At 32.8% G+C, this 204,703-nt stretch overlaps 5 protein-coding genes and 4 long non-coding RNA genes across 12 annotated transcripts; 5 read left to right on the forward strand and 4 right to left on the reverse strand.

Annotated features, from left to right (window-relative positions):
• Positions 1 to 551: 551 nt before the first annotated feature.
• LOC126750189 (EGF-like domain-containing protein comC) lies at positions 552 to 24,374 on the reverse strand. Its single transcript, XM_050459721.1, has 14 exons — positions 24,248 to 24,374; positions 20,965 to 21,099; positions 19,403 to 19,511; positions 18,253 to 18,434; positions 18,021 to 18,170; positions 17,706 to 17,966; positions 12,036 to 12,308; positions 11,851 to 11,976; positions 11,644 to 11,793; positions 4,814 to 5,497; positions 1,142 to 1,265; positions 979 to 1,085; positions 764 to 907; positions 552 to 671 (listed from the first exon to the last, which is right to left on the reverse strand). The coding sequence occupies exons 1-10, from the start codon at positions 24,363 to 24,365 to the stop codon at positions 5,280 to 5,282; spliced, it is 1,722 nt and encodes a 573-aa protein (XP_050315678.1). The 5' UTR covers positions 24,366 to 24,374; the 3' UTR covers positions 552 to 671; positions 764 to 907; positions 979 to 1,085; positions 1,142 to 1,265; positions 4,814 to 5,279.
• Positions 2,140 to 16,718, forward strand: LOC126750191 (uncharacterized). The gene is made up of 3 exons (XR_007665635.1): positions 2,140 to 2,325; positions 15,582 to 15,732; positions 15,921 to 16,718. It is a non-coding gene; the product is annotated as an uncharacterized LOC126750191 (long non-coding RNA).
• LOC126750190 (putative sodium-coupled neutral amino acid transporter 11) lies at positions 24,299 to 48,403 on the forward strand. The gene is made up of 9 exons (XM_050459722.1): positions 24,299 to 24,944; positions 24,998 to 25,054; positions 25,139 to 25,220; positions 31,831 to 32,040; positions 37,764 to 38,016; positions 38,073 to 38,143; positions 44,173 to 44,334; positions 44,386 to 44,642; positions 47,776 to 48,403. The coding sequence occupies exons 1-9, from the start codon at positions 24,864 to 24,866 to the stop codon at positions 48,019 to 48,021; spliced, it is 1,419 nt and encodes a 472-aa protein (XP_050315679.1). The 5' UTR covers positions 24,299 to 24,863; the 3' UTR covers positions 48,022 to 48,403.
• A 10,227-nt stretch (positions 48,404 to 58,630) lies between these two features.
• LOC126750392 (uncharacterized) lies at positions 58,631 to 61,020 on the reverse strand. Its single transcript, XR_007665713.1, has 2 exons — positions 60,453 to 61,020; positions 58,631 to 60,074 (listed from the first exon to the last, which is right to left on the reverse strand). It is a non-coding gene; the product is annotated as an uncharacterized LOC126750392 (long non-coding RNA).
• A 338-nt stretch (positions 61,021 to 61,358) lies between these two features.
• On the reverse strand, positions 61,359 to 125,392 carry LOC126747670 (myelin regulatory factor). The gene is made up of 18 exons (XM_050456428.1): positions 125,071 to 125,392; positions 105,843 to 106,020; positions 105,258 to 105,787; positions 97,939 to 98,110; positions 97,600 to 97,872; positions 97,413 to 97,533; positions 87,262 to 87,342; positions 87,139 to 87,201; positions 86,900 to 87,087; positions 81,502 to 81,676; positions 81,276 to 81,423; positions 70,223 to 70,373; positions 69,958 to 70,163; positions 69,747 to 69,859; positions 69,169 to 69,424; positions 62,708 to 62,864; positions 62,402 to 62,636; positions 61,359 to 62,345 (listed from the first exon to the last, which is right to left on the reverse strand). The coding sequence occupies exons 1-18, from the start codon at positions 125,105 to 125,107 to the stop codon at positions 62,262 to 62,264; spliced, it is 3,168 nt and encodes a 1,055-aa protein (XP_050312385.1). The 5' UTR covers positions 125,108 to 125,392; the 3' UTR covers positions 61,359 to 62,261.
• Positions 64,114 to 64,986, forward strand: LOC126747674 (uncharacterized). Its single transcript, XR_007664321.1, has 3 exons — positions 64,114 to 64,286; positions 64,362 to 64,529; positions 64,890 to 64,986. It is a non-coding gene; the product is annotated as an uncharacterized LOC126747674 (long non-coding RNA).
• Positions 125,393 to 135,628: 10,236 nt separating the features above from the next.
• Positions 135,629 to 136,014, forward strand: LOC126750708 (uncharacterized). The gene is made up of 2 exons (XR_007665800.1): positions 135,629 to 135,683; positions 135,779 to 136,014. It is a non-coding gene; the product is annotated as an uncharacterized LOC126750708 (long non-coding RNA).
• Positions 136,015 to 138,039: 2,025 nt separating this feature from the next.
• LOC126749342 (uncharacterized) lies at positions 138,040 to 194,807 on the forward strand. The gene is made up of 13 exons (XM_050459015.1): positions 138,040 to 138,119; positions 138,181 to 138,708; positions 144,778 to 145,007; positions 160,018 to 160,177; positions 161,456 to 161,739; positions 170,633 to 170,858; positions 170,920 to 171,068; positions 171,121 to 171,294; positions 171,349 to 171,441; positions 178,621 to 178,746; positions 178,804 to 178,958; positions 179,017 to 179,180; positions 184,809 to 194,807. Exons 3-13 carry the CDS (start codon positions 144,798 to 144,800, stop codon positions 185,450 to 185,452), a joined length of 2,385 nt encoding a protein of 794 aa, XP_050314972.1. The 5' UTR covers positions 138,040 to 138,119; positions 138,181 to 138,708; positions 144,778 to 144,797; the 3' UTR covers positions 185,453 to 194,807.
• LOC126749312 (uncharacterized) lies at positions 147,003 to 150,832 on the reverse strand. Of its 4 annotated transcripts, none has more exons than XM_050458999.1 (9): positions 150,433 to 150,817; positions 150,182 to 150,382; positions 149,881 to 150,048; positions 149,545 to 149,769; positions 149,155 to 149,493; positions 148,429 to 149,090; positions 148,101 to 148,344; positions 147,235 to 147,913; positions 147,003 to 147,175 (listed from the first exon to the last, which is right to left on the reverse strand). In XM_050458999.1, the coding sequence occupies exons 1-9, from the start codon at positions 150,536 to 150,538 to the stop codon at positions 147,061 to 147,063; spliced, it is 2,739 nt and encodes a 912-aa protein (XP_050314956.1). In that variant the 5' UTR covers positions 150,539 to 150,817; the 3' UTR covers positions 147,003 to 147,060. The 4 variants fall into 4 exon arrangements, with proteins under 4 accessions (XP_050314956.1, XP_050314949.1, XP_050314958.1 ...); XM_050458992.1 differs by having other exon boundaries at positions 148,101 to 148,368; XM_050459001.1 differs by having other exon boundaries at positions 148,101 to 148,368; positions 150,120 to 150,382.
• Positions 194,808 to 204,703: the final 9,896 nt, after the last annotated feature.

Genomic DNA, 204,703 nt, shown 5'->3' on the forward strand with positions numbered 1-204,703 from the left:
GATCTTTTTATTTTAAAAAAAAAGTCCCAACAGTCCCAAAAAAAATGTAAACTTTTGACTTTGAAGCTGCATAGTTCCGGAAATTTTAAAACTTCTTAAAAACAAACAAAAAACTCCAATACACCCCTTTTCCCACATAAATAGTTCAATCTATATAAATTTATTTATATTAAAAAAGTGGCAAATTTAAAAGAAAATTAAACTACCTCCAACATCGACATAATTCGGCGAAATAACTTTTAAATTACTGAAGTGCGGTATGAAAGAATGAAGAATTCAGGACCTACTGAATTTTTCCTATACATAGATAAATATTAAAATATTTTTTTATTTATAGCCTATACCAAAGTATATATATTTCAAGATGAAATATATAGACTTTGTCTTTACTATTTACACAGACATTTTGCAGGTGTGGTAAGCAATACTAGGAATGGTAAATGGGTAATTTATCTTTGGATTTAAATATTTGCAAAGTTACATAAAAAGTAAATATATTGTGTTTATGCGTGGGTTAAATTTTTACCACGAGCTAAAAAACACGTATCCTATAAACTTTACTACAAAATTGCTTTTTATTTTATTTTAGATATAACAAACACATGCTACTTAATTATGTTAACTAGATGGCCCGTGAATTGTGTACGAGGCTCCTCCTGCTTTATTTATACCTGAAATAAAATTATTTAAAAAATAATTATCAGAGAAAAGAATCATTAATATCAAAATTAACGGTTAAAAATCCATAGATATAACTCCTTACCATCAGTAGCGCCTAAAGAATTGCCAAACGATATATCAAACGTTTGTCCATTGGGAAGCCTGTACTGTTGACTTCCTGTAAAACTAGCGGATACTGTCGGTCCTTTAGGACCAAATGTCAGCGATTGAGATTGAGAACCAGCAGCTAAAACATTATATTATAATTGTCTTGTAAATCTAAAATTGACCTACTTATTATAAACTATTTTTTATTACCCGAGGCTCCAAAACGTCCAAAAGGTGCCTTATTAGCATCATGTGATTGCGCCTGTGCGGTAGCACTGCTTAACGACCCACCAAAGTTGTTACGAATTGGGAAATTGCTAAAAGTTAAGAGATTTTAATCCAGAAACTTTTTCCATGAAAAATACTAATATACCTGAATTGTCTTTTGGTTCTGACCACGGCTTGGTCATTTTTAGATTGCCGATTATTGTTCGTTCTTCTTTTAACATTTAAAGTGGATTCTACGACTATTTCGTCAAAGGGTTGTCCAAAAGCGGCTAAAATAAATAAGATATTTTTTTCTTATCAAATTTAACTTACATAGTTAAAAAGAAACATACTAGAGGATAAATTAAAAACACTTCTGAACAAAGGTCTCTCAGAAATTCGCGATCGCGTGGAAGAACACGGAAGTAGTTTTACTTAAAAAGGGTGACATCAAGTATATCAAAAACTATCGCCCTATTAGTCCTGTTATCTCACTTATATAAACTCCTTCTCCCAAGTTAACACTACTGTCAAACAGGCTAGATTCAGAAAATGATATGGTGGTACACTGGACCACTATCTGAAGTCGTTTGATACAGTTTGAGAGATGGACTTTTATAACAGCAATAATAATTGCATGTTGACAAAGTATAGTGTTCCTCAATTAGGTACATATTATGGTGACTGAAACTTTAAATTTTTCTTTTTTTTTCCGCCTGAAGGATCCAACCCCACTGGAATTAAGGTCAAATATGGTTTATATAAAATTCCATGTTGTAATTGTCCGAAATATTATGTGGGAATTACCAAGCAACATTTAAGAGGTAGAATTTATCAGCATCAGCATAAATTTCACCATTTTTCCACTGGTCACAATTTAAATTTTCAAGCTGCCAGCATTTTAGACTATGAAAAACATTTTTTAAAACGTAACATCCGTTAGATGATTCACATTTATTTAAACGACAAAATTAATCATCGACAAGATACACAGGGATTAAGTGCACAATATAATTTTGTTTTAAATACGTATAAAGGCAGATTACTTAACAATAGTTCCCGGTAATTTTGGAATTTTAAATAAATTTATATTGATAAGATTCAAATTGTTTGAGATTATGGTGCCTTAGTCGTCTTCATTTGTTATTGTCTGCGTGCGGTATTTTATAATTTCTGTTTTAAAAATAGATCGCAGTTTGCCTTATGTATTTACAATTTTCATTGACGTTTCTTGTTTTGCGTTAAATTATTTTCCTCGTTATTAACGTTCCTTGTCGTTGTTATCTGTATATGTGCGATAAAGGCTGTTAGTCATAAATTTTACGAAAAGCTCTAAATGTTTTATATTAGGTAAGTCAACAGTTTTTTACTCGAAATTTTATTAATAATTGTGGTCATGTTTTGCCTATTTGTGTTATTTTATTTTTTTAGTATTTATTTATATGAATGTGTATGATTTGTTGCCTACTCGTAAGTTCCTAAGTCTTTGTTAACTCTATTTATTTATTAAAGAAAGGGAAAAAGAATGAAAGGAACTAATTTTCAATGAAACCAACAAAGGAAATTTATCTCTTTTGGCCTTGATGAAGACTCTCAATTCCGAGGACTTAAGCTTTTCTTCGGGAATAGAATCGACCCACAAAAAATTAGAGATTTGGATAGTTAAAAAAAAAAAATTACAGATTGACTGTACTAAAGACCCACTATATGTTGAACGCCGAAGTATATACAGGTGCCCAAATTGGAGATCGGGCCCCTAAAGAAAAACGTTTTTCGAATCCTTCGGAGGTTGTGCTTCGTGTGACAAAGCACATAATGAGTATCAACCGCAATGTAGCCGCTGATAACTGGTATTCTTCAACTGAGATAGTAAATCAGCTGCTGAATAATAAGCTTACTTATGTAGGCACTCTAAAAAAAAATAAACGTCAAATACCACCAGAATTTCAACCTAGCCGTAAGCGACAACCTAAAAGTTCACTGTTTGGTTTTTCTCCGACGATTACCATGGTATCATTTGTTTCAAAAACTAATAAAGCAGTTATATTAGTATCAAGTACGCACCACGATAATAAGATAAATGAAATTTCATTGAAACCAGATATAATCGAGTACTACAATGGGACTAAAGCAGGGGTTGATGCTCTTGACGAAAAATGCGCAAATTTTTCTACTTTGCCCAGAACAAGATGTTGGCCAATGGCATTATTTCATGCAACATTGAATAATGCTGGAATTAATAGTTATGTTTTATATAACTGTGCATCTAATCAAACAAAAATTACGCGCTATGATTTTCTAAAGCAGCTAGGGGTATCGTTATACAAGCCGTTCGTCATAAAAAGACTAGGAAATACAAAGGTACCTCGAAAGGTTCCACAAATGGGCTCCAATATATTTCACACTGAAATTCCAGAACCTCCTGTGCCACTCACTGATAGAACAACGTCCAAGCGAAAAAGATGTCCCATATGCCCATGGTCAAAGGACCGAAAAACAAATACTGTTTGCAATAATTGTAAAAAGCCTATTTGTCAGCAATGTGCGGTAAAAGTTCGTCCTAACTGTACTAAGTAAGTTTTTTTTTTGTTAAAATGTTTTAGTTTTTATGTTAAAAAATACGTTGTAAGTTTCGTTACCTTTTTTTGAATAAATAATACAGTGGGTCATACTAACCCATCAATAGTTGTTGGGATTTTTTTTTTGGAATAGTTGTTAAGGGTTAATTTTTAAAATTGATTATTACATCTCGAATATTTCATAAAATTCTTCCGAAAAATCACTGTTTTTTGTTTATTTTATCCAATTTATTAACGTTGCTTTTATACTAAATAATTATATATAAAATTATATCGAATTTAAATAAACAGTGTTATTAAATTAAATACTAAATATATATACTTACTGCAAAAACATTGTTTTGCAGTAAATTTTATTGTTTCATTCGATTCCGTAAATTAATAAGTTTCAGTTCGATCTAATGAACCCAGAAAACTACGCAAAAAATTATAACTTGAAATTAAATGCTGAAAAGTTTAAAATTGTTTTAATTTTTTTTAATGGGGAAAAAAAATTGTACAATTACTGCAATTTTTAAAAAGCATTTTTTCTCAGGCAATCATTTCCTGCAAAAAAAAAACGGTTTTTATTAACTCTACCTTTGTAATTGTTTTAAATAATCATTGTTTTCTAAAATAATACCCATGAATAACAGCTGGTTTCGTCGTTAATATCTAATCTATTAAGACAGTTTGTTTATTTAAATTTGATATAATTATATATATTAATGAATATTTAATACCAAACCATTGCTATTAGATTCGATAATATGGACGAGAAATGTGATTTTTCAGAAGAATTTCATCAAATATTTAATGTGTAGTAATCGAGTTTAAAAACTAGTTATATAAATTCCGTGTCAATTTTTTTAAATGCCGAAATTTTGTCTCTTTTGTAAACAGAATAGTATATGATAAATGTATAATACGGTTAAAAAATATACCAAAACCAAAAATTTACTAAAAAATCGTTGAATAAACATATATTTAACGATAATACTATATGATGTGTTGCTTGGGATAGTCACTGATGCTCCTATAAAGAAGATGGGAAGCGAGATAAAAAAGGAGAAAAAGCGTAGGAGGACCTCAGAAGAGAAGACCTGATTAATATAAAGAAAATTGCGGGTAGAAACTAGTTACAGATAGCATAGGACAGAAAGGCATGGAAAGAAGTTAGAGAGACCTATTTTCAGGAGTGGACAAGCAATAGATGAGGAAAAAGAAGAAGTTAGAAAGAGCATTAGTCTTGCTTAATCATATTTTTTAACTAAACTTACATTTGGCATCGGATCCTTCCCTTAAAGACGAATTGTTTGCAGGTGCTGCGGTAATTCCACTAATCGTAACAAGCGACACAAACAAAACGACAGTAAAATAATGCATTTTTAAATTCACTTTAACTACGCTGCACATTAAAAATTATTTGTCACAGTACAAACTAATAGTTGTTAATTTTAGTTAGTCAAATATGCTGATGTTGCCACAGAATGATGACAGTAAACTAATTTGTCTCACTTTTTCAATACTTTGAAATCGGTAAGAGATTTAAACTCTCATAAAACAGGTTCGAAGAAAATGAAAGTTACGAAATATTGTTTTATGTTTCGGCTGACCTTCTTTTCTTATAAGGTAGTCTACCGCATTGATGGTGATGCGATTTTGCTATTGTATGTCCCCGTACATTGATGTCAATTAACAAAACATAATTACGTACTATTAAGAGTTTATTATTGCTTGGATAAATTACAAAATAATTCTAAACATGATGTTTGTTAAAAAACCAAGCATCAAATAGAGGGTCCATTTATCCAATCGGGCATGTGTCGTTGCATTTTTAGCACATACGTTATCCTGGTTTAGATATTTGTCAAGGGGACATTGACATAACATGTTTCGACATACGAACGTCTCACCTAAGATGGCGGTGCAGTCAGTTTCGGTGGAACATAATGAACCAGGTGCTAAAATCAAATAACAAAAAATATTATAATGACATTGAATCCATTATCAAAAAGAAAAAAATAAATAATGTTATTATAGTCAGAGAAAATTGTAATCGCAATTATGTGTTTGGGTCAATCTAATTAATGTAATTAAAATATCTACGTCTCTTTTTTTAGTATCAACATGCGCCAACCGATTTTTTTTAATAAATAATTTAAAAGCAATATTCATGAGATAACCATAAATTTCTCCAGGGTGAAGTACCATTATGCAAAGCAAAATAATAGACGAAGGGTCCTGTTTACTTCACAATCTTTATTTCAAGAATCCCGACGCGTTTCGGTTGTTAAACCATTGTCAAAGGAAAACTATGTAAGTAGAATATGAAAGGTTGTTATTAAATTAACAAATTAATTAAAAACATAGTAAAACTTACATGATATTATTACAAAATGTTCATAAAAAGGTCAAAAAACGGCACACACATAACATGACAATAGTCATTAATAGTAGAGTTTAAACGCGAAGATATTCCTTCTAGAAACGATTTTCGTTTGCATTGTTTTGCTAAAATGTAACACCTATCTTAAATCATTTCTTATACCTTAAGAAAGCAAAATTGCCTGGTCGTCAAAAAATCATAGTGTCCAGGGGGTAGTTTAGGGGTGGTTTTAAAAAAAATGACGAAAATTTTTTTTGCGTAATTTACATCTGCGCTATATGCTTAATAATTGGTGAAAGTTTTGTTTTGAAATTACAAAAGGAAGTATTTTATTGTTAATTTTAAAATATCTGTGGAACACGCTCTTATATGGTGTTCCTTAATATAAAACGGCCCGTACTAAAACATCGAAATTGCAATATCACTTACACGAAGATATCTCAAGAACGGCAATTCTGACCAAAAAAATAGATTCTATAATCCGTCATGGTAAATCATGGTAAAGCCGCCGTTAGGGATTTTCAAGCACATACGGTCGCTTTTCCTCCAGCTTGCTGAATCATAAATTCAAGGGATTTTTATTTACAGATTTCGAAATGAAATAATTATGATCTTATAACATATTATGAAATAATATATTATAAGATCATAAGAAAAATTGCAAGGAAGCTTAATATAACTCATACTGTTATAACATTTGATCAAGCAATTTATTATAAAGCGAAAGAGTTACAATGGCATAATTCAGAGGATACAAAGGACGTAATATTTCGCCTAGGAGGATTTCATATTACATATTATCTCAGAAATTCGTGACCATTTAAAGAATAAAGAAGATGCATTGCCATCAAGTTTTTTAAAAATATCCACTTTGACACACGAATTATTTACTGACTTTCAAGACTTTATAGAAACCCAAAGTGCTACCACTAAATACTGGTTTGGTTACTTAAATATGGTCGCAATTTTGCTAGAATTCCAGTCTGGTGAAAGAAGTGATACTTGGGAACTACATTTAAATGCTTTCAGGAAAATGTTTTCCTTTTTTTTCGCCTTGGATCACGTTAATTATTCTAGATTGGGAACAGTGTATTTGTTAAATATGTATAAGCTTCAGGACACAGCTCCAAAATTGTATGAAGGGTTTATGGATGGAAATTTTGTCATGAAAAGGCTAAGTGGAAATTTCAATCAGTTATCTGTAGATCAAGCATTGGAATATATCAATAAAAATTCAAAAGATGCAGGAGGCCTAGTCGGATTAACTAAAAATAGTATGAAGATGGATGAATGGTATTTAAGTTACAATGTTGTTGGTATGATGATAGATGAATTTCGCAATTCCTTAACCAGTCAAATTAGTGCATCTAGTCAAAATATAAAATGTGGCGTTAAACGAATGATAGTTGATGAACAATTTGTGGAAAAATTACTGAGTGAATTTTCAAGATTGAATGTGTTTTCCAAAAACGATGATTGCCTGTTAGTTATCTCAACTAATGAAGTCGCATCTAATAGTATCCAAACTTCTTTATTAAATGTAAATGACATTAGCGAACAAGCTTTAAGAACATTTTTAGATGTCGTTGGTACTCCTGATTTTTATAAACCAATCAAAAAAAAATCTTCAAACACTAAAGCGCACAGGCGTCAAGGAAACTACCGTTAATAAGAAAAAAACTTCCGAAAGAGGTCAAGAGTTTTTGCAGAAAATATTGGCAGCCAAAGAAATGGAAAGAAATATTAATTACACAGATATTTTTAAACATGAGTTAACGTCATATCCAATGTCATTGGCACCTACAGGAATATTATCTACACCATCAAACAAATCAAACTTAGGAATCTCTGTTTATTCTACCGTTATTATCACGATAAGTGCTCCTCTGAGCTGGCCTGATTCCACCCAGGGCTGTTCCGGCAAGAAGGACGCCTCTAGCAGTTGCGGCTCATCAACATCGAGTCCACCTGCCTACCCCAAGGACGTCGCTGTATCGGGACTCATTCATCTGGAGAACATCTTCTTTGTGGAACGGGCTTCCATCTCACATATTTCCCGACGCATACAACCTACAGCGATTCAAGATAAACGCCCACAAATATCTTCGCGCAAGCACCACCAACAACTTACATGGTATGGATTAATGAGGACCAAAGAAAGTTACAAGAACTTTACTAAAGAGTTAGACCAAATAAAGAGCTAAAGGTATATTTTTTAATACTCTTACTTATAAAATTGCTTGTTTTTTAGCCATAAGGTGCCTGGGTCTAGTTGTTTGAATATTAGTATCATGATGCTTGTAATGTAATTTTATATAGTTTTCTTGTATATGATTTTCTCTTTGAGGAAGATACTAGTGCAGAAGCTGTACATCTAAGTCTTCAGGTATCTCAAATATTGGCAGCAGTTTTTTTTGACTTAGAAACCATCTATTAACCTGAGGTCAGTTCTCCAATTAATGGAGATGTCTAATCAAACAGTGCTCTTAGTACGTGCATTTTGGTGACACGAATAAAACTCTTGGATTATATTAGTCAATTAAAAAAGATAATCTTATGAATCATATTTCCTTAATTAATAATTGAAATTATACTAAAAGGTTAATTCTTTTATTTATTACTAGTTCTGGATCACAAAAATTGTGAAGTACTTGTTTTAATTTATGAACATTATTGATCGACGGAATCTGGCTGATAGTTCACAAATGTGAACTATCAGCGACAAATGTGAACTGTCTGTCTGATAAATTGCTTAAGAGCAAAACCTAAATTTATTGTATCGTTGATTGAGAATATAGGAAGATGCGCAAGCCACATGCTAAGAATCGTGCTACCTTATTTTTCCGCCCCCTTACGTCTCTTTAAAATTAGTCATGTTGCTTTTATCATAATAATATAAATATTTTAGGGTTTACCAGAAATATATTTTGTAATTGGGAAGTTTTCTCGATGTTCTATTCTGATATGTATTTATAGTTATAATAAGAATGTAATAGTATTAATAAAATTAATATAAATACTTATAACAATCAAATTTATTATACAGATGTACTCTGGTTTAACATAGAAACACAAAATTATACTTAATACATAGGACTTTCCCCTTGTGCTTGTGTTTACCATAAAATAAAAGGAAATATTATAGAAAAATGTACTACAAGCTGCAAAGATTTTCCACCGGGAAATTCTGATAAAACTTGTCACATTCGATGGAATGGCATTAATACAAGGACTGGCAAACCTACTAACCCCAAATCGTTCGGAGACTATGCAAACATTTTGAAGAAAATTGTATTTAGGAATAAATACAATGCTGAAAAATTTGATTTTGTCCTGGATCATTACGAAGATTTGTCAATAAAAAACAGCACAAGAGAAAAGAGAGGATATAAAAATGACTCCATAGATAGGGCCATTGAAAATTCAGACACATTATTACCTCAACAGTGGCATTTATTTATCCATTCGATTGCTAACAAAATGCAACTTACCAACTTCGTGGGTAATCAGTTGTATGAACATTAGCTTAATTTTGGAGTTAAATTTGTTACCAGCGGAGGATTTCTTGATGTTTTGCAATATAAAGCTAACTATGATTTGGAAACTGTTTTGTAATTTGAAAGCTCGCTATTGTAGCAGCGTAAGGTATGTTCCGCTATTTTAACCGAAAAGCGACCGTATGTGCTTGAAAATCCATAAAGGCGGCTTTACCATGCCAGCTAAGCGAGCAGCTAAGCGAATTTCAACCTTCCTCGCATGTCCGCGGCGGAGCGCGCTCATAACGACATAATTGCTTCGACGTTTTAGCCTTTTTTGAGAAAACTACTTGTCGGATTTTAAAAAACAAAAAAAACATTTGATTCCCAGATCTTTAGTCTACAACGTTTATAGAATCTATTTTTTTGATCAGAATTGCTGTTCTTGAGATATCTTCGTGTAAATGATATTGCAATTTCGATGTTTCAGTACGGGCCGTTTTATATTAACTCTATATAAGAGCGTATTCCACAGATATTTTAAAATTAACAATAAAGTACTTACTTTTGGAATTTCAAAACAAAACTTTCACCAATTATTAAGCATATCGCGCAGATGTAAATTACGCAAAAAAAAATTTTCGTCATTTTTTTTTAAAACCACCCCTAAACTACCCCCTGGACACTACGATTTTTTGACGATCAGGCAATTTTGCTTTCTTAAGGTATAAGAAATGATTTAGGATAGGTGTTACATTTTAGCAAAACAATGCAAACGGAATGACACGATAGAATCATTTTTAAACTCCGCTATAATGCATAGACTCTTTACAATCCCTCTTTCACCTTTGGAATTCTTAAAAGAACAGAACACTATCTATCAGATTCCATTTAACAATGGATACAAAAAGTTTTTAATAGATAATTTGATTAGAAAAAAGTTCAATAAAATATTATTTCAGTCCCTCTCTAGTGAGCCCCTTGATCAAACCATCCATCCTTACCAACCTCCGAAATATGTAAAAATTTTCTTTATTGGTCCGATTTCTTTAAGAATAGGTAATTTACCTAAGTCCTTAGACAACAATATAAAAATTGTGGATAAGTCCTTTCAAAATATAAGAAATCTTTGTTCAATAGATTAAAAGATTTTGTAAGCCCATTAGAAGGCAGTGGCGTTTACCTCTTATCATGCGACTCTTGTCCAGCCAAATATGCTGGTCAAACCGGTAGAAATTTCAAATTAAGAATATTTAAATTCTCAGAAGTCGCCTAATGATAAAAGATCTGCCTTTGGATTGCATCTAAGAGAAACAGGTCATTCATTTAATAAGACAACAATTTCAAAGTTTTGCACAACCTAAATAAAAGCAAAAAATTAAATATATTAGAAAATCTAGAAATAGCAAAACTAGAAATGTTCTGTTAACCGCATTTAATCCTAGATGTCCCTATTAGTAATAGTATTAAATATCTGTTTATAATGTAGTACCCATGTAAATTTTTTTAAAAACCAAAATCCGTTATTGTTTGTAAATATGGTGTGATGACATGTTTTTAGATTGATGTATTGTCATGTTATGTGTGTGCCGTTTTTTTGACCTTTTTATGGACATTTTGTAATAATATCATGTAAGTTTTACTATGTTTTTAATTAATTTATTAGTTTAATAACAACCTTTTATATTCTACTTACATAGTTTTCCCTTGACAATGGTTTAACAACCGAAACGCGTCGGGATTTTTGAAATAAAGATTGTGAAGTAAACAGAACCCTTTGTCTATTATATTGCTTTGCATAATGGTACTTCACCCTGGAGAAATTTATGGTTATCTCATGAATATTGCTTTTAAATTATTTATTTAAAAAATTCGGTTGGCGCATGTTGATGTTGATGAGTCCAGAATGCTTTCTAGCTAAAAAATTTAAGAAAATATTGCAGAAACTTCTTGCCAGTAATTATCATCTCTGAATCTACAAGGTGTCTCATTTTGGGTACTTTTGCGGGGTATCTCCGTTATTTTTAACGTTAGCGTAATGCGGTTTTCGCGCCAGTGTGCTACTTTTTCGTGATAATAACGATGCCGTTAACAAAAATTCCAAAGCCCTCTTAGTTTTTAAGATACTGGCCATTTTTGAGAATTCGACATTTTGGGACCCCCCTTGTAGTATGTTGCTTTCTGTGCGGACGTTCTGGTACAGCAAATTTGTTTTACCTTAAGATTCAAAAGGCATTATACTTACATCGAATCAGGTAGCATTTATCATTAACCTCTCTATATTCATCATTACACAAGCATCTTGTTATGTTGTTTTTATCGCTTAAGCATCCCGAGTTATGCATGCTCTGGCATTGCTCATCAATTTGACATTCTTCGTTTAATGACGTTACTTCTAAAAATTTTAAAATACATAAAAGTTATTCATATTCAATAATCTGTATCTGCTTACGAGGTAAACATTGATATTCATCATTGACGTAACTGGTGTTTTCGCAGGTGCATACTTCAGTTTCTGAATTGCAAATAGCGCCATCGATATGATCACAGTCCCTGACTTTACACGAATATCCGATTTCTTAAATAGATTTGATTTTTTAATAAATTAATTTCAAAACAATAAATGTGAGAACTTACTGGGTAAACACAAGCCAGATTCATTTACTTTAAAGAATCCATCATCACACTGACACTTTTGATCCTTGCAACTCTCATAAAGGGGACATTCCCAGTCCGATAAACAAACGTCGGTTAAATTTGTCCCGTCATAATTACAATAAAAAGAAGTCGCATTAAAGGTGGAAATACTTGAACATTCGCACTTTCCAGTTGCAGAGTTACAGAAGGCATATGGACCCATTGCTTTACACCAGTCATTATCCATACAACTACGTGTGTACTCCAAAGTGGCTGAGACAGAAATTTTTATTTAATATACAGTGGCCGCCTAAAGTTCCGCATAAATTCGATAAAAATTAGAGACATGATTTTTTGAGAAAACGCTCGGACCCGAAATCGATTTTTATTTTAAGTTGCGCATTATTTCACATAAATTTTTGTATACAGGGTGGAACAAAAAAAAATATATGACGTCATTGCTCATTTTTTTAAACGGAATACTATATTTTTTATTGCATTTATGAAATATAGGCGAAATTCCAAGCAAGTTTCGTATAACACACCTTATCTCAAAACTCAACTGTTTCCGAAATATTTACATTTAAATAACAAGAAAACAAATAAGTACGTCTATTTACAAATTAAGGTAAAATCGAGGATAAAAATAATGTTATAAACATGGCCAATTGTTTTTATTTCCATGGTTGTACTTGTAAAGAATCTCCATTTTCGAATGTCACTGTAAGTTCGAAAATTAATAGTTTTTATCAGAATAAATTTACAGTCATCAACTATTTTTCAGTCAACAGTTAGTAAAAGGTGTTTTTTTTAGAGGCAAAGAACTTTTGTTGGCAACACTGTTTTTTATGACAGCCGACCTGACAGTTCTGGGTTATTTTTAGATTAGTTTGGTTTGGCAATTCATCATGAACAGACTCATGCCAGAGCAACGTTTCCACATTGTTCAAATTTATTTTGAAAGACATGGTTCTATTCGAGAAACACATCGGGCATTACGTGAGTTTTATGGTGCTCATAATCGTCCTTCAGAGAGATTAATTCGAGAAACTGTCGATCGTTTTCGCAATACTTTTACTCTAGTCGACAATACGCATCCCGCAAGACGCCGTACAGTGCGCACGCAACAAGCGATAGCTGCTGTGCAGAATAGTGTTGAAAATGATCCAAATGTGTCAATTCGTCGTTGTTCTCAACAAGTGAACTTATGTCCATCCACTTTATGGAAAATTTTGCGCAAAGATCTCGGATTGCGAGCATATAAAATTCAAATTGTCCAGGAATTGAAACCCCAGGATCATCTTTTGCGCCGTACATTAGCTGAAGGGGCGGAAGGAAAGATTGTTGTTGATCCACGATTTCATATGAAAATTTTGTTCAGTGATGAAGCACACTTTTGGTTAAATGGCTAATGGCTATGTAAACAAGCAGAATTGCCGAATTTGGGGGGATGAGAATCCACGAGCTATTGGCGAAAAACCATTACATCCAGAAAAACTAACCGTTTGGTGCGCTTTATGGGCCGGTGGAATCATTGGTCCTTATGTCTTCAGAAATGCTGATGGTCAGAACGTTACAGTAAACGGTGAGCGATACATTACATAAATATATTGAACATGAAAACCAACTTTTTTGTGCCTCAATTGGAAGCCGTTGCAGGCGAAATTGGACCTCTAGATTACGCCACATACGCGCCAGCCGTGGGGGTCACATGCCCGAAATCATTTTTAAATATTAATGCCAAAAAAAATTCTTTAATATAAAAGCAAATTCGTTCATATCAATAAAATATTTTGTGTTTAATTTCAATTTAAAGTTCTCCGCCTCTAAAAAAAACACCCTTTAGAATAGAGCACAAATTCATAACTTCAGATCATGTTAGGGATTTGCCAAGATCAGGTCGTCCAAAAATTTCTGAAGAAACAAAATTAAACGTTCTGCTCTCCGTTGAAGAAAATCCAAACAATGCAACTTCACAAATTTCAATTGATAATAATATAGCCGGAACGTCAGTAAGACGCATCTTAAAAGCAAATGAATACCACCCTTATTAAATTAGACTAATACACGAATTAAATGAGGACGATCCTGATCGAAGAAACCAATTTTGCGAGCAAACGATGAACATTTGCAATAATAACCGTCAGTTCGTGTTACGAGCTTTGTTTTCCGATGAAGTAACTTTTTGTTTAAACGGTGTCGTTAATCGTCAAATCCACACTGGGCAACTGAGGCTCATACACAGTACCGTAAGTCTATTAATGTTTGGGCTGGCATCGTGGAAAATAAAATAATAGGGCCATACTTTTTCGAAGAAAACTTAACAGGACAACGCTAGTTAAATTTTCTTCAAGAAAATCTTATCCCTGTTTTGGACGAAGAGGGCCAATAGAGTGACCGGCCAGGTCACCAGACCTAAATCCTTGCGACTATTTTCTATGGGGATATCTGAAAAGTAAAGTTTATATTAAGAAGCCAAACAACGTAGAAGATTTGAAAAATAGAATAAAGCGGGGATTCCACATGCAGGGATTACTGACGCCAGTATTCACCAGTTTACTGGCGCCACAATTAACTGGCACCATTGAGCGTTTCCACAGGTTTGTTTAAAATTCTAAACTGGCATGTCATTTATGTCATCAAAATGGCGACAGCAGCAATTCTTCGTGCTCGTATCAATGTTGTGTTGCAAATTTCGTGTTCTGAAATGCGGAAGCAATTGAAAGAAAAGAAAAACGTAAACATAGGTATTGGATCCGTGATTGGATTTCACGAAGTAGTACGCTAGGAGAATCGCATAGGTTAATCCATGAATTGGCAGATGAAGACCAAGAATCATATCGTAATCACCTAAGAATAACAGAAGAACAGTTTTTGTTGAATCTCATAGCTAACAAAATACAAAAATCAAACACTCATATGAGAGACGCTATTCCAGCTCGTCTCAAATTACAAGTAACACTACGATTTCTGGCTACGGGAGATTCTTTTGCCTCTCTACAATATATGTACAGGATACCAAAATGCACAATATCACAATATCAAATTATTTATTATTTCTAATTTTCTAACTAGGTAGGTGCTACTAACATAAGAATCAAAAAGTAATAACAAAAATGTATTTAGCTATTGTTCCAAGCTTGGCTTAATAAATTAGCGGTTTCATGTTCAGTGATGAAATTTTCCATTTGTGATCTCAATATAGTACTAGTTTGGATATGTGTTTGTTCCCGAAAGTTAACACTTGCTGAATCCGAACTGGAACCTGTTGGTTGAGGGTATGGTGGTATTACGGGTGATTGATTATGCTGATACGTAAACGTGTTTGTGGAAAAAGAAGCATACCGTCCTAACCTTTTTTGTACCAAATATTTCATTATATCTTTTTGATTTTGTAAGGCATCATATAGTGAAAGACGTCTCAAATGTGCAGCAACAGTTTGTCCAAATGCTTCAAACTCATCGGCATTTTCGTGTAAATGTTCAGCTTTGTTTCTTGGAGAGTAGTAACCGCCGCTGTGATAGAATCGCTTTTTGCTTTTTTAGAAGGCGCAGATTTGTTCCTCGTTTCTTTGCAAAAGACGCTGAAGGTACCTGAAACGAGCTCCGAACCGAATCAACAGTATCATCAGCATCTATTTTCTCATCTTGGGTGTTCTGTGACTCTTGGGATTCCTGGAATAAAGAAAACATATATGTATGCTATAATTATTTATACCTTAATGGTTTCTTACTTCATGCACAGTAATAACATAAATATCTACTTTTACTTAGTGACTATGAACATTTGGTTATCTAAAAATTTTCGAATTAAAATATGTTTTCCAAGAAAAATTTACCATATCATATTCGTCACATCATTGCTTTTATATTATATTTTTCCAGATACCTGCTACACAACCGGAGTGGAAAGAAATAGAACATGGTTTTGCAACTCGATGGAATTTTCCTGGATGTGTAGGAGCCATAGACGGCAAGCATGTAAATATCAAATGGCCAAGCAACAGTGACTCAGCTTTTTATAATTATAAAGGCTATTTTAGTACGATAATGTTAGCATTGGTAGACAGCAATTACTGTTTTATATATTTAGAAGTGGGCGCAGCAGGAACAGAATCAGATGAAGAGATATTTTCACGATCTGCTTTAAAAACGGAAATTGAAGGCAACACTCTCAATATGCCATCGAATTATGTTATAGTGGCAGATGATGCGTTCCCTTTAAAAACTTATCTTTTGAAGCCATACTCACGAGCTACTCAACTTTGTTATGAAATTTTTTTTTAATTACAGTCTTAGTAGAGCAAGACGCATAGTAGAGAATGTTTTCGGAACATTAGTTTCCAAATTTAGAGTCTTTGAGAAATCCATTTCACTCTCCTGAAAAGGTGGTCAAATTGATTATGTCACTACACAACTGGTTACGCAAGATTTCTTCTTATTATTTAACTGCAAGACTAACAGATTCGGAAAATTTAGAGACAGGGGAAATGGTATCAGGTACATGACGAGAAATTAAAAGAGATGGATTAGGTAGCATCACAAATATGGGAAGTCAAATAACTATTCAAGGGAAGCTGAGGCAGTAAGAAATATTGCATGGCAAAACTAAAGGATCTAATATTTTACACGTTCCGTATTACTTTTAAATATGCTTAATAAATGTTTTACTTACCAAACAGTGTTTTTTGTCTCCCTTGATTCAACAATAGCACTTAAAAAACGATCAGCAACTGAAAACCATCCTAAAGTTGGGGTATATAAATCATTTGTAGATGATCCAGTTTTATGAGATTTTAACACCTTGTTATGCTCTAGGGTGTAAGCATTCCTAATACTACGGATTTTTGCCTTTGTCGAATTTACATCAAACTCACTAAGATAATCAGACATGATACCAACAATTCTTCTTAAGGCTGCATCCCTTTTACTTCGGTCCTTATTATAGTCACCAATTTTATTATTCCATAAGCAAACTTGTTGTTCGTAGGCTTCTAAGAACTTTATTATTAACTCAGTAGACTCCAAATATACTCCAAAAATACTCCAGCTTATGTTTACACAAATACTGGCGCCAAAAAGTACACGAGCGTTGAATTTTACTGGCGCATGGTTTAGTGGCACCAGTCGATATTACAGGTTTCCACATGCAATAAAACTGGCGCCAGTAATCCCTGCATGTGGAAACCCCGCCTAATTGATAGTGTTTTACATGAGTTAACTGTAAACCGTCTTGCTTTCTGTCAGGAAGTAAATGGAAATAAGTTTGAACACTTGATATATTAATAAGAGTTTTCACAGTTTATCCTCCATTTTATCTTAATTTGTAAATAGACGTAAATACTTACTTGCTTTGTTGTTGGTTAAATATAAATATTTCGGAAACAGTTGAGTTTTGAGATAAGGTGTGTTATGTGAAACTTGATTGGAATTTCGCCTATATTTCAAAAATATAGCATTCCATTTAAAAAAATGACCGATGACATCACATTTTTTTTTTGTTCCACCCTGTACACAAAAATTTATATGAAATAATGCGCAACTTAAAATAAAAGTCGACGGGTCCGAGCGTTTTCTCAAAAAATCACGTCTCTAATTTTTATCGAATTTATGCGGAACTTTAGGCGGTCACTGTACATATTAGCACTTGATTGATTAGCAGCAATTTACTTTTTTTACATTCTCTATTAGTTTCATCTTGGAACCAGTACTCTTTGCAATAACATATTCCATCTGAACTCAATTTTCCTGGTTTAATAGGACAGTCGGAATCATTTTGGTACGCTACTGTGGTATCCATCATACCTAATTCAGCAATGCACCTGTTATTGAATAAAAAGAATCCTGGGGCACAAATGCAAATCTCGTCTTGAAAGTATACAGTGTTTGCACTGTCATTGCATTGTATTTCGGTTAGACTAGAGAGAACAACTAAAATATTATTATATATTATTTGTTTTTTACTACTATTAATTTGTTTTTTACCATTGTCCAATTTAAGGTCCTCTTTGAGAGAAACAGGTTTAAATTCGTTGTCTATCATTAAATGTTGCAGTGACGTATTGTTAATACATTTTCCTAGTCCGCAGTAACTGTTGGCCATTGTTGCAGAGCAATCCATTGATATAGCACATTCTATAAGTATTGAAAAATTAATCTATTTTTTTTGGTTCAAGATATGGGAGTATATAAGGTAATGATACAAATGTTAACAAACCTCCGTTAACTTGTCCCTTTTTTCGACAATCTTGTCCTCTATCATAATAATCGTCATTACAGACACAAACACCGTTTTTACTGCATTTTAAAGAGAGAGGGTTACTGTGATCCAAACATATTTTATCAGAGGAACATTTATCGCCTTTAGTAGCGTATTGTTGGCATTTTCCTTGGTACCATCTTAAAAATAAAACAAATTAAGGAATATAGTTGTTTCTATGATTATTGCAATAAAATTTTTAAATGTCGCTTTCCCTTATTTGTCTCGAAATGAATTGCACCTATCCAGAAGTCAAACTAGTATATTTTATTTAATTTATGTTTTATTAATGCTAATAACAAAAGTTTTACATAAAATACTTGTGCAATTGAAAATTCGATATTGCGAACTTATTATATAAAGTGTAACAAAAGTAACGGTACCTTCGTGCATTTTCCAAAAAAAACCTTCCAGAATAAAGTTGTTAAAATTTAGTAGTGCTTTAGAACACTACGGAAGGGACGTAAAAATAAGTGAAATCTTTCCTAATCGGTGGATCAATAAAAGAAGAGCGATTGAATGGCCTGCACGTTCACCTGATCTTCCTCCGCTTGACTATTTTTTAAAGGGTTGTTTTATAGAAGTGTACAAAACCAAGAATAAGGAAAAAAATGTCTTGTCTACTGCCTGGAAACATTTCTTCAATTACTTATTCGCTATACCAGTTGTTTGCAGATGAAAAAAATAGAGAAAAGCCCTTCTGAAGATAAAGGTGACAGCCGGTGGGACCCCACTTTCTTTCAAACTCAGGTTAAAAAATTTCGTTGCAAATAACGATTGACCTTGAAATGACATTGTGGCGTCGGTAAGGTCGAATACACGTCTCAATGCAAGATGTTTTGCCCTTCATGATTCCAGAATAAAAAATGCCAATTGTAATTGTAAAAACCGTTTGACCTTAAAGGATTACTTTAACCTCAAGGTTTAATACATAGCTGAATGTAAAATTTTCAGCTCTTTCTGATTCCGGAATAAGAAATTGAAGTTTAAATTTAAAAAACAAAAGTCAAGAACATTGTCACCGCTGAATTATGTCAAAACTGAATAAATTTTTTCTTGAAAAGTGCGATCCTAGAAGTACCGTTTCTTTTATTACTTTTCTACTTACGTATATCCTTCTTTACAAACACACACGTTGTGAGTGCAGGCAGAATTATTTCCCAGAAATAATGAACATTCATTTACATCCGTACATATCGAGCCAAACTCTGTGGAATCTAAAAATTGGATGTGTTACAAATATATTTCTTAGTATCTTAATATACAGGGTGTCTCACGGCGAATAGACGCGATCGATATCTCGGAAACTAATTATTCAAAAATGTTGAAAATTTACCAACATGGCACAGTCGATAGGGGCCACACAACCAAAATATTTTGACAGTTGTGATGTTTCTAGTTATACCGGAAGTAGGTGTCAACTTCGTTATTTTAAAGGGAACACCCTGTATATTTTTACATTTTTGGCTTCCACGTGAAATTCTAGGTATATTTTGTGTATAATGTCCTATACCTAAGTGTAACCGTTTTTGACATATTTTTAATTTCATCTGACAACCTATGTTTATAAGCCTTAACATAATTACCGGTTACTCCCTTTCAGCAGCCTTTATTTATTGGTTAGTTTCGGTTTTATTTGAAAGGAAGGACCACTTTAAAAGACTATTTTAATATTTGGCTAAAAAAAAGATACAGGGGGGTCAAAAACTAGCATTAAAAATTAAAATGAAAAAATCATTAAAAGTAGATTTTTTTAAATGGAAACCCCTTATTTTTACAAATTTTTCATAAAGATAATTAAAAATAAGGTTAACTTCATATAAGGTTATCTAGTCCAAAAATTGATAGTTTCCGAAATATTAACAGTTTAAATTTGGCCTAATATTAAAAGCCGCCAGAGTGGTCTGAAATCCAATATTTCTGGACAAAATCCTTAAACGTGTGACAATGAAGTCAAATGTACATATCTTAAGGTTTTTGGGGTCGCTAAATTCAAAATGGCGGACACAAAATGGCGGCCGACTCGTATAAAAAACAGCGTTTAAATGTTAAATCAATTTTTATTTGCGTTTTCTAGGTCGCCAAGTTCGAAAATGATATTCATTTTTAAAAAATTCAAAATGGCGGTTTTTTGCAAAAAACCAGTGTGTATTTTATTGTAACCAGTATTTTACTATTATACATCAATATTATTTCAAACATAATTGTATATACTTTCATACTATTAGATATTCTTATTTTATAATTAACAGAACCATTCCAATAACGACTCTTGTATGTCAAATTCGAATTGAGCGAACATAACAACCCGTCTTAACCGTAATTTGCTGTTAATCTGCTCATTTCTTGGAAAAAAATGTCCGCTATTTTTGACCCGTCATTTTAAATGTATTAATTCTGATATCAAATTCAAATTTAACGAGCATAAGAACCCCCCTTGAGCACGATTTGGTGTGAATCCAATCTTTTTTCGAAGAAATGTCCGCCATTTTGAATTTTTAATGCAAGTTTTTGACTCCCCTGTATCGTTTTTTTAGTTAGATATTAAAATAGTCTTTCAAAGTGGCCCTGACTGTGCTATGTTGCCAAATTTTCAAAATTTTTGAATAAATAATTTCCGAGATATCGATCGCGTCTATTCGTCGTGAGACACCCTGTATAAATACCTACACTTAACACACTTATTGAGTTCACTGTTAAAAGTATACAATGCGTCACAGGAACACACATTATCTATGCATACAGATTTTTCAGATACCGTACAGTTCTCATTATTCGTACAGGTTTCATTTATTGCATTGATACCTAAAACGTTACCAAATGAATCAAAATAATGAAATTATAATAAATAAAAAAAAATGTAATTAAAGATACTTCACCCAAGCAACACACGATAGTTAAACAAACGTTTATTTTTGATTTACACCAGGTGTACATTTTTGGTTGAACTTCAATTAAAAATATCGGATAAAATGTCCGCGTAATATACGTTGAGGATTTAATATTATTTTTATGTTATTTATGTTTAACAAGCAAGTTAATTATACAATTATTATTTGAAAAAAGTTAAGTATGGTATATTGTATATTATTTAAAAACGTTTACAAAATGCGTTCAATGGAATAAGCTTCTAAGCAAATATAATTACCATTAACATAACGTTGAATATTGAGTTAAGGAAAACCAGTACAAAACCTTTAACCTTAAACTTTAACCAGGAACAAATTTTACAGGGTAGTTCTCTAAAAAATCAGAATTTTTTTTATATGAATGTATGTTATAAACGTCTGACTAGAAAAATTTTTACCATTGGTGTCCATAACGGGTTTATCCCAAATATTTTTTCTAATTAAAAAAAAGGACACCACTGCATTTCTTCTAAAATAAATTATATTTTTTAAATTTCTATTTAGTTGTGAGGAAATTTGTATTCTTCAGTTTTTTTTATTTACATGTCTTATTTGGCATAATTATTATGTTTCATACACCTTGATGCATTTCCAATTCTTTTTAGATTTCCCTATGGATGATATTCTTTTGTTACACTGTAAAATATATACGTATATAAAAAATATATTATATACTACAGTGCCATATATGTGATATTGGGGTTATTTCATCAAATATTTGAGGTGTATTGATCCAGTGTAAAGACTAGCTATGTAACTCCCTTGTCAAATTTTTAATATAACTAAACTTGGACATAGGTTAATGTAGGATACCTGACAAGAAAATAAACCTCAAGTTTGAGCTCAATATCGCTTAGCAAAATATTATTGGTTTTCGTTCTACAGGGTGTTAAAACTAATTTTTTACCAAACATTTATTGAAATATTTTGGAATCCACTGGACAGATTAACCTAAAATGTGGCCTACTCTAATTATTTGGAATGAGGAACACGAATATGATATCTATTTTGCCATTGCGACTAGATGGCGCCACATACAACAACATTGAGTGATTAAAATTGTCACAACTTTTTTGACCTCCCTGTACGTACATTTGCGAGTGAAAATAATAAAACAGCATTTAATTCTAGTCAAATATTTCTTTGATCTCCAAGAAGTAGACCGTTTTCGAAATAAACGCATTTTTTTATTAGGTTGCGTATGAACACTTAATCTAAAATTTAATTAACAACGATAAAATTAGAAAAGGCTGTTGATTATAATAATTATTCAAAATGTTCATCATCCACTAGGACACATTGTCTAATTCATTTATTTAAATTTTGCCTGACTCCAAACAATGATTCTTCTTGGGCCCTGATGGTATTGACTCATTCCACAATCTTTTGCCACAATTCCTGACGGTTATTTATTTTATTTTTATACACAAGTGATTTCAAGTAGCCCCAGAAATAAAAATCTAAGGGATTTAGATCGGGACTACGCGCAGCCCACGGATATTCACTATCTCTACCAATTCATTTATGAGGATAAATTTCTTCCAAGTAATTTCTGACTTGCATTGAATAATGTGCCGGTGCGCGTATTACCATTCTTTACTATTATACAGAGCAACTGTGCTCCGAAACGCAGTGAAGAATGGCTTAGCAAATACGCGTATAAACTAACCGAAATTTATGCAATAACGGAAGTTTTCAAAGAGCTCGTGGACAAGGCAGACCACAAGAAGATTATAATTTAGAAAAGGTTTTAAATGTTTTTGAAGAAAATCCGGGGGCAAGTATAAGAAATGTGTCAAGAGCCACACATATCCCTCGCTCTATAGTAAGATCCCAAGGGTTACATCCGTTTCATTACCAGCGGGTCCAAGATTTAGAGCCAGACGATTTTCCAATTTTGTTAGTGGGTAATTAATAATCCAAACTTAATTCCTTCCATTTCATGGACGGACGAAGCCACTTTCACACGAAATGGTTCATTTAACATGCATAATATGCATTTTTGGGCAGATCAAAATCCAAGAGCCATAAGCGTAGTAATTTTCAAAGAAGGTTTCCAGTAAATTTGTGGGCGGGATTAATCGGGGACCAACTTATTGTCATAAAAATTGTTATAAATTGTCTTAAACAACCAGCTTAGGTCATGTTTATCCACAACGGATTTTTAAGATGCTTTTTAATTTTATTAACTGTTACCAAAATAACTTACGCGTTCTCTTTGCAAAACATTTACATCTAATTTTTTCGAAAACGGAAGCTCCTATCGAAATTAGACAAGAGCACCTTTTTTATGTAAAAATGTTTGTTCTTTTCAATTCTAATACCAAAATTATCACGGAGTTGCTAGAAAAAAGGTTTTAACAATTTAAACTTTACCGACCACTTATTTTACACGACCCTGTATTCATTTTGGCAAAAATGGTTGCAATATCAGTTTCATAAAACACCCTGCAACTTAAAAACGATGCACTTTTGAACCATACTGTATAGGGACTTTTTGTCTTATTTTTAGACAAAGATGCGGCTGGTAAAATATTGCGATGTAATTTGGGGACACCCTGTATATGTATTAATAAATATTTAATACAAAAACAGTGCTATTAGATTGAATATTATGGACGAAAAACAGTGATTTTTCAGACGAATCTCATCATATATATTCTCGCTTTTGTAAACAGCATAGTATATGATATACGTATATTGTTGTACAGTTTAATACATATATCTTGACCAAATACGGTTAATAAAAATACCAAAACCAAAAATTTACTAAAAAATCGTTGAATAAATATTTGTTTAACGATAATAATATATGATGTGTTGCTTGGGCAGATACGATATTTTTATTAAAAAAAAACCTGGAGAACACCTGCGTCAATATTATATGAAATAATTCGAAACAAAAGCTTAGGCATCGATAGATTTATATTATAAAATAAATATTAGCTTTGATATAATTATGAAATTGTAATGAATAATTGTAAATTAGATAGTCAAAGAAAACAGAATAAAGACTCTTAAAAGACTTTTAATAAAATACTTACCAGAAAAATGTATTAAAACAATCCATAAGTACAGTTTCATTGCCATTGGGTAAAAACTTGAAAATAATACATCCACACACAAATACAATATAACACAAATTAACAAAAAATATCTCATTTTTTGAAAAGGTGATAATTATTAAGTGGATCTTACGATAAAATGAATATAAGATAAAACACGGTACATAATTAGTTTCAATTATACCGGGAATATCATTATGACATTTCTTATGAAATATCCCTCGTAATCTGCTGCAGCTTCCCACAAATATGGAGACGCATGTCTCCTTAATAAAGATCAATAAAATCCCGAATGATGGGAATGCGATGTAGTAGGGGTTCATTCATAAAAATAGGTCCCCGTTAAGTTCTCACTGTTGTCCCAAAATATGTGACGTTGCGTCATCCACCCCTCTAAACCATCCAGTTAGTATAAAAAATTATTTAACCACATAAACAATAAATCGTGATTAGTGAAGAAGTGCAACAGCTTACAACAGGTCGATATTGTTTGAAAAATATATTTTTTTTGCCTATTGATCTTTATGTAATTAGGCCTAAATACAACGTTTTATTAAAATATAAGCCAGAAAAATTAGTAACTGTAAACAACAAAATGATCGCTAACAAAAATATTGGCGATAATAGCTATATTTTAGATAACAGAAGTCAGTATCAACCGTTTTCCGATGAAAGAGTAAGTATATTTAGGCAAAAATGATATATTATTCATCGCGAATTAAATTTTAGGGCAGTAGCATAGATTCCCATGAAAATGCGTTCGATGATATGAAGCAATTGATTACCGTAAGTTATTTTATTTTTTTATAAAACAAAACTTTCTCGACCTTCAATGTTATCTGTTGATATAATTTTTTTTTTTTAATTCAGAATGAAGAAAACGAAAAGAAATCTTCTCTTCATTATGCCAGCTTCAACTTCATTAATTCGATTATAGGAAGTGGAGTAATAGGTGAGTAATTCTCCATTAGTTTCTTAAATGGAATATTTCTTTATAGGGGGCGTAGGGAAGGTATCAAACATGGGGAGAGGGAGGTGATTATAATAAAAATTCGACAGATGATAGAATAAGAACTATATTCATGTGCTCATATTATATAAAACAATTTAATTTGAACAACATTGAGCAATGAACGCATGTATAAGACATTCTTCTTCTTTAAGTGCCATTTCCTATCGGAGGTTGAATATCGTCTTGGCTATTCTTAAATTTTTTAACCATGATTTTTTCCTTTTACCAATGGTTTTTCTTTGCTTGCGTAGTCTAAGCATCTCATAAATATTGTAACTGTGTTAAAAATATTTTAGAGTCCAATTTATTCTAAAATAACTTAATGGTAATTGAAGTAATACTGAGCTAATTTAGAATAGCCTTTTGGTGGTTCGCAAAAGGAATTTAAGTCAACTATACGTCTATAATTTCCTTTAAGTATGGAGGCCAATAGCCCAACTGCTCCAAAACTTCTCCAGTTTTAGATGAAAAAATTCAATTTGTTCATAAATTAATGGAATAATCGAGGAACTCATTTGAATAAACTCCAATCTAATCAGCGTAATTTTCGTACAAAAATTGTCTGGAAGGTAGTTTTATATAATTTGAACTTTTTGAGGTTACAATAACAATTCAGTATGAAAAATCAATTTAAACGTAAAATTTTCCGTTTTTTTTTTAATCCGCTACAACAATTCGTACAAGATTATGAGAGAAAAAAAATTATTTTTGAAAATATTGATGAAACGATGCAATTTTGAAAATTTTCACTGGACAATAATTTGGTTGGACACGTGTTTCAGAGTTTTATAAAATTCATATAAGATTTTGAAAAAATTGATTTTTTTTTCTATTTATTTATTTATTATTAAATTTACGGGAATCCTCATTTTACAAAATAAATGTACAAAATAGATTATTACATAATAGATAACTTAACCTAGTGAGTTGATACAATGTAAGTAAATATATATATATATGTATATATATCTAAGAACTGAGTTGACACCATTACAGCCATAGTCTGCTCAGGCTATTCTTAAAAACGGACAGTAAACTACTACATAAATCAATGTTATGAGCGTTTAAGACACTCAGAAATCTATCGATAGGAGAATGACGGCCATATTCAGTTCTGTGCATAGGAACATGATAAAGGTCAAAACTGCGTAGAGTTCTATTTGGAACATTGAGACCCACTTTAGAAAGAAGGTCAGGAGCATTAACCATGCCATTAACCAGCTTAAAGACAAAACAAAGATCAGCGTTCACACGCCTTTTGGCCAATGTATCCAGGTTAAGTCTTACTCTCATTTACTACTTACTCGTCAAAGCTAATGCCCATTCTAAATGCAGCACACCATAAAAATCCATCTTGCACTGCCTCAATCATATCTATTGAATTCTGATATAGAGGAGACCACCCTACTGAAGAGAATTCAAGATTAGATCTGAGTGAGACATAACCAGTGAGACATAAAGGAGTCTATAGGCTTGCAGAGAAAGATGTGAACTATACCTGTTTACAGCACCCATCACTCTTAGTCCCTTTAAAGTTATTTTAGAGATGTGATGAACAAATCTTAGATGCTCATCGTACCACACGCCCAAATCCTTGACTACATTCACATACTGCAAGGACTTACTAAGGATACTATATGTAGAATTGAATCACTTCAAACCTCTATGAAATGATATGTAGCAACACTTGGAAACGTTGAGCCTCAATCCATTCATCACTGACCACTCACACAAAGCATCAAGGTCTTCCTGAAGTTTGGCTATATCATTCACCTGCTTAATTTGCATGTAGAGCTTTAGGTCATCAGCAAACATACTTACAGAACTATGATTGATCACATTAACAACATCATTCACAAATAGATTGAAAAGCAGAGGGGCACAGTGAGATCCCTGAGGAACTCCTGAGACTACATTAATAGGTGCAGAAGTACAGCCATGCACCTTCACACTTTGAGTTCTTCCTATCAGAAAACCCTTTAGCCATGTTAAGAGGGAGTCATGATAATCAGCACTTTCCAACTTGGCCAGCAAGAGACCATAGTTCACCCTGTCGAAGGCCTTGGAGAAGTCGGTATAGACCGCATCAGTCTGAATCCCCCCCTCCAAAGCCCCCAACAGATCACACTCGTATTGAACCAAACTGCTGGTTGTGGATTTCCCAGAAGAGAATCCTGACTGTTTTTCACTAATGATTCCTTTGCATTGCCATGTTAGCTGATCGCAAACCAAACTATCAAACAATTTGGCCAATGAGTTTTGAATACATACTCCACGATAATTGGCAATATCCCCCCCTATTGCCAGCCTTAAATATCGGCATGATGAAACTGTACTTCCAAGCTTCTGGGAAGGTAGAGTCCTGTAAAGACATATTAAAGATCATCTGGAGAGGCCTACTAATTGTAAAAATACAGTTCTTTAAAAAGGCATTAGGTATATTACCTGGCCCACAGATAAACTGGTTAGGTAATTTCTGGATCTTAGAAAATACCTCCGAGAGAGTGAAGCGTTCGATTTGAAGAGTTTTGAAAATTCGATACAATATCCAAAACTCAAAAAAAATGACCATATGCAATTTTGAAAATTGGTATACATATTTCTTGGACAATTTGGTTACATACTTGTTTCAGTGTTCCTTAAAATTCGTACAAATTTTGAGGAAAAATGTTTTTTTTTTGAAAATATTGAAGATACAATGCAATTTTGAAAATTTTCACTTATATTTTCTGAACAATTTGGTTAGATACATATTTCAGAATTTTAAAAATTCATATAAGATTTTAAAAAAAATTCATAATTATACATAACAATATCCATAATTAAAAAGATATAATTAATTTGTACGCGTATTCCCTGTATAATTTAGATGGATATTCATTTTAGCGATTTTCTAAATTATTACAAGATTTTTTTAAAAAATAAATATTTTTGAAAATATAGATAAAAACTCAAGAATACTCAAACATAACTCAAAAAATTAACTAAATGCCATTTTGAAAATTTGTACACATACTCTCTGGATATTTTGATTGTACACCTATTTCAATGTTTTCCAAATTTTTTTTTCCTAATTATTAGACACAATGTCCATAACTTAAAAAATTGAACAGATACAGTTATAAAAATTTGTACACATATTCTCCGGACAATTTGGTTGAACACTTATTTTGGCATTTTTCAACATTCGTACAAGGTTTTGGAAAAAAAGTTTTTTGAAAATATTGATTTTTTTTTCTAATTATTCGACACAATGTCCATAACTAAAAAAATTGAACAGATATAATTTTGAAAATTTGTACACATATTCTTTGCACAATTTGGTTGGATATTTATTTAAGCGTTTTTCCAAATTCATATAATATTTTGAATTTTTTTTTTTAAATTATTCATTTTTTTTTAAACTTTAACAGATACAGTTATGAAATATTGTACAAATATTCTCTGAATTATTTGATTGCACTCTTATTTCAGTGTTTTTCAAAATTCGTACAAAATTTTGAAAAAAAAATTTTTTTGGAAAAAATTGTTTTTTTTTTGTAATAGTTTAATTCAATGTCCATAACTCAAAAAATTGCATAGACGCTATTTCGAAAATTTGTACATAATATTCCCTGGGCAACTTGGTTGGATACCTATTTCAGCATTTTTTAAAATTGATACAAAATATTAAGAAAAAATTATTTTTTTTTATAATGTCAATAAAAATAAACACAATAGTCAATAACAGTAAATTAATTAAATACAGAATAAAAGTGCAATTTATTTACTAAAAAAAAATAAAAAAATTAATATATTCTCTATTTTAAGATATAAAAAAAAACAGTGTGTGTGTGATACCCAAAAAGTTATCCTAGAAAAAAATCCTCCACTGCGTACAAGGCTTTTTCCAGAAAGTACGCCTTCAAAGCATGATGAAATCGAGGAAAAGGAGTAATTGATTTAATTTCCAAAGGCAAATGATTATACATCTTTTTGGCTCTGTATAGAATAGAGCTTTTTACTAACTCGGACCGAGGGGTTTGCAGATAAAGAACATGCACTACGTTGCGAAGTGAATAATTGTGAGACGGCCTACTTGGCATTTCTGACTTATGTTTGCGTACTAAGCAAATAGATTCCAATATGAATAAAGAGGGAAGAGTAAGTATCTTATATTTTTTAAAGATTTCTTGACAGTGAGCTCGGCTATTAAGTCCAAACAGATATCGAACTGCTCTCTTTTGGAGTTTAAAGATGCGCTCAAATTGAGTCACACCGCATGTGCCCCAGAATGGAAGGGCGTAACGTAGATGTGACTCAAAAAGGGCATAATAAACTGTTCTTGATGTTTGAAAACTTAATTCCCTGGAAACTGATCTTGAGGCAAAACATGCTGAACTTAATTTTTTATATAAGGCATCAATATGCAAGTCCCATTTTAGGGAGTAGTCAACATTAAGTCCCAAGAACTTCACAGATTCAATGACGTCCAAGCTGATGTTGTTAACTACAAAGGGTTGAATAGTAGTTTTATATGATAAGACTTTAGTTTTTGAGACATTTAGGCACAGAAGATTAGAATCGCACCACAATTTAATGGTAATTAAGTTATTAGAAATAGTAGCATGTAGTGCCCTAGCATCCGGATTGCTCCATGTAAAGCTAGTATCGTCAGCAAAAAGACAGATTTTGCCACTGATGTTAAGATTGGATGACAAAATAGGGCCCAGGACTGAACCTTGAGGTATCCCACATTCTATTGGTTTGCAAGAAGACTTCGTCGTATCAACCTTTACAAGCTGATTTCTGTAACTGAGATACGATTTAAACCACTCAAGGGGCGTTCCTCTAAACCCATAGTGATTCAATTGGTCAATTAAGATGTTATGGTTTACACAATCAAAAGCCTTGGAGAAATCACAAAAAATTGTTGCTGTTGAATGATTATTATTTATACTGGTGTAAACACTATTAAAGAGAGAAAACATAGCATCATTTGTGCACTTGTTGCTCAAGAATCCAAATTGGTGAGGAGTAAGAATTTTATATTTAAACAGAAACGATAGAGCCTTTTTTTAACCAATCGCTCAATGATCTTTGATAAAGTGGGAAGAAGTGCGATTGGGCGATAGTTTAAAGCTTGTTGTTTATCTCCTCCCTTATGTAAAGGAATAATTATTGCAGTCTTAAGGCAGGTAGGAAAGACTCCATTTTGGAATGACTTGTTAATTAAGTTTGTTAGATGGATTAAGGTGCAATTTGGCAGATTGGAAAACATTTTGAGAGTGAGCCCATCTATATCCGATGATGATTTGTTTTTTATTTCATCTATTGTAGTTTGAAGCTCTGTTGATACAATGGGGGTAAAAAAGAAGCTGTGTAAATTTTCATTTGGGAGATATGAACGAAGATCGTGAGAAGATGTTATGGTAGCTATTAGATTTTTAGCTACATTAACAAAGTAGTGATTAAGGTCCTCAGGTGAAGTAGGGATAGTGCTAGATGAAGAAGTCTTATTTCTTAATTCATTTACAATAGACCATGTCCCTTTGGCAACATTACTTGTTTCGATCATCCTTTTATTATAATAAATATCTTTTGCAGCTTTTATAGTCTTATGGTACATTTTTCTATAAAGCTTGACATAATTATGAAAAAGTATGCTGTCTGTAAATTTTTTCAGGTGTGATAATGAGCTCATGTTTTTTGCAGAAACACGTAACCCTTTAGTGGTTCATGGCTAATGATGTTTAAATTTGATAGGTCTAAGAGGAAACGACTTATCTGCAATACTTGATAAAGACTTTATAAAACTAGAAAATTTACTATCTATATCGTCAGAAAGAAAATCCCAATCGGCCGTTTGGCATAAGTTCTTGAATTGTAAGAAATTATTTATGCCAAAAACACGGCCTAATTTACATAACGTGTTTTTGCCTTTAGAATTTATGGAAAATTTAGTTAATGCAGCTTTACGATCAGAAAATCCGGAATTAAAAACCGTACAATCTACGAATTCAGGAGCAAAAGATGACACGACATAGTCGATGGTACTAGAACTATTTATAGTTATTCTGGTAGGAAAGTTAATATGCATTACTATACCCATTGAGACGAAAATAGAGTGAAAAGATTCTTGAGCAGCACACACACTGGAAAAATCAATATTAAGGTCGCCACACAAAATTAATTTACCTTTTAAGGGCAAGGATTCTAGCAAGCTTAGTAGTTTTTGAATTATTCGACGTAACCATATTAATAATATCCATAACTCAAAAAATTGAACAGATACAATTTTGAAAATTTGTACATAATAAAGCACAAAAGCTTACTTTGTGCTTAATTGTTCACTTCACAGAACACCTGCCGGTAAAATCTTGGAGATACGAGGTATTGTATTTGTTTTTGATATTTCCCGTAATTAATTTAGAGGTTATGGTCGTATTAGCGCCATCTATCGATTCAATATGCAGTTTAAAAAAAAAAAGGCGGAAGAAATTTTAAAAAAAGTGGAGATACGTAACATTGTTTTAACATCATCGATAATTAATTTTTTCTTTTAATTCAGGTATTCCCTATGCTTTCCACGAAGCCGGCTTCGGCTTCGGCTTGGTCCTACTAATATTCGTCGCCTACGTCACGGACTATTCTCTGATCCTGATGATAAAAGCTGGACACATAAGCGGGAGGTTTTCCTATCAAGGAATTATGGAGGCGGCTTTTGGTAGGGCCGGATACATTCTGCTCGGAGTGTTACAATTTTTTTATCCCTTTATAGGTAACGTTTGATGTACAGACTAAGTTGCTGATTAAAACTGAAATAAGATCATAAGGGTGTTAATCCTTAGGTGATTTTAAAAAGAAAAGTTCAAATAAAGCTATGTTTTAAACCCTGTAACTTTTGACCTAAAGGAAGTTAAAATCGTTTCTTCATCATAATTTTAATAATTTTCAAGATATGTTTATGAAATTTAGCACACAACCTCTGAGTATCAACAGCCATTTTTCAATGTAGATTTTTTTAAACTTTAATCAGTGGCATCCGTACAGGAACGTTGACTAAATATTTTCAAAAAATATTAGATACACTATTGTTATAATCCCCATTTATTTGACGGCAAATTTAATTGCTCGCCTTTTTTTCGTCATGCAATTACCGCGAAAAAAAAAAGAAAACAGTTTTTGTGGATGGTCAACTTATAAGGAAAAAAAAATAAATTTATTTGCTTTATATGTACAGGGTGTCCCAAATTCGAGGGTGACCATTGGGAAGAGCTAGGGGGTCGGTTAAATAATAATAATAATAATAATAATAATAATAATAATAATATCCTTTATTTGCCAACAAAATCGTATACAGGACGACAAAGCAACGTCATACAAAGAAGGATCTAGCTCCCATAGGGTACATTAATTTTTCTTATCTAGAATTCATAGAGGCAATATACTTATATAAACAAAATAACAAAATTTAAAATAAATATTCTAAATATCTAACACAAGTTAAAATTATTATCCAAAAGTAAAATTATAAAAACATTTAATCTGCAACCAGTGGTAAACAGCTTTTTTAAATTGGACTGTAGATTCAATGCTTCTAATATCAGCAGGTAGCATTCTATAAGCCCTGATGGCCATATAATGAGAACCTCTTTCATAGTAAGCTGAATTATGCAATGGAATGCGGAGATCGCTTCTATGTCGTGTAATCATAGTCACATCCTCAGCGTACATTGCCCTATTCTCAACAAACAAATGATTGTGTCTCTTCACAAATAGCACCAAGGAAGAAAAGTATAAGGAGGGAAGGGTGAGTATTTTTAGTTTGCAGAAGTAAGGTCTACAGGAAGTTCTGTAGGTCATGCCCAATAAACAACGAATGATACGCTTTTGCATTCTAAATATATCTAGAGCTCCTCTTGCAGATCCCCAGAAACAGATACCATATTGTAAGATAGACTGTACCTGTCCGAAATAAAATAGGCGAAGAGATACCTCAGACACTACATCCCTTAATCTTCTAATCAATCCGCACAAGCTAGCTAATCTGGAATAAAGGTTTTTAATATGTTTCTCCCAATTTAAATTGGGGTCAATGTGTATTCCTAAGAATTTAATACTATTGGCTACAGGGATTGACTGCCCACCAGACAACACAAGTAGAGATTCTGAGACAATATTGGCCTTCGAAAAATTAATCAACCCCGTTTTACCAGAGTTCAAAGACAACTTACTGTCCAGACACCAGGTCCTCATGCGCTCCACTGCGGATGAGCAGCCCCGTGAAAGATCTGCCACTGTCTTTCTGGCAACTATAACTGATGTGTCGTCGGCGAATTGACAAATCATATCAGAAGGGAACAGCTCATGCAAGCCTTTGACATATAATAGGAAGAGCACAGGTCCCAAGATTGAGCCCTGAGGCACACCTCTTCCTATAATTTGGGGGCGAGAAAACGTTGGTGAGCCGGAATGTGTCACACAAACTATTTGTTCTTTTTGTTCTAGATATGAACTGAGTAATTTAGATGCTGCACCCCTGATGCCATACCGTTCCAGGATGTCCAGCAGTAAAAAATGGTCAACCGTGTCAAACGCCTTAGACAAATCGAAATACAGTCCAGCCACACTGGCCTTTCTCTCAAGATTCTCCATAATATATTGTATTGCACTATAAATGGCCATTTCCGTCGATCTTTTGGGAACGAATCCGTATTGGTGTTTATTTATTATTTGATGGTGAGTTAAATAATTCATAACTATTTGATAGATAACCCTTTCAAATACCTTCGATATGGATGGTAATACGGATACTGGCCGATAGTTGGCAATATTCGTTTTTTCTCCCTTCTTAAAAACAGGCACTACTTTTGCCCGCTTAAGAGCAGAAGGAAAAATTTGGGTAGAAAGACTCTCATTGATCATATTGGAAATGGGTCCGGCTAAGTGAATCCCAACAAACTTTAAGACGAATACCGGAATTTCATCCAAGCCAGAGGAAAATTTATTTGGAAGGTTCATCAATATCCTTAAGATATCCTGAGAATTAACAGGATTGAGAAATATGGTTGGATAATCATTATGCAAGTCATGTATATTGGAGTTACAGCTTTGTTGATGGTCAAGAGTAAAATGTTTAGCAAATAATTCGGTGATTAAAGCTGGGTTTTCAATTGACTGACCATCTTCTCTTAAAACAATTTTGTTATTAGTTTTATTTTTACCTGACTCAGATTTTATGATTGACCATGCTGATTTTATCTTGTTTTTTGAATTTTGGATTTTGTTATCATTTATAGACTTTTTATAAAAGGAGATGTAACGTCGATATTGTTTCCTTTCATGTTTGTATGTAACGTAGTGTTCCCTAGAATTAGTATATTTGTACCAAACATAGAGATCTTTTATGTAATTTGAATATCTTTTTATCTCTGGTGTAATCCAGGTTGGCTTCTTATTTTTCAACCTAGTCGTACATATTGGAAAAGTCAAATCAAAATAATAGAAGAGAATACGAAAGAAAGTATTATATTTTCCTTCAATTCCTTCAGCAGAATAGACCTCCTCCCATGCCTCCGACATCAGCATATTGTAAAATCGATTCATGTTGTGTGTTGAGAATTTTCGTCGCTTCACAACCATATTACATTGGGGAACCTCCATCTGTCTCTTAAAAACAAAAAATTGAGGATAATGATCAGACAGATTAGAAACAAGGACTTCAGAAGATATGACAACACTCGAGTTCATATTTGTAAAAATGTTATCCAACTGAGAGGCACAGTGAGCAGTGATTCTAGTGTTGGAGTTAATGTAAGGTATTAGACCAAAGGTCTGCATTAGTCCAAGCAGGGCCATCACGCCATGGTCATCAGGATTACTAAAGTTAAAGTTAAATTCTCCTGAAATAATAAAAGAAATTTTGTTATTATACATCTCATCAAGTAGGTTAGCAAGATTGTGGAGAAAAAATTGGCTGTTACCACTAGGTGATCTGTAGACACAAACAACTATTATGGAATTATTGCTATTAATAACAATTTTAGAAATGCAAAATTCAAAGTCTTTTTCTTTGCCAGTCTGTAGACTGTTTACTTCCTCTACTTTAACATGATCACTGAGATCATCTTTATAAAATATAGCAGTGCCACCTCCTTTTGAACAAGAGCGACTATAGTAACTTGAGAGGTTATACCCATGTATCTTTACAAGTGTTATGTCCTGTTTTTTTTGCCCATGTTCAGTAATTGTGAGAAAGTCAGGAGATAGTGTAGCCAGCAGAACCTCGAACTCCAGAACTTTATTGTTTAAGGTTTGCACATTGTAGTTAAGCAGCTTTAGTGCAGAATTACTGAAAGTATTTGTATTTGGTGATAAGTATTCAGCGTCAGAATGGTGAGACCCACACTGAGAATAGTTTTCATGCTTCTTGCGATGCAAATCCGGAATAGCAACTGTTAGGTTAGAATGCAGACTCATGTGGCTTGTTGACTTCTCTGATGATGGTCTAAAAAATTACGACCACGCGAGAAGTTGAACCTTTCGAAACTTACTCCACGTGGCCAGAAATTCTTATCATACACTAAGTCTTTGTGGACGGGGCTTACGCCAATCATATATCTCTTCCGCTCAGATTTTGTTGTCTTGGGTAGACATTCTTTAATGGTTACGTTTTCTTGAACGGTATCAATGTGCTTTGCTACGTAGGTTCCAATCACTTCGCTAGTAATTGCTTTCGAGATTTTGCTAAGGTACAACCATATTTTTCTGTCCTCGTTTTTTTCAGTAGCTTGACCGAATATAGTTCCATTCTCCTCTCTCTCTCCTAGTCTCATTCTCGTTCCTATGTTTGCTCTTTTTCTTGTGGGCATTTTATGCTCAGAGATAGAACGACCATCGACTTTGACTTCAGTCGATAGTTGTTGCCCAGCTCTCGTCTTCCGTCTTCTTTCAACTAGTTGGAAACCATCCTTCGTTTCGGTTGCTACTTGTTTATGGCCACTTGCTTCGCGGCTAACTTCAAGCTGCTCGGTGACGGTATCAGTTGTGTTTGGAAGTGGTACCTGCATATTTGGGATGTTGACATTATTCTGTTGGGATTTTTTGTTACCTTGGTTTATGTTTTTTGTCATCTTATTTTCCTCTAAAAACTTAGTAATCTTTTAAGAGGGCAGTATTTTCCACTAATAATAGGTTTTTTTCCTGTAGTTCTTTAACAAGAGTTTGTAATAGTTGTACCTCAGTTGTTTGGTCAACATTAATGGTTTCCGTTTCTGGATATTCCCTGGTGTTGGAGGTTAAGTCGTGATCACAACATGTTAAACGAGTGGCGTCAATAAATTGCACTTTTTTGGAATAGTCGCGTTCGGCACAAGATCTATGAAATGCTTTTCCACACTTTATGCACACAATTGTACTTGACTTAGTAGATTTATGGCACTCAAAATAGATATTCGAAGACGAGTCACTTGACGATGCGTTCTTGCCGCCCGCCATCTTTACTTTTTTTAAAATGATTTTTCTAAATGGAGGCAACGCCCTACAACATGACGCAAAAAAAAAAAAATTAATCCGACGTTTTGTTTTTTTTTTCGATCATTATCAAGTCAATTTCGATGTTAACAAGTTTATCTGGGAAATTATCATTAACTCTGTTTTATATATGAACCAAAGTTATGAAATACCCTGTATTCAATTGATACATTTTCATTGAATTGGTTTTAAAAAAAACTATATCAAATACAGAGTATTTGATATAGTTCAGTTTATATAAAATCAATTTATTGTTCGAAATCCCATTGATATGTCTTTCTCTCTTGCAGTCATAGAGTTCTTGTGGAAAGAAGGAGTAATGAGACATGCAAATGCTATACCTCATTTTAAAGGCAATTAAAAATACTTTTTAAAAATGAGATAATCTAATATGGCGCCCATAAGAAAAAATAAAGTTGATGGTGATCAAAAAAAAATAAAAACGTCAGATTAATTTATTTTTTTGCCATGTTGTAGGACATAGAAAGTGAAATGGCAATGAAAAACTGTTTTTAGTTTTCCGATATCTCTTTATATAGAAGGTAAAAACGATTTTGACAATTTTCGATTTTTTTAGGATAACTCTGGAAGAATCCAGAATTTTAAAATTTTTTAAAGGTCATTTTATTAAGCTCCAAATTGCGTAACTTTGCCTCTATTTAACCCACCCTGTAACTCTTACGGTTCCCGAGATTCCAATGGTCACCCTCGAATTTGGGACACCCTGTACATACATTATTTTAGCATTAAATTTAAAGAACAATACGTCAACAAAAATGAAAATAGTTTAGATTAGCTGTTGAAAATGGCCACCACAACACTCTAACCCTCTATCGGTTTTTAACACTCAGTTGTAGCTCAAAAGTTAAGAAGTTCAGGACAGCTTTATTTGAACTTCATTTCTTAAAACTACCTAAGGATCAGCATATTAAAAATTGGAGATGTTTATCTTCAAGGAGTTTTTTTTAGCTATGGTATCGTATAACGTCGTCGTGGGCGACACAGTGACAAAAGTGATAGTCAGATTAACCGACATAGGGCCAAATAATATTTTCGCCAAGAGGGAGATTATCGTTTTGATAGCGACTATTTTTATTACTATACCGCTTTGTTTGTACCGAGACATCTCGAAACTGGCGAAGATTTCCTTCTTCAGTTTAGTCTGTATCGGATTTATATTGTTCTCGATCATGGTGAGAATCGGAAGTGTTAGTGCAATAGTGTATGTACTTCTTTAATCATTTATGTTTGTTTTGTTATTTATAATTTTTTTTTTAGACCTGAGAATGAACATTCATGGAGATTTTTTAATAGTGACATTATTCCAGCAATAGGAATCATGGCGTTTGGTAAGTAGTGCTAGCGGTACAAGCCAAATAACAAGAAAAAGGCGCACTTTGTGATACAAGCAAGCCACTTTGCACAGGTGTAATATGAACCTAATAGATTGATTTGACCCGTAGTTCTTCAGTTTTCATCCCTTAGGATTTTGGTTTGGGGTGGAGGGGGTATATTTTAAAAGTAAAATATTGAAATGCGTAAATACATCTAGAAAGGGGTGTTTAAAATAGTTATCGCTTTATTTGTACCTTCGTAAGGCAATGCTAATGTCACAGATTTACAGAATAAGTATTTTAGAATTTTTAGAATTTAAACAGAATTTACAGTATTCTTTAAATCTGTGCTAATGTCTGAATACACAAACATTCATGCGTGGAAAATGGCGGCGAAAAAAGTAACATTTGTCAACTTCAACTCCAAATGTTAATGTGTTTGGTATCATTTCATAGGTTTTTGAGGTCGTTGAATACGTTTTTAATGGTAAAAATACGATTATATACGACCTAAGTATGTAGTAAAATCTATGAAAAAAACGAGGTGTATGAAGCCCTTTAGAGTACCTATTTATGCGCGCAACTTTCCGCCAATTCGATTTGCAGGTTGCCGCCCGCATAGTACAACATTCTGCCGCGCAAATGAAATCGTTGCCAAAGTTTACTGAATAAAATACAAGTTGCTTCCCTCGGCTCCACGGCCCACGCGCCGAATTACCTATTCACCGCCCTTCACTTCATTTGCCGGGCGACGCTCCTACAATCGAATCTGTTGGGTTACACAGTGAGTAGAGTTTAAATCGTTTTGATGTGCGAGCGTTTTATTACTAGTTGTACCGGGTGGACTCAGTGGACTGGCAAATTATTATAATCTTATATATTAAAATGTCGACTTATTGTTCGGTAGACAGTTATTTTACAAAGCGTGGAAGTGGTTTAATGTTTTTTAGATGTCCGAAAAATTAAAATAGGTAAGTACATTGGAATTAGTTGTTTATTAAATTCATGATTGCATTCCTAGTTACTTTATGATCTGGTTCCTATTTCTTTTTTTAAATTAATATAAAAAATGGATTATAGGTGCCAACTCTGGAAAGGTATTTTGGGATTTACTGGCGAACATAGATATGCCGATCTTACTCCGGAACAATGTTATAAAAGGGTTAATATCTGTAGCTTGCATTTTGCGGAGAGCAGTTTTATATCCCCTTCAAATCAACGTCTTAGACCCGACGCAATTCCTACATTGTTCCTGACCAGAGCATGTTTTGACAAGTATGTTTTATGTTTTCTTCTAATTTGTGCACTTATAATGGCAATATGTATTATAGAAGGTACCTTTTAATATTTGCAATTTTTTGGTGTATAGGGAAATCAGAATTATTTACAAATTTACGTATTATTTTTCCAGACACAGATAATTCTAACATCATTGCAAATCACACATTAAGGAAGGAATTCAGTGACGCTTCCGTGCAAACTGACACTCCGATGCAGGTTAATGTTTCTGTCCAGACGGATGTATGTAATAATACAGGTAAGTGAAAGAATCGACACTGTGAACTTTTTTATAATATGCAAAACAATTACGCTTGCACTATACTCAAATGTTTTACTTAAAGTTCAATAAAAATTAAGAAAAACCTAGTAATTAAGATAAGTTCTGTCAAACGTCAGTGAAGATTTCGGCAATGACTCCAAGAAAAATTCAATTAAGAAAAGAAATTAAAAACTCTGAAAAAGAAAGGCTCTCACGCAAAAAGATCCCTGGAAGTAGGAGTTACTTTGGACGATGTTCAAAAATTCCTAGATGACAACTACCGAGCAGATTTTTTTGCATTCCTTAAGAGTCAGCTATCTCTTCTGAACAAGTCTCCTCAGGGAAGCAGGTACATAAATGAATATAAACAATTTACTATGAGTTTATACCTTGTTGGACCAAAAGCCTATAAAAAAATGTCATCCGTTTGTCGTTTGCCGTCAAAGTCCACTCTTCAACGTTTCGCAAAAAACTGGCCAATAAATCCAGGATTTAATGATTTTATTTTTCGATTAACAGAATTGAAATCGCGTTTTTTAAATGACAAAGCAAAAGACTGTTTTTTATGTATAGATGAGATGTCCATTAAGTCACATCTATATTACAATATCTCAAGTGACAAGGTAGTTGGTTTCCAGGAAGGTTTGAGAGAAAACACTACAGATATTGCCAGCAACGTTTTGGTTCTAATGGCCGTACGGGGTATTGCAACCAGTTGGAAGCAGCCTATCACATATTTTTTCTATAAATCATCTCCAAATTCAGATGAACTTAAAAATATTTTATTTGAATCAGTTCGGAAAATAAATTCAACAGGTTTAAATGTCCTAGGCGTGGTTTCTCACCAAGGCTCAAATTTTTATAAACTAGTCAAAACTACTTTAGATTTATCTGAGGAAAATCCGCGGTTTTTAGTTGATGACAAAGAACTTGTATATATGTCTGACGTTGCACATTTGTTAAAAATCAACGAGGAATAATTTTTTTAAGTACAATTTTGTAATTAACAAAGGAGCAACAAATAAGAGTTATTTGGAAACCATGTATAATTATGATAAAATGAAACAGTATAGACTTGCTCCAAGACTATCTAGCGAGCACATTTTTCCAAATAACTTTCAGAAAATGAAGGTTAAATTAGCGACACAGATATTTAGTCACTCTGTTGCAGCATTGCATACTTATATTGATTTTAAAATTCTTCCAGAGGCAGCAAAAGTTACTGCAGATTTTATTGAAAAAATGAATAGATTATTTGATATTCTAAATTCGAGTACTCTGCAAAATTTCAATGCTTTCATGGGAAATGAAAAACAAATTTTGTTTTTAAGAGAAATGGACAACTTATTTAAAAACTTAAACGTTATAAATGTTAATGGAAAAAATATGACAAAACAACTTAAATTTATTTTTGGTTGGCGGCTGTCTATTAATGCTATTTTGATATTATTTGAGACTTTGCAGGGTAAGGGATATAAATATCTGTTTACCAGAAATCTAAATCAAGATTGCTTGGAAAACTTTTTCGGGCAAATCAGGAATTATACTGGAAATGTGAGAAATCCAACTCCCATACAGTTTTGCCGGGCTTTTAAAAAAATTTGGGCTGGTTATGAATGAAACATTACGTTTTTTACTTATAATGTCTTTGGTAATGCTATTATTAGTCTGACAAAATAACAAAAACGTCAAAAAGTGTAGTAATCAATCATTTAAAATTCAAACATGTCATTACTTAGTAGTTATGTTGAATGTAGCGCCATCTATATTCAATGGTAAATAAGTAGTAACTGTTTTTTGTATGAAGTGACCATCTTTAAAATTTTCTTTCTGTGTGTTGTCTGTCAAAAATAATGATGTCATGTGTAACATTTTTTTTTCAAAAAAAATATTAGAAAGGTAAAAGTTTGTTTGTATAATAGTGATACAATCTTTTTCAAATTAAAATAATCACTATATTAAAACCTCTGAGTTTTATTTCGACGGTCTACGGAAATCAAATAATAATAAGTTATGTCTATCTTTAGTTGTTAAGTTTAGTAACAGTAATATATGCATTTTTTCACACAAACTTTTGACTTTGATTTAAAAATAAATCCTAATGAAACCAGTCGTACCAAAACAACCTTTAATAAGATACCTAAGTACCTAATTATTAACAAAAAAAATTTAACCATTTAGTTCTTGAATTAGGTAAACTTTGACAATGTAAAATTTATTTAGCTTGGTGGTTATAAAAACAAATAATTTATAGTATTATCAATTTACATATTTTTCCCAAGTAGGTACATTAAATAATAATTTTATTCCAGATAATAAAGTTATTATAAAATCGTGCTTCGTCTTCCCCTACAGTTCGAATTAGACGAAACTCGTAAAATAATAGGTATCTTTTACCAGAATTCCCCTTTACATTTTTTGCTAGTTCCCCGTCGGCGAGGAGCTCGGCGGCCTGCCTTTGAGATCGAAAGATAAAAGCTTAGAACATTGAAAGGCCTTTCAATGTTCTAAGGATAAAAGGTTTTTCGCCGAGTGAAGCAACTTGTATTTTATTCAGTAACCTTTGTCGTTGCTCAGTTTTGTTTGTTTTAGAATTATATGCGGAGTGTTTTTAGTTTTGTTTGTTACACTTATACTTATTATGTGTTATTTTCTACATATTAATTAAGATTTAGAAGTAACGATAGATCTGTTTATCTATACAAGGTAAGTGGTGCGTTTTTTTTTACGATTTACGTAAAAATTGGATTTATAGTTTTATTAAAACAAGTATGTACTAATAACTAATAAACAGACAATAAACAAAGAGGGTCCGTTAAAGTTAAAGGGACGTCTAAAAAACGATTTTTTTTTGAAAATTCTTACGTAAAATGTTGAGTTTGAACATTTTATTGATAAAAAAGTGAGGATGAAGTAAAAAAATGCAAAATTTTAAAAATTATAAAGGATTTTCTACTTACGTATGATTCACAATTACACCCGGCTGCGTATTTACCAACCCTAACCCGTTACAGTGCTAACTGATTCCGACTATGGCTGACAGCGAAATTTACAAACCATATCCCGATGCAGTTCTCTGGTACCTGTACGAAGTTAGGATTCGTAACACGTGCTTTGTTTTTTACGATGATTATGACATAAAATTTTCAGTTTCATCTTAACCTAACATTTTTAAACTTAATTTGCACTTTTGCATTGCTACTTTTTCCATGCTACATGGTGGTGTTTTTAGTTTTTTAAAAAGATGTTTCATCTTTTGCCGTCCATCATCAACTTTTGGTTTTTCTTATGGACGCCATATTAAATTCTTGCATTTTTAGAAAGTCCTTTTTAATACATTTTCATCGATGTATCGCACGTGCATATCAGATGTGTAGTTTTTTTCCTCTCGCTCTTATGGGGTTCTTATGGGAAGTACCCAAACCGCTTTTCCGAAATGCAAGTGTAATACATCAATAAAAAGCTACTTTTACTCTAAAAGTACCTTTTAAAAATGTAAAAAATTCAATATGGCGCCGATAAGAAAAAACAAAGTTAATGATGGTCGGCAAAAGACGAAACGTTTTATTGAAAACCACTATGTAGCACGGAAAAAGTGGCAATGCAAAAGTGCAAATTATTTTAAAATTGGATAAAAAATAAGCTTAGAAAAAAATAAAATCGAATTTTTGAAATGTCGTTTTTTTTCTCGATATTTGCAAACGTATGAGAAATTTATTAAATTTTTAAACGGAATTTTAATAAGCATCAAATTATGCAACTTTGCCATAATTTAATCGACCCTGTATCTCTTACCGTTTTCGAGATCCCAATGATGAGGGTCGAATTTAGGCCACCCTGTACATTCCATGTAATTTTGTTGATTATGTTAAAAACCCAAGTATTTTGTATTTCGACTGTTTAAAAGTTTACGCACAATACAAGTGTGTAATTAAAATATAAAATAATTTGTTTCACATTTATTTTTATTACTAGATAGAGCTCGTAGACCACCGACCTAGTTTTTTAGCCTTACAAACATTTTTACACTTTACTATACTTCAAACAGATTCCGCCACCATATAGCAAGGAAAAAGTGAAAATACAAAAGTGTAAATTATTTTAAAATCCGATAGATAATAAGCTCAGAAAAAAGAAAAATACATTTTTAAAATTTCGATTTTTCACGATTATTTTCGGAACCAATCGGGAGTTTTTAATTTTTTCAAAGGCATATTTTTGAGCTCAGAAATGCGCAACTTTGCCCAAATGTAACCATCTTCGTATCCTCTATGGTTACCGAGAACCCATTAGTGAGAGACGAATTTAAAATACCCTATATATTATCTCTCAGTCAGCAGTCAATGTGATTTTGCCTTTAATTTGTTTTGTTCATATCACACCTGTGCAAAGTGGCTTGCTTGTATCACAAAGTGCAGTTTTTTTTTTTGTACCGCTAGCACTAAAGGAGAATATAATACATATATATGCACACATCTTTAAAGTCAACATTTGTTTTATATAGCGTTTATGTGCCACCACAATACTTTTCTAATCTACGGCTCGATAGCAGACGCATCCGAGAAGAAATGGGAAACCGTAACTCATGCCTCTATTTTAACCAGTTTAGTGGTTGCATGTTTATTCGGTATAGCCGGATATGCCACTTTTAAGGCATACTCACAAGGTAAGCACAACGATTTTTCTAAGATGTTAAATTTAAAATTGCTTTTTACAGGTGATTTGTTGGAGAATTACTGTTGGGACGACGACCTTATGAACCTGAGCCGGCTTCTATTTAGTATTCAGATACTTTTGACTTATCCGATCGAGTGTTTCGTTACGAGGGAGGTAATAGAAAACTCCATCATAGGAAAAGACCCGAATGTTCCAATGTCTCAAAAGATTCATTACGGATTAACTTTAGCCATCGTAGTCACTACCTATTTAATCTCAATGGCCACAGATTGTCTGGGGGTCGTTTTGGAACTTAATGTGAGTGAATATAAAGATTATCGAATATTAAGTTAAAGTTTTTGGTAGGTAGAGTAATCCTGTATATACCCCACTTATTTATTTAATAAATGTAAATAAATGTTTAAATTTAGAAATATTTACCCAAAGACGTTAAATATTTCTGGTCATTTTTCAGAATAAAAATAATATAACTAAAAGCTTACCTATAAAAATGAAATTTAATGATCAGGAAGCTTCGAATAGTGTTGACATTAGTGAACTTTTTTTTTTAATATTTTAATATTTGAACCTTCTGATACACCAACTTTAATTAAGCCTACTCAATGTCAAGAATGTTTTGTAGCTAACAATATTGATAAAAATTACACTAAGTCCTGTCCTAGCTTGTGCGAGCCATATTTTGTATAATCAATGTTTATCCAGAGGCATTTTTTTCCAATATTCGGAAAACAGCTCAAATTGTGCCAGTATTTAAGTCTGAAGAAAAAAACTTCTGTACGGGATTACAGACCCACTTCCCTATTTAGTTACTTTGGTGAACTATTTGAATCTTTGCTGTTAAAACAATTATTTTTTAAAGTCAAACCCAAGTAACAATTTGCAGGCAGCTGAGTTGAGATTACTCTTATTTTCACTAGTTGCAACGTTGTTTTCAGTGCAAAATTTAGTTGGTTTTGCAAAGACGTTTATTTTCGACCAAACTTCGACGTACTGCACCTGTATCGCAACTGTTCTTAAACTTTGCTATTTTTTTACTATAGACGATAGCAGCAGTAATTTACACTTAAAATAACGACGTGCAGACGTGTTCAATTTTTCGAATCAAAAACCCAGTAAGAACAACGTTACCTTATCGTTAGCAAATTACATTGCCTGATCGTCTGTGTTAAGCATTCCCACATAGCATGCGATATCCACTGTATATACCTATAAAGTCCTAAAAGTGCAAAAAGTATCGTGTCGTTCTATGTATATATATTACACATTGAGATAAACTTTATTTTTTTATGTTCAAGTATAAATAAGATATGTATTTATTTTGTGAACATTACCGTCGCCTGCTAATATCTATACCTTCGCTATATTTATTAATTTTATTTATTTAGTTAGCAGTTTATTTCCAACAGGCAAAGCCCATTTAGAGGAAAATCTGCAATTAAAGTTTTGAAAGTGTAAACAAGTATTAAATTACTATAAATTAAATAACAAAAAGAAAGAAAAATAAGGAAAACTTAAATTACACTTATAGTAACATCATGTATATATCAAAATTAAAGGAGATGTAAATTAACATTAGAATGAACAAAGAAAGGGATTCATGGGACAAGGGAAAAAAGGAAGAGAAAAGGAATTATGGTAACTGTTGGTTTGTCAGAGACAAAACTATATCTTTTATGGAGCATACAAACATGTCACAGGTTGATGATACTGAATTAAAAATTCTGCACATTTGATATACGGGATCCTGAAACCTAATGTTAGTTCTGGCGCGAAGCAAAACTGATATTTGCTCTAGAAGCAAATCGTGGTACATGAAATAGAATATCGTTCAAGAGAGGAGGAGAATTTATTTGATTATTGACCAACTTCCATAAGAATGTTACAAAATGAATTGTTCTCCTTATGGCCAGAGATTGCAGATTAAATCTACCTAACATCAGATCATGATCATGTCCCCTAATTCCATCCTCACGAAACATAAGAAACTTTAAAACCCTTCTCTGAACACTCTCGATGTAGCCAGCATGGCATTCATAGAAAGGACACCACACCAAGGAACCGTATTCCAGTCTTGATCTAACAAAGGAAAAGTGCAATAGTTTTATTGAGTTTGAGTTGTTAAAGAGTCGGCTATTTCGAATGACAAAACCCAGAAGTTTCAACGAGGAGGTCACTGGCTGTTCCATATGTGGCACAAATGTGAGCCTATCGTCGAATACAACCCCTAGATCTTTAATAGAAATACTTCTACAGAGGATTTTATTGTCTATATTGTAATTAAACAAAACAGGATCCTTGGTTCGGTGAAAGGAGATCACACAGCATTTCGAGATGTTAAGACATAACTGATTTCGACTGCACCACCCCCTAATTAGGTCCAAGTTACTCTGTAAGAACAAGCAGTCCAAGATACTATTGATACACCAGAATATTTTCGGATCATCAGCATAAGCTAGTCTAAGGCAGGAAATCAATTCTATAAGATCATTAATATAAAAGATAAAAAGAAGTGGGCCGAGATTGGATCCCTGTGGAACTCCAGAAGTTGAAACAAAGGTATTAGATCTGCAACCTTCCACCTCAACAAACTGTAGACGGTCAATAAGGTATGACGAAAGCAACGAAATTAGCCTTTCTGAGAAGTTGAATTGCTTGTTCAATTTTTCCAGCAGAATGCTATGATTTATCTGATCGAAAGCCTTACTGAAATCAGTATACACCACATCAACCTGACTTTTTCTATCGAGGGCTGAAGAAATAAAATGAGTCACATTACAGAGGTTAGTGATGCAGGAACCTGAACATGACCTTTTAGGAATAAGACTGTGCTGATCTATAGAGAGTAGTGATTGAACTTGAGGAAGAAAGATACTAAAGGGCCTTAAAACTAGGTGAACAGAAATATGAAAAACAGCAACGGTATATTAGCCGAGGCTTTGACACAATATTAATGCTGACGATATATTACAAGGGATTTCTTAAATATAAAAATAGTCCTAAGCTAAGCATTTTATAATGTAATATAAACAATTAATTGTGGTTTGAGGATATGTTTCGCGCAACAAACAATAATTGAAATATTAAGTTTTAGGTTAGGTCCATCCGTTCATTTAAGTTAAAATAAAAAATAAATATGTAAACATATTGCTGACGTTCACATTGTATCTGGTTTCAAAACCTTACACTTTTATTCATCATATTTTTTTATATATTTATTTTTTATTTTAACTTAAATATTTTTGGTGTTAATGAATAGCTTTACCGATCTGATGATGCCTTAGGACGAAACACGTGTAATAGTTTTTTTTTTAAATAAACATAATCTGAGACCATTGACTTTGTGTCCCTCCAATCTCTGAATTTTTATAGTAACAACCTCGTAGGATAAAACTCATTTTAAAAAACTTTACAATTTTATCCTTATATACAGGGTGTTCTAGCAGCTGTACCTTTAGCCTACGTCCTACCCGCCCTTTGCTATCTTCGTCTCGAAGAGGGTGTCGTATTCGGTAGGGAGAAGTTGCCCGCATTGGGAGTCGCCATTTTTGGACTCACAGTCGCGGCCCTCGGTGTCATTTTTTTATTCATGGACTTGGATCAAGTGAATCAATGCAGTCACGGGCTCGTTATGGAGTATTGTAAAACCGTAAACGAGACCTCATCGGAAAAACCATAATAATGTTATTATTACGTAAACCAATTGCCCTCAATTTCAGACAAAGACAGTTTAATTTAATTTCAATGTAATAGTTGCAAAAAACTTATTTATTAAAAGGCCTGCATTAGTGATAAAAATCAAAAAATATTTTATTGCAGTAAATAAATATGAGCAGCCATGATATTTATTTACGAGTTATTTTTTATACATTTCTCATTCAGTCTCTATTTATAGAAATAAGCCTAACTAATGTATTATTGTAGTTTTAAAATTGTATATAGAAGAATAATAATTTGTTTCCTATATTTAATGCAAATATATATTTTACGTGCACTAAACGATTATTATAGTAAAAAGAAAAATTATATTTATTGTTACTTTGAACTTAATTGTGATTGTATTATTATTAGTAAAGTACGCTACCAGTTGTGATAAAAATATGAAAAATTTATTGCCTTAAAAAATGATGGTGGCTGTTTAAAATGAGTCTTAATATTAATCATTCAAAATTAAAATCGCTGTACTTCAACTTACAATAAGTTTAATCAAAATTTAACATTTATTTTAATAATATCAATCCGTTCCATAGTTTTGCTATTAATATTTTATATCGATTTTTGATATGATATACTTATAATTATTGTTTTAATTAATATCAAACTTCGTATAAAATATTTATTTATTAATTAAGAGGCTACACTCACTCGCTAAAAAAAAAACGAACAATTATTTGTAAGTTTGGTTTATATAAAATAAATTCCTTTAAATATCTATATTAGTTGTAACTATGTAAATCAAACGTTTGAAAACTATTATTTGAATTATTTTTAATTCTTTATAAATTACTATATAAAATAATAAATAGAGAGTATACATTAAATATTTATTGTGTCTTTCTTTATAATGCCCAAATATCGGTGGTCGGTTAAGAGTTAAGAAATAACTAAAAGAAAAACTAGAATTAAATTATTGAGACATTACAATGTAAAATTGATATATTATGTTGTGAAAATAAGGAACTATACTATAAGACAAAAGATTGAAGCGCTAGAACAAAAATACGAATTTTTAATATACCAGTCAAAAAAATGTAAAAATTCGATACGAGGGGGTATACCCAAGAAATGAAAAAACCCAAACATTTAAGGACGATATCTCGGCTTCTATGGATACTATCGAGAATTTTATTAGAACCTCCGTTTTTTGTTTAAAAATTTCCATAATCTTTTTGGGTTTTTGGTCAGACCACTATTTATCGTATTTAAAAATTGTTTGTAACACTTTTATCCCAGGCTTTTTAAATAATTCTCACCTTATTTTAGGTATTCGTTTATGTATTTGAATAAATTCCAGGCTTCTGCTGTAAGGTTTTTATGGTTTTCTTTCAGAGTTTTGTAGATAGCTTTTACCTTCTAGACAATATTTTTTTTATTTTATTTTGGCTTCTGCGGGCATTTCTTTAATCTTTCAGGCATTTGAAATTATTTTTATACCAGTATGAGTCAGGTTGGTTTCTATCTCTATAATGTAAAAAATATGCCGAATAAGGATCACGTCTCGGATCACGTGCATATAGCCTGGCTTGGTACCGTCGTCATCGTGGTCCAATTTTGCAATAATATATATTTTTCTTCTAATATTTGTTTTTATTCCTTGCAATAATGACCTAAGTCATTTTTTGTATCGTTTAAAAAAAACGGTTGATTTTTTTTTCTGGGTGGTAAGTGTTTTTCAAATAGCTTAATATACTAGGGTTTTCCCCAATGCATTTTCATTAAAAATTAATTTATTCTGTGTAGTATTAGTTTTTTGCTTCTCCTGTAAAATTTAGTTTTCTGACTTAAGTCGTTTTTGAAATGACCGATTTAATTGAGCTACGCATTGTCCTCTATGATACTTTGTAATGAGTATTTTCTTTTTACTCAATTTTTTCATTCATTTGATAGGAAATTTGGTTCTGGGATATGAAAATATTTTTCCCTTTAAACCCCTTTCCGTCCCTTATATTAAAAAAGCGACAGTACACTCAGAATCCTTTGAAAAATTCGGGAACGAGATTTGCAAATTGAGAGAAGTGCTAACGAGATGAATGAGATTAAGCTTAAAAACTCTCAGATCATTGAGAGAATACAGCTATTTGAACAGAAGATTAATAAGTTAATCTCAGAGAATCAATCTCTCAATGGGCAGATCTCGGACCTCAAAGGTAAACTCGGGGAGGTGCTGATCCAAAATGAAACCCTTTCCATAAAAAACTCCAAACTGAAAGAGAAACTGACAGATCAAGGGAGTCTGGCTAGTGATAAAAATCAACACAAAAATAAAAGAACCAGGGAAGACGCGGGCCTGTCTCCGCCTTCAGAAGACGGAGACGAACCGGCCTCGGAACCGGTTTACCCTGAGATACCCATAAACAGGGAGCCAGGCCCCTCAACATCATCGTCAGCTTAAGATCCTACCAAAAACTCTACTGAAAATCCCTTTCCAAAGTTAAAAAAAAAATAATCCACTCTACATGCCCTTAAATAATCTCTCCTTGGCGGGCAAGGGGAAGAGCACTGATCCCATCACAAATATAAATAAAGTCCCAAAAGTAGTGTTAAGAGACACAAAAAACTGGGCCGCAAAATACAAACTATTTTGTGAAAAAAAAATTAATATTGTAAAAATGTCACAATTGCGATGTTTACGTCCGAGTAGAAGCACATTTTCAGCTCCGCATACTTTTGCTATATATGTAGAAAATACTCACTAATAATTAGTAATTTTATTATAAGTTGGTGAAGTAGTGTGTTAACCATGATCTGAGTAAGTCGTTTTGAACATAATTGGTTTGATCTTTATAATCTGACTAATTAAAGTACCAATCATTTGAGATTTGACTGCTGGTTAATATTAGAGAGTACTTGTATTATGGGAGGTGGTACCACAGAATAAACGATCTCGTTTATTCTGTGAGATCGTTTATTCTGTGGTGGTACTACAACCCGTAACGGAAGCGCTAATCGCCTGGAAGAAGATATAATCGAAAAACTGATTTCCAAGGTTTGTGCTAGTTTTTTGAAAAAAATTGAAGAAAAATTTGATACTAAAATTGGAGCCTTGGAGACTAAGTTAAACAGGCTCTGTGATGCGATTAAGAAGATAGAAGATTCGGTAACAAACAACAGTAAAGAAATCGATAACGTCAAAACTCGTTTGGATGATCTGGAGCAAGCTTCAAAACGAAATTCCCTAAGAATTTGCGGCTTTAGAGAGTTGGCGAATGAAGACCTGGGTGTTGATCTATCGAAATTCTTTCAAGAAAAGTTAGGCGTCTCATGTAGCATTGATGATTTCAATTATGTCTTTCGTCTTCCTAAAGGCAACGATGATCACCCTTCCCCAATTATAGCCGGTTTTATTAGCAATATTAAAAGGAACCAGATTTTTATGCAGAAGAAAATGCTGAAAAATCATCCCGTATCCTTGTTTGAAGATTTAACGTCTCGTAGATACCATTTGCTTCTGGAAGCTAAACGAAAATATGGTCACAATAACGTCTGGTCCACATTTGGTGAGATATTTCGCTGGAACCCGGCAACTTCACAAAAAATATGTATTAATAAAATTGACGATGTAAAATAAGGTTATCGTTAGAATAGTTACGGTATATCTCTATATATAAAACTACTTGGCTTTTCAAACTTAAAGAATGCATATAATTTAGTTTTTTTCGCAAAGTTGTTTTTTTTTTTATTAGGTGATTTTTGTATTTATTTACAAGATATACATATTATATGGATTGTTCAGTTTTTTTAAAGAATACTATATTATTACATATATAGCATATTGGTTATTTTACTGTATCGTAGTTGGCGGAGAAAACTTTAATGCTTCTAAAATGTATATATGTCTGAAGCATGCAACAAAAATAATTATTATTTTTCTCACTTTAATGTACGTTCACTTTGTTCACAGTTTGACAGCTTTTACGAGTTTGTGGAGGCCGAGGAATATGATATAATTGGACGATCCGAAACTTTTAACGTTCGGTTAAACGATTCGATTAAAAACGGTGGTATTAATCTTTCTAATTACAATATTATTCGTAAAGATAGAAATGGACGTGGCGGTGGTGTCGCTTTTTATATACGTAGTTCTTTAAAATTTGAAGTTTTAGACGCCCCACCACAAATTAGTGCTTTAGAGCAAATATGGTTCCGCGCAAAAATTAATGGCAAAGTTATAATCTTTGGTTCACTTTACCGACCACCATCTATTAATCTTGGTTCTTGTTTGGACGATTTGGAAAATTCTATAGTTAGTTTTTTAACTCATTCTGATAATGTAGTTTTTGGGGGAGATTTGAATGTAGATATGTTGGATACTGGCAGCCCTGGGTATATTTGTGTTAACAGTCTTTTAAATAAATATAATTTAACCCAAGTGGTTCAGTCTCCAACTCGAATTTCAAATATTGGAGCCAAGTTAATTGATGTTCTTGTTACTTCGGCTCCTGGCTTAATCACGGATGTGCAGGTTATTAATATGGATGACATATCCGATCATTGTTTAGTATTAAGTAAGTTGAAACCTGAAAAAACCCGTACACCAAAGTCTTTACGTACTTACAGGGACTATTCAAATTTTGTTTTCGTAGATTTTCTTAATGACATTTTAAAAATTAACTGGCAAAATATATTTAACTTTACTGATATTGATGAAATGGTAACTTTTTTCCAAAAAAACGTAATTGATGTATTTGATATTCATGCGCCCTTTAAAACCTCCAAGTTCACTAAAAGTAAAGCTCCATGGATTACTGACAATATACGATTTATGATGAAACTTAGACAAAAAGCCCACACGAAGTATAAAAAACTAAAAACTGATGCTGCGCTTAATGAATACAAACAAATTAGGAATTTTGTAACGGGTGCAGTACGTAGCGAAAAGAAAGCCTACTTGAATGAACAATTTAAATCTAACCCTACTTGTTTTTGGAAAACATTGAATTCTCTTAACATAACATCTAAAGTTTCTCCTTCCTCAATTATTAGCGATTCTCAAAACGCACCTGATGGACTTAATTCTTTTTTTATTAATAGCATTCCCAAGGTAAATACGGTATGCACTAATAATGGCCTTAAAACTAAGTATACCAATAAAGTACACCCTAATGTTAAGAAACTATTTCAATTTAAAGAAGTTTCTGAAAAGCAAGTTGAAAAAATAATTTGTAGTATAAAATCTACTGCAACTGGTTCTGATGGCATGGGCATTAAAATGATTTCACTTTTAGTTCCTTATTTAACACCCTATATAACTTTTATAATTAATAAAGCACTTGTATTATCAAAATTTCCATCTGAATGGAAGAATGCTGATTTACTGCCCATCCCAAAAAATAATACCCCTACGGAATTTTCTCATTATCGACCTATAAGTATATTGCCAACCCTTTCTAAAATATTGGAAAAGGCCATGTATATGCAATTAAATGATTTTTTTAGACTTAATTCCATAATTCCTAGTACTCAGTCAGGGTTTCGATCGCAGCATGGTACCATGACAGCACTATTGCATGTATGTGATGATATTTTTAGTGCTTTGGATAATAGAGAGGTTACTGCATTAGTGCTGCTGGACTATAGCAAAGCGTTTGATACTCTGGATCACTCTCTTCTTCTTACCAAACTAAAATATTTTGGATTACACGAGTCGGCGCTGAGTCTACTTTGTGATTACTTAAGTAATAGAAAGCAAAGAGTGCGCTTAAATTCCACCTTTTCAGAATATTTAAATATTAATCAGGGAGTTCCTCAAGGCAGCATTTTGGGGCCACTACTATTTTCGATTTATACTTGTGATTTTTCTGAATTCCTGCATAACTGCAAGTCTCACCAATATGCAGATGACGTCCAACTCTACTCAGCTTTTCCGATAAATGAACTGAATACTGGCTTAGCACGCATTAATACCGATTTAAATCAAATTGTACAGGTGTCTAATTTTCATGGGCTGGCTCTCAACGGTACTAAATCTAAACTATTACTTTTTGGAATGCCTAAATCTTATCATTTGAATTTAAATGTTATTATCAATGGAAATATTATACAACCATCTGACTGCGAAAGAAACCTAGGCATTCTTCTTGATAATCAGCTTAATTTTGTAAAACATATTTCCAGTATTTTACAAAAAGCCTATTATAAATTGAGAATTCTATACATGCATAAGGATATTTTATCTTCTGATGTTAAACTCAAATTAAGTGATTCGTTGGTTCTCTCTTTAATTAGCTATGGTAGTGTACTCTTCTGGCCAGCTCTTGCTCAAAAGGACAAGTTAAGCCTACAAATGCTACAAAATGCAATAAAGTTTTGCTACGATAGAAGAAAATTTGATCACGTCACCCCGTTATTTCATGCCTCTGGCTGGTTGAATTTGGATGAACGTTATAAAATCAATATGGCTGTTCTTGTTTATAAGGTACTCCATAATAAACTTCCCCAATATCTATATGACAAATTATCCAGTCATAACAGCATACATGGCCGTGAAATGCGCTACTCTGCAAACCTTTTGATACCAAATCATAGAACTGCCAAATTCCAAGGGTCTTTCAGTTATAGTGCGGTTAAGGTATATAATTCATTGCCAAATAACCTTAAAGCTAAAACCTCGGCTGTCTTATTTCGAAAAGCTGTCAAATCTAACTTTTCTAACACTGCGAACTAATAACTAAAATATAAAAAATATATATTTCATTTAATTTTAAGTTATATCACTAATTACTTTTTTCTTTTATAAACTATATATAATTATAATTATTTTAATAATTAATTACGTCATGTGATATAAGCAAAATTCTATTTTAGGTTTCTTATAATTTTAGGCTTCTCTTTTTTTTTTCTTTTTTTTTTCTGTATATTTTTCGTAATGGTTAAAACTTATTCAATTTATTTATTATTTACATTGTTATGCTTTCGTATGTTAAGTTAGCAGTGCGGTTAGATAGAGTAGCCCCAGGCTAGATCTCGCCGCATTTTTGGATAATAACTTTTGTAACTATTTTCGTAATATAAAGGCATTTATTATTATTATTATTATTATTATTAAAAGTGCAAAAAGACAGACTGGGATTAGCACTCTTCCCTAAATGACCACCGAGCATTAACAGGTCTTCTCAAGGAGGAGGGAATGGAATTCCATTCCTTCTTCCTTGAGGAGGATAGGAAGCTAAACGTGATATTGAGAGGACTTGACCAAAACTTCAAGTTAGAAGAGGTCGATGAGGAGCTGAGGGCGAAGAGATTTGAGCCGGAGGAACTGGGCTGGTTTAAAACTGGCCCAGGCCGACGAAGATCCACGGACCTCATCAGATTCCTCGTCCCCAAAGAACAGGAGAGTGTGTTCGAAATCGACAACATTTTAAAGATTAGGGTCCGCGTTGAGCGCTTGAGACTCAGACCATTGAAAACAGAAAGCAAATTGGGCAGTGTCATCGCTGCCAGGAATATGGTCATGTCCTGAGTAATTGCAACGCAAAGCCGCGTTGCCACAAGTGCAAGGGCGAACATTTCTATTCAGAATGTCAAAAGAACAGAGCAACCCCGGCTGAGTGTTGCAATTGCGGCGGTGACCATCCGGCGAGCTATTGGCGCTACCCAAAAAACCCAAACATAATAAAAAACACAAACAATCAAAAAAAAAGCTTCGCTGAGACCTTGAGAACCAACTCGGACTCTAATAACAGAGGGGCGGAGCCAAAGGATGGCAATATATCATCGCACATGAAACGGCCCGATTTGTCGATTAAATACACAAATCTCCTGAACCTTCTAAGCTTGCCGGACGGCCTGAAATCTTAGAAAAGAAAATAGATAACCTAATGGCAAAACTTGAGAGGTTAAATTCTAACCCGGCTATCAAGTTATTGCTTGGAGTGGAGGTCTAGTCTCTCGCAGTGTCCGTTTGTTTCCTTCCTAACGTGCTCAAATCCCAATTCATATCCTTAATAACCATACAAAAATAAACCTATACAAAATCCAATCCGACCCTCAAAAACCTAATCCATCACCAAAAACACTGTAAATTACCGGTTACGTTCACACCTCCGCCCGACCTTTTCTCGCTAGCTAAAAGTTCCGCAATCTGAGGGGGCGTGATCTGTTCCACAGTCTCGCGTCCAATACCATCACACCCAGACCTCATATATACATGCAACCAAACCTATCCCGACCAGTCGATTCCTATCTTCCGAGCAAGTCAAAAGTCCAAGCACCTAGATGCGACCCAGAATCATAAAAAGATGGCGCCTAATCTCGACGAAAGGATCAATCAAAAGACCGGCAAGAGCCGTCGTTGCTAGCCCGGATATAATCAGTGCTAAGATTATGAAAATCCTTTGAAAGTTTTCCTATGTATTTGCGCTTTCTTGTTATATGTCTAAGAAAATAATTAATATGTCAAGATATTTAAAAATACTATCCTTTGTTTTTTCATTCATTATGGATTTTAAAAGGTCTATTATTGTGTCTATATTTTTCTTCCATAACCCCTAGAGTGGACAAATCAAATTTTCGTATCTGCTCCGCTACTGCTACCATATTTTGAATGTACAAATAGAAGAACTTTTTTACCAGAGGCAACCGGATCAAGTCTAATTTTATTCGGGTATATTTTAACCAAAACCCTGAGCTACTTTACCTTTATTTAGACTGCAACTAGTAAATAAAACACCAAATAATTACATTTGTGAGAATATTTATTTGTTATAAAATAAATATCTTTGTAGTCACCCAATCAGTGTTAAAATAAGAAAACTGGGGTGTATTTCAACGAAAACAAATAATCTTAAATTTAAGTCATGCGCTCATCCATTCATGCTTTTCTTAACTAAAATAACAACAGTAAAATTATTCATATACAACAAAATAAATTATCAAAAATACCAGCAAAATTTGATACTTTTTTTTACATGAATTTGGTATCAAGTTATATTTGAATTTAATTTAAATATAAGGAGAGCGATTGAAAAACTGTCTCTTTATTTCTATAACACTTATTGAGACACTTAATTCACCAGTAAACTTTAGGTTTAAATCAGGAAAGCACTACAATGAATGTTTTTGTTTTGTAGGTACTTTATATTAATTACACGTAACATTATGAAATCTGAATAGATTGGTCAGCCATACAGTACAATAAACTTAAAAGGTTACCTTGTATGGTTTTCTCACCATCGGAACCCAGAACAGGTAAGTATCAATGCACGGGTACCATGAGTAGCAGCCATCACACTCAGAGACAATTAACAAGTCTTACATCGTTTTATGTTATCAATTGGTTTAATTACCGAGCCAAAAATAACTATCGTACAGTTATTTTTGCACACAAAATGGTACTTAAATTGAGCACATTTCGCATGAAAATATATAGGTTTAATATAAAAATCGTTATCTTAACGATTAAGAGCAAATAAAATATCGTCGCCCTAAAGTGTAAACCTGCCAAGTCACATTTTACCTATTTTATAGGAGAGTCAAAAAAACCGCCTAAATCAACTATATTTTACCTAAATTATTGTATGTTTGCCTTGTTTTATTGGTTTTTATTAAATAAATGATAATATAATAGAAACAATATAAAACTGTGTATAACAAACTGTTTTAAGTCAATAAATAAAAATAGGCAGGTTTGGATTTTGTGATTTCAAATTTTGGCTGAACTTGGCAGGTTATCCCCATAATAATAATTAATACCTTAATATTAAATAAAACCAAAATACTAGTAATCGTTTAATATTTTATTACAAAAAAAATACTAAAATTATTTGAATTAAGAAAGTAAAAAATAAGTGAAAAATAATATTATATTTTTAACATAATTTTATCCTAAATTACTTTGTTTTATGGGGCAAGTCATCATAAAATGTGGTAGTCCCGAGGCAAAGTTTTTTTTATAGCCTGTAGATCTTCATATTTTCGGGAATCTGTTTTAATTCTCTCCAAGTAAAGTGAACTCTTCTTCCACTTGACTAATCTTCTCATAAATATTTTCTAGATATTGGGCTTTTCCTTTGTGGAAGAATTTCCCACGAGTCCGAAAAATGAATTTTATAGAAAATATCTCCTTCCGGCATGTATCTCAGAGCACGATAATATCAGTAACTTTCAGGTCTCCTTTAACATTACCAGGTCTGATTTTTTTATAATATTGAACACAATTAAAACTTTTAAAAAAGTCGTAAGTAAGATAGTTTACATCATACGGCGTAGGAATTTTTCTTGCCTGTTGGCAAACAGAAATATAATCAGCAGGTATATTAATTACTCTATCTTTAAGCTTTTGCTCAATTTTAGCATGAACAGAATCAACTTCCATCTGCGTATGTCCAGGTTCAAGATATTTCTGCTCTATTATCATGTTATGGGCAATAGCAATGCTAAGTAAAACATTCGACACAGTGCAGTTGCGATTTTGGTATCCACATCCATCAGAATATATAATAAGGGTTTTTCATTAGGATCTTCTGGAGGTGTAATATTTGGCAATATTTTTTTTTCTAAAAAAAAATAACCATATGCTTGCAAATTCTTCAGCATTAAGTTCACCTTTATTTCATAGAAAGCAATAAGCGTCTGAATTCATTAAATTATAAAAACAAAGATTGTGCACTTGAAGTTTTGTTTTATAATGTAAAGTAGACACTTTAGATACGGGACACATTAACACAGCTTGAAAATCCACCGTAAATACATAATATTTTTGTGTATTTTTATCCTTTTCCTCCCTTGCCGCATTTTTCTTTTGTATGTGACTCTTGTATTTATCTTCCGAGGTGTCGCCAACCTTGTAACTAACGCATCTTTCGCATTGGTTAATCTTTTTTCGGGTGAAAAATGGCATAATTTTTTTCTTCAAAAGCCTTGGAAAATGTTGCTATAGAAAGCGACTCCACATTTTTTGATTCACACCAATTATTGATGTAAAAATCATAAAGACTTTGTTTAGATTGCCACTCAGCTAAAAGGTTTTTTTTTCTGATGTTGATCTGCAGTAATGAGACTCCATGACTGGCAATGATTTTAAAAATTGACCTTCCATTGACGTTTCTCTTTGAACATTAGGCGAACGGGAATGAAAAGACCGTTTCCAATGGAGTATCGTCCAGCGACCTATTCCTAAAGTGGTAATGAAAATTGTCCTACAAACTCTAAAGTTTACTTCTCCTACTCTTAAAAAATATTGAAGGGTTTGTCCCCTTTTACTTTCATTTTCTTTTTGTCGGTTTCTGTGTCTTTTAGGTGGCATAGAGAAGACAAGAGTGTTTACATAAACTCTTTTTCCGCCGAAGTCATTTTCCAAAAGTTGTTAAAAATAAGTTGCCTTTGACTTTCATTTACTGCAGAGCATTTTAACATTCCTTTAGGGTTTAGTTTACATTTGCACCTTTCCTTCATTGTACGAGGTTTTTTTGGATTGTTATAGGTCCCTTTTCCATTTTTTTTTATTCGTCCCAAGTAACTTTGACCCCTTTCTCTTAACTTTCAATTTTTTTCAGCAAACCACGTTGATTCTTGTACTTGAAAGCGCTTTTTACGTTTTTTACTTTTTGTCGGATAACTATAAGATGAGCCTGAGTCGGAATCCGAATATGGTACCAACCTGCTAGCTTCGTCATCGGAAATATCAGAAATTGTAGATTCTATATTGGATTGTTTTTTAATATGATTGATTCCTGTAGAAGCACGAGGAGCTTCATTTAAGTTGTCCAGTAAAGGAATTTCATTCAGTACAATAACTTCTTCACAATTATCTAATTTTTGCCCATTTTCGTCAATAAAATCAATTTGCACATTTTCGGCTATTTGGAAGTTTTCAAAGGGTTGATTTTCTTTTATGGGAGAGTCTAATATATCCATTGGTAACTCCAACGACACGGGAATTGAGTCTACACCACTGCTTTCCCCGAAAGAATACTTCCAAGTATTATGCTCAGGGTCTTCTCCCAGCTCTGAGTCTTCGGTTTCATTTGCTGTTTGACCGATGGCCATATCAAGGATTCGTTTGGCACGTGACATCTTAAATTAAAAAAAAAACTTGATTCATCACCTATTATAATTTAAAAAGGGTTTACATAAATATATATTTTTTTGGCAAACAATTTATTGCTTATTGTGGTTAACACGCTTTTCTATAAAAGTAAATACCATAACAGTAACTTATTGCTGTACTAAAATATTATATTTTATTTAATTTGTCTAATTGTAAGAAAATTAATTAATAATATTATTTAATTTTGTAAGTTTTTGTTAAGAAGAAAAACTGTTTTCATGATATTTAAAAAAAAAACCTTTAAGAAATACTGCCAAGTCCTATTAAAACAATAAACGATAATTACCGCTAAATAAAAAATAATTACTGCATGCAATTTGGATAACAATGTTTTAACAACTTACCTCTTGTGTTATTAAATTAAAAAAATATTTTAAACGCCCAAAATACTAGAAGTAACTTAAAATAATGCACATTAAACTCAATTCCTACACGTTCTCACAAGATCACCATTGAAAATGCACCTGGCTGTGTGGACTTGGCTGTGGTTACAAAGTGGATTTGAATCGGCGGGAGTTAGCTGTTATTCTCATCGTATAAAATAAGGATTATTATTACACATTTGTAGTTGGCAGGTTATCAACGTAGAATATATAGTGCTGCCGGTTTTTCCGGTGCTGACGATATACAAATTTCAATTTTTCTGCAATTAGAGCAAATAATTGTCACTCGACAATTTGTGGCGAGAGGAAACTTTGAGCTAGAAACAAGAGCAATGTGTCTTCGAGCGAGTGTGAAATGTGACTGTCGCGACGGGGGACGGGGGCTGTAGTAAATCGTTACGTACTTGTCCGCGCCGCATCTAATTCGCCCCGATTTCGGGAATTTGGCGGTCTGATTGTGTTAAAGAGGGACGAACATACGTAAAAGATTTCTTTGTCTAAAACACAGTGCCGGCACAATTTTATTTGGGGTTTAACTTGTTTGGAATGTGTTTTCCAAACAACCTTAAAATTTTAGTATTTTTAAGTCACTATATGTTTCCTTCACTAAATTCGTGCCGTGTGTTAAAGGGCGTGACTTTATCAGCAAACAGTTTTGTAATAGTTTATTAATGGGGTTTTTCAAAAAATACTTTTATTTACCCAATTTCATGAAAATAATTTTTTTAATACTTACAGGCAGTTGGAAAACTGTATAGGAAACAACTGAAGTTTCTACACAGCCTCGGTATTTCATTGTCTTTAACGTGTCGGTATTCAAGTGACCGTCGTGAAAGGACGTGACTTAAATGAATAAAGTACACCAAAAAAAACAAATTTTTCTTTATTTTACACAATCACAAAAAATAAAAACAAAATATTATTGCGGAATTTTCCTAAAATCTATACAGGGAATAATTTCAATGTCTTGTTCTAGTACTACTACTACTACTACTACTATAGTAATTTTGTCTATTTTATACTCTCCCGGAGTATTGTAATATTAGCTACTAAAACTACAAAAAGTATATTAGTTATTATTCTAAAATGAGATTGTATCAGATTCTTTTCGAAACATTCAGACTAGAGCCAAAAATCCATTTTTAGTATATGGAATGTGATTTATTTCATCTACTACTAAAAATTATTAATTTAATGGTCCGACTGCACTTAGAGAGTAAAATTTCCTAATAAAGGCACCGTTTTAAGGCATTTTCAATATCTAAAAGGATATAATTAAAAATTGGTTGAAAACTGGACCAATAACATTTAAGTACGTAACCATAACCTAAAAATAACCGAGGAGTATTATTAGCATTATTTCAAATTAACTAACAAAAATTACATATATATATATTATATAAACTTGTAAAAATATAACTCTTTAAATAAAAAAATATAAATAAGAATTAATAATATATAAAGCAGCTTTGTTCGGATTTTAGGAATATACAGAGTGGTCAATAAGAAAAAAAATTTGCACACTAAGAGACACTTGAATAATTACTTCCAGGCAAAGTGTTTCTTAGTAACACATTTTGCCATCGGCCACCCTATATAGAAAAAACATAACATATAAAAAAAACAATTGCACATAATAAAATAAACAATAACGTAATTATAGACACTCGAGGAACAATTTTAAAAAAATTAAATAATAATAAAAAAAAAACGTTATTCGAGTCATGGTTGGAATGTAACGGATTCGATTCAATGACAATCCGTATGACGTCATTCATCGCAGTCTCTGTAAAAGTGAAAATTGTAAACCACAAATTCCACTCCCAATTTGTTCTCCGGTATGTCACACAAATTCTATAAAATAATTTACTGGTCAGTTTGACTTATATATTACGTTAATTCACACTAACCTCTTGGAAAGTTCCCAGTCCCACCCTGTAAGTCATAACTTTAGACTGAAAGTCGGCCATGTCGACGTCGAAAGTCCAACTCTGACCGCGGTCGTAGTGACTGGGCGTGGTCTGGTCGACTTTGTGCGCCCTCTTCGTTTCGTCACTGGAAATACTCAGGGGGATGTAGGGGCACTCGTGGTGTTTCACGTCGTTCAGGCAATTTTGGATTTTTTTGTCTACCAGCTGATTAAATCTAAGGCAAAAACACAATTAAGGCGAACACTCAAACAAAAGAAAGCGTTTTTCTATTATTTGAAATCTTACCGGAAAATGACGTTGATATACTCGTCCGGCATGTATTTCGATATGGGCAGGGAGTAAGAAAAGTTGAAGGAGTTGTAGAACTGTCTGTTTAAATAATATTGGTTCAGTTGGGTGCTGAAGTTACGGCCCTGGATTGTTATTAAGACGCCTTGGTCATCTAGAAAAATAGTTTGGATTGGTGATATCAAATGTCGAAGGGTTTATGTTAATTTTACAAGTTTGGGTAAAAGATTCAATTTTAGGTAAATGGTTAATAGTAACAAAAATCTGATTTTACCATACAATTAGTGAGAAAAAAAAATAGTTGGAAAAGAGTACCATGTTGAAGAATTTATTTTATTTTTAAAAAAGTTATTATTGATTTTAAATTTTTAGGAGATGGTTTGTCTTTCTTGAAAAGAAAGAAGAAAGAAAGAAAAGGTGCTATATTACGTAAGAATAATCTTGTGTACAAGCATCCTACAAACTAAAAAAACAAAACAAAAATACAATTTCAAAAATTGACAAAACAATGAACAAAATTAAACACAAGAAGACAAAACTTTTTGAACATACTTGAATTAAATATAACTAAATAAAACAATCAATTACTAAATAAAGGTAAACTTGTTGACAAAACTAGAGAAGAAAAAAAAACTCAAATCATCATTAATAAAGTCATCCAGGTTATAATATGCCTTAGCCAATAAAAGCGTCTTTAATTATCTTTTAAATTTCTTAACATCCGATATATGTCTAACACATAGAGGAACCTGATTGTAAATTTTTTTACTTATATAAATGAATGAGTTTTTGGTAAGGGAAGATGTAGGAATAGGTAGGGGAACATCATTTACACGACGAGTCAAATGGCCAGTGTCAGAGGGTAGTTTGGGAATTTTGTGAATAAGAGCAGCTTTTTCTAAGATAAAGAGTGAAAAAAGACCCACATAGCAATAAGAAGCATATTCATATCTATAGCATATACCCAGAATGTGATTGAACGAATATTCTTAGCATGTTCTACCAAGATATAGTTATGTACCACCTATATTCTTAGACGTATGTTCCCGTGCATTTATTCATAACATATGCTAAGAATATTTCGCCATATTCTTATAAAATACTTTATAGGATACACTTCAGACGATGTGCGTAGCATATGCTTATGATATACCGGGATATATGATACAAAACAACATGACAACAGCGCCACCTGGTGCTACTGCCTCAGCCGGTAGTGCGGCCAGCCGGTATTTTTGACATTTTTGACGCCATCGATGTCATAGACAAATGATCGAACGAATATCGGTGTTTATTATTATTTTTTATTTTCCGTTTCGTTCTCTGTTCTTTTGTTCGAGAAATTTTTATTATCGTATACGAGAATACGAGGCCTGTAGTTCCGTAGTCAAAATCGTGTATACCGTGAGGGTTTACTGTGGCAATGTACATAAATGAGGATTGAGGGTTAGGTTTAGGAACATTAAATTCCAAAGAAACATTAAGCAGGGGTATTCTTCAGAAGACTCTGAGTTTTATTGAAATTTCAATAAAGAAGACTGTCTTGTGTGTGCTAAGGATCTAGGTATTAGTGTAGGTACGTACACAGCTTTTTTAGTTTGTAATATTTCAATTTATACCTAGTTTGATAGGTTTTAATTTTTCTAATTAGTTTTAGTTATTGTGTTTAAGTTAAGTTTGAAGAGGTATCACGTAAAATGTCAACAAAAAACAACCAAAAAGTAAACGTTCACTTAGACGCATAGTGACCAAAAAAACTGAAACAGAACTTTTGCTGACTTCAGATGACACTCTATGACCCTATCCTGAGTTATAATTGGTAAGTATGTATAGTGGTTTGTGTAATTCCTTTTTTTTTATAACTGTAGAACCATATGGTTATAAATTTAATCCAAGAATTTTATTATCCAAAATTAAAATAGGGCCAGCTAAAAGCTCCTTTATATTGTTGATTTTTTAAAATCTATATTAAGTTTATTAAGGATGTCAAGATTTTTTTAGATATCTAAAAAAAATGTTGACGTCTTTATTGTTTAACAACAATAAATTTTTGTAAACCCAGCTGTGGTTCATAGAAAAATTTGTTTTTATATATATATTTTTTTATATCTCCGTAGTCCAAAACACTATACATCATCACAGATTTGAAATAACTATTAATGGAACTTTTTTTTTTTAGATGCAGTGAGATGTAATAAAAGAACCTCAAATGCGTGTGATAATGTATAAAATATGTTGCATTATGTGATTTTTATTGAATAAATTTTATAAGCATATTTTATGTAGCTGATTTTTGTAGCAAGTATGTTCCAAGAATGTGCTATGCATATATAGCCAAGTATTCCCAGTATATTCCTAGAACATTCCTAATCCTAGTGCATAGCACATGCTACTTGCGGCCAAAAGTATATGCTGAGCATTTTCTCAGTACATATAAGTATAATTCTTAGCACATGCTCAGCACATATTTCCAATATTCTTATACGTAAAAGTCGATTCTAAGCACATGCTAGGTATATAATTTTGCTATGTGGGGAGTTAGGGTTTTTTCAGAAATGAAGAGGGGTTTGCAAGAATCTCTTAACTTAGCAGAACACAGGTATCTAACTGCTTTTTTTTTAATAACAAACACAATGTTAAGTAGTCCCTTATTGGTTAAACCCCAAAAAGGCAAGCCATACCGAATATGAGATTCAATAAGTGAAAAGTACACTGAACAAGCAACCACCCCTCCCAGCTCTTGTTTTGCCATTCTTACTGAAAAACATCCAGAAGATAATTTCCCAGCTAAATGTAAAATATGATCTTCAAACCGAAGGCGACCATCAATGGTAATTCCTAGGAACTTGCAGCACTCTTTAATCTGCAAGAGGGAATTTTCGTCAAACATCAGACCCTGAACATCGCACTTAAACCCCATAATAGACGTCTTTCTTACATTAAACACGAGCCTGTTGGAAGCACACCACCCTGATAGAATCTGAAGGTCTTCAAGGATACACGTCTTAATATAATCAGAATTTTTATGGCTCTATAGTATGGTGGTATCATCAGCAAACTGAACCAGCTTGCCCTGCATTTTCAATGAACTCAAGTCATCCACATACAGTAAAAATGACAGTGGTCCCAACACTGAACCCTGGGGAACGCCGTATTTTAGGGATCTAGAAGCAGACAAACGCCCAGACACTGTAACCTTCTGAGTACGATTTGATCGATAGCACTCAAAACCATCGCAACGCGACGCCCCTAAAACCATATTTATCGAGCTTAGATAACAGTATTCCATGATCCACAAAGTCAAATGCTTTCGATAGATCACAAAACACTGCCGCCGATGACAGAATTCAAGGACACACAGATGCTCTCCAAAAAGCTAAAAACAACATCATGAGTCCCTTTACCGGCTTGACATCCAAACTGATTTGCAGACAAAATGCCAGTATGATGTAAAAAGGACAAAATTCTGCTTTTTGCAAGTTTTTCAACTATCTTAGAGAGGGTAGACAAAATAGAAATGGGACGGAAATTACAAGGCTGATCCAAATCTCCACCCTTATGAAGAGGGATAACCACTGCCTCTTTTAAACATGAAGGAAAAATGCCAATATGTAAAGAATTGTTTATGGCAGAAACTAAAGCATTTAAGGCTGAATCAGGCAAAAAGAATAACAACCTCGAAGATATCCCATCAGCTCCAGATGATTTATGATTTTTTAGGCGTTTGACTTCATTTTTTACTTCGGTAAGATCGACAGGATGAAAGAAAAATGAAAGCTCAACCGACACTTGTTGAAGATAGTGTAAGGGATCAATGTTACTATGAAGCCCTTGAGCAAGATATCAGGTATATCACAATAATAGTCGTTTAAAATATCAGGTCTTAACTCCGGTTCAGATACTATTCTATGGCAATGTCTCAAATCATTAATAATCGACCAACACTGTCTTTGCCTATTTGATGACATATTTAAGCGATCCCTATAATAATTAGATTTTGCTGCTTTAATTGTCTTTCTGTACAGACTACGGTACTTCTGATGATATACAAGGATATTTTCATTTGTGGTATATTTGCACAATTTAGTCAAAAAACGGAGGTTTTTAGCTGAAATTCAAAGGCCTCTTGTAACCCATGGTTTTCGTTTCAGTGTACACCTTATTGTTTCAAATTACTTTATTACTCTTTGGTACGTTCCGTGCTTGAGTATGCGTCTGTAATTTGGTCCCCTTATTATGATTCTCATATTGAACGCCTTGCGGCTGTACAAAGAAGATTTTTAAGATCCCTTGCTTATAGAGCTGAAGTAAATATTTTTAGTAATTATTACATCGACTATAATGCTATCAGTGTCCAATTTAATATCCCTAATCTTGAAGTCAGACGGCATTATTCTGATGCTTTAACGTTTTATAAGATCTTAAATGGTTTATATCATTGTCCTACCATCTTGGAAGCAATTCCTTTTAACACCTGTCAAAGAAGGATCAACTCTTCTATGTTTCGTTTACTTTTTCATTCGGCCAACTATGGGTTTTTTCCTCCACTGACTAGAACCTTGCGTTCCTTTAATGAAAATAGTTTGGATCCATTTTCCGGCGGCTTACGGTCATTCAAATCAAAAATAAATAATCTTACACTTTAACCTACGTTCCTTGGATAGTGTTAAGTTTTTAGTTAAGTTAAGTTTTTAGACCTGTTGATAATTGTTTTTTCAGAGGTTTTCTCTTGGTATATTTTTTTTGTAATTCTAGTATTGTATTTATATTGTTATATTGTCTAGTATTTTGTATTATCTGTTTTGTTTTTGTAAACTGGCTCTGCCGTATATTGAAATAAATAAATAAATAAATAAATGAAATCATTAAAAATGTTTTACAAGCTTTCTTATACAAGTTTAATTTTAAACAGTTAGCAAACTTTTCTGAAATTGCAAAAAAATTCAAAGCAAACTTCAGAAAAACACTTAACGTAGCCAAGCTTAACCACTGAACGAGTTTATAATTTTGTTTTTTTAATTCATATGAATTGCAGAATAATATAAATCAACTTATGTACTAATACTATTTTGTGGTATTATCTGTATCCACTGTATTATCCATACAAGCAGATTAATGATGAAAAATATAAATCTGTACATTCTCAAGCGAAACTTATATTTTAAAATTAAACCAAATTTAGGAATGGACTAAAGAAATTACGTTTTACGCGTACGTATTTAAAAGTTGTATTTACGTACCTTTAAAAGCCTACAAGCTACTATTAACATTTTTAAAATATAACACACCTTCACAACAGTAGGTATTTGTTTTCAAATTTTCCAGTCGCATTATATTCATTAAATATTTAAACACCCTTTATCTTGTATATCGAAATCGCAAGCAAAAAAACAAAATTCAAAATAATTACACAATAATTAAATGTGTTACTACCAATTTTACTGCACCAAACAAATCACATAAAACTTTTTTCGTTCTATGCTCTGTACCGTAGTATAGTATGTAGTGATAAATAAGCCCATTTCTCAACTACATATTATACTGCAGTGCAGAGCCGCCGAGTTCTATGGTGCTCTGTGCTGTAGTATAGTATGTAAATACGCCGCCGGGGTATCCCTCTTAATCCTAAAAAGTATTGAGGAAAAAATGTGAGATTTATCTCAATGAATATAGGAACTTATTGATAATTTAATGAAACTCTTCTAAATAGGCTAAATCATTAAGTAATTTTCGCTAGAATTAAAAAAAAAAACAGTTCCTATAGTAAAAGCTATCATGCTAAATAAGCTACAACGTAGATAGTATCGTCAAAAACAATATCAAGAGAAGAATTAGGTTATTTGTAAATAGGAAAATAATTCCCAAGGCTCATAGAGTTGAAGCATTAAAAGAAATTTATACTCTATAGAAAATTGTTAATCAACTAAACATTTTAATTCCTGTTGGAATAGTAATTACTAGTAAAGTATGCTCGTATAACAACATCTATGCCAATAGTAAATATATGACGATAATAATAGCATAAATAAATCTTAAAACTCAAATACTTCTTTTTTTCTCTTTCTTGATTGATTAATAACGTGGGAGATCATTCCGAGTCCAGGCATGATTAAAATGTATATTTCTAGATAACCAAATAATCAAACTAAGTATTGATAAGTAATTGGATCCCCACCTTTTGCAGAGTCAAAAAATGTTTTATTGTACGTGTATGTACTTCTGCTAAAACCGGTAAGAAAATTAGTAGTCGAATTTCTGTAATTTTCACAGCTCATAAGAACAAAGATATTTTGTTCTATTCTTATTCTTGAAGGTTTTACATCTAAAACTGTTGAAATAAAGTTTGTAGCCCCAAGGATTGAGGAAATTCGTGCTATATCAAGGCTAAAAATTGCTAAATTTATACAGAAAAAAAATCCGAATTTTTTAAATTTTCTAAAAAACACGAACCAACTTACCGGGCAAATCGTTATCAACGCTGGCCTCGTTACTAATATCGTAGGCCTGTCTCTTATTCCTCGCCTGCTTATCAATATCGTTGGAATGAAACGGTTTCGCAATTTTATTCTTTTCCAGCGAAGTCTGTGCGCTCGCTTGTTCCTTAAATATCGGCGGAATGACGCCTTTAGTTCTGTTTACGAGTCGCTTTTCACTGTACGAAGGTTGGGAGATGTGCTGGAGGGTACCGAGGCTGCTGGGGGCACAACAATAGATCTAAGAAAACAACATATTGTTAAATAGTCGCCTTAATGACGGTCCTGTCTTAACCGGATTATTTTAATCGATTTATAAATGTATATTCGTTTATATTTGCACTTAAAGAACGTTCTGTTAAAATTCTAAAAATTAGTAGAGGAATATTCTTGGGTAATATATAGGGAACTGATTCGGTGTTAAAGATATAGTTGTGATTTCAGTCCGCTAAATAATCCATAAGTTATTAGAAATAGTAAGTAAAGTAGTGAATAAAAATTTAGTGGTTAGTGTGAATATGGAGCAGAATTTTTATTTTCTTGTATATCTTTAAGGGTCTCACCTGACAGTAGCTTTCATCTAAAGCCTGATTTACGGCCTGGCATTCGTTCGGGCTGCCGATTATTCGAGAATTTTGGGCTTTCGGGACCGAATCTTGCTGTATTTTGTTGATTTCTAAAAACAATTTTGTTACCATAAGGTTTAAAGTGAAAAGGGAAAACTTATAAGAAAATTCTCAATGAAAAAATTAATAATGGGCAAAAAGTTCTCACCGTCCTCCCTAATATACAAACTGCTGGTAGATTTCTGTATGGGTCTAGTGGTGGTCCAGGTGCTGTGAAACTTGCTGTGCCCCAAACTCGGTTTCTTCGTAGAAGCGGGAGGCCAGTGCTTATTGGGCACCGACTCCACGCTGCTCGTGAGGATGTTTTTGTGCCTCGCGGTTTCTAACAGGTACAAAGTGGTGATCGCTGCCAAACTGTGTCGACAAAACATCCACTTAAATCCTCATAAGAGTTCTCTTTTTTTAAGACTTACCATAGAGCCATAATTAAAACTAAAATAACTATAACAACTTGTATGAACTTATTGGAACATAGTTCCGCCTCTTGTCTCTCGCAATATTTACACACGTGACGTTTTGAGCATTTACAGTGGGCCGAGTAGTGGGAGTGTTTTGAGCTGTTTACTGCAAATGATAAATTATTTTTTTTGATCTGCTCGGAATAGTCCGGGCGTTTTTATGTGCAACAATTTTAATTCATTAACAAATGCATCACATTATATTTATTCATCTGCTGTGTCTGTAGCCGGCAAAAGAATGTTAAGCATGCAATAGTTGGGTTCAACCGAGTTGCCAATTTTAGCTATGTTATGCATACTTTTTAATTTATTCTATTTGAATTTATTTTTTTGTTTGTTTGATTGGCTTTGCACATAGCGCATACAGCCACTACAATTACTAACAAATCCTTAAACGATTACCATAGATTTCTCCAGGGTGAAGTACCATTGTCCAGCCAAATATGCTGGTCAAACCGGCAGATTTTTAAATTAAGAGTTAAAGAACATTTGAACTCTCAGAAGTCGCCTAATGATAAAAGATCCGCCTTTGAAATGCACTTAAGAGAAACAGGTCATTTATTTAATACAGACGACAATTTCAAAGTTTTGCAAAAATTAAATTATTTATTTCAAAAATATTCCTTAGAGACAAACCAAATGGTAAAAAGCGTCTAATCTTAAACCTAAAACAATTAAATTCCTTTATAAGTTCTCCCCACTTCAAAATGGAAGATTATAGGACTGCTTTGAGGCTCATGCAGAAAAACATGTTTTTGGCTAAAATAGATTTAAAAGACGCGTATTTCGCAATACCCATAGAAAAAACCAACAGAAAATATTTAAGATTTTATCACAATAACACCTTATATGAATTTACATGTTCACCATTTGGTTTGTCAACTGCACCCCACTGTTTCACCAAAATAATGAGACCCGTAGTGGAATATATGAGAAAAAATGGCGTTATCTGTGTTAATTTTTTAGACGATATTTTTATTTTGGGAAAAACAAAAGAAGAATGCGAAAAAAGCGTATTTTTTACCCTCTCGCTTCTTCAATCTATGGGCTTTATTGTCAATTATGACAAGAGTTGTATTTTTCCATCAAAAACTTTAACATTTTTAGGTTTCGTTTTTGATTCCATAAAAATGACAATCGAGATTACGCAAGACAAAAAACAAAAAATTTTGCAAACCTTGCTCATTTTAAAAAGAAAAACTAATGTAAAAATTAGGAACGTAGCTAAATTTATCGGCTCTCTAAGCTCTGCCTGCCCGGCAATAAAATATGGCTGGGTTTACACCAAAGCATTGGAGAGAGATAAATGCTTAGCTTTAAATAAAAATAATGGATCATATGATGCATGGATGCAATTAGCTCCTTTGTCAAAAATAGACCTATTATGATGGGAGAAAAATATTTTAAGTGCATACAATGAAATAAAACAAGATACTTTCTGTTTAGAAATATTTAGTGACGCTAGTCTTACAGGGTGGGGGGCTTATGCAGAGGCAAAAACAGCAAACGGCTGGTGGTCTGAAGATGATAAAAAATTTCATTTTAACGTCTTAGAATTAAAAGCAGTATACTATGCTTTAAAATGCTTAGCTAAACAACATAAGAATTGTAATTTGTTGATAAGGACCGATAATACGACTGATGCCTCCTGCATAAACAGAATGGGTAGCTTTCAACACACAAATCTAGCAAAAATTACTAAAATAATCTGGCAATGGTGCGAAGAACGAAATATCTGGCTTTTCGCTTCTTACATTCCTTCTAAAAATAATGAAATAGCCGACAAACAATCTAGATTAACTGCTCCCGAAACTGAGTGGTGTCTTTCCAAAACTGCTTTTAGTAAAATTCTACAAAAATTTGGAAAGCCAAATATTGATTTATTCGCATCAAAAGCCAACACAAAATGTGAAACATATATTTCGTGCAAACAAGATCCAGACGCTTTATCAATAGATGCATTTACTATTTGCTGGAAAGATTTGTGTTTCTACGCTTTCCCTAATTTTTCAATGATAACTCGAACCATTCTAAAAATAATCACTGAAAAGGCTGAGGGAATCTTGGTGGTGCCATTGTGGCCTTCACAACCCTGGTTCCCAAAATTCACATTAATGAAAATCGAAGAAATAATTTTTTCGCCTGACATTAATTTACTTTCCTCGCCTTTTAGAGTACACCATCCTCTAGCAAAGACACTTTCCCTGGTGGCGGCCAAATTATCAGGCAAGCTCTACTCATAAAGGGATGCCCACAATACTCCATTGATACAGCCTTAGCTTCAATTTCGTCGTCAACAATGAAGCAGTATGAGGGAACATACAAGCTTTGGTGGCAATACTGCCAGACAACAGATGTACACATGCATAAAGCGGAAGTAAATCATGTTATCTCCTTTCTTCAAAGTTTATTTGATGCGAAAAATTACCAGTTTGGTACATTTAATTCGCATAGGTCTGCGCTCTCACTTATATGAGACGAAAATATACAAAAAGATTCTCGTATATCCAGATATATGAAAGGCATAGCAAAATTAAGACCTTCAAGATCTTAAAACCCCAATACAATTGTACTTGGGACCCACAACAAGTGATAAACTTCTTATACTCTATTTCAGAAGTGTATAGAGCAATAAACTGGGGAATTCCGTTCTGTTTGGCTACATTTCGTGGTAGTTCATAGGCGCAGGTACTTATAATATTTATTAATTTAATTTTCACGGATTAAATGCCTTTATTTTGAAAGAGATTAAATACTAAATAAATACTTTTAATCCTTTTGTATAGGTACCTATCTTTTAACGCTTTGTAACATGCAAAAATGGGGTCAGGTAATATATACAGACTATAAATACTTTTAAATCATATTTTAAACGTTAGTAGTCACTGCTACGCTGTAGTGTAATCACAATAATATTATCCCAATATTTAAAAAATGGAGGTATTCAGTCCAACGAAAAGATGTACTAAAAATTTTCCACTATCGCTGAGTGAAAAAGTTATTTTTTTAAATGTACATGATTGCATAAAACACGATTACCCTAGTTTTACTGTGCAAGAAATTGTTGAAAAATGTTCTCGAATGAGTGGAATTGGAAAGTCCACCATTTTCAAATTGTTGCGGGAAAGAAAAGTAGCAGGTGAAGTGGAATCTCCCAAGCAAAAGCCAGGACGACCTACAAAAGTCCTTGATGAAAATGCTAAATGTATAATTCGAAGAAAAGTTCACTCTTTTTATTTTAAAAAGGAAATACCCACCCTAGACAAAATTTTAATGGAGCTTGGCCGAGATGACAGTATTCCGTTGATAAGTAGAAAACTTTTATGGAAAACTTTAAAAAATATGGATTTTGCCTGGGAAAAGCATAACCGCAAAGCACTTTTACTGGAGAGCGACGAAATTGTTTGTTGGAGACGACGATACTTGAGAAGTATCAAGCAGTACCGCAGGGAGCAAAAGAAAGTTTTTTATCTTGATGAGACGTGGATTAACGAAGGTTATATAGTCCAAAAAATGTGGCAAGACAAAAATATAACCAGTGCTCGCCAAGCTTTCATAGAAGGCCTGTCTACGGGTATTAAAGTACCTTCGGGAAAAGGAAAAAGACTTATAATCACACATATTGGAAGCGAAGAGGGATTTTTAAAAGAAGGTCTGCTAACCTTTGAGTCGACTCGCACAGGAGATTACCATGAAGACATGAACTCAGACGTTTTCGAGGACTATTTTGGTGAAATGATAAAATTTCTTCCGGCTAATTCGGTGGTGGTTATGGATAACGCAAGCTATCATTCACGGCGAATAGAGAAGACGCCAACTTCAAGTTGGAGAAGGCAAGAAATTATCGATTGGCTGACTGCAAAAGGTATTGCGTTTGAAGCAAATTTAATAAAAAAAGAACTGCTGGCAATAGCAAACTTACACAAAACTCGTTTCATGAAATACGCCGTGGAAGATATAGCCGAAAAATATAATATAACTGTACTGCGCTTACTGCCATATCATTGCGAACTAAATCCTATAGAACTGATATGGGCGCAGGTAAAAGGATTTGTAGCAAGAAAAAACACGACTTTTAAAATGAAAGATGTTAAGCTACTGTTTGATCAAGCCATTACGGAAGCGACACCAGAGAATTGGCGAAAAGCAGTCCAGCATGTAATTAAGCAAGAGGACAAAATGTGGGATCTTGACAACCTCATCGATCAGACAGTCGATCCTTTAATTATAATGTCAAGAGGTGATGACAGTTCGTCAGATGACGAAGAAGACTACAATCTATTATAATTTAAAATTGTTATACACTGTTCAAAAAGTGCCAGATCCAAAAGTGACATTTTCAACTGTTTTACTCTACATATTATGTTCAATAAATTGGTGAAAAAATATATTATTGCATTTAAACAAAAGTAACTTTCTAAAATAAAATAGCATTTAAGTACATTAATTATAAGGTAAAAAACAAGACCCAGTTGCACGCCTTTGGCGAACCGTTTTCAATGTTTATCAGTGGGTAACAATGGGCAAAACTCATAAATTGACCCAAAACCGGGTGGCACTACCTGCAATCAACGAAAAGAAAGAATTTTACATTGAAACTAATACCCAACTAAGGTAGTGGCATAAAATATTGGTGGATCACCAGGTACCACTTTTGCATACCTAATGAGGTTTTATTGCTCTACACACTTCTGAAATAGAGTATAGGAAAGTGGGACAATTCCAAAATCAGCCTTCAGCATCTATCTTATAAAGTAGCAACTTTACTAACGCTTATTACGGGACAACGAATCCAAACTATTTCTGTAATTAGAACCTCTAATTTACGAGAAAATTCTTCGGGTATACAAATATTAATAACGGATCAAATAAAGACGTCAAACATTAATAAGCTACAGCCATGTCTTCAAATACTGTTTTTCCTAGAAAAACCTTCTATTTGCCCAGCTACAGCCATAAAAAACTATTTGGAAATCACCCGGGAAAAAAGATCTGCATCTGATGGTTTATTTATTACTCCTAAAAGTCCGCATAAACCAGCGACAAAGCAAACAGTAAGCAGATGGGTTACAAATACACTAAAATTAGCAGGTATTGATACAGATATTTTTAAACCTCATTCTGTCCGCCATGCGACAACATCGGCGGCACTAAAAAGTGGAGTTCCCATGGAATCTATTAATGCACTTTATAATTTCATTTTTAACCTGATTTATCAACATCAGGTATATCAATATGTATTTTTACTTTCTAAGCATAATAACGTTATTCTCTCGAGTTTGTTAAACACTATGAAGAAAATCTTTTTTAGTTTTGTATTAAGTTAATGTTAATATAAAAAATTAACGAATTATTTGTGTATAACTTATTACTCAATTACAATCGTCACTACTTTAAACATCTACCTGGTAAAGTGATATAGAGGATTGGACGCTGAAATATAATTTAACGATCAAATGAACTTACCTGTGAAATTCGATCGTAATTATATGAAGCGTCCAATCCGAAGATATCACTCCCACCCTAACCCAAAATTAATCAACATATTATTATTATAATAATATAATCACCCAAACGATTGTAATTGACAAAAACACTTTGAACAGAATGAATAGAATGTTGGATGGATGATAGAGGACGGATGGGGGGAAAAATATTCTTTAAACTTTGTGCGCGATATAGCAACGTACGACGTACTACCTGGTAAAGTGATATCTTCGGATTGGACGCTTCATATAATTACGATCGAATTTCACAGGTTAGTTCATTTGATCGTTAAATATACCTAGAATTTTATGTGGAAGCCAAAAATGAAAAAATATACAGGGTATTCCATTTAAAATAATGAAGTTGATACCTACTTCCGGTATAACCGGAAACGTCACAACTTTCAAAATATTTTAGTTGTGTATTTATTATATAATTTGTTTCCGAGATATCGATCGCGTCTATTCGTCGTGAGACACCCTGTATAGGATGTCCCAGATAAAATGATATACATGGAGATTTCGTAAACGTTCGTTTAGATATATAGTTCTGTTAATTGTGCTGTTCCAAGCCCAATCAGATGCGATGTTAAAATCCACGATACCTACAGGGGTTTTTAAAATATCAGGCTAAATGTAAAAATTAGGTTCTTAGAAAACCTGCAATATTGTCGCTATCTTGAACTCGCTTTTAATAAAATTTGGTAGTTTTGGGTTATCTACTATCACTAATCGATTGACGTTAACGATATGTTTCTAAGCATTTTAGATTTTTTGCAACCATAGTCAACTTTGTTATTTCTTATCGACGCCTTATTAGATTTATACGTCATTTAAACGTAAGAGATTATCAGTATTGGAAATAATTATTGGTGTAATAAGAAGAATTATTGAAAAATTATATACAATATATAAAGTAATAACAACATTAGCAAAGACACTGGCAAAAAGTAAGGGGGAAATTAAATTTTCATATGAAAGAGACTCACTGCAAAGTTTATCAAAAGATAATGGATGTTATTGGAGAACATGTCAAAACCGCAAAACTTTAATGGAAAAGCCGAATATTCTAGATTTAAAATATACAGGGTGTTTCCTAACTACGGTACGAAACTATACAGGGTGAATCGTTAGGTCGTTTTATGAAAAAAAGTTCCTATGAACGTATGTCGGGAGTTGCTTTGTTTCTGAGATACAGGGCGATGAAGGTTCAAAAAAATAACGGTATTTTAAAAATACTATAACTATCCTTAAACCGATTTGGTTGAAATTTGGTGCAGTTATTTGAAGTTATAAGACGCTTATTTAGCTGTAACTAGATTGAAATTATTAGGTCCAGTGGCGTGTCAGTGGGCACCACATGCTTATTGTTGAGAAAAAAAACAAGACCAATAATTAATTGTTTTGCAGCTTTTTATTTATTTTTGTATTTAAGCAACTAAAAATACAACTTTTTCGTATCTTATCTTATTATCTTCATATCTGGCTTTGTTTTCGAGAAAAAAAATTTAAAGTATCTTTAACGCATTCTAAAAATTATCCATGGACGACAACATGAAATAAAAACCAATTAATTCGATAAACAATTTCGACCTAAAAGTACATGAGCAAAATGTCCACCCTCCAATGCACGACTTTTTGGTCTCTTGTGTCTTGTTTACTATGATAATAAACATTCAACTTCTACGATTTTTATTATCAGATTTTTGAAATACAACAAAATAAGAAATACATTGCTTCTTATGACAAATAATTGGCAAGTCCACTCAAGTACCTCCTTTGTACCTACCTGCTTTGGAGACCAGGTGACAGTGATAGAATTGCTATAAGTAAAATTCAGCTGTCAATTAGCAGTGATTCATTACTCCATCATGAATAATTTTACTAACCATGAAATGGCCGACATGCACTTTATTTATGGATTAGCAAATGGAAATGCGGAAGAAGCACGAAGAATTTACCAGGACAGATATCCTAACAGAGTAATTCCATGTGCAAAAACATTTAGAAAACTACATGCAAGATTATGTGAAACGGGGAGTTTTAATAAAAATATGTGTGGTGGAAAACCAGAAACTATAACAACGCCTGAACTGGAAGAAGCTATACTTGATGCGATAGAAGACGATCCTTCCAATAGTATCAGGAAGATTGCACTGCAGCTTGAAGTCAGTTCAAAAACCGTTTGGAAAGTTCTAAAAAGAAACCTCCTGCATCCATATCACATACAGCGTGTACAAGCTCTACTGCCTCGGGATTTTCATCCAAGATTAATGTTTTGCAGGTGGTTGATTTATACGATGGCACATAATAATAATTTCCTACCAAATATTTTATTTACGGACGAGGCAAATTTTTCAACAGATGCTATTATGCTATTATTATTATTATTGCTATTATTATTTAGCAACAATTTTTGCTGAACGTTTGGATAGGAATTATTGGTGACTACCTAATTGGCCGATTTTTTTACCGGCAAGATTAACAGGTGAATCCTACACGGATTTCTTGCAACACCATTTACCCACTTTATTAGAAGAAGTACCCCTAAAGTAAGAGTCAACATGTGGTTTATGCACGACGGGGCTCCAGCTCATTTCAGTGTTCTTGCTCTCGACGTCATCTACCCTAATTGCTGGATTGGACGTGCAGGACCTCAAAATTGGCCGGCTCGCAGTCCTGATATGAATCCCCTGGATTACTATTTATGGGGCAATCTGAAGGCTCTTGTTTATAAAACTCCTGTTCTAGATGTGAATGACTTGAGGAATCGGATAATTGTCAATTGCAATATCATAAGGGATACTCCAGGTATTTTTGAGCGTGTCAGACACTCAATGACAAATCGTTTGCAATCGTGTATTTTATCAGAAGGTGGGCATTTTGCTCATTTACTTTAAGGTCGAAATTGTTTATCGAATTAATTGGTTTTTATTTCATGTTGTCGTCCATGGATAATTTTTAGAATGAGTTAAAGATACACTATCGGACAAAAGTAGAGAAACTTCTAAAAATTCTTTGATTTACGGAAACCATGTATTTAAATTAAATATTTACTACAAATATTGTAGTTCTCAACAACTGCGTTTTTTTACCGCATTTTACATGCCTCTTATCAGTTGTTTATTTACAATAAAAGAATTCAAATATTTTCGGATGGACATAAGTAGAGAAACCTAAATATCAATCGTCCAAATTTAGTATTTAGTTCGCTTTACGTGAGTTCTGTTGATAGTTTTGCATAGTTTTTTAATCAACATGCCTCGCGGAAGATATTTGTCTGAAGACCTTCGTAGAAAAATAGTTGATGCACACAAGAGTGGTATACGACAAGTGGACATTAGTAAAACGCTTAATTTGCATAAGTCCGTTGTTAGCAAGACAATTTCTAATTTTAAAACACGAAATTCAACAAAAAGCATTAAAAAAAGTGGCCGCCCAAGAAAAACAACCAAACACATGAAAATGATGATAAAAAGAATTGCCCAGTCTGATCCTCACAAATCAGCAAATAAAATTTTAAGTGAATTACCTGGTGTTAATGTTAGTTCTAAGACCATACAAAGACGACTGAGGGAAGGAGGATTATTTAGTAGAAGAGCCGCTAAAAAGCCGTTTATTAGCAAGAAGAATCAGAAGGCCCGACTCAACTTTGCACAAAAATATTTGCATTGGACAACCAACGACTGGAAAAAAGTTCTTTTTACTGATGAAAGCAAGTTCAATTTGTTTGGGTCCGATGGAATCTCATGGGTACATCGACCACAAGGCAAAAGATTCGATCCAAGATATACACAGCCTACGGTAAAGCATGGTGGTGGCTCCTGCATGGTATGGGGTTGCCTCTCTGGGTTCGTTACAGGACCATTACACATCATTGAGGGTATCATGGATCGATTTGTGTATTTAGACATCCTACAAAATGTAATGCTACCCTTTGCTGAGGATAATTTACCTTTGACTTGGATATTCCTACAAGATAACGACCCCAAACATAAATCAAAGGTTGTCAAAGATTGGTTTTTATCGGAAAATATTAGGGTTATGGACTTTCCTGCGCAAAGTCCCGATCTTAACCCGATTGAAAACCTCTGGGAGGAACTAGACCGGCGTGTAAGGCAACATCAGATCAGTAATAAAAATGATCTTATAAAAGTTTAACAAGATTCCTGGAATTCTATTGGAGAGGAAACCATTATGAAACTGTTGGAATCCATGCCAAATCGATGCCGCGAGGTGATTGCCAATAAGGGATACTCTACTTACTATTAATTTTTCTAAGATAGAAATAAGAAATAACTTGTACTTTTGGAATAAAATTTAGTTTCTCTACTTTTGTCTCATAAATATTTTGTTTAATTAAATTAAATCTTAGGATTTTCTTCTACAATTTATTTTACTTTATACAAATTAAGTCTTAACAATTATTGTTGATTTTCATTATGTGTAGAACTGCATTAGTTTTGAAGTATTCAAATAAAACGCAAATTTAAAAAGTTTCTCTACTTTTGTCCGATAGTGTACTTTAAATTGAAAACAAAGCCAGATATGAAGATAATAAGATAAGATACGAAAACGTTGTATTTTTAGTTGCTTAAATACAAAAATAAATAAAAAGCTGCAAAACAATTTATTATTGGCCTTGTTTTTTTCTCAACAATAAGCATGTGGTGCCCACTGACACGCCACTGGACCTAATAATTTCAATCTAGTTACAGCTAAATAAGCGTCTTATAACTTCAAATAACTGCACCAAATTTCAACCAAATCGGTTTAAGGATAGTTATAGTATTTTTAAAATATCGTTATTTTTTTGAACCTTCATCGCCCTGTATCTCAGAAACAAAGCAACACCCGACATACGTTCATAGGAACTTTTTTTCATAAAACGACCTAACGATTTACCCTGTATAGTTTCGTACCGTAGTTAGGAAACACCCTGTAAATGTATACGATTTGTAAAGCAATACAACAGTGAGGGTAAAAGTACAGTGTGTTTTAAAGTTCTCAATGTTTTCGGTCTCGGACACATAAACTTTGGATTTCAAATATACCCGTAGAAAAAAAATTTAAAGGAGTTTGATCGGGAGATCTTGGTGGCCAGACATATTATAGAAATAGAGAATAAATATTGGGAAACTGACCAGATAATGGAGGAAATTAATTATAAAAGTAGATGATGATGAAAACGATGCTAGTTCTGGTGATTTAGACGATTCTGACTAAGAAACAATGATGACTTTCGGTATTGTTAAGAAGAAATTTCCCCAATTCAACCCCAAGTCCAATAATACAGGTGTACAAAATTAAACGCTTCTTGGTTATAAAAATAAAAACAAGTAAATTATTCAATATTTTTTAAATTGAAAGTATGCGCCAATGAAAATGCCTCGAAACCCAGTTCAAAATGGGTTTTTTACATTATTTATAGCTTTCTTTCACCTTTCGTCGCGGTTACAAATACCGCAGATGAATAGTACTCTTCCGGATTTGAATACCAATTTAAAAAAAAGATCAGTTACCAGTGCTGTCCGATTTTAAACTATCGCCCCTCTTCAACTTGTGCAGCCTCCGGTTAATCCGCTCCAGCTGATCGATCCGGGTCTCCAGGTTTCCGGTTACCTTGCACAATTCCTTCACGGCTCCGATGTTCTCCATGAAAATTCTTTCCTAACAAAAAAAGGAAAAACATTTATATTGTTTTTATAATACACTAACAAATTATTGTTTGAGTCTATTTTTCTTTACTTTATTGACTACGAGGAAATTGTCAATGGACGTTCCGTTTTCCAAGACGAGATCACCGGCGGGTTTGACGGCCTCCGGAAGGACTTGAGCGACTTCCTGGGCGATCACGCCCGTGTCCGAGTGGGCGTCGCTGCTGCGGCTCAGTTGGGAGGCCAAAGCCGGTTCGTACTCGTATCTAAACGCAACAAAAAAAAAACGTTTTTGTTTCCAGGGAATTTCAGAAGGCTCTTGTAACTTAATAACTAAGAGAACTAAATGCTCAGAAATCGGAATAGAGGTTCGTTAATTAATTAGTGTTTCTCTCGTCTCACACGCCGATTTCTCTTTATGCGAGTGATTGTAATTGTTGCTAATGTAGTTTGTAAAAAAATGGAAATACGGATTTTATATTAAATGATATTTAATGTATTATCCGCCGCGTCGAGGGGAAGCCGTGACTACTACTCTGAAAATAAAGTGTTGGGGGTTTCCGTACAAAAACACCCTGTATCTTAGAAATGATTTAGTCGACTTTAACACCAATGTGTTCTTTAAAAAGAGCCATTCTTAGCCTTTAACTGTTTTAGCATTGAAAGTTAAATAATGAACTTGTTAGTAGTATTGGACCAGTAGCATGGCCATCTAGGTCACTGGATCTTAATCCGCTAGACTATTACGTATAAGGTACTATTAAAGATATAGTTTACGCAAATCCTATATTTACAAAAGAAGATTTAATTCTAAGGATTCAGCAAGCTTGCAATAAGATGCGTTAAAATCCTCATGAAGGTGGACTACATTTTGAGCAATTTTTGTAATTTTACGTTTAATTAATTTTCATTCATTTTGTTATTGTTGGAACATTTGTTTGATACTAGAAAAACCAGTGGCACACCATTTTTTTTATTAATATTGTAAGAAGATGTGTTTGTACGCACGCTTTATTCGTTTATATATTCTTATAATACAATTACATATACGAAATGTTTATAATATACGAAATAAGCATTTAAGTAACTTAATACTTGTGCATGCTTATGTTCTAATTACAATATCAGAAAAACCAAATTATACTCTTACAAAAAAATGCTTGGATTCCAACTCTTTCCTTAACAATCAAAATAAACTTATTAACAGAATAATATACATATTATACACAAAATAAACTAGTAACAAATATAACAGAATACATGTTTTAAATCAATTCAATATCAATAATCAAAAACAAAATTGAACCTAAATGAAAATAACGTAATTTCAGATAAATCTGTTACATTTAAAAATATACACTATTTACAATAAAACCACGAAAAGAAAAGATCAAACATAATACGCTGTTGAACCAGTAAATTTAATTAATCATTGGTCTAAATTTATTAAAATTAATATATATGTAGTTTTTTATTTCTCTATTGAATATTCTATGGTTTTTTATATTTTTAATATCAGGAGGAAGTAAGTTATAAAATTTTGGCCCTAAATAATCTATAAAATGAAGGTTTATTTGCTTATGATTTTGTGGTAAATTCAAATTGTTGTACATATTACTTCTGGTACATTGGGAATGCGTGATTTGTCTCTTTGCTATATCAGTTTTATGTACAAAAGAGCATACGTTTTGTACATACAGATGACTTATATCACTAATATTTTCATTATAAAGTAATTCGGTAGAGCAGAGCTTATTTTTCCTATGAATGACCCTAAGAATGTAGTTTTGTACCACTTTTAAAGGTTGAAGAATAATTTTATAAGTACCGTCCCATGCAATTATGCAATACGAGAGGAGAGTCTCAGCTAATGATTTATAAACAAGCAAACATAATTTATTGCCCATTATTTCCCGAAGAACATAAAATTTATGTATTAAAGTTCTGACTTTATCACAGAGATAACCAATATGTTGATTCCATTTTAAGTGTTGGTCAATGATAATGCCAAGATATTTAGTTTTATAAGTTTCAGTGGTTACTTCGTTAGTTTTATGGTTGACAGTTATTTAGTTAAATGGTGGTCTATTTTTATTACATATAGAAAAAGCTATATAATTTGTCTTCTCCATGTTTACCGTGAGTTTTTGGGTACATAACCAATCCCTGACCTGTCCAAAACCCACACACAAAGTCTTTTTCGCTTCTTCCCATGTGTTGCCCTTGAAAATTAAGGTCATGTCATCGGCGAAACTTATTATATGTCCTGGTATTTTTAATTTTAGCAATTCGTTTATATAGGCCACAAAGAGAATTGGTCCCAAAATTGTACCTTGGGGTACACCTATGTTAATTATTTCAGGATCACTAAGAGTATCATTTAGTTTAAGAAATTGTTCTCTGTTCTCAAAGTAACTCCGAAGTACCTGTTTTGCCAAACCTCTAACCCCATAGTATTCTAAAGTATTTATAAGGAAGTTGTGTGGCACAGTATCATATAATACATTTTTTATCGTTGTTAAGGTTATTAGTAACTTCAGATATGAGTTTATAGACTGCATGTGCCGTGCTGATACCCTCTGAGAATTCAAATTGATTATCTGATAATACACCAAGCGAGTTTAGAAATGATTTTAAGCGATCCTTAATGCATTTCTCTAGAAGTTTAGAAAAGTTGTTTAATAAACTAATTGGTCGATAATTCTCAATTTTGGATGTGGGGCCTTTTTTATGTATTGGCGTGACAATCGATTGTTTAAAGTACTTCGGTATAGTGCCGCTTGTAAAGATAAGGTTTATAATATGACTTAAAGGTTCAGCTATGTAATTGTTTGTTAGTTTTATGGCACGTGTTGGAATGAGATCTATTCCTGGGGCAGCGTTTGTCTTTAGTGTTGCAATGTGTTTAATTATTTCATTGTTATGTACAGGTGTTAAAAATAATGAGGTTTTTGCTGGTTCTAGGATATCGTTTATACGGATATTTTTCTCCGGAGGCGAAATCTTATCTTTCATTTTATTTCCAACATTAATAGAATATTTATTGCAATAATTGGCCATTTCTTTATTTGTTGAAAATTTCTTGTTACTTTCGTCCATTATGCTGGCTTCAATCTTCCTATCTGTTTTTGTGTTTGTGGCGTCCCTAATAATGTGATAAACTTTTTTTATATTTTTACTATTTTCTGTATTTTGTATTTTTTATATTCTGTATTTTATATTTTTATAATTTGGCTTTTATAATACTCATACTTAGTTTTTTTAATTAAATCATTCACATAGTTTCTAAATTGTTTGTACTCCTCATTAAGCTGTGTACTATAATTTTTAATCAATTTCTTCCTTAGTTTGTCCCTTTTACGCAATAATTAGTTCCTGTAAAATTAAGAAACTTGTCATAGTCTATAATGTGGAATGTATTTTTCTTTTTTCTTTGACTTTGAATAATTTGGGATTCAATTTGCAACATGATAGGGAAGTGGTCTGTTGTGTGTGTGTTCAAGACAAATGACTTAATTAAAGAACCACCCCTACTTTTTATAAAAAAGTGATCAATGCAATTTTGTGTCTCCCTAACCCCTTTGTTAGTTACCCTAGTCGGAATCCCAATAAATTGTTGAAACCCAAAAGAATTTAGTACTGACATATACTTATTTACGCTTGTTTTGTCTCTTTTGTTTGTATTATACAAATTTAAATTAATGTCTCCGGTAAAAATTTCAAAATCTTCTGTTACATTGTTTGCAAAAAATATTTCCAACTCATCAATAAAGTCATTCACAGGAATCGGAGGCGGCTTATAGACCGCTGAGAGACCAAAAGGTATATTATTTACAGAAAAAACAAATCTGCCAATGGTGGCCCCAGAAATTAGTAATTTTTGCGTTGTGAATCCAACGTTAACGTTAGACTTTATATATACTACAACTCCGTCGTTTTTATTATAATTTTCTTCATTGTAAAATAGGTTGTACCCAGGAATATGGTAAAAATCGGTGTTCTTAATTTGAAAGGTTTCTGTAAAAACCAAAACATCACAATAAGAAAGGTCAAAATTTTCTATAAGCAAAAGAACCTCATTAAAATTGTGTTTTAAACTCCTTACATTAAGTTGTAAAATATTTAATAATTTTCGATTTATATTAATTTCCCCAGACAATTGACTAAAATTTAGTAGCTGACCTAAACTTTCACTTTGGTCTGTTAATTCATCCAAAAGTTCTGCTTCGCCTTGGAAAACCTCTGGAACATGGGTGGGTCCTTGTCTATGGTATGGTTAATAGGACCACAGTGGTTATTCAAGCTGCAGCAAATCATTGTCAGATCTGATCCAGATGGGTGTGTCGGTACTATGTTTTTTAATGTAGATTTTGCCATTGTAGGTGTATGATGAGTAGAAATTTTGATTATTTTTTAATTCCCTAGCCTTCTTGAATAAAGTTTGCTTTTGCGGTGTTAGGTCTTCATTAAAATATATTTTAGTTTGACCCTGTAAATTGCAGCTATCTGAATTAATTCCCCTTAGTTCTCTGCTCCTTTTCATAAGTTTTACTTTTGTAATACGATCTTTTAATCTTATTAATTTATTGTGGGGCATTTGCATTTTTTCCAAGTCGATGACTTTCTAAAATATTGTCTGCAATCTTAATGGAGCTAAGGATTTGGGAAACAATTTTTGTGGTATTTGTTTCCTCTTGTCGTGTAACCCCAGTAATGATAATGTTATTTTCCTTCTCTCTTTCCTCTTGCAAATTCAGTCTAGCTTCTAACGACTCCGCCTTCTGCCTCAGTGAGTTGTTTTCCTCCCTGACTAATTTGATTTCTGCGCTCAAGTTATTTATTTGGAGTTTTTGTTCATCAAAGCTGTCAGAGATATATTGTACAGATCCCTTGATTTCAGCCATTTCTTGTTCAATAGCTTTTTTAAAAGGATTGAAGTATTCAGAGAAGAGTTCCTTCATCACTGCCTTTAGTTTCTTCTCGTCCATGCCAATTTGTCTAATATTTTCCTTAGCTTACGCTACTGGTTGAAGTAAAATAATATTCTTTTCATAAAAAGATGCATTTTTGCTACCAATCCAAACATACTAAATACTAATTAAATATCTAAAGAAGTTTTGAAAATATAATCAATTTTACATATTTAAATTAAAACTTTGACATCCTGTATCTTTTTTTTACGCATTTTTCAAAAATCGAAAAAATGTCTACATATTTGACAAAAAAGCTCATAACTCAAAAACTCTCCATTATAGAGACTTGAAAATTGCTAGATAGAATCTTTAATTAATTTAATTGGACACCTATTGCAGCGTTTTTTTAAATATATTGAAAAAAAAACAAAAATTAATTATTAATTTTTTTTAAACAATTCACAAAAAATTCATAATTTAACAATTACCCAACATAGAGACTTGATAGATTCTTTAATTAATTTATTAGATACTTATTTCAGCTAAACTGTCCTAAAACAAAAGAGTCCATCTTACCTCACCACCCTCAACTTCTGAACGTTCTTCAGCTGCTCGGCCGTGTTTAACTCCACAATATTCTTCTTCGCCCTGATATCCGACGGTTGAATTATATGCCCGGTGATCTTAATGTTCCCGTGCACCACCAACGACTCATCCGGTCTGTCCGTGTTAATGCCAACTTTTCCATTATGGACAATGGAATCCTGAAAATGCATCATATTTACGTGACTACTACAAACATAAACCAATCATACCTGGGTTTGTCCTTTTTGCCAACACAGTTCCACATCACTTTCGAATTGCCCTGGGTTTGAAGCCTACCGATTATTATATATATTAAACGTATATACAGGGTGGGCGATTAAAGGGAGACTTACCCTCACGATAATTTTTTGACTAGCATGGCTTACCACAGGGAAATTCCCGTTGGTGGTGTGAGCATGAAGGCCAACCACTAACTGAAATAGAGTTATTTATTGTCAAAATTGTAAACAAATTAAATTTCTATTCTAAATTATTTAATTAACGTTGAAAAAAATTATTTTACCAAACTATGGACATGTCCCCAATGTTTAAGGGTCGATATTTCAAGGGTCAAGATTTCTGCTCTGGTGTTGTTGGATTATACTAAAGCTTTTGATTTCGTTAGCCACTCAATTTTAAAGTCTTTGTTTCATTATATTGGCTTTTCTGATGCTGCTATTAATTTAATTGCCTCTTATTTAAATAATAGGATTCAACGTGTTAAAATAGATAACGACATATCTGATCCTTTGGAAGTTGAAAGTGGTGTGCCTCAGGGTAGTATTTTAGGACCCTTGTTTTTTATCATTTACCCGTCTACATTTTATCTTCAATTAAAGCATTGTGCCCATCATTTTTACGCAGATGACACGCAGTTATATTATTCATTTTTACCAGGAGATTTTAAAATGGCTGAGTTTAAAATTAATCAAGATTTACAAGCTATTTGTGATGTTTCTTCAAAGCATTTTTTAAAATTAAATCCTTCAAAGTCATCTATAATGTTCATAGGTAATCGAACTAATGTAAATAATATTTCAAATGGTATAAACATTAAATTGGGGGACGAAAGAATTCCAGTTGTTGACAAATGTAAGAGTTTGGGCCTTATAGTAGATAATAATATTCGTTTTAAACATCACGTGTCTAATATTCTTAAAAAGGCATATCTTGCTTTGAAATTAATTTATTTGCATAGACACTATTTAAATAAAGATATTAAGAAGCTTTTATGTGATTCATTGGTCCTTTCACAATGTAATTACTGTGATGTAGTTTATGGCTGGTGTCTTGATTATGAGGATAGGGGTAGACTGCAAAAGCTCCAAAACTCTTGCATTCGACTAATATTTGGCATTCGTAGGAGAAACCGCATTTCCCATAAACTTCACGAACTTGGATGGCTTAATATGCATAATCGAAGAATTGCTCATTCTTTAACATTTTTTTATAAAATTTTAATATATCGTAGTCCGCCCTATCTCTATCAAAAAATAACTTTTAGAAATGATGTACACCATTTAAATTTAAGAAGAAATACTATTCTCATTCCGAGACATAAAACACAGTTATTTAAACGATCATTTTCTTACAATTTTGCTTATCAAATAAATTCTTTAAATTTGGATCCGGACCAATTATTAATTTCTTGTAATACTTTTCGTAGGAGGATGATTGTAAATCTAATGAATCAGCAGGGTATATAATGTAAGTTCTTTTTTTTTAACTTTTTGAATGGTTGTTTTCTTAAGTAATTTATTACAATTTTTGGTATTGGGATCATTTTATTTATTTATTTATTGTCTGCAATAATTTTTCTATTTTTTGTTATTTAACAAAAAATTTAATCTGTTTTTTGGGTATTTGCAGTGTGTATTGTTTTGCTTGATGTTAAACTGTCAAATTTAGAATTTAGAACTCTTATGTAGTATTATGTAGATTTATTAGGTATATGATTAAAGAAAGAGCTATATTTAATCAGTTATTAGTTAAACGTTACTGTTAATGAGCGTTACTGAAATTACCATTTTTTTTTTAATGAAGTGTGGGGCCACAATGTTAAAGACCAGAATCTGCCATGGCAGAATTCTGAATTGGTAGGCCTTTTATTTGCGTAAATTTATTGCTAGATTTTGTAAACTTGTATTTTTTTTGTTTCTTCTATGCAAATAAAAAATATTTATTATTATTATTATTATTATTATTATTATATACGTCGTTAGAAATGAAGTTGTTTTTTTTATTTATTTTTATTATTATTTATATTATTAACTTAAAAATTAGTTTTTTGTTTATCTCCCTTAGAAAAAATACTTTTTTTAACTTTTCTTTTTCGAACCAAATTTTTGTCTTTCAAAGTCTTCAAAATTAGAAGTAAAATTCAACGATTTTTATTAAGGAATAAACGCCAAATTGTTATACAGGGTGTCCGGAAATTACCCGTCAGGATATCGGTGGGCAATTCTACATGAAAAATTAATGCAACAAAAAATTAAGGAAGATAAAGGGGGTTAAAAAACAATATTTTTTTCAGCAGAAGATTCATGAATTATTGATTGAACTAAAAGAAAAGGATAGGCATATAGAAAGAATGAGAAGAAACAGTTTGGTGTTTGAAGATGAAGTGTCAGAGGCCGAAAAGAAGTTTTCTTCCTCTCTAGATAATCTACACAAACTTAATGATGAACTTAAAATTGAATTAACAAATTTAAAAACTAAAGAATGTGAGTTACTGTCACTATTAAAAGTATGTGATGAGGAAAAAATAAATTTCAATATAGAAATCAATGAGTTAAATACCTTAAATAAAAATTTAATTGTAACAATAAAAACATTAGAAAATGAATCTGCAACCTATAAGACGCAAATAAATATGTTACAAATGGAAGTTAATGATTTAACCAAGATGAATAAGAATATGATCCAGTCGATAAAGGTGTTGGAAGTTGAAAAAGATACTTGCTATTCCGATATTTGTGCATTAAAGGAACAACAAAACATATCTAAATTCGTTAATATAAATTATCCAACACAGTTGCCATGTAGGCCAAATTCACCCGTTGATAATCGACCTAGGCTTCTTTTTGTGGGTGGAAACTGTAGTAGAGTGTTCCTGAAGAAATTGCGTCTGAAGTTTGAAGCTAACTACAAAGTCCAGTGTTTTCTGAAGCCAGGAAGTACAAACAATGAACTGATTTATACTGCATCATCTATGGTTAAGGAATTTACAGAAAATGATATGTTGATTTTAATGTTAAATGGTATTTGCTCATCATTCGATATTTTAAAAAAATTTATACATTTACACAGCAATAGTTTAGTGATGACAAGCCCTTACATGTATCCAAACCATAATGTAATTTATAATAGCAATAAGGCTCTCTATAGAATATTGCACGCAAATAATATTAATCTAAATAGAATTTTAAAGTCTAATCATGCCAGCAACTTTGGATCAGATTTGGCATCATTACTGTATACCCATATTTTAAAACATTTCAAAAGTAGCATTTCATCAAAAAATGTGTCCACAATAAAACCAAGTAATCAGTCTGGACTTCTAGATACTGACTGTGATAAGGATTCTTTTTTATAGATAAATACACAGAAGATGAAGCTCACTCACATTCTATAAATAACATTGAAAATAAGCATGCGAAAAGTTTCAGTAGTTTTATTTTAAATATACAGTCTCTAAGAAATAAAATGGACGAGCTTCATCTTTTACTTGATTCATGTGATTTTCCTGATATTGTATTACTAACTGAGCACTGGTTAAAGCTTAACGAATGTTTCTTAATATCTGATTATATTCCTATATCAATTTTTTGTCGGCAACACTCCATACATGGAGGAACAGCTATTTTAGTTAAACAAACAATTGAAGCTTTTTTCTGTAAAATTAATAAGTATGATAGCTTTCTGTTGAAGAAGGTTTTTGAATTCTCCCTTTGTTTTTGTAAGCGATTTAATTTATATGTTCTTTGTGTTTATAGACCACCCACAGGAGATATTGGTATGTTCCTGGACAAACTTGATTCTCTATTATCCCAATTGTCTCTACACTCCATAGTTATATTGGCTGGTGACTTTAATATTAACTTCACTGATGTAAGCTTGCCATCATATCATACATCCCTTTTAAGTATATTGGAATCTTATGACTTGAAGATGCATGTTCTTTCACCCACACGTATAACATCCTCATCTGCAACTACTATTGATTATTTGTGTACAAATTTAAATGATGTGTCATGTAGAGTACTCTCATCTGGTATTTCTGACCATGAAGCCATTCTCGCTAGGATTCCATGCAACACTGTATTTCCTTCATCTCATTATATAGGAAGAATTTTCAGCAGAGCAAATTTTAATGCTTTTTCTTCTACTGCAGCTTTTGTTAATTGGAATGCAGTTGAAATGGCTCCTGATCCGTTTACTTTGTTATTTCATGTGCTATTATACTATATAACATTTTTTCTAAAGTCTTTGAGAAATGCCTTAAGGACCGCCTGGTGGAATTTTTTAATCAAAACAATATAATTTCTAAGAACCAATTTGGTTTCCAGAGTGGCCTCAGCACAACCGATGCAGTTTGTGTGCTTTGTGAGCAAATAACAGACCATTTGGATGGTGGCAGAAAGTGTCTTACGGTCTTCCTAGACCTAGCCAAGGCATTTGACACGGTCCCTCATAACAAATTGCTCCAAGTCCTAGAATCCTATGGGATAAGGGGAACCGTGTTAGACGTTTTTGCTGATTATTTGATGGATCGAGGGCAATCCGTCAAAGTTGAAAATACTATAAGTGAACCCCTTCAAATTAAAATGGGCATCCCTCAGGGGACTGTTCTGGGTCCAATTTTATTTGTAGCATATGTAAATTCCTTAACCAATATGTCAATACAAAACGGTAGTACTATCTCTTATGCTGACGACACAGCAGTAACTTTCTATAACTATCTAATAAAACACTGGCTAGACTCATTTAAATTATCATTAAATATAACTAAAACTATTTATATAGCATTTTCCCTCACAGCTGCAAACCGTCCATCATTTAATAGTATTTACATAGATAGTCTTATGGATAAACTTCATGAAGTTCACTCTACAAAATATCTTGGAATCTATATTGACAAACACTTAAAGTGGGACCACCACATCCTTAGACTATCAAAAAATATTCGAAAACTAATATACAAGTTTTATGTGCTCAGGGAAATATTAAATAAACAACTTTTGATTTCGATTTATAAAGCAATTGTGGAATCACTACAAGGTATGGTCTAATTCTTTGGGGTGGGATATACCAAAACACATTAACTTCTTTAAATGTAACCCAAAACTACATTTTAAAAGTTATTTTCAAAAAAAACAAAAGATTTTCTACTGCATTACTTTATTCCAGAAATATTTTTGATGTACGCACATTATACTGTTGGTCGCTCTGTATATATATTCACAAGTCGAATAACTTTAAGAACTTTGTTAATCATCAGTATCAGACTAGATTAAATGTAAATAGACACTTATCAATTCCAACTGTTGCCACTACTATGAAATTAAAATCAATTTTTTACCACGCACCCAAACTGTACAACTTATTACCACCATATATTAGACATACAAAAGTTGTCAAAAAATTTTGTAAAATATCTGGGGATTACATTTATGATCATTTACATGTATTTAAAAAACTACTTACTGTTAATTAATTTTCATATTTCATAGCTTTAGGTATTCATACGTGATCGTGAAAGATTTTTGTTTTCTAATGTTTAATTATTTATTGGGTGTTAAATGAAAACTTTGCAATAGTTAGTGGATGGGACATATTTTGTTTAAATATTTATTTTTATAAAATTGTTTTTGATTTTTTGCACATACAGGTATTTGGTTACCTAGGTGCACCTTAAAATGTACTGAGATAGATTATAATTATTGAATTTTATTACACATACTTTGTAAAAGCTTATATGTAATATATCAGAGAGAGAATATATCAGAGAGAGCTATGTGACAAGATCAATCAGTGTTTTCCTAAAAAGAGGCTTAAAATGAAAAATAGAAAACCATGGGTCACAGCAGGCCTCAGAACTTCAGCTAAAAACCTCCGTTTTTTGGCTAAGCTGTGCAAGTTTACAACTAATGCAAACATTATTCTTTATCATCAGAAATATCGTAGTCTATATAGAAAGACGATAAAAGCAGCTAAGGTTAAATATTATAGTGACCGCTTGAATATGTCCTCAAATAGGCAGAGAGAATGTTGGTTTTTTTGCAGATAGTGTCGAGGAAATTTCAGAAAATATAGAGAAACGGCAATGGGACTGTAAAGTTAGTGAACAGAAGGACTCAGAAATAGCAAACTTTAAAAACCTCACTCTCCAGAAACTAAGATCTATTGTATTTAAACTTAAGAACAAAAGTACCAGTGATGAGTTTTTCAGTGTTAAGTTGATTAAAGACTTGTTTTGTGTGTTGGGATATCCTTTACTCTATCTAATAAATACCTCTTTAGAAACTGGTAGAGTCCCAGATGATCTGAAGACAAGTGTTATGATTCCCATCCCTAAAGTGTCAAAACCAACCATCCCAGAAGAATTTCGACCCATTAATTTACTCCCTGTTGTAGATAAGATCATCGAAACAATTGTGTGTCAGCAACTTAGGTACTACTTTGAGGAAAACAACTTACTCTATGTTGGACAATCCGGATTTAGAAATAACCATTCATGCGAGTCGGCCCTAAAGTATATTTGTGCGAAGTGGAGAAAAGAAATAAACGATGAAAATGTTGTGCTTAGTGTTTTTATTGACTTAAAACGGGCATTTGAGACTATAGATCGGGATATCCTCTTTAAGAAATTAAAGTTATATGGAGTTAAGAGTATTGTTTTAAAATGGATTAAGGATTTTCTAAGTAACAGGTGTATGAGAACTAAAGTAGGTGATAGATTTTCAAATAAGGTTCCAAGTAAACTGGGTGTGCCACAGGGCAGTGTTCTTGGGCCCTTATTATTTATAATTTACGTAAATGATATAAACACAGTTCTGCGAAATTCATTTATTAACTTGTTTGCGGATGATACTGTAGTATGCGTGGTAGGTAGGAACTTCAAAAATATTACCAGAATAATGAACTCTGAGATGCATATTTTGTATGATTGGTTGTGCAAAAATAAATTAAAATTAAATATAAGGAAAACAAAGTGTATTGTGTTGGGGTCAAAGACAAATTGTAATAAATTTTATGAATCAGGCTGTACAGTAAATATAAACGGAGATCAAGTAGATTTTGTTTCGGAAATTAAATACTTAGGAATAATTATTGATCCACAGTTGAATTTTTCATTGCACATAGATTATGTTTGTAGAAAATTAGGTAAAAAAATTTCATTCTTATCTCGTATTTCAAGTTCTCTGTCATTATGGTCTAAAAAGTTAATATTTAACACTATTATATTGCCTCATTTTAATTATTGTTCTGCTTTACTTATATCCTGTACACAAGAAAACATAAATATGCTTCAATTACAACTAAATAAAGCTATGAGGGTTATTTTGAACTGTAGTAAATATACACCAATTGAATATATGCTTTCTACATTAAATTGGTTATCGGTAGAAAAAAATATTAAAAAGGCAAATTTAACATTAATTTTTAAAATCGAACATGGTCTTTTACCAAACTATTTATCAACGTTTTTGGAAAAAAGAGAAAATTTCTATCAATACAACATTCGGTCAAAGCAGAACTATAATATTCAACATGTTAAAACCACTGCTTTACAAAAATCACTGTTTTTTGAGGGAATTCGAATGTTTAATAACCTACCAGTAGAGATTAAAGAAGCAACATCACTGAAAATGTTTAATAGAAAGGTGTTTAATTTCTTAAAGAATCAATTATAATTTAATTTTAAGGAATTTATTATATTACACACATGTATATTAAATGTTTGTTATAGTATTATGTACTAGCCAGGTGCTAAATAAAGGATTATTATTATTATTATTATTATTATTATAAATGACTTCAGTCATTCTCACAAGAAAATTTTAGAACCAGAAGTAAGACCAAATAGTTTAAATGATTATTACTGTAATATTCCTCATTTATTGCTCAAGGATGTGAATACTAATATTGATCCTTTGCATTATATTCAACAAGTGTCAGTTCAAAATTCTTTTTTCTTTTATCCTATTAGCCTTACTGATGTTAGAGATGCAATGAAAAGCTTAAAAAACCATAAATCAGCTGGAGCTGATGGAATATCATCAAAATTACTACTCCTTTTGCCTGACTCAGCATTGAATGCCTTAGCTTCTGCCATAAACAATTCCTTTCATAATGGCATCTTTCCAGCATGTTTGAAGGAGGCAGTGGTTATCCCTCTTTATAAGGGTGGAGATGTGAGTGAGCCTTGTAATTTTCGTCCAATTTCTATATTATCTACCCTCTCCAAGATAGTTGAAAAACTTGCAAAAATCAGAATTTTATCTTTTTTGCAACATAATTGCATTTTATCTGCAAATCAGTTTGGATTTCAAGCGGGAAAAGGGACTCATGACGCTGTTTTCGGCATTTTGGAGAGTGTCTATGTGTCCTTAAATTCTGTAGAGTCCGCGGTGGCAGTGTTTTGCGATTTATCCAAGGCATTTGATTGTGTAGATCATGGAATACTGCTGTCTAAGCTCAATAATTATGGCTTTAGAGGTGTAGCATTGCAATGGCTGGAATCCTATCTGTCTAATCGTACCCAAAGAGTTACAGTATCTGGATGTTTATCCGATTCCAGATCCCTTAAAACTGGAGTACCTCAGGGTTCAGTGTTAGGACCACTATTATTTTTGCTCTATGTAAATGATTTGAGTTCATTAAAACTGCAGGGCAAAATGGTTCAGTTTGCTGATGATACCACCATTTTATGGAATCATAGAGATTCTGATAATGTTAGAGCCCAGGTTTTTAAGGATCTTAAGATTTTATCGGAGTGGTGTGCTGCAAACAGGCTTGTATTTAATGTGGGCAAAACCTTTATTATGGGATTTAAGTGTGACGTTCAGGGCCTTATGTTTAGTGAAAACTCCCCCTTGCAAAACAAAGAAAGCTGTAAGTTCCTTGGTATTACCATTGATGGTCGCCTTCGCTTCGAAGATCATATCCTAAATCTTGCATCAAAATTATCCTCTGGATGCTTTGCAGTAAGAATGGCGGGGCATGAGCTGGGAGGGGTAGTTGCACGTTCAGTGTACTTTTCTCTTATTGAGTCCCACCTTTGTTATGGCTTGCCTTTTTGGGGTTTAAGCAGCAAGGGATTATTAAACATAATTTTTGTGATTCAAAAAAAGGCAGTTAGATACCTATGTTCCGCTGGGTTAAGAGATTCTTGTAAACCTCTCTTTATATCTCAAAAAATCCTAACTCTTTTTTCTCTTTCTATCTCAGAAACAGCTACTCTTATTCATAAATATCCTAAACCTCCCTCTAACACTGGTCATATGATTCGCCAGGTTAACGATTTTCCCTTACCAATCCCTACATCCTCCCTCACGAAGAACTCACTTATATACCTCAGCAAAAAAATTTACAACCATGTTCCTCTATGTATCAGACAAATTTTAGAAATTAAGAGATTCAAAAAGGAATTAAAATCACTTTTATTATCCAGGGCATATTATAGCCTTGACGATTTTTTTAATGATACCTTTTAACCTGTGCTCTGACATCATTTTAGTGTTTTAGTTTTGTTTCCTGTTAAATAATGTAATTTACTTCTTCTAAATTATGTTTTATTGACAGCTTTACTTATTTTTTAATGAAATTTATCAAAAAGATGCTTTTTTTTCTCAATCTGTTTTGTTATGATTAATTTTGGTAATGTGTGTAAATTTTATGGTAAAGTGTTTTAGAAGTTATGTTTGTTTGAAATTTAAAGTGAATTTGGAATTTTTTAGTTTTTAGGATGCTTGTACACAAGATTTTGTTCTTACGTAATATAGCACATTTTCTTTCTTTCTTTCTTTCTATAGTGTACTGATTTTCCCCAAATTTTGCATGCATGTTACTAGTATTACTTTGTATTCATTCTATTACTTTGACGCTAGTCGTCAATGACAAAAGGCTTAAGCCACCCATATTCAAAATTACAAAACCCGTAATAGAAGAGACTTTTATATACACCAAAAGTTACCCAAGAACGTGCTCAAAATTGTTTGTTTTTTAATGGGTTTTTGAACATACATTAATGAAGAAAATAAAAATGTAAATTCCTTTAAAGTGGCTCGAAAGAACCATTTGTTCAGAAGCCCTTGATCGATGATAATCAAATCGTTTTTTTTGTGTGTAATAAGATATGTTCTTCCTTTTTATATGTAATTCTAGTGAAGATGTTTGTTTGTTTTTTGTATAAACTGTACACATATATTATTTTTGACTGTTTTGTGTATTAAGTATAGTTCATTTTTTGACTAAATAAATGATAGATATAAATGCTTACCTGAAAATACCTTTGTTCCGGGTTAGGCTTGCCCTTCTTCCTCATATTATTCGAGGTGGTTTCGCTAAAATGCAGCCTCCCCACGGTAACTTTCGTCACTTGCGAGTTAACCAACTCCACCCTAAAACACCAAAATCAACAATGCAAACAAATTATGCCCATGTTTTTCTCTCTCTCTCCCACTTACAAAACGGGATGAAACGGCTTCTTACTACGGTCGCTCTGACTCTGTTCCACCCGTATGGTCTGAGTGGGACAGTCGTGTTTCACCCCGTAAAAGTGCAAATGGAAACTGGAGATTTTCTTGAGACCCTCGGGGGTTTTGACGAATTGCGCGTCACCCAACAGTTGCACGTGGCAGGTCACCTGGAAATGGTTTTTTTTCTGGCATACAAAGGCGTCATCGGCATTCGAGAAATTGAAACCTTTATCTGCGTCCACCCTGTAATGTGGAGTTGCTCTGGAAATTTTAAATGGGAGAACATTGGTTGTACCAGTTTGATCAGACCAGAGCTACACAACTTACAGTTCGGTCAAATTCTGATCGCACAAGGTGTGCCAATTGTTTTGCTGAAAAGCATTGAACCGGATACACTGATACTGCGATTCCGAGAGGCAGGCCTCTGAGGAGGCGTACTCCTCGTCAATAGATCCAGAAAACTGCTCCGAGGGACTCAGCTGTGAAGAGGGACAATGATCTAGAACAACAAAGATGTAAATAATAGACCGAAAAATCTAATGGCTGAACAAAGTTTACACACTAATTAAACTGTACAATTGACTATAGAATGCCCTCCTTGACTAAGAACCTTCCGTTTTTATTTTTTTTTTAGATCTTCATTATTTCAATTGCCTGTTTCTCCAAGGAGTTTTATTTTGTTTTTTAATTTTTTTTTTGAGTCTTATACTATGCATTAATAAAGATCTTCAACTTTTATGTCAATTTTCTAAGGATCACAATTTAAAGCTTTATCCGGAAAAATAAAAAAATTACATTTTAAATAACAACAAAGAACGAGAGAAGAATACAAAAAAAGTGTTTTTCTTTTTTTCCCTCAAATAAAAAACGATAGGTTGATATAAGTTACAGATTTGTGCATACGTAGGATAGGTACTCTACTAACTTGATACGAATTTTAAAATCGAAATCAAAAACTTAGGGATCTAGTATATAAAAGTAAACAAAAGCTTATATATAAAAAAAAAACAGGATATGAACAAAAGTGACAAAGAAAAAAAACTAAAAAATTACAATGATTGTTCCAATTGTTTCTCAGATTTTATTATTATTTTACTCTTTCCATCTTTCGTTACATAAATTTTCCCACTTTTTGACCAGGCGTTTTCTTTTCCGAATTTCTCTTTAGCTAGCTGCAACTGATGGTATTTGTGGTTTGTTAGTTCTTCAACAACGACCATATTGGATCCTTTAAGTATTTTTTTCTTGAAAAAAACTTCTTGCCTGGCTGCCACGGAGTTAAAAAACATTCTTACCGGCCGCGGTTTGCTGTCAGTCGGATTCTTCTGTCCTATTCTATGACACGCATCTATATCTAAATCATCTATTTTCAATTTAACAGCAAGGGTTTGCTGGACTTTTTCTTTTAGTTTTTCACCATTGGATTCCTTTAATCCATAGATCCTAAGCTGCTTAGCTTTCGAATTTTGTTCTAAATTGTCTACCTTTAAATGCAGCTCCGAAACTTTATTTTGACTTTCCTCCAATTTTGTGTTTAGATCGGTGACTTGCGCTTGTAGTTTATCTATTTTCTCGGAGAATGACTTCGAAATAATTTCGGCAACTGCCGTGGCCAAGGTCGCTATGAAATTCTTGTCGTATAAACATTCAGATATACACTGTTTAATATCGTCTTTTTGATTTTTGGTTAAAGGCATTTTTATGTTAATTACAGCTAATTACCTTTACTTTTTTCTCTGAAATTAACTCTGTCTTGCTAGCCTATCACTCTGGAGAACTTTTATGTTTTTAAAACTTGCAATAAACTGTAGATATTTGCTGTAATTTAGGAGCGGTGTAAAACACGTCTACTCTGCACCGAACATCGAATACTAATATGACTCACGAAAATATAGTCAATGGATTTAGAGCCACTGGTATGTTTCCACTGGAACCAAGTGTCATACCTGAATCAGCGTTTGCCCCATCGTTAGCAACTCAACGTCCTCCAGAAAATATTGAACAGCCTCGGCAGGAAATTAACATAATTCCGGAACCAACAAATGTTAATAACAAATGTTAACATCTTAATAAATCTTTTAAAGAATTACTACCAACCCCTGAACTTTTCCAAAGAAAAACTTACATAGCAAGGAAGAAATCACTTAACTACAGGGCACAAGCAGTGACTAAAGATCTTTTTGCATCAGTTACCAAACCCACCACGAAGCCATCCAAAATATCTGCTTCTAAGGAGCCGATACTGTCATCTTCAAAAGGTATTGGAAGAAGGGCTTCAGAAGTAAATCCTTCAATTACGGACTCTTGGTTTTGTTTTGTTTGCCAGACACAAGATAAAGTCGACATGAGACCGTGCATAGCGTGCGGGACTTGGTGTCACGAGGCGTGTGTTGGCTTCTCACAAGATGATGATGACGACTTTATCTGCCCAAACTGCTCCTAGATTTTAGTGGTCAAATTTGTTTCTTGGTTAGAAATTTATTTTTTATTTTTATTTATTTATTTTACGGGATCAACCCCATTACAACAGTAAATTAAATACAAAATCAATTGAACCTAACCATACTTAACAGTAAAATACTAACTATTAAGCAGTAATAAAGCCTACTTATAAATGTAAAATACCGAAAATAGTTTTATAATTTAAATCAATATAACAGAATTCTAAAAATACTAAAAACATACCCTACTAAAGTATAATATTCAGTATTGCACTAAAAAAATTAAACAATTTCTCTTATTTGACTCTTAAATCTAGATAAGGAAATGCCCAAAATTTCAACCTCTCTAGTATTGACAATTCTTAGAGTTCTTTCAATAGAAGCATGTAATGCATAATTGGCGCTATGAAATGGTAATGAAAAGACACGATACTGCCTTAAATTCCTAGATGGAAGATTAAATTGTATTGTCATCAGAAGTTCTGGACAAATTATCTGACCATTCAATAATTTATACAAAAAAATTAAATCTGCATATATCCGTCTTTGTCTCAATGTCTTCATATCAAGCATTTCTAAAACAATATCATAAACATGATCATCCGGAATTCTTATTCGAAGTTTATAGAGACAAAACCTAATAAATTTGTTCTGAACTCTTTCCAAGGACAAGCAATTATTCATGTAAAAGGGCGACCATATCACTGAGCCATATTCCAGCAATGAAACAACCAATGACATGTATAACCTCTTACGGGTCTCTATAGAAAATTCTTTACAGTTCCTTAGTACAAAACCCAGATTCTTAGAGGATTTGAGAACAATATTGTTTATGTGTGCATTAAAGTTTAAATGATCATCAAACGAGATACCAAGATCTTTAACTATGCTGCAATATTGAAGTGTACTTCCTTGAATGTTATATGAAGTGACAACCTTTTTAGCACGCTTGAGAAAACTTATATAATTGCATTTGCTTACATTCAAAAACAAATTGTTGTTAACACACCACTCATTCAATCTATCCAAATCACTTTGCAACAAAATCTGAACAAGTATTGATAAAATCTCTCTAAAAAACTTCAAATCATCAGCAAATAAAAGGAAGTCACTGTTCTCAAAACAGGCACCAATATCATTGAGCAAAGGTGAACAGTGCCCACCTTGTGGAACACCTGAAGTGACATTAATATAGCTTGATCTTGCATTACCTATTCCTGCCTGCTGGGTCCTCCCTGACAGGGAATTTACAAACCAATTCACCATAAGATTAGAAAATCCAAAAATATCCAATTTTTTTGCCAAAATACTATGGTCAACTCTGTCGAACGCCTTGGAGAAGTCGGTGTAGATTACATCCATCTGACATCCCCTCTTCAAGGCATTCAACAGATTCTGCTGAAACACTAACAAATTAGTCACAGTAGACTTTCCAGAAATAAATCCATGTTGTTCGCTAAGTAACAACTCTTTACAATAAAAATATAATTGATCATAGATAAGACTTTTCAGGAGCTTCGGAATGGCTGATTGTATACAAACACTTCTGTAATTCTCGATTTTGCTATTGTCGCCAGATTTGAAAATTGGCATTACAAAACTATGTTTCCACAAGGTTGGAAAAATTGCAGAATCTAAAGATCTTTTAAAAATTATAAAAAGGGTATGAAATAGTACATACACACTTTATTAGAAAATAATTCGGAATGCCATCGGGTCCTGAACTAACTTTGGGTGGCAACTTGGTAATTTTATCAAAAATCAACCCAACGGAAAGGGTGGGATTAGGAATGGTCATATTTAACTTTGCTTGCTGATTGATAAAAGCACCATTATTGTTTATATTATTAATAGGACTATAGACTGTTGAAAAAAACTGGGCAAAACCTTCAGCTATCTGTTCACAGCCAACGAACTCATTATCATTATAATACATTAAATTAGGAAGTTTATTAATTGATCTTTTATTGTTTATGTTATACCAAAAACTTTTAGGGTTAGTGTAGAGTAGTTGGTCTAAGTTTGAAATATAATTATCATAACAAATATCAGTCAAAGTTTTACATCTAGCCCTAATGTTTGAAAAAGTAATATAATCTGCCACATTATGACTGACCCTGTAGCATTTGTGTGCAATTTCTTTTGCCTAACTAAATATCTTAATTCAGCTGAAAACCAACTAGGAAACTTTGAAGTTTTGTATCTCTTTAGGGGAACAAAAAGTGCTATAGCCATATCCAGTATATGTTAGTTTAGCCATATCCATTAATGTCTGCTGAGCTTAAAACCAAGTCCCAATTAATTCCACATAAGTAATTATTAATACCAATATAATCACCCATTTTAAAATCATAATAAAACAGAGTTTCACAAGTAAAATCAATTTCAAAATTATACCCTTTGTGATTTAATGACCCCTCAAAAAGACAATCAACTGCTTCCATTACAGTAAGAGTTTGCTTGCTTGAAAAAATTAGATCTAAATAAACAAGCCTATCATTTGGAATTGTAATATTCTGATAAAAACTCAAACAAGCATAATGCTGACCTAAAACTAGACCCGCCGAGTTTAAAGGACAAGTCACCACCACAGCATAGTCGTCATTCCCCCAACTTGAATCAGGTACATTAAAATCACCAAAAATATAAAAATCACAGCTTGAATATTCTTGCCTGAGAATGTCAACAGTATGGCAGTGACTTTCATATAAGTTAATTGCAGAATTTGGGGGAATATAAACTCCCCCAATTATAAAGCTAATAGTATCAATTCTACATAATATATATAATTGTTCGACTGAATCATACACCAACGTAAGCTTCCTTGAATCAATAACATCCCTGATATATATCAAAATTCCTCCTCCGCGACTTTTGCTGCTAGAAGAAGGTGAACGATCACATCTGAACAGACTAAATGACTTTACAGACAGTTCAGCATCGGAGTAGTCATCAGAGAGCCAACTCTCAACAAATATCAAAATATCATAGTGCGAGCATAAAACAACTTTAATTAATTCATTAATTTTAGTTCTTAGGCCACCAACATTATAGCAAAATACTTGCAATGGGGCTAATTTACGTTTTTTCTATTGTTTCTAGCATTGTTTGAGGTAAAATTTACTATGTATGGCACATTATTTCTATATTTAATTATTAAATTCTTCTCTCCTTCTTCTTTTCTTCTGTTTAGCTCTGCAACCACCTTCCTGATGCATTCTCTTTGCATCACTGTTAAGTCATTCTTTAATTCATATGCTTGTAAATTTGACTTCTTATTTCCCATTATTAGTATGTCCCGTGCAATCTTACAGTCAGAGAATACCACTTTTAGTGGTCTCGACTTGTTTCCTCTTTTCTCACCCAATCTAATCACCTTGAGAACTTTCTCGACTGCTGGTTCTTTATTAATTACCCCCAGCAGTTCAGTTATTTTCTGCTGGTCCTCCTGTATCCTATCTTGAATTCTATCGGAGCTTGATTCTGGCAAGTTATAGATAATAATATTGTTAGCCCGAACAGTTCTATCATTGACTTCAGTTAAAAAGGTATCCATGTTAGAGTTATCTGAAGATGGATTTGACTGTTGGCTAGTTATCGATGTTTTCATTGCAGTAATTTCGAATGTTAAATCCTCAAAAGAGCTCTTGAATGCAGATTTTATGCTTTTGATATCATCACATATGGCCTTCATACCCTCCATAAAGCCTTTTAAGTCCTGCACTTGTTGCTCCAACGATGCCACTCTTGCCTCTACCTCGAACAGGCTTTTGAGTTTGGGAGCACAGTCTCTGCAAATGTATGGGATAGATCGACTAACAGCTGCAATAGCGCGAACTTCGCTAGATCCAATATTGGCACATTTCTTGCATTTTACTACTTTGCACCAGTCGCAGAGAAATCCAAAGACCTCCCCAGGGGTTTTTGGTGGATCTTTGAAAGTGCAAATCTGGTCACAATTAGAGCACCTCCCAGACATTTTTCGATAAATCGGCCGCAAGAATAAACCATAAAACCTTCGGCACGTTTTTTATCCGTTAGGTAATATATTATATTACTTATATAATAAGGTTACCAAAAAAAAAAAAAATTATTTTTTAAAATTTATTTTTTACGTTTATATTTTTATTATTTGATGAGCCTTTTTAACCGACATCATTAATTTCATGGAGCCTTATTTACCGAACAGTCGGATAATAAGGTCCACTTTCATATTTTTTCACAAAGCTTGTCAAAAACCTAATCAAAATAATAAACTTTTTTATTAATGTATTTTTTTGTTAAAAAGGCTTCATATTTTTAATATTTGGAGTGGCCTGTTTTTGTTTAAATTTTTGATAACACAATAAAGCATTTTTTCCTTAGCTGAGCCTTATTTGCCGCAGGTACCTTAGCAAATTATTAACATTTATCAGATTAGAACATGAGGTGTGTACATATCTTAGATGTAAATATAATTTGGTTGTATTGTTGGGATTTTTTTGCCTCTTTAAATCTACCTTATCCAGGGTCATTTAATTGTTAATTGAAACTTATATACGAATCTTTTTCTTAGTTTTCTTTCATTTATAAAAAAAAAACTAAGTGGCGCCCTCTTATTTAATAGTTATAATCAAGTTTAGATTCTTTAATAGCCAGTTATAAGTGAACCTTCGAACAATCCCAAGCCTCCAATAATTCTGAGCTACCGTCTGCAAACTCTTGGCAAAAAATAGTAACACTGTAAAGTTAACGCCACACAATCTGTTTTGCCATTCCGTAATTTGCGCATTACACTTGTATAGCTTTTTTTTGGAGTTGTTTTACCAATAAGCAATGATTAAGTAATCTGAAAAACACATCCAAACTCCAACAGAGTACAAAACAAAGACAAACTAAAAAAATCATAAAAGACTAATAATTCAAGTCCTAAAAAAAAATACAGAAATGTTGAAATATATAGACTTTGTTTTGATGTTCCAGAGTTATGCGAGCCACCTTTATTTTAGTAGAATCAAGTTCATGAACTGTTAAATTTGCATTTGGATTGATTCTTATCATAATAAGAACACCATCATTTCGTGTGATTTATAATGATTATTAACAATGTTAACATTCCCGGAAGAAAACGTGTCGAGAATAAAATAGATAGTGGTAAAACTATTTTGTGATTTGAGTGTCATACCACAGGTTCTAACGTAAATAAGAAAATTCAAACGGTCTTACCTGGTTCGCTTTTTACTAACGCAGAGTCCGGATCGATCTTCCTCTTCTTCCGGGCACTTTGCAGATCAGTATAAACGTTCTCCAGACTGTTATTCTCCAACGTGATTCCCGGATCCAGGTTGGTTCTGGGCAAGTTTTCGGGAAAACTCAGGATCATGTTGTGTTTCTCTTCCGTGTCGTCATAGAGTGGACGTGCGAAAGAGTCCGACCCAGGCACATTTTCGGCGAGGATTATGTTGTGGTCTGCGGACAATCCGTCTGTGAGGAGGCGACTATTGAGTAAATTAGTGCCGTTCCTCACGTCGTGCGACACCAGGATTCGATTGTCTTGCAGCACCAATCCCTCACTGCCAGGATCAGTGACGATATGAGAGGACAGGATCAAGTTATCAATGGGGTTCAGCTGCTTATAAATGGGGCCTAAGTTCGTATAAATACTGTCGGAGGCGTTTATGGGGGCCTCACATCCGTCTTGAGGGCTGTAAGGGTGTTCCGAGCTCGAGTCCGGAGGGCTTTCCGGTAAGGAGTGTCTGCAAAAGCAATAATTTAAGTGGGATTTAAGGGGTTGATTGACTGGGTATGTACCCATTATTGTTTCGTTTGTTTTCAACTATGACGTTAAGGAGCTTTCCACCAGCCGGATGGGCCTGGAGATCCCCGAAATTGAAGTTTTGGGTGTTGGTGCCCTCGTTGTTAATGAAATCCTCCAGCTGGGAGAAGTCGATCCCTTCGTTTTCTATACCTCCAAAGTCTGTGTTCCTTCCTGAAACAAATCAATAAGAAGCTGTATCGAGTGATTACCAAATTGGATGAAGTTCTCTTCATACATTGGAAGGATTGTGAGAAACATAAGCGATAGAGACAACCCAAAACGCATTATCATTAAAATATAATATAATTCATAAACGATACCTTGGGTATTAGTTCTAGTAACTCTAGTCTCCCGACGGTCGTCCATATCCCAAAATTCCATAATTTCTTTATGACATTGGACACATTATGCACAAAATGCCCAAAAAATGACCATTACACACACACACACACACACCGAATATTTCGAAACTCTACGATAACAAGAAAACTGCCCTCAAGGAGAACAAAAGGAGTTCAACTCCTTTCTCGATCAAAATTATTATATCGATAAACTACGATGGAAATTTTGCCATTCCGACCCCTTCGTTCTCTTGTTTATGGTTGCCAGGCGACTGTTAAACCATAAAATTACCGTTTGATACCGGGCAAGTGAGATGGGTGGACCCCATAATGGGGTAAACGAAAGTGAATTTTAATTTTATTTAATACTAGAGACTTTTATAGGAGTTTGATTAGGTCCTGTTATATGTTATTAACTTTGTTATTATATTATTATAGTATATATTAACAATTGAAAAAAAGGCCACGGCATAAATTTTAATTGCCAATATTTAAAAAACAATTGACCGTGACATACATGACAAACATAATTTTGATAACAATTATAATAATAACATTTTTTTTTTTTTTTTTCTTATAGAACCTAATTCAGAGTTATTCTAAACAAGTTGCAAGTTATATTCTATAGTACTTAATCTAATTATGGAAATCAACGAAGGTTCCAGAAATCCTAAGACCAGCACGGGCATATTTTCCTTTACATCCACAATCCCCATGCATATCATTTCATCTGGGACACCTTGTATATCCATATATTGGTTTATAAGAATATTCTAAATTCCCTGGTTATTTACGTACGTTTCTGTATGTCCTGGTTTTAACATCTTCCATTTTTCTGCAATTTTTTCGGATTCAAGGCACTTTTTTTGGAGTATATTAAGTAATAATGAATTATTATTTTTTTAATAAAATTAGAGTACCTTCATAAATTTTTGAAAAAATTATAATTAATTTTTTTATTCCTTTTAAATTTGTTGAATGCAAAAAAATTGTCAAGGAAAACAATTTTCATCGTACCTCCCCCATAAGACCCAATGCAATTTTTGGGAGTGTTACCATCAGATAAATTAAACTTTCACTTTTCATGTAAAAAAAAATTAAAAAACTAAAAATACGAAATACCAAAAAAAAAACAAAAAAGGGTCATTAATAACTTTTTCTATAATAATTTTCAGGTAAAACGACTAAATCGGCCAATTACATATGCATTTTTTTTTAAATTAAACTTACCATTCGCAGCCAGACATAAATTATTTTGGTCACCTATCAAAGAACCTAATGAATACTAAAATTAATGATGATTTCTAAAAAACGAAAAGTCGAATTTTAAAAGTTTAAAAGTGTCATCAAATAATGTGGTCCTAATAAAATGTTATTTATTTTATCATTAAATACAACTCAAAAGAGAGAGTTAAAATTGGCTTCAAATGCCAGGGGGGAAACTCCAAGTGTCCGAATAAGACTTCAAATGTATAGAATCAAATGGAAAAACGCTTCAAACGCCTGGATAAACTGGAAGTCACTTGAATGTTCAAAAGAGGCTTGAAATGGCTGGAAATGTTAAAAAATGACTTCAAAAGCCCATGAACTTAAAATTATTTAAAACATTTTTAAGATATTTTAAAAAATGCAGGAAAAAATCGACAACTCAGAAAATGTATGTCTTGGTTCAAACATCTGCTATTTTTCGGCAATTTTTACAGGTTTGAGGCACTTTAAATAGTATTCATATATATCAGGGTTTTCTGATCATGAAGCTATGATTTGTAGATTTTCTTTGGAATCTAAAAACAAAAATACTTTACGTCGATTAGGCGGTTTTTTTTGGTGACAAGAATTTATTAAATTTCAAGAATCAGTGCCTTGAGTGCAATTGGGATTTTCTTTCTGATGATATCGATGATGAGTTTTCTAGATTTACAAGGACTTTATCAAATATTTCAGATAAGTGTTTTCCTTCGAGACCTATAAAAGTTCAACATCATAAGCCTTGGTCTACTTGTGGCTTACGTATATCAGCAAAAAACATGCGCTCATTATAGCACCTAAAAAAATTTTCCGTCAGCGACGTTTTCCACAATTACGTCAGGCGATACAGAAGAGTTTATCACAAGACAATAAAAGCTGCAAAGGATGCCTATTATAACAAAAGGCTTACTGATGTGTATAAAGGAACATGGTCTATTGTTAACGAATTGAGAAATAAATCTTCCTCGTCTAGCACTATCACTACTTCACCGGAGGACCTTAACAATTACTTTGTAAATGTGGCTAAGCACTATCATCTTCTCACAATCCACTTTCGTATCTTTTTAATGGTAATCTGCAGACTTTCTTTTTTACCCCTGTATCATTCACTGACCTTCGAAGTACAATTAACGAAATAAAAAATAAATCATCGTCAGGTACAGACGGCCTTACTGTCAAAATGTTTGCAAACCTGCCTGATTGCACCTTAAGTCACTTGGTGAACCTAATTAACATGTCATTTCAGAGGGGAATCTTTCCAAGCTGCCTTAAGACTGCAATTATTATTCCACTGCATAAAGGAGGGGATTAAGATCAAGCCTCAAATTATCGCCCAATAGCACTTCTCCCAACTTTATCTAAGATTGTTGAAAGACTGGTTAAAGAAAGGGTTTTGTCATTTTTGCTTAAATATAGAATTCTAACACCGAATCAATTTGGATTTTTGAGTAATAAATGCACCAGTGATGCTATGTTGTCGCTCCTAAATAGTGTTTATTCCAGTTTTCTGCGATTTCTCAAAAGCATTCGATTGTGTTAATCATAATATTTTAATTAACAAACTGCAACACTTAGGGTTTAGAGGATCTTCCCTCAAATGGTTTAAGTCATATCTTAGTTTCAGAAGTCAACTCGTGAAGGTTGATACGACAACGTCTTCATGCCAACCAATTGAATGTGGTGTGCCGCAAGGTTCAGTTTTGGGCCCTATTTAGTTTTTTCCTATTTATTAATGACATGGCCAATCTGGATATCAGCGGCAAAATTTGTCTGTTCGCCGACGATACCAGCTTTACTTGGAGCACTCCAGATATCACGTCTCTGCATGCAACTATATCTAACGATTTACTTACCATTAAGTCCTGGTGCGATTCCAATTTTCTATGCCTTAATATCTCTAAAACCAAGGTTGTATCATATAAAAGTACCATTCAACCTTTTACTCTGCAAAATACCAGTTTGGATATTGTTGAATCTGTCAAGTTCTTGGGACTAATTTTAGACAGCTCTCTAAAATGGGAATCTCATATCGACACCTTATCCACAAAGTTAAGCTCAGCATGTTTCGCCATAAGATCTATTCAAATCAACCAAACCAGATGTATTCAGAGCAATTTTTTATTTTAAAAGCTTAGCAGAGCGCTTTCGGCGTATGAGCCATCATCAGTGCTAACTGAAATGAGTTGGGTGTTAAATGCGTGAACGAATGGAATGTACTCACTTGTGAGTTAAGCCCAGAAGTTTATCATAGTGGGAACACATTCGATATTATTAAAATTACACCTAACATTTAGACACACTTAAGACTATACAGAACACTAAACAGGACGAACAGTATTTAAAAAGGGGAGAACGTTGGTCTCCTTTGTGTTTTGTTTACATTTATTGTGGTTTCTTAGATGGCGGAAAAAATGTGTGTCAAATTAGGTTAACCTACAGTTAACTTTACTTTAAAATTAATATTTATATTATGCGAACCTATCAGAGTGGTAGTAGCGACAGATCGGTCTAGATGTCATGATCGTAAATGATGTGCGGTAGTGCGAGTTGACTACAACAGTGAATTTTTGTTCGGATAAGCAAGTTGTTATCCTTTAAAGCGAACTTTTAAATTAGAAAGTTGCCAATGCTTATAAAAAAATTTAATTGTGGAGTCTTCTATGTAATGGAACGTAAGGTCTGTTAAGGTTCACTTGTATATTTAAACAAGAGGGATTTTTTATGAGCTCGTTGGTGATATAAATGTCTTCAAGAAAATCTAGTCGGTTATAGTTCTTAGAGGTTACCTGTTAGAGAATTTTAGAATTAGACTTTGGACTGAAATTATGGTTGTTAGCTTTTATATGTTCACCAAATGCAGATGAGAGTCTACTTAAGTGCTCGGCTATGCGTGTTTTTAAGGGTCTACAAGTTCGTCCCACATATGAGCAATCACAAGAATCACACTGCAATCTGTAAATACCACCCTTTGATAATGGGTCAAGTTTATTCTTGGTATTGATCAAAATCGAACCCAAGTTGTTTTTAGTTTTATAAGAAATTTGTAATTCTGATTGGTGTTTAATGAAGCTATTGTTGATTTTCTTATTTAGATGAGAATTAATGAATGGTAGAGATATGAATTTACTATCTTTTTTAACATCAGGAAAGATCTGTTTTTTAATTTTTGTTAATTTTATTTTTCTGATTAAAATATTAATTAGTTTGGGGTCATAGCTGTTATTATAAGCAATTTGTTTAAGAACATTTATTTCGTTTTGAAAATTAGAAGGAGATAGAGGAATGCTTAAAAGACGGTGAACGTAACAATTAAAGGCAGCCATTTTGTGTTGGTGAGGGTGATTGGAAACATTTGAAATTATGTGGTCTGTTTGAGTGAAAATTCTAAACTATTTGATTGTTTATGTATTGTTTAGTCTAAAAAATTTAAATTATTATTTGTTTCAATTTCTAGTGTCAAAGAAATCTTAGGATGTATTTGGTTTAGCTTGTTTAAAAGTAACTGAGCTCCTACTGTGTCACAATTCAAGAAACAAAGACAATCGTCAACATATCTGTACCAATTGAAAATTTCTTTATTGTTATCAGTCATTATAGAATTTGATTCCATGTGATCCATAAAGACCGCCGCCAAAAATGGAGATAAGCAGCTGCCCATAGATACGTCATCTGGCGGTTGGTAAAACGTATTATTAAAAAGGAAAAAATCTTGAGAAAGGCAGTGGTTAAGTAATGTTATTAGGGAAATAAGATTATTGCTATTTATTTTGTCCTTCAAGATATTTTTAATTATATTCACACTTTCAGATTTAGGCACTGTAGTGAAAAGATTAGTTACATCAAAAGAAACCAATAGATAATTATTAGGCAATTGTGAGTCTGTTAGTTTATTTACAAGATCAGTAGAATTTTTAACACCAAATTTAGGGTAGAAGGTTGTTAAATTTTTTAACAATTTAAGAATAAAATTGTAGGGTTGCTGGATAAGAGGGTATATGGAGCATTATGTTCTTCTAAAAAACGGTCAAATTGTTTTATAATAGTGGAGGTCCTTCTGACAAAGTTGTTAAAAGGACTGGACTTTGGTGGTTTAAAGTGGTTTTCAGTTAAAAAAGTTTTTACTTTAGATATATAAAATGCTTTTTTCATGATCACCAAGCAATTTCCCTTATCTGCTTTTGAGATCACCAAATTATAGTTTTTTATTTTGTTCTTAATGGATTTTAGGACTTTGTCTGGAGAGTTTAAGTAAGATTTTGATTTTTTAAAATTAGATTTAAATTTATGCAATATACTAAATAGGTCATTGCGAAGAGACGTTTTTAAATTGATATTGTTAGAAATTTGCTCAATAACTGCATCAAGCTCAACTGAAAATTGAAGTAAATCATTTTGGGAAATTTCTTTATTAAAACAATGTTTTAAGCCTAGTTTGAGAAGATCCATTTCGGCTCTATCAAAATTGGCGTTAGAAAAATTCTTTACCCTATCATGAAAAACAAATGCAGAGAATTTTGTTCTTTCCTATGTTGAAGAAAATTCTTATGATTGATAAGATTATCCAATTTTTGTCTCAATTTATTGTATTTTATTTTCTTTTCAGTGATGATCAAGTCTTGTATGTCATTGAGCGAATGTTTTAAGTTTTCACTGTTGTAGCCTTTACACAGGTCAATATAAATCAATTTTAGTTTACAATTTATGAAGTCAAGTTTAGCATAGTGTTTGCAGATTTCAGATTTAATTAACTTAAGTTCTAAATAGGATTTATGTTTAGCCGGAACATTTTTAGAAGTGCTAACCTTGGCAAAAGCTGGAGTGACTTGTTCCTTAATACAGTTGTTGAGAAACCAGATATCCACACCTATGGTTGCTCTTTGGATAGAGAGCCTCCTGTACTTGGCAGCCTGGTCCGCCATAATGCGGTTAGTTAGAAGAGGGAAGTGGCTGTGTTGCTCGAAGGACAATACAAATCAATCAATACAGATCTATTTTCAAAGAATTAATCTTTTTAACATCTAAATCAGTTTATTTTGCTCTTTTTGAGTCACATCTTCGTTACGCCATTCCATTCTGGGGTTCATGCTGTGCCACTCAATTTGAGCGCGTATTCATGTTGCAAAAGAGAGCGATACGCTATTTACTGGGACTTGACAGTACAGCTCACTGCCAAGAATACTTTAAAAAACATAGAATATTAACTCTTCCTTCACTGTTTATATTTGAATCTGTTTGCTTAATCCGAAAGCATGTGTCAGAATTTCCAAAGAGGCCTTCTCATAACTATCCACTTAGAAAAGCAGAGCATGATATTTATCTGCCAACCCCACGGTCGGATTTAGTAAAAACTTCTATACTCTATAGAGCAAAAAAAATGTACAATCATCTTCCTTTTACGATTAAATCTATGACAACGTTTTCCTGTTTTTTGCCATGCCTTAAAAGCTTTACTATTGGAAAAGGCTTTATACACAGTAGAAGACTTTTTTAATCTTTCCTTTTAAATACCACACACACACACTGGCCCTATTTACTTTATTAGTCTCCATCCCTAGAATTAGTTATACCTATATTGTGATAATAGTCGTAATTTAACTTCAACTTATTTAGTATACTTCTTTTACCTAATTTACATTATTGTATTGTTTTATATTCTTTTTAATATCTGACTTTACAAACATTTAGTTGTATAATTAATTTGACCATGTACAATAGGTTACCTATTTTGTATAAAATCTAAATGTCTTGTGTTTTTGTTTTTTGTGTACTCATGTGTTTATTTATTTATTTATATTAGCTTTGTCTACAAAATTTATAATTTTTTGACAATAAAGCGATTGTATTGTATTTAAGGTGACAATGCAGACAAGATTTTTTTTTATTAATAAAATAATAATAACCTCATAAAATGTTGAAAAATTAAATAAAAAAAGTGCAAAAAAACTGTCAAGTAAAAAATGTCTATGGTACCACCCCCCATAAGGCGCAATGCAATTATTGGGTGTGTTACCATCAAATAAACTAAACTTTCGCTTTTTATGGAAAAAAATTAAAAAAGAAAAATATATAGAGGATGTTTTTGAAAAGTGCGTCACTAATAAGTTCTTCTATAATAATTTTCAGGTAAAACGATTAAATCGGGAAATTTTGTATGAAAAGTAATTATTTTTTAAAAGACGTATTTATTATTTTTTTGTGACTACAATTTTATGAATTTTAACTGAGATTCCCTGTACATCTTTATATATTTCGATTGAAAGTTGCATACAGTGACAAATGTCAACTTTTGACTTTAAATGATTGGACTATGTTAAAATAATCACTTATCAATTTAAACCGAAAACCAGAGTCTCCTCTATTTATGAAAAGCCTTTTTGATTAAAAAATTGTCTATTTAGAAAAAAATTTTACCCTAAATGGAACCATAAAAATACAAATACCGTAGGACCTAAAAGTCAAAAATTAACATACGAGATGTCATTTTATTCAGACTCTTATTCTCTACATAAAGTTGATTAGTTGCATTGTTCATAAGTTTTTATTGCTGTGTGTGAGTGAAGAATTGCGAATCCTTTTTAAAGGTTCTCACGTAATTAAGTCGACATGCGACGACCATGTCGCGTGTCCATTTAACTTGGAACGTTCAAGAAACGCCAAGAAACTAAGGAGCCTTAGGGGGGAGGGCGGTTTAAAGGGGATTAAACGCCCCCACAATAAATTGGCTGCTGGCCACTCTATTGATCAAACAAAGCGGCTGTCATCATCGATGCATAAAAATATTCTAAATCAAGATGGTGAATCGCACGCGAGCCAAACATTAACCGGATAAACACGCGTGCCGATGTATTTTTTTTTTATTTATTTCCATTTATTTTCGCGCTATTGTCCTCGACATGGGTGGGGGAGTATGTATTGCTACATGATTGCCAGATATAGAAAATTCTTAATTTAACTGGAAGTTTTCATCCATGAATTCATCTTTATACAGGGTGGTCCATTTAACTGAGACATCGCAATATCTCGAAAAAAAACTGAAACAAGGCCTCAGCTAGAGAATTTATAATGACTTCAGAAGTACTAACCACATTATTAGACATCCTGTGCTTATTTAATATCCTCATTTTACGCGTTCGCAATTACCATTTAGACTAAGTAATATAGTAAAAAAAAAACAACTGGGGAGAAACAATGCAAGGAATGCACCAACGCGGGAAAATGGGTTGGTTCATGTTTAAAATAAAATCCAAATTGTTGTTTTAATCGACGACGACGACGACGTGAAGGTCGACCAACTCCGATAATTATTCTAATTATTATACATTTTTTTATCCTGTATCGGAGAACTGCACTGGAAATATGAAATGATCAACAGCAGGTGTGATAAGCAGAAATAACTCAGGAAGTAAGTAAGTGCGGTTTTGATATGGTCTGAAATCTAAATCCAAATTTTTAGATGTCTACTTTTCCTATTTTTTGAGTGATGAGCCATTTTTCATGATTCTTTTCAATTTTTTTTTAAACAAAATTAAATGTGCACTTTGATACACCTCAAAGCGAAGCAGTTCTAGTCTGTGACTTATTCCATAGTCATGGCTTTGAGTGCCTATTCAAAGAACCTACCAGAGATACCTACTAGAGGGTTATACCAACACTCTTGACTAACCAATCAGCTCACTTAGAACTCTCAGACCACAGGTCTTGCCTATTAACTTTTGAATTAAGTCTCAATTCAAATCCGGTCTCTGACTCAAGTTGGTATGTTTAATTTTTACAACCATATTGAAGTACTCATTAAATACAACAAGCAATGTCGAAAATTTCCTTGAGATATTAAAGAAATTTTATCAATCCTTTCCACTCAAAGAGTTTTAAAGTTAAAGCAAACAATCCATGCAATGGTTCTTGGTTTAATAACAATTTAAAGCTTGTTGGTGATCTTCTCAAGCTCCTTGATGAAAGCGTCCAGGAAATATTCACCAATATAAAGCTTTTTAAAAAAAAATTACTTAACCACTATAAGAACTGCAAAAATTGCTTACAATAATAAAATCATTTCATCAGGTAAAAATCCTATTAAATCAATGTGGCAAATTATGAATATTCAATCTACTATTCAATACTTACTGAGCACTGGTTGAGAAATGAGGAACCAATTTCCCTTCCTGGCTACTCTGTAGCTTCCAAATTCTGTAGGGCTGGCCTTGGATATGGTGGCACTGTTGCTCTTGTGCATCAATGTTTTTGCGACGGCTTTGTTGGTTTTGGCGATTTTGATGATCTTAGTGTCGAAAAGGAGTTTGAATACTCAATTGTTTATTCTGGTAAAGCCAATTATTATATTGTGTGTATGTATCGTTCCCCAAATAGTAGTATAAGTACTTTTTTAGATAGGCTTGAACAATTCCTTTTAAAATTTTCTCCTAAAAATACTATAATTCTTGCTGGCGATCTTAATATAGATTTTGAAGATGGGGAGAATAGGGCTACATTGGATTTAATTAATTTGCTTTCCTCTTTTAATATTTCTATGCATGTTAACAGCCCTACGCGTGTAACAGGTACCACATCAACAACCATTGACTATGTTGCCTCCAATATACAGGAGAATGTAATTTGTAATGTATTTGATCCAGCTTTGTCCGATCATAAAGCCATCCTGGCTCAGGTGCCATTCAGAAAAAGATACAAATCCAGAGGTTTGGGTAGAATTTACAGCACAAGGAACTTCCGGTCTTTTGACGCAGGATGTCGATCTTTTAATTGGGACTCAATATTTTGTGAGCAGGATGCTCTTGCTTCATTTCACGCATCTCTTTCAAAGTTAGTTGATAGATACTTTCCCGTTCACCCATTAAAAAATCGATTTGTGGATCGGAAAAGATGGTTAACTCCTGGTATTCACATTTCCGGTCGTAATCTTAGATTTTTTGGTATTTTAAAAAAGTTCTACCCGATAAATAATTTTGTATTGTCGCTATTCTCGAGATATCGAAAAGTTTACCGGAAAGTTGTGTGTGAAGCGAAAAGACTCTATTATTCCAAACGTTTGAAATATTCCTCCAATGAGCAACGCGAAGCGTGGTCAATTGTTAATGAGGTTGTGTCCAGGAGTAATGGCTCTCAAGAAGTGCAGATTGATTCTGACATATTGAATAAGTACTTTTGTTCGGTTGCTGATATCCTCACAAAGGGTCTCTCTTCCACTTATGACCCTCTCAAATTTTTACCTACCACTAGCGGAAACTCATTTTACCTCAGCCCCACTACTCCCAGGGAGATTTTTTGCACTATAGGATCGATGAAAAAGAAAAGGGCATCTAGTGACGATGGTATTTCAGTGAATTTATTGGAAAAACTTCCTTGAGGCTCTTTCTGATGCTATTAATATTCCATTTCAGTCGGGCACATTTCCTCTTTGCCTAAAATTAGCAAAAATTTTGCCTCTTTATAAGGGTGATCGTTCTAGTCCATCCAACTATAGGCCGATTTCAATTTTGTCTACTTTATCTAAGTTGATTGAAAGACTTATGAAGGATCGTCTTTTAAGGTTTCTTCTGGGGCAAGGGGTTCTTCGAGATGAACAATTTGGTTTTCTATCAGAGAAAAGCACCTTTGACGCTATGTTTGATTTCTTGTCCAAACTTCTCCAGGGTGTTAATGGAAGAGAGGCGACTGCGGCGGTGTTCTGTGACTTGTCCAAAGCTTTTGATTGTGTGAGTCATAGGATACTGCTTCAGAAGCTTTCTGCTTATGGAGTTAGGGGTGTTGCACTGAAGTGGTTTGAGTGCTATTTGTCTGGTCGCGAGCAGTCTGTGTACCTTAATGGTGACTTTTCTGGTAGGGAGTCTGTGGATTGTGGTGTTCCACAGGGATCAGTTCTTGGTCCCCTTCTATTTCTTGTATACATTAATGATCTTATTACTCTTAGCATATGTGGACATTTTACATTGTTTGCTGACGACACAACGGTTTTATGGTCGAATAAAGATCCCAAGCAGCTTGTCAGAGATGTTGCAGCCGATCTCCTGAAATTAAAGCAATGATGTGATTCCAATCAACTTTGCTCAAATATGTCAAAGTCCCATATTATTGGTTTCAATTTTCAAGCTGAGAGTCTTGATTTTGGTGAGAACGCATTGGACATGGTAGACAATTCTGCATTTCTTGGTTTAGTCATTGATAAAGATTTAAAGTTTTCCGACCATATAATAAAGTTAAATAAAAAACTTGCTTCTGGCTGCTTCTCTGTTAGGGTAACCGTTCATGAACTGGGGAGAGATGTTGCTCGTGATGTGTACTTTGCTTTGTTCGAGTCGCATTTAAGGTATGCTCTTCCATTTTGGGGTGCATGTTCAAATTATCTGTTTCAGTCTGTTTTTGTGCTGCAAAAGAGGGCTGTCAGAAGTTTATTTAAGGCCCTAATATTTTCAAAGAGAGTCGTATTTTGACCCTACCATCATTATTTATTTTCGAAACTGCATGTTTAATATTCAAAAATAAGAACAGTTTTCCAATCCGACATCACAGTTATCCTACCAGACAGATTAATAATATTCCCTTTCCTATTCCTCATTTTACATCTATCAAAGATTAATTTATATATCGCGGTTTAATGATTTATAATCACATTAGCGTGGAATTAAGAAGTGTTCAGTTTTTGCGCCAGTTTCGTTGTAAACTGAAGTCATATTTTCTTCTAAAAGCCTTTTATTCGATTGAAGACTTTTTTAAGGCTGAGGATGTTGTGTAGTAGATGCTAAGCTTTTAATCTGTTAATTTTAATTTTGAACATACCTTTATGTGTCCCTTTATCTCTGCTACCTTTGCCTACATGCATATATTTTGTTTGTAACATTTTTCTCTCGCATTTTTTTTTTTTTTAGGCATTTTATATGTTGTATAAATTTTTTTCTTGAAATGTCCCGGAAAATGTAGCTGATCCCTCTATAGAATGGTCAGTGTTTTTTGTGATGGTAGAGGAGGCAGCACTATCGCTATTTTGTATAGTCTGTAAATTGTCTATTAAAATTATTTTTGTATAAAATGGATGTTTATTCTTTCTGAGAAATAAAATTGGATAAGCAATAAAATTTCCGGGCATTATCATAATGCCCTAGGTGTGATAGCAGGTATTATTAAATAAAATAAAATAAACTTTATTGTATGACATAAAATAAGAATACCATACAAAGGTGGAAAGTACCGCTACGCGTATTTTAATAACCACCGTGCCTAAATATCTAAACCTAAAACTGCTAATATTCCTACCTATTTATTCATACATATGTATATATTCAGTAAAATAATTATGTGTCACAATAAATTATTTGATATATTGCTCTCCCTTATATAGTCCTTAACTTTATGCTTAAAAGTAGTGTGACTTACTTCCTTAAAACTCATAGGCAAGATATTATAAGTATAGATCCCTGTGTAAGCAAAACAAGATTTAAAAAATTCAGTGTGATGCTGACGAATAGAAAAAATATTTTTATGGCGAATATCTACTGAATCTCCACGGCCCATCAAAAATTCCGATAAATAAGTAGGCTCTTTGAGATATTTTACTTTATATACTCGACTAAGATTTGCAAGCCAAGATAGCTAAGATTTGCAAATCTTCTCTCTGCCATATTTAAAGTATAAATTTCTGAAATATGCTGACTAACATGATCCCTGCGTGAAAGATCTTTAGTAAACCGCACACATGAATTTTGTATTTTTTGAATTTTATATTTGTTATTTTCAGTTAGGAATGGACCGTATACAATATTAAGGTAGGCCGGTCAACTAAGTACTAGGCTTTCAGTAAGAATTTTTTTACTAATTAGGGGTAAGACATTTTTGAATTCATACAGAATTTTGAGTTTGTGATATGATTTTTGACAAACATGAGTTACATGAGCATCAAATTGCAACCTGCAGTCCATGTGCAAATCAAGGTTTTTTACTTGATTAGTCCAATTAATTTCATAATCGTTAATTTTAAGTTTTACAGCTGTGGCAGTTTCTAAGTTGATCTCATTTTTAGAAAACAATATAGCCTGTGTTTTTTTAGAATTAATAAATGAGTTTTGACTAGCACCTGAGCATAAACTCCTTATCAAGAAGAAGGCAGTTCTTTGATGTTTGCTTTGCGTTTAAGATTCTGAATGGTATTGTTAGAAGTCCGGAATGTCTGTGCCTTTTCTCTTTGCATGTATCTTCTTACACAACACGAGGTCAGGCACTTCTTCACATTCCCTTTTGCAGAACATCCTATCTACTAAACAGTCCTATAAATAGAATAGCTTCTACAGTGAATAGATTTGCAAAAGATCTTGATTTTTTCAGTACATCTTTAAATAAATTTAAGTTGTCAGCTAGGGCAACTATCTTGGGATAGTGCCCTACCCCCACTCTTTGGATTAGGTTTAGCACAGTATTGTTTGTTAGTATTATAGTTTTTACTTAAGACTACTGTTAATTATTAATAAGTACTTGAAATGTTATATACGTTGATAAATAAATAAATAAAATAAATAAATAAATAAATAAATAGAAGCAGTTTTTACTGAGATATATTTTTTAAAGGCTTTATGTTTCATTTCAATCATTTTTTTTAGATTATGGATTAGCCATGGTGGACTGGTACTTCCAGATTTTCTCAGCTTTAATGGACAAAACATATCAAATAAATCTAACAGTTTAGAATTAAGTATTTCTACTTTAGTTCAGTCTTATATAACTCACGCCAATCTAGATGCTCTAAATGATATTTTAATTCTTCAGAGTTAGTCAGTGTAAAATCTCTTTTATATATCATAGTCTTAATCGGCTTCAGTTTATCACATTTTATAGTACAGAATACAGCCTCATGATCTGTCTGTATTGGATCACAGGGTATCACACCATGATCCTTGACTAGGTTAATATTATTTACAAAGATGAGGTCGATTAGAGATTCACTATTTAGTGTTATTCTAGTAGGCTTATCAATAATTTGAGTCAAATTAAAAGTCGTAAAATATTATATAAAAATTTACATTCTACAGTGGTGCTATTTAAAATATTAATATTAAAATCTCCTGTACATATAAAGACATCACAGGTACAAATCACTTCTGGAATGAAGTCATGCAAGTATTTTAATTCAGAGTATGCTACTGCTGGTGGCCTATAAACTACTCCCACTGTTATGTTTTGCCCCACATGCTTAAAACTTATCCAAAGATGGTCAATGCCATATCCTGAGTAAGGCAAATCAATAAGAGTTGTTTTTAATTTATTAGTTACATAAATTGGGACACCACCTCCCCTATCCTCCCTGTCTTTTCTATATAACTTGAAATTTTTTATTGAAAAAGATTCAGAAAGGAGTTTATTGCTAAGCCCTGTTTCAGAGACTGTAATTATATCATACTTAGATTTTTCTATAAAGTGCCTAATATCTGAAAATTTATTACATAAAGACCAGGGATTTATATGAACTATATTTAATTTGTGCTTACAATTAGGTATTACGTCACTTATAGCAAAAATCAATTTAGAAATTTTTTATCTCACACGCTCAACAATTATTGAAAAGAAGAAGAAAATAGACTTATTCACGTATTTAAAAGAAATATGAACTTAAATCTGTAACGATACCGTTCGATATATTTAATTTAATTTAAGTTCAATAAGTTTTAAATACAATAATTTACTTGAGGTATAATAGATTTTTTTTTTTTTATATACCTAGGAGCTGAGGTTCAATCTATTAATCTCTGAGCTCGTTTCTTCTTTTCAATATCCTACCTAACTTCGTTATGAATATTATAATTAAAAAACGATAAAATACAATAAGAAGACCTACTTTTTTTAAAAAATACCTAATTTGAACCAACGTTTCGGTAGTTATATCTACTACCGTTATCAAGGTAATTAAAGTAAAATTAAATTAAATTAAAAATAAAATATACTTATCTTTCAAATTTTTAGTAATCCAGTCTCATCAAAATTTCTTCCTAATTCGAAAATACTTTATATACTTTTTTATATGATTTGACGGTTTATTAATAGTTTGACAAACTATTTTGAAAGATAACAAAATTTTCAAAGGTTACTTTTTTTAAAAATTAAAGGGGTGTGATCTTAATGTAAATTAATCATAGAAAATACATGAATATCAAATATTTTAAATCATTAATTAATTTTGAGAATACCCTGATCTACCTCTCTCTTTAGCAAAGGAATCCATGTATTATGAAAATCAACCGAACAAGTAGCTAAGCATTTATCTTCATTTAACATTATAAATGCACTTTCCTTTATCTTACGTAATTTTGAAATTGGTTCCTTTGCTAAAATTGAGGAAGCATTCCAGTCTATTCTGTGGTTATTGTCGAATGCATGTTGTGTAATTTTTGATTTTTGAAATTCATTGTTTTTTATGTAAGATTTATGTTCATTAATTCTTTTTGGTAATGGTCTACAGGTTTCACCTATGTAAAATTTACCACAAATACAAGGAATTTTATAGATTACATTTTTATTAAATTCATTTTCATTGAAAGGTTTAGTTTTTGTTAATAAGTATCGTAATGTGTTTTGTGATTTAAAAATAGTTCTTATATTAAATTTTTTAGCAATTCTTTTTATCTTATCAGAAAAACCTGGAATAAATGGTAAAATAAGATTTGTCGTAAAAAGTGGTTGATTCAATTTTATACGTGGATTATCAAACTCTTTAAAGCAATTTTCTAAAAATTCTTTGGGATAATTATTTTGCCATAATTATAATTTACTTAAAAAGCATAAAAACCAATTTTCTAATATTGATAGATTTAAATTAACTCCACATAATAGTAAATCACCACATTTTTATGGTTTACCAAAAATACATAAAATAAATGTTCCTTTAAGACCTATAGTTAGTAGCATAAATTCACCTACTCATCCTCTTGCAAAATATCTTTTAAATATCTTAACTCCATACACTAATAATTCTGATTCTTACATTAAAAATTCTCAACATTTTTTAGAAAAACTTTCTACAATTTCTTTTAACCCTCATGATCTATTGGTAAGTTTTGATGTTGTAAGTCTTTTTACTAATGTTCCTGTTGACAAAACTTTAAATATTGTTAAAAATAAATTAGAGAATGATAATAATTTGGCAGAACGTACAACATTAAGCGTTAATACAATTTTAGAACTTTTAACCTATTGTGTCAAAACTACTTATTTTCAATACAATAATGAATTTTATCAACAAAACTTTGGTATGGCTATGGGTTCTCCTCTTTCACCAATTTTAAGTAATATATTTATGGAAAATTTTGAATCTGAAATTATTAATACATTTGATAAAAAACCTAAAATATGGTGGCGATATATTGATGATATTTTTTCAATATATCACCATAACGAAATAGATCTTATAAATTTTTTAAATTACATTAACTCAAAAGAATCTACTATAAAATTTACTCTTGAAAAGGAGGCTGATGGTCAGCTTCCTTTTCTTGATATTTTAATTAAAAAGGATTTACAAAATTTTGAAACTAGAATTTACCGTAAACCAACTCATACTAATAGATATCTTAATTTTAATTCTAATCATCCAATAATGGTAAAGAAAGGAGTGGTAAAAAGTTTATATGATCGTGCACACATTATTTGTAATAATCAATATTTAACAACTGAAAAAGATTTTATTAAAAATATCTTAATTCAAAATAATTATCCCAAAGAATTTTTAGAAAATTGCTTTAAAGAGTTTGATAATCCACGTATAAAATTGAATCAACCACTTTTTACGACAAATCTTATTTTACCATTTATTCCAGGTTTTTCTGATAAGATAAAAAGAATTGCTAAAAAATTTAATATAAGAACTATTTTTAAATCACAAAACACATTACGATACTTATTAACAAAAACTAAACCTTTCAATGAAAATGAATTTAATAAAAATGTAATCTATAAAATTCCTTGTATTTGTGGTAAATTTTACATAGGTGAAACCTGTAGACCATTACCAAAAAGAATTAATGAACATAAATCTTACATAAAAAACAATGAATTTCAAAAATCAAAAATTACACAACATGCATTCGACAATAACCACAGAATAGACTGGAATGCTTCCTCAATTTTAGCAAAGGAACCAATTTCAAAATTACGTAAGATAAAGGAAAGTGCATTTATAATGTTAAATGAAGATAAATGCTTAGCTACTTGTTCGGTTGATTTTCATAATACATGGATTCCTTTGCTAAAGAGAGAGGTAGATCAGGGTATTCTCAAAATTAATTAATGATTTAAAATATTTGATATTCATGTATTTTCTATGATTAATTTACATTAAGATCACACCCCTTTAATTTTTAAAAAAAGTAACCTTTGAAAATTTTGTTATCTTTCAAAATAGTTTGTCAAACTATTAATAAACCGTCAAATCATATAAAAAAGTATATAAAGTATTTTCGAATTAGGAAGAAATTTTGATGAGACTGGATTACTAAAAATTTGAAAGATAAGTATATTTTATTTTTAATTTAATTTAATTTTACTTTAATTACCTTGATAACGGTAGTAGATATAACTACCGAAACGTTGGTTCAAATTAGGTATTTTTTAAAAAAAGTAGGTCTTCTTATTGTATTTTATCGTTTTTTAATTATAATATTCATAACGAAGTTAGGTAGCATATTGAAAAGAAGAAACGAGCTCAGAGATTAATAGATTGAACCTCAGCTCCTAGGTATATAAAAAAAAAATCTATTATACCTCAAGTAAATTATTGTATTTAAAACTTATTGAACTTAAATTAAATTAAATATATCGAACGGTATCGTTACAGATTTAAGTTCATATTTCTTTTAAATACGTGAATAAGTCTATTTTCTTCTTCTTTTCAATAATTGTTGAGCGTGTGAGATAAAAAAATTTCTAAATTGATTTTTGCTATAAGTGACGTAATACCCAATATAATAAGTAACTCATTATGAATTCGTCACAACAATACAGATTTTACTTACAATTAGGTATGGTATTGCTACCATAACATATTCCATTTCAAAGGTAGGTATTATAAATCAATAATAGATAGGTAAAACATAAAATAATTTATTTTATATAAATTTATTAAGACAGTCAGTTATAAATAAGTTAAATCACCAATGATAATAATAATTTAAAAAAAATAATGTAATGTTCTATACAATTTACATCATAGTGGGAATTCAGTCAGTTATTTGGCAACCTGTTGATTCCAACTGCAAATGTAAACAATACAAAATTCTTGAACATATTATTATTATTATAACAACTAATATCCAAGGCGTCTTTATTAATGATAAAGTGGACATGTGAAAGACCTCTGAGAAACCAACCTCGCAGTATAAATAAAATAATCACCTTAAAAAGAGTATAAACATTAAGTACTTTACTCCCCCCTATATAATGCATGAAGAAAGGCTCTTTAAAGCAGGGAAATTATCCAATTTATTTATTTAAAAGACAATTTGACGTCACGGGCACCAAGAGTAATCGAATACCGACCGATAAGGCGAAATTATCAACAAAAACACGAATAAAATATGTTTCGAACGTATTTTTTTTTTGAAATGTCCCCAGATATAGTGTAAAAACATTGCCTACTTACCGAGAAAAGCCGTCAAATCTGCTGGCAAGCCGTCCATTTTACGCAAACAAATAAAAACTTTAAAAATAATCGAACATTTTTTCTTATAAATAAATAAAAAGGAAACGATAATAATCGCGGAACGGGATTTTCACATTTTCACATTCACACAAAAGTTTTGAACTTTTCATTATTGTGAGCAGCAGGACTGCGTTTTCCACGTTCTTTGACAGATGACTTATCGTGTCGTCTTTGTCTATCCTGCTTTGACATTTGTTCAATTATTTAAATTATTTTTAAAGGATTATTGCTAAAATTTAAAACTAGCTTTAAAAATATGTGAAAATGTCCGGTTGTACGGTCGCAAAACCAAATAAACTAAATTAATGACAAACAAAGCGTTGCCTTGACTATGCTGTTTCTTTCTAGCGCATTAGAAGATGATAGTGTTGTCTCTCTTTCTCGGTTGTTAGCGACTGTTATATTATAATAGGGAGGCTTAGCATTCATTAGATTTTTTTTTTGCGTTACTTGTTATACCCCAGATGTATATAGAGTTTATTAGGTTAGATGGAATTTATTAGATTTATTTGGTTAGATGGAAGAACAGGCGTTTAGATATCTGAATTTTTGTGCGCTGAATCTCGCCCCTAGGGCCAGGACCAAATTTACTTAATCACGGTCAACAATACAATAAAATAGTATTTAAATCACTCTATTGGTCAAAAAAGGAAATTTCTAAAGTGCAAAATCACTTTTTCTATATTAAAAATGAACGAAAAATAAACTAACAATAGTCTGGAATCGTAAAAAAAATCCGTTAAGCTCGCGGGTGACGTTTTAGGTGATGACTGAAGATCAAGCTTGAGATCTGACAATCGTGCAACGCTACTCCGCGACATGCGACATGGATAGATTCGTCTATTTATTATTTTTAGGTTAGGTTAGGACTGTTAGGAGTAAATCTTATGTACCTACCATATTATTCTGTGTTTTGCGATTCCAGGTATTTAATCTAAAACTTTTGTATTAATGTAATTGCAATGTTCGTTTTTTGGTGCAAGAATTGCGTATTTAGAGACTTGTATTACATCTTTAGCTTTTAGAAATCCAACGCCAAAAATTTCGGCCACGATGTCGTTTGCTTATTATACTTAAAGGCAATTCAATCAAAACTGAATTTTCAGTTTGTTCATTACTTAAAGCAGGGTATTCACCATTGCCAATTTTAAGAAGAAAGAAATTTGTGGAGAAATAATACAACATGAAATTGTAGTTAAAATAAACAGAGCAAAATATGGATGAAACTACAGATATTTCTCGTATTGAATAATTATTCCTTTGTGTAAGATATATAGATTTTGATAAAAATGTCGACAACTCTTCCTATACATTGAAGGAAGATTTTTTGAAATTTGTAGCTGTTCAGAATACTACTGGTAAGAATTTAGCGACAGTAATGCTGGAAAGTTTACAATCACTTGGGGTGAATTGCACTTACATGGTTGGACAGGGTTATGATGGGGCCGCTGCAATGAGTGGCAGTTTTAAAGGTGTCCAGGCTATAATTAGAGAAAAATATCCAGCTGCAATATATGTGCACTGTAGTGCTCATTCTTTAAATTTAGCTCTTGCCCATTCCTGTAAGATTCAGAGTATCAGAAATTGTATTGGAACAATAAAATCTATTGCAAATTTTATATAAATACCAGCTATGCGCACTGAGATATTAAAAAATAAAATTAAAGAATATGTTCCAAATAGTAAATGGACTAAGTTAACATCCATGTGTGAAACTCGGTGGGTGGAAAATCATGATGGACTAATTAGGTTTACTGAAGTTTTTAAACCTAATTTTATTTTTAATTTTTTTTATTTTATTAAGAATTACTTGATGCCAAAATTATTAGAGAAAGCAAATCGCCTTATTCAAGTCCGGCCCTATTAGTAAACAAAAAAGATGGGGAAAAGAGATTAGTAGTAGACTACCGAGCATTAAATAAAATAACTATAAAAAACAAATAATCGATAATTTATCAGACTATAAATTTTTTACAAACTTGGATCTTGTTCTGGGTATCACCAGATTCCCATGAGTCAAGAATCAATCCTCTACGCTGCCTTTGTAACCCCTGAGGGCCATTATGAGTAGATCAGAGTACCCTTTGGGTTATGTAATGCGCCCTCGGTTTCAAAGGTTTATGAATGAAATATTTTCTCCGCTTCGTCGTTATAAAGTGAGGCCATACCTGGATGACCTCTTAATTCCTTCCAAAACACTGTCTGAAGGTATTGACATTTTAAACAAGGTATTGGAAATTGTGAAAAATTATGGCTTAACTATTAAATTAAAAAAATCTTTCTTTTTACTGGAAAAATAAGCTATCTTGGCTATGAAATAACTTTCAACAAAACATCACCTTCAGACGCTAAAATCAATTCTGTGTCTAATTTTCCTAACCCTAAAACACAACACCAGTTAAGACAATTCTTAGGCTTGGTCGGATATTTTCGCAAGTTCATTTCAAATTTTGCACGCATATAGGTTCCCTTACCATCATTATTAAAGAAAAATTAAAAATGGACTTGGAACCATGAACATTCAAAAATTGTGGATTTTCTAAAGAAGCAAATAATATCAAAACCAGTTTTAGCAATTTTTAATCCTAAATTGCCAACATCTGTATACAGGGTGATTCATTAATATTGCACGAAAATGAAATGCCGGTTTTTTTGGGTTAAATTATGACGAAAAGTTCCTATAAACATATGTCCGAAAGTGCTTCGTTTCCGAGATACAGGGTGTTCAAATTTTCTTAAAAAATCGATTTTTTATTAATATCTAAGAAATGCCTTTGCTGTTTGCAATGTCATTCACACCATTTCTGGATATCTTAATGATGTATCTTTTTGACATATGACAGTTGATTTGTTATTCCAGGGACGTGCCCACGGGGTAAGCGGGTTAGGTTTTTTGTACAAAAAATAGCACCTAGTAGATTTTTTGAACCTCCTGTACATTTTTTGGATGACGCAACTAAAGATGGAATTGTTTCAACTCTTGGGTGTTTTTCGTATCTCCCTCCGTTTTCGATAAAAAAATTAAGAATTGCTTTTTTGCATCCCTCTGTAAAAATACAAGTAAATGCTTTTAAATCACGCGAAAGCAAAGAAATAATTTTCTTCCTAAAATGTAATACTTACCTATTCATAGTGTCGAATATCAAGTACAGCATTAACAACTGCTGATCTAAAAAATACTGCGGAATGTTGAAATTGTAAATACGTATTAAACAAAATTTAGTAAATACTATTATCGTTTTAGTTTTTGTCGCATTCTTTTCGTTGCTTTGAAAATGCAATAAATAAAATACCAGTTCATTTAACATTACTAGGTGTGGCTCAGTGATAAGGTGTTGTTTTTTTCCTGTCAAGTAGACAATTTCCTCATTTTTGTCTAAAATGGAGTACACTTATAGTGAAATGTGCGATATGCACTTTGTGTATGGTCTTGCTAATGGTAATTCACAAGCAGCGAGGCGTATTTACGCGGACAAATACCCTAACCGAGTACTTCCTCATAGTCAAATGTTTACTCGCCTCCATCAACGTCTCAGAGAAAGTGGAAGTTTTAAAAAACTTACAGTCGACAATGGACGACCCCGCACAGTTGCAACCGCAGAAGCTGAAGAAGCAGTGCTCCACGAAATCGAGGATAATCCTTCAACGAGTACAAAACAGATTGCTGCCACTTTAAACATTAGTCAGCCAACAGTGTTTAGAATAATGAAAAATCAGCTTTTGTACCCGTATCACATCCAGCGGGTACAAGCACTTTTGCCAGACGACTATCCTCATAGAGTGGCTTTCTGTCGATGGTTACAACAAAACATTGTAGAAAATCCTCCTTTTTTATCAAAAATACTTTTCACGGACGAAGCTAATTTCTCCAGGAATTCGATAATGAATTTCCATAATAATCACATTTGGGCAGATGAAAATCCACATGGAATAAGTGAAAGTCGCCATCAACACCAATTTTCACTGAATGTTTGGGTTGGAATCATTGAAGACCACTTAATTGGTCCTTTCTTTTTGCAACAAAGGTTAAGTGGAGAAGTGTATCGGCGTTTTCTTCAAGAGGAGTTGCCAACACTATTAGAAAACGTCCCGCTTGACTTAAGGTACCAAATGTTTTTCATGCATGATGGCGCTCCGGCGCATTTCAGCTTAATTGCTCGACAGTATTTAGATAGAGTATATCCCAATCGTTGGATAGGTCGTGGAGGTATACAACCCTGGCCTGCGCGATCTCCCGATCTAAATCCGATAGACTTTTTCCTCTGGGGCCACCTCAAGCAATTAGTTTATACCACCCCCATCGAAAATGTTGAAGAATTAAGAAATCGTATTATTGCAAATTGCGATATTATTCGAAACACGCCAGGGATCTTTGAACGTGTTCGCCAGTCAATGCGTCGCAGGACAGACGCATGCATTGCAGTTGGAGGAACTCATTTTGAACAACTCTTATAGCGTACGTTTCTTAGTCCATAGCTTTTCATTACCTTCATCAATTTACTAATGTTTATTCTAAGAATTTAATTAATGTACCTAAGTTTAATTAAAACTATTTTTCAACAGGTAGTACAGTTAATGTCATGTCAAAATTCCAAATTACCGTATTTACTATTCTTCACCCTGTAAATCGATAAGTAGGCATTTTATTATGGTTATTCAAGTTTTTTCAAACGTTTGCATTAAACTAATTTTTTTATCGAAAACGGAGGGAGATACGAAAAACACCCAAGAGTTGAAACAATTCCATCTTTAGTTGCGTCATCCAAAAAATGTACAGGAGGTTCAAAAAATCTACTAGGTGCTATTTTTTGTACAAAAAACCTAACCCGCTTACCCCGTGGGCACGTCCCTGGAATAACAAATCAACTGTCATATGTCAAAAAGATACATCATTAAGATATCCAGAAATGGTGTGAATGACATTGCAAACAGCAAAGGCATTTCTTAGATATTAATAAAAAATCGATTTTTTAAGAAAATTTGAACACCCTGTATCTCGGAAACGAAGCACTTTCGGACATATGTTTATAGGAACTTTTCGTCATAATTTAACCCAAAAAAACCGGCATTTCATTTTCGTGCTAGTAGAGAAGGCTATGCAGGTATACTCACACAGAAATCAAATAATATCGAACATCCAGTCGCATTTTTTAGTAGACAAACGACTGAGCCAGAGAAAAACTATGATTCATTCGAGTTAGAATTACTGGCAATTGTAAAAACTTTGGAGAAATTTCGATATTATCTGATAGGCAATGAATTCACTATTTTTACAGATTGTAATGCAGTCAAAAATGCCTGGAATAAACAATCAATTATTCCACGTATTGCTCGTTAGATTCTATTTCTGCAACATTTTTTATTTCAAATGTGCCATAAAGCAGGTTCTCAAATGCAACATGTCGACGCATTAAGCCGGAATTTTCAAAATCCAGAAAAAGAATCAAATGAACGTCAAATCTGTCTTATAACGGAAAATGATTATTTGCGGGAGGCGCAAGACTTGGATCCTGATATTAAAGATATTTTATTAAGTGGTGATGATACGGATAAAAAGGATATTTTTAAGAACTATGACCTTCGTGGAAATAAGTTATTTAAAATAACTCCGTATGGTCGTAAATGGGTAGTACCTAAACTTTGTAGGTGACATTTTTCATTCGATAAAACTATTGATAGAATTAAACGTTCATATTGGTTTCCTAAAATGAATCGATTTGTAAAGAAATACATAAGCGCTTGTCTACATTGTCTTTATCATAAAGAACATGGTGGTAAACAACATGGTTATCTACATTCTTTGCCCAAGTATGCTAGACCTCACCATACTCTGCACATGAACCACTTAGGACCATTTGTTGAAACCGAAAATGGTAACCAATATTTGTTAGTTATTGTGGCCGGGTTTTCCAAGTTTACCTATATTAATCCAGTTCCAAATACTTCTGCTAAACAGGTGCTAAAACACAGTGGCGAAGCGTGAACTTTTTTTTCGGGTAGACAAACAATAAAAATCGCTAATTAGAAAAAAAATGTGTATTTCATATTATTTACTTTAGTGAAATAGGCAATGAAAGCGCATGAAAGATTAACTCAAAGATAAAAATTATGCAGTGATATAAAAAAGAAAAAAATAATAATAGATAGCATAAAAATAAATACTACTTACAAAAAAACATAACATATATTATAAATATTACATATATATACTTTACATAAATATTCATATTGCTTTATAAAGAAGTTCAATACGACGCGATTTGCTCATAGCAAAATTGTCAATGACTTTTTCTTTAAATTGTGAGTGTCGATTGTAATCTGCAACGATATATTTTTCTATAGATAGCGTGGATAACGCTGACAACCGTTCGTTCTTCATCGAGTTTCTCAAATATATTTTTATTCGTTTTAAGGTACTCATAGATCTTTCTGAGGAGGCACTGGTCACTGGTATGGTAAAAATTAGCCTCAATAATTTTATACTTTCAGAAAAAACATCATTTAAATCATTATCATAAATATAATTAAATAATTGTAATGGTTCTAAATGTTGTTTAATATCACAAGCATATATAACTAATAGTTCATTTTCTAGTTTTAATAAATTAAAAATTTTTGGATAGATACTATCCAATTTTTGGTAAAGGTATTTTGGGGATTATTTTAAATAATCGGGATATTTTTCCCTTTCAAAAAGATTTATAAATGATAATTTGTGAATATCGCTAAATCGTTCCTGCAATTGAATAATAATAGTATCAATTACCTCAAATGCAACTCTTTTAAAATTCATCTTAATATTCTCAGAAATCGCGTCACCTAAAAATTCGTCACATTGGTCTACACAAGAAGCAATAGTTTCATCTTTATGTAAGTCAGATATATTTTTAATTGTTTGTTCTTCTTCTTTGAAACAAATTGCAGGATTTGACAGTATTTTTGATTGCAAAATTGAGTATAAATGATTTGAAAACACGAAAATGTTATAAAAAGGACATAACATAAGAACAAATTTAGGTTGTTTTAATATTTTGATTAAACCTATAGCCAAATTAGTACTTTCTGGATCGAATTTATCAGAATCTCCTATGAATTTTTAATAGAGTGTGATAGTTTCGAAAAATAGAGAATACTGACCGAGAATGGAAATTCCATCTTATGTCAGACCCACTTGGAATACTAAAACCTAATTTTCTTAATTCATCTGCTCGTAAAGGAGTAAATTACAAATAAACAGTTTAACATTAGTAATTCGCTTGGAAGAATGTAAACGAACTAAATTTAGTTGGTGAGCATAACAGTGTATAAACAGTGCTTGTGGACAGATTTTTTTTATTATAGTTTGTACGCCACCCTTAGTTCCTGATATGATACTAGCCCCGTCATAAGTTTGGGATACAAGTTTTTTTTCGACTTGGCATAATTTAAACACTTCCAATATTTTATTACTAAGACCTACGGCCGTCTTATTACCAGTACATCATAAAATCCAAGAAATCTTTCTATTATCTCATTTTTACAGACATACCTCAAAATAACACTAAATTGCACACAACACGAATTGTCTGTAGTTTCGTCAGCTTGAACAGAAACAAATTCGGTGTTTTTTAATTCTTCTAAAATTATTTCCTGAACTACACATGTGATAGATTCAACAAGATCATTCTGGATGTCACTCGATGTCCCTCTAAAAACCGAACTGCTTTCTAAGTGATCCTTAATGGCAGGTTCCTCCATAGCTAGTAGCTGCAATATCTCCAAAAAATTTCCTAAAATATTTATATTCAATGCTAACATTTTAGCAATTAAGTTACAATAACTTACCTTTATTTCTTGACTCTCCAGTCTCATCATGGCCTCTAAATGCAAGTTGTTGCTTCGCCAAAAAACATACAACGTCAATTAACAGTGGCGAAGCGTACGAGTAGACAAGGTAGACACTGTCTACCCAAAATTATCCAGTTATTTCTCATTAATTTATTACGTAATTATTTCATGTAATTGTTGAATTCAAATTAAAAAAAAAAAAAATAATACAGAATGTAGTCGCTCTCCTTACTATTATTATATAGTATCTAAACGGCTATAATATCTATCTGACGCACCAATTAGAATAAAAATGCAGGGCTGACACCCAATTAATGTATACGAGCCCCAGGAAGACACATTGATATTTGTCTTTTTTGGAAATTTGGAGCATCTAATCGAACCATATACGCATCAAGCAGGCGACAGAGGTCTAGCCGCATCAGTATTCAGCCTATTATGTATGCAAAATTTACTCACGGGAAAGACATTTGAGCTTTTGTCTATCGAAGTCGACCAGCTATTTTATTATGCTCTTGAGGGTTATTGTTTATGGACACTTTGACACGCTTGATCTGGTCGGCCGCAATACATCTTCAGTTTTGTTTTTTGATGAATCTGCATTTGCCATTTGGTGCGGGCGCGTGCTATTGTAATTTAATAATTAGTATTTTTAATTTTGGGTGTATAGAAAAGATTTTAGAGTGGATATTTTAGGGGTATTTATAAACGACTGTTTGATATTGGTAATTGTATTTTAGTTGTGTTTTTTTTATTAGTATTTATTTTTATCTATCTATCTTTTTATGCTAGTAGTAATAATTTTTTTCTTTTTTATATCACTACATATTTTTCTCTTTGAGTCAATATTTCATGCGCTTTCATTCTCTATTTCATTAAAGTAAATAATATTGAATACACATTTTTTTCTAATTAACGATTTTTATTGTTTGTCTACCCGAAAGAAAAGTTCACGCTTCGCCACTGTCAATTAATCGGCTTACTATCTTTTTTTTTTTTTTTCACTTTCTCATTGTGTTGGAGAGCATTAATTTTTCGCGCCTCAATAAGAGTGTGATCAATGCGAACTTTTCCCAACATGCAAAAAAATTCATTACATGAAATGTGTTTTTTCGAGGTAGCATGTTTGTTCGCTTTCTGAACAAAATTTTTGATTACATTGATCCCATCTTTTGCCCAAGCTTCTTCTCCGCCAAATAAAACACAGGGAAAGCAGTACAAAGCATTCAAATTGACCCGTCAACCAGCTGAACGACTCGTACCAGGTTTTTTGGAATTTCCGCATAGTTTTGCCGTCTTTTTGTGAAATATTAAGATCAGGTCGTTTTTGAGAATTTTTTAAATTAAGTTTTTCTTCTAATGATAAAGAAGAAAAGTTTTGTTCTTTAATGTATGTAATTGGATCTTCAATATTCATTATTTTAAAATTAAAAGTCATTCATAAATAACCACTAAAATTAAAATATCCACTAAAAAAACGTTTTTTATACACCCAAAAACAAAAATACTACTAAATATTAAATTACTAGAGCACGCGCCCGCACCAAATGCCAAATGCAGATTCATCAAAACAAAACAAAACTGAAGATGTATTGCGGCCGACCAGATCAAGTGTGTCCATAAACAATAACCCCTCAACAGCATAATAAAATAGCTGGTCGACTTCCATAGACAAAAGCTCGAATGTCTTTCCTGCGAGTAAATTTCGCAGACGTAATAGGCTGAATGCGATGCGGCCGAACCTCTGTCGCCTACTTGATGCGTATTTGGTTCGATTAGATGCTAAGACAAATATCAATGTGTCTTCCTGAGGCTCGGTGTCAGCCCTGCATTTTTATTTTAATCGGTGCGGCAGGCGGGGCGCGCCTTCGATTTAATCATGTATAAGATACGTTCTGTGTTAATTTTTTTTTAAATTTAAATTCAACAATTACATGAAATAATTAGGTGATAAATTAATGATAAATAACAGGATAATTTTGGGTAGACAGTGTCTACCTTGTCTACTCGTACGCTTCGCCACTGCTAAAACAGCTACAAAGCCTCTTCTCCATCCTGGGTAACCCCAGGCGTATAATAGCAGATGCCGGAACCGCATCGAGTGAATTTAAAAACTACTTGGATAGTAAAGGTATTCGATTGTTTACAACAGCTGTAGGCACACCCAGAGGGAATGGACAAGTCGAACGGGTCAATATGGTGATCTTAGATGCTCTTGCGACGTCAGGTGCAGACATTAGTAAAAGTCAGTGGGGCTCCAAAATCGGTCAAATACAACAGGGAATAAATAGCAATAAACACCGAATCACACAATACACGCCCTCAGAATTACTTCTTGGCTTCAATCTTAAAACTGACAGCGATCGACATAACATGTCAGATGAGGAAATTCTGGACGTAACCAAAAGCTGCAAAAAAGCAGCTAAAAATCTCGAAGACAACCGAATTAATCAAAACCTTAGCTTTAATAAAAAGAGAGCCCCACCTCAATATTTTACAGTCGGCGAGCTAGTTCTTACAAAAGTTACTAGTTTTCCAGCCAACAACGAAAGTAAAAAAGCTACTACCAAAGTTTAGGGGGCCTTTTCGAATAGTCGAAATTTTGCCAAATGATCGATATCGTGTCAAAGAGGACATCCACACCGAAAGATCACAAGAAACCTTACGAAGGGTTTGGATAACATCAAACCATTTAGAATCCAAAAGTCATGAAGTTGTCATGTAATGTAAGTACAAAAATCTTTCAAAAACTGATCGCCGTCTTTGGCATAACTGATGAGAGTTTAGATTTGTTCTAAAACCTTGTTTTCCTTTCTTCCAGAATCCTCGCGAGGACGCAAGGACTACAGGATGGCCGTGCGGTCATATCACACGTGTCTACCAAAAGTAGTCAGGCATTTATGAGTCAGTATACTAACGATGAGTTCGGGGAAGGAAACAAGGAATGTTTTCGCACCGAGATGATTGAATATTATATTGCATTTTTTTTATCTTTAAGTTTTGGGCAGAATAAATTAGAATTCCCAAGCGTAAACACGCAAAGGGTATTGCAACGTATTGTCAAATTATTATTTATTGATAATAGTTGGTAACGTGTTCTTTATATACAGTGCGAACGTAAAGGTTGGAATAAATTCATTTAAAATTCAGGGGTATGTTCAAAAAAAAAACGCTTGGACATGTCGATTTTTATTTTTAACTGCGGGTTTTCTTACTATAATTTTATGTATACAGGGTGGCCCAAAAATAGGTTACGGTCATCAACGTAATTTTTTTAAATGTAAACACCTATTTTTTATTTTAGATTTAGGTTCTACATCAAATTCTAAGTACATTTTATGTACCATGTCCTATACCTAAACTCGACCGTTGACGATTGAACACAATAAAAGGCTATTTTTGGAAGAGTTATTTATATCAAGCAAGAATACATAAAAATATTTTAATTAATTTATTAAGTGTTGAAAATGGCTGCCACGAACCTCTTGGCAATATCCCAGTCGATGCTGAAATTCTTGTAAAACGTTATCGATAACAGAAGGTTCTATCAATCTTATTTCTTCCGTTATTCTAATTTTTAAGTCTTCAATGTTGTTTGGCCGATTAACATAAACTCTGGACTTAAGATACCCCCACAAAAAAAAATCTAAAGGAGTCAGATCCGGCGATCTGGCCGGCCATTCAATTGCACCCCTCCGACCAATCCAACGTCCAGGGAAAACGGTATCCAGGTACTGGCGCACGGGACGAGTGTAATGGGCTGGAGCTCCATCTTGCTGATACCATAAGGAATTATCTAATATATCCGAGTCTTCTGGATCGGGGTATAAAGTGGCAAGGCATGGAACCAAGTCATTTTCTAAAAACTCTAAATACCTCTCACCATTCAAGTATCCTTCAAAGAAAAAGGGCCCTATAGCCCTGTTTTCAATCACCCCCGCCCAAACATTTACTTTTTGAGGGACTTGGCTGTGGCACTCCATCATCCAGTGCGGATTTTCAGTAGCCCAATATCGGCAGTTTTGCCGGTTTACACTACCATGAAGACAAAACTTTGCCTCATCAGAAAATACAATTTTTTTTGAAAATTGTGGATTAGCATGGCACAAGTCCATAAGTCACTCACAAAATTCTAAACGCCTATCTGGGTCATCTTCATTTAGTTCATGAACCAATTGAACTTTGTAAGGGTGCCATTTATTTATACCTAAATACTTAACGACGGATGTCTGGGATATCTGATTTTCTAACGCAATATTGCGAGTCGTTTTATGGCAATCTTCTTCAACTGCCAGCAAAACATTTAGTTGCTTCTCTTCTGATATACTTGACCGACCTTTCGTATAATTATCCCTGACATGACCCAAATCCCGATATTTCTGTTCTATTTTACTGACAGTACTTTGAGATATACGTGGCCTATCAGGATACTTGGCATGATAAATTTCACAGACTTCCATCTGAGTGCGCATCCTGTTTCCATAACCAATCATCATCAAAATCTCTATTCGCTCTCGCTCACTAAGACGTACCATTTTTTGAAATTTTAATTTTATCTTTTGATAAACTTAACACAAGCAAAACTTTGCTTAAGCATCTAAATCAAACTAAATTTACTCAAAATTATTTGATGTCAACAAATTGTGACAAGTTAACAATCAAATACACCAACCACAAATGTAAATAACCAAACAATAACTGATAGGTTGCTTGATATAAATAACTCTTCCAAAAATAGCCTTTTATTGTGTTCAATCGTCAACGGTCGAGTTTAGGTATAGGACATGGTACATGAAATGTACTTAGAATTTGATGTAGAACCTAAATCTAAAATAAAAAATAGGTGTTTACATTTAAAAAAATTACGTTGATGACCGTAACTTATTTTTGGGCCACCCTGTATACATAAAATTATAGTAAGAAAACCCGCAGTTAAAAATAAAAATCGACATGTCCAAGCGTTTTTTTTTTGAACATACCCCTGAATTTTAAATGAATTTATTCCAACCTTTACGTTCGCACTGTATATTATACATACAGTTTGTGAATTTGAAACAGGCTTTCATTACAAAAGCCCACATTAGTGAGTGTGCCATCAGGTAAAAGATAATCATTTTCACGGATAACATTTCTTTGCTTAAGTAATGTCGGCTGTGTAAAAGGTAAAATAAAATAATTGAAATGCGTAGCCTCTCTAATAAAAAAATCCCATCTTTCCTCTAGTGATGAATGAATAGGACAACAGTACGTTCCTAGATGGCGTCGTCGGTTCGCACCGGAAACCCGGCAACCCGCGACACGCGCTCGCCTAGAAAACAGTTCAAAACAAGTTTTTCCAATGTTTTGCCACCCGTCTCCCATCGAAAATTATCCACCGTTAATCAGTTAATTAACGTGCCGAAACCCTTTAATTGCTCGAAAAACCGGAAAAAACCGATTCATTGATAATATGACGCTTCATTCATGCGTTCCGACTTTATTGATCCGATCATCTGACGTTCCTTTGAGAAATCCTGGCGTTCCGAAAAGCGTTGACCTACTCTACTAGTCCGACTGTTTACAAATTCGTCGGATATGGACGAATTTTCTTGCCAACGACGTTTTCCACGGGTTCGGGGCGGGGTACACTGAGCCCCTACGAGCGGAAAAACTCTCGGTTAACGTACGTGTGTGAACTGTGAAAACTCAATGGTGAACGGTGCGTAAACTTTTCCACAGTGCTTTTTTTTCTTTCAATAGAGACCTGGCAAGGTAATGAACTAATAAACATAATAAACAAATTGAATTTGTCCTCGTATTTGAGTAGTTTCCTTATCTGATGAATGACTGATGGTTTATTGAATGAAGTCATTTCTAGGAATATATTTAATTGGGGTCCAAAGGGAACTTTTACATGTGAAAACCCCACCTGAATTTATGCCTCAATTATAAAGAGTTTAATAGGATTAACTAGATTAGATCAGCCTATTATATTGTTTAGACAAATTTATTTACTTCTTTCAGGTTTCAGTTGTTTTATTGGGTGATTCATTGTCAATGATTTAAGCTGGAGAAGTGCTTTATTTTTGTTGCAACAAAAAGTTGTGAAAGGTACTCACCTTAGGGTGCATAAACTTCATTGGGTTTCATGAATTAAAAAAAAAAATTAATTATTTACACATAATACACTGTTATAAATAAACTAGGTATATTCATTTCAAAACCATTAACAAAATGCAAGGTTATGTTAAAACAAAAGGTGTTAATCAAGTTAAACACTAAGAGAAATAAATTCACTGAAAAGTGGTATTGCAAATTTAACAACCATAAATAAAGAAATACTTTGCTCGATTAAAGTTCTTGAGGCCATAAAACAGAAAATTATTTATTCACCTTCAAGATAACCTGGAAAATCTAATCACTTCTTTGCATTCCGAGGTCCCTAATGGATTCTCAAACCAACTTTTCAATTTAACATTGTCCTTTGGCATAGACAATGTATTCTAACATTTTTGTGGGCAATTTATCATGTAATCATTATGATTTGTTTCATCTTTCGGACCACAGGACCATGATATGTATTTCAGATATCTTCAATAAAAAGAAACAAAATCAAGAATAAATTATATGCCAATAGCTTTTGGGCTATATAAGCAAGTTGAAAAATGCACACATATTAGAGGTAATATATTAACTAATCTTAATTATATTGAAACAGAGGTGTAAAGTGTTTGGGTTATTCGGATCATTATGCTCTGAAAGCCCACTTCCAAATTCAGCCTTTTCAACAAGAAAAAAATCTTAAAAGATTATACAGTAACTATGGAACATTCGTTTTCCATGTTTCCAAAGAATTACGGACTGATATATATACTGAAAATTTAACAACAAATGAATATGAGATCTTTACATCTTTACGCAAGACTATTTGGGATATCATAAAAACTGAAATGAGAGGAAAAAATTTATTAAAAATAACTCCTGAGAACATCTTTCCAAGTGAACTAAATATTTTTTATGGCTCCCATGGCACCCCATCTCATATAGGTATCCCAGGCACTCTTACAAATATTGTACTTGTTTATATTTTTTGCCTATATATTTATATGTTTTTGTTTATATTTGATTTTAAATTTGTGTAGCTAATGACTTATAGTTGTAGGTAATTTTTTTTCTTTGAATCTTTCAATTGTTATTGAACTGTATTTTTAACTTCTGCATACACTGTTTTTCTTGGTTTAATTTTGTGACTTGTAAGGTTACTAGCATCAATAAACTACTACTACTACTACTACTACTACTAATCTTCCAAAAACAAATATTAATGCAAGTATTTATCTAGATAAACAACTGGAACAAGCTGGTTCTATATTTTAGGTGTTAGTGTTTTAGTATTAGGCTAGCCGCATATTGAACGTAGGGCAGCAGAGCACAGCACAGCCGAGACATAGCAGAGGAAAACTATTCCTCTGCTCTGCCTCTGCGACGAGCACATATTGAACGTAGGACCTTTGCATGTCGTAACTATTTGTCTTTTTTTGTTATGTATATATTTACCTATATTGTCATATAAAGAGCATAATTAAATTGACGGTACCTATTTATAATAATAATAATAATAAGCTTTATTTCTAACAGGTTACATATACCCAGTTACAGGAGAATCAATTAAATATATAAATGTACAAGTACGAATGCATGAACTGTATTAGATTCATGCAACTAAACTATAAAAGAATTGCTATATCATAAAAAAAAAAAGTGAGTTTGGGAAAATAAATAATAAAAAATCAACACTAAATTGGGATAAGAATCAAGAATTAATTTAAATCAAAAGAGCAGAAAAAAAAATTAGTAAATAAATGTATTCAAACTAAAAACTAAATAACCTAGCCTCCCCCACCGACCATACGCAGGTGACTCGAAATAAGTGCCAAATTGTCATGGTGAATGTCACAGAAATCAGCAATAGTGTTAAAGTTTTGACACATAAAGTGAATAGGACTCTGGTACAGAATGTTGGACCTGGCTGTGTCCAATTTAAAAGCTGGACACTGTCTAGATCCTGGGCGTGGTATATGAAAGCAAATCCTTTGCAAAAGGGATGGACAGTCAATTTTATGGTTAAGTAAATTAAACAAGAATTTCACCGAATGCATTTCTCTCCTCTTCGCAAGTGACCGTTCAGTATATCTAGCGAGCAGCAGGTTATGGTCAAAACCCCTTGGAGGATAGACTCCATCATTCTTAAATGCCAAACATTTAAGGAATCGCCGTTGGACTGATTCTAATAGGTGAATGTGCTGGTTGTAAATGGGAGGCCAAATGAGGGAGCTGTAGTCCAGCCTGGATCTAACAAATGCATAGTAGAGAGTTTTGGCAGTGGCAGTGTTCGAAAAAAGTTTGCAATTTCTAATAATAAAGCCCAGCATGCGAGTAGCTCTAGAAACAGTATCTTCGATGTGAGGGATAAAAGAAAATTTTTGGTCAAAGGTGACTCCAAGATCCTTAAAACAGGTAGACCTTGCCAGAGACACTCCATTAACTGAGTAATTAAAGACTGAAAATGTAGGTCAGCGGATCAGCCAGTACACCAATGCAATCTTTAACCAAGAAGCTAGGTACACCGTCTACACCAGATGTTAATTTATTTTTGAGTTTTTTACTAGCCAAAATAATGTGGGAAGCATCAACGTTGAAAATGTCAAAGTGGGGCACATTATCAGACGTCGACGAATGGTTAATGAAATTTGATTGTATAAATGCCTCACCAAAGAACAGTGTAAAAGCATCAACTATGTCTTGGGGGTCTTTAATTACCACGTCATTGGGTAGCCTTATCATACCAGGAATCCTGGTGCCAGCCTTCTTAGAACCTATAAAATTCCAAAAGCTAGATGGGTCCGAAGAAATATTCCTTTCGGTGTTTGATATATACAACTTATATTTATTGCGTATTTTTAGTTTGATAAGGCGTCTAAGAGAATGGAATTTATTTTAAAAGAATGGAGAATTGTACATTTTAAAGTTCTTGAAAGCCTTTTCTTTCCTATAAATGTTCTTAATTAACTCTCGAGAATAATAATTCGGAAATCTTCTTCAACGTTGCTGCTTAAGAGGAATGTGTGCGGCAAATATGCCATTCAATATATCATATAGGGCTCCACATGCATCATTAACGTTAGAGGATAAATACACAGTAGACCAGTCGGCTTCAAGGATCGAGTCATAAAGGAGATGGAAGTTGGCCTTTCTTAAATTAAAAGAATGCTGAAGAAAGAATTTTACTAAGCTGAAAATTATGGACATGTTGGCCTGAGACAGTATAAAATCAATTCCCAGTGCAGGGTGATGCAAATCCTCCAAGACAAAAGGCACGTCACTACGCGAAACAGTATAGGTGAAGTTAGATAAAACAAGATCCAATAGTCTGTTATTATAGTTTAGGATGTGATTACACTGAACAAGATTAAAAGTGTTAGCAAAATTATTCACAGCAATAGACTTTTGACTAACATGATTACCTGTAGGTGAGTTAATAGAAAAATCAGACACGTTAAAATCGCCCACTATTATTACATTATGGTTTAGCTTTGATATTAAAAGGGTAAACTGATCAAGAAATTGCTCGAAAATTACAGATGTGATAGATGATGGGATGTACATGTAAAATATCTGTCACCTAATAGTAAATTTACAGCCAACAACATCGATAGAGGGCGCAATACTGTTGCAAAAATCAGACAAACTAATTTTTTCAGACACAATGTTTTTAGAAACTCCACAGAGAACTCCGCCACCACGTGTGGCATTAACGGATTCAAATTTTCGGTCCGACAGGTAAACATCATAAGTCTTTGGAAATATTTCACCACTAGATATCTCTGGCCTCAACCATGTCTCGGTGATGCATATGGTGTGAAAATCCTGAGCAATGGCGGCAAGAAAAAAAAGTCTCGGTTTTAGTGTTAAGACCACGAACATTTTGATAAAAACAAGTTAAGTGGGCATCACTAGCATGTGAAAATAAAGGCGAATTTAGTTTTTTGCTACAATTCTGGGGGAACCAGTGTAATGTATATGAAAAGAAAATAAAATTAAGATTATAAACTAAATTAAAATTCGCATAAAACTTAGATTGCCTACACAGTATTTTAGTAATAAAATTGTCTAAAATAAAACTTACACTACTTTTAAATACAATACAATTAAAACCCTGCAACCGAAATATTCTTGTTGCAAAAGCCAAAATCCCATAGGTAATGACCAAGTGAAATATGACATACCTAGTAGGCATTAACCATTGTACTCTGGATATAGGATAGTTCAACCTCTTAGAGAAACAAACTAGCAAACCAGTGTATTTCTGCTGGTATTTTTCTGGATATACTTAAAAGATAGAAAGTGGTTGCAGTATTTAAGCGTAAGGGATCTTGGGATGAACTAATAAATTACCGCCCAATTTCTCTCCTTCCCATAGTTTGTCAATTAAAAGATCAATTAAATATCTACTTTGGAAAAAACAATTTATATACATTCTTTCAATTTGGTCTTAGAAATAATAAATTTACTTCATTTTTTATCAGAGAAATTTAAAAACATAATCTCAACTAAGCAGCATGGGTTTGTCAGGGGTAGGTCCATTACCACTAATTTGTTGCTTTACCAAACAGCTTTGTCGGGGGCCTTGGAGAGCGGTATGTCGGTTGATTCCATATATACTGACTTTTCCAAGGCCTTTGACAGGGTTAATCATTCCCTCTTGGTTACAAAATTGTCACTCTATGGCATTGGTGGTTGTCTTTTGACCTGGTTGAAGTCATATCTAGCTGGAAGAACACTGTAAAGATAAATAACTTTTATTCTAGTCCTTTTCCAGTGACTTCTGGGGTTCCTCAGGGTGCCCATCTTGCCCCTTTTTTATTTAATCTTTTTATTAATGATGTTGTTCATTGTTTTGATTATTGTAATGTGTTGCTTTTTGCTGATGATGTTAAGATTTTTAGAATTATAGACAGTAACTTGGCACATCATGAACTTTGTTCTGATCTTCACAAATTTGAATTATGGTGCAGGAACAATAGAATGGTCCTAAATGCTAAAAAATGCAAATATATTTAATTTACCAGGAGTTTTAGTCCACCATTTCATCAGTACCATCTAATGAGTTCATGTATTGAGAAGGTATGATAGATATGTGATCTTGGGGTGCTTTTTGATTGCAGACTAACTTTTTCAAAGAATATTGAAAACCTGTGTAATAAGGCTTACAACATGTTGGGTTTTATTAAGAGGCACACTCATGATTTCAGCAGTATTGATTCCATCAAACTTCTGTATTTTTCATTGGTTCGCAGTCAACTTGAGTCAAATTCATGTATATGGTCACCTTATTATGCTAAATATATAATGTGTCTAGAAAAAGTTCAACGTAAATTCATAAGATACATTGCTTACAAGCTTAATATTCCTTGTTTTGACATTAATTACAATGAAATGTATAGATTGCTGAACATTGAAAAGTTGGAGACTCGACGTAATCTGTTCAAATTTTTGTAATTTATTGTGATGTGTTGTCAAATTGTTTAAGTTCAAATGGGTATTTGTTGGGGATTGTTAATGTAAAACTATCTCAATGATCATTGAATTGAATATAAATTTTGTTACTAATAATCGATATTTTTAGTAAGTTAAGGCTATACAGGAATACATTATTTCACTTGTGTCATAATTTGATATTAGGAATAAACTTCTGCACATACAACAACTCAGATCTAGAGATAGGATTATACACATGTTTGTACCGTACATTTTTTAAATAAATTCGTTTGTTTTATCCAGGTTCAGAGTATCAATAAGAAATGGACCGAGAAATAGACCAGTCTGAATGTTCAGCGGCAGCAAGAAGAGAAAGAAATTTTCCAGCTCTGGATTTAAAAGACCAAAGCAATTTGACGACAGACAACCAGCCGGTCTTGGTGGTCCAGAGTCCAAAGACGCCCACCTTGTCCAGGAAATTGAAGGCAGTTAGTTTGGATAGCGAACCCCAACAACAAACTGGAAATTTGGAGGTAATCAAAGGAAAATGTTAATTATTATGTTAAATGTAACAGTTTTGACTTCTTAGTCATGAATTAGTCAAGGAGGTTTTGAAATGTTTATGAGTTATCACCCAAGCAACACATCATAATATATTATTATCGTTAAATATATATTTATTTAACGATTTTTTAGTAAATTTTTACTAAAAAATCGTTAATTTTTTAGTAGATTTTGGTGTATTTATCAACTATATATGGTCAAAGAGTATTTATTAAACTGTAGAATATACGATTCTGTTTACAAAAGGGGAAGAGTTTCAGAAATTAAAAAAATTGACACTGAATTTACATATCTCAAATATTTGATTAAAGCCTTCTGAAAAATCACTGTCTTTCGTCTATATTATTCAATCCAATAACGTTGTTTTTATATTAAATATTTATATAATTATAAATTTAAATCAAATTTAAATAAATATTATTATTAAATATTGCATATATATTTTCTGCAAAAATATTATTTTTCTTCAACACATCCCTTGTAACCCCCACACACCCTGGATTGTTATTTGATTAATTAAAAAGGCATTGAATAATTTTTTAATTAATTACAAGTGTAATTGTAATTACATGCAAGACTTATTTTGCCATAAAGTTAACACAGTAAAAAAGAGACCCACTGATGCAACATTTCTGACTGTGAGGTTACATACTTAGGAAAGACATTCCTGAATTGTTATTTAATTAAATAAAAAAAACATTTAATATTTTTTAAATTTAAAGCAATTAATTCATTTGATTATCTAAAAGACTATAACAGAAATAATTTTTATATTAACTTTACAACATCCTCACCGAAAGTTTTGGCTTTGGGGCTGAATAACTCCTTAGGAAGAAACACGCCCTTGGAATGGTATTTATTGGATTAAAGAGGCATTAAATTACTTTTTATTCAAGGAGATGTGTAGTAATAATTAAGATTAGGGTTATTAAATTTATTAAAGATAGATTTATTACATTTAGACCCTGCACATTTGCCCAGTAATAAATTTTTTTGAAAAATCACTGTTTTTCATTCATGATATCCAATGTCATAGCATTGTTTTTTGTATTAAATATTTATTAATATACATATTTATAATTATATCAAATTTGAATAAACAAACTGTTATTAGATTAGAGACAAATGTTTTTTTAAGAAAATTATGATAATATATGATAAAAAAATCTATAGTTTTTGTATCTATACTTATTCGTATATTATATTGTATATTTTTATTATTCGTATATCGTCAGTGTAATTCGCAAAGTGTGTAACTCCATTTTTATTAAAATATGGATTATTGCGCCATCTAATGCTAGAATATCATATCTATTGTCTGAAAAATACTAACGTCTGGCGACAGAACAGTCGATGACCAATCACGTAGCTGTATCGCACACAGAGGCTTGACGTATTTCTATTGGTCGTAAATTTAGCGGCAAATTTAAAGACCCCTGTTCCTATTAATATGATAAATCTCGTGTTTCAGGTCCGTTTCGAACATTTCGGTTGTGGCTTTTTGCCTTTTTCATTGAATTAGAATAGTTTGAATGAAAATTTAATAGGAATTAAGTTACATTATAATAAAATGTAACTTTTTTTACCAGATCTAATAATGCACAAGATTAATAGTAATAATTAGGGTAGGTGTATGTATAGTTTGTTTGGAATTTAAATTCTTTAGAGATGTCAGATGAGGTGCTGTGATAATTTTTGCTAGAGCAGAAGGCTAGGGAAGTAATTATCTTAAAAAGAATATTTTGTTTACCTTTACATTTTTATTTAAAAAATGATTACATTAATAAAAGCATTATGATCCAGATGTGATCTCTAGTTTTAATGAAGTTTTGTAAATTGGGTACCTAAGTACAGTTCTGAATATTTTAAGTGACTACGAGAGCGGCAACGGGAGCTGAAAAGTTTATAAATCGCGCTCTGTATTTGTAATACTTTTTAAAAATGAATAATCCATTGAAAAAAAGTGCAATTTTGTCAGATTTAATTTAATCAAAAAGTTACATAAAGTGTGTGTGTAGTAAATCATTTATTCTCTTGCAACTCTTTGAATCTTGAGCATATTTCTGTAATTTCTTCTTGTGAAGGCTTTGCCAGTTTGGGAGCCATCGGCTTTTTCTTTAGTTTTGTAGAAAAGAACCTATAAAATGTTAAATATAAGTGATAAGTAATTCTGTATTTTTTATAACTAAAACCCACCGAGGTTGTGTAGTGATTTTCTTGTTAGCAGGACAAACTTTGTGTTTACTAGATTCTGTTATTAGAGCTGATGATTCTTGACTATTTATCATATTATGCTTAACTGATGTTAGGAGGCCACTAATTTTTCTTAACGCAGCATCATCAACTGATGGCCAGTCAAAAGTAGACATAAAACTGATATCTTCCCTTATTTTCTTGATGGTTTCAGAACTATTACATTGTTTTAAACTAAGAAGGTGGCTTTGCAGTTCATCATTATTGTTTGTTGTATTATCATGATGAGTTATCTTCATTGGGCTATTATTACAAGTTTCGCTCATGCACAATTTATGTATATGTTTGCACATGTTGTTGTGTATTACGTAATCCATACAGTTACAGGTGTAAGAATGAACACATGACATACATGAAGAACATTTTAAATTGCACTGATTATCACCTAATTCATTTAATTTCACAAGATAGAAATTATTCCCAGATTGAATTTTCCAACCATCTTCAACACTTATTATATGTATATTATCTGCTTTTACTGCTGCAATATGACTTTTGTTAATTTTGCTGATTTTGTGTGTTATTTTTCCTTTTTCCAGCTTTATAATCCTACCGAATTGCTTGTCTCTGATATACTTTAATAGTACATGCACAGTTTTGTCCAATCTCCTGCAAGTTGTCCCTAAAAGAAATTGTGTTTAACAAGACACTTATCAGTTAATACTAATAACTGTTGAGTACAACTTTATGTAATTAAAATTCAACAGTTCTTTAAATAAAGTGGATCAGACCGCAACCTTTGTTTCCTAACTATTCGTTCCACTGAGAGATGGACTACTTCACGAAAATTAATACTAATACATTTTTACCTTTTAGATATATGTATTTCAGCACTTTGTGCATGGATTCCAAATACATATTCGTGTTAATAGATAAGCCAGCTCGGAAACACATAGCCCATGTTGAGGATCTTCTTGCATAATTGACCAGGAAGTATTCACCAAAAACTTTTAGATCTTGATCCATTTGTAACATTTCAATAAAGCTTCCTAATGATGCTTTAAAATTATTTGCATTTGGTTCTTGCCGAAGGAAACACAACATCTTATAAACCTTAAAATAACAATCAGAATGAGACTAAAAATTATCCCGTTAAACTATTTTTGGCAACGAGAAAACATGGACCATATATTATACCTCAATTTGTTTTGATTTATCTTTAATTAATGATATTTTGGAACGCCAAGCTCTGTCGATATGCCATATGCATAAAAGCTTTTTGGTATCAGAAACATCCATTACAGAACTCCATGCAGCAAAATATTGGTCGGCATCGTCACTCATAAATGTAGTTGCTCTTATATTTCCTATGCTACTTTTTAAAGCCAAAATAAAATATTTTAATACTACATAATCCTCCCTATTAGCAAACAAAAATCCAACAGGAAAGCCTTCACCATAATCATCGACCACCAAAACAGTAATTAAATTAAAATCATAAGGATTAGTTCCATGCGTTGCATCCATACAAATAATGCCTCCAGACCCAAATTTTTGTAGCATCTGACCTTGGCATCTTGTCATGATTCCCAACAAAAAATCCTCTTTTTTTAAAGACAATCCTGAGTCCAATTCTCCTTGCTTCTTATATAAAATTACAGGATTTTTTTCTGATTTTTGCATTTCATCAACCCACATGGCAATGCTTATGGCATCATTGGGATCCTTTATGGATGTATCATGTAAATTGTAAGCTTGGGCAATATTATGGATGTCATTCTTAGTGGTCAAGTGAATCCTTTCAAAAGTTTCATCCACACTTTCCCGAATATTATTTAATATTTGTGTGTAAGGAATGCCTAAAAATAAATAAACATAAACATCACTTAGGTTTAATTAAGTTTTAGATAATATTTTAATTACCTTGTATCAATTGTTGTGCTATCTTATTTTTATCATTTATGGATAATGAAATATAGGCCATTTTTTTTTCATGCCCATAATGATTTTTAAAATAGGTTACTTTTACACCTTGAGAAATATGCTTAATTATCAGGGCTGAAGTACAGGAAGCATTAATTTTGCATGAGCCTTGCCCTTTTAGGGCACGTTTCCTTTTTGCTGCTGCCAAAACTTTCCTTTTACCAGTTCGATTACAATAGTAATAAATAGGTGCACCTTGTCTATTTTTTTTAATACCACATGCTTTTACCCATACTGCCACACATTTGCTTTCCTCCTGATTTTTCCATTTTTTAAATTCTATAAAAAATAATTTAAGGAATATATATATATCAGAATATATATACAAACCTTCAATGCTTTCAAACTGTAGTACTTCCACTTCTTGCAAAATATTATGTTTCAACTCTAAATGATAACGAAGGCTTTTTAATCTAGTACAGTTAAAATGGCACATTTCTTCCAAGCATCTCAATTGATTTAACCTTTTTTTTCCATTATTTCTTTGTTTTTTCTGATGTTTTTTCATATGTTTTTGTGTAGCTGATGATGTTTTATCCTGTAAGCAGCCATATTCTAAAAAAAAACATTATCTTAAGTATAAAACATTATACTTAAGTCTTAATAAATAACATATAAAAAAATAATTTACCAAAAGAGCTTTTATTTGATTAAAAAAATTCAAACCTTGACTTTTGTTTCCACTTTCACGACCTTGGTTATTGCTCTGTAATAAAACTTCAACAATTTGATCTGGTTTTGGAATGAATTCCACATGTTTCACTGAAGTTTTGACAATTCCTAATACTTTATGCCCCTTATTTTTGTTTGAACAATTTTTTTTTTCTTCATTTCCTGAAAATTTATTTTTTATCAGATAATTAATATACCTTGTCACATTTAGACTGGTAAAGAAACACATTTACCAGTTTTATGGAAGCACTTTCAACTTCCATGATCCATGCTGGTCTGTATTAGGGTTACTAACCTTGACTTTCATGACTAACTTTAATGCTTTGCTTTTTGGTGGGTTTATCTTCTTCAATGTTTACATGTTGACTTTTTAAGTGCCTTCTGAGGCTAAAACCTGTGGCAAATTTTTTTGCACATAAATGACATTGGATATTGTTGTGAGTATTAGTTTCTTTATCATTCAATGGAACAACTTGTAAACTTACTTCAGTCGGTACTAGAATAAAATTTTATACATAGGCTCATACTTTTCTTTCAAATACTTACTACACTCATTATAACTATGTTGGGCCTTTAAATGTCTTCTAAAATTCCATGCAGAAGAGAAGTGTTTTTGGCAAATATGACATGATAGATTTGTATTAATTTCCATCACGTAAAAACATTAATAATTTACCACAGAAGAATTAAATTAGATATCAATAAACGATCACACTTTCCGACTTAAATTTGCGATATATTTTTGAAGACAATGATCAATCAAAAGTTGCTTTCTATCTTTCTTCTCTCAATAATCAAAATAAAAATACTATGAAGAAACCTAACCTCTTTACTCGCGAAATGTCAAAACGGTCAAGAAGAAAACTCAATTTTAACCAATAACACACCATGGAAGCTCAAAGTGAATTCAAGGCTTCTGACTGGCTGATGTATGTTCTGTCGCCAGACGTTAGTCTGAAAAATGCCTATGTCCGAAACACCGGAACTGTTTTCAAACAGAAGCTGGTAAAGAAAGTTGCCTATCTCCGCGCTTGAAATTGTTGATGGGCAAAATACGTATCTCCAGCCAGTGCCCTTGTTTGACATGTGGATAAATGAGTGTTCGTTGGTTTACTCCTGTAATCTTTGCATTTTTGCTTAAAGTTTGTGTGTTTCTTAGACAATATTGAGAGGGGTAAGTCTATAATTAATTATTTTGTATGCCTTTTTTGCAATATTTTAGAAATACCTGCTTTAAACAGTTATTTGTTTTTCTGAGGAGATACGCATTTTGCGTCAAAAAGGATAAATAATTCCAAGAGGAGTTACGAATGTTTCTACAGTAAAAATTATTACTTTACAGTGTAAATAGTTAACTATTTTAGGTTTTTTGAGTCAGTAACCAGTAAAATTTGTATTGATAATTAATTCTCATTAAAAATATTGTATAAATTTTTTTGCTTGCAATGAAATAAATGCTTTTTATTGGAATTAAAAATTAATTAAAAAAACTGTTAATATCTTGATTCAAATCAATTGCATTAAGTTATAAGCGATACATTTTAATGACAACGTCTAAGCGTGTATAAATAACTGATTATTGTTTTTTTTCTATTAGAGTAGTTGAAATCAAAATAATACACGTTTTATTTCTTTTACAGAAATGGCTAAAAGGATAGACAAAATTATGAACCTTTTACAAGGATCGACAAAGTTGGCAACTGAGACAATTTCAATTCCCGAAAGTGAGAAGCAAGATTCAAATTTGTTCACTTCTTCTGGGGATACAAATATTATTAAACCTGATGCTCCTTCTATATCTATAATTTAAAAAAACGATTTAAATAAAAACGTTTCTATTTTTGAATGTGAGAAGAAAGTGATAACTCAGCTGGCACCCTCTGTCTTCAATCCCTTATGAAGATACAGTTATTATACCTCCTTATTCATCTACCGCTCAGAGTAATAACGATGATGAAGTTATTATAATTCAAATTGACAGCGAACAAGCGAACATTGGCCCTGATGACCTCGTGAATTATGCTGCAGAAACTCAAAAGATGCTCAATAATCAAATTTCCTATGGAGATATAACCGAAGCCACTTATTGCAGTTAAATAGCAAAACGAAGTTCCATGGAAGAAAATAACGCATGCGTGCAAAATACAGTCGGTCAAGACAATGAGATGGACGAGGACTCCGATTACATCGTTAGTCAAGAAGAGATGGAAGGAGGTTCAGGTGATGATGCAAAATCTGATAGTATAGACGAAGAGGGTGATTTGGAAGAAAGTGAAATCACCCCAGAAGTACCAATGAAGCGTTCTAGATCTAAAAGAAGCGAAACCGATTAAAGCAAATGGAAGAAACAAATTAGCTACAAAAATAGGGAAAAGGGGCTTAAGTACAAAGGAAAAAGAAAAGAAAATGATGGATGGAACTACAATATTGAAAGATGTGCCAAAAAACTAAAACCTCGATGTAGCTGTAAGTTGAGTAGAAACGGCAGCACGAAATTAAAATGTTTTTGTATTACCGAAAACTCTAGGCAAGAAATATTTGAAAATTTTTGGAGAAAGAGCTGGGGTGAAAAAAGAACCTATGTAAACACACTTTTAGTAGTAAAACCAACATCAAGACAAAGAGGAGAACAGGAAATATCTAGAAGACAAACATCCACTGAGTTTTATTTAAAAGATGGTTACAATCGAATAAGAGTATGTAAAAGGATGTTTTTGAATACACTCTGTGTTGGAGAAATCGTAAAAAAGAAGTAGACTAAAGAAACTGCAATAAGAGATGAGGCGGTTCAGAATCAACCTGAAAGTGGACTGGGAATTAAAAATTTTATTGAATTTTTTTATAGCTTGCCGAAACTGGAGTTCCACTATTGCAGAGCAAACACCACAAAGCTATATTTAGAAACAGTATGGTACTCATAATCGCAACTCTACAGAGCCACCGAACATAAACTAGAATAGAAGGATCACTCTAAGCGCCGCCCAAAATGTTGCCTTTCTCACTCGCTTTCTGATGCTACTCTTTTTTGCTGCCCGGTGGCGACTGCGTTATACAGGGGCGTCTTCAATATTAGAACTATAATAGCGTTGTGCGGAAATTTTGCACTTTAAAAATGCCGGCAATATGTTGCGTAGATGGCTGCAGGAGTAAAAGGGGATATACATTTTTTTTTTAAATAAAATTGGATTAGTTTACAGAAAAAAATACACGCTTTTCTTCAGTATTTCTTAAATATCTCGGAAAATTGAGATCCTACAAAAAAATCTAATAAACAAAAGTTGGTTTAAAAAAAAAAGATTGGCTTTTGTTTTATTTATCTAGGTGCTATAGGCGCTAAGATACAACTGTGTGAACATAACCCCTTTTTTTAGATAACAAAATATAATGACGTAAAATAAAAACGTGAAATATTTAAAAAAAAAACGTTTTTTAGACAAATATCTAGCACATTTTTTCAAGTATATACTATCAAAAACTTTAAAAATAAACTTCATTGTAAGTCATTAGCATAAAAATTAAAAAAGTTAGGAATAAAATAAAAATAATTGCAGTTTTAAAAAAATTTATCGTAAAAAATTTCAAAAATTAAAGCGTAGCCTTCTACAATGGACTATATATAGGTACCAATAATATGTTCAAAAAGTGTCAGCGATTTAGAGTACATATTTTTTTTAAATCGTGATTTTAATCTAAAAAAATGCAAAATTTTTGGTAATATTCTGTTATTAGTGGTGGTTTTTAATAGTGAAAGCTATCCGATTTATTATTAGTTGCATTGCAATCATTTGAATGATATAAATTTTAGCCACTTATACCGTCTAACCATACTTAAAACTGCATTTTTTTCGTCATTAAGGGTGGTTTTTAAGGGTTTAAGTTTCAAAATATTGATGTGTACTATAATCCCCAACGTAAAACTATATTTATTTTGCATATTTATATGAATTCTAGGTTGTAAAACACCTATTTTCGTTTTATTTGAATTTTAGTGGTTTGTTCTTTCATCCCCTATTTAAAAAGCAAATAATTAGGCATTTAATAAGTTTTTTTTATTTAACTGCCTTTTTATATTTCACTGTTACCGAGTTCCATATGCTGAGTGTTGATATCACATTATTATGTAAATTTTATTAAATATTTAAAAAATGGGTATATTAACGAAGGTATTATTAATTAAGTGTATGTAATATTAGGTAGGTAGTTTCTTGGTCAGTTAAGAAAAGAGTATGAAAGGAACGTAAAGCTAAGATTTAATTGTGTACATTCTAATAAACTTAATTTTAAAGCTATCTACCAAGTGTTTTTCTTACAGTTATTTGTTCAAAAGAGATACTTAATAATATTCTTTCAATTTCATTTTAACAATAATACAAAGTGCCTTTAATTTCAAAAAATTCCATATATTACACGCTGCCCGCCGCGATGTACGAAAATATTCCTTATTAAAAATGTTTCAAACACCCCCCGTATCGTAAAGGATTGCCGTCGAAACTAAATAATGATTTACGACCGCGTAAAAAAAGTCGGCACTGTTTAGAAGTCCCTACTTCAAACGGCCGCAAGAGAGTGAACCTACTGTCTTGTTCTTTATACTGTGACAGAGCTTACTCTAAGGATTTTTGTGAAGAAAATAATGTACACTGTGTCCCAATTTGGTTGTATTTGCAGGTTATCTCTGTTATTTTTAAAGATAGAGATGTGCGGTTTTCGCGAACCTGTGTCACTTTTTTGTAAAACTTTTATTGCCGCAAACAGAATTGAGATACCTTTTTTTGTTTCTGAGATACAGGGTGAAATTGAAAATTTTCACTTTTTGACGACTTGCTCTATCTCACGAACCATATAAGTTATAAAAAAAGTAAAAACTGCTATGGATAGATAATTTTAAATAAAATTCAGTGGCGTAGTCAAAAATTTTATTAAAGGCATTATTTAAGAGATATGACCCAAACTTGCATTTTTTTAAATGGAACACCCTGTATTTTTTCATACCAATAAATTGCGCTATTTTTTCCGATTAAAATGATATATAACACTTGGTATCTTAAGTCATGATAAATGGCCAAAATATGCAAAAAAAAACAAATCATAGCGAAAGAAACATTAGTTGGCCATGAAACAGAAAAAATTGAAGTTGGCTGTTTAAAGATGTCAATCATACCGTGATAGAAGTTTTTATAACCAAATAAAAACCTTTTAATTATATAATATTTAAAAGTCTTAGATACAAAAACTCTTGTTTTAAGCAATTTTATTAAAAAAAATATTGTAACAACTGAATAAATTTAACAAAGAACCTTAACAAGCTATTTTTTATTTATTAATTCTACAGTCCTATAAAAAAATTTGTAAAAACTAATTAAATTGCTCGAAATGGTTGCCATTTTCCTGAACGCATAATTGGCATAGAGTTGTTATTCTCCGCAAGGCATTTAAAATAATAAGCGGCCTTGCTTGCAAGGCTTCAAAGGCTTGAACTGTAGCATCCTGAAGTTCTTGCAAATTATGCACCACATTTAAATAAATTTTGTTTTTTAAGAAAGACCAGACAAAAAAGTCCAAAACAGAAAGATCCGGTGATCTAGCTGGCCACCTATTTGGAGCGTGGGTACCAATCCATCGATCTTCGAATGTCTCGATTATAAATGGCCTTACTATTTGAGAATTATGAGCTGGCGCCCCATCTTGCTGAAAATATATGCTATTTAAAAATGCCAACGGTATCTCATCTAGAAGTTCTGGTAAAATCCGCTGCAATATTTCCAGATATCTGGCTGCTGTTAAAGTGTGTTCATAAAAAACATACTTTATTTTAGTGCCCAAAATAAAGCATGATACACTAAATCCAAATCTGCCCTGTTGTTGGCGTTCCCCTAATAAGTATGGATTCTGAGTGTACCAATGCCTGTTATTATGACGGTTAAAAATTCCAGTGCAACTTATATATGCTTCATCGGACCATATAACTTTTCTGGCAAAATTTGGAACAATTCGAGTTTGCTCTAAAAACCAATTGCAAAAAACTATTCGCTTTTGCGCATCCCCGGGATGTAATTGTTGAACTATGTTAAATTTGTATGGTTTATATTTATATTTTTTTAATATTCGCTGTGTTTGACTCTTTGACACTCCTACATTAGTTTCAATATTTCGACAGGAATTTGAATGATTTGCCTCAACACTTGCTAAAACCGCAATTTCATTATTTTCCTGATTTTGCCTATGGTAATTTTTATTTCTTGGCTTTGTAAATGATCCATTATTAATCAAACTCATTTTTATTCTCCGAAAAATAGACTTGTTTGGTTGACGCCTTTCAGGATATCTTAGAAAAATTGTTTTAAGTATAATAGCAAATATTAGGTAACGACACTAACACATACCTGTTTAAATACAAATCGGATGCCCTGTCACTATTTTCTTGGCACTCAATAAAACAAGCTATCATGTCATATTTGTGACTGTTTTCAAAATTACTATTCATTCTTAAAAATTACGCTCTATCCCTTAAGAAAAATACTAAAATATTTACTTAAAAACTTTCGTTCGAAATAAATAAATTCCAAACAATTATTGACAGCTTCATACTGACATCTTTAAACAGCCAACTTCAATTTTTTCTGTTTCATGGCCAACTAATGTTTTTTTCGCTATGATTTGTTTTTTTTGCATGTTTTGGCCATTTATCATGACTTAAGATACCAAGTGTTATATATCATTTTAATCGGAAAAAATAGCGCAATTTATTGGTATGAAAAAATACAGGGTGTTCCATTTAAAAAAATTCAAGTTTGGGTCATATCTCTTAAATAATGCCTTTAATAAAATTTTTGACTACGCCTCTGAATTTTATTTAAAATTATCTATCCATAGCAGTTTTTACTTTTTTTATAACTTATATGGTTCGTGAGATAGAGCAAGTCGTCAAAAAGTAAAAATTTTCAATTTCACCCTGTATCTCAGAAACAAAAAAAGGTATCTCAATTCTGTTTGCGGCAATAAAAGTTTTACAAAAAAGTGACACAGGTTCGCGAAAACCGCACATCTCTATCTTTAAAAATAACAAAGATAACCTGCAAATACAACCAAATTGGGACACAGTGTACAACCAATGTCCCGAGCAACCTTTTCTACAATTTTTGATCAGCAAAATTTATCTTTGTACCAGCCCAAAAAGGATAGATGTGATATTTGTGTGGCTTTTGAAACGAAAAATATTTCGCAGAAAGAGTACGATTTTCACCTTATTTTGAAAAACGAAGCACGAGAAGAAAAGACTGATGATAAAGAATCAGACAATGAAGTTTTTGCTATGGACTTGCAGTCTGTGTTACTTTGCCCAAAGTCAAACGTGAGCTCCCTTTATTATAAAACTAAACTAATCATACATAATCTTACGATTTACGATTTAAAGCGTCAACAAGGTGAGTGCTTCTTGTGGAATGAAACAGAAGGTAAGGTAACAGCCAATGAGTTTGCTAAAATAATAGTAAAATTTCTAAAAAAAAAAATTGAAGCCTGTTCTAATGACAAAAAACCAGACTATATTTTTTATAGCGATGGCTGCGCAGCACAAAACAGAAATTCTGTGTTGGCAAAAGCGCTTTTTAACTTGGCAATTGAAAAAGACGTAACCATAATACAAAAATACCTACAGAAGGGTCACAGTCAGATGGAGGCGGACAGCATGCATTCAACTATAGAGAGGATGATTAGAAAGTCCAGAATTAACGTACCAGCTGATTACGTTGCGATTTGCCAAAAAGCATGTTTAAAAAGTTCTTATAATGTAGAGTATTTGTCACATGATTACTTTAAGACCGTAGAAGGGAAGATAAGTTTTATTGCATCCATACGACCTGGAAAAAGAGTAGGAGATCCTCAAGTAGTTGACTTAAAAGCAATTAAGTACACTAGAGAAAACATGTTTTCTAAATTAAGACATTCAGAATTGCAATGGAAAACTTTTCCAGTCAGATTGCCTTCAAACCTCAAATGTGTAGACTTCGATACCTTGTCACCATTGTACGGAACCAGACTCCCCACAAAAAAGGAAAAATATGAACACTTACAGCAGCTGAAAAAAAGTTTACCTCATGACTACCATGCATTTTACGATCAATTACCTTATAATAAGTAGACTCCTGTACATTTTATAAGCATCTAATTTCACGTTTTTTAAGAATTTGATCTTATTTTTTTTAGTTATTAACGGTTATTTATTTTTAGGTCAGTTACTGGTACCTTAATTTTTGTAACCTAATAACTTGCGACTTGACCAGTAAGTTTAGAGTTATTTGTTGTGTTGTGAACAAGAAAGACAACCTGTATGAATTTTTATTTTATGTAGAGGAAGAAAATAAAGACTATTTATTTCTAGAAAAAAAAAACGTATCTTCTATTTTTTATCAAAAAATTAGTTCACAAACTGCGTATCTCCATTATATTTATAAAAAATGTAGTATTTAAGCCTCAATACTAAAAATATTATTCTTTTACTTCACCTAACTTAACTAACACTCATTTAAACAAATTTCCTTTTAACCTATGTTAGTAGTATCCACATTAATCAGTTTTTTAGCCCTGCTGTAAAATTTTGCTAAATGGAGTTACGCACTTTGCGAATTACACTGACAATATGCCTGTTTGCTAACGATATTTTTATAGGAGTATAATGCCAGGGCCAGTGGAAGGCGTGGGTTTGGTGGATAGAACTATCCACCCTGGAAATAGTGGGTAATTACCCACTTAAAAAGTTGGATGGATATTTTTTTTCCATAAGCACGGAGATCAAACATTCAAAAAGTACGCCGCTCTACATCACTTTGTAGAATGAAAAAAATTGCTAAATTTCTTCATACACTGTTCTATTTGCCCCGCAGTTAATTATGATTGGTTATAAACGGTGTCCCATAAAAAATGGTTGATCATTTAACAGAAGATTCCTTTTAAAAAAAGAATGAGGTTAAGTTAAATTAAAGGATTTACGGAGCTGCAAAAAACTTAAAAGGGATTTAAAAAAGTAAAAACTAATGCTAACGAGCGCCCTCCACCGAAAACACGAAAACTGTATACGAAATTTTATTTTTCTTTTTAAAAGGCAAGTTGACCTCAATCACATTATTTTGACGTAAGGAATCTACTGTTGTCCTATGTACAATTACTTTCGGGACACCCTGTATATATAAATATATTATTCGTATATTGTATCTCTCTCACATAACCTTGAGACATTAAGTTGTTAAAAAGTTTCAGTTTTTTTTTTGTTCTAGACAACTTTTCATTATCTAGGTTCAAAAATTTAGTTTTTAAATGAAAACCATTGGTATATTTATCAATCGTATATGGTCAAGGTATTTTTATTAAACTGTAGATTATATGTATGTCATATACCATTCTGTTTACAAAGGGCAAAAAATTTCTGCATTTAAAAAAATTCACAAGGGATTTACATATTATCTAGTCTTTAAACTCGATCACTACACTTCAAATATGACTGTGATAAAATGACCCCGATATCATATATAATACATGCCATTGTGTTCTTTTTTTTTATTAAAAAATATTTACGATAAATGAAATGACAGCACCGAAAAGTACTATTCGGTTTTTTTCGTTTCCTGAACATTTTCTTTAATGTGACATGTCCCCTTTCTGCAGTTAGAAATTCATGTGTGTAAATAATCTAATAATTTACCTTTGGCGTATTTTTATATTTACTTCATTGTAATTATCTCACTTTTAATTTCCAAAACTATTTTCAAATATTGACAAATGCCCACGCCTGCTGACACTGAAACACTAAATATCAGGAAAACCTGCTGTAATACGTAGAATAAAGTGATAAATAGACCACAATATCCTGCCTTGCAGTAAAAAAATTCAAATTTGTGGTCAGATTTTTTTTTATAAACGTTTCATATTTATGTATATAAATCCTGCTTTAAACTACATCCTATATAATGTTATAAAATGCCTCAAGAAGTCATCATGATCCTTCTAGGGGTCTTCGTCTCGTTCCGTTGGATTAAAAGAGTTATAAAAGAACGTCATTTTAGTGCGAGTAAAAGATGTGTAAGGAGTGACCGAAGTAGTGAGGAACTGTACAACAACATCCAAACTGTTTTCCAGGTTTCCAGAGATGTCATTTCTATGCCCAACACCCCGAAGAAACAAGTCCGTCAGAAGCTCTCCTGCGACTTGGACGACGGCTCCTCACACCCCAGGACCACTTTGGCGCCCAGTTTTAGTTCGAACCTAAAAAAGTTCGCTTCCAACAACAGTATTTCAGGTAAGCAACTCATTGTCTTACTATACAGTGTGGCCCAAATTGGGTGTACATGTATGGGCATCTTGGAAACTAGAAGAGATAGAAAACTGGTTAAATGGGGAAAGTTTTACAGGGTTCTCACCAACCTGGAATGTCCTGGAATTATAAAAAGCGTCCTGGAGGTCCTGGAATGTCCTGGATTTTCCAAGTAGAACCTGAAGATTCTTAATTCTTCTTTTTATACACATTTTTTGGATCCCTATTAATATTAAGTTTAAAAAAAAAAACTTCAAAAATTGGTGGACAGCTAAGCTCATACGATATACCAAATCTACCCCCCTCCATTATACATATTTCCATGCACTGGCCGAAAGAGACTAAAACTTTTTTTTTCATTTCCATATTCAATTACGTTTTAAATAGACTACAAGACAATTTAACTAAAATTTATTTATGCTCTCTTCTTGTACACCCACTAGCTCAAAAACTAATATGTTTTATTCAACTCCATACCCAATTACCATTTATTTAATACCACGCAATATATTTTAATTTATACTCTAATTTTTAAGATTTACCCCCACCCATTTGTTTGGGCTTTTATCCCGTGGATTTTAATAATTGTTATAAAAGACCTTCCTGGAGCCAAAACCCAACAAGGTACCGAATTTAATCAAAATCGGCCAAGCAGTTTTTGAGTTACAAAAACAGACAGACAACAGGTGGAAAGACGGACCACGGGACGGGCGATAAAAAATTTTCAAAATCATCTTAAAACACAAAATAATATCAAAAAAATTTATTTGTTTCTATTTTTGACATGATCCATGGCTTACACTATTATATGTACAAATCGTGTGTGAGCTAAAAAATTCAATAAATCAATATAAACGGTGATCAAAAAACAGATTCCCTAAAAATAAAATATTTGTCTTGTTTTGGTCTCCTTGAAAGAATCAAAACACCTCTCAAAAGTCTTGTGTTTTGTTCCCCCATTAGTCGCGTGTAAAATATTTCGAAAACTGAAATGTTTAGGCAGGGTAAACCTTAATAAAACCAACCTTTCTTGAGTGTTCCATTTAAAAAAACATAACTTTGATATTTTTCAGCACTTTAAATCATCCTGTATATCATAAAAATAAAAAAAAAATACTTCTGAAACACCTGTGATAATCCAATTTTTTTTACCCTTTAGTTTAGCCATAATATTCCGTGTCGTATTTCGTAAATAACCCTGTATACATATAATGTATGTTTAATGTGAAGTTTGCTATAACACGTCGTCATCTGGATATACAGGTTCTCAAACGTTGAAAACCCTCCCGGAGATAAACGCCCTGCAAGATTTCTCCGATTGCCCGAACCCGGAGCCCCATAAAGTGAGGACCAAGGGACTTTTGGAGAGGAGGGGCTCCAACGCGAGCCTCACTATTGACCTGGGCTCCACCCAAAGTATCTCCGAGGCGAAACCGGTGCCTCTGAGCAGACTAAACCCTGCCAAAAGTGTTTCTAATTTATATATGAGTTCGATTAGTTGCGCCGAGTGTGGATGTGTGAGGAAAGGAGGAGGAGGAGAGTTAAAGGTGAGTTTTTTTTTAAGAGCCATTTTAATTTTTGTAAATTAGGGTCTTCAATCAATCAATCCTTATTAATGTTAATTCATAAGGAAATGTTTACATATGTTATTAAAAGAAAAATATATAAAAAATTTAGAATTCGAACTAACCCTAGCAATAGTGTCACAATTTATAGACAGTACAAGATTAAAAACATTATATTTGCAAAGTATGAAAATTGTGATTAAAATATTTCGCATATGTATAAAAAGCCCTTTGCATTAAAAAGTTGGATTTCTTGCAGTCATGGGAAGAGCACTAAAATATAATAGAAGATTTTGCCTGTTTCTGGTCTGATAATTATGGTCATCTTCATCATCCTATCTCTGCATATTTAATTTCACATATAACAAACGCTTATACAGAGTCATCAATTTCTATTTCACAATTACATGGCCACAGTCCTCCCTGTACCCACGACCGACCATCACTTGTATATGTCAAATAATCAAATACTTCTTTATTCAATAAAGTTATGCAATATAAAACTTAAGTATATGTATTGCACAGTTAAATAAATTGTAGTCGAAGTACAATTTCATTTAGTAAATCATCTAATTTTTTAATTAATATAATTTAGGTCAAGAAAATTTCTATATCGAAATAATAAGTAAGAAACACATTCAGATATTATAGGTAACGATATAAAAGATATACATATACATACGATATAAACAAACAAATAATTGACAAACAATGTAAAATAAAGGAGAGTAATACCTCATTTAAGGTACAAGCTATCTTTACAGACAAAGAAATTAATTTTTAACAACATAATAATAAAGCCACATTGTGACTACTGTAGATCACTGCTTTATATCGAAAACAAAACAGATATAAATAAGTTCCAAGTACTACCGCAAAACAGAGCTATGCGAACCATTTTAAAATATAGTAAATATAAACCAAAAGTAAATAAATTAAAACCTCTAAATTGGGTGGATATAGAACAAAGTGATAAATATCAACTTCTTTTATTTAAAGATTACAAAATGGGAAGTCTTTATCTCCAAGAAAAATGCATGTAGGTCACTTAGGTAAATGTATTCTGCATTTGGGCTGTGTAAACAGCCGGATAAAGACTTCCCCATTTTGTAATCTTTATACAAAAACACAAAATCTACAGCATTGCAGAAACATTTAATAAAACGACAAAGGTTACATGTTTCGCCCGACTAGAGCATCATCAGACCTATAATAATTATGATGATGTAACCTGAAGAAAGGCAATTCAACAAAAACCTGCCATAACATACACAAAACACTTAATGTATAAATAAACAAGTTTACAATAAAGTGGCACTATCTATGTACAGTATTATTAATGGATCCGCAGGACCTACATTTATCTGGAGGTAATTTTTGGTTGCATTTTTCACATGTAATGAGGAGTGTACAGTCTTCTGATGTATGATTAAATATGTCACGTCATCCTAAAGGACGTCTGTCAGAGCTATCAGTTTTTATTTTATTATTTCGGTCGGTTTTATATTCTCGGGGCCGGGTTAATAGGTTTTTTGCTTTTTCTGATTTTTATTTAATTTTCATACATTACATAGTCTTTAACCATCTTAAAACTGCTACCCCTGATTTTTGTTTGATAATATAAGTGTTTTTTTTTTGTCTAAAGTTTTTGGCTTTTATTATTGGACCGAACCGCGTATTGTGTACGACGCGACGGGTAGTTTTACATTAATACGCACCCGACATTTTGGCGACCGTGACAGGACTGGCAGTTTTACGGGTTGTGTTTAATCTTGTAGTGTATACGGACATATTTTGGCTACCCTACTTGATCACCGGGCAATCGGTCCGACGCGTTGTCGCCCTGGACTTAGGTGAACGCGGTTTAGGTGATTAACAGTGAGTATACAGTGCATAGCAATGGATCAGAAAAAGAAAAGTCGTAGAGTACTCCGCACCAGTTTTACCAAGACCAAAAGGTGAGTTAGAGGGTCTTTTGTCATCGCCGGGAGGAAAAGAGCGTTTGATTACGGTCTCTTTAGAATTGGTAAAACAGAAAATTGAGGATCTAAAGAGACTTGATGGGGATATTTATGCTCTTATGTTAGTTGTAGTGTTAGTAGTTGTTGGGGATACTATACTCTAATGGAGGGTGCAGATGTAGAAATAGACGACAACGACAAGGTTGAATATTTAATTCAGGCGACAGTTCAAGGCAGTAGGGCAAGGCAACTAGTCGAAAGTTTTCCCGCTACCGGAAGTAACTATAGTAAAATGGTGGAGTGTCTTCAAGCGCGGTTCAATCGGGAAGACCTCCAGGTAGAAGTTTATGTGCGCGAGTTACTTAAATTAGTTATAAACAATACCTCGTCTGGCAATAGATTAGACATAACTCGTTTGTGTGATAAACTGGAAACTCAGCTACGGGCCTTAGAAACCCTCGGTATTACGTCCGATAAATACGCGGCGATGCTATTTCCGTTGGTCGAGTCTTGCTTACCGCCAGAGCTGTTAAGAATTTGACAACGGACACCGGATAACGGAGACACTGGTAAAAATTCGCAGGTTTCACTGGATAATACAGGTCTTACTACAATCGAAAATCGACTTAAAAGCCTCATGAAGTTTCTAAAATTGGAAGTCGATAATGAGCAACATGTTTCTTTAGCAACAGAAGGTTTTAATTTGCGAAGCACTGTTCATAAGGATGTTAAACGGGGTGGTTACCAAACAAATAAAGCAGGCCAGGATTTTGAGCCTAAATTTTAAACCGCGATGGGCTTAATCAATTCAGATGGAACCACAAAATGTATTTTTTGTCAAAATCCCCATGAGAGCAGCAATTGTTTTAAGGCGCAGAAATTTGGTTGTGAGGAGAAAAGGATATTTTGTCAAAAAATGGTGCGTGCTTTCGATGTCTAAAACTGGGTCATTCTTCTCGAAAGTGTCGAGCACGCTTAAATTGTATAGTTTGCAGCAAAGCCCATGTCCCTTTAATGTGTCCTGAACTTCCATCTTGTAGCTCGGGTCAGTACAGCTCTGGTCGGAACAGCTCTGAGACAAAGGACGTTATGGAAAGTGTGGTACAAAACGTAAATCAGACTCTGGCAAATAGTTCTAATACACACGTATTTTTGCAAACTTTGCAGGTAAAAGTAAAGGGCGCGAATAAATCAAAGTACGTGCGTACGCTGATCGATACCGGTTCCCAAAAAACTTATCTTTTAAAATCGACGGCTGATTTTTTGGGTTACCAATTGAAGAGGCAAATTAACGTTATTCATGGTTTGTTTGGAGGCACTGAGTTACCGCAAGTCCATTGCTGTTATGACGTCACTCTTAGTCACAACAACTACAGCTGTAATTTCGAGGCACTGGATCAACCCGTCATATGCAGTGGAGTGGATTCGGTATTCAATGGTCCTTGGATGGAAGAGTTACGGACACTGAATATCAAGATATCAGATTCACATAATTCTGGCCCTATTGAACTGTTAATAGGATCTGATACATCGGGTAAATTATACACAGGCAAGAGACACATTTTGAGATGTGGACTGGTAGCTGTAGAAACTCTGTTAGGTTGGGTTTTGATGGGAAAAATACCAGTTGAACAAAAGGACACTTTGTCTATGTCCGCCGTTTCGCTTTTTGTTAATAACGCGTTCATTTCAAACCTCTGGGAACTTGACGTACTAGGCATAAGCGATCCAGTGGAAAGAAAAACTCGGGAGGAGACGGCATTGGCAGCAAAAGCATTTTTTCTAGAGACTGTTAAAACCGACGCCGAAGGACGATACGAGGTTAGACTTCCATGGTTGGAAGGACATCCAGCATTGCCCAGTAATTATGGCATTGCTAAGAAAAGACTGGATAATACCATCACTAAAGTCACGAAGGATGGTTATTACGAACTCTATGATCAGGTTTTTAAGGACTGGCAAAGTGAGAACATCATGGAGGAGGTTTGTGAAGATCAAACAAGTTCAAAGGCTCATTACCTACCTCATAGGCCCGTAATCAAATTAAACTCATCCACAAAGATAAGACCGGTATTCGACGCGTCGGCCAGAGAAAGGGACAGTCCCATCATTAAACCAGTGTCTTGAAAAGGGGGTTAATTTGATCGAAATGATTCCAAATATTTTACTGAGGTTTCGGCAGCAAAGAATTGGGGTAGTATCAGACATTCGAAAAGCGTTTCTACAGCTTAGCATACACCCAGATGACAGGGATTTTCTTCGGTTCTTATGGCGAGATAAAAATGGCCAAGAAATAATATTTCGTCATCGTAGAGTGGTGTTTGGAATTAATAGTAGCCCCTTTTTGGTGGGAGCTTCGTTGGAGTACTATTTGTCAAAAATTTCCGAAAAATGTGAATCGATGGCAGCATCCAAGGACATTGTACTTAAATTGTCAAAGGCTTTCTATGTTGACAATTGCGTAAATAGTGTCGCCAATGAGGATGATTTGGAATCATTCGTCAAAGGATCTATCATGATAATGGCTGAAGGCAGATTTGACCTTAGAGGGTGGGAGTATACAGGTCAAGTCCAGGGTAACTCCCAAGACCCTACAACATCTGTACTGGGTATCAAGTGGAACAGGGTGGATGATACTTTATTTTTAAATCAGGACATCGGAAATATTGAAGAACTTCTTAGTCAGCCAGTAACCAAGAGATTGATGTTATCACTAGTACAACGGATATTCGATCCCATAGGATTCAGTTGCCCGGCAGTTTTAATACCTAAGCTTTTATTACAAAAAACCTGGGAAAAGCAAGTAGATTGGGATGTGCCAGTTAATGGGGAAATTGAGTCGTTGTTTAAGAATTGGCTTAAAAAAGTACCATATTTGTCGACTATTAAAATTGCCAGATGGATAAATGCAGGACCTCAAGAGGCTGAACAATGGTCCCTGCATATTTTTTGTGATGCAAGTAAGGAGGCCTTCTCTGCTGTAGTATTTTTGAGAGGGGTCGAGAATGGCAGAGTATTCGTCTGTTGGGAGCTAAGTCAAGGGTAGCTCTAAAGAAAGTTTTATCTATACCAAGGCTTGAATTAATGGGAGCTCTGATTGCTGTAATGTTATACAGTAAAATTGTGGAGAATTTTGACAATAAACTGGAAGCCTTTTTCTGGAGCGATTCAACAACGGTCCTTTCCTGGATAGAAAGGCCCGAGGAGTGGTCTACTTTTGTTTGGAATCGCATTTCAGAAATAAGAAAACTCTCAGCTTCTGGCACCTGGAGGCATGTACCTGGGTTGTTAAATCCTGCCGACTTACCATCTCGAGGCTGCTCTATTAAGCAATTGGTTCAATCATGATGGTGGGAGGGTCCACAATGGCTTTATCAAAATCGTTTTAACACCCCCCTGGAAAGCCTTAGCTACGATGAGGAAGAAATTAATAGGGAGAGGAGGAAAAAGTTGGTTACTGTCTTAATAAATAATGAGCGTCAGAAAATGTCTCTTATGGATTGGCACTTGGACTACTTTTCTCAGTATTTGAAAATTATACGGATGTGTGCATGGATATCTCGATTTATTTATAATACGAGAAATAAGGAGCGGCACACAGGGCCCTTAAGTACCGAAGAAATTAATCAAGCCGAGATATTTGTATTAAGACAAGTGCAACAAGAATTCTTTGAAGACAATAAAAATAGACTAAGCGGCATGGAAGTTTTCGAAGATATGGATGGCGTCATTAGATTAAAATCCCGTATAAGTAATAGGAGTGATTGTGACAACTTCCTTTTTCCTGTGATATTACCTGGTAAACATTTTTTAGTAAACAGACTTATTTTTGGAGAACACTTAAAGTTAGGGCATATTGGCGCACAAAGTTTGATGTGTATTTTACGGCAAAATTTTTGGATTTTGGGTGGTCGTCGAGCCATTCGACATGCGATATCAAAGTGCGTAGTATGCAAGAGACACACATCGAAGCTGGTTACTGTAAGATCGCCACCCTTACCTATTGATCGGGTTCGCGATGCTATAGCATTTGAGATAACCGGTGTTGACTTTGCTGGTCCGTTGTTTGTCAAATCGGGAGAAAAGGTATGGATATGCCTTTTTACATGTAGGGTATATCGGGCCGTTCATTTGGAACTTTGTTCATCTTTATCGGTTGTGTGTTTCATGCAAGCATTGCGTCGGTTTATTGCCAGGCGGGGTCGCCCTCGGACTATATACAGTGATAGGGATAGGGACGAATTTCGTGGGTACGGATAACGCTTTTTCGCGAGTAGACTTTAAAAAATTTGCCGAAACTAGTAGTACCGAGCGGATCCAATGGCGTTTTAATCCTCCAACGGCGGCGTGGTGGGGAGGATTCTGGGAAAGACTTGTCGGAGTGTTGAAACAATTGTTGCGTAAAGTATCGTGACGAGCTTTACTGGATTACGAAAGCTTGTTAACGATAATCTGTGATTGTGAGTCCATCATCAATTCGCGGCCACTCACTTGTTCGTTAACTGACCCTAATGAGTTGGTACCTTTAACCCCCATAATGTTTCTTAGGGATCAGTTGGTGAGTGGTGTTCCAGATTGTGATGCTGTTGACCGGCACCCTCTGTTTAGGAAGGTACAGCATAGACAGAAATTGGAAGAGGATCTTCGTCGAAGGTTTCGTAATGAATACCTAGGGCAGTTGCAGCTATGGTCCAAGGGAAGTTCCAGTTATCAAGTTAAGATGGGGGATGTGGTTTTTATTGGCAATAACCTAGATAAGCGGGTTAATTGGCCATTAGGGAGGGTTATTGAGCTGCTACCTGGCAAAGATGTGAGGTTCGAGTGGTGCGGGTCAGTACCGAAAGGGGCCAACTTTTGAGACCTGTACAACGTCTCTACCCCTTGGAATGTGCAGAAGAGGGCTTTAGTCTAATGAATAGCAAGGCATTGACTAGCCCTAAATCGAGGTTGGCCGAGGCGAATGTACCCTGTGAGGACTCAAGTGAATCTGCGGGCGATATCGAGACCGCGAATCCGGGAGTGTCCAAAAGCAGAGTACCCGAACCGAACGTAGATGATACGGCATATGTTTCGCGGAGCGGTCGTATACGGTTCGCGTACCGGTCAGGTATAGGGACAATGATTAGGATTACTTTTACATAGAGTTAATTGTTTTATTTATGTAGGGTAGGTAGGTAGTTGACATTTTTAAGGCTTATTACATTGTTATTATTGAACCTACTTATTTACATTGTTTACATGTTGTCTCTGTTTTAGTTAGGTAAGTCATGTTTCTTTTGTTTTAAAAACATGCCTCAGGTGGGAGAATGTCACGTCATCGTTTTGGCTTTTATTATTGGACCGAGCCGCGTATTGTGTACGACGGGTAGTTTTACATTAATACGCACCCGTAAATACAAAATAAATCACATTTTTTACAAGATAACGGTAAAGGTTTAGGTGGTGTGCCACGATAGTGTCTGGTTTTATTAAAGAGGCCATTGTTGAGTAAATTTTCAATAATTGACCTGAAGTTGTGATTCGAATAAGAGAAGTTGCTTGGCCTGTAGCTTCCGAAATTATTCTATTGGGAAATCTGTGAACAATTGATTTTTTTTGAAGGTATTTTCCCCATTCTTCATCTAGCATGCTTTTTTTCAACTCCGAAAAACACCAAATACTTAGGTCCAATTTATGTAGTTAGGCTAATTTTGCTAATAATTTTAATTTAAACTTATTTATTTTTAAGATCACGTCGCTGCTATCAAAAATTCCTTTTCCCAATTGTTTTCAATTTCAAGTCTATTTATACAGGGTGTTTCAGAACTATGGGATCAAACTTGTAGGGGTTATTCAGTGTAACGGTAGAAAACCTTTGAGTGAAGGGAATTAATCCGGAACGCCACTAAGACGCTTTAAAATTTCAAAAGACGATAAATTACCTAAATGGGATTTAATACATGTAATTTTTCCCTTTTGTAAACGTATTATCATAATTAATGTTCAAAATGTCGCACATGATTTCGGCGGACTTCGGATACTTGTTTTGAATGATTTCAGATGCTGCTATAATTCGCCCAATTAAGTCTTGTTCTGTTTCTACTGGAGTTTCGTAGACCAAAAACTTTACATTTCCCCACAGGAAAAAATCTAGCGACGTTAAATCGGGTGATCTAGGAGGCCAAGAAACTACTCCTCTGTTATTGTTTTTAAAGATAATAACACACAAGCGCCGATAAATTGTTTAAAATCACCAGCTATACAATTTTTAAACATTGACATTGACGTTGACATTTTGAACAATTATGATGACATCATGTACAAAATTAAATGGACTAAATCCTATTTAAGCAATTTATCCTTTTGAAAATTTGTTTTCTAAATTTTAGCGCGTTTTAGAGCCGTAGTGCCGTAGTGACACTTTCCTGGGTATGGGTCTCTATACTCAAATGTTTTCTACTGTTGTACTGAATAACTCCTTGAAGTTTGATCCCATAGTTCTGAAAAACCCTGTATAGCATTTAAATAATATAAATCTTTAATATCTTGGGTGAATAATTTTTTGTTAAATTGTTTTTGAGAACTGGAATTTCCTACTTGCTTGATTATTTTGGTTGACAAAGAGTCATATTGAGTTACAAGCAACTCCACTTTCGAACTCACTTCTGAATCCCCTCTAATATATTTATATTCACCTCTGCCGTGGTCGGATATGTACTGTCTAATCTATAATATCGGTAGTTAGTCTTTTTTATTTCATTAAAGTTGTGGTTTTTGAGTTATGAGTCAAAATGTTTCTCTCTAGTGAAAAAATGTAACTTTAAGATCAATTTTCTCAGAAACTACTCAAGATACGAGAAAAACATTATAAAGTTATTAAACTATTTGAATTATTGGTCAATGGGCAGTTTTTGACAATTTTCTTTCATATACAGACTAGTACAGACCGTCGTAAATCCCAAGAAGCCTGTAATAATTGCACAATATACGAGTCGGAGGCGAAAGTGAGTAAAACCCGTTTCCAAAGCGTCAAAAGGTGCCACTGCTGCGCCAAATCTCGAAGGAAATCGTTGTCCAACGAGAACTTATACGTGCCCCCCTGTAGCTTCTGTGAGGCGGAAAAGGAGGGTTGTAGTAGTACCGAAATGAGGAACGGCAAAGGTACTACGACCATTTCATTCCTTCAATGGTTCTCTTTAATAAAACTGATGATTTTCCACAGTAAATAACCGTAAAGCGGTGTTTCCCAAACAACAAAACCTGGACTCCTCGCAGCTCTCGGACGATTTCGAGCTACACTTGCAAAACATTCAGTATTTATTGACTGCAGGCAAAGTTATGACTGTGGAAGAACTAAAACAGTCCTGTGAGGTAACAGTAGCTTCTAAGCCACTTATAAGATATCGCTAATACACTCGAATAGCTTTCCAGGGTCCCGAAGCTTCAGCAAGAGTTTTGGGAAGTACCGTTGAACTTGCAGGAGAAATGTTACGTGTCAGGAAGCCAAAGCAAAAACAGATATAGGAAGATCTTACCGAATGAACATAGCAGGGTCCCGTTGCCCAGTGGAGGTTACATTCATGCTAATTATATAAAGGTACGTGTGAAAATTGGAAATTATTAATGAAAATTGTCGTTTATGGTCTTTTAGGGTCCCGACTATACTGACACCGCTTATATCGCCACTCAGGGGCCGCTCTCGCATACCTGCGCGGATTTTTGGGAAATGGTTTGGCATTCACAGGTACTACTAGATATAGGTCGAAGTTTTAATTAAAGAGCATGTTTTTTATACGAATGAAATTTTTAAGTAAAGTAGAGCGTTTCGATAAAAATTGAATTTAAGATTTAAAATTTGGAATATGCTCAATAACTTTTTTGCTATTAAAGATAAAAATATGAATCAAAGCCTGACAGGTGAAGAACTTAAGTGACTACGTTTTATATTGGAATAATGTTTTTTGAGAATTGTACAGTTTTTAAAAAAAATCTGATTGAAAATGAAATGAATGTGTTAAAATATTTAGGGTTCATGTACTTTTGAAAATTTTGGATCATTTGGTTGCCAATGCAGATAGAGGCATAATTCAAAAAGCATCAAGTAACGAATGAAATTACGTGTTTTTTTTATAAGAATAAATTTGTTTGGGAAATCAAATGTTTTTCAGAAAAAAATTAATTTATGATTCTTATATTTTGGATAATTTACTAAATCCTTAATAACTTGAGTACTGTCACAGAATAAAGGATCTCACAGAAGCGAAGGCTTGCGTCGGCTCCTTTGATATCCGTGAACCAGTTTTTTATAAGTCCAACTGACAGATGCACCCGGCGCAAATACACTGAGATATCTCGTAAGGTTGTAGTAAACGCATACACCGAACGAAGTGCTTTTATTTTTAAAATCGAAATGGTTATATTCATATAATACGGGAGCAAACTACAAAATTTAGTTACATTTCAAATAGGATTTTTTTTTGTTAAGGCTTATATTGGTCCTTGCTTTTTAGAATATTTATATTAATTATTATTTTTATAAAAATTGTTATTTGACAGTTTTGATACACGATAGAGGTGTAGGTTAGTATACTTTTAATTTGTTTTGGAATGGAATTTTTGTGTTTTTTGTGGAAAGTTGTTTTATGATAATGGTAAATAATATTTGCCTTTAGTAAGGCACTAGCTAAGAAAAAGTCTGCTATTTGTGTGATGTTAATATGTTAACAATATACATATACATATGTACATAGGTGGGTATTTTTAAATAAAATTTTAGCTGGAAGGTTTATACGCAGGTATGTTTTCTCGTATGTTTTAAACACAACACATTTAAGAGTAGGTATCATCGGCTTTTATATATTTATATATAAAAAGATATATGTATGTATTATTATATACATATGTAGGTACCACACATACGTCCATATTTTATAAAGGTATTATACGTTGTATAGTCGCCGTCCATTATGATAGTCTGGAACAAAATATAAGATTCTTAAGTGTTTTACTACTACTATATTATGCACTTGCATAGGTAAACCAGTCCATAAAAAGACAGATAATTAAAAATTAAAGTCATTATTCTTTATGACATAGAAATACTGTATACCTAAATCAACCTTAATATTTTTATCTATGTACAATGTTATGTACCTGCACGTATGTACACATACATAGATACATATGGTTTAGGCATATACATATATGTTTATTAAATTAAATAATGTTTATTCTGTATTTATTTGCATGGCACGACAAATTAATTAGGGAATATTCTGAACTTTTCAAAGCTTTTAAACAACCATAATAATAATGAATAATACATAATAATGTAACTTTTCTATACATACTTAATAAAAATAAAAAACGGCAAATTAAAAAATATCGCAAATATACACACTAACGCTCGTACTAATACACTAATTATGACCCGATACACCACGTGGGCGATGACAGTTGTACCCGTTAGAATGGGGGTAAATGGGAGGAGCCTGAACGAAAAACCGGTTCGGTAAAAAGGGCTAGCCTTCGCTTCTGTGAGATCGTTTATTCTGTGGTACTGTGGTGCAATTCTCATTGGTCGATACGTCACATCTCGAATCGACATATCTCGTTCGAGACACAATTCGGTTCCGAGTGAAATGTGATTCTCATTTCAACTCGAGTCGTAGCCGTCGATTCGTAGCAACACATTATTATCAATTATCACTGTCGGCTTTCAAATCATAATCTGTCGCTATTTCTTATGAGTTTTTTAATTTTGCTTCATTTATTTGCTTTATTTTGTTTCAAATATTTATGAGAATGTTACCAATATTTCGTGATATTGCTTATCAAGAAGAAATTAAAAGACTCAACCAGACCTTAAGGAGGAAAAGAAGACGAATAAGGCTGGAATTGAACCTGGTGGAACTCTCAGAAACCAGATTTAAAGAGCTATTTCGTATAAATAAAGCTCTTTTCAGATTTGTATGTGAAGAGTTAACCTCATACTTAAGGCAACCAAAATACCTTAGTGGAGTTACAGTGCAACAAAAAGTCTTGGTTGCCTTAAGATTTTATGCTACTGGTTCTTATCAACGAAGTGTAGGAGGAGATTTTAATTTAGGAGTTAGTCAAACATCTGTCAATAGGTAATTTAATTTGCTATAAGTTTATATCAACATTAAATCACATAATTCTTATAGATACGTTCATGAGATCACCAATGCCATTAATGACAACCTTACAGCTAGGACCATTAAATTTCCTACAACAAGAAGAGAGATGAACATTGTGAAAGAAACTTTTATGCAAAAATTCCAGTTTCCCGGTGTTGTAGGGGCAATTGATTGCACTCAAATTGCCATTCTAAAACCAAATAATGAGGAACACAATTATATCAATCGCAAAGGTTATTACTCCCTAAATGTGCAACTTATTTGTGATTCAGACTTGAAAATTTTGTCTATAAATGCAATCTTGGGTAGATTAACTCATGACTCGTTTATTTGGAGAAATTCTGAGGTAAAAAATTTCCTTTTGACACAATATCGTCAGGGTCTGAGAAGAACATGGCTCTTGGGTGACTCAGGCTACCCACTTGAACCATTATTAATGACCCCATACCAAAACCCTTTGGAAGGCTCTTCAGAATCCCATTATAATCAAAACCATATAAAGGCGAGAAACTGAATTGAAAGAACAAATGGGGTTTTGAAAGCAAGATTCCGATGCTTGTTAAAAGAACGAGTGGCAAGATATGCTCCAGAATTGGTAGGAAAGTTAGTTAACACATGCTGTGTATTACACAACTTGTGTATTACTTTTGGTATTGAACATAAAGAAAATGATAATGAAGAGGAAAATGACAACTTACAACAATCGGTGCTCGAGAGGGAGAGGCAATAAGAAGAAGTATTGTTAACACATATTTTAATATTTAATAAAATCCAAATTACTTTTCTATGCTTTAGATATAAAACTAATATTACAGTAATATTACCATTAAGTTTGTCTTTCTGAGTAAAACTGGTGTCTATTTAGTCAAAATATAGTTTAATTGGTATATAACTTGATTATTGTTTAATGGTCAACATGTTGAAGTAACAATAGACTTTTTTATTTATAATACACAAAAAAATCACCAACACAAATAAAATTTAAAAAACCAACTGAAAATCTTATATTAAGAAAACAGGTAAACGAAAAATTAATATATATAATAAGGAACATCAAATATTCAAATACTTTTTGTAAGGATTACAAATCAAAAACTCATTCTAATTAAACAAAAAAAATGTATACTAGTGAAAGAGAACATAACTGAACATATCCAGGGTTATAAATATAAACTTTGTTTCAAAAACATTTCTTAAGTATGTCTACTATTAAATATCACAATTTCCTAGAGGAACAAACAAACCTATAATTTTATTAAAAAAAAATTAAAGCTATATTATAGAAACGTAGATTCCTCAAAATTCAGTCTGAATGTAGTTTTACATTTTCTTAGGGTTCTTGTTTCTTAAAATTTCACAGAGTTCAGTTAATTTTGTATTTAAAGTGTTGTTAATGTTTTCTAACCTATTTTCTAACTTTTGCAAACGATTATCTACAGTAGTGGCAGAAAGTAGAGCAACTTCTTTATTTTAAACACATCTATTTTATTTAGTAAGAAAATGCAATCATATTGGAAATATAATACCAATAAGATCTAAGCATTATAAATCTATCAACAACTTAACTTAATATTCTTTGTTTATATTTTTTATGTACAAAAATTAATTCTGGGGCGGAAAAAAGTAGAGCAACTTTTTAAGAATTGATGTTTTTCTTTTAGTAAAAACTGAAATACAATTACAATTTTAGTATTTTGTAAAATATCCATCATTTTTGATAACTTCCTCACAACGGTGGCGTATAGATTGCAGTAACCTAGAAATTATTACTGGGTCCATATTAATCCAAGCTTCTTGTAATGCATTGAACAATTCGTCCTTATTTTTGTAAGTTTTCCCCCTTATTTTCCAAAATTTCCCATAGGTTCTCGATGGGGTTTAAATCTGGTGATTGACTTGGCCAGTCCATTACTTGAATATATTGCTGTCTAAACCAAGCCTTTACATATTTAGAAGAATGCTTTGGATCATTATCCTGCTGAAAAATGTGCCTAAGGGGCATTTTCTCGTCTGCATATGGAACCATTTCATTTTCCAGAATATCTTTGTACATAAATCTATCCATTATCCCATCAACTTTATGAAGTGGCCCCATTCCGAAACCGGAAAAAGCAGCCCCACACCATAACTGATCCACCACCATGTTTTACTGTTGGACAAGTGTATCTGGGATTTAACCTTTGGTTTGCAGGACGTCGAACATATGCTATTCCATCACTTTGAAACAAATTAAACTTTGATTCGTCGCTGAATATTATCTTTTTCCAGTCATTAATTGTCCAGTGCAAATGAGATCGAGCAAAAAGAAGACGGGATCGTCTGTTTTTTGCAGATAATAAGGGCTTTTTTGCTGGACGTCTTGCAAATAATTTGGCCTCGCATAATCTACTTCTTATTGTCCTTGAAAATACCTGAACGCCTAATTCTTCTGATAAACGCTGCTTTATTTTACTTGAATCCAAAAATGGATCGCTCTGAGATATTTTCAAAATTTGTTTATCTTGATATTTATCGGTTTTTCTTGGTCTTCCTGTTTTTTTTTTTTAGGTAAAACATGTCCATGCTTCACATAACGTGAAATTATTCGCGATACTATAGATTTATTCAAACTAAACCTTCTTGCAATATTGATTCGTTTTTCACTATTTTTGTGACAGTCTATAATTCGTGTTTTTAAATCAACAGATAAAGGCCGTCCTCTAGGCATTGTAAACTAACTTTGCTTTTAATGCAACCGGTAAACAGCTGGAATTAAACTAATATTATTCGATTTGTAAGAAAGAAAAATGTTGCTCTACTTTTTGCCAGGTACACAAATTCTTATCAGTTTAAAAATAAACAGAAATATTTAGAAGGTCAATTCTTATCTGATTTAAGACTACTTACTTGACCAAAAGTATTGTGGATAAATATCATTGTTATTCCTTTGTTAGTTGTCAAGAAATTTAATTTTTTTAAAAGTTGTTCTACTTTCTGCCACTACTGTATATTCTCTAGAATTTATTTCTATCTATCTATATTTATTATTATCATGTTTTTTCTTTTTATTTGGGGTTTTCTCTTGTAGCTTTATATGGGCAAAATAATAATGGTCATCATCTGGACCTTTTCTTTTCTCTTGTTGAAGACTTTCATTTCTTTGTGTTGAGGGTGAGGAAACTAATAAATTTGAATCTGGCATATTTTCTAAATCAATTTGGGACACTATTTGCTGTACAGGGCTAACTGATAATGTTCCAGAAGTAATTGTAGATGTAGCAGAACATGTTTTCTTCTTTGGAATAACCAATTTTTCGTGATATGATTCAAACTAAAATGAACGGGAGGTATTTATGACATTTTTTCAATCTTAATGTTTTTTTTATTGTTTGAGGATAATATAAGAGGAAGTACAAATATTTGTTTAAAACTTCTATTTATATTTGTTTAAGGCTTTGCTATTAGTAACTTATTGCTACAAGGCAATATTATACTTACACCTTTTTCCTGTGTTCCACAGCCTTCAAAAAATGTCTTTCCAAGAATATTTAATAATCGGTTATCAGTGTCAGGTATACCTTTATTTGTTAAAAGAGGCCCTCCTCCTGTTTGAGTCTGCAGTTTCTTTAATTCTGAAGTCCTATTTTTTAAGTTGAGTTTATAATCCGACCATGTCTAAAAAATAGGAGACTATAAATCTTCCCAAGAGACGCATTTAAATTAACTAAATAATGCTGAATAGTTTTTCAAAATTCCAGACATCTATGCTCCATAATATATTTTAATTTAACTTTATTCTTATGTTATTATAAATAATTCTAAAAAAAAAAATACTTTTATTACCCTTTGCCACTTTTCAGTTGTCCTTGTTCCATACCCTAATGAATTTAAGATATTTGCTAGTTCTTGCCATAGTTTTTTAAATTCCTGGCGGGCATTGGAGCAAGACAATCGCCCTCTGGCAAAAAAGGATATTCTTCGATAATATTTGCAAAGGCAATCAAATGGTCCTCTCTAATTTTAAAGGATATTTTAATAGTTTTATTGAAACTATCTTTAATCGCCAGACCGATCAAGAAAACAATAAATATGTGAGGTTAAGATACCATTTCGGCATGTACATCGGTCACGACTGAAATGACAGTTCGAATCGTTACGTGTTGTCTCGGTTTTCCTAATAAGAATCGCGAAATCGTAATAATCGAGATGAGACGTCTCGAAATAGTGAATAAGAATCGCATCACTGTTAAAGATATTGATATAAATTAAACGCTATTAGGTAAAGAACGTCAAGGAACACTTTTCATATAAAAACGATATTTTTTGAAAAATTCATAGTTTTGAGAAAAAAATGTTTTAAGGTTTTTAAAAATTGGGTACTTTTGAAAATGTATAATTTTATTGATATTGTAGATAGAGGCATAAGTCAAAAACTATTAGGTAAAGAATAATAATACGTCCTGTTGATATATGAATCAAATTTTTAAGAGAGAAAAAATTGAATTTATGATTCTAAGAAACTGACTTATTGCAAGTCTCTCAAAAACTGATAACCGGAAAAAAGTATTTATTAGTCATAAATATGTAACAGATTGCAGAAGTTACACAAGAATATGTATGATGAATTAGTAGATTTAAAAAATTATAAATCTTTACTTTTTGTTTCCGAGCAGTTCAATCAGTTTCTTATTTATTTTAGACGCAGTTTTTTTTCAAAAACTGAAAGTCACTTTTTTCTCTTAAATAGTTGATACAGTTTCAAGGTTTAAATACTGATTTTTTAGTGCAAATGTATTGTGATGCTAACGGGACTGGTAGAGAAGGGCCTGAATAAGTGCGAACTCTACTTCCCTTTAGGGAAAAACTCTGACACAACAGAAAAGACTTTTCATTACGTGAAAACTTCAAAGGTGAGTTTTCCCGAAAACGGTTTTCCTATTAGCAAAACCTTTTTCCTTCTCTTTTAGGTTCGTGACAAATTCACGTTTGACACCCCGAGCAGCTCCTCAAGCCACTACGAAGAAGAAACGTTCGAGTTCGAGGAGAAAAACGAAGTGACTTACGGGAAATTTCGTATCGTTTATTTAGATAAGGAGTACTTGGACGAATGTCAAATACGACGGTACTTATGGCAGTTTAAAGTTTGTTTTTGGTTCTAAGTTGTTCGTTTTTTATTGTAGGTTGGAATTGCGAAAATTGGACTCCAACATTGGCCCCAGGATAATTTACCATTACTGGTTGGCCAATTGGCCCGACCATAAGAAGACTAACGCCGAGCAAGTCTTGAAAATGGCTTTGGACGTGCTACGGTGTCTGGATTGCACCAAAGACTATAACATATCAGGTAGGAGGATTTTTCTCGGAACTGCAAGTCTTCTTAAAAGCTTTTTTTAATTGGGGCATGAAATATTAAGAAAAGTGGTTGTCTTATATGATACACTCTATTTACTATTTAAATTTGGTGGGTCTTGTGTCATACTTGAAACAGACAGTTTCTTAGTTATAAACTGTTAAAAATTAAAAATATTCATTGTTTATATTTTACACTTTTGATGTTATAAAATCTAGATTTAGTACTAACTCAAAAATTTAAAATACAAAAATAGAAAATTCTTATGGTCAATATAAAATAGTAAGCACTGAAACACTAAATATGAATAAAATAAATAAATAAAACTTAACATGTAGATTGGGATTAAAGTCGTATTACAATATAAAACTGAAACATAAGACCTAATAACCAATTTAAAATATGTGCTCTCAGTAAGCGTTTAAATTGGTTGATGTTATCACAGGTTTTTATATTATTCACTAACAGACCTTTGTATAGCACCGAATTAAGCATTTGAGTAGTGTTACATTTATAAGATAGTATAAAATCTGTACAATATCTTGTATTATAGTTATGGACATGGAAATATTACTAATTTATCACAGATATACAGTATTGTGCAAAAAGATAGCAACATTGAACTTTCCTGTTATATATCTTTTAGTATCTATTTTATAAGTAAGGTTTATATATTATTTACAAGAATAGTTAGAGCCTATTTATATTTTCATATTATCATATTTTTTGTATCATAATAAATAAAACACCAAATTGTTTTATGCAAATTTATTATTCAAAAATATAGCAACAAAAAATAGTTTTGATTCTAAAAAAATATAACCCAACTAAATTAAAATTAATTTCTCCTTTATAACATCTGCATATCGTCTTGGCATGGACTCAATTAATTTCATAATATAGTCATTGTTCACTTTTTTCCAAGCCTTTTCCACTATTTCAAAGAGAATATTTGTATTAGAGCATGTTAGGTGCCTGATTTTGGTGTCAATGTAATGCCATAAATTCTCTATAGGGTTTAGGTCTGGCGATTGAGAGGGCCAGACCATTACATTTATTTTTTTATCGGATAGCCACCTCTTAACAAATTGAGAAGCATGTTTTTGATCGTTGTCATGCTGAAATATGGCTGTTACTGCGGCATGACTTCATTCATATATGGCACTAAATTTGTTTGCAGAATGTCTTTGTACATGAAACGATCCATTTTGCCCACTATTCTTACTATGGGTCCCATGCCACGAGCCGAGAAACATGTCCATACAAGAATATTTCCCCCTCCATGTTTAACTGTGGGGCAATGTACTTTTTGTTTAATCTTTGTTCACTGGGGCATCTGACGTACATCACTCCATCAGTCCTGAATAAATTATATTTAAATTCATCACTAAATACGACTTTCTTCCAATTAGCTACAGACCATTGGACATGAGATTGGGCAAAGTGAAAACAAGCCTTGACGTTCTTCTTTGAGAGTAACGGTTTTTTGGCGGGGCGACGAGCAGGTAAGTTGGCATCAAGTAATCTTCTCCTTACGGTACTGGAACTGAGGTTTACTCCTCCACCCTCTTTTAATTTTGCCAAAATTTGGGAAGACAAAAAAGGATTTTCTTTGGAAATTCGTAGCAGCTGCCTATCCATCCTCAAATTTGTTTTTTTGGGTCTACCTGGAATGGGCGCCGGTGCAGCTGTTCCAGTAAGGCGAAATTTTTTGCAAACTCTGGATACGATTGACCTGTGAAGCCGTAAGCTTTTTGCAATGTCTTTCTGCTTAACACCATTTTCGTAATGCTTCACAATAATTTTTCACAACATCACCAGAGACGGTTTTTGAGCGACCCATTTTAAGTTAATTCTGTGATTCAAAAATAACAACTTTACAGCAGGTAAATCGATATTTAACTGATAAAATAAATGCGAAACAAGAATGTTGCTATATTTATGCACGTTGCCTAAATAAACAAACATGAAGTTCCTTACTCTGCATTGGCATTCTTATGATATCTGGGTATATTTTTAAATAATACAGAGGCGTGTACTTAAAAGTAAAGAAATAATATGGAATAAATAAAGGAGCAAATAATATTTTTTAAAACATCGCTTGTTGCTATATGTATGCACAATACTGTATCTCGGTAAAAGGCCCTTTTTTAACTTAAATATAGACATATAAACGTTAAACACTACTCGCTGATGGACCGACAACATACTTAAGACATTTAACAATAATTTAATTGGTGTATACCGGTTACATTTTAAAATTGTCCTCATGGCCCTATTTTGGATTTTTTCCATCTATACTGTGGCAAATTATATAACAGCGTTAATCAAAACTGCATACGGGAAAATGCTGTGGCAGTATACAAAGAAATCTTGGTAGACATCGACAAATTTTGGCCTATTCTTGCTATAAATCTCACTTTCTTTTCAAATTTTCTCATAATATAGTCTACGTGAGTTTTGAAAGTTAAGGTTAGAGTCCAATATTATACATAAATACTTAATATTTTCATCGTAGCTTATTTTTCGTCCATTTACACGAATGTACGTAGAAGCTATTTTTAATCGAAACACACAAAATTTTGATTTGTCTGTATTCAAACTTAACTTGTTGTCACAGAGCCAGTTGAATAAATCGCTGAGTTCTATTTCATATCACAAACCATTTGATCGAGGTTTTTACCCTCTATGTACAACATGGTATCGTCAGCTGTACACTACATTTGATTTTTCAGTAACGCTAACCATCTCATTGATATACAGATCGTGTTTTCGTTCGTTACTTATAGGAAACCGCATAGAGGCGAAATTTTGCAACGTCGCGCGTGTACGAGTGCCTGCGACAGAGCACCGCCCTGGCCGGCCCGAGGACGGGATTAGTAATTATAGTAAACATCTGACTTTCGTAGGAGCTCCATCGTTTGGCGACAAAATGTCCCAAAATATTACGCGAAAATCCAGGCATTTTTTAAATATTTATTCTAATGCGGGTTTTACAGACATGACAATGTGTAAAACCCGCATAGAATTGTAATCTTAAAATGTTTAATATGCTGTGTTTTGCATATTGAAAATTAAAGCGTTATTCTAATAAAAAATAAAATATCAACTCTGATAAAAATATAATAAAAAATCATAAATAAAACTCTAATAAACAAACTTAACAACATATCATTTTTTAAATAAAAGGCTCAAATAAACCACCAAGCTATTTCGCACCTCCAAAAGAGTTTCAAGTAAAATGGAATTGGTACCTTCGACAATTTTATTTCGCAACTCCTCTAAATTTATTGGCCTACTAAATTCATGCTTGTAAATGGTCTGCTTAAGGTAACTCCACAGATAAAAGTCATTTGGGGACAAATCTGAAGACCTAGGAGGCGATTTAATATCGCCAGTTCCACTAATAAGGCGGTTAGGAAAAGTATTTGTTAAAAATTCTTTTACCCTAGCCGCGTTATGAGCAGGACAGCCATCTTGCTAAAAATAAATCGATCCCAGGTCTACATCAGGTAGGATTTGAATGGCAGGAAGAACTTGGTTTTGCAGCAACTCAAGGTAGTTTTGGGCGTTAAAAGTGCCATCAATAAAAAATGGCCCTATAACATTGTCGCCCAAAATACCTGCCCAAACATTCAATTTCTGAGGATACTGGGTACGAAACTAAAAACTTCTGTGCTCGTTTTCCTGAGACCAATAACGAACAATGGAAGGATTTTGTTTACCATGTCATGGAAAAGAAGATTTATCAGAAAACAAAATATTTTTTTAAAAATATTCGTTTTCATTTGCATTTTTCATCATGGTTTCACAAAATTCCATTCTTCGCCACTGGTCTTCAGGAAATATTTCCTGAGTTTTTGAATACTTGAAACATTTGTACCCATATTTTTTCCAGATACGAGCAACAGTTTTATTGCTCATTCCCAGTTCCTCTCCAACACTTCTAGTGGACCGTGTCGAATCAAGTTCTAGGGTACTGCAAACCATTTCTTCCCGCCGTTCTATATCCTGGACCACTTCAACAGGTGGTTCTTGACGTTTTGTGTGGCATTTTTTACAATCTTGAAGACAAAAAGATGTCTCAAAATTTGTAACCACATTTAAAACCGTTTTTGCACAAGGAATCGGTCTATTCTCAAATGTCACTGAAAACAAATCTCTACATTGTACTGCCGAATTGCCTCCATAAAACCATTTAATTAGTTGAACTCTTTCAGAAGAGTTATAAGCAGCCATAGTGAAAAAAAACACGAAAATAACGCTCAAAAATTATTATTGCAACGCGCAGTAACACAGCAAAGTGAGGTCTGCTGACTCCCGGTTCAAAAAATAAAAACGAAAAATTCCGCCGCCTCCAAGCCGCAACCAAGCGGTAATGCCATTATTTTGGGTAATACGTAGCTCACGATAACACGATCTGTATAGCAAAAACAGTAATGGTCCCAAAACTGTTCCTTGTGGAACACCAAAATCGACACTTATAGTTTGAGAAACAGAATTTTTAAACTTGACACTTGTTGGACTCTATTACATAAATAAGACCTGAACCATTTTAAGACCTTATACAGCTAACACAAAATTATCAGAATCAATGGCTTTGATAAAATCGTCACATATATTTAAAACAACGGACTCGCACGAATGGTTTTCACGAAAACCGGATTGGTTAGGAATTATTATTTGGTTATTATCACAGTATGTAAGTAGCTGCTACTTAACACATATTTTAAGGACCTTTTCATAGATGAGGACTGTATTGATTGGACGAAACTCACTATGTAACTTGGTGTTAGCAACTTTATGAACTGAAGTAACAGTTAATACTTTAAATAACTCTGGAAAAACGCCATTCCATGCCTTGTAAAAAAATTATGGCATTGTTGGAATATGGATTATGACGAAGACACCCTGTCTCTTATGAGCCAGAAGAATTGTGGTGCCTTTTGCACTCTTTGTGTTTATTTTATAAAATAATAAAAGTCCGCCTTACTTGTATAATAAGATTAGATTTTGGACGGATGTTCATAATATCAATACTCGACGACAATACATTTTAACAGTGCCAAATCATAAAAAACAACTTTTTAAGAAGTCCTTTTTATATTTGATCGCATCAACCATAAACAAGTTTAAAATTTTACTAGATCTGCATGGCGTTTTAAAAACTATATGAAACAAAACCTTCTCTTTGGTCCCTGAGAAGTAGTTTAGATTTATGATTATTATTTTCTTTATAATTTTTTTAGTCCTTACTATGTAGTAATTTATATTAATAGTATCTATTGTTTAAAATTTTATAGCGTTAATTTCTGTAAAATATTATTAAGTTTTCTATAGCCTTTTCTTATCCCAATATTTGATCAGCAGTGTCAATGTATATATCGTTATTTATAGAATCTTGTCAATTCAAGGCTTCAACAAGGCCCGGCCTTTCTTTGTGTAAAGAAAGGAAGTTGAAATTGACTTTTGTTCCATGGAATTTTGCTTTTTTTGTATACAGTGTATTATTATTATTCGTTAGTGACAGATTGACAACATAGTTATTATATTTATCTGCAATTATACAATACAGATTTTTTTAGTAAAAATCTTAACAGCAACGTTTTTTTCTTGTTCCAGAATCTCTTAGTACCTGTACAAAACCCCACGACCAGTCCGCAAACGATCTCAATAAACCCAGTAGCGGCGATCAGAAGTTCACATTCGACTCGGCGGTCACGACCAGCTGCGACAGCTACTCAGAAAGTTCATCGGTGACGCGTAGTGACGGTCAAGTGACCGAAACCACCACCAGTAGAACTTTCACGTTTAACATTAACGCCGCCGGTCCGGTGAGTTTCGGTGAAAATTCCGCTCAAGTACGTCACCACCACCACCATCATCAGCATCAGGAGTTGCAGAAAAGTCGCGAGGGTTCGATATCGGACTTTAACAAGGAAACGTTGACGAACCGGTGCAGTTTGGACTCGAAATTGCAAAATTTCAATAAAATGGCGCATTTCAAACGGCCGACCGGTCCTGATCGGAAAAGGTCAACGGAAAACGTCAAGTTGCCGATCGTGGTGCACTGTAGCGCCGGAATCGGTCGGACCGGATGTTTTTTGGCCATTTTGAATGGCATTCAACAGTTGAAGGCCCATAATACGGTCGATATTTTGGCGATTTTGTGCTCCCTCAGGATCAATCGGGGTGGGATGGTGCAAAACGCCGAACAGTATGAGCTGATCCATCGGGTCTTAAGTTTGTTTTGTGAACGATTATAGGGACGATTGGTAGCTAATTGTTTTTTGACCGATTCGCTCGTTAAAGAGATCGTCATTGGAGAGATGGGAAATGTTTGAAGTGGGTATTTGGTTTTGTAGTACAGGTTGGCCCAGCGGGAGTCGCACTATTCCGAGAGAAGTCACAGAAATTTGGTTATTGGGAAAATATTTTCAAGTTTGTGTATTGGTCATATCAAAAATAGAAGTTGGTTTCACTTATACAGTACTCCACAAGAGTTTGGAAAACTAATAAAATCTAAAATAATCTTCAAATGCAATAGCATTGAGAAAGTTAACATTTTATATACAGAAATATGAAGGGAAGCTGACCAATGAGGCGAACTCGACCAAAATTATTTATAATGTAGGATTTATTAAAAAAATTTTATTGCATTTTGATTTTATAGTAAACTTTCAAAAATACCTTAATACTTATTTTTTTTAACAAACAATATTGAAATAGGAGTAAATTATTAGCCGAATTAAATTCTATGAATCTATTAAATTCTGATTTTAAAGACTTATTAGAAAAAGAATCAAGTGGTCATTCTTTAAACTTAAAAGATTTATCGTCAGATGACGAAGAAGTCATTGTACCAATTGAGGTTAATGCTGTCGAAACAGCTAAGCTAGACTAAATATCGAAATGGTGGTTATATAATATTTAATTAAAAAGTCTGTTAAACATTATATAGAAGAGTTAGATTCACTAGTTAAAATTTATTTAAATCAAATAAAATCAAATATATTACATAAAGTAGGTAGGGGAAAATTGGCTAAAACGGGATACCTAAAGTGCTTTAACCCATTACTTACTAACTATGCTAATGATATCCATAATTTTTTACCTGGAACTTCCTCATTGACTCTCTTTTATGATTAACTGAATCGCTTATTTGTGAAGAGATCTAAGTCACAAAAATGACTTTTTGAGAAAATCGAAAAAAAGTGTTTATATTTTTAACTTAATAAAAATATATATATTTTTTTTGGGGCATAGTTACAATTCGTATAATGTGTACTATTTCTACTTATTTACAATTTTTTTTTAAAGCAAATATTGTTTTATTTATAATATTGTTGATCTGACTTATATCCTTTCACGAATTAATTTAAAAACTTCAATAAAATCATTCGTTTTGTAAATTATATTACTAAATTTATAATAAAAAACAACATCATTGATAAACTTTATTCTCAAATATATAGAACTAAACATATTGAACATTTATGATGAAACAAAAAATCACATTTCAATGATCTATAAGACAAAACTTTTATTATTCATGCTCAGCTTCCGCATCAGTGGTTGGCCAGGCCAGTATTTTCTCATAAAAGTCCATAAAGTTTTCAGGAATATAACCAGTTACTTTCCTGATATCATTAATTTTTTTTATATTAATTGGAATTTTTTCCCCCGGATAAGCTCTTTCATTAGCCAGTTGAACAATTCCAGCATCAGGAATTTTTAACAAAAAAGAACTCTTTTGTACTCCATCAATATACTTTAAGGCTTCAACAGTTCCTTTCCTTTCATGATTGTAGCGAAACTCCATAAAAGTGGAAACTGCGAATGACTCTTTTTTTGAACGTGGAATAGACCTAGCACTGCTCTCCAAGGAAAAGCAAGTTTTTTTTATAGTACTTGGACCACCAGTTTTTAAAATTTAACACATCATCAGTATCGACTATTTCGACAGTAAATTTTTGCCCCTTTGCAGCATTGCAAATTACTTCACACACTTCCATGGGTGTATACAGCCTGTCTATGCGATTTAGTTTGCGTTTGACTAAACCAAAGTCACGATCGCACGGCAAAAATGAATGGCCGCGAATCGGAAATTTGTGAACAACTTTTTCAAACATTCCACTGTCAGTAAGAGCAAGACAAAAGCGAGTCATAACATTGTTCTTATTTTGGCCCCCAGAACCGTCACTATAGAGATGAAGTTCTTTTACGCTGGCAGGAACATTTTGTTTTATATATTTGAATAAAAAAGAACATGTTTCATTTGGCCCTTTTTTAGCCAGACCTTCATGGTAAAGAAAAAACTGAGCACTTCCATTTTTTAGATTGTGAATACCAAAAGGAAATAAAGAAAGCTGACGTAAGTAAAAAATATCCTGTACGGGAATAGTTGGCAACGAAATATTCTGCATATAATCAAAACATAGTCCGAGAACTCTATCATTTTCTTTGCACATTTTTTCTGTATTTTGTATGCTAGTATTAAATTTTTTAGAACGTCTTTTGTGCACCATAAGTTCAGCTAAAGCAGCTCTTTTCGCTGTTTCATTTAAAGAGGAACTTGTGGATTTAATTTCAAGTTCCTCGCATTGACAACACGTATCTTTGGTCTTCGGTAATCGTAACTTGCGGTCGTCCAAATTTATAATCAAAATGCTCTTTAAAAATTTTGTAATATGTCGAATATTTCACATCAATTTCTGTATGCTTTTCTTTGAATAAGCTATGCAGCTTCTTGACATTTAACTTTGCATCCAGATATAGATATTCTTTGGATGCATAGTGACTATGTTTAACAGGAAATGTTGAAATGTGTTCACAGACTATCTGAATAATATTACCTGGAACAGTTTTTCGATTATTTTGTAGGCCTCTTAAATCTCTCGGGGATTTTCCAAGATTCAAAAGAAGTTGCAACCGTTGTACTAACTTAGAACTTATGCCATGCAAGCTTAAAAATGCTTTTTTGCAAACCTTTCGTCTCTCTGTGTTAACCAATACAAAATATTCAAAAGATGAACTTCTTTGTTTTGCTTCTTCTTTCCGTGGCCGCCTGTTCTTGATATTGTTTGACACCAATAGTCCTTGCAGGTAAATATCTTGTTCGTTTTTGGTTGAAAAAGAACGAAACTTATTCATTATGTGAATTTGTTCTGCTGGAGTTAGTTTTTCAAAACATTTTAGCTTGCACCTGCAAGAATTCATTCCCATTAAAAAACTTCTTAAAAAACTTAAAATTTTGTTAAACTTACATGCATGGCTCGCCAACAGCTTTTCCTGGAACCATGTTATCTCGATAGTTTCTATACGGTTGTCCCAGCAATCGACTTTTCTTAATTCTCACAGCTTTATATTCATCTGTGTTTTTAACTCCCTTTTTTCTCTTTTTTTCATATTATTTAGTATATTAAAAAAGAAACCAAATAGAAAAACTGAAATATTTAGTCCGAACACGTTGGCTAACAAAACAATAATAAACAACTTTTCGTAATGGCCACGTGCATACCGATGCGGCGCGACTGCCGCCAGTCCGTGTAAATTTATGAAATGATTTAAGTCACTGACTCATACCCTTTCAAAAATAAATATAATATTGTGATGCCTTTTTTTTTGCTACGGGTAGTACAGACTTAGATCCTTTCAAGACTAAACGGTAGATATACGTGCTATAAATAAGTGCTATAATATTTTATAGTAATCTTGATTTTCGTCAAGTAGTGACTTATACCCTTTCATAAATAAGCAATTCAACTATTGTTATTCTTCATTATCTTGATTATAACATAGAAAAAAATATATTTTAAAAAAAATGTAAAGTATCCCGTTTTGCCCACCTGGTTGGGTAAAATGGGATGGTGTTTAAAAATAATTAAAAAATAATATTAATCGTTAATTTTAATTTAATGAAGTTAAAAACAGAACAAAATAAGTGTCTTATAAAATCCTTAAAAGTAAATAAACATTAAAATTACTAATTTAGCCATGACAAAAATCGCATGAGTACGGCCCATCATCATTCTCCACTCCGGCGCAAGCTTCGTGAGCCCAATGTCGACAGTCCTGACACATAACCCAACCGTCGTCAGCTTTAGATTTCGAGTATAGCTCTGTACAGTAAATGCAACTTTCATCATTTTCTTCCTCTTCCTCTGAACTGCTGTCAATTTTTTTTTTCTGTCATTTGTTTTTTTTTTTGCTTGTTGACAGGTTTATTATTTTTATTTTTTCCTTTATTATTCTTTACTTTTTGATTTTCTTCTAGGTTTAGTTTGGGTTTCTTAATGGGCTTCTTTTCTAGATATTTCCAGTTCTTCTTTGTACGGTGTTGAAGTTAGCACAGCCGTTTTTCCTCTTCTCCTGTCATTAGCATTTACTTGTCCTTCGGCGTGAGGAATTGGAACTATTTGTTCAGGTGTTACTTGAAAATTGGTGGTAGTGTACGAACATGAGGGAGTCGCATTTCCATAAAAGTTTCTGCAGGAAATAGGAGGAGGGATATTATGCAATGTTTCCTTATCCGCAAGCGGTTGGCGAGGTTTCTCTGGTGTTGAAGAATCTGGTCTGATCTGATCTGGCGATGTTCTTGGAGAATTCTCAATATTTTCCATGTCACACCCTATTTCTTCTTCCTTTGTAACTTGGTCTTGTGGAGTTGGTGATCGTAACTGGCCGACGTGGGTGTTGTTGCATCCATTTTTGAACCTCTGACGTATAAAATGTACTAACCGGTGACATAAAACTAACGTCTAGTGGTTGTAACCGGTGTGTTGTATGCGGTGGGAAGCATAGCATTATTACACCGCATTCTCTAGCTCTTCTTATTACATCAATATTTTTTGTGTGGGTTGTATGTCCGTCTAACAGTAACAGGACAGGTTGTTCTGTAGAGGCCTTTGAAAAGTCAATAAATTGATTAAACCACTTTAAAAATATCTCTCTGTGCATCCAGCCTGATGAATGAAAAAAGGCTGTACTACCAGGAGGAGCATCATCTAGCAGCTCTGGCTTTGCTCTTGATCTTGGGAAAATAAAGGCAGGCGGCCTAAATATACCAGTGGCACTCATGCAAATTTCCACCGTAACGAGAACACCGCGTTCAGCGGAAGATATGCAGCCAACTTGCCTCTTCCCACGCAGCGATAAACATTTGGATCTTTTCTTTGGCACTGTCATTATACCTGTTTCATCGACATTGTAAATCCGCCCAGGCGGTATTTTATATTTTTCAAGCACGTCAGAAAGTAAAGAGAAAAAATTTTGTACAGATAATCTATTAAAGCCCATAGCTCTAGCAAGTGATGTTGGTTCGGGTGTGCGAAGTTTAACGTTTGAATGTCTCTCTAGATTTGTATAACCAAGCTTTACCTGCCATTTTTTTGTTTTTATTAAATTGATGAGCTAATCCATTGCGTTCTGCTAACTGAAAAGCCAAACTTCGGAGGTCACTTAAAGTAAATCCAAAAAGTCTTGATTCCATATGCAAAATGTGTTGCACCAATTCTGCTTCTTGCTCCTCAGAAAAAACTGGTCTGTGACGCCCTAGTCCTTTTTTCGCCGAATTTTCTCGTTCAAGAGTCCCTTTTTTAATTTTATCAACTCTGGCTGCAATTGTTGTTCGTGGTACCCCAAATTTCTTTGAAGCCTTAAGGTAACCCATTCTTCCTTCGAGAACCTCTTCTATGGCTTGTTGCATACATTCCTCATCCCAAGACTGTCGATTAGTTTTTCTTTTATATTTGCCCATTGTAAGCCTAAAAAAAATAAACACTCATTATATAAAAATCTCACTCTGTCTTTTTAGCAGTTGGGTAATATTTTTTTGTTTAAAATCTATTTAATTTTGTAGTAATTTTGTAAGAGGCATCTGAAAATAGATACAAGCTAATAAAAGTAAATAAATAGGTTAATATTAAAATGTAAAGCCTAAAAAATAAATACCAAGCTAAGCCATAATAAATTTAGGCTGTATAGAACTTTTATTCAATAACAGCATATTGATTAAAATTATTATCAGCAATTTAGCCTCTGTCATAGAATAAACATATCATGCCTATATATGGCGTTGGGTAAACGGGTAAAACGGTCCCGTTTTACCCACCTCCCAGGTATCCCATTTTACCCAACTGCACATGATTAAAGTTTTTTCTAAATTTCCACAACAACAACAAAAATTATAGCATTCACTTATCTCTCAAAATACAGCCAATGACCCATAGAATCATAAAAAATACTCACCCTTATTTAACTGCCGGCTTTAATCTGACAAAATCGTAACAAAACTCTACAAAACAAAATACCGTAACCTTGCTTTATTAAAGTGTCAATTGTCACTCACCGCAATGACAGAATTAATAAGAATCTCCACTTGCTATATTTCGACAGACGTTATTTTTAGCGATTGACACCGTCATTCAACAGATGGCGCTGCTTGTTTTAAGAAAAGGACCGGTATCCTGTTTTACCCGACTATCCCGTTTTGGCCAACCCTCCCCTACTAAATATTTCTAGGCGATCTTCTTCTCAAATTTTCGTTTTGCATTTCAGTTTACATTTTTCGCTACATGGGGCTTAAGTTTGCGAGGCTTAGCTGTTTTTTTTGTCCGGCAATTTTATTTATAACTTTGCCCGGTATTTCTTAAACGTTTTGCCACTTTTTTTTCCAGCTGGACATATCACATACTCTTTTTCTTCCCTTTTTTTCTTTCTTTTCTTCCTCTTCATTGCCGTCAATGGGGACTCCGGCCTGTGATGCATTTACTTCCCCATCAGACTGGTCTTCACTCTCAGAAGAATTACTGACGTGTTGTGGGTTAAATAAAAGATCATTAATGGGATCTTCGCAATCTGAAAATATATAATTTTCATAAACTGATGTATCTAAAATATAATGCTCAAATTATATTAAGTAGATAGCTAACTTAGATTTCTTACCTTCATCTGATGACTCGGAATCTGAACTAGAAGATGAAGATGAGCTGCTAGAGTTGAGTCAGAATTAAAACTCGTGGTTCTCCTTCTATGACTTCAATTTTTCTTTCTCTTCTCTGGTTTTTTCAGAATTACTTTCAGTTAAAAGTTCACCCGTCGGCGTCGACCTGGAGTTTTTTTAAAGGTATCTCTGTAGAAATTATGTTTGAAGCATCTTCAGATCTGGCTGTAAGTCAAATAACTTTTTGGATATATTTGCATACAATTACAAATAATTGAAATTGCTTTTTTAACACATTTTATATGTCTAAATTATTTGAACATCTTGTACAACTTTAAAAATACTACCTACTTACCTACTTATTTTAATTCAATATTTTTTTCTAGGCAATTTTATTATTAAGTTATTTTAATTAACTTACATGAATTATCCAAATGCCTCTGTACTATTGATTGCCATTTCTACTAACATCCTTCCACGGCTTGTCATTTTGTCTGCTAAATCACTGCCTGAAATGTAATTGTGTTTTTTTTAAATGTCTCTGGTCTAAACAAAAGGCTTTTGTTAAATGCCATTTAAAATCAAAATAAGTAGATTTCAACCAATTAATTACTTTTTATTTATTGATTACAACAATAGTCAAAAAAACGAACTATTTACAAATTAATTTTACTTGAATAAAGTCACATGTCAAAAAATGTCTTATTATTTTTTAATTGATTGACTAGAATACAACTCAACTCAAACTAATACCATGTTTATTTATTATGCTTTACGACAATAACGGCATATCTCAAAATAATACTCTATTGCAGAAAAAAATTAACGTCAAAACAGTCTTAAGTCGAAATGTGACGTTCTCGCTGAAAAAATGCGGCTTATCTCTTAGCCTGCCACAACGCAACTAAAGATGTGTCATTATTAAAAAAAAACGATGTTCCAAATGTTAAAAATAGAAGAACGTCACTAGTGCGATTTCGCGGCAACCATTGACACCAGATAAAAAGTACATTGAATTTAAGAATAAGGTTACAAATATCTCAAAAAGTGGGATTTTTGACTTGTGTCACTCTTCTCGAAAACCGACGATATGCAATGGACAAAAAAGTTTAAGTTCAAGTCAAACTTTTCTATTTTAAATGACTATTACATATTTAAATATTTTGTAAATTTGATGTTGGCAGTTTTATAATGTTAATCTGGCAACATCGAATTTCCAATGATTCTCTTAAATTTGAAAATGTTTAACCAAACAAATACCCTTAACCTGGGCACCACCCTGAATCTCACAAAACACACTTTGGAATGAAACGTGAGTTCCACAAAGATTTACTATGGAATTTATTAGATACCGTGTTAGGTGTATAGCATGTTCTTGTTTATGTGATATATTATAATTCTATATATGGTAAACCCGTCTTGTAAATATTTTTATATATTTTTATATTATGTTGTTGATTCTGTACGAGAATGAATATGTGAATGTTTTTATTATCTTTAGAAATTTATTATTATTATTATTATTATTATTATTATTATATTATAGTTATATGTAGCATTTTTTCAGATGTCTAACGTGATTATTATAAATAGTTTTTCCCTGATCCGGCATATTCGGAACCTCTTGGGAGAAATTGTGATTCTCCCTGTGCAATTCGTGCTTAGAGCAATACGTTAACAGGGTTTCGCATTTGTTTTTTTTATTTCCTCTCATTTCTTTGTACGCACAACGTATTTAGGATGTGATACGGCGTTTTGCAAATTCGACTAAATTTCAAAGCCACGATATAATTAATTCAAAACAAAAGAGTGAATTTTTGTACCATGACCTTTAAACTTTTAGGTATATTAGATCGATGAGCTAAAAAAAAAATTGTAGAACTTGTAGCGTAGGGTTCTTCTTTTAGTGCAATTTTTTTTAGCGGTTTAATTAAAAACAAAAACAATTCGTGGGAAATGTTAAAATTAAAACACCACTACTCAATGTAATATTTAGGTATATGTGCCATATTAATATAAAGAAACTAACATATTTAAGGAAGGAAACAATATTAAGGCAGATGTTCTTTTTGGATGCAAAGTGGCCCTTTAGTATTTACACTACTAGTTATATTTTCGATGGAATATTTTTTTGTTATTGGTTATTTAGATTCTACATGAAAATTCAAGAAATTTGGTCACCTGTTATACTTTGGTCAAATAGTTTGGGAGATATAAACAGTTGAAAGTCATCCAATTTTTTTGACAAAAACCTATTTTCAACTGTTTATATCTCCCAAACCATTTGACCAAAGTGACCCTTCAAATTTGTAATACAAAAATGTAATAATATATAAGCTGTCTTATTCATTATAACGAATTTCAAGTCAAATTTTAAAAAGTCACTGGGGCTAATTTCCCTATTTTAAATGGAACACCCTATAGATTATTACATGTTCGAAACCTTCGTGAAACTTTAGGAAATTATTTGAGTCAATGAAAATCATTTCCGGTATAACCGGAAGTGCCTATAAATATTTTGAACATAGAATCAACGGACGCAACACCTAAAGGACCACTCTGTGTAAGTTTTTGGGTTATATACAGATATTTAAAATAATGCCCTGTTTTTATAAGGGGATTCTTGTATTTCAACGTTTTTTAATTGTGTCAAATAAAAACATAAAGTGGAAAATGAATGAGTTTTTTTTATTTATCCGCCTTACTAAAAGATTAATTTGGTCACGTTGTTTTGAAATTATCATAGAGCACAATTGATTTTTCACACAATCATTGCTTTCAGTCAATCAGGGTCTAAGTAAAAAATTTCTTTTTGTAAACCAGTTTTGTAACTCAATTTTCCGACTACACTACATTTAGAAAAAATAGTATAGTAAGAGAAAAGAACTTTGACTATAACAGCAAAACTCCAACCCTGCACAGTGGGCCTAAATAAGTTATTATGTGTCAAGACTGTGAAGTTTAATAAAATTTGGCTCAATTTTCCGATACACCCTGTACATTTAGGGAAAAAAGTCTAGTAAAAGAATAGTTAGTTCCAAGTTTTGTCTATAACATACTAAAAGTCCAACCCTATACAGTGAGCCTAAATTAGAAAAATTACAATTTTTGGAAACCAGTTTTGGGACAAGCCTGTGAAGTTCAATAGAAAGAAAGAAAGAAAATGTGCTATATTACGTAAGAATAATCTTGTGTACAAGCATCCTAAAGCTAAAAAAAAAAAAACAAAAATACAATTTCAAAAATTGACAAAACAATGAACAAAATTAAACACAAGAAGACAAAACTTTTTGAACATATTTAAATTAAAGATAACTAAATAAAACAATCAATTACTAAATAAAGGTAAACTTGTTGACAAAACTAGAGAAGAAAAAAGGAAAAAAAAAACTTTCCAACATGTCCAAGGTTAAAACCTATCATTAAAAAAGTCATCCAGGTTATAATATGCCTTAGCCAATAAAAACGTCTTTAATTCTCTTTTAAATTTCTTAACATCCGATATATGTCTAACACATAGAGGAACATGATTGTAAATTTTTTTACTTATGTAAATTAATGAGTTTTCGGTAAGGGAAGACGTAGGAATAGGTAGGGGAACATCATTTACACGACGAGTCAAATGGCCAGCGTCAGAGATGAAAGTTTGTAAGATGAGAAAGTTTTTTTGATTTTATTTTGAGTTATGGGGTGGTACATATTTGTACCAGAGAGCCATTCCGTAAACTTACTAACCAATATCAAAGAAAATAATAGTAAACTATAGAAAATCCATCCTATGTAAATTTTTTGACCACCTAAAAGGATCCCCGTTTTTCGAGCGAGGATCCATCAGTAAAATTACGCGTTGAAATCTGGCCGATCGCTTGGCTGTGTTGCAAAATTTAATTTGGCGGCTGCGACTTGGCTGAGCAACACAATAAGTCCTAGAGTTCTATAAACATACTCAACCTAAACAGTGCCTTAGTAAGTAAGTACAGGGTGTTCCATTTAAGAGGAAAAACGGCATATTTTTGACTTTCCCGGTATATTTAAAAAAATTGATGATAACCAATCGACGTATTTTAACAGCCAGATATAAATACGTGTATTTTTACGCAAAGCTACAGCTGAATACCTGTGAAATGAACATTACCTACAATCTATATCTATCTCAAGTTTTAATTGGGAACTATTCGGTAATGAAAATTACAGTTAACCAAAAACTATAATTTTCTGACTTTTAGGTAAATGAAAAATGTGTAAGGTGGTAAAACTATGAGATGATGTACAAAATTAATTTTTGAATACTGAAAATTAAATTTAAAGAATAAAAATATATAATACCGGTTTAAATAGTCAAATTTCAAAACAATAATTACTTTGAGATAAAACTTAAAAAATAGTACCATAACAAATAATAATAGTTATTTATTAGAGTAAAATAGGCGTTTTAAAATTACTGCTTTCGCTAAAGCTCGTGTAGTAAACTTCATAATTTTACTGCCTCATCTGTAAAAGTCAATAAAGTAAACTTTTTGAGTGAAGGCGAAAAATATATTATTTTATTTTATTATACTGAATCTTCTAATCTTGACCAACTTTAAAGTATACAAACTCAAAAATTAGAAAGATAAATTGTAACCTAAAATTGTAAAGCAAATCGTCAAATTTAGATCATTAGGTTGACAAAAAATATAAGTTACGCTTTTCTTTTTAAATAAGTAGGTATTATATGATACCGATTTTGAGGAAGTTTGAGGATGGGATCGTTGATATAAATATTTCTGATAGAATTTTTCTTTTGCGCGCCATCGTTTTTTTGTGCTCATGCACTTTTGTATACTTAGTGTTGCCATTGCTAAGTGGGACACAGGAAATCCCATGTTATTTTTTATAGGGATTGGCTTTCCTCTTTAACTTAGAAAAAAAAGTATTAAAATTTATTAAAGAGCACTAAAATCTACAACCTATAAAATAGCACAGCAATAAAATAGCATGTCACGCACAGACATTTTTTACTTATTTAAACAGCTTAAATCTCTACCACTTGTTACTTTGATAGTCAAAATACCTTTGATATATATATCAATTCACACCGATTTTGTGAGCTTTATTAAGCTTTATAGCCAAAAATCTATATAAAAAATTATCTTTTTTTATTGCAATGTATTTACAGGTAACAACCAAAATTTTTTTATCTTGACTTGTGGATCGTCAAATAAGTTTGGCATTTTATACATGACTACTGTATTGGTAGTAAATACAGTAGTCATTTGGCCTTTTACTTTAAGCAGTACCTGTAAGTACAGCGTGACAAAAACCTCATCAAGAGTTTTGGACATCTAAACTCTAAACAGACCAATAAAAATAAATAAAAGGTATTTTGTTGGTAGAAGATTATATTATTCTTTAATTAACTTAAATATTTTTTCTATCTACAAGGAGAGTCAATATTTTCCTGGGTTCCTCTTGGCGATGCAACACCCGAAATAAAAATTAATCATCAAACGGTATTTTTATTATTTACCGATTTCACGAAACGCAACGTTACTTGGTATGGATCTGGAAATCCTGAAAAATAAACACTTGTGTGAGAGACATTTTGCGGATAGCGCTTTTCGGACGGAAAAGCGGTGTTATTTAAAAACAAATGCAATACCCTACGTATATTTCCCAACAGATGAACATTTAAAAGTACTATCACCAGAAAGGACCTATTCGGGGAAAAACGAGCTTTACCTACAGACAGTCCGACAACCAACGAAAATGTAACGAACAAATTATATTTAAACGAAGGCGATCATAATACAAAAAAACTAGAGGAAATAATTAAACTTCCAAATCATACAATGACGCCAAGAAAATGAATGTTAAAAAAACAAATAAAAATTCTCGGAAGTAAATTCAAAAAAAAATAATTCCGTATGCGACTTTTACAGTTAATAAGTTAACAAAAAAATAATAAGTCTTTAATTTCAAAAGTAATGCCGTTGTTAATATTTCTATCAGTAGTACCAAAAAAATTTATTTTGAAATAATAAGAATAAAATAATTTCTAGACTGTACATTTAATAATTAAATGGACAGTCTAGAAAAAAATGGAACAACAGGGAAAAAGAAGTGTCTGTGTCAATTTTTTATAAATCTCCTGCAGCATATATGTTTTTGAGGCGTAAAGGCTTTATTTTACCGTCTGTTTCAACAATACGAAGATGGATGAGCGAAAATTTATTTAAAACAGATTTTGACAACGGTTTAAAGTATCATCTTAAAAAAAATGTGAGGGTATGACCAAAAATGAAAAAAAATGTGTATTAGCCTTTGACGAGATTAGCATTAAAAAAACTAATTGAATACAACAAAAAACTCGATCTCATTGAAGGATTTGAAAATTTAGGTGTCTTAGGGCGTTCCTCAAAAAAAGCAACACATGCTCTCGTATTTTCGATTAAAGGCCTATATAAGAATATGCACCAAAATTCAACCCGGCATTTTGTCTTGTTTAATTAGCTTTAAACCATAACTTTAAGTTTTTTCATAAAAATAATATAGGTACTAGTAATGTTTCTTTGATTTTGTTATTTAAAATATTTGTGAGAATTATTTTCTATTAAAACATATTAAAACATATTCCTCCACTTTGTTCCTAAATAACTTCAAATGTCAACTTTAAAGATTAAGGCCTTATCAGTAATAATTCTGCGATGCGGTATAAAGACAAATCAATGCAAAAAATGCCAAAAATTAAGTCTTTATAGATTTGGAATCGTTTTATTTTTCTAGGCACGTGCATTTTTTTTAAATTTTAGCGTTTGAAATAATAATGGAGAAATTTTAATTTTAATGCGAACAAAACCAAAATGATGACTCAACAATTTTTCGCGATTTTTACAAATTTTTTTAATGCAATAATATGGTAGGTGTAATATTTTATGTAGTTTTACAGAGGCAAATAATGCAGGCGACAAAACCTCACTATATATTAAGGCCCAAGCAATTTTATCTCAGTGTAAATTAATAAATAAGGTAAAAAACATAGTCACAAGTTTCTAATAATAAGTTAAATTAATATGTTAAGAATAAACTAAAATTTTTGCGAATACCTCGTTCTGCCTTTATACGGCGCGGCGCGGCGCGATAGAATAATTATTCACTAACAGATAAAATTTAAAATGTTATCAGTAATGGCAACGTCGCTTCGATTCTTACACGGTTAGCGCATAAAATATTCTTATTTAAGGAAGCATTGATGTCTCCTTGTCGGTTCACAGCTTTCCATTTACGTGGGTTATCTATTCGTTAGTATAATTATCTTTGCCAATATGTTTAGTGGGACATATGTGTACCACATAAGGGTAAAAAAACGTAATCTCTTAAACAATACTATAAAATTTTTCAATTTCAGTGACAGATTTTACTGAATCATTGAGAACTAAATTCAAATTATGTGCTGCGCAATGAACATATACTGCATTTGGAGAAAGTTTGGAAATTTGTGCTTGTACACCTTTATAACAACCACTCATATTTGCAGCTCCATCATAACCTTGACCGCATAGCTTTTTCAAAGATAATTTATTTTCAACGAGAAAGTCAACTATTTTTTTAGCAAGATGTGCTCCTGTTTGACTAACTGTAGGAAAAAAGCCAAGAAAAGACTCTTTGATGACAATTCTTGACGGTTTTCGACTTTCATATTCCAGCATAACGTAACGTATAATATTATGCTCAACTGATCAATTTTTAAAATATCTTGAGTGGAATCTACTATTACAGAATAAAAAGGAGCATCCTTTATGTCAGAAAAAATTTTTTGCTTCACATTGTTTCCTATCAAGTTGATTATTTCGTTTTGAATTGTAGGACTGAGATAGGTGATTGAATTTTTCGTTTTTTTATCCAACAAATTTTTCAACACATGGTCGTACTTAGCCAAAAGTTGTATTACAGACAAAAAATTTCCAGTATTAGAGGAATCAATACATTCATCGTGACTTCTAAACGCTAAATTGCAAGATGTTAAAGTTAAAGTTACATCAATTATTCTTTTCAAAACTTGTTGCCAATAAGAAATTTCTTTTTTAATGCCTGAAGTAGGCTAGATTTACAAACAAAGTGTCCGATTTTCTTTGCTTTAAATATCTTCCCCAGTAGATCATTATCAAATAAAAATGTAGAAAAATGTGAATATGATTTTCAGTAACCATAAATTTGGTAGGGGCCCCATATATTCTATAAAAACTCTATACTCAAAAACATTAGAAAATATTTTTATAGTTTACGGTCGAAACGAAAATTTTGCGAAAAAAATTTTGATAATCTTGCAAACATTAAAATTATAAAGTATTTGGGGGCCCCCTGCAACTTTACAGGACAGATTTTTCAGGTAATAACTAATTAAATGTTAGGAAAAAATTTAAATTTAAATAGTCGAAAGTTCTTTAAAAACTTTTCCGATAGCAGTCAGCAGTAGTAATCCGGGAGCCCGTGTTCGATGAAACACAGTGAAACACCGGTAGTTACGCCACTGTATTTTATGTCTTACCTGTAACACTACATGCTATCACCCACATTTTGAATCCCCGTTTTATGGGCTTCATTGGCATATATTGCCTCAAACTGCTTCGTCCTTTAAATTTCATCATTGAATCATCGACGGAGAGGAATCTTGATGGGCAAAAAATAAGCTTAAGACGTTTTGTGACGTACTCTAAAAATGACTTTACTTTATAGAGCTTATCGTAATCTTCTTTTCCCTTTTTTGGCATACAAGTATTATTATTTAGGTGCAAGAAGCGCGTAATTTTGAGAAACCTTTTGACAGTCAATACACTTTTTATTCGCGTCACTTCAAAATTCTGGTCGCAGCTCCAAAATAGCCTCATACTGGGTAAAGAATGAAATCCCGTATACCAATGTACGCCTTTAGCTCGTCTAAAGTTAAATCTAATACTTTATTGCACTGAATCGCATATAAACTTGATTGCTCGACAATGTATTGCAAAAATATATTACTAAGTACTGATAAGAATATATTACATGGCCGAGATATATCAATTTTTATATTTTTAGAAACACCAAAAGGGCATGAGAAATCTTCTCCATGGTCTTTATATTGCTTTGGTGTTTGTGATTGGCGCGCCCATGTGGTTGGGCCCGCCTCTTCATCCGAAACATCTGATGAGCTTGTTTCATCCCTTTCCTCTTCATTTATATTTCTAGGAGAAGCTTCTTCCGGTTTTTCGGCAAATTTGGTTGCTTCTTCTTCTTCTTCGTTCGCGCTTTCTTCTTCAATCTCACCTTCATCTACGTAAGTACTTAGAAAAGATTGATCAGAGAGAGTTAGACTTGAAAATCGGGTTGAAGGAGTATTCGCAAATGTAGATAGAGGCAATTCGTCATCAGCGTCTGAATCACCTTCAGCTTCTGAATTTATGGCCATGTCATCATCTATGACCGATAAAAGATACTCGACATCATTGGGACTTTCTAGATTGAATTAATTTTTTTTATCCATCTAAAAAAATACTTTATTATGGTATATGTGTATAAATTATATAAAAAAAAGATGTTATACAACAAGATTTCCAATAAAAATAAGCCTAATTTACGACTTTTGTGCCAAAATACGTATCTTCAAAAAAAACCTGGCAAAAACATGTTTATTATTATCATTCATCTAAAAATAATGACAAAAAACAAAAATAAACAAATTTCGTTAAGAGTTATGTTTAACGCTTAGTGGTACAAATATGTACCACTTTTGTTTCTTGGAAAAAACATCGTAGCGGCACTGATATTTCATCCGTGGTTGGAATAAATATTTACTATGGTATATACCACACTAGTTTAAAGTATTAGAAACTCTGTAATAAGTATTCACTACAAAATATATCAGGTCATTGAAAATGTTTATTATAACCTAAAAATGAACATTTACCAATATTCGTCGTAAACAAGGATTATAACTAGTTTGTACTTACCATCTATATCAAAATTTCTACTAAAAAACTTTTACCACATTTAAAAAAAAAGGCCGAAAACTCTAAAAAACTCTCTAAGAGCACTGTAATTTTTAAAAATGCCAGTGGTATATATTTGTACCACTTTAAGACGAATAGTGTACTTATTTTGTACTAGATGGAGCTAAGAGTAAATGTGGTATACAAATAGACCACTGCTCTCTAGTAGATATTATGCCTACATTTTAAGAAGCACCGTACACCTCCATCTATTATTATTTTGTTGAAACATCAAGTGGTACATATATATATGCTTTAATTGTCTTTCTGTACAGACTACGGTATTTCTGATGATATACAAGAATATTTTCATTTGTAGTATATTTGCACAACTTAGTCAAAAAACGGAGGTTTTTAGCAGAAATTCTAAGGCCTCTTGTAACCCATGGTTTTCGTTTCTTAGTTTTAAGCCTCATTTTAGGAAAGCACTGATTGATCTTATCACACAGAACTTGAAAAAATAAAGTAAGTGGGTCAGAAGCCGTTTCAAGTGCATTCCAATTTTATTTACCGAAGCTGTAGCAGCAGAAAAAGCATTGAAATTTCTCCTGCTGAAAATTCTTCTTTTGAATCAATTTTCTGAAATACCCTGTACATTTATTGAAAAAAGTCCAGTAGGAAGACAATTAGTTTCAACAATTGACTATAACATACCAAAAGTCCAACCCTGTACAGTGGGTCTAAATAAGGGATTTTTTAATTTTTGAAAAAGAATTACGTGATGTTCCTTTATGGAATTTTGATGAGACAAGCCTTACGGACGAGCCGGGGAAAAAAAGGGTCCTTGTCAAGAAAGGTTCTAAATACCCTGAATATATTCGAAATGCTTCGAAGACATCAATATCTGTCATGTTCGCAGGAAATGCTGCTGGAGAACTGTTGCCACCATATGTGGTTTATCGAGCTACTACTATAAATGGGCCAAAAGGATGTCGCTATAATGCTAGTTCTTCGGGTTGGTTTGATCGCAACATATTTACTGACTGGCTCGAATTTCAAATGATGCCGAGATTGAAAAAGTTAGAAGGAAAAACAGTGCTAATATGTGACAACCTTTCTTCTCATTTGACAGTTCATTCCCTTAGATTGTGTCGTCAAAATCAAGTAAGTTTAGTTTGTTTGCCGGCAAATAGTACCCACCTAACACAGCCTTTGGATGTGGCATTTTTTCGTCCGATCAAAATACAAGAAGATTTTATTACACAAGGCACCCAACAGAGAGAGGATATACTTCATTTTAATGACAATTCATCAGATGATATAAACTTTGAAGAGCTCGAGAAAGAACATGAAATCGAAAATGAGTTTATAAATTTTGTTGAAGGAATAGACGTTTGGGGCTTTTGTTGTATTTGTTTATGAAGGACAACTTTACCCCGGGCAAATCGTTTCCTTTACCAGAGAGGATGTCCGAATCAAATCTATGCAGAAGTCGCTAAAGATGTGGAAATGGCCATCAAAGCCAGACGAGCTTACTTATTCATGGTCTGATGTTCGGGGATCTATTAAACCCCCTAAACAAGTTACAAAAAGAGGTATCTTCTCTGTGCCTGAGCTCGCCTGCTGGTATAGTGACTAAATCCATACTTTAATTATTAACCTAATGCCTTACCTATTATACGTGTTTTCTTTCCTATTTTTAATTTTTGTAGTTTTGCATTTATTTTTTAATTAAACTGAAAAGTAAAGAAAACCACAGATTTAACTATAGCTACGCTCAGATTTAGTTCAGATTTAGCTAGCGTAGCTAGTTAAATCTGTGATAAAACATAAGGTTAACTTTGCTCCAACGTTTATTTGTGTACGTACTTGTTTTATTTAGGGTGGGACAAAATAACCCCGGGCTATGGGCGAGTTTGCTCCACTTTTCAAACTAAAAAAAAAAACAAGATATTCGATATTTTTACGCACAAATCTTCAAAATAGTAATTCTTTAAGATGTTTCTTGTATGTAGAATGCAACTAGAGTAAAGAAATTTCGTAATTTTGTAATAATTTTAGCAATTTTTAAATTTATCTTCAAAAAGAGGAGCAAAGTCACCTCGTTTTACAGTAACATACCAAAGAAGAATTTGAAGGTCGATATCTGGGCTTCTGTGGGACCTATCGGGAAAATTCCAACGGTTTTGTCTTAGTTTCGTCGTTCTGAATCCAACGAGACCATCCGCAAAGTCGTAGCTTTTACGATAGCCGAGATATGGCATTTTTGATGGCCCATTTTTGGCCTCAAAAACGGACGTCGAAAACGACTTTTTCACGATTTTCAAAGTGCTCTCATTCCCTTAGTTGTACTCGGATCCTGCTATAACCCGGTGTTTTCGTAATCTAGGTGACATAAATAAGACGCTGGTATACTTAGTTTGATTTACGAAAAAAATCAATTTTTGGTGAAAAAATTTGATACGGGGAGGTATACCCAAAAAATGAAAAATTCCAAACTTTGAAGGTCGATATCGATCGATATAAAAGTCCAACCCTTTACAGTGGGCCTAAATTATAAAAATGAAAATTTTTGGGAACAAGTTATGGGTTAAGTCTATGAAGTATAATAGACTGATTCCATTTTCTCA

Source organism: Anthonomus grandis, chromosome 2, assembly GCF_022605725.1.
Source record: "Anthonomus grandis grandis chromosome 2, icAntGran1.3, whole genome shotgun sequence".
Taxonomy (NCBI): Eukaryota; Metazoa; Arthropoda; class Insecta; order Coleoptera; family Curculionidae; genus Anthonomus; species Anthonomus grandis.

Excerpts from the sequence above, each read along its gene's own strand:
- LOC126749312 (XM_050458992.1), bottom strand. The coding sequence starts at position 150,538 with ATGGAAATTAATACAAATCTATCATGTCATATTTGCCAAAAACACTTC. Across the intron at positions 147,914-148,100 it reads GAAATACATATATCTAAAAG|GGACAACTTGCAGGAGATTG; the intron begins GTAAAAATGTAT and ends AATTTCTTTTAG. Across the intron at positions 147,176-147,234 it reads AAAATCACTACACAACCTCG|GTTCTTTTCTACAAAACTAA; the intron begins GTGGGTTTTAGT and ends AACATTTTATAG.
- LOC126750190 (XM_050459722.1), top strand. The coding sequence starts at position 24,864 with ATGATCGCTAACAAAAATATTGGCGATAATAGCTATATTTTAGATAAC. Across the intron at positions 24,945-24,997 it reads AACCGTTTTCCGATGAAAGA|GGCAGTAGCATAGATTCCCA; the intron begins GTAAGTATATTT and ends ATTAAATTTTAG. Across the intron at positions 44,335-44,385 it reads TTTTAAGGCATACTCACAAG|GTGATTTGTTGGAGAATTAC; the intron begins GTAAGCACAACG and ends TGCTTTTTACAG.
- LOC126750189 (XM_050459721.1), bottom strand. The coding sequence starts at position 24,365 with ATGAGATATTTTTTGTTAATTTGTGTTATATTGTATTTGTGTGTGGAT. Across the intron at positions 11,977-12,035 it reads ATCTGGCTTGTGTTTACCCA|AAATCGGATATTCGTGTAAA; the intron begins GTAAGTTCTCAC and ends AATCTATTTAAG. Across the intron at positions 5,498-11,643 it reads TAAATGCTACCTGATTCGAT|CACCTGGTTCATTATGTTCC; the intron begins GTAAGTATAATG and ends ATTTGATTTTAG.
- LOC126749342 (XM_050459015.1), top strand. The coding sequence starts at position 144,798 with ATGGACCGAGAAATAGACCAGTCTGAATGTTCAGCGGCAGCAAGAAGA. Across the intron at positions 161,740-170,632 it reads GAGGAGGAGGAGAGTTAAAG|ACTAGTACAGACCGTCGTAA; the intron begins GTGAGTTTTTTT and ends TTTCATATACAG. Across the intron at positions 178,959-179,016 it reads GACGAATGTCAAATACGACG|GTTGGAATTGCGAAAATTGG; the intron begins GTACTTATGGCA and ends TTTTTATTGTAG.
- LOC126747670 (XM_050456428.1), bottom strand. The coding sequence starts at position 125,107 with ATGGACGGCTTGCCAGCAGATTTGACGGCTTTTCTCG. Across the intron at positions 106,021-125,070 it reads AGATTTGACGGCTTTTCTCG|GAAGGAACACAGACTTTGGA; the intron begins GTAAGTAGGCAA and ends GATTTGTTTCAG. Across the intron at positions 105,788-105,842 it reads AACAAACGAAACAATAATGG|ACACTCCTTACCGGAAAGCC; the intron begins GTACATACCCAG and ends TTGCTTTTGCAG.